The following is a 288,358-nucleotide window of genomic DNA, read 5'->3' on the forward strand; positions in this document are numbered from 1 at the left end:
TGGGGTTTTTAATATAATACTGTCCTTCGTTCCTTCACCTAAAACTGAAAATCAAGTACTACCTCTGGCGAGTATATAGTGAAATTGTCGGATTTAACTCTGGTACCCCCATGGTTCATTGATCACATTAGCATCTCTCAATGTAAACTCACTTTTATTTGCATTGTGACACTCCTCCCCTTTGTGCATGGCTTGGACTATTCTCCGGGGCAGGATATAACATTGTAATTCTAATTGCAGCTTCTAAAATGTAGTGACATGGCAATCGCCAGGAGTAAGTGTTTCCATGGATCACAGAGACCACCAGGGATGGTTATTACTATTTCACTGACTGCAAGGAGTAAATAGTTAATTTATAGTTGTAGATGGCTTTATGTAATTATACTGTGCTATGGAACAGGCTACTCCAAGCACAGCTGTTAGGTGATTCAATTCTTACATATAACTATTATCTATAGCAAAATGATGTGAAGCAACTTGGCTTCTGCGCCATAAAGAAAATGTACATATTTATATATGTAAACATGCCAGATTCCCATTTTGTTTTCTTTAAAAGACAGAGGTGAACTGAGATCACATTGATGTACACTGGGGTAAGTTGGAAGAGATTACAAGACAGATACACATTGTACATTCATTATTTACAGAATCCTTGTCTTCAATGGAAAGAAAACACTTGTTCATGTTTGCAGCACTACAATTTCCAAAGGCATCTTGATGTCTCAGTAGTTGGTAATTATGCACAAAACTTAATTAGTAGGATGTTGCTAATTAGCAATAAGAGAGCATTCGCTGTAGTTATATCTGTAGGGGCAAGAAAGTGAAAATAATGTCAATTTAACAATATATCCTTTTCATTTATATAATTATTTGATTAAATTACAAGAGCTCTATTACGAACAATTACATTTAGGATCAAAATGATAAACTATATGTTAGGCCTAGTTTTTCATTTTACATACAGTATTATATATAAATAAAATCTATCCCGGTGTTAACAATTTAATAACTCTTGGACCGTGATGGACGGATGGACACAGGGATATATATATGTGATAGACCGACAGTGCGCTTGCTTTATGTTATGCGTCTTGAATTAGCAAACAAAGTTCACTGCAGTACTGAATATTGCTACCTCATATGTGGTGGCAAATAAGCACCTTTATTGTGATTTAAAGCCCCCGAGACATCTTTAAAACTAGGGAAAACTTTTACCATTTGCCCCATCTACAATGCTTCCAGCAGGGGCCTTTTCAGAAGGTAGTTGACCTGTGTGCAAGATTAGTGCTTCCCTTACCCCTCCCATAACACCCGACATTTGTGAATGAAGAATTGTTACAGAAGGACAGAGTGCGCGCAAAGGAGTTACATTGTGAAGCGCTGAGCCACTCCCTTCCCCATTCCCAATACCACTTCAGGGCTGTGCATAGTGGTATATGAATCCATAAAGGGCTTATGGCTGATATCTTGACCTCCTTTACCTTCTTACTCTTATTTAACTATAACCTTAAATAACAACACGAGACCTGAGTGTGGCAAATTTAAATGATTTATTTAAATATGGTGGTGGAGAATAGAGCAGTCAGTCCGACGTCTGCCAGGCAAAACCCAACTGTCCCAGCATTAACCATTGGGACCTCATCAACTGGGGGACAACCAATCAAACCCCTGGGTTCTAGTGGGGGACCAACCAATCACACCCTGGCAGCACATATCTACACTGCATCCTGGTTTTACAGAACCCGCCCATCCTCTGGGCTAGACGGAAAGCAATCACAGGGCAACCCACAGGGGCAGTACCCGTACCGAGACTATAGCCGATTCACTCGAAGAGAGGCGGGTTCATCTTGCCCAATACCGTAAATGTGCGCCCAAACCATTGGCCGTCGACTGTACTGCGTTTTCCGGCCACTCTCCATCCAGGCTCACGGACAGCCTTGTCAACCACCAATAACTGAGCCCCAACCTGATCAGCATCTATTAGTTCCCTCATGCTACCAAGAGCCAACAACCAGGGAGGGTGGGTGGGCAACGTCCAGAACTGCAGAGACTGATTAACTCTCCTCCCATCCCACTTATAGCCTCTGTCTCCCCCTCTCCTATAACACCAGATGGGCATACTCCCATAGTTAACTATTAAACTCCAGAGAATAATCCAGCTAAAGATACATCTAAAGCTTTTAAATTGCCTTCTGTCTTATTCCAGCCCTCAGTTCTTATTTCTAAAGTGGAGACTGATGCAAATAGGAGTTACTGCCAGATGCAGTCAACATTTTCCAAAAAGGAATTTATTATAACTTGCTTAATCATACATATCCCAAACCCCCTGTCTCATCCTATCCCTCCCACTTCTCTCCCTACAGTAGAAGACCTGGGTCCTTGCACTTGATAGCGTGATGCCATGGCTCCCAGTGCATGACAGACTGGAAGCAGGGCGTATGCCGATGCGGTCACACGGCGCGCTCCATGCATATTAATAACAGGGTGCTGCTGCATCACATGTGGGGATTCCATTGTGATGCAGAAACGCATTAGGTGGAGATGAGCCTACATGTCAAAGGGCTCTCATAGAGCCCCCCTGACTAATGGGCCCATTTGCAATTGATTGAGCAGCTTCCATTTCTGTATTGTTGTTTGGGAGGCATATATGGGATCAGTAGCTGAAGTGCTGGTCCTTCTATTGCCATTTTGGAGGCTCTTGTGGTACCTCCAAGTATGTTAGCTCTCTGTACAAAAACACATGAATATGTGACCCAAAATACGGACTCTCATTGTTTAAAGTTAGGACCACTCTATTAGCAGGGGCGTTATGAAGTGGCGGGCGCCTTATCATATTTTTATATATGGTTGTAATTGAGACTCCTTCTAATGTATGTATAAGTAAAATATCAGCTAATTTACTGGTTCACATCAGTATGCTGGGGGTTTTTTCTGTCTCTGTTCTAGATATCCTCTCCCCTTTCTATCACCTGCTGTGAACCTATAAACTGATAGAGCAACGTCCATGTCTGTATTGTTCTGTGTGTGCTGAACACCCTGCATCCATGGTAGATAGGACACTGCCCTCCAGCTCATTTATAGTTTATGTTTTTATATATATATATATATACACATATACATACATACATAATGAATGCAAAACGTACAGTTGTGATAAGAACATAAATATTTCTTACCTTTACTAGAGGAACACTGCAAACCCTCCAAGGATTCAATGTAATGTCTACCTAGCCACTGTTCATACGTTTTCTTCTCTTTCACAGGAACAATCTTATAGGTAGAGTCCTTAAAAATCAGATCTTTTTTAGAATATAATGAAGAGTCAAACATTTTAAACTCCGAGTTAATATCACTCCCATAATAGTTCTGTAAAGTAAAATAAACAGTTTTAAAAAGAACAATAAATTGTTGGCAGAAAAGAAATGATTAATCTAACAAACTAACGCTAGGATGGTGCAGTACAATCCAGACGTTTAAACTAACTACTTATCATTCAGATATATGACAAATGTTCTTCATATTCAGTCATTTGGCACCAGACCAAGTGGCTGGCTATGGAGCTGCCCACAAATGCTCCTCACCACTTCCGCCTCTTCTGATGACCTCAGACACATGGCTATGGCCTGGCTCTACACCTTGTCAGATCAATTCTGACCTTTACAGGGCTAGCAGGTCAGGGTGACACATACTGCACAACTCAGTGCAGTATCTCCAGAGATTAATTTATGACTTAATATCTCACCATAAGTTCAGTAGCTAGTGCCAAGTGGATGAATAGAAAAATCAGGAACTAAGTTATCCATTTGTGTTGTATGACAGTCACATATCAATCCTGACACATCCTTATGTCGGTTTTAAATATTTTTATTCCAGATAGTATTGTCAGGCGCCATCCCCGCAGTTCTCTTCCTGCTCGGGGATATCCACCTGTCTCTTCCGGCTGGGAGCGCCCCAGTGCTTAGACTGTGAGAGACTCCACACCTCCAATTTCAGTTACATAAATACCGGCTAGTTAAAATCCATCAAGTATCCCTTTGTGACAAGTATTTTGTGAAATACAGTTATGTAGTTTACTGAACAGAAAGCTAGACTGGAGATAAACATATTTCACTGTATTCAATTTGTTTTCTTCCCTTTTATAATAGCACCATAATTAATGCTGTTTACATCACCAGCCTCATTATGCAGATTGCACGCTGCATTAGGACCAAAAGCTCATTCATCTAGTTGCATGACTGCAGACTAATGATGATGCTGGGGTGTTTCTATAGCGTCCTAGTGTTTTTGAGAGTAAAAATAAGGCTTGGTTTATTTGCATTAAGATATTTCTACAGATAATTTATACAACACTATTATTAGCCTCCTCACATGGACGTACTGCACTACAAAACAGAGCCTGTCTCCAAGTTTGTCTAGTAGCGATAGGTAAGTCAGTGAGTGTCCAGTTGTTCAGTTCATATGCAGCCCCCAGTTACACACCATAGAATCTCATCTCACTCCTGCTGCTCATTAACAACACAGATAAGGCCAGATTCTGCTGCAGAGGTCCTAGTAACTAGCACTATGATAGGATAATACCGGCCTTATGTCTGTTTATTCACTGAAATCCTGGCTTTTGGAACTTGCAGAAGCAGCAAACATAGAACAAGTATTATCCGATGATGGCACAGGTTGCTGGCACAACTGCTACAGCGATGTAGCCTGGTATATGATTACAACAACTGGCAGGCTAGCAGCATAATGGAATGAATGGGGTCTATTACAATGGCACTATCTGTGGCGTCAACAATAGTCTTGCACACATTTTTCAGGCACTTTCCTCCCCTGTGATGTATGGAGAGCAGTGACTCAATGTCTTCCTTGAAGCTTCTCTTGTGTAGCTGATGATAAGATGACTCTCATGATATTGTAAGGAAACTCCATGGCTGATGACCTATTTCTACATTGATATTTCTATATTACAGTGGCCTGGTTCCTTATGTGATTCAGTACGTGGTGCCCAAGCACCCAAGGACCATGGGTACAGTCACAAACTTGAACAACTGTCCCTCTTTCTCTAATGTAGTTATACCAGTCACTGTAACAGTCAGGGCTATAACTACCACTCAACTACAAACGTTCTTCAGAACTATAGCTCCCATAGCTACAACACACTAAATTGCTCACATTAAGAAGTAACATGGTTAATTGATTACAGTAACAGTATAAAACACACAAGATTGACTTAATATTAATATTAACAGTGATTGTTCAAAGATTGTTTCTGCTTATAATAGTTACCTGCGCCGTGTCCAGAAGGCCGAATAATGCGTGTATATTAGTATCTGGATGAACCATAACCGCATGGGCAGGGACCTGTCCCCAGTTACAGTCTCTATATTGAATCACTTCTGCCCTGGCACCATTTGGGCACAGCAACTGGAAGTCACTAGATATTAACTTCTTTGCCCATTCCGCTGTGTTGTTTCCTAAAGAACACACAATCAGGCAGGGCATATATACCATTGCGATCCTTACTAGTTTTTAAATGGCTACACACGTTCCTTTCATTCAATCCTATCATTTGTTATGGCATTGTTAAAGGATCTACAATGTATATGTTGCAATAGATTCAATAAAATCAGTGCCAAGCATCCTACAGCTGTTCTACATTGTGCATACAATGCAGATTTATTTCTGTTCTGTCAGATGAGAATTGTACTGTAACTGAAACAATCTCTTGTTTGTTTACTTAGGTCTGATTTACAAAACAATTGTAATGTGTAATGTGTCTGTATCAACTTTCTATTGATGTGACTGCAAAGATATGCAATTGTTCATTCTGGTAAATCAGTATGACACCAATACATCCACACTACTAGACTTCTATGACTCCATCATATGCTGAATTAAACACAACTGTTTAATGCTGTTCGTGATTTTCTTATATTTTCATTGGTTTTGTTATAATTGCGTTTCCTTTCTGAATATAAGAAGATGTATTTGTATCTTATTGTATGAAATGAATAGCGTACATGAACACCTAATACAATAGTAATACATACAGTAAAAGTAAAAATATAACTAGATAATTAATGTGACTCAGATGGTTGGAAATTGCCTTTAACAAGTCATGTGATATGAATAAGATGTCCCTAACATAAAAGATTAAATTACTTTTTCTAAGGGTGTCTCTAAAATGACAGCTATAATTCCCCCCCCCCCTCTACTTTTCTGATAACTACAATTGTTTACACAAAAATAAATATATATTGGGACAAATACCGTCAGAGTTTTCAAAAACTGTTGTGTGCTTCACAAACGCCACTTCTCCTCCTTCTACTAAACACCTGGAATAACACACAGATAGAGAATATTCATTTTCAGGAGTTCTATGAGTAGAACAATGACATAGTAGAGAACATAAGCAAGTTATGGTCATCAGTTTGCTGATGTGTTCCTGCAGTATGAGGAGACAGCTTGAGGTTGCTGTCTAAGGAAGCTAAAAGGGTCTAATCTAATATATGACATGCAACATGGTACAACACAAAATCATCTTTGCTGGAGATGTGTTCCTTGTTTTGTAGAGGGGCAGCTAGATTTCTGCCAAACATATGGATTTAGATTAATTTTGTGGAGGAACACAGGTCTGTAGGAGTAGAGCAGAGTGAGGGTGTTTATTGTGAAGTACAGAGTAGAGGCAATGATGCATCTGTGCAAAGGAGTGAAGAAATTAGATTTCATTTTACAGAGCAACATTATTGCAAGTAAAGGAGGGAAAGGGTACATTTTCCTTGCTTTGCAGAAGGGTGCGCAGCCTTCATCATCTGCAAAAACAATAACATTTTTGCGCTAAAGGAGATTGGATCTTGTCCTATACATTTAATGTGACACATTTTTTACCTTACAGTTGCACCTCAGAGGAACAGCGCATTTCAGGTGCACTTTGTCCAATGTAAAAACAAAAAAATTCAAATGCACAAAGTGACCCATGTAATAAAGGTATTGCTCACTCGCAGGATTAGTGTAACATACAGTGGAGGCTAAGCTGAGCAATATGTCAGGGAGAAAAATGAAAAAGCTGAATTTTGTAAGCGGGTGTTTCTGAAGGAGTAGGAGGTTGGTGATAGGAGATTTACACTTTTGCACCTAGGCCCACTTCTAGTTTGTGGAGGTGTCTCCTGAGAGCGAGAGCAACCGTGTACCTTAAATGGTGCTATGGCATATAACTGACCCATTATGGGACTTAAATAGAGGACACTGTGTCATTGGTGCTTTTGTACATGTGACCATGAGGCTTAAGAAGCTGTCTGCATTCACAAAACTTTGGGACACCAGCAATAGAGGAGACCCAGCAAACCCCTACAGAGAGGCTCTGGTCCTGAACAAACTATGTTAAAATGCAAGGGGTGCAAATTAGTTTATTATTTTGCATGTATGGAATATACGGGCTGCTTTTCATGTTAGATACTTAATAGCTTTATTTTTACATTGAAATTTAAAGTTGATCTAGAATATTCCCTATAAATCTGTCCCCACATTTTAAATTTACATTTTAAATTTGCAACATGGTTTTGCCAAGGTGCAGAGTTTCTCCTTTTTTTTTTTCTTTGCTCTCCTTAATGACTCAGGCTCTCTGTCTTCAGATAGAGCAAATGAATTATGTTAAAGACAATACAGATGTAAAAGTAGCGGAATGCCCTGTGCAGAGAGTTTCCATCCAACATTCCAATTTTTTTTTCTAGAAAGACTGGTAAAGGCTGTGACCAGACATTGGGCTGTGATTCCTGGAGAGCCTTCTAAAAGTATCTTCCAAACAATCTTTATGGCTGTACACAAAATATAATATAATTTAGTGAACATAGTGTGTACATATGTGGCTTCTTAAGGATTAAAGTTTTGCTGAGAGTACACTTAGTAGGTCATATATTTTAAAATTAAGCTACATTTATGTAAGCACTATTCCACATTTCTCTGTCAGGCGCTGTTCCAGCTGTTCCTCTATGAAGCGGGGACGGCCGTCTGATATTTCCGTCCTGCTGCTAAGCAACAGGCACGCAGCATCCCCAGCCGTCCTTGTGTCGTCGGGCGCATGCACACTGGCACGTCTCGTTTCTAGGCAACTGAACACTTTCTTGTTTTGGCAGTCAGCCTGCCTGACCACCCCTCTCCTCCTCCTTTCACACCTCGGCTGCATCTATTTAAAAACGTCTCTGGCAACATTAGGGTGCTAGAGTATCAGGTCTCCTGTTCTCCAGCATTATTATATGTTCCTGCTCCTGGTTTGGTTCTGACCCGGCTTTCCCTGACTTCTCTTCAGGATTGTGCCTATTTGCTCTGTTCTGACCCTGGCTTGTCCACCATTCTTCTGGATTTCACTATTAGTCCTATCCTTGTGACCTCGGCCTGTCTGACTTCTCTGTGAATCTCCCTTTGGTACCGTCTGCTCCAGTTTGGTTCTGACCTGGACCGTTCTGACTACTCTTTGTCACTATTCTGGTAATTGTCTAGGAGAACCGTGATCTGCGTACTCTGTGCAGCTAAGCCCAAACCTCCTTGCGGGGGTCCCTGGTGAACACCAGGGGTACGTTAGACTCTGCCCCTCCTGGTTCAGTGGCGCTAATACCAGTTAGTGGTTTCTGAGCATCTTTAGTCCACAGCGCTCTTCGAAGCCTGACAATTTCTTTACCTTTGGGAGGTTTCCTGTAACCTCTTTAAACTAATGAAATCATGTAACCATCTTTCGGTACACCTTCAGAATGCTGAAGCAAACTGCAAGCCAGAAGACATACCATGTACTGGACACACCTCCTCCAAATTTTGGGAGATATGTATTTGTGCAATTGGACTAGGAATGGGGTTTGTCAGTAGCCACAAGGTCACAACATTCCACAAAGGATCAACATTTCTATTACTGTAGCTGTAAAATTTGCACTGAACCGCAGCAATCAATCATCAATTCTCTTTCCTCTGTCTAGTGCAAATTAGACAATGGAGGTGTTGGTTGCTATGGTTTAGTGCAAATGTTGCTTTTAAATGCAATGTTAATAAATGTGTCCTACCGTGTGAGTTGTGGCTGCCAGTGACGTCTATGTGCAGTGTTGCTGCCAATGGGCTGTCATTGTAATGATAAACCTGCCAGTGTTCCCAATTGGAAAATAAGGGCATATCAAGCTATGCTGTGGTCTGACATGTCTATTTCTGCCAATACACTGCACCTTTGCAACACAGACAGTCTGTGAAATATCAGTACTGCCCCACAATGGGACAGGTATGTAATGGGACTGCCAATGGGTCTTTGTGCAGTGTAACTGATAATGTGGTGCCTGCACTTTATCTGTCAATGGCTTCTACACAATGTGATTTAAGTGATTCATCGCAGTGACCGGGTTACTTTTGCTAGTGTAAAGTACAACAATTGAAAGCTGCTATTTTTTCTTACATTCTGCAAAGCCTCATAGTGCTTTAATCTACTCATTTAAAATATAGACCCTGATTTGTATGATATTTACATATCTTCCTTATCAGACAGTGTCTATATAAAGCAGGGGCAGGCTGGGCTGGGGGGCAGGGGGCATCCACCCCCCGGGCCGGTCCATAGTGGGCTATCTTGGGCTGGATCACTGGGCGACCTCAATTTTTTTTCCTTTAAAATTGTCTTCTGAGTCGAGTCTTGCCTCCCGGGCTAAAATTTGCCAGCCCTCCCCTTATTTAAAGTACATTTGTGTTCCTGCAGTATAATAGCTTTCAGTACTGCAGCACAATATGACATCCCATCAGTCTGATTCTGTCAAGGTAATAACCTGACTGCACCGTCACAATGTTATCTATGTTTATTACTAGGTGAAGGAAGGTCTTGTTTTTTTCTAAAAAATATAGAAAATAAACTTATATGTTACATATGTCAGAATGAAGCATTATTTTCCTATTCTATTCTTTACCTAAAAGCCCCCGAATAGCCATAGTATTCTTCATTGCTGTTGTTTTCACATTTGTATTTTCCAGACCCATCACCCTTACAGAGTTGGCAAAGTTTAGATGGGAACTCTTTACCATTTGCTCCCGGCACGCAGCTTGCAGAGAAAAAGTCACTAACACCTATGATATAAAGAGAGAACAACATGTTTATCAGTCACAGATCAGTTGTGGTGCAAAATAATAAAAAACAAGTGTAGGAAGGAAAGTAAACAGGTATCAGCATTAACACACCTGAGAGCTGGCAACAGTCTAGAACTGATTGCAAGCTCCATGTATTAGTGAGGGGATTAATATGTAAGGGAGTGGACTGGACAATATACAGGCGTCTGGCATGCTGTAATATAATTAGGGGGTCAAATCAGACAGATAGGACTCAAAAGAAGCCCTTTTTATAGCAGACTGATTTCTAGCAAACTGAGTAAGATATTAAGCTTAGATATTTGACATGAACACCATATAACATATATTTCCGGAAAAATTAACTTTTGGCATTTTCACAAATTTCTTTTCACAGGTATCAGTAATAAAAAAAAATCAATAAAATATGATTACAATATGATTAACAATTAAAAAAAAAAAAAAAAAAAGAGGAAGGTGGACACAAACAACTAAAAGTACTAAATTTGTGTGAGTATGTTCATTCAGATGTATCTCAAGATGGGTCCAGCTGTAAAACAGTAGCTTTGTTATGTCAGGCATATAATTGTGAGAGACAGCATAAAGACGCAGCTTTACAAGGGTATAATAATGTAATACAGTGTCCTATACACAAGAGATTAATAAATGAGGAAGTCACATTTTCATTTAAAATATAATTAAATACAAACACAAGTATAAATTAAATTAAATACAAACACCTGTTTTCCCCTTTAAAAGTCAAATGGCAATATTTGTTCCTGTACTATTCCAAACGGAAATGTCAATTAAGTAAATTGATAACAACAACTTCATGTAATATAGCTGCCGTGAATTTAGTACAATAAACTGAAGGGGTTGATACACCATCAGCCAATCAGAAATGGCTAGCTAGTGCTGCTGATAGTTATCATCAATGTGTATGATTGCACCTACAATCCAGCTCCTGCAAGAGATACACCACATAAAATGCATATCCGAGGATGCGTCCACATCTAGTTGTGTCGCAATTATGTCAAAGATGTGCAAAAATGTATATATGGAGGTGTGCATGCACATTTTGATAAAAAAATGAAAATGTATGTCCACTTCTAAATAAGTCCCAAAATGTCTAAAGAAAGAACGGGTTACTATCTATCTGGGTGCAAAGGTACAAGTAAACGTTATGCTGTTTTGTTATTTTGAAGCTTGGCCTGTGGCATAGAAAGAAGGTTAAAGTTGGGAAAGTTATCAATGACAATATTTTATGACAATTTATTGCAGTAAATTTCTGTACACTCACCCTTGGCAATATTACAACCGTCTGGTCTGATCAAACCCTTCCTAGTCAGCACACCTACTGGGATATTCCATCCGGCTGTCCGCATGTAGCCAGTATGACAGGATTTTCTGCCCTTCAGCTCATTAAAGGTAAATGCATCAAGAGGGTTTTTATGAACCAGTGCCACAGAATAATAGTTATCTGAGGAATCACTTTCTACAAGAATGCAGAGAACAGAAAACAGTTACATCCAGTAAAGCGCACAATCAGAAACAAGGGTGTTTATTTTTACAATGTATATACAATTATCTTCCCAGAAAATATGTAATTGAAAACTTTTTTTTTCTCTAAAAATGGAAAAAATGTTCACTAACCCTGTGATGGCAAAACCAATGATGTAAATCTGCTTTGTGAAAAACATAAGATAAAAAAATTCAAATTTTTCCTCAGTAAGTGTGAAAATGAACTGCCCACCACCCCCAGCTCTTTTCATAGACTATAAATACAAATTTACAAATACAGCGTGAAATGCCATTCTGTGGCATTGATAAGCAAAAGCATAACTCGAAGATTGTGCCAGCAGAAATGTGCACATCTGGGAAACAGTCTGTTCCGCTGTGAACCTGGACTTGTGGATCGTGCTGTGACTACGCTCATCTCTACCTGTATCCTTCCATCTCCCCTCCATCTCTTCTCTGCCTCCACTTTAGAAATCAGAGTAGAACACTGTGATGAGTCATTCAGAATGCCAGTACTTAGAGAGGCTTACAGAGGAGGGATCTGTGCCATTGGGTAATGCATAGGATGAATACAACAGAGGGAGTTGCAGTAACAGCTAGTAAAGTTGTAACTGAAACTGCCATGATTATTGCCAAAAGGGTAATGAAAATATAAGCAGTTTACAAATGTTTTACTTTAAATATGAGGAGCTATGGACTCATTGGCCGGTGTTATATGGCTAAGGCACCATTATGTGCCTAAATATCCATCTGGCCCTGCTCTTGAAAAAAACTTAACGTGAAGAAACTGTTGATGGAAATGTATGTAATTTAGTAGTATGAAGAACATTGCAAAAATTAGTTTAACTCAGTCAGAATGAGAATTTGCTTGTGTGTGTAAGTTCCTGGCTCTATTCATAGTAAAAATTGTGGGGTCATTTGTTCGGGACCGTTTATGAATGTATTTGGCCTGTGTGAAAGTAATGTTTGCCCCACCCGACAAAAAGCGAAAAGAAAAGTGACCAAAAAAGTGTCGGTTGGGTCATGACATTGGTGATGGAAGAGGTGCAGGTTAAGTCGCACAGACGCAGCTAAAGTGATTTGGGGAATTCTGCATGTAAAGGACCCAAAAGTCAAGAGGATGACGCAGGTCCCTATATGGACTGCACACCCTGCGCCCTTGGTAATAGGTTAGAGACATTTGTATTATAACTGAATCTTTACAAAGCAATGCATTTTTATGTAGCTGAGGTTAAGAAAAAATAAAGAATTTCTCCTTGTCACTTACCAGAATAACTTACCAGAATAACTCTCTGCAGCAGCTGGCACGAGGCCATATGTCTTTCCAGCTGTGAAAATGTCACCTCCATCCAGTGTTACTGCATCAACCTGTTTTTGCTGTATGGAGAATACAGAGAAGGGATGTACAGTGAATCATAGCAGCAGTATGCACCAAGAGACTGGCTATGGCTTCATTTGAATGTCAACAACAGCCAGAGAGCCACCTGTTAGATATGACTGGCTAAATATGTTTCATTCTAACCTGAATCAGTTTCATACACTCTTCATGGCTTCCAGCAGAGACACACTGGATTGATGGGAACAAAGTCTTGTTATAAAATGCGACAGCCATATCAGCACATTTCCACACTTCTTCTGTGCTTATGCTGCACCATCGGAAGGATTTTGGTAGTTCTAAAGATAATATTCGAACACAAGTTAGGATTCTTACAACATTAACTGATAGCCCTAAACTGGTTTCAAGTCAGATGTGAAATGATTGTTATTATTTCTGCTCTATTATGGTTGAAATACATCTCTTGTGAATGCTGATTGAACCAATGATACTGAGGCACTTAACATGTCTTAACTCTATGATGAGTACATGTGGACAAGCAAAATACATGGAAAAAGCCTTTGAAAGTAACACACCATTGAGACCAGGGGGTATACTTACTAAACTGTGGGTTTGAAAAAGTAGAGATGTTGCCTATAACAACCAATCAGATTCTAGCTGCCATTCTGTAGAATGTACTAAATAAATAACTTGAATCTGGTTGCTATAGGCAACATCAAAATTTTTAAAACCCGCAGTTTAGTAAATATACTTGCAGGAGTAAGATAATCAGACATAAGAATTGCCATTCCACAATTTCTAAAATGTATTCTAACAAAGAAAACAGCACAAATTACAGGAAGCAAATCAAACCTATACCCTCCTTAAAGTTGTGCTTAAACATTAACATACATTCTAAGCAACGTTGATCATCGTGTATTTTTAAATCAGATGAAACCTTACCTACAATTAGTAATGATGCTATTTTACAAATGTAGATCAGTATTATACAGTGTACAGATTGGGTAATATGCAGGATGTTAAGGAAATAGACATTTGCCCTTTATGGGAAGAATTATACTATAAATTTGCTAAATTCATATCAAATTATATATTATGCTTTGGATATCTGTTTTGACCACTCCTTTCACCACTGACCTCATATAAGAAAAACAGCTATTTACAAGTTTTCAAAAAACTCTGTACTTGATATGCGTGGGTCGTGTGTATGTATATAATCATATATATATATATATATATATATATATATATATATATATATATATATGTGTGTGTGTGTGTAGTTATAGTTATAGATATAGATATATAAATTTGAGTCCACATTATATGGTTGTATACGTGTAATGCCCCCCAGTGGCATTTTAAGGAACAATGCACCCAGTGACTTAGGTGGGTTGCTATGGTGACAACCCAGCCGAGGCTGCTAGTGACTGGGGAGAAGGAGGGGCTGTAAAAAGGGGGGGAAAAAGAGAAGGAGGATAAAGTAGGAGTGCAGAGAGAGGAGAGACAGACTGAGGAAGAAGGGAGATGATGTGAGAAGCTGGGGACCATCCAGACTCCCTCGGCATTGCCTGGGAGTGCGAGCGCAGTGACTGCGCCAGGGCAAGGAATATGTGCCCTGAATAGGGAGAGAGTCCCCAGAGCAGAGACCCCTGAAGAGAAGGGGTCATTGCTGCAAGTGGCAGCATGCATACAGTAAGGGAGGTAAGAGCAGAGACCCCTGGAGAGAGGGTTGTAGCAAAGAGAGGCAGTTGTGGAGTTGCGGGAAACCCAGAGAGGGGCAGAGAGAACACTAGAGAAGAGTGTTATACCCCAAGGAAATTTACCTCTGCTTGCAAAGCTGAAAGCTACACTGTGATTCCTGCTGTGTATACTGGAAACAGAGGCTGAACTGTGAGTAGTTGTGGAACTACTACTGTGTCCAGGAGAACCTGGAAACTACTGTGACAACACCAGCAGTGTAAGAACTGTGCTGGAGAGAGTAAAGAGCTCTATATATTTCTGTATTGCTGCAACCATTATTATTATCGTGTTGGAGGTAGAGGAGTGTAAATAAAGAGTTCAGTTTGTCATTGAGATGATCTGGCGCCCAAATTATTCTTACTTTCAGTGCACTGCACCATAAAGTGACATAACCTGTGTCCCACTACTTACAAAGAAACACCTGCATGTGCAGGGACCCCCTAGTCATTTACACCCATGCCCATCAGCTAGCCAGGGCTTGAGAAGGAGATGCACTGTGTAGCCTTTGCACCCTACCCTACACAGTGACAAGGGGATACATAAATTAAAATAGTTTTTTTTTTACAATAGCTGAAAGAGGAATCCCCCACTCTTGATCAGTATGAGATATAAATGACATGTCTTTACTGTCAGGGTCACAGTCTATTCCTGTCATTGCTTGCAGAAATTCATCTCCGAGCCAGGCTTGATATGTCTGATTAGAGATCATCCTGAGTTCTGTTGTGACATCTCTGAACAGTAAGTTTGTCCCATTGTAGACGGAGGAGTCAAACATCTTGAAGCTGGAGCTAAGGTCATTGTATTTCTGCTGCAAAAAACAGATGGTAAAATATATTATATAGACCATTGTGCAGAAACTGGTGGTCCTTGCTTGACATGGATATCTCGCTACTACCAGAAAACACTTTGTGCAATAATATTTTTAAGAAAATATTCCCATCTACCACTGAAAACAGCTCAACAGGATTGTATGCTCTGTCCACATCACCAGATGTAATCAATGTAAAGCTAGTTTGGGAAAACCCCAATGCGAGTGCATTCACGACGGAGAGTGGGTATTGTGTGTGACACACACTTAATATATTTGGTGGACTGGAATATTTTCTTAAAAACTTATTTGCAGTATATATTGTTTATATTTTTAATGTTTCATTGGAGCACTAATTGATTGCTACTGCAAAGAAGGAATCATTTTCTCATCCTATGTTGGAGACTGCTTCAAGGGAATCTTATTTGAAGAACTTTATTTGGACTTTTATTTGGAATTTTTGGGGGATTTTCTTTGGAAACTGGCGTTTAAACTTATTTCATTCAGGTTATATTTTGTTTGCACATATGTGTACACAGGTTGAGCACTAATGATATAACACAGTTTTTGTATGTAATAATATTTTTGTTGCAGGAATTTATGTGCCTGCTATAAGTTGTTAGTAACTCTTCTTGCCGGTATTACTACTTACAGGAGTGCCATTAAAATACGAGCCTGCAGCACAAATTATATTTTGTGGCAACATGCGTCTATATTTCTGCAAATGTGCCCAATTTTATGTAGAGCGCATGGAATTAGCATGTGAAAATTCATACAAAGAAGAGCTATAAAGGTGAAATGAACAAAGGGGTAGTCACGGAGTGATAATAAGTAGAACAGTGAAGTGACTTTTTTTTACTTAGTATTTTCAGACAATCCTACAAAGTTGTATATTGCTTTTACCCAGGAGTAGTTCCAAAACCCAGTATGTGCGTTCCAAAACCCAGTATGTGCATGTGTAACTATGCAAGGGCGAAATAGACAAATAGGCCCCATTGAATAAAAAGAAATGCATTAAGCGGCTCATAAATTACATCCATTGTCTCTCTCTGTCCTAAAATCTCCTCACAAAACCTACCAGTCAATCTTATTCATGCATGATAAACCTGTCAAAATGAACTGACTTGTAACCTAGTGACAGGGGATGGGCATGATGTAAGTGGGCAGGGTATGATATAACTGGGGGGTGCTAGGTGCAGAAGGCCTGAAAATATGAACACTTGACAAATAACCTGCATAGAGATTACTTACATCTACATAAATAGCCATATATACAGTATGTCTGGATTTCCTTCATAGGGGGGAATTCAATTAGCTGTGTTACTGTAAAAAGTAACGCGGCCCGCGCTCTATTACCGTTATTATGGTAATAGTGCGCTTAAATACCGTTATTACGGTAGATTCAAGGCCGGCTTTTTGCTCGCAGCTCAGAAAGCTTGGTTAAATTTACCGTAATAACAGTAAAAGGTTTAGCGCTGCGCTACTTCGGTGGAATTGAATTCCCCCCAAAGACTGTTAGAACATGTCCAATATGAGGCAGAAATATGTGGGTAGGAACCATTTAGTAAGACAATATAAGGCAAACAGGTAATAAAATATTATAAATAATCAGTTGTTAATGTCATTATTCAAGAATATTTAATAAAATGATTAATAATTGAATTAATAAACAGTAATGTATGTGTGGTGATAAGTTACTGTATGTTGTAAGATGATTTACCAAAATTAAATAAACATTCATTGTAAAATGTGACCCAACATGGAATTTTAGCTTCCACACTGACAGAATATATGCTTATATAACACAGGAAGTCTAATGTGCACAGAAATAAAGATTCACCCACATTCTAAAGACTCATTTCCAATACCTTTAATTCTGAATATTTCCACAAATATTTATATAGAAACCTATGGCAGTTAATAAATATTTTTAAATCAGCTTATATGTTGGCTTCATGTTTCTTGTTAGATGACATACAAACATAATATTCCCACAGTTAAAAACAAGTAGATGGACACACAGCAAAATTCCCCTTATTAGTTATTACTTCCAACCCCAGACATAGAAAGGTGCCTCTGAGAGTATACTACACCCACCTGCCCTTCATGTAGCATCTTGTAAATAAGAGATGCATCTACATCAGGTCTGGTCACAACAGCACGAGCAGGTACCCTGGCCAGGTTACACTGCCTCCACTCACTGACATCTGCACGGGATCCATCGCGGCACAGCAGCTGGTAGTCTGAAGATAATACTCCCTTCGCCCATGCCACCGAAGTTATGCCTGGAGCAAATTTATCACATAAGAGCTACATTAAATATAGACCATAATAGAATATCTTTTCTATTATATCTATATATTTTTTAATTGTTCCTATATATGGCTTCTGTTATCATATATGTGTATAATGTCAAGCCCACTCCAATAGTAGAAAACAAAACATTTCTATATTTATATTTACTGTATATATAGTGTTAGTGAAAATAATGACTGGGCTATGTTGGACAAGTTTCACTTTCCTCTCCTGTTATTGATAAATTCATTTCCCAACAATGTCATTTTTCCCTCAGCAATTGAAAATATTAATCTCCAACCCTTGACAGAGAAGTTGAGATGCGGACTGGAAAAATTCCCAGAGTTGCCAGTACAATTTTCAAAGGTGGCAGGAACATCAGATAGCAGCACCCAGTTAGCTAGATGCTATGGTCAGTGGTAGATCTAGTACTGGTGCAGGGGGTGCAGAGGCTATGGGCCCGGAAGGCAGGAGGTGTTCCCACATACGCTGCAACGGCATTGGTTCTGCCACTGCCTGCACCCACAATCAACACAGAGAATGCACAGTGAAGCTGAAATGCTCCCTATACATGCTCAGAAGAGCAAGTCAGTGCATTAAAGTCTCTTTCTTATATTATTATAAAAAGGCTGTGTAGTAGACAGTTAAGTAAAATACATTAAATAGCTGCAGTGCTTATATGAAAATAAATATGTCCACTAGTCCAAAAAAAACCATACAGGTAGGTTAATTGGCTGCTAACAAATTGACCCTAGTCTGTGTCTCTGTCTGTGTTAAGGAATTTAGACTGTAAGCTCCAATGGGGCTGGAACTGATGTGAGTTCTCTGTACAGCGCTGCGAAATTAGTGGCGCTATATAAATAAATGGTAATAATAATAATAGGCGCTCTGTCACCCCTCTGCAGTAGGGTAGCGTTTTAGGAGGGAGGAGCTTTTCTCATAGGCAGCAGACCAACTGACAGCTAGGTAAACTTGATATACAGAAATGCAGTACGCGTTGGTTGATATATATTCAAAAACAGGGCCAGTGATGTCACAGCAGCCCAGTCTCAGGTTTTTGACCTGTATCAGATCCCATCAGGGCACTGTATTAAATTTGTGGATTTGCAGCTGTCTGTAGTGCAGCGGCGAGATAATACTTTACTGTTTAACAGAGCTGCAGTGGAAACACTAAACAATGTATTTTGCATTAATGGTCCTCATCTCAATATTTGAATGTAGGGGTTCAGCGGTCCTTTAAATAATATCTGTCCCAGAACTGGGAGATTTAGGGTTAAACATGCATCAGGGATAGAACATTGTGTAAGTACAAAGTATGAGTACTCCTTCTACAATCCTGGGTAAAGGCACCTGCATTTCATTTTGGGCTTGGGCTACATAGGTAGCATCAGAGTAAATTTTATTTTCCTGCATAAGAGAAGAAGGTCACTGTGTCAGGGGACAAAGAACACAGGAGGCTCAAAATGTGTTCTACATTTAAGTAAAGCACTGAAGATAATATTACAGAGAACACCTAAACATGTTACTGTTTCCATACATTGATAGCAAGATTCCAGGGTGGAGGTTAAGAACTTAAAGGAAATAGCACTAGTCACTACATTAGTAATGTATAACAGTGTCAGGGGCGCACGCAGGATTGTCAGGGTTCCCCCCCCCTGACCCCCCAAAAAACCCAAAAACAACCACGAGAGAGAGCTGCTGCGCATGCGCCTGCACATGCGCAGCAGCGCTGTCCTATACACCAGCCGCGGCACTGCCAAAGAAGCGTCCGCGGCAGTGCTGTATACAATACAGCACCGCCGTGGACGCTTCTTTGACAGCACCGCGGCTGCTGTATAGGACAGTACCGCTATGGTGGGCACTGAGTTAGCGCAGGAGGGGGGGTTTCTGGAGACTCAGAACCCCCCCCTGCGTGCGCCACTGAGTGTGCAATAATATGTTGTGTCCCAGGTTGGAAAATAGCTGTAATTCTTTAGTTAGGTGACCAACAGTTGGTTAATAGTGCCTTTAAGGAATATATATACTCACCATCTGAATTGTCAGGCACTGTGCTATGCTTTACAAAAGCCACATCTCCTCCTTCAACCAGACACCTGAAGAGACAAGTGAGGTAGGGAAACACTCATGGGACTAGATTTACTAAACTGCGGGTTTGAAAAAGTGGAGATGTTGCCTATAGCAACCAATCAGATTCTAGCTGTCATTTTGTAGAATGCACTAAATAAATGACAGCTAGAATCTGATTGGTTGCTATAGGCAACATCTCCACTTATCCAAACCTGCCGTTTAGTAAATATACACCCATGGTCTATGGTGAATATTCCAGTTACATTTGGCTAGAAAGTGTGTTAATAAACTAAAAGTGGAATCAATAGGCTTGTAACTATAAATTCCGAACAATGACAATAAAGTAAGATGACGTTTGCTAATAAAACTGGGCCACTAATTAATGATTGTTTCATTCTCTAAAGACCACACACTAAGCATACCTAAAGGCTCCTTCATAGTCCTGGTACATCTCTTGCCCATTGGGGAGACAGACGTTTTGACCACTGCCATCCCCTTTACACATCTCACAGAGAGACGGGTAGGCTAATTTGTCAGCTCCAGGCACACAACTTTTGGTGAAGAAGTTGCCCACTCCTATAAGCAGGGACACACATGTTATTTTTGCTATAATCATGAAAACGACACAGTAGACAGTTCTTGCAGAAGAAAATGCACATCAAACATTAGTTTATTTAATAAGCTTCATGTCACCTTCACACAAAGCTACTAATAAAATTTGAATGGTAATGACCTTCCTGGCTCCAGAAACCATCTCTCTAGATGACCTCAGCATTAAAGGTGTTTTAGCTCTGTATAATGTTTCCCATTTTCTTGTAGGGTGAAAATGATTCTTACCTTGTGAAATATCACAAGCCACCGCAGACATGCGTCCACTATCAATCAGATAGCCAATGGGCACATTCCATCCTGAAGTCTTCTGGAAACCAGTGTGACAAGACTTGGTGCCTTTCAGACTATTTATGGTGATATTAGAATTCTTCCTGACAACAGCTACGGCATAATATGAGGTGCCCACACCTGTCAATCAATATTACATCAATGTAACATGTCACATTGTATTAGTCTGTTAAAAACAACAGTTTCATTCCAGGTTTAACCATTTAAAATATATATGTCACCCAACTGTATACAGATCATTTAGATCAGTTTCACCTTTAAATACATTTTATACTACATCCATTGCTTGAGAACCCATAATATAATTTCATATTCTCTATGATCCAATGCCTTAAATCACCCCAAATCAATTCTGCTAAGAAAAACATGGAATTGAATAAAATTCCATTAGCTTTAAAATAACCAATGTATGATGACAAGTTGGAACTTTACAGAACCAGAAGATTATGGGGAAAATATAGTGAGGGGTATGATTAAACCAGATGTAAATATTACCCATATGGTCCCATCGGCTTTGAAAACTTATTATAGTCACTGGTATTTTCAGAAACTGAAGCTCTCTACACTTTTATAGAAATAATATAGTTTATTATAACATTTTAAATTGGGTAGCGCTTTCCAATCAAGGATTATTGTGTGCTAACAATAATACACAGTGTTTTTGATTCCATAGGCCTAATTCCTAGTCACTCATACAGAAAAATGTTAATAGCTTTAAAGTGCAATGCAATATCATTCAGTGTACACATTCTGTAGTTTGGATATATTGGTTGGATAAATGTATAAAAAATAAACTTTGAAAAGATTTTGCCCCAAGATACCTCAACCATTTACTGTAATCTGTAAGAATAAAAGTGTTCTAACCTTGATCATATACCTCTCCCACCACTGGCCTTAGGTTATACTGCTTCCCAGCCTGATAAATTAATCTGCCGTCCAAAGTTACTGCATCTGCTACATTTTCCTGTATGAAAATAAGAAGAAATAACATATCATGGCAATTGTTTGAAAAAAATATTTTGTAAGATGCTATTATATTATACACTACTTAGGTACTGTCTTATTTCTTAGAACCAAAATTCAATTAGAGCAATTACAAGTCGTTTTTGGGCCATTGATTTTGGATTTAGATTGGAACAATTTATATTAATTTTACTACACCAATGAAAAGCAACTTATCAAAAATCTATCAAAGAACTTTTCCATGTACCGTAAAATCAGTTTTCTGTAACGGGATCTGACACTGATGGTGCCTGGAGGGGACCATACAGGGGTTTGGCAGCATTGTTGGGTGTAATGGAAATCATGCATTGTTTGTTTGTGAGTAAGGGACAAGGCATCTTACCTTCACCATACGGGCACAGTTTAATGATGAATTCCCTTCCACACAAGACAGAGAAGGGGCAATCTGTGCTTGCTTGAAGGCCAATGTCATGGCAATACATTTCTGCTTCTCTGCTTCAGAAATTGTGCACCATCTGATTTCATTCAGACAAAAGACTGAAAAAAGACACACAATCAATACTTAAAATTAACTAGATCATTAATGGTATTAAGATGTGTATTATGTCAGGTTTACATAATGTGTAACTAAGTATATCAAATTCTGAGGATTCTGAATAGTAAATGTATAAAGTAAACATTTGTATTTTAAAAATCATTTGAAAGATGATGAGTGATACTTGATGAGTGATACTTGATGAGTGATACTTGATGAGTGATGCTTCATACAGTTCAAATTTTTGCTTCATAAAGACAAGCATGCGGTTTAGTATTAGATTGTAAAATGACCTCTTACATTCTGTGTTATTGTATGTTCTGTACTGTTATCAAGTTATCCTTCTTTTCTAATGCTCTGTAGACTATATTGGTAATATATAAATAAAAGGTTAATAATATAGAGGATAAATCCTGTACTGTAGATTATAAAAATGTTAATAGTTACAAAGGACCCTTCATACCATAATTTTCCCGGATCTAATATGCAGGAACATACCATCTACTGTAATATATAGGAATATCATTGGTAGATAGCTGCTAAGGTTCCTATCCTACACCAAACTCCCATGGGCTTGCCGGAGTTCAGAGCACAACAGGAGACATTGTGAACAGCTAATGAGCTGATAGCTGCCTTCAGCATGGACTGGCTGAAGAAAGTTGGGGGGAACAGAGCCAAGGTTCTGTAGCTACTTATACTTGACACCAGCTAAAGGCTCTGTATATTAGATTGGACATTATAAAAAGCTTTGCATATTACACTGGCACCAAATATAGCTCTCCATATAAGACTTGGCACAAGAAGTTGCTCTGTAAATGATACTGATCACCAGTTATGAGTCTTTATATGATACTGGTCACCAGATATGGCTCTGCATATTACCCTTGACAACTAATATGAACCTGTATGTCAGATTTGATACAAAATGTAGCTTTGCATATTATTCTTGGCACCAGATATCGGTGTGCATATTATTCTAACACCAGATATGTCTCTGGATATTATTCTTGGCACCATATGACTGAACATATCATAGTTTGCACCAGATATGGCTCTGTATATTGTATTTGGCCCTGCATAGGGCTTAACTTTATATAACTGGCAGTACACATGGCTTAATTTGATGTAATTGGCTCTTTACTCCTGACAAAAGATATGTCGCAGAATACAGTGCACTCTCTATTTTGGAACTGGTTCCTAAGTTTTGGATATAATTGTTGACACCTGCTTATTCTACAAGCACCTTCAGTGCCCCGCATGCTACATTAAGTGTTTACTAAACAAGAAGTGACTATAAACCTACTGTACAAGTCAGTGAATCTATAGCAAGGTAGGTTCAGGAATACAGTGAGTGAAACCTGCAGCATTAGCTGCTGATCATATATTTATTTATTTTTAAATGCAACACACATACCCTTCCCCAACTGTATTTGCATGGAGGGGATAGTAAAAACAAACAAACAAACAAAAAAAACATTAAATAAACATTGCAGTCTATGCAATGGGTTGTGCAATGTGGTTTGTATAATGTTGGACGGGGCTTATAGTTTGGCTGTGCAATATGCCATGTGGAATAGCACAACCATTATTTTTGCTCACGGCTCTATATTGATTACTCAATTTTTTTTTAAGTGTGCATGTGCAGGGACCATGGGGGCAATTGAAGAAGCCATAAACCATATAGAAATAACTTTTTCTGCATGGTTTAGGCAAATTTAAGTAATAGTTTTAATTATCAAATGTCTAACGCAGGAGATATCGTAGCTACAAATATTCTAGCTTTGTGGAGCTTGACCCCAATGGCTGATGCCATTTTACGATGGCATCAGCCGTTCTGCCCTATGGGGGGAGCGTAGCAGGAGATGGATCATCCGATCCCTGTCCGACGGCCTTCCTGCTCTCCTCTCCGTTAGCGAATGCAGAATGGTCAGAACCCTGAGTTGTTAGTGTAGCAAAGTCAGACACTCTGTCCTGGAATGATTTTTTAATAAATGGCTGCAAAATATCATCCCTTATCATTGTGATACGGGTAATAATTAACAAGGGGCATATATGGCTATTCATAAATAGGCCCCATATGGCTTTTATGTTATCAGAAGGATTTCACACAATTCAGTAGATGAAATCCTGATCTGTGCAAAAAGAATGCATGAAAAGAGTATCAAAGCTGCATGTGTTCTGATGCCCTATATATGTGCATTTATGATATAGGAGTAGTGATTTCAGCTCAGCACATCAAGACACATCAAAGTGCTTTAAAGTGTACATGCACTTTTATTGTGCTTTTAGTACATTCAACAAGATTTCATTGTGTTTAGTGTCATCCTCCTGATCATCAAAAGTTTTTGATGCATTTTTAATGCATTGAGCAGGACCATAGGCATTGAATTGCATCATTGCATATAGAGACACATCATGTGCATGTAAATGCTCTATGAAACAAAATTATTATATCCAACATTTTACATTCTGAAAGTTTCCTGGAAACTCACTAGATTCAAATACTCCGCTCTATGGCCCTTATTATAGCTTGCAGCCTGCGGACTAGCAGTGTTAAAAGCAAGATAATTGCAGTATGTGCAGAAGTTACTCAGATCAGAGAGATTTCATCTACTCTTGAAGGGAAATATTCATGACCCAGTCTCTGTAATTTACTTATGATGACAGATTTGGGAGATGGGATTTCAGTGGAAAATTATATACCAACAAACAGACAACACTCCATTGTTTTTTGGAGAACAGATTTCCTTAACATCTTCTTTCTGAACAAAATAATTATTATTATGTCAATGTAATAACACCACAAAGTATACATTATACAAAAAGAACATGTTTGATAGCAGATTCTTGTTACATATAGAAGGAAACATTCCATACCATTATGTTCCTGCATCACGTTTACTAGAGACTCGCATCAGTGTTTGTTCTGTTGGGGACCCTGCTCTTTCCACTATTTAACGCTCAATCTATTATTTTCCACATCATAACGCTGTCACACGTAGCCCTGTGCTCTGAAACATAATTACAAGAGAACCCTCATATCTCAAGGTCAACACACTCATGCCATGAAATAATCTGTGCTGCTGTGAATAGTACGATGATCTTACAATAAATTGTGCACATGATAGACAAAAAGAAAAGGAAGTTTGGATACAAAACAGCGCTCTGGCGCTAGTTATACAAACCTTAAAGAAAAATTACTCTTTTCTAATACTAGTCCCTAACAGGTCTAGAAGTGATTTAAAGAGAACAAAATTATCCTTATTAAATTATTGTGTGACCTAATGAATGGCTGCCAGAATTCTACAGTGGTGCAACATAGATATACAGCATAATAGATATACAGAAAGACCCTGAGGATAAACTGTAAAACATTGCTACCTAGGGTAGAGTACCAGTCAACCTGTATTGAAATGTTATCACCTACACTCAAGGAAATCTCCCAGCCAAGGTGGAGTGCCTTCTGAGCATATTATCGGTATGGTAGCTAAGATTATGGTACTAAAACTCAAATGTATTACACACATACATGTGCATTCCATCAGCTTCTCATTTTCAACCAGATTATCCATCTATTGCACTGTGTATGACCAGGCGCATCAATCTAAGTGGTCCATTATAACAAGAGTCCCCCGATGACTAGATTTGTGCATTGCAGAGATAGAATCTTTTAACGTGCAATTTATTAAAATAAAATGTCAGCGGGGCGTCTGAGCGTTGCTCAGCTCCTTGCTATAAGACTCTGCCCAGCAGTAAGCCCCCTATACCGATTGCCAAGCCAGTTCTGGGAACCTGTGCACCTGCATGCAAACTGGGACTGGAAGTCTTTACCGCCGATAGCCTTTACTGTCTGAGAGCTTTGGTAAATAGGGAGAATTTCCTTTTCACAGGATTTAGAGCTTTTCTCTCTTTAATAAATAGACCCCTACATTTTCAAAACCTGATTAGAATAGATTTGAAAATTTGGTCAATTGATGATCATCACCAGTATGTGTGGGTCATCGGCTGATGCCCGCTATTCTTCTAGGTGCAGTCGTTCGCCCTTATTGTAAATCACTAAAAATGTGCTATTTGACCATGAATGTGTAGCCATATGTTGCCTGTCAATCAGAACAAATAATCAGATCATGGGGCAAGATGAGAACAGCATAAATCAGTTATAGCCAGTAGCATTATAAAAACAATTTAAATACCTTTATTTATGAGCTCCAATGGTAATGTATGTGCATTGTAGTTTATTACAAAAAGTAACATTTGGGATGCAGCTGTATCCTTTTTCCAGCGAAAAATCAAGTCATTATCTAAACTCACAAAGTACATATAGTTACTAGAAAAATAACATGTATTGAAACAACCGATGTGATCAATGTATACAAGCTACATCACAGATATTGAGCCTTCAAGAGTGATCATGTGATTCACTGCTCAGATAAATACAGCCACAAGTGTCATATAACAATCCATGAGGGCATTTTATACAGTAAACAATACATTAAGTATCACATGTATACTAACCTGCAATTTAAGAGAAAGGGTAACACAATGTTGCTGATTATAGACGTACTTCCCTTGCTGAACATTGTCACACTGGCGCAGCTAAGACAGGGGATTTACCCTACTTTTTATGTGCCAAATACATCTATCTAGGGAACCTTATTAAGCCAATATCTGCCCCATACTATTTTATCTTGTAGGGAGGGGAATTATTTGAATGACATTAATGAAAATGGTCGGAAAACAGTCATGTGTGACATATTATCCTTTAAGTTGATATAATGTTTATTCATAATTTTACCAATGTAAAGCACTAAGAGTATTATATGTGCTCACAAAAGGAACACTACTCTTTTTTTTACATCCCCTTCCTTGTCTTATTAAAATCATAGGTGGACTCTGGAGCTCCTGTATGGTTAGATGTAAAAGATTAGGTAGACAGATTATCACATACTACCTGAAAAGCCAGGCAGGGTTCTGGTAGCCTATTGTAACTGGAAACACATTTGTGCTACTAGACTAGTTATGTGTTCAGTTGCATTATTATTATTACTTGTTTTTGTTGCCTGCTATATATCAATAGGGTTATTATTTGTGGTATTAGGACGAGGAGCAATCTGACACCCTGACCCAGAGCTGGATTAAGTCATTTGGGGGGGGGGGCACTTTAGACAGAGGCGGCCCTAAGATGTAATAGGACTATAATTTTAGACAAATTGACAGGCAATACTGTGTGCACTACTGTTAGGTGCAGGCAGCTCTGCCTTCACAACCAGTACAGTGTGAAGCGGGACCAACCTCACAACTGTCTTTGCAGTCAGACCAAATCGTGACTAATCGAGGCAGTCCCCAAAATTTGGGAGTGCCCCACCAGATTCAGGACAGTTGGCAGATTGTCCTACTGTCTCCTACCTGTTCTTGTCACTTTCATTACCTGCAGCTGCTGGTTTCTATAGCTCAGTTGCTACTTGTCTGGATCCTGGTAGCAGCCCCACATTCAATTAATAGTTCCCAAACCACACCAGCATTAAATTAAAGGTTCCATTACCCCATCTTAAATTGATAGGACCCACTATTAAATTAAATTGCTCTGCCATCGTCCCACAAATAAAATAGCACCAATTAAATAATTTACCCCCACCTACACTCACATTACAGTAAGAACTCCCCACTAACTTCCATCACACATTATATTAAAATCCTCCTTCCCACACATATCACATTAACACACCCCCTTCCTTCCCTCATATATTACATTAACGTACCCACTCCCTTCCCACACACATCACATTAACACACCCCCTTCCTTCCCTCATATATTACATTAACGTACCCACTCCCTTCCCACACACATCACATTAACATATATTGCGCATCCCATGTGACATCTTTTCTTACGGAGATAGGAGAGAGGGAGGGGGGACTGATGATAAGATCCACGGCCTAATGAAGTATGGTGGCTGGTCCCAGAGGAGGGGCCAGCCACCAACTACCGCACTGTCCCTGCACCAGCCCAAAATGGAGTTTGGCTGTCTGGCCTAGCCCGACTCTGCATGGTGCACCACATGGCATTTGTGCAGTCCCACGGGTGCAGGAAGCAAGAGGCAGACAGAGGAGTCTGTAGCTCCAACGCAGAGCGCAGGAAGAAGAAGACAAGTTTAAAGAGTTATGTAGTATATGCTCGCACTGTAAAAATCTTTGTGCAGCTTCAATTATTTATTAGAATATAGAAAACAATAAAGATGGAGTAAAATAATAGGTGGTTTAATACTTTAAATCATGTTCTGATCCAACTCTCTCTCTCAAACTACCCTCCCATCTCTCAGCTCCCATACCCCTCCAAACTTCTCGAGCGAATTGCCTACATTCGCCTCACACGTTTCCTTTCTGCAAACAACCTATTGGATCCTCTTCAGTCAGGCTTTCGCTCTCAGCACTCCACAAAAACTGCGTTGACCAAGGTTGTCATTTGATCACAGCTAAAAGTAAAGGCTGTTATGCTCTTATTCTCCTGGATCTCTGCTCCATTTGACACCATTGATCACTCTCCTCGTTCAAACGCTACAATCCCTAGGCCTTCAAGACACTGTCCTCTCCTGGTTCTCATCCTACCTATCTTATTGCTCTTTCAGTGTTAATATCTCTGGATCCACCTCCACTCCGCTTCCTTTATCAGTTGGAGTACCACAAGGCTCAGTCCTAGGTCCTCTGCTATTCTCTATCTACACCACTACTCTAGGAAAACTAATAAGCTCCTTTGTTTTTCAGTATCATCTCTATGCAGATGATACACAAATTTATCTACTCTCTCCTGAACTCGCACCATCTGTGTTGTCTCACGTTACTGACTGTCTTTCTGCCATTTCATCTTGGAAGTCTTCTCGCCAACTCAAACTCAATCTTTCAAAAACAGAATTAATAATATTCCCACCCAGCAATAGAAGCTTCCTGCCTTCTATTTCTGTTGACGACCATAAATCCCTTCCCGCAAGCTTGCTGCCTAGGTGTAATCCCTGACTCGCAACTGTCCTTTGTTCCCCACATCAACTCTATATTTACATCATGCTGCATACATCTAAAAAATATTTCCAGAATACCTACATATCTCATGCAAGACACTGCAAAAACTTTAATTCATGCACTCATCATCTCCCGCATCGACTATTGTAATTCCCTCCTTATTGGTCTTCCCAAAATCAGACTCGAGCCCTACAATATATTTTGCACGCAGCGGCTAGATTGCTTTTCCTTGCAAATTGTTTTACATCTGCTGAGTCACTCTGTCAGTCTCTACATTGGTTGCCTGTTTTTCAACGAATCCAATATAGAATTCTTCTACTAACACACAAGGCCATCATCAAAATTGCACCAACATACATCTCCTGACTTGTCTCAAAATATCTCCCAACTCAATACCTCCGTTCTGCAAAAGATCTATGTCTCTCTTCCACTCTCATTATTTTCTCCCATTCTCAGTTACAGGACTTTTTTCGGGGCTGCACCCACACTATGGAATTCATTCCCACACACGAGAAGACTTTCCTCTAGTCTTTAAACCTTAAAGCTTTCTCTGAAAACCCACCTCTTCAGACAAACTTATAATATTCCTCTACCACCCTTTTAATCTCCCTAAGTTACCCTATTACCACCCTCTACACAGCTAACACAAGACAACAAACCTCTGACCAACATAGTTGTGTGACTGAGCATAGAGCCCACTAAATACTTTGTAACCTTTGTTTTCTAGCTGGAAAAATATTCAATATGATGTAGCACTTATTCTTGTGTATCAAACCATTGTCCCATAGATTGTAAGCTTGCGAGCAGGGCTCTCTTACCTCTCTGTATGTATTACCCAGTATTGTTTTATTACTACTTGTTCCCAATTGTAAATATATAAATAAATCATGATGATGATGATGATATACAATAATAGGTTAACACTTTAACTCTGCTTGCCATGTCATTTTAACTGCCACAACGCTACAAATATATCAAACAAGTTATAAACATTTTTTGCCTGTGTTGTACCTGTTAAGCCATTTATTTGTCACTTGCCTTATTCTCTACACAGATCTGAAGTATCTAACACACACATCTGAGCATTTACCCACTACAGATCACACAATTTAAGGAGAAGAAGGTAAGGGGGAGGTGTTGGGGGAGGAAGGGCTCTTAGTGTAATTGGAGTGGAGGCCGAGTATTAATTTAACAACAAGTTTGACAATCATTTATTAGTGGGTGGAAGATATTCATTTATTTGATGGTGGGGGCTATTTTACTTATTAGTGGGGTACTGGTAGTGCCTATTAATTTAAGGTGAGGTGATGGTACTGTTTATTTAATGCTGTGGTGGTTTGTTGGCTAATAATGTGGGGCTGAGTTTGTGGAGAAGGAGGGCTATTTATTAAATGTGAATACTAATTATTTGATGTTGGAGCAGTTTGAGGATGAAATAAGTGTATTTATTACATTTGAGTACCATTCATTTAATGTCAGGACATGTTGTGGGGGATATATCTATCAATTAATTCTGAATGCTATAAATTTACTGTTGGGGCTACCTGGGGTAAATAGGGCTATTTAATAAATATGATGGTATTAACTTATGATAGGGACTAGCTGCAGGTAGAAAGAACTAATTATTAGACCTGGGTGCTATTGATTTAACATCTGGGCTGGTTGGGTGTAGGGAGGCCTAGAATGTTCACTCTTTGCTAGACCTTCCATATTTGATTTTCCTATCCTTTTTCAAACAGAGCCCCAGCATTCCAGGATCCAGACGGACAGCAACAGAAATTAAGACGTGAGCAGCAGCAGATAGTGAAAGCTTCAAGAACAGGTAGGAGAGAGCAGGCAGTCTGCCAACTGTTCTTGTCATTAGCAGTCCCAAATGTGTGTGACTGTCCCACTCAGTCCTATCTCAGAAGGGCTTTGCTCTGCACTGGTTGTTAAGCGGGAGTTGCTTGCACCTGATGCAGCATTTCCCGTGTATAACAAGGGGATTGCTGAGAAAGAGTTGAAGAGCAGCACTGTCTCAAATTATAGTCATGCCCCCTCTGGTGGCATGGTGTGGAAACTCCCCTCCAGAAATCCTGCATTTACCCCTGCTGCAGTAATGGAATCTGCATCTAATACAAAAGCAAAAAAATAACATATGATATTCCTTTATTTAAAAAAAGGAAGCAAAAAAAATATTATGCCATTTACATTATTTAGTACAAGAAAAACCCACCCAGCTTCAACCACGTGCTAAATTTCCTTCTTTAGTATTCTGGAAAAGTGCTGATTGCTGCAGTATATATGAATTATGAGATTATCTCGGCAGCCGACCTCAATGTTGAATACTGACACTTCTAAATTGTTGGAGAGAAGTGCTCCATATGCTGTCTCCTCTCTCACTCTGTTGGTCCTCTGGTGCCAACTGGTGCAGGGGTGGTGATTATTAACATCAGCATCTGTTCTGTATAACCCTATGACCCTTCCTGCATTCTATAACTGTTACAACAGCTGCAGCCATTAACCCTGTGTGTACCTGCATCACTGCTGTTGTTACTATTCACAAATAAACCAACAATTTGATGTGTGGTCTAACGTTCCTATCCAAAACTGCTGACACCTTTCAGACACCAAAAGGTTCTACCAATATAAATTACTTCATCCTTTTCTCTCCCCGCGGACATCATCTTCCACCAATCATGATGGATACTTCCTGGACCTCATATTTTCCCGACTGTACTCCAGTTCCAGCTTCTCCAACTCATCCTTTTCATGGTTCGATCTCATGGTTCAAAAAATTCACTCACATTATTTGGCAATTCAATAATTAAATTTTTATTATAGGCCTACAACTCCTGCATGTTTTTTCTGCATTGTGGTGGAAAAATAAAGATAAAACAAATGAGGTTTTTACTATTATATGATTATGCCAATTTTTATGTTTAGGGGATTTGTTTATTTCACCAGTCTATTTAATTAGATTGTATATTATGGGGAGGTTCTGTTCAGGACAAATAGCGCTTTGCTTTGATAACATATTTGAATAAATATACATTTTACTTGTAGTAAATGGCCAGGCTTGTGTGCTTACCCAGTAGCATGTGAAGATATTGCTTTCATATTTGCTGATATGATGACTGTCACATAGATATTATGACTTCAAAAGTTTCCATTGAGAAATTTAGCAACATTCCTCATTAAGGGGCTAATTAGAATTATGTGCAAATTATGACCGGGTGCAGAATTGCAGGCGAGCAACCCATGGCGCTCTGTAAGGGGTGCAAGTGCAAACTTTTTGCTTGCATAGCCAAAAGGTTTCTCTGAAGAAGGAATAGCAATTGGTAAGAGTTTATAGGTTTATATTTTCAGGAAAAAAAATCTACTTGGACCTATGAGTTAAAACAACGTGATGGAAGACTAGCCAGTCTGTTCCTCTATTGTCCTCTGTTCACAAATGTTAGCAGTTTTGGAATACTTCATTGTGCAATAAGGATGCAAACCTCAAAACTAAGTGTGTATTTTGTACCTATACCTTGTTAGTTGACAAGAATGCTGCCATTGTGTCTGAATAACCCCTCTGTCAGCTTCACTTGTAAGTCCAATGAGTTTCATAATTCATTTTATAGGTCAGACAAATACTTCCTTGCTGCACAATCATATAATTGTATGGACATAAAGCTGGTTTGAAGACAGCCAGGAAATAGTGTCCATTTATTTATATTTATGCTCTTGACGAGTCTATTATCTTTTTTTGTAGAGTGGTGGTATGTGTTTTCATTGTGTAAAAGAGGAGTTGTTGCTCTGGTACTCTTTTGCAATTCAGACCTGATCTGTAGAAAGGTGTGATAGGCAAAGGCCTTGGGAAGCTTGCTGTCCCCATCATACTCACATTTTTTCATATATATGCCTATCAAAAACGAATATAATTTTAGATTACTAGTAGAATACACTCATTTCTTACAAAAGGGACGTGGGGGCAATGGAGCTTTAAGGGAATAGGAAGGAGGAAAGGGTTCGCTTTTAGTGGCCTGGAAAAGCCTAGAGCATACTTGCCAACTCTCCCGGATATTCCGGGAAACTCCCGCATTTTGCGAGAGTCTCCCGGACTCCCGGGTGAGTGTGGCAATCTCCTGAATTCTGCCCACTTCACTAGGAAGTGCCCCACTTCCTAGTGAAGTGGGCAGAAATAGCTCCCAAATGCTGGTGTTTGGCCTCGCCCCCGCTGTCAAATGACGCGGTTTGCGTCATGCCGTCATGGGGGCGGGTCCAAAATGACGCTCATTTTGGAGCCCTGCCCCCGTCACACCCACCTCCCATGGTAGGCTTCCGGAAACCAATTATTCAAAGTTGGTAAGTATGGCCTAGAGTTAATTCTAAACATTTTATTAACTGTAAGCTGTTCAAAGACTAACCTAGAAAAAAGTTAACATCCGATTCGCTCAATTGGGAAAGGTGTGGATCCAATAAGATGAGCAACTAGCATGCTAATCAGCCCCATCTGCCTTAATGCTAGTTACAAACAATGCACTGTTGTGCCTCTCCACTGGTACGGTTATGGAGCAGAAGGAGGCAGACAGGTGGAACTTTGCACTGTTCAGTAAGTAATTAGAATTCTGTGCTATTCTTAGACAATCTTTTCTGGTGCAAATGAGGGGAAAGGGAAAATATTTTTTACACTCATATTTGCATATGCAACAGCTACGTTCCCTAAATTATTAATTTTAAATGAACTAAAGAATTTTAAAATGCTTGGAGGTTGATTTGCTAAAACTTCTGTAGCAACGAATCAGATTCTAGCTATCCTTTTCTAAAATGTACTAACTAAATGATTGCTAGAATCTGACCGGTTTTTCTGTGTTAGACATCTGTGAGACGTACTGTGTTTATCAGTACATTTGTGGTGAGCTACTTGCTGTGTGTTCTAATAAAAATGTCATCTCAAAATTTCACGTCAACTTATTTTGTCTCACTTGAATGTCGCCGTTTCATTTATGTTCTGTTTTTCTCTCTGTCTGGCGCTGCAGAGTATTGTGGCCACTTACAAATCAACAAAAATACTAATAGTTTTCTTATTTATTAATATAGTAAACACAATTTGCAGTGGTAATTATAAAACCAACTAACACAGACAAGCAATGTGGCCAAATGAATAGCTTTTGTGTCACCAGGAGATGGAACACAGAAGATCACAGAGTTAGCCTAATCCTACAATAGAACAATGCTCTCAAGTTTCTTGAATATGTAACATTTTGGACACATATAATGAAGGACTTGCATAAAATAAAATATTCTGTATCAAGAATGTAGCAAGAGTATCATAAATCAAATAAAAGACAAGCAAACCTGATTAAAGGGCATATCCACATATCCACCTACAACACACCAAATCAGACACACTCTCACATATTGAATTGTTTAATTTCAAAAGGCAACAATGCGCAGTACATTGCACATAATATCTAGTGGCACATGCTGTGATTTATGTTACCATAGAGACATCACAGAACCCCCGCCATCACTCAACAATACACAATTACTGCTTTTTAATAGCTCAAAACATAAAACAATTTAAAATGTGATAAAAATGTAATAAATAGCAGAGCTCAACCTCTTCGTAAGTAAAGTTTCTAAATAAGTCAATGGTCTCTTAGAATTGTCATATAACATTTAATTGCAATGATTAGTTTCTGATTGTGATATATTAAATTTATAAAATTCTTAATGGTTGATATTTGTTACCTTACATAACCTCTCTTTATCCTCTTAAAATATATCTAAAATAATTAACAAACATGCATTGGGGAACAATAAAGGAGTTTATTTTGGCAAACTGTATGGTAGAGGAGAAAACAGCAGGCAGTACGGCAAGACCCAAACCAGATATCCCAAAGTGGGTCAACTTCCCCACGGGATATCAACAATGTGCATAACAACTTCACCCTGACGCACATATCTACCTTCACTCTATCGGGGAACAATTATCCTGGGCAATACATAACCCGCAACCCATCTGGGCTGAAAAGAGCGCAAACACAAGCTGACCCACACTTGCACCGAAACTATAGTCGACTTTTCAAAGGGAAACGGGTTCAGAATGCCCACCGCATTAATGTCTGCACACCAATTATTGGTCGCCAACTGCACTGCGTTTTGCGTCAACAAAAACTATTCAAAATACAAAAACTATTCAAAAGTACGAATGCCATACCAGGCCAGGCACCAATAAAAATAGAAAAAAAATGGCACAAAAATCACGACATTCCGCAGCAGGTGCTGGGGAATCCACCCAATACCAGAGAAGTTGGGTGGTCAACGTCCTGGATCCTAGAGAATGATTTTCACTCCGCCCCTCACTTTTATTGACTACACCTCACCTAGTGATATCAGATGGATGTACCCCATCCCCTGTTAACTTTTAACCCTTAGAGAGGGTAATTCCCCTTGTGCTTTATACAGCCCTCAGTTCATATACTTTTCTTTTTCTATAGCTACAATACATTTCCCTCTGATTTTGAGGACATCCATTGTGAATTTCATGCATTGGCAGGATCTTTTTTTTTTTTTAACATTAATTCAGTTAAAATATTTTTGGCATTCCTCTTTACTATTCCCTGAATTCCATTTACATTTGACAGTGTTGAACCGGGGCATGAAGGGCCTACCAGGAGAAAACAACAGTAGTGACCCACAAAATAATACCTGTCCTGCCACGAAGCCGCAATGCCATGTTGAAGTTCTTTGGTGATTTCAAAAAAGTAAAAATCAGTAATGTTGGGATGTATTCTCTTTATACATTTTAACATGGATACGTCTAGCAATGTTAATTAAAAAAAAGTGAAATGTGTATCTAGTTCAACGAATTCTAAATTATAGATGTATTGATCCAAGAGGAAATTTAGAACAATCCCCAGTAACGCATATGGTAATTAAACCACAATATCCTTTTTAACCCTATAAACTGCAGTTAGATTAACTGTAGTCACTGTATCAAAAACAACAGTAAGGTTTCGATATATTGCTAAATATTTATATATACTGTAAGAAGAGTTATGGACGGTAGTAATGTCACAAAATGTACAGGTACTTTGTGCACCAAAACTTTGGTAGTATACAGGTCATTTACGATGCGCACTACAAAATGACAGTCTGGATGGTCTTCTCAGTGCACGTCAAGGCTTACTTTCTGCTCCTGGTAGGTATCTAGGTAAGGTAGAACGCTCCAGGGGAACTTTGCAAAAAGTTTATATGTCACATCAGAATCCAATCTCCTACCACTTTAACACCTTCACTTCCAATAAAACATTTTCCTGAAGTACTGCTCAGTTCAGCTTTATTCATGGCTTGTATGAAGTATCTCTGAGACTGCTTACTACATTGATTTGAGTGCACCTGGAAATGTGCTCATCTGCAAGAACATCATTTAGGCACAAAGTAGGTTGGTTTAAAGTGTAGGGCGAGACCCAAAGATCGCCAGCTATGATCTGGTGCAAAATTCAAATCCTTTTGTGAGTAGAAATGAACATGTCCGTCCATACAGGAACAATCCAAAATTAAATCCGGTATCTGCACTGCCCTGCAAAGTTAGGCAAGTACGGTTCTCACTCAACAGATGGACCCTCAGCTGGTTGTTCCTGATCTTATTAGAACAGGGGCAGCCAACTTCTGCATCACGTGTGCTCCTCTGCACAGTGCAGGGAGGTCACACGGCATAACCAGAAGAGGAGGGAATGCACTGCGTCCTTCCTCTGTGCGGCTCCTTAGAAGGCCTCTATCTCCAATTTTGTATGTGTTCCTCTCCTCCCCATGTGTGTCTCCGTCTTTTCTGTGTGTGTGTGTCTCTTTCTTTCTCCTGCTTTGTATATCCACCTCTGTATTCCCCTCTCTCTTTGCCCCCCCCCCCCAAATGTGTGATCTGTTCCCTTTCCTTCTTCTGCCATGTGCCCCCAACACCCACTTTCCCCCTGTGCTTCTAAAGCCTCCCCCTTTTTCTTCCACTTCTCACATCTTCACCCCTTCTCCCTCCTCTTCGGCTGAATAGAAAATTATTTGACAGGTCCTATTCATCAAACTCAAAATACCATTAGAACACGTGCTATTGAGGTTTCAGCACACTGCCTGTCAGGAATTCCTCATTGAAGTTTAATGCAGTAAAACACAGATTTAGTAAAAGGACGACAAGCCCTATTACCAGTGAAAATGAGAGTTTTCGCTGACGATATAGCTCTTTTTGTTTCACCCTAAACATAAAAGGTTTATTGCCAGTGATAACACTGATAATGACAGGATTCCCTAGCTTTTGCAAATGAAGGCTTCACATGCAAATTATGGGGGGAGGCCAGCGTTCTCTCTCACCCAAAATGTTTATTTACAGCTCTGGTCATCATGTGGTGGTCGAGTACTGATGGGAAATCCTTCCCTTACCTTGTCTCCCAGATACAAGTCAGGTTCTTTTCTCTTTTGGATATCTGGTGGTCAGGAGATAAATACTTCAATGAAAGGGACAAAGATTGGTCAAACAACTTGATTTTATTGAGAATGCGGTAAGGATAGTTTTGGTAAGCCACCGCGCCACTGACCCCTTCAGCTCAATAGTAATGACAAAATAATGCGTCTGATCAGCATAGAGCACAATAGCATTTAACATATGACATACACCTGGTGAGTATAAGGCAGAATAACGATAACATTTTCAATACACATTGTCTAATAAGGCACACTGGTAATCACAGTTACTACTTTCACGTTAACAATATCTGACTGGTGATGATGCAATAACCATCAATAATAACCCATCAAGACTACGGTCACTACCGCGCCCACTAGAGGGCTACTTCTTAGTCAGGTGTTTGGGGTACCGTGCTATTCCCTATGGGTCAGGCGCCCCACTTTTAGCATATGCTGAGTTAACTTGAATTGCAGCGGTACCACTAACACTGAATGTCACACCTTCAATATTAATAAATCAATTCTTAGGTAAATCACATAACATTAACATCATCTAAAACATTTGATGCACCAATATTATCCCCGGTAATGTTACCATATTTTCCACTGGGGTGTGTGCAGTACACTGCAGGCTGAGGTTTTACCTTGAAAAGAGTTCTGTAGTTAGTGAATACTGTCTTTGGCGCCCCGCTGCGTGTCCCCAGCTGTTCTCCGTCCGCTTTGCTGGCAATGTCACAGTTCTGGCAGCAGCTTATCTTCTCTATGCTCGGCTGCACATCCTTCCCCTTGTTTCTTCTACCATGCTGCTCTCTCTCCCCTCCTTCCTGCAAAACCTCTTCCTGTTACTCCCCCAGCCAATCAGGGCCTTCAACCTCCTCCTGTCAATCACTCCTGGGCACAAGTTTTCAGGAGCACAATTAACCCCTTGTAGCGTTTATGCACTCTGTGCTGTTCGACAGGGCTTTGGGGTACCACATTCACACATTTATTAGTTAATTGTTCTCATGGTGAGTATTAGATATTGCTCATTTGTCTTATGACTACGTCTGTTAATCATTGTTAACTTAGTTAAACTAGCACCTGAAGGTGCTGTTAATAATCACTGCATAAACAATTTTCCAAACTTTTACTATTGTAAATATTTTTTAAACATTTTAAAACATTAAATACCAGTGCTTAATCCATATCTTCTGTTTTTATATCTTAATTCTTTTGTTATGCAAAATTGTAAAGCATCACAATATTTAGTAAACACACTAAATTAAACTAAAATGTAACAGTGAAAACACACCCATAACATCTGCAATTCTGTAAAATGTGCCTGGTTAGACATTGTGTTAGGGCTGGGATTTCTTGGGCAATTGGTGTTTTGGCTTACACTGGCCACCATGTGTAAAGCCTTGCTATACACTGACCATCATGTGTAAAGCCCTGCTATACATAAGCCACCAGGTGGGAAAGGCCTGCGTTACAATAGCCACCAAGTGGGAAAGTACTGCTATACACTAGCCACCAATTTGGAAGGTCCTGCTTTACACTAGCCACCAAGTGGGAAGGTCCTGCTATACATTAGCCACCAGGTGGGAAGTTCCTGCTATACACTTGCCACCAGATGGGAAGGTTCTGCTATACACTAGTCACCAGGTGGGAAGGTCCTGCTATACACTAGCCACAAGGAGGGAAGTTCTGCTGTACACTAGCCACCACGTGAGAAGGTCCTGCTATACACTAGCCACCAGGTGGGAAGGTCCTGTTATACACTAGCCACCAGGTGGGAAGTCCATGTATACACTAGCCAAAAAATAAAAAAGCAAATTCAAGTCCTGCATATTATCACTTTTAGACATTTCCATAATTAGACATTAATTGACATTTTTCTCTTAAAATACAGATTTTTTTATTGAAAGCCCAGGATCGGTGCTTTCATGTTCCAAGTGCAAAAGGAGATGCAAAAACCGAAAAGTGCAAAATGGTGCAGCAACTTCAGGACCTCCTCAAAAGAGGGAGGGCCCCTCTATCCCTAACCCCTGAGACCAAATGGTCCCTTGCAGGGCAAGGCTAGGGGGTAGCTTTACCCTGAGATTCACTGAAGCTTCACTCTGAAAGGAGGGGGGGGGCGTCCACCTGTTCAGGGGGGTGGGATCCTCAGGGACACACCACCCCCCATAAATCATCAGCGAATTTCAGAGCCCATAAGGGCCTAAAGCGCCCCCTAGATCTGTGGAGCAAAGTACATAAAAGTGAAAGTGACAAACCAGGTGTGAAATAAATAGTGCCGTGTGGGTACAGCCCCAACCAAATGGACGGACAAATATAAAAATTCTCCCACGCAGCCAATAAACCGGGGCCAAATGAGGCGGTTGCCATGCACACTCTGCTTCCTTCTTTCTTTTTATTCAATACCCGTTTCCTAGTATTTTTATTGTGGAAAATAAGTGATTTGTAAAAAGTTTAAAATGAAGCCAACTCCTACCCCTCTCAACCAGTGCTGCTCCAGACATGTTCTTAGAAGGCCTATTTAAAATGGACACGAAGGCTCACCACTTTCAAAAACTCACCCCTTCTGCCAATTTACAAAACACATGTATTACTGGTGGGTTATTGTCTGCTGAGCTGCCTAGGTTAGCCATGCCCATGCCGGCAAGTTTGGCACTGACTTGTTTATATTCAGCCACAGAACGTGTCACATGATCCAGCGGCTTGGACTGCCATTGTCATGCTGCAATTTTAGATTCCCCAGCTCATCACTTTTCCCCGGTTACCAGGATAATTTCTAAATGATATGTGGCTTCACACTCTAGTTTGTGCCATAGTTTCCAAAATAGTGAGAAGAAACAGATTATTTGAATAATGTGCTGGTTTCTACAACTTACTTGAATCATTTTTGATGAATGAAATAGAACTTCTGCCTGAATCTAGATGTTAAACACTGAGAAACACACTGCTGCTGCCACTTGACAGATAGATTGTGAATAACTGACTTTGCTTAACAAACTCTGTAACCATGGAAACTATGACTGCAGTCCACAGTTTATTTGCATGCTTCCATGTTGAATTAGGCAATCTCATTTACCCTTTTAGGATATGTTTGTTCAGAGCCTGTTTAAGGGCTCAGGCCGCTCTAGGCTAATACTCTCATTGCTCGCCCTAGCCTTCCAATTAAGGCTAATAACTAATAGGCGAAAACAAACTTGTCCTTATTTTAATATATGACTTATTTCACCTCATCCAACCAATGTTCGTGCTTATTTAAGGCTCAACTCCACTTGGCTGTTTAAACTGGTCACAGTAACCTTTGTCACTGATTTCATTTTGATTAATATCTGAACTGTATAGCAGAACGGAATAGTAAACAAGCACTATTGAGGGTGAAGGTGGAGGGGTGCTGTCGTACCTGCGGCCATCCTTGTCTCTCCTACTTGTTTATCCTCAAGTATCAACCGGAGAATGACTCATTGATTTCATCCTTTACCATAGGAATATGTCAAGATTAAAACCCTGCTACATTTTTTCATGTTTTCTTTTTACTTTGGAGAACAACTATAAATCGGTCTTAAAATTAATTTCAGGTTATGACTATATATTATAGTCCATTTATAAAATCAAATCAAACGATACGATGTGCTTGTAAAACATGATCATAGGAGCATACACACTTTTATGATATTGGATCTAATGGTCGTTTATCATGTGGTTGAGATGATAATCGGGTGAAAAACCTAAACCTGTAGTGTATACCCAGCTTAACACAAGAAAGCTAATATGGTCACTTACAACTATTTTTTTCTTTTCATTTGCTTGAAGTTTTTGGTATGTTTAGACATTCCCATGAATTAGCATTTTCCAATTTTGCCTGGTTCCATGAAACACATAAAATTGAGATCGACAGTGTTCCAATTTGGATGTGTATCTTGTGTTTCACAGTGAGAGAATGAGTTATCTGATTTCACACTAGTAGGTCTGGAAACGTCATGTTAGCATGTCACCTGCACTATATACACACATGCTTATCTGCATTAATAGCACCAAAAAGATTCTTTTTCAATAGGCTGGAAAAAAAAACACGTTACTGTTTACTTAACCTGTTGAAATGTCACCTGTGCCCAGTCAAGGAACCCCTGAAAAGACATCTCTGGTTTAAATAGTTTGTCACTTTCATTGTTCTAGAAAATAGTAGGTTGCTGCGTCATTAATAGTGACTGCAAGTGAGCCAGAAACTAATTGATTAAGTCAGACACATACAAATCATACTAAGAAGGAGGGAAATATAGAAACAGCTAAAAATCCTGGATGACAGTTGTGGTTGGTAGAAGCCACTGTGAAATACCTTGGTCATTTTCTTATACTTTTGTAGCCATAATTACATCCTTGCTCAGGAGTATAGCACCAAAGCATCACAATCGTGTTATTTTTCCTGAATATGGACCCATTGGAAGAAATTTCCTTATAGGGAACCACAAATGAGGTTAGAACAAGGAAGGGAAATGCATCTATGTAGAGGTCCCAAGATTGCGTGGATAAGATATCTCAAGTGACCCTGGAGATCGAGCCTGGAGAGAAAAGCTTTTCAATAATGCTTTATATTTAACACTTTAAAACATGAGATAATGCTGAATTCATCTGTCATGAGCTATTTGGTAAGACTTAAATGTAGTTTTTAATTCTCCTAGGAGTTATGCACTGAGTGTGATACATATAGGGTTAGCTGCTGTCTACAGTGCTCTACAGGTTGGACTTGTTTCTAGTCAAAAGCCTCAAAGGAACAGAGGATGCATTATAACCATAGTGGGAGTCAATCATTTTATTTTGTTTACAACTATAAAGACATCCTGTGGAAAACAGTGCCAGGACAGTTATTGCTAAAACAGAAAGCTACTATGTGAAGTGTTTACATGACGTACTGAAGGAAAAACTACAGGCATAGACCATTAAGTCACCACAACACAGGTCTGTAATGTAAATGCTAAACAGTCCACTTGAGTTAGTTCATAACTCAATGGAGAGAAAAGTTTAGCTGTCACACTCATCAAATACAGTTTCCAAATACCCATTGACAGACTATCACTTACAGTAAACAGGAATGAAGCCATTCTGTACATATAAATCTGGAAAATAAGCTTTTATATGACTGGCAGTAGCATGTTGCAAACATTAAAATGGCACAATTAATGCAGTAATGAAGATGCATTTGCTTTTCATTAATATTATGTTTCAATTTCATGATATTACATTTTATATTATATGTTTACCCTTTAAGGCAATGTATTCCAAACCTGCACTATGTAAAACAGTTTGTATTTAGTTCTTTAAACAAGTTGTGTTACTATACAATGGTTTGCAGAAATATGCACAACTGTATAAATAATTTTACAAATAAAACAACACAAATGGAATAAAGCATCTCTCCCACCTGTCCTGACATCAGTGGGACAGTCCCGTTTTCAGGACTCTGTCTCACCCGTGGACAGTTGTGTCCCGCGGGTGGGAATATTGGGAGGGATCTTCCATTCACAGCTGAGCAGCGGTGAACGGATTTTGTGCACCTGCTACTGGTGCGTGCTGCGGTGTTTGGAGGAGAAGAGAGGTTTCTAAAGGGCGGCCTAGTGCTTCGCCGTGCTCTGGAGGAGTGGCCATGTTGGTAGACATGAATAAAGTAGAAGTTTGCTTCACTGAACACGCATACAGAAATGATCTAGAATTAATAATGTCTGCAATATATGTAAATATAAAGTAATTAATGTATAGATAAAATGATGGTCTAGAACAGTGTTTCCCAAACCCAGCCCTCAGGGACCCCTAACAGTGCAGGTTTTCCAGGTCACAAGCGAAATAATTATATCCCCTGTAGAGCTTTCAAAATGTGTCAGTCAGTAGTGAATACACCTGTGCTTCAATAAAGAGATATGGAAAACATGCACTGTTAGGGGTCCCTGAGGATCAAGTTTGGGAAACACTGATCTAGACAATTAGAATCCCTTCCCTGATTACAAATGCTGTGAGTACAGAGGCATTATTATGTTATGCATTATTTTCCAATTGTGACACCAGAGTGCCCCCCATAGGAATACTTTTCATACTTTTCTTTCTTCCGGGATCTACATGCTCTAAAGAATATTTCAGTCTGTTAAAGATTTGAAGCAGGTGAGAATATTTGCATGTCAGGTACAATATGATATGGTTCTTCTAAGTATGAAACCTATGAAAGTGAATGTCTTGGTGCCCAGTCAGAGTCAAACTCTTAACCCAAGAGAAAATCTGCTGAAATGTCAATCTCCAGCCAAACAGCAACAGTTTGAGTGAAAGGTTGGTGGATATCCTAACTTATGTAAGTCATATTGGTTTCTTATAGTTGTCTTATCACTTAGTCTTTCCCATTGACATTATATACTACATTTTGTATGAAATTTAAAAAGATTCAAGTGTCTTCTTATGAATTGCAAATGTGCACTATTCAGCAACAACAATTTTACATATTGCTATAATGAGATATTTCCGTTCTCCAATAGAGCTTTCAATGCTTACACTTTGGACTTAGTATCGGCATTCCTTCCCTGCTTACTAATATCATATCAGCATTCCCTTGCTATAAGGTAAACAACGCATTGTGATCCTGCTTCTCACTGTCCAATGTTCCCGCACATGGGGGAAGCTAAGGGTGAACAGGGCTAAACTGTACCCTATCAAGACAGCTTGTGCTCAGACAAAGCAACCAGATGACTTTCGGTATCACTGAGGCCTGTTAAGTGTGGTGGTTAGGAGATGACTACACATGCACAGGCTGATTCTGACACCTTCCAACCATATTTACCAACATTGTATTAGAATTGACCTTTGTACTTGACTGTTCTTGTGTTGTGCGTGTCTTATATACACATACATCTCATATCTATCTCTACCATGTTTTTACTATTACATCTATTCCTATTTGTATACTATTACTAGCACCAGTTACTTTCACTATCATTTTCTCCATTTCCACCTCTAATTATGGGTTAATAACCATCTCTCCTGTAACCATCACTCAGGTATATTTCACTTACTTCTTCCAACACACTTCCTGTCCCCCGATATGTTTTATACTTGTCCCATCAACATTAAAGCCCATACACACACAAACATACAATAAGGACACACCCACAGACATTCACCCACAGACATTCCTGATACATGTATATAAATTTTATTCCTCCCATTCCAACCTGTCCACTGAAAACACTGCTGATGGATATGCACAACATATTGATATGAAAGCTGTACATATGCCAGACCGTACCATTGATTTTAAAGCCTAGGGATCCAGGCCGTGGATGGACGTTCATCCTACACGCACACATGACACACATTCTTAGCCTAATGATCACTGGGACTATACAAAGTAGGTATGTTCATCTGAATAACACCATGCCATGTGACCGCTGTCCACCAATGACCATACCAAAAGAATAAAGGGTTCAAAGAGAATGAGATTTAAAAAAAATAGATAAAACCCTTCAAAAAAAAAAAAAAACCTTCTGATCCAATTGAATGTGATTATCCAAACAATAGTTTATTTTAATCTTTAATTATTTGATTTCTTTATTAATCATTTAACTGACTACTAAGATACCGTTCCATTGTCTAATTTTATTCTTATTCCTACTTGTTTTACTATTAATAAATTTTCCACTTACACTGTGATATTTTCATGGTTACTTTTTAGATATGTTTTTTTAATGTTTAATTATTTAATTTATCATTTTTAGTTACCAATTAGTATAATAGTATTCTATAAGTTGTTCTTTTATTATTCTTTGCTACATTTTTATGTATAGTAATTAGAGATGGTCACTGACCCCCGTGTTTTGGTTTTGGATTCGGTTTTGGATCTGGATTACCGTCGTGTTTTGGTTTTGGTTTTGCAAAACCACCATTGCGTGTTTTGGTTTTGGTTTTGGTTTTGTTTTGCTATTTTTTGGGAAAATCCATGTTTTTGGGCCTAAATTAACCCAATTTAGTGCTCCAACTGTTTTAGAGACAAGTAATCTAATTGTTGAGGTAATAAATCATCCAAAAAAACAGTTTAATTCTTCGTTGGTAGGCCTTCATTTATTCTACACACAAAACAGATTGTCTTCCTCTCCATCCATGCATATTGGCAATGCAGCCATCGTCTTTGGATGTATATTACACCCTACACTTATAGTTAAATATATAAAGAAATGAAAAAAGACAGTTTGCTTTCTGTCTCTATAGGCCCCCCTCCACTTTTTCAAAAAAAACAAAAATTCAGCCATTATAGACTGTACAATATTAATTGACATGGAGAAAGCCAGTTTGGTTTCTGTCTCTCTAGGCTCCCCTCCACTTGTATAAAATACTAATAAATTCAGCCGTTATATACTGTACAATATAAATTGAAATGGACAAAGGCAGTTTGGTATCTGTCTGCATCAGATCCTCTCTCCACTAGGAGTAAAATAGAAAACTATTCAGCCGTTATATAATCTAGAATATAAATAGAAATTGAGAAAGGCAATTTGGTATCTGTCTGCATCATAATCATCAACATCATCATTAGCGCCCTCGTCGCCTACACAAATCTCCCCCTCATCCTCTTCTAATTCCAAAGTGGCATCCTCAATTTGGGTATCACCGGCTACACTCGGGCTATTAAGGCACACATCAGAAGAATGCTCACGATTAGACATCCTACTGTTGGATGGACTCTCTACAGGGATTGTTGTCATTTGTGAATCAGAGCAAATATTCTCCTGTAATGCCTCACTGTTATCTTGCAGCTCGGCTTTGACGCGTAACAGTAGTTGTGCACCAATTGTAGGCTGGGTAAATTTTTGGGATCTGCCACTAATAGCCAAAGGTGAAGGCCTCATTCTCTCTTTGCCACTGCGTGTGTAGAATGGCATGCTTGCAATTTTTTTTTTATCGTCACTTAACTTTTGCTCAGTTACACTTCTTTTTCGCTTCAATACAGTAAATTTTTTTGGGGTTTTTGTTTTTTGCACTAATTTGAAAACACTCTGTTGTTTGACATCGCCTTGGCCAGATGACGTACTGGGAACACTAACATCAGGACTGGTGACAGAACCTGGTTGCTCATTCAGATCATATGTGGACTGCTTTGAATCCATTCTGAGCGCAAACCACTGGGGAGTGCTAAAAATTATTTGGTAGATACTGCTGACAGATATGACTTTTGACAGCCAGAAATATTAATGCACAATTAGGGAGGACACCCCAAAAGCACTGAGGAGTGCTAAAAATTATTTAGTAGATACTGCTGACAGATATGACTTTTGACAGCCAGAAATATTAATGCACAATTAGGGAGGACACCCCAAAAGCACTGAGGTGTGCTAAAAATTATTTAGTAGATACTGCTGACAGATATGACTTTTGACAGCCAGAAATATTAATGCACAATTAGGGAGGACACCCCAAAAGCACTGAGGAGTGCTAAAAATTATTTAGTAGATACTGCTGACAGATATGACTTTTGACAGCCAGAAATATTAATGCACAATTAGGGAGGACACCCCAAAAGCACTGAGGAGTGCTAAAAATTATTTAGTAGATACTGCTGACAGATATGACTTTTGACAGCCAGAAATATTAATGCACAATTATGGGGGACACCCCAAAAGCGCTGGGGAGTGCCAAATATGAAGAAAAAATAATAAACCTCTATCCTCCTCTCTGCACTAGCGATTTTGGTTAGAGCAATTGCAAGAACAATATTGTATTCTCTGTCCCTGCTCTAATTAGCCTATGACTACACCCTGCTCTCTCCCTCTGTCAAATGGCGATGGATTGCTGTGGAGGCGTGTATTTATAAAGTTGAAGTATCGCGAGAACCGAGCCCCGAGATCCGACGACGTCACAATGACGTTCGGCCTCGATTTGGATTCGGAATGGGCGGGAGAGTACAGAGCTGCTCAGCTCGGTACTCGGATACCCAAAGTTCGGGTGGGTTCGGTTCTCGGAGAACCGGACCCGCCCATCTCTAATAGTAATATATTTTATTTTTAGTTTACGATCTATATTTTATCTTTATAGCCTGTTCTTTATTTTTATTTATTGTATTAATTTTCCATTATATATTTTAATTTTCATATTCTTAATGTTATATTTTCATTTTACTTCATCTTCACCTCTAATCTCTCAGTACCTTCCTCTATACCTGTTTATCCCATTTTTCAATATTTCATCCTCTATAATCACACAACACTCACATTCTTCCACAACCTTCATTCTAAAAATCACCACCACCTTTGTTTCTTCTACCCATCAACTTTTCTCCACTTGCCTTCCCCATATACTTACCCCATCACCACACTATTGCTCTAACAACAACAGCCGCACACTTTAATTTCCTCTTTCACTGCTCTCTCACTTGTTTGTTTGTTTACCTTCCAACCATCGATTCCATCATCCCGAGTGGAACTCCAGAATGAGTTCCTACCACTGTGCTCTGGACACCTCACCAGACCAACAACAGAGCAGCAGAACCAACGACAATTACCCCTCCGCACCAAGCAGATACAAGTATTTAGAGTTAGGAAAAACAAAAAGCAAATTTGCACCTGGGCAAACAATGTTGCAGTACATGGGGACAATTTAAAATGTGAGGACAGAGTAGAGATGGGAGGGGGCTTTCCCCAGCTCAAGTTTAAATTGCAATGTAAAAAAAAGCTGTCCAGTCTTTATGTGCTACACGTAAAAGCAGGCAGGATATTTTTCTTACATGCAAAAAAATAATAAATGGGTTTGCACCCCACGCATTTCATCATGGTTTGTCCAGTACCAAATACAACCAACTACATGTATGATGATCAGTAGCACAAAATATAAGTTACAAGAAAATACCGACATTCCATACAATATAAACTTAAATAAAACATGTATACTTTTGCCTTTGCATTACAGTTCACTACATTAATGTAAATGTAGGGGAAAAAGTAAGGATCTGTAATAATTTAAGGTCTAACACATTGGGAAATATAAAAAAGTAAAAAAAAAAAAATTATGCTCGTTGCAACATAGTTTTGTAATGTGACTTTTGCTGATCCTAACATTAAAAGAGTCCTACATTTGAGAACTGCAGGAATACATGTGTAGACACCCTTCCCCAACTAGAAACAACTGATCTCTGCTGATACCCAGTTATCACTATTGTCCAGGTTGCAGCACCTGAAATATTTCGTTTCTAAGTCCTGTGTCCACAGAACTGTACAAAATAGGTGCACAAATCAAGGCACTCAGAAACAAGCGTCAGTCAGACACATACATTTATTTCTAAAGACACGAGTATAACAAGTAAATAGAACTGGAGTAATATAATGAAAATGTCATATGTGGGACAAGGGTCATTTTATGGCAGAATTCTTCATAAATGTGGCCCATTGTTTGCATTTTTGCACTCACTATACCTGTGTCCTTTCTGTCATATTCATTACAGCACATGTAGATCATTAACTTTTATAGACAATCTTAAGTGCTATGTCAGAGAATTCTAAATGTTTTTTTTCTTGTGCCAATTCAGATGTCACAGTGAATCTTGAATAGAGTAAATTGTTTAATATAAGTTTAGCAATCAATTAAACTGGTTACATCTTTCACTGTTTTCATGTACATTAATATCTATTATAGTTTCATGGTTTTGAATGAACATTTTCAAGCTGTTTTTGTTTGTAGGTGTTAAAATACATGAGTGTAACAGGTTTGTAATTAATAACGCTAGAATCTGAACATATTGATAAATAATAATAATAAACATTGATATGGCATTGTAAGTGAACACTCACTTGCTTGGGTGAAGTAGAGGATGAAAAACAAACTTTTCCAGATCATCTCTCCTGGAGCTCCGAACAACCTCTACAAGTTTGTTCCAAGAAAGAGACGGTTATATTCCAAGCAGCTACTCTTATGAAAAGAGGTTTGGTGAGCATGCCTGCTCCCTGCTGGCCAGGTTCCACATGAAGGAGTGTTTGACTAAAGGGCAAACAGGAGCCGATAGATGGAAAACACCAATGGGAAACGTCTGAAATTATCTTCAAACTACTTTAACACTACTCTAATGACTCACGTAACAAAGTATGTGAATAATTCACAGTCTACACTGTATAGCAAAATGTGTGTGTGTATAGTATCTATAGAGTATATATATTTAATAAATTATATATATATATATATATATATATATATATATGAGAGAGAGAGATATTGATTAATAGATAATTAGATTATTTGTTAAAATCAGCCTAAAATGAGATTCAGTCTACAAAACTTGCACTTCAATACACCCAAAAAGTATTTTTCTTAACACTCAACTAACATCTATCATTGCATTTGTAAGGCAATAATATGCAGACCTGTCCATTTACTGATTAGACAAATGTCCCAGTCAATGATGCTACCTTTTAATAAAACACACTCTTGGTTGTCATGGTCAGTCTACTTTTCTGGCAAATGTTAAGTAGTAGGTCCTGATCCTGAGAGAATGTTAAGGCCATAGAGTAGTAATTGATGTCCATGAGGCTGGATACTCTGCACACGGAGGAAATTGATCACTTTCTTCTCTTTCTAGGAGTCTAGAATCTTTTGTCAGCTCTCTGACATTTTTAGACTCTCCATACCTTGGTCCTTCCCATTCCACATCAATGCCAAACCATCAAACTGTGGTACTGTGAGAAGAGTATCACAGATGAATAAGATTAACAGGTGGGCTTTGGGAGGAGATGCAACCTAGATTATGAGACAAAGATAATATTAGATAATATTAGCACTCACTTATTACCACCTCCCTTTCTGTAATTCAATATTTTTTCCTGTGCAACACATTTATTCTGGAATGTTCTCCCTAGTTCTACAAGACAGCTCCATAACTATCAGCGCTTTAAAGCGGTACTTGAAAATACACTTCTTCAGGTCAGCTTGTAGTATCACCTAGCTACCCTGTCATTTTGTTTAGTGATCGTTCTACTGCCGATCTGTTACTGTCTACATACCGCCTCTTATTCACTTCTGCATTGGAGACATCAAAGCACTTCACTGGTATTCAGAGTCAAATCTTTTATGACCATTGTCAGATAAGTAGAGCTAGACAACAGCTTACCAATATTTATCTAGTGCCCGCATACTCCCCATTGCTAAAGCACTGTAAACAAGCGCAGTACCAAAACAATTCTGGGTATTAACAATGATAACAGGGCCCTGCTCGCAAGCTTATAATCTAGTTGTTCCCTATGGATAACCAGTGCACCCAAGTGGCACCCTCTCCTCTACATACATACATACCTACCTACCCGACACTTCGTGTTGTTTACTCAAAAAAAACTACAAATTTAAAGAACTATAAATTCTATTGGGAAAAAATCGGTATATAAATAAATTATTTACTAAGTGCTAACATATTACACATACTTGCCCACTTTTAGTTGGGACCTTCCGGGAGAAGCCGTATAGGGGGCGTAGTGAGAGGGCGGGAGGGGGGCAGTGTTAATCACACCATTTTGGCATTTTGGCCTCACCCCCAGCAACAAAATCAACATTTTGTCGTGGTAGGGCACGGGGACAAAATGATGTGATATACCATGCATCGCGTTTGCATCATTGACGCACCCATTCTGCCCGCTTCACTAGGTGGCGGGCAGGCTGTGGGAGAATTGCCTGCTCTCCTGGGAGACCTGCCTAGAATTCAGAAACTTCCCAGACATTCCGGGAGAGTTGGCAAGTATGATTTAACATATAACTGTACATTGAGGGGAGCATAATAGAAGTAGCATACACAAAAATTAAACAAAAGGTAATGGCCCTGCCTAAATTACCTTACAATCTAAGAGGTGAGGGGAACAATTGATACATACAGTAGCTGAATGTAATGCTAAAATACTGCCGTTATAACCTGTAAATAATATATGTATAAACTATGTAAGTAATGAAGTATTTATTAGAAAGATTCACACATGACAAGGAATAACATAGCCCCTTCTGTAAATTGTCACAGATTATATATATACACATACATACAAATACATACATACATATATATATACACAAGTTAACCCGTGCATGATACTCATGCATTCTAGTCAAATCAAGCTACTTAAGGTGTTAAAAAGGTTCTTGTCATGCATTTGGGCCTAGCCCAGGCCTCCTCAGGGGAAGAGCGTTACTTCCCGACGCAAGCGTCCTTTTTTAACGTGGTTTTGTCCACATGTCACCACCTCATCATTTTTCTCCATCACCTCATCCTTCATCTTCATCGCTACATCCTTCATCAAGCTACTTAAGGTGTTAAAAACTCCCCACTGTCACCCCCGGCAACCACCAACCACTCCCAACTGTCACTTCTCCTTCAAGAAATATATAGGTCAGTGTATAACTCTGCCCAGCAGCTGGCGCTGCAGCTTTTTTTTTTTTTTTTTTCCACACACGCCACTAGGCATTTATATAGTAGATAGATAGATAGATATATATAGAGATATATATCTATCTATATCTATATCTATATATATATATATATATATATATATATATATATATATATATATATATATATATATATATATATATATATATAATTATGGGGACCACACACTTAATGGAGCCCAACATTACACATTATAAACTAAACTAGAATTTGGTTTTCACACATATGTTAACTGTACCTTTATTTTATGGCTTTAAAACACAATGTGAAGATTGAACAATAAAAAAATCAATGCTAAAATAAAGTCAGTGTCCATTCTTTATTTTTTGTGTAACAGGTGATGGGTACAACTTATTCACAATTAGTAACTTTGTAATTAGTAACCAAGTTAAAGGTCCCACATTTGACGGTTTCAATAAGGCAGCTCATTTTGTTCAGTCTATGACTGATTATTAGCGTTTGAATTCTGCAGCACCCACACAATGTATAGTCATGTGACATCTACAAGTTGTGCCGATATGTTGCTAAAATACACGACATCTGTAGCAAGCTACTGACAACACTTAGAATTAGGAGCATATTCAGCAAAAGGGTGCAAATTTGTACCTGGACAAACCATGTAGTTATGCAAGGGGTGCAAATGCATTTTTGATTTACATGCAAGCAAAATACTGCCTGCATGTATCATACAGCACTATTTGAATACTGTGCTTTAGAGTTGAGCTAGGATTTGCCGCCTCCCAACTCTAAATTTTAAATGTGCCCCTCCCCTGCAGCACAACATGGTTTTGGCAAGGTGCAAATTTGTACCTTCTAGCTGATTTACTCTCTAAATGAGCCCGTTCGGGTCCTTTGTGCAACAATAACAGCGTGTGTCATAATAAAATTGCACCAATAGTAGGTCGCTGTCACACGCCGGGCTTCTGCTGTATCCTCCCGGGACCCGGCGTGCGCTTCCAATGCTCTCCCACCCCGTTCCCCGCCAACCTGTCTTACCTGATCAGCGGCGGCAGTCCTGTCTCCATCCAGCGCTGTCTCTCTGTCTTCCGGTGGTCGGCAGTTCTGCGCATGCGCAGAACTTCCAAACCTTTTCTTACCTTTTGCTGCCCTCTATTGGCTGTCTAAGTTAAACCAGCCCTATATCTTGCCCTTCTACTCTAGATTCAGGGCTGGTTCTTTCAGTCAGTCCCTGACCTCTGTACTGGAAACAGCTCCTGTGTCTCCTTCATGCTTCTGTGAATTCCTTACTCTGTGTTACAGTGTTCCTGCTCATCCAGGCTCCTACGCAGTAAATCACCTATAAGTGGCTGCGCCACAGAATATACCTGCAAACCGCTTCCAAGTGGCAACGCTGCAGAACATTCCTGCTAAATACCACTTCCAAGTGGCAATGCTACCCTATTCCTGCTAATCACTTCCAAGTGACAACGCTGCACACCATACCTACAGACCACTTCTAAGGGGCTTCGCCGCAGACTATCCTTACTACTACTTCCGGTGGCGAAGGAAGACCATCCTTGGTACCACCTCATAGCGGCCTTCCCCTGTTCATCTTTACTCCGGTTGTCAGTAGTACGGTCAGTTCTCCAGTGACTACTTCTTCTGTACCTCCCATGAGCTACTTTCTACCTAATTCAACGTTCCTTCTCTTGTGGTTCAATGGGAACTTCCCTATGGGGCCGCGACCTGCAAGTGGAAGCCGCAAAGCCCATATTCCCTTGCGGGAATCACTGGTGAACACCTTTTGCTTGTTAGACTCCGCGCCCCTAGCTGAAGTCACGCCAATCCCAGCTGAACTACCAGGATCCAGTTGTTCCTCCTTGGTACCGTGACAGTCGCTACTATTATTCTGTCATTTCTCAAACTGTAATACTGTGAGGCTTCATACACTGTAAGCATTTCATGTTTTCTCAAACCCTACTGATGTGTTGATACTGATAGTCTAGAAAATAAGCAAATTAACCTACCTGTATAATATAGACCTGGCTACAGTGACTGCTCCTAAGATAAAGAACACATGGCTGGTTGTAGTGTGTAGGGTCACACCATACTGGGATCATATGTCAGGCGGAGGACCAACAAGGATTGCCATATGACATTGTCACAGGAATATCAATGTTGTCACCATGTTAGTAATTCAGTAAGCCTGGGACATTCCTTGGGATAGCTGAATCACTAATTACCATTTTAGATCAAGTTTACAATGGATCTATTATAGTAATAAAAATGTGGGAGCCCATTTGACTCTATGATGATTCTCTAAGTCCTTTCCTGGTTAAAACAAAAAACAAGTAAAAACAAACCGTGAAATAATTAAAAAATAAAATCTTAAAAATATATGTAAAACATAATTGTTTCATTTCTCCATAACTCCCTGACCTTGTGTAAAAGTACACATTGTTATTCTAGGTTTTCTTTCATGCCTCATCATATGCGATTTTTCAAACTATATAAATGTAATCATGTGAAATTTATGCAAAAGTATAAAATACATTTCAATATGACAAAAGAATCCCTTATATGTAATTTTAAAAAATGCATTAATAGAATGGGAAATGAAAAAGTAATTTCCTACAAAAGTGACAACAAAAAACCCACCTGAAATAAAATATGATAATACAGTACATACAAGTAGAAAGTCATGTATAGTCATGCATAATGGCAGGTACTATTGTTACGGACTTACCTGTTCTCGCCACTCCATCCAGAAGCCGCACTTCTGGGTTCGGCAGTCACATGACCGCAGCCCGGAGGCGGGGATTTTAAATCCCCGTCAGTATATAAATCTCACTGAGTGTCAGAGCAACACTTACCTGTTCCTGGCTCCTGTTTCTTCGTGAATCCTTGTGCTTCCCAGCCTACTGTTGATTGCGGTTACTGACTCCTGCCTGTCTCACTATTCTGCCTCTCCAACCCCTGTGTACCGACCCAGCTTGTTGACTACTCCTCTGCTCTGGTGTCCCGTGTACCCGTGTCCAGAGTCACTAAACAGGCAAACAAGACTCTTGAAGCACCAGCAGAGAAACAACATTCTAACTTTGCTTGTGTAAAGATTGGTAGGAGTAAGGGCCTTATAAGGGCTGCATACAGGTGAGGTTTCTTAGTCTTAATTGACTTGACCACTGCTGATTTCAGTAAGTGAATCTTAATGTGCACTTGTCAGTGTTGACTGTGCACTGCCATCTGTAGTTGGCATTGCGGTTGATCCTCACATGTTGATGTTGTCATTGTTGATGTGCACTGCCGCCTGTAGCTGGTATTGCAGTGGATCCTCACAGCATGCATATAATGTTTATTGACAGACATGGCAAATATTACACTGTCCTTAATAATACAGTAATATTTTTCCCCCTTATTATAAGACATCACAGCTGTCCAGACCCAGCAGAGCAGTTTCACTGGCAAAAAGATTAGGACGCATCCTTTTTTTGAGGAACTGCATTCACCAAACTTCTCCTGGCATCCGTCAAACCCAGACTCACCCATCTGACTGCCAAACAAAGAAGCGTGATTCGTCACTCCACAGAACACGTTTCCACTGCTCCACAGTCCAGTGTCAGTTTGCCTTACACCACTCCAACCGACGCTTGGCATTGGTCTTGGTGATGTGAGGCTTGCATGCAGCTGCTCGGCCATTGAAAGTCATTCCATTAAGCTCCAGCCGCACAGTTTTTGTGCTTAAATTAATGCCACAAACCATCTTATTGCAAAGGTGGCATCCTATCACAGTACCACGCTTGAAGTCACTGAGCTCTTCAGAATTATTATTATTATTATCTTTGACTTATATGGCGCCACAAAGGGTCCGCAGCGCCGTACATTACATATACAGAAAACAGAGAACCAAGACACAACATGATACAAAAATATATACAAACACAGGTGACAGGGTAAAGCAAATCAGATTATTTCTGGGACATATAGAATGACCCATTTTTTATCACAAATGTTTGAAAATGGAGACTACATGGCTAGGTGCTTGATTTTATACACCTCTGGCAATGGGCCTAATTGAAGCACCTCAATTCATTAATTAATAGGTGTGGCCAAATACTTTTGTCCATATAGTGTATATTATATACACACATACAGTGGTTGAAGTGGAAATTTAGACATGGCGGTATGGAAAATGCAAGTGGATGAAATTTGTTAGCTTTACAATGAAGGCAGTAGGAGAAATGGTGATGTGGCAAGTTGGTTTGGATTTGGAACTTCCCTTCCATTTTTTTGCAACACATTGGTGAGGTGGCACAGTGGTTAGCATTGCTGTCTCACACTAGTTACATCAATTTGATTATGGCCAGCCCTCTATCTATGTGGAGTTTGTATTTTGTGTTGGCGTGGGCTTCCATTGGATGCTCCAGTTTCTTCCAACAATCCAAAGACATACTGGTAGTTTAAGTGGCTTCTGCCAAAATGGACATTTCTATAACCAAACAAATTTGACATAACTTCCTGTCTCACTTTAACGTGCCCTGAACAAGTTGTTAAACACACATTTAATACTATTAAATGGACTTTTCATTTACAAGCCCTAACCATGATCACAGATTAATTCACAGGCTGCTACAATTTGATTGCTGTTTCTGAATAGGCACACTGCAATAATTGCAGTAATCTAGCCAGAACAGACACATTCATTCATTTGCAGCTACGGTGCTCAGTACAATGCACCCTTTGTGTAAGTCTTCAATATTTTTTTTTCTAAAAATGGAAATTCTTCTCCACCACATCAAACCTGGCATCAAGCACATGGTGCCATTTGGGGAACAACTGATCATACTGATTTTTTATTTTTTTTAAATAATGTTGGTCATTTTTGCTCCTTACAGGCAGGATACAACATTGATTTATCATACAAAAATATCAATCAGCCACTGAATCTTGTTCAACCGGTGTTAAAGAAAGGGGTAATATCTGCTGTAATGCTTTCTGAGGTATCCAGGAAAGGGGAAAGTGGTGACCCGTTAAGTGTACTACATGCTCCACATACTAAGGCTGAAAGTACTAATATTGCAATCCCCTGAATGATGTTTGCAAAGATAAAATAATATTACAAATATACACTGCACAGTATTTAACAATAGACCTGTTGCAACAGCTGTTACACTGCCATCTAGTGTCCATTTAGGAATTAACAACTATCAAGATTAATGGCCAACTAGAAGACTTTTCCAACGTTCCCTGGCAAGGACCAGCCTGACTAATTACGAGAGAGAGAGAAATCACAAACATTATGATTCCGACCTTGAACTTACTCATGCAGTGTTCAGCATGTAAACCCAAAGAGTGCACCTCCTCGGATGTTACAAATTATTTCACAAGGTTGGACAAAACATCCTCACAGCAGGAGCCACCACCTCCACAGTAATTGATGGAACAAAAAAATTTACCAAGTTCAGTTCTTTTAGCGAAAGATGATATTCTAGCTCACAAGAACTTCATCACAGAATACACACAATATCTTCAATTCCAACTGAAAGACACAGTTACATCCACTAAAGCAGATATCTCATCTTTAGCAGGAAATCTTTCAGAGGTTCCCACAAAACACAGGAACCTTCATGGTCTATCCTCTGCTATGGCACCCCATTGAAGTCCACACAAGATTCCAAATGAAGCAGCCCATGGAACCCTACACTCTAAACCAAGAGAAAATGAACTGCCATGGGTGTCATCAGATTCTTGGGCTTCAAGGACAAGAAACGCATAATGAAATTAAGCTCATGGTAAACTGCATGTTTTATACAAGAAAGCCAAACTCCAGTATTGTCAGGACTTATGCCAGGTAACCATCACCAAAAAGAGGGAACATAGAGGCCCTTTGTAACAGAGGAATCCGGTACAAGTGGTGTTACCACTTCAAACTGATAGTTGATCTTGGAGGTAAGGCTGCTCTAATTAAAGACCCCAGAGAGTGAAAAGATTTGCTCACACATTTGCAAGAATCAAGACACATGCTGCAAAACCAGAACCCTTTTCTCAGGCCTCTAACACCAACATCATAATGGACCCTTTTAGATTATAATACTGCCTCAGTTATTAAGTCTAATAACTTATTACACAACAGTATTCTGAAAAATATTATAGAACCTTAATATCTCAGGTTTATAACCCCCTTTGAATAGTCAGCTCAACATGCATAAAAAAGCCCCATGGCTTTAGATAAACAAAATTGGGGACCAAGTTTGTCCATCGACATTGCGCAACCCTCAACTCTTGACCCCACAACACTGATCAACAGTTATCTTACTTTAAAATGGTCAGATTACTAAATTACTCCAAAGCAAACACCACTAGATGGCTTAACACTCCACTGCACAATATAATAGTCCATAATTAGTAAGTTCAATAAGCACCATGTTTACAAACCCTTTATGCACTGGGATCAATAGACTTCGCTCAAACCCTATCTAATCTTAGCTATTAACACTGTAGAGTGCCACTATAAATGTACCCCTTACAGAACGTAGGTGCTTACCCTATATCCTTATCCCCTTGCCCCACATTCACACTCAACCCCCAATTCCTTCCCTATTTATAACTACCAGCCCATCCCACACTTACCTCACCCCTTTACCTAAAATATCAAATGACTCTTCACAGAAGCACTCACTGCTATTTCAGTCCCTCAGCAAACTAAAAAGGAGATATAATCTTCCTCCAAGAGACGCATTTCAAGGATGCTAACCACCCATCCATAGCCTCTAATCAGTGATCAGCAACCTGATGCAATTCACCAACTACAAGGTTCTGCACTCCTCTCCTTAATGCCAACTTGTGCTGAAAAAATATTGAGTGTTAAAATCCCCTCCTATATGAGGGATAGGAAGCAGGAGAGAATAAATCGGGAAGTGTGAGAATTATGACTTTCACACCACCGAACTTTAGCTTTCCGTACATGGTAGTATTTTGCAGAAAATAATGATTTTATTGCCTTAATCAGTCTGTACAACCTTGTATGAAAAACCTCTGGCCTTAAAAATCACAGTTGCAGCAGCCACACCGTCAAAGCCAAGCCACTTATAGAATGGCACAGACGAGGACCCTAAACCAGAAGATCTGGCTGAAGAAGCCACCAGTATGGTGGACAGACAGCCATCCATTGTCTGAGCAGCCAAATCGGGAGCCAACAGAATGGCGGCTACCCACTCTCTTTTTAGCTTTATTTAATACCTGTGGAAGTATTGGGATTGGAGGGAAGAGATATACCAGGCCAAACTTACACAGAATAGACATAGCATCCATGTGGAGTCCCTGGATCTTGTGCAGAACCAAGGGACCTTGAAATTCAGGTGAGATGCCATGAGTGCTACCTCTGGCTGAAGCCAGCACAAGACCAACCGAGCAAACACTTCCTTCTGAAGGGACTACTCTCCCGGATCCTGGTTCTGCTTAGTTAATCTGCTTCCCAGTTCTCCACCCATAGGATGAACACAGCCAATATTACTGGAACATGGCGTTCTGCCCAGGACATGGTTTGTGACATCTCCTGCATGGTCAGTGCACTGCGTGATCCCCCAATGATTCAGGTATGCTAGTGCACTTTCAGGTGCTTTCTAACCAAAATCACCTTACTGCTTAACAGTATCCTGTAAATTGCTCTTAGTTCCAGGACATTGATGGACATTAAGGACTCCTGAAGAGACCCAAGTCCCTAGAACCAGAGAGTACCTATGACCACCCCCCAACCCAGACAGATTGGAGTGACTAAAGGTCAATTCCCAACTCTGGAAGGAATGACCCCTTGTGAGATTTTTTTCTTATAAACCACCAAATGAGCGACTATTATGTGACCATGGACAAAGTGATGAAACTGCTTGTCCAGGTGAAAGGTGGAGACCTTGTCCTGTGGGATGAACACCTTCTGACACAAAATGTCGAAGTTGAGCTGAAATCAATGAAGACTTGGGGAAATTTAGAATCCAGTCATGTCTCTCCAGAATGTTAACTGTGAGCTGAATGTGCTGAAGCAGAGCAGACTCTGATGACGCCTTTAATAACAGGCCATCCAAATAAGGTATGCCTGTTATCCCCTGAGAATGCAGGAGACTAGCCATAATGGTCATAATTTCTGAAAGACCCTTGGAGATATATTCAGGCAAAAGGGTAAAGCTTGAAACTGGTAACGCTTGTTGTTTACCGCAAATCGGAGTAGACATTGATGCCCTTTCCATATAGGGACATGTAGATAAGCATCTATTATGTCAAAGACATAAGAAACTCCCCCTTGTCCATGCTGGTGATCATGCACCACAATGGCTTCATCTTGAAACCCAGGACCCAAACTTGTTGAGGTTTCTGAGATTCAAAATCAGCTGAAATGATACATCCAGCTGTGTGACCAGAGAGGTTGGCGTAAAACCCCAAACCTCTTTCTTGAGTTGGAACTGGAGTTACCGCCCCAGAGGCCAGAAGCCTCTGGATAACTTGTCTGAATGTGTCTTTTGAGAATGCAAGAAGGAAGGCTTGCGGTAAAAAAATCTGCAAAAAGGGAATCTGAAAAGGTCCATTACCCAGCCTCTTTTGATCACCCCTCATACCCAGTTATCTGAGGGTGAAGCCAACCATTGATCCTGAAACCACCTAAGATGACCCCCCCCCCACAACAGAGACATGGTGGACTATTGTGTCATGCAAAGGCCGTGTGTGGCAACTTGGGAGTTCCATGTCCAGCCAACGGCCTGCCTCTATGAAAACTTCCCCCGGAGGGAGAACATTGCCTTCTAGCAGAGGCTGTTCTCATTAGTCCAAAGGAACACAAGCTAGGTTGCTTTGCAAAACGTTGCTTTGCCCCCCCGTAGCAACATTAACATGCGCTAGTTCTAAACCAGAGAGTGTAATACCGTCAAATGGTAAAGACTCAAGAGCTTCTTTCGAATTCTGCATCCGCTGACCAGGATCATAACCACACAGAACACCTGGCCACAGTTATAAGTGCAGTGCCTGGAATCCACAGAAACTGCATTCAATGAAGCTTGACCTAAAATAACAGGGGCTTCCTGAATATGCTCATGTAATATGAACATATCAACTCACGAAAACAGGTAGCCAGCTGCCCACATTTAAATAGCCTTGTTCACCCAAGCTGTAGATTGGACTGAATAAACTCCCTGCCACAACATATGCGGATCAAAGGAGAAAATCACAATTTTCTGTCCATAATGTCCCAAAGCACTGCTGCTCCCTACATCGGTAAAGCAGTGGCTTTAGATAAGGGAACAATAGGAGTAACTACTCTTGGAGAATTCTCATATACACCCTTTTCCAATAGTAACAGGTAAAAGGTTTTAAACTTCCCATGCATCTGTAATTTTTTAATCAGGTTTTTGCCAAGCCTCAGAAATAATTTCAAAAAGCTGAGATGGTGGAACACCAACTTTTTGCTTCTTTTGACATTTAAAAACAGTAAACTCAGAAAGGTTTGCCCCTTGGGTTCCGCAAAACCTAAGATTTGTCGGACTCCCAGGACTAAATAGTCACTATATATCTAATGAAGTGATCTGCTTGTCTTTATTATATACCGTACTCAGTGGCTACTGCATTATTTTCACCTGTTTATTGGTGGGGTCAGTGTCTGTGGATGTTTGTTATTTTACCACCATGACTCAGAAATGGACTTCCAAGACTAAAGGCTCCACTGGAAAGTCTGTACAACATTATACTTGTGCCAAATGTAATTCTAAATTATCTTTTGGACAGTCTGGCCCTGTGTGCAGTATGTGAGGTGGAGTTCAGTGTTCTGCATTCCCCTGTGACTGCTTTTGCTGCTCTGGAGGAACCAACTTGGGTTAAGTCATTGGCAACTTCCATAGCTGAACTCAGACCAAAGAAGTAGATGATGCTATTCCTTCTCTAAATGCACCACAATTTCCATCTTCAAAGTCTGTACTGTCCACTAGTGTAGCTTTCCAAGCAGAGGCTGGTCTGGCAATATCTTTAGTCAAGTCTGCTCAGGGTCTTGCAAAGGCTTCTTCATCATCATTGGAACACCTTCACAGTCTGTGTATCGGATCTCAATCCAATCATCTATGGTATGTGTTGGAAAAACAAGTTCGAGCCAAGAAGGCCCCACATCGCAACTTCCAGGACTTAAAAAGATCTGCTGCTAACATCTTGGTGCCACACACCACAGGACACCTTCAGAGGTCTTGTGGAATCCATGCCTCGAGGGGTCAGAGCTTTTCGGCTGCACACAATATTAGGCAGGTGGTTTCAATGTTACGGGTGATCAGTATAATATATAATATATATTATACTGTACATATACATACACACACTGTTTTGGTTTTGTTTATGGTATTGGTTCTAAACCATCTTCCATGTTTTGCTTTTGTTTCTGGTTTTGACCAAAAGTTGTGAGAGGTTTTAGTTATGGAACTGGATTTAATTACAAATTGTGAAAAATATGTAAACTTATGTGATTTTGTGTTTTTGCTTCTATATATCTATTTATAGCTTTGACGTTCATTTCCAGTCATTCCTGGTCTATTTTCTAATGATCCCTTCACAATTGTCAAAATTTTCACCAATTTTGGCCAAAGTCTGCAGCGAGCTGTCTTAATGGATTTTGTAACTTTGCCATTGTTGCATTTGCTTTCTTCAATTCATTTAAAAAATAATTAACTAGTCTATATGGCTCTCTAACTTCATCACATAGCATAAATCGTGAGCCATCTTGTTTCCATCTAATATATGTATTCTTTGGCCGGGCCAAATTCTGTCCTCTAAATTTCTCAGAATGTAGACTTTCAATTGCATTGTCTTATCAAGACAAATGTATTTGGTTACCAAATCTGCATCAAAAAGTCAGTTATACATACTTACTTGTGTGGTCAGGCCTTTCTCAACTGTCTGTTCCACATATTTCTTACTTTTCACTAATATAATACATTATTTATACATTTCAAATTTCTATACATGGGTTTTAGGGACTGCTGTCACCAAAAGACTTGGGCAGTCCCCTTTACCCTAGGGTTGTCCAAAGCTTTCCCCAGGGTCTGGTCTTTCAGCCCTCCCCAAAACAACAGGAGAGAGTAGTCCATAAAGAGTATATAAACAAACCTCGTTCGAGCAAACAAATATCAAACAAACTGGAATTTTTGCAGAGGCACCTAGGGCTCCAAACAGCTCCAGCATTACGACATCTCAAACCAATTGTTCTAGGTCAGAAACTACACTTGAACTTAGCCAACAGGACGAATTGAGATTCACATTATAATCTCCATAAAGACATTAGTTACAAAACATGAACAAGATTCTCACAAAACTGCAAAAAATCTGACAACAAATAGCCCTTCAGTAGAAAATATAGGATATACACAATTATACATGGTAACTGGTAAACGAATCCCCCTGTTTAATTCACAAAGGCAGAATATTATATTACTATACAGCCAGATCTACCTTACTCATAGCATAAAAAAACACTTAAGTAAAACAAGGCATTTGAAAGCTCTGCTCTTGGCCTCCCATGAATGCTCTGCCCATCAAGAAATGCATAGTACTAGTCTTTGAATTTTTTTTTTATGGGCGCAGGCCACGTGTCTATTTAGTTTTATAAACATCTAACTACTGATTCATACCACTGTCCACACAAAGACCGCTGCCTGTTTCTGTAGTATCAGTGTCTATGATCAATGCCCTATTATGGTCCAAATGTATTGTGTGCATAAGTTTTTTTCAGTATAGGTGCAGGCCACCTTCATCTATCATAATTGTAAAGTGCTACGTAATTTGCTGGCGCTATATACATTTTTGAGTATGTACTTGTCTAATCTAACAAACTCTGCTTCTTACTGTCTCTTCACTCTCCATGCTGTCTAAAGTTCCAAATTTAGTATGTGCATAGTGTTTCAACATTTTTATCTCTTGTACCTTACACTACAGGTTTTTATAAAATAAATTTATCTAATGGGCTTGCTTCAGTTAGTGGCATGGCAGATGGCCCTTTTTTTCCATCCACTGCAATGTTCTACATGCAGTCACTGAATGTCAAAAACGCCCAGAAAAAACCCTCACACGTAAAACACCCTCCCCCCCCCCCACTTAATATAGATGTCACCGAGTGACCCTTTAAACTTTTTGTATTATTGACATTGGAGACATTGCTGATACATAAACAACCATTTTTTCCCCGAATTAAAACAGATGTCACTGCCCCACACAACTTTACTTACACTATAGAAACTTTAAAAATTTTAAAATAAATCTAATTGTTTTTTGAGTTCTGCTCCTAATAGTCATACATCAAAAGCACACTGTTTTGCTCCACTAAATACTAGTTAGTTCAGAATGATGTCTAACTCTACATAGTACCATATATGGAAACACTGGATCCTTGGAGAACTAAACTGCATTAAAATAAATTCTAAAAATGTTTTACATTATACTTTGATGCTTGCTAATCTCTTCACAACACCGTCCATTGAAAACCCTTCCTGCATATATAACAGTTATTGTTGATAGGCCTTACACCTGGCTATCAACCAAAAGCCCTCTTCGCTGGTATTATTTATTTTATTGTTTTTTAAAGATTTGTTTATGCAAGGTCATTGACATAAATAAAAGCATAATACATCAACAACAAGAATATGGGTATGACAAGGTCAACACAGATATTACATGCTGAAGAGTAAAAAGATGTGGATAAACCAATTAAAGGGACCATAGTTTTTCAAAGAATTCGATACAAGGGGGGGGGGGTTTGCGGTATTGAAAAAAGGACAACCAAGGGTGCCATACTTTATTAAAGGATTTAGATGAGTTATTTATTATGCTGGTCATAAATTCCATATTGTGAACATGACATGCTCTATTGATGATAGTCTGAAGGGAGGGAGGTGTAGCTTGTTTCCAATCCACTGAGATATGCCATGTAGCGACTGAAATTATATGATGTGCTTATTTATTCTGATGACATGTCACAGCAGGGAATTCGAGGGGCAAAAGAAAGAATTTAGGATCAAGCAGGATGTCAATTTAAATCAGGGATTGGATTAGGTTCTTAATGACACGTCAAAACTGGATTATTTTTGGCCATTCCTACCAGATATGAAGGAATGTGCTCAGCCTAGAGTACAAACGCCAGCAACGATCCAAGGCCTCGGGTAACATCTTGTGAAGTCGGGTCGGGCTGTAATACCACCGATACAGAAGCTTATATACTTTTTCTTTGATTTTAACACATATTGAACTGGAGGCAGCATTCTCCCGTATCAACCCAGTCTTCATCATCTAAGGAGTTAACCAAATCTCGCTTCAATGTCAACTCGCGGGGGGGTTCCGAGTGGATTCGGATGGGCAAGAAAGCTCAGAATATATAGTGGAAAGTTAGCCAGGTGTGAATGCCCTGCACCAACACATCACCTCAACTGTAGTGAGCGGGCGTGCAGAGAGGAGCGATTTGATAGAAGTATGGAAGTTGCGAATTTGAAGATACTGGTAGAAGTATTTAGATTGGATATCTATGGCTGCTTCAATATCATTGAATTCTGGAAAAAAGGTAGAGCGGGATATATCATTTAAATAACAGATACCCTAAGAGTGCCAGGCGGAGAATTCAGAGGGTTGCAAACCCGGTGGGAATTCTGAGGAGTTGAATAAAGGGATAATTGGAGAAGGGTGCTTGGAGAGACCATATTGCCTGAATACGAAGTCCCAAATTGCTAAGGAGTGTGCGACCGTCGGATGGAGCAGTACTCGCTTGGGATGGTGAGCCCGTGGGAGCTAGAGGAAGGTAGTAAGGGCGAGTATACCAGGCCTTCAGCCTCAACAGATATCCAGACCCTGGAGGCCGTGTGGCCACACCATAAGACACATTGAGCGATATAACAAATAAATAATAGTGTTTGAAATTCGGGATTCCAAGACCACCACCCTGAGAGGATCTCTGAAGGACTTGCAGCCCTATTCGAGGTAGTTTGCCGGCCCAGATAAATTTACAGGCTTAGCTGGTATTATTACATAACCGTTGTTCCTGGACAGTTACTATTTATTACCCATTATGCCTGGATAACATACACGTATAACTGACTCTGGCACAACTCCTGTAAACCACCTAACACCCATGGTGTGGCCAACAGATACCCTAAAGTCAAAGGGCTATGTGGGGCAGCCTACAAATAATAGATAATCATGAGTTATTAAACAAATATGATTTGAATTAGACTCTCTTCTGACAGGTTCTAATGCCTACATTACATGCTGTCTTTAGCATCACACTACCTCATCTGATGACCGCAGTATTATTGTGCCCTAACTGCATTCCCTTATCTCAGTGTCCACCTGAATTCATCAGGATCAGGATTAGCGCTGACAGAATATCCTGGAGGTGGCCTTCCAGCTTTGGTCCAAAACTCCAACTGACCCCAAGCAAACATCCCTCCAACAAATGCATAGAGCACAAAGAGGAGTAATAGTAATAAAAAATTACAACTTTGGAAGACCCTCAGATGACAATCATATGGCGGGTAAGCATGAGAAGAACATATACAGCACCAATTAACAAGATTCTCCTAATTGCAGACATGACATTGATATCCAGGGTAGGTGAAATAACCTTAGGATTTGCAACTTCCCTGAATCAATGGAGATGGCCCAAGTCCCTTGAAACAAATAAAGCTGGGTATATACTACAGAAAATTACTGCTGATGCGATTTCTGAAACGATTTTACAAACGACTAAAAGCCCTGATTAAGAACGCAGATTTATGTGGATTTACCTTCAGATCTGTGCTCTTTATCTTGCATAACCACTTGCTGAAAAGAAAGGGACTCCACACTCGATAGAGATCGGCTTATACTGCTGGTCGTGAGTGCATACACACTTCCACATTTGCCCGACACCATTCCATCACGATTTTTAGGAACTTTATAAAACCAAACGCTATTGTCACAGAGCCTGAGTTTGGAATGCACCTCGAAGCCCCGCTCTAGATAGATTACGCACATCTCTGGGCGTAAGTCTAACGATAGTTTGGTATTTACCAGGGTTCCCCACAAGGGAATATGGACAGCTGCTCTCTAGCCGTAGGTGGCGGTCCTTTAAGGGGGATTAGAGCAGGGTGAGATGGAACCGTGGAGTGGAGCAGGCCTGCTGGAAGATAAATGCAGAGGTTCAGGTGAACGGCAGAGAACCGGACCATTGAGGTTGTTAGAAAACAAATAGCTGAGAACAGGACTGATTATAAGGCACGAGGCTCCTGCAACAATACCGCAGGTCTTCATCGTGGAACAGGTAATACCAACTGAGAGGTGGTAAACTGCAGAGAACTGATGCACTGAGATCCCTGGAAAGTGAATAGCTTAAGGATGGGACCGATGATGAGGCACAAGGTTCTTGCAATAATACCACAGGTCTTGATCGTGGATACACAGAATACCGATGTGCAAGCAGGAGCCAGAGAAAACAGCGTCCCAACAGGTAAGGAGACCTGAAGATCTGGAAACTTGGTAGAGAAGCAAGTGCTTTAAATAGACAGACAATTAGCCAATCAAGATAATGCAGGAAGTTTAGAGAAAAGACTAGGGGCTAGATTTACTAAGCTGCGGGTTTGAAAAAGTGGGGATGTTGCCTATAGCAACCAGATTCTAGCTTTCATTTATTTAGTACCTTCTACAAAATGACAGCTAGAATCTGATTGGTTGCTATAGGCAACATCCCCACTTTTTCAAACCCGCAGCTTAGTAAATCTAGCCCTAGGTGTGCGCATGCTCAGTTCAGACCAGCAAGTGAATGCAGGGAGTGAGAACCAAGGGAAACAGGTAAAAACAGTGACCAAAATGCAGGTCGGCTGGTGAAATGTGTGACAGCTATGACGTGATTTGGTACGATAAAACAAGTTTGTTTATCATGTTATCGGAGCGATAATTGAATGAAAAACATGTAATGTGTATCCAGCTTTAGACTTCAAAACTAGTTAATCCCTTTGTTATTAGACACGGTAATACTTCTGTTATGAATTGTAACTGCAAGGTTATGCATATTCACATATATTGTTCCTTTTTGCTATATGGTTGTTATATGCTTATCGCAATGTTTACTTGTTTACCTTATTTATCTCAATACTTATTAAAATGTTCACCCCTGCAATTCCATCCAGAACTAATTTTACAACACTTATTACCTAGTTGACCCTCATCCCACTGTACCAAAATTCAGGTAGTCTGTATGGGTTTGGGAGGAGTATACTTTGAATTTGTACAGTTCTTTGATTCAAACAGACCAATGCCCCTCATGGTCCACAAAACCAAAATCGGATACACATGGAACTTTCACCTACCATTTTCAATTGGTCAGTTTTAAAGGGCAGATTTTAGTTCTTCATCAAGCACTTTTCACTTTTAAAAGGGGGTAGCCATTTTGATAGAAAAATATTTTACTTTTGAACCACTGAACATAATGCAAGACTCAAGGGGGAAAGGCATTTCATCCTGGTTGGGACACTTACTAATCACTTTACATGCCAGTTAATGTATACAGGCCCAAACACAACCAACACTCAACGAAAAAAAACCCATAGCTCAGAACAGGCATGGTAATACTGCCTAGTTTGTACAATATAATATCCTCAAATGAAAATACAGAAGTAATGTGCAACAAATTAATCTCCATAGATCACCCCATATGTTGTTAAAAAAATGCTCATAAAGGCAGTAATTTGGTATCATGTGATTAGCTCAACATCTTTTGCAAAACAAGAGCAAATAATTATTAATTCTTTGATCTTTCTGAACAAGATAGAATCTTCGATCTAGCACAAAATCTGCTTCCATGGAGGATTATGCAAAGTTGACCACAGTCAGATGTGAGCTAAATATCCTATTTAACAGCTAGAGTGGAAACCACTCTCAGATGGTTAAACCAAACCTTTCACGACAAGTGCAACAAGAGACGGACAGATTATCTACCAGATTGAGAGCTAAATTATTTCTATGCAATATTGTAGCTACTAAACCCTAATTGTGTTATAACTTATGATCTTAAAGACTTTCAAAAAATATTAGAGATATGTTTAAAACTCCACATAACACTGCATCATCACTATTTAAACTCAACAATTTCTATTGCAAAGCTGATTGCCTCAGAAGACTGAAGTGCTGCAACCACACAAAGTTGTCTAAACAATCAGGGGTGAAAGCCAGCAATGCTCTGGGCCCAGACAGATTTGCTAATACTTTTAAGTGTTTTAGTAACATGTTTGTCCCCCATTTGGCCTCTTTGTTTAACAATAAAAGCAACCATTTTGCACAAATAAGCCCTGAAGGTCAAAATTATTATTCTAACAAGAGTAGGGAAAGATCAAACCAACTGCAGAAGCAACAGGTCTATTCCTTTGTTGAACACAGACAAGATTTAATCCCAAATCCTGGCAATATGAACATGGTACAGACACCGGATTCATAATGACTAATAAGGTTTTGTACCTGGGAGGCAGGTCAGAACTCCAAGAGAACCCCAGGCCTCCTGCTCTCTCTGGATATGGAGAAAGCAATATATGGAATTAAATGTCCCCTTATGCTCCATACCTTGTAACTATTCTGGGTTGGTGGAGACTTCCTTAGAAGTTGTTAAATACAAGCTTGGATTCTCCTACCAGTGAGGCATCACATCAGATATTTTTACCATAACTAATGGCACCATATAAGGTTGCACATTGTCATCTTTATTCTTTGCCTTCCAGCACATATTCAAACCTTTTTTTGGACATGGGGATGCAGCAATGACAAAAAAATATAAAAAAAAATTGTTTCCACAATAAATTCCACCAGATTTGGGCTCCCTGGCTTTACTTGTAACCCTTTCACCAGCCCCCTCCCTTTAAGTGTGCCCCCATTAGCAAGAGGCTCTTTTGTTGTCGGACCTTCGGAGTTATGCCCCTACCTGAGACAATCTGTAGTACTTCCCTTTGCACAACAATAAAAAATACCTCATCATTCTCAGATTAAAGTCATCATCATAAAACATACTTAATGAGGTTAAAAAAAAAAAAAGAAAAAAAGGACACCAGTCCATCAAGTTCAACCTATTTTAGATCTCCTGCAATCCAGCTCTTATATTTGAAATGGATCCAGATGAAGCAACCGCCAATCTGGTTAAATTGGGAAAATAGAAAATAAAAATCTCCTGATCCAATATTGCAATCCTATTTCTCCCTGAATTCACTACTGTCCTTCATATTAATTAACGGTCGTAACCCTGGATACCCTTTCCCGCTAAAAATTTGCCTAACCCTTTCTTGCACATATCAATTGAAGCTGCCATCACAACCTTCCCTGTAATATCTTGACTGCCCTTACTGTAAAGAACCCCTTCCTTTGCTGGTTGTGAAACTCTCTCTCCTCTAACCTTAGGGGGCGATCGCGTGCCTGTGTACAGTCCTAATGGTAAACAGTTCCCATAAAAAAAAATCTCTGTATTGACCCTTAATGTATTTGTACATAGTAATCATAACCCCTCTTAGATGCCTCTTTTCTAAAGTAAACATGCCTAAACTGGCTAACCTTTCCTCATAACTTAATGACTCCATACCCTTTATCAATTTATTCTCTGAAACCTTTCTAGTTCTAAAATGTCCTTTTTATAGAGTGGTGCCCAGAAATGTACTCCGTATTCAAGAGGAGGTCTTATAAATGATTTAAAAAGTAGCAAAATTACAATCCATTGCAAATATGTCCCTTTTATCAATGCCAATACTTTATTGACCTTTGCAGCTGCTGTGACATTGAGTACTTTTGCCAAGTCTGCTGTCTACAAGCACTCCCAAATCATCTTCCATTATAGACTCCCCTAAATTTATAGATTGAGTGCTTGTTTTTGATCCCTAAATGCATAACCTTACATTTATCCATGTTATGCTTCATCTTCCATTTGGCTGCCCAACCCTCCCAATTTATTAAAGTCTCTGTACAGAAACTACATCTTGCTCTGATTTTATTACCTTACATTGTTTAGTGTTATCAGCAAAAATGTACTTTGCTCTCTAAACAGTCATCAAGGTCATTAATAAATACATTAAAAAGGAGTGGCCTTAGCACGGACAAATTGTTTCCTAGGCCCAGTTCCCTTATTTTGTAAACCAACCACTTGTGTGGCACTGTATCAAAGGCCTTTGCAAAATCTATGTAGACCACATCTACTGTACCATCATGTTCTAAATTCCCACTAACTTCCTTGTAGAAACTAAATTAGTTTGACATTACCTATTCCTCACAAACCCATGTTGAGTCCCATGAATAATCTTATTGTGCACCAAGTAATCTTGAATACCATCCCCTAATATACCTTCCAGTAGATTCCTAACTACTGATGCCAGGCTTACAGGTCTAAATTCCCTGGTTGTGATCTTATTTCCTTTTTAAACAGAACCACATCTGCTATTCGCCAATCCCTTGGTACAGAGCCTGATTAAATTGAATTTATAAAAATTAAGAGTAGCGACTAGCTATTTCTGAGTTTATCTCCATAAGACCCTTGGGTGTATGCCATCTGGACCTGGAGCGTTATTTATCTTAATTTCATTCAGTTGCCTTTGGACTTCTTTCATAGTTAGTCACTTGCCTTTTAACAAACTAGCCAATATCACAATTGAACTACAAAGTAAGAGTACTGTATATGCGCAGCTCATTTCAATAAACATACCCCAAACCAAAAGAGTGCCAGAAACACAAATTCAAATGTTGGACTATGCAGTGAAAATATGCTAAGTTTTAGATTATAAGAGCTAAAAGCGTGTGGAAAGAGACTGCAAATTTGACTACCAGCAATTTCAGGCTAGTCTTGGACATTAATCAGTTATTGTAAAAGCTCCTAATTTTTTTCTTTACCTGCTTGAAATACAAAATAAGGCGAAAGACCACCGTACCAGGCATCCATAGTTTCATTATATCAAGCAAGAACCCTACAACTTTTTATGATCATTTGACATTTATCAGGTCTAAACTATTGCCCAGCAATTCATTTATGCAGGAAGATCAGGTCACTCAATGCAATAGCCAAACAGCTGGTTCTGTGGTCAACTTTCATCACAACAGTTCATATTTAGCATAGTCATAGATAACACATCACACCCTAATGCAAACTATGTATGATCAGATTAATCAGCATGTTCAATAAAAAAATGTTCAGTCCAGATTGGATTTTTAGCAAATAAACCATTTTTCGTTTTTTTGCTATACACACAAAGCAATGTTGGACCAATTTGGTTGCTCTGGCCATTTGGGACACTGATTTAGGTAATTTGGGAGGAGGGGGGGACCTTAACTGAATAACTCCAATTTTAACTTTGATTACTAAAATCAAGTGTATCAAATTTCAGTGTGATAACACAAATGCTCAAGATTGTTTAAAATACGCTTGGGAAAAAAAAAAGTTGTCAGATTTTTACAGGGGACTGTGCTTTGTACTTAACACTTGTTGACAAGTTTGGCAAAATAAGCATTTACAAAGAAAATGATAATACAAATAGATGGCAACACATAGCTGCTGAGAAATATAAACAAGCAGACAAAGATGCAAAGAAAATGCAATTTTAATACAGAATTTTAATTAAATTATGACACATTCCACACATGTACATTGTTCGATAAAATTTTATTAGCTGTTCTCCTCTTTCTGACAAATGGAATGAATAATGCTGCTTGTTCATCACAAACTAATGTTCCTTTAGTAGACCTTTAATGAGGCTGTCAGAAGCATATATATTTTTTGTATAAACAATTCCAAAAAACAAGCAAAGGATTAGTACCAAACAATGTAATTCTTCAAGACCATAATTTGCATTGAAACTTCCTCCTTTTAACATAAATTGGTGTGAATGTAAATACGGGTGTCATGGACATGGTACATGCAGCTGAAGTGAAAATGCACATAAAAACTCAGGACCAATATAGCTAAAATATCACACGGGGTAAAACATGCACATTACATAAAAATAACACACCAGGGACTCTTCAGAAGAGAGGAGAACACGCCTAGATTTAGTTAAGCAGCTAACCTTCCTTAACTCTGCATTAATTAACACAGCCACCAATGTAGTGTTCAAAAATCATGTGGAAGGAAGATCCAATAGACTTCATACTTCTTCCGAAAGAAAAATATTGGAGGTGATAAAGAGAAAAATATATATTTTTATATTTATATATGCGCGTGTGCAAGAAAAGTACTCATAGTTAGAGTTTAAAGAAAGTTTAATATATATTTTATTATAACAAAATAGGCAGTTATTGTGGGTAAAATATTAAAATCTGTCCTCTTAAGAATAAACATTAAGTCTATGAATCCAATTCTGCAAGTGAGATGAAGACATCATGTGTTCTTCTGTAGTGTCTATATACATGACTGGACCTTCAAGAGGCTATATTAATTACCTGAAGTTTTGCTCTCATTTAAAAAGGTGATCCACATCAAAAACATTGTTAGACATTTTAAATTGTGTTACCTGTACATGATTAAGTTAAAATAGAATGCCTAGCAACAATGCTGTAAAAAAAAAAAAAAAAAAAAAAAGACACCCTAAAATTTATTTTATAACAATGTCAATGAATAATTGAGGTTAACCCCTCCATTGCTGGCCATTACTTAAAGCAGAACGCAGATCCAAGAATGGTATTCACTGAAGCTGCAACCAGGCAATGGATTTCAAAAGGAATAAACATCTGCTTATGTAGAGAGCCATATCAAGTCAAAACAGTATAGAGAATGAAATGCACAGGCCAAACCATGCTATTAAAAGAGAATTGTGCAAAGATGCTCACAATATTGTAAGTTAAGACCACTTATTTATTTTCTTGAAAACTGTCTATAAAGCTTTTTTTCTTAAAATGTGTGTCATTTTCCCTTAAACATTAAGGAATTTTGTCCACTTATTTTCTTAACCTTTAATAACTGGTCCGGCCGTTCCCAAAAAAAAAGAGGGAAACAAAACATAAGTAAAATGGTAACAAAACAATTGTGACATCATTAAAATGATTTAGATAAAATATGAAAGGAACGGCAGCAAATAAGTGGCTAGAACAGTCCCATAAAATGAGTCTGTTCGTATGGGAGAAGGTACAGGGTGTCATGAATGGGCGGCGACGGGGGCTCTGAACAGAGTGCACTTTATGTCTCATAACTTCTCTTTTGCAGGAACCCAGATATAGGTGCTGGACTGTTCTTCTATTATCTGTTTCACTTGATTGTAGATTTCCTCCAGTGTGTCTCCCTGCACAATTGCTTAAATATAAAAAAACAGACATATGAAATGTCCTAAATTCATTAAAAAAAACACATTTGTCCAATCATATTGCTTCTAAAAGCCAGATTTTTCAGATGAGTATGAACTCAAGAATGCGTATCTCTACCTAATAGTGATTGGCCCTCCCTTCTGTATATGGACAGGCACCTCCATGTGCTGCCAAGACATTCCTTCCATAAGTGACTGTTCACTATGATATAGTACAATTAAAATCAATAAAAAACTAGTTTTACAACTCAGAACAAGCCAAAGTGGAGGGAGTGTGTGTATAGAGAAGGGGTGTAGCCACATGATAGCCTAAAAAAAGCCTATACATTATACATATATCCAACAATACTCATATGCGCACATCTACCCAATTAACAAAACATACAAACAACTAAGATAGTGTAGATATTTTTCTAAAAGCACACACATTTATTATAGTATGAATGAGCCATAATTATTGCTATAAAATATCAACATGGGTAGGGTGTGCGATGAGTATTGGTGGATATAGGTCAATGACATAGTACATTATAGCATGTCAGACAACATGGTGAGGACAGGAGGCAGTCAGCATAGCAGATTATTACTATCCAGCTTTGGCTTTGTGCAATCTGCTAAATATGCTGTTCTATTAAAAGAAAAGAAACAATAACTGCCCTCAGTCCATATATACCAACATTATATTGAAGAATCCAACAAGGCAATAAAATTAGAAATGCACAAAATGTTCGATATGCCCAGTTGGGCCTATTCCCCATGGTAAGTGGACATGTCCTTTAAGCATACAAAAACACAACAAACCTGTAAAATGTTCTGTGAATTCTTGCTCCAATTTCATAGCTCTCTCAAAAGTCTTGCGTGCTTGGTCTTCTGTTAGACGTTTGTTCATTTCCCTGTTTAAATGCAATTAATATGCAATCTATTAATATATTTTTGGCATAAACTCTATAAAAAATAAAATTGAATGTTGCAATTCCGCAAACTAATACATTATATGTAGCTTTAGGATTACTGAGCCAATTACTCAAAAAAGTTCGTTATAAAGGACAGTAATTCCACAAACTGATTTGGTGACTTGCTGGTTATAACGATATTTTTTACAGCAGGCCCCTGTATAACTACAATGATTCACCCCAAATCCATCGGTACCGCAACATCGCGGATTTCCCTTCGCAACCCTATGGAGTTCGCACGGAAATCCGCGATGTTGCGGTATTGGGACTCGTGCAGCCGTAATCACGGACCGAAAAGCTAATTAAATGTCCCACAGTGTCTAGTCTGCCCATTTTTAATCATAAACATCTCTGACCTTATTTGGCGCTTAGATTTTTCAGATTTAGCATATGTTTTTAGCCTAAACCACCTCTGTTGGAAGGTTATCCACCTCTGTACGACCCTTGGGGTAAATTAATTATTCCTCGAATTTCCCCTAAACCTCTCAAGCCACAATTTTAGTGCATACCCTCCTTTACTAATATTTTCCTCTGTAAAACACTTCCTTATTGAACCATGTTAAAATAGTTGATATATTGGAAAACTTCTATTATATCCCCCTATCCTGTAAGCTATACACAGAGGTCTTTTAGCCTTTCCTGGTAGATATTGTGATGTAGACCATGCTTCATTTCAGTGACCCTTCTTTGCAAAATCTATAATTTATTTATGTTTTTATGAAGATCTAGCCTCCAGAAGTAAACACCGTATTCTAGGCGAGTTCTCACCGACGATCGATAGAATGACATTCGCCATTTCCTTCCTGCACTGTTGTCAACCTTTAAACAGCAATTCCTAGAGCATTTCGCTCTTCAAATGTTGCCATTGTGACAGCATTTTTGTGACCCAAGTGCATGATTTTGCATGTTTAAGCATTGAATTAGAATTGCTCCACTATTAAACATTTCTGATAAATCAATAATGCTTACATTATATTTTCCACAGATTTGGGCTTGATAAAGATAGAGACTGGATAGAGCTGAGCTATCTGTAATCTTTTAATTGCATTGCCAGAAACATCAAGTATGCAGTGCTTGCCCTGAAACACAGAGGAAGAAAAAAAAAAAGAAAAGGAGCTGGTTAAAAACTTGGAACCAGAAAAGATATTGCTTATAAAAAGGTGCAGTTTGATAAAATCTTACCCGTTCTGCCACCTCCTTTACAGACTGTACGCTTGTGCCATAGAGATGATTATTGTATTGCCCAGCTTCAATGAACTTGTGGTCTTGAATATCTTTTTCCATCTGCTCCCGGGAAGTGACAAAGTGATAATCTCTCCGATCCACTTCATAATCCCGTTTTGGTCGAGTGGTGTCTGAAAAGTAAATTCCAAAAACCTAAATAAAATATAATGGCTGATGCGGATTGCGAGAAGTAATGGAAAAAACATGTCCGTACATGTCTCACATTAATTGTTATTCAGGCTTCATCACTGAATCACACTCAGATCGTTTGCAGACAAGCCTCTGTGATTTGTAAATGGAATGCAATGCAAGTATGCTGTTGGCAAGAGATCAATTATTCCCCATGCTGCCTCACAAATGGTGTTCCAATAGGCAGGAACAAAAAGTATGACATGGAAAGATGCAGACACCATTTCCTTGTGGCCATTTCTGTATCTTATATCGCTGCTGTCTGTATGAACAGCCTACATGACACAGAATAGGGATGAAAAGCTCTCTAGCTAGCAGTATATGCACATCACATTCTGGTAAGCTTCTAAGCTAGAAAATCTTGGTCCTCTGCTGTTCTCAAGCTATACCTCTTCTCTTGGAAAACTATTAAGCTCCTTTAGATATCATCTCTATGCTCTCCAAATTTCTCTCCATCTGTGTTGTACCGCGTTACCGACTGTCTTTCTGCTAATACCCTCATTACTGGCCTTCCCAAAATCAGCCCTCACCCCTACGATCTATCCAGCATGCAGAGGCTAGATTGATTTTCCTTGTAAATATTTTTTTTTTTTCTGCTGAGCCACTCTATCAGTCTCTACATTGGTTGCCTGTTTTCACTGAATCCAATATAAAATACTTCTACCTACATAAAAATCATCAACAAAACTGCACCGACATACATCTCCTCACTTGTCTCAAAATATCTACCAACTTGACACCTCTGATCTGCGTCTCTCATCCACTCATTACATGCTTCCAATTCCGGTTAGAGGACTTTTATCCAGCTTCACCCACTTTATGGAATTACTCCTGTCACACAATAATACTTTCCTCTTGTCTTCAAACTTTCAAGCATTCTCTGAAAACCCAGCTCTTCAGGCAAACTTATAATATTCATTAATCACCCTCCTTTACACAGTTCACACAGAATTATAACCCTCTGACCAACATTGCTGTGACTGGATCATATGGCCCCATAGGGATTCTCTCTCTTCATTCTGGCTGGACCAATATGCAATGTGTGGAACTTGACCTCATGTAAAACTCTCATTGTCCTATCGATTGTAAGCTTGCGAGCAGGACCCTCTTATCTCTCTGTCTAAATTGCAGAGTATTGTTTTATTACGGTGTTTGCTCCTAATTGTAAAGCGCTTCAGAATTTGCTGGCGCTATATAAATAAATGATGATGATCCCTTATTGGAAAATGTTTACAACACCGAGTTGGATAACTCTAAAGCAGGCCTGTCCAACCTGCGGCCCTCCAGATGTTGTGAAACTACAATTCCCAGCATGCCCTTCCAGCTATTAACAGGTTGTCTACTGGCAAAGCATGCTGGGGCTCGTAGTTACCTGGAGGACTGCAGGTTGGACGGCCCTGCTCTAAAGTATAGAGAAGTATGGGTATTTTCAGTGAAAGACTTTAGTGAAGTCATTTTAAATTGTGTTGCAACAAATTTGAAAGAATTTAAGGTTTATGGCATAATGTGAAATAGGTGTACACAGTATCCCTAATCTAAACATGCACTCAAAATATGGTTCCTTTTGACAAAAAAAACTCTGGAATACCAAACAAAATCACTAATTTGGTCAAATTTATGATTATTATTAAGCAAGTGAGGCTTAAAATGATTAAATCATATGTGCATATGGCTGAAGTACAAGCATCTGGCTGAACCAAAATCTTGATAGATGTCACATTGCAAACAAAATCCTTAATTCCATACATCCCTAGTATTTAGGTATGTTTTAAACATTTTCTTCAATTATTATAGTCAACAACCTTTTTCTGTCATTTCCAGTATGAAAGTGGATATCTTTACAGACAGAAAACATCTTATAGTTATGAACTATGGAATTACTCACGTGGGACACAAGACCCAAACTTTTCTGGAAATTCAGAGATCAGGTCATCATTAATTCTGTCCTTCATTGGGCCTAAAATAATTACTGGTCGGGAGTAATTGACTAAAAAGGAAAAGGGAGAGGTTTAGAATCCATACAAAGGGTTAATGTGTGTACATTCAATTTTTTTATATAAAGACTGGAGCAGAGTAAATCAGGCAAGAAATTGAGTAAATACAGTAGTGTTAGAAAGTTTGAGCATCCTTCGGAATTTCTCCATACATGTGACCCTTCATTATGTTCAGACATTCATATAAAGACAGAAAAATAAAGGGAACCCAATAAAATCAAACCACATAAAAGGATTTATTTTTCATTCATTTATTGATCAAAATGATCCAACATTAAATTTCTTTGTAGGAAAGTTTGTGAATCTATGCTTTCAGGATCACACATTTATGGTAATTGTTGACCAGAGCCGCACATCAGCTTGGTGCAATTTTGGACAATTGCTGCTTACAAAACTTCTTCCACTCATGGATGTTAGTGGCCTTTCTTACATGAACATCCCACTTCAGTTCTTCCACAAAATTTTGATTGGATTAAGATCTGGGCTTTGAATTTCTTCTGCTTCAACCATTTCACAGACTGCATTGTTTGTTCATGGTTGTTGTCTTACTCCAAGATCAACCCTTATGGACAGGTACCCCGACAGTCTTCTGTTGAATTTGTTCGTACAATCCAGAATTCATAGTTCCAATGATGGCAAGTTATCCTGGTCCTGTGGCATCAAAACATGATACTACCACTACCGTGTTTCAAGGTTGGGATAAGGTTTTTATGTTTGAATGAAGTGTTTAGTTTTCTCCAAATATAGCTTCTCATTATAGACAACAATTTCTATTGTAGAGTCATCCTTCCACAGAATATAGTTTCAGTAGACTTTTGGCTCATTTAGGTGGTCTTTTACAAACTTTAAAAAGGAAGCAATATTCTTTACTTGGAGATTATTTGCTCTCTCCTTGCTATTCTCCCATGCACACTGTTCATGGATCAAACACTGAATAAGAATACTCACATTAGTCAGTACAAGATAGTCCTGCAGATCCAATTCATGCTACCCTGTTGTTGTTTGAGTCCATGAAAATTATATACCTTGCTCTTGGAATGATGTATGTTGGATGACCACTCCTGGAGAAAGTAACAATGGTGGTGAATTTTCTCCATTTGTACACTGTCAGGTAGAGAGTGAACACCAAAGTCTTTAGAAATTGTTTTGTAACCTTTTCCAGAATGATGTACATTGAAAACGCTTTCGGAGATCCTCAGAATTCTCCTTTGTTCAAGGCATGGTATGTGTTTACATATCTGTATGGTGAAGAACTAGATTTATGTTTTTTAAATATGACAGGGCCACAAAATCTTTCATCTGATTTTCATCCAATAGATTAACACTCTTGACTAATTATCTGAACTGAAAAAGTATATAATTTGTGTTATTTGACTTATTGGCTTCTCTTTATTTACTTTTATGAATTGGAACAAGAATGAAATATGTGCAGATCTGCATCTCTTGCTCGCCCTGCTCCTACTTATGGCTGCTGGTGACTTCTCACCCAATCATGGCATTCGTGAAATTCCCACCATCTGCTCACACTCCTTATCCCACCCTAAAAAATTTCTGCTCTACTGCACCTTCCCAGTCATACCCTCAGAACTCTTTGTTTTCCTTTGAAGGTCACACTGTCCATCTCTTTTCTCTACTGCACCTTTCTGTTACTGTCACTTATCACCCTCTAGGTCCAGTTTCCCAATTCCTTGGCAACCTTGCTGCTTGGCTTAATTATTTCATAGCCTTTGACCTGCCTACTCTCCTACTAGGTGATTTTAACTCCACTGACAACCCTATTGTCTCTGTTGCCCAAAAAAAAATTCTTTCACTTATTTCCTCCTTTGGTTTCTCCCAGTGGATACTCCATTGACCTGGTCTTTCACTGTTTTTGCTCTAGTTTCTCCAACTTGGCCTTCCAGCTCTCCCACCACAACCCCCTTTCCTTCAGCTTCACCTTACATCATCCCCCCTGCACCCAAATACACATAGCGACCCTCTTGAAGCCCATCCACTTCTCATTCCTTTAAAACAACTACTCTCTCCTGCACTGACCAGGCTGTTACTTTCTACAACAATATACTCACTGCAGCCCTAGACAATGCAGCTTCAGTCACCAAATATAGTCAAACATAGCACACCAAGCAATCTTGCTACCTGCAAAAGTTCTCCCGCACTGGTGAGCACCATTGTAGGAAGTTTCCCTGTTATGTAGACCTCCTCCACTATAAATTTCCCGTCATCTTACAAAACTGCTTTCACTTGCCAAGCAAACATATATCACGTTTCTAATATCTACCCAGTTTTCCAATTCCTGTCATCTGACACATTCAGTTTGCTTCTGTCCCCCTTTCAACTTAACAGTCCATGATTTTGCTACCTACTCCAAAAAGACAAAAACAACATCATATTTCCTTATGCTAAATCCTGCTTACCTTACCCCACCCACCTCCTACAGACCCCATCCCACCCTCAATTAACTTTCTTCAGCAATCGAAGACTGAGGGGTATATTCACTATGCTGCGGTCCCATTGAACTGCCAATTCCCGGCGCTTTGAATTCATTTTTTAAACCGGCACTTTTATTAAAGCCAAAGCCCATCGGGTTTTGTCTTTAATAAAATTGCCATTCGAAGAAAAGGACTTCAAAGCAATGGGAATTGGCAATTCTACAGAACTGCAGCATAGTAAATATACCACTAAATCACTGCAATCATTTCATCACCTCACCTACAACCTATTCCCTGGACCCTATTCCATCCCAACTGTTCCCTTTCCTCCACTCCATGCCAACACCTCTTCACACACTGTATCTCCACTAGCATACTTCCAACCTCTTTAAACAATTGCTCATCTCACCACTGCTAAAAAGAACAAAGAAAACAACCAAAACATCTCTTATCCCACTATCTCTCTAAGTGCCGCTACTTGAGCAACTAGTGTATAACCTATTTCACTTTCTCTCCTCTGGCTTCCGTCCCCAACATTCCACTGTGACTGCACTCACAAAAGTGATCATTGATGTACTTACTGCAAAGTGTGAGGGTCACCTCTCCTTACTCATCTTACTGGACCTTTGTGCTGTTTTCGACACGGTTGTTCACCCTATTGACCTGCACACCCTTCACTTAATTGGCCTTTGTTACACAATCTCTGGATCACTTCTTACCTCATGCACATCCTCCACACTATCTGTTGGGGTCCCTCATGGCTCTGCTTTTCTAACTGTACAACACTTTTGGGGAACTAATTTGCTCATTTTCCCTCCATTACAAAACCCAAATTTACCTTTCTTCCCCTGACCTCCTGGCTTCTGAATAAACTTGTGCAACCATCCCTCTACCTTTTCCATATGGATGTCCCAACGCTACTAAAACAGAATTCATCATCTCCCCCACCATCAATAACACCACAATTTTCTCAGTCTCGTCAGCCAGCAGCCTTGGTGTCGCACTCAACTTCCCCCTCTCTGCTTTATTGCTCACATCTGGTCTCTCTCTCAGACCATGTCACCTCCAGCTTTGAAATATTGTCAGAAAATGTTCTTTTTTTACCCAAGATGATACCAAAGCACTTATCCTCGCTCAACTCCAGCCTTTATTACTGCAATCTTCTCCTGGCATTTCCCTCACTTCAATCCTCTGGTAACAATCTCTCTCTCCTGGTACTTGATCACGGAATTCTCTATTACGCCTGATCAGACTCTCCCAGCAGTGTACAAATCAAAACCATCTCTGAAAACCATTATCTTTATTAAGGTTTACTCTACTCCCAACTATACTATCCACACTAAATAACTCACAAATCGTACCCACTCTAAATCACACTCATTCTTATTTTAGCTCTGTCCTCTTCCAAGTAGAATGCAAGCTTTCTCATGAGTAGGTCATCCCTACCCTTGGATTTCATGTCTGCATTTATATTGGCTACCTTGTATGTCCCTCTTTCAGGTATGTCCTGTTTTCCCCACTGTGCAATGATGAGCACTGTGGCTCCTTACAAACCAAGAATAATAATTTAAGGTCACATTTCTGCAGAGGTTGTGGCTTAAACAGTCATTTTTAAGGTTGCAGAAGTAACAAGGTTGGGAATCTTGGCACAACCTGATCTCTTCCTGGTCTCCCATGGTGAGAGGATATAATAAACTACACTCAACAGTCTCTTTAGGCACATGAATGGGAGGGTTTTCCATGGGTCTGCCTGGTGTTTTTGTAATCTATGGCAAAAATGAACCAGAGACTCTACTTTGATTAACCATGAGGCTGGCCATCCTGACATGACCAGGTTTCAAACACTTAACATATAGTCTTAAATGTGCTGGGAAAATGGCCACAGATTTTAAAGAAATACAGGGCTCAACAAATCCCAGGTCCCTATGGCACTGCTTTCCATGTGTTTATTAACATGCGAAAAGCTCAATAAAAGCTGATGGGTGTGGACGAGTCCATAACGATTGCTCTAACAAAAAGCAGGTCGGAACATTCTGGGAAGCATAGACAGTATATACACGCTTTCACAAACCTTCTTGCTGATTGACTGGTTCATATGATAAAACATACTCTTCTTGACCACCTGACAAGAAAAAAGTGCTGTGAGGACACAAGACCTAGACTGTATATTTACAAGTCAATATTTATTGTACAGGTAAATGCTGTGTATGGAGAGAGAACGATGTGACAGATCATAGTAAACGTTTATGAACACAGACTACACATTAGCAAAATATTAATACCATAATATAGTTATTAAGCCTGATATCTATACAACCTAACTCCATTATGTTTTGTTCTTTAAAAATAAGAAAGGATTTTCACATGCAATTAAGTTTGAGCTTTGTGACCAATAAATTAGCATGTATTTGTCATGAAGTTCCAAATCTAGATTAGAATTACAAGAGATACTTACCATGAAAGGATCTGTAATGAAAACTCATTTGGAAGACTAATTTATAATAAAATCTCAAAATTCCATACAAAATGCACAAGGAAATGAATCACCATTTTAAAATGTTTAACTTAAAACAAACATCAAAAGGTTCGATATAACAAAATACTATATTGACGAAAAGTAACCATTAAGAAGCACATCACAAACAGCACGGTCAACATGCTTTCACCATTAAACATACGGGATAAAAACCAACCTTAAAAAAATAAGTACTTTCAAAAATAGAAAACTGCTGGTTGATGGTAACTCAAACATTAAACAAACGTGGCCATATTGCAACAGCATACACTTGTATGTGTGTAACATTGTTAACGCTATTGTTACATATGACAGCTGTTCGTATAAACATTCTGATTAATTTTTACTGTCAGAAGACCTAAATTTCAGCTATTATCCCATCTTTACTCAATTTTACAAACTCTTAAATTACATCTGCTTCATCAAAAGGTTACGTGAATTCTGTAAGTCAGGTAACGGCTTCTTACTTACACCATCCTTCCAAAAAAACAAATAACCAGGGCATTCAAGACAAAACATGCAGCTGTGATGGGAAGCAACTCAAATTATTCATGCAGAGAGATCCACAGGCAGAATTAAGAAACTTTAGAAACCTCAATGCCAGCTTCCAGAAATAAGTCCGATATTAAATATGCATTGTGCTTAAAATATATAAAATTGTTTGAAATTATTTCCAATGCTTATATAATGTTGCCACAAGAACAACTTCAGTTGGTACAAAAGGGATACGAGGACAGCATGTTGAGGTTTCCAAGTATATCAGGAATATAAAGTATTAGTATAATAGACCTTGTGAACATCCATACTCATCTGTAATCAAGATTACTTTCATGTTAGACAGCAGAAAAAAAAAAAAAAGAAATTGAACATAAAAACAATTTCAAAACCTTCAGGTTTTTTTTTTTATCGTCATAAAACCAGTATTAAGAAAAGTAATTGCGGTAAAACAAATGTTTATATGAAACTTCCACTATGTAGTTGTGAAGAGTATTGCAAAAGATATTTATTGCAGAATTTCATAACAGATTAGCAAAGAAATGTTGTATACACTGACATTCTAAAGATGTACTGGAGTGAGCTGAATATTGGCACTGGAAAACAAACAAGTAAGAGACTTAATATCAGTTGTGCAGTGCTCGGACATGAAAAACCAGAAAGGGTGGGAGAGAGTAGTGTGAGATAAGACACAATCAGTCCTTAATAAGAAAGCAAGAAGCATAAAACACTTACGGTAACTACTTTCACTATCGCTGGCATTAGAGGTTACATGTTCTGAAATGCAACAATGGGGGAAAATGGAGGGATAAACATTACATGGGAACAAAAGAAAAATGTGAAATATTAATGTAACAAAAATAAAGTTTACATTGTTGTTAACAGAGGAAAATGAATTTATGGAATCACACATACAATAGTTGAAACAGATATGGAGCCAGGAATTAAGCCCTTATTGCTCAGTGCAAGAAAAGGAGAATATATTTTATGTTTCTGGGAATCGTATCTGTTTAAGATACTTACATCTATTACCAACATGTTTTTTCCTTGTTACTAGCTTACTATTAAGAAAATAGTAAACATGTGCCAAATAAAATGTGCTCTAATAAACAGGCCTATGCGGGAAACCAGAAGGCCCAAACTGAAGTATATGGGCCCATTCTGAATGAACTTTCAATTAATTCATTCTAATTATATTTGACCTACATTTTTGTTTTATTTAAAAAAAAAAAAAAAAAAAAAAAAGAGAACTGAATAAAAATATGTTGGTGTATAAATGTTAAACTGAGGAGAATAATTGAAAAAAACCTGCAGGGACCATTATTTTTTTTCCCCATGCAAACAGCATGTTATTTTTAAAAGTTTTACTTGTGCCAAAATACAGTTTAAACAGTCTTACTCTATTCACAGACACCCCCTTAACATCCCAGGTATAAACACAGGTGTACCGCCCCCATAAGTTAGTGCCTATTTTTGTGTATTTGCCAGGTCTAACAGCCTGGACAAATTGTAATGTGGGAGCAGCACAAAGTCAGGGGAATTGATGACAGCCGGTTGGATAACAGGACTGTGGCTTGTCCCATCAGCTGTTACACCTCTAGACTCTGCACAGATCACATTCAAAATGTTCCATTCTGTTATGCCAAGAAAATACATCCACATGATGTGTCAGACTGTACGCGACTACCAATAGGTATAAATCCTGGGGTATGGACCAAATTAATCTGATGGTTTTGATGGTAAGATGGTTAAAAAAAGGTTCCATTTAAAATTGTATGAAGTTATATTTAACCAAGTTAAAGTTAGTATCTTATATAATCGGCTATAAGGGCTTCAGACTTGCTCCTTGCAGGTTTCATCAATAGCATTTCACACAGACAATCTGTATATAGATCTTTCAAGGGACTTGGCAGAATTAGGGGTCCTTGACACAGAAGACACCTTAATGTCAGGTTACAAAACATATTAGTGCTTTACCATGTAAAACATTTGGATGGAACATGGTGAGTAGATTATATTTTAAAGATTTAGTTTAAATCGGAAGTGTAACATCAAAAGCTTATGATGACAAATCATTTCTAGTGACACCACTTAGGTCTCGTAAACAATTACATGCTTAATAGTTGTGGTTTCATATTAAAGTCGCTTGGCAGATATGAAAAATTGAATGCACTGGCTAGACCTTCTGTAAACGGGGAAAATTAATTTTAACAGGTACAGTTGCTTGCAAACTGTTTGAAGATTATGATAGGCTTCATTATTTCTGTTTAAAAAAGTTAATTGTAAGCAACACTATCATGATAGAAAGTGAACATCTTTGCATTTTGTTTAATTTGCTTGCTCAATAAAGCAAAAAAAAAAAAGTTATTTTCCAGATAATGTAATGTCCAAGAAGCAGCCCTTTTTATTGTACTTTTGACACATTACTGTGTGCATGATTGGTCTTCACACAGAAAAGATCCACTGGATCAACTGGAAATACAAATGTCCAGCAAGCATCTTTCGCAAGCCGTGTGGAGACATATACAAAAAGTTTATAGTAACTCCATTTAGTTACTTGATGTGCTTAATCACTAAATATGAGCACAAGATCAGCACAATTATTAAGTATGGTCATTGCTAGGTTCCATACAATTACTATCATGAACATGTAACTTAAAAAAACAAAAACAAAAACACATATGATTACTAGCTTTTCCCCCAAAAAACTAGGTTAGTAATCACACAGGGAGAGAGAGAAATGTGACACTAGAGAGCAAAAGTAAAAAATTCTTAATAGAAGTTATTGTCTGAATGCTGTATGTAAAATACACTCGCACTGAAAATGGAGCCTGTGCAGGATTTAGGAGAGGATTTCAATGTGCCTTTTACTACAAAGTGATAGTCACTACATGGGGGTGGGGTACAATGTCTCAATGTAATACAGACTTAATTTGGGGAAATATGGTGCATCAGAAGCATGATTAAAACAGATATAAAGCTATGTGTTTAAACATGTTATAATATAAAATAAGGCCTTTTTGCATTAAAAAAAAGAAAAAGAAAAAATTAAGGCCAGGGGATCATAGGGATCATTTAGATCTTCATTATTCCAGTATTTCTTTCATGGTGTGTAAAAACTAACCATGCCAAAAGTAATGGCCACTTTGAAGAGACTTTAATTTTTATTTTATTTTTAAAATGAACAAATGCAAGAAATCCTCTATCTACAGAGAGAAAAAAAAAATGATATGATTGGTAATTCAGGTGGTGGTTTTTCTGTCACTTACTCAGGCCTTTTGATCCCATGTCGTCAGGGATCTCCTGTAGTCCCAGAGAGCAAACAAAAACAAAAATAATCACAGAGAAAACACTCGTCAGTAACATATACAAAAATGGCGCTACGGGGGAAAAGGCATTTCCAAGCACAGGAATAGTTCAGACGCTGTCGCGAAGATTTGAAAACAAAGAAAGCTTCAGCGTCACTAACCCTAACATGCAGTAGTTTTTGATAATTTTCCAATTTGATATTCTACCATTTAAACTAGTTCTAGAAAAGATTTTTTTTAACAAATAATTTAAAGTTATTACCTTGCATAATACAGTGCATGCTTTATGGAACGAGCTAGCAAACACTTGTTAATGTACACCATTACCCTTCTGCAACCACGCTCTACATTCCTAGCATGCACTGAAACACTCAGGTAATTTTAAACAATTGTCGTAAAGGGGCAAATACTAATGTTTAAACTGAGAACCATCTAATGCTCTTGAAAATGCCTCATTTGTAACACCCTACTGCAAACTAGCAAACCTTTCTAGCGCTTGCCCCATTATACTCCACATACTTACGGTCAATATCACTGGTTTCCATCTCACTCTGGTCCTTGTTCTTGTAGAATGGAAATTTTCGGGAAAAGAGGTTCTTTTTACGCTTGTCATTGAATGACTGCTGAAGAAGAAAAGGAGGGGCAAAACAAAGGATGTCTAATGTCCGTGTGTACAAATGCCCCGCACTAGCAGATCAGTGGATGCTGACCAGTGTTTCCACAACATGCAGCTTAAATGTCAAGGGACTTCCACATCAAATATTGCATTGAACAATCTGTAATGCTGGTTTCCAGTGTTATGTGCTTGTTTTGCGAATAAAAGCCATGATGCAAAATTGAGGGTACAGTAATAAATGTCTCTTAAATATTATACAAATAACTCCTACAATGCAAAAAAATAATAAAAAAATAGCAAACATGTTTGGGTATATTCATTGGGAGAAATCCTGAGCTTCTTAGTGGCAGGCTCACTAACCGGTCTGCCTCAGCACCGAGGACAGTAATATCAGATAAACGGAAAGGTCCTCCATACAATTTATTGTAGCTAAGTTACCAGCATTTGTAATCATGGTACATTTCTGCTTGTAGGTATGATCTTTAAGGTATTTTATGTTTTAAGTTTAACTACACAAAGGCCTAGAACAGTGTTTCCCACACCCAGTCCTCAGGCCCTCTAACAGTGCAGGTTTTCCAGGTCACAAGTGAAATAATTATATCACCTGTAGAGCTTTCAAAATGTGTCAGTGATAAATGAATACACCTGTGCTTCAGAAAAGACATATGGAAAACAGGCACTGTTAGGAGTCCCTGAAGACTGGGTTTGGGAAACATTGGTATATAAAGTCTGGATGTCTTCACGCTTTCTTAAAATTAACATCTCCAAAACTGAACTCATTGTCTTTCCCCCAGACTCCCTTCCCACCATGACCTCTCTATAATTGTTAACAACTCCACTATCTCCTCTGTCACCCAACTCCGCTGCCTAGGAGTCACTCTTGACTCCTCTCTGTCTTTTGCCTCCCACATTCAATCCCTTGCCCAAGCTGGTCGCTTCCAACTCCGTAACATTGCCCGCATCCGTCCTTTCCTCTCTCAAGATGCCACCAAAACGGTCATCCATGCTCTCATCATCTCCCGCCTCGACTACTGCAACCACCTCCTTACGGGCCTCCCCTGCTCCCACCTCGCCCCCCTCTGCTCTATACTTAATGCGGCTGCGAGACTCATCTTCCTCTCACGCCGCTCCTCCTCTGCCTCCCCTCTCTGTCTTGCCTTACACTGGCTCCCCTTCCCCTACAGAATCCTTTTCAAACTCCTCACCACCACTTACAAGGCTCTCTCCCAGTCTACTGCCCCTTATATCTCTAACCTCCTCTCCATTCACACTCCCGCCCGCTCCCTGCGCTCGGCCAACGATCGCCGTCTCTCCTCCACTCTGATTACCTCTTCCCACTCTAGAATACAAGACTTCTCCCGAGCTGCCACCCTTCACTGGAACGACCTCCCTCGCTCCATCCGTCTCTCACCCAATCTGTGCTCCTTCAAGCGGGCACTTAAAACTCACCTGTTCCTTAAGGCCTACCAACCATCCACCTAACCGCTCACCTCTTCTGTTTCTCCCTGGCTCCTTTTTACTCTCCCCTTTGCTTCACTGGCTCCCTCTTGTGCCTGATTTTGTCTACCCTCCCTTAGGATGCAAGCTCGTATGAGCAGGGCCCCTCTCCCCTCCGTCTTTACAGTATTTGCCTGCTTGGAGTTTCTGAAGTTCTGGTACTTTGTGTTTATTGTTCTGTATTGTTTTACCCTGTATAGTGTACTGTTTGTGCTGTGTACGGCGCTGCGGAAACCTTGTGGAACCTAACAAACAATAATAATAATAATAATAATAATAATAATAATAATAATAAAGTGAGAATAACTACTTGTGGGGCAGCAGAAAAATTGCTACTTTTGTTTTTGTTCCAAGCAGATCACTTGCAATTTGTTAGGTAAGAAGTGGAGAAGATATCTAAATTTATGAATTGAGGTGAGAGTGCATTCACAGGTAGGTATTTATACTATAATCACATCTCGTTTCAGAAGACTGCTTTCAATACAATGTGAAACAAATTTTAGTATGGATTTAATTCTGTGCCTATGCATATTTGGTTATCTATTACATTTATAGTTAAGATGATTTAATTTATGGTTTATCCCAATTGTAGATAGTGTATGAGAACAAAAAAAAAATTGTGATAAGGATATATTTACGTTCAGTGTTACAGCTTTGGATTTTGTCATTGTAAATGTATACTTTGACACCTTCAGATTTAATCTACAGTACCAGCACCTACTCATAGCCTGTTATCAACTCTTTCACAAAATAAACACCTCACATAAGGGTGAGTGGACAAGCTTTTATTTTTTAAGGCACAAACTGGCCACCTTGTTTACTTTCACTTTCTTCCAAATATATATATATATATATATATATATATATATATATATATATATATATATATATATATATATATATATATATATATATATATAAACTTCCTTATTTTTTTTATGTCCTTGTGCCATGTTTTCTTGCACAAGAGTGCAAACTGTCCACCAGAATGCTCATATTTGAAGTGTTAATGCCCCACTAGTCACCACAAAAATGTGGCAGATTTAACAATTCACGGTCTATTGTATCAGAAATCTGTGCAATGTTCTAATGAATGCAGTTTTCATATTCTTGTACACACAGCCTTAAAGGGCTTCCTCACACAAATGCACAGGGAAAATGGAAAAAAAAAAACACAAAAAATGCACGCATTAGACTCCTTTTTAAACACTTTTCCATGCGTTGCGCTTTACTATTGTACCGGTAGTGAGCATTACCGCATGAAAAATACGGCATTCAAATTTCAGAATGCAATGGTGGGAAAGAGCTCATAATTCACTTTCACTAATGTCATAATACAGGTTGAAATTGAATGAATGGCGTCTCAACAGCACATAAGTGTGGACAAACCCTTAATGTGCAGTTTTTTCTATCCAGAACTTATTTTAACAGTATTCCCCAGCTGGAGGTGCCACAGCATTCTGTAAGCATTACAGATTGTTTCATTGCAATGACTCCCATTTCATTTTAAACTACATGTATTGGATATATGGTCTGTCCATCAACAAAAAAAAAAAGAAAAAAGAAAAAGAAAGATTGTCAGATATACAAAAAGCCCAGAAAAGGTAGGACGTTAATTAAAACTGCTAGTTACCGAAGCTTTGTGTTAGTAATATTAAAGTCCACCAGACGGACATCAGGAAGCAAGAAAAAAGGAAACCCACAAAAAAGGATTGCAACAAGCACAAACAAATGTATTTACATATTAGGGTGTTGCTGCACACTAGTAGTGCTAAATATTAGATAAGCTACAAGCTACACTGGTGTATATTATACAAAGCATGGGCATGATAATATCCATAGCAGCGCATATAGCTGCTAAACAGCCCAGTGACACAAGGAGCCTTGTGAGATGCAGGACTCTAGAGCTTACAGAATATGGGCGCACCTATATAGACTAGCCTAGGGGGGAACTGTGCACATTTACACTGTTTTCTCCTGCACACAGCAGTCATCACAGACAAATCCCAGGTGGCAGTGGTACATTTACTGTACCTTGACTAAATTCTGGGGGACATATTCAATTAGCATTCGCGCCAGCGATTAAGCGAGGCAGCACGGGTCCAGACACTGCAAAATCGTGGATGTCTGTGCGCACCCCATAGGGTTTCGAGGGGAAATAAGTGATGTTGAGGTACCGTAATACCACTTTACACGCGCAGCCTCGCAAATCCTAATTGAATATGCCCCTGGAAGTCATTTCTATTGGTTGCTTTGACTGGCCTTTGAATCTATTTTGTCCACCCTCATATTAAGAAAAGGCAGTTATCAAATTTTAAAACTCTGTGTTCTATGTGATCTATGTTTAGCCACACCTTAAGTCCTGGAAACTTTTTTTTTTTTTTTATGAATGTGTTTTTACTATGTCAGATGAAGACGAGAACAAAGATTGTTGAGCTAAGGCACATCTTGGAATGTCAGATCTAGTGAAGTGGGTTTTATGAGTCTTTCCCACAAACCCTCTCTTTCCCCCTCAGACAGAGCAGACAACACATGATTATTTAATTTCATGAAAGTCAGTAATGCTCTATTATTAATATTCTATCTTTTAAAACAAATAAAATGAAAAGAGGGATATATCAACTTGCATTTTATAATTTAGCCTAGTTTCTCAACATAAGCACAGACAAGAAAGCAACACAGTAGTACTACAATGAAAGAAAAACAGGACAAAAAGAAAACAAAAGACAAAAGGGAGTTGAGTTATAAAAGAAAGCAGTTCTCTATCAATGGCAAGCGTAGTTTTTTTCAACTCATCTCATGCGTTTTGTGGTGCAGTGTTAGTACACAGTGTGTGTACAAACAGACATTCAAAGAACAAGGACATCACTCAGTTAATTTAGTTAAATAGTTTGCAATCATTCCTATTACATGCCGTCAAAATAAATCTTCTAAAAGCATACATAACTTTGGATATTTAACAATCTAACATTTTTCATAAGAATAAAACAGACACAAAAGGAAAAAAAATAACCCCAAAACAAACATGTATCATGAGAATATAAAAGACCATTTTAACTTGTTAGCAAATTATACCATATATCACTTCTAATACTTCACATCATTTAAGTTTGTACTTCCTTTTCTCAGTCTTAAAGAAAACTAAATGTATGACAATCCAACACTGATAAAATAATGCATGGGACAAAGTAGACAACTGTCACAATTTTAAACCGATGCTGCATTGCCCGATTTAAAATCATTTCCCGTTTGAAAAAATCTAAATATTCCTTCAGGAAAAAGATCTATTTGTATACACTTAGCCTCCAGCTGAAATAAACATTTCCAGAAACAGATAACCATTCAATAGGAAGATGTAATGTTTCAGTAGTTCTGATCGTGAAAAGATTTTATGCTGTGCAATTGATATTTCCTAATGTTTGTGATTGCCAAAAGATTAAAATTTAATAAGCTATGTAAAATAGAAACTTTTCATATGGCACTTTTTATAATGAAATGATTGCATGATTTTGATTATAATTTAGTGTTTTGTGCTGCAGGCTATAGAGAAAGTTTAGATGACAATTAAACCATTACAGTAAACCAGAAAAACAAATATACTAAAGAGAAGCAGAAAAAAGCAGAAGTTTGTAATTTAAAGCTGCAATGCTACATTATTTTTCCAGGATGTCATAAAAAAACACAGTCTTCCATCTGCAAATGCACTATGTGGGGAAGACTGATGGCTGTCACTGCAAGGCAGTGAGTCTCCGCAGCATTTCAGCACTTAGGCTTGTTCTCTAGCAGAGGGTCACTTGACCCGAGGCAATGAACTCCCTCCATCTGGATGATGGCAAAGGAAGAAGGGCATTATGCTGTGAACTAGCAAGGTAAAAACCTGATGCTTGGCTATCTATAAATTATATAACTGCAGCTGGATGGAAAAAAAAGGGTACGTATTAACAAACACTGGCATGTATCTTCTTATAGTAAATCAAGGATGTTAAAAACCCCAATATTTTTTTCATGGAATTGCAGTTTTAAATTATATGACTTCTTTAAAATGTAGAACTTGTTTTTTTTTTTTAATTGAAAGCAACATTATGAATTTCACCTAACACATTAGTAAATGCAGATTGAAAACAGCACCTTCGCTTAGCAAATTACAAAATCACAACATGCAAATTATCACATGCAGCATGTTCTTTTTCAGCCACCTGCATTTCCATAGGACAGTCATAAGGAGCTGAGTATTTGTTACTTAGAAGCAGCACCAATGAGTAAGATTAAAACCACTGGAGGAAAATTCTCCAAGCTCTTTTTGAACACCATATCAAACAAAATTTCTGTAAGTGTTTACACCAAACGGAGTCTCCATGCAATATTTTTTTTTTATTAGAAGTAACTGAAATATATACACAGTAATATATGACTATATTTGGGAGATTGACTCATGTCTGAAAGGCAGGCTATAAAATAATTGTAGTTTAACACTAAAGCACTCTAAATGCAGCATGTGACATATTTGTTAAGTGACATGAGCACCACAATCTTCACTACGCTAAACATTTGCATATAAATATGCTGTGATTTATCTTTTAAATCATTTTTTTTTTACAATTAAAACAACTGAAAATAAAATGTATAGAGCCAGCCAAACACTATCTTTGCCCCCTCCCTCACCCACGATCCTGCTCATATGTGCAATCCTGTCTCACTAAACAGGGTGTCAAGCATTTGGCACTACACACTGATTTGGGACTTCAAATGGCATTATGATTTCTGCAGTCTTCCACTTTATATGTGCTAGACTACATGGCAATTCTTAGCTCATTGAAACAGATGGATGGGAAGTACATTGTACAGACATCAATAAAATAATTTGCTTTCATGAATGTTGTCATTCAAACTAATCAATAGTTTTAAATGAATTAGCATTATGTATATTATAATATGAGTGTAAATCTGAAACCACAATCAAGGCTGCTGAAGTCATGAAATTATATTGGAAGATATATTGAGGTTATCCTAAAGAAATTACCACAACATATTTTTAGTTACACTTTTTTTTTTCCAAATGTCCTTACAGACATTGGCAGATTGGTCACATTAAAGAGTAGAGGGATCTCCATTCATTTAAGGCAAAAAATTCTGCCCTGGAAGTTACTTAATTACACTAGCAGGCCAATTTTGTGGCAGAAAGCAGGTTCCACATTCCACTCTACTACGACCAGCTCTGAAAATGCAGGGTCGGCCCAATTTCATCAGGGGTCACCTCCAGGCACATAGTAGCACAGTCATCAGAAATTCAAGTAGGAGCACTGGATGATTATTATTTTTTTAAATTGATTTTACCGAACTCAAAAGGTAAGGTACAGAATGAAAATGGGGGTTGGTAGAGGAAAGTATAAGGGTACATGTTTATTGCTATTTAAAGATACATACATAGTAATGCATAGCGTATACGAGTTCTCCAATATACACAATACTTTGTAGTGATTTCCCTTTGAATATTAAAGTTTCTATATAAGTGAAGGGGATGGGAAGACATGCGGGTAGGGCGAGAGGGGTATTTGTTTAGTAGTTCATTATGATGATAGATGGTGTGATGCTAAACCATCAAGTTTGTTTCTTTTAGTGTAATATTTTAAAATCTACAGAACTTAAATGAAGAGTATGGTGCAAATCCTCACCTGCTGAGGTCTATACCTTTCCTGGTATGTAATTGTTGCTCATCACTGGTAGGGGTTTTTAAATAGCTTTCTGAGATACCTGTTAATCAAGTGGCCAACAGCAGGTGCGAGAACTAAGTAAGCTCAAGCTCACTGCAGCAGGGAATCAATGGGATTCATCAATTACCATAACCCTAGAAGAAAAATGTCCAGCAACGAAAGCACTTTTAACTCAACCTTTTGTAACATGCATGGACTGTAACTGGATGTATGTAAAAGATATTTCATTTTAATTATAATTAATTTCTTGCACGTCAATACACAATATTGCAGATAAACTTACACAAATATCTGTTCACAGAACCAATGATGGTTTATTACCACAAAGATTTACAGTGTTACATAAGAACAGATATTTGTGTCATTTTGTTGGTGGTAAATTCCCAGTAATACAAGGATCTATACAATATTATACTATTTACTTCACCTGTAGTTGCTCAATGTTTACTTATGAAGAAAAAAAAAAAAGTGTGTGTGTGTCTATAGTGAATGTTTCACCATCACACAATGAATTTCTGATAGCTTGAAAGTCCATTAAAGTTACTTGCTGTATTCATTGTTTGACTAGTGTTTGGCAAATTATCAGTATGTACTGGCATCATATTCAGGCTTCTGTGGTTGCAACCCACTGTGACCACACAAGCTGGAGCAAAGTGCCTGTATATATGAGCCATTACACAGTTTAAAAACTAATTTGTACAGGTGACCCAGTAAACATGCTGCATAAAGACTGCAAATTGAAGTAAAATATATGGCTGAAAATAACACACCATATCTGAAATTAGCCCGCTGACAGTCATTTGAGCAATGTCGCATGCACAACATACTTTCCTATTTTGGTTAATCTGAGCTACTTACCCCTTTGTCTCCTCTTGCTTTTGAATTAAACTTTACAGTCTTCAACCTAGCTCGCTCTTTTTTCTCAACCCTATTGAACAGAAGAATGCACTTCTAAATACAAGAGCCATAAGATAATCACATACATAGCAGTCCTTAATTGTACTCTTCATTTTTGTTTTTTTTAAACACATATGGGAATTCTGGTCTAAAAGCTTTCATTTTGGCTTAATTAAATAAGGCCATATACAAGATGAGCCTACTAATGGCTACAGTAATGGAGCCATAACTATGCCTGACAGCTAATGGTACACATGCAAAGACAAAAAAGGATACACCAAAGTGGTGTGATTAATATTTCAAAGGACACTATCAAAACTGTATATAATCTATATTTATGCTTAACTATAGACTGAAGATGAGTTTTTATGCTTTGCACAAGAGTATTAATTTTGTATTATTGTTCAAATAAGATGTTCCTACAGGTTGGTACTGAGATTGCCATCCTTGTACATTTGCTCTTTCAGTCTCAATATCTAATTACTTTTAACTATACTGTAAAAGCACAGTATATAACTGTATGACCATTAATGAGTTCATAGGGTTGCCTATCCATTGAGTGAATGAAGGAAGACACTACAAAGAGAAACAATTGCTTTGTAAATATCTTGTAGAGACACATCATGTACTTAAAAGGTGGTAATGAAGAATATGAAGTTAATATTCTTATTGCTTTCTGTTTAACACATGCTTATTACTAGTGTTTTCAATGCTAGTGAAACAAACATAAAATCAGTTTGACATTAGATATCATTGTTTTCTAGTGTCACCATTCCCACCAGTGTTTTTACTAGCTATTTTTGTAAGGATTTTTGCTCTATTTTTATATTTACCATCGGTAAACAAATTAGCAATGCCTTTCTTTCTAATGCTAGCAAAAATGCAAGTTAAACGCAAATTAATAAAAGCACATGTCAAATACTACCACTAAAAATCTGCAACAAAAAAGGCTGCCAGAGCGCACATGGCCTAATTCTGTTGCAATACCCTATATTAAAAAAATAAATAAAAATGTTTACATGTTGATGGTGTCCATTTAAAGAGATCATAGATTCCAAGAATGAGATCTCCATTTACACAGACTACTACTACTATGCAGTTGTGCCTGTTACATATAACTTGAACACTACAAGCACCATGTTTTAATCTGGTCATTCAGCCTTAACACTAAATGACCTGTAACTGGTAATATGAGAAGGGCCAAATAGGTCACTATAGAATACACAATTAAACAGACATGGACATTTTTGAAAGTGTAAAATGCCCTTGTTATAACATTGCGGCTTAGAGAACACATGCATTTCTGCCAATCATTTACATCTACCAGGTGCAATCACTGAACAGAGAAGTCTTGAGCATTAACAGCTTTAACGCAGAGTCACAGAGCTGCTCTCTAGAACTGAGGTTACAGGGTCCTGCATAAATCTAACCAATAGAGTGGCTGCTCTTTCCTCCCCCACATACTCAGAGATAGTGGCTGATTTCAAACAATTTCTAGAAACTGCATCTATGTTTGCTTTCACAATACATAGTGCGTGGAAAATAAAAAGGTCTCTAGAAGCACTGACCATTCTAATTGATCAGCCTCTGTCAGCAGGCTTCACCCTTCCCTAACACTGCACATTCTAGGATTACATTACTGTAGGCAATCCTAAACTTGCCTGATGAGGCGAGCTCAGGGAGGACAGAATCCTCCCGTGGAGCAGAAAGGCAATATCTTTTTTTTTTTTGGTTAGCCAATAAAGGTATCGGTCCCATAATACCTTTGTTTTTTGACACAACAGTATTCAACATCATGTGGGCAAACCACAAAGCATTTAATTTCCAGGGGTTCCATTGCATTCTGAAAACCAGATTGGGGTACCCCTAAAAATGCTAGCAAAGTTCAATTAGATCCCAATGACTTCTTTTTGGCACAGTAATACATTTGCCAATTATTTGCAGGCAAAATTGCAGCATTTTGCCAGCATAGAACTGTACACGCTCATACGTTGGTAGAAGTATTCTTTGGTTATTAAATTCCCATAATACCAGTGTCTGCTTAAAGTGTACATCTATACCTACTCCTCCTACATACATGTAGCTAGGGGTCCTACTTAAACTTGTCAGAAACTATTATTCCTTCTGGTCATATGTAGCCAATGATAACCTCACCCTGCCTGAAGCTATACACACACACACACACAAAGAAAAAAAAAAAAATCACGATCCCCGATAAAGATGCTCTCTAAATGGAAGTTCTGTACTTATGCCAGGCATTAATGGTCCATTAAAGTATCCTGTGTTAATAAAATATTTGAAAAGAGATCTCCGCTATAAGAAGTTAGGTTTACATTTAATGTGTCATATCAAATCTGCAGTGTATATTTAATTATTAGCAATGAACAATTTATGTATTTACATTAACAATAAAATGTATCTGCTATGCAGTATAGTTGCAATATTTGAGGGATATTGATTTAGCAGAGGAAAGGAAAAGAACCAATATACAATATACTGCACCTGCGCTTGCTAGGAATGACTCCAATCTCTTCACTTTCTCCATCTGCAGTGACTTGGCGTGCCTGCCACCATTCATCATCGGAGGCATTGACGACGTGAAGAATATCCCCAAACTTGAAATTAAGTCCTTGGCTGGGGAGACCACTGTCTTTAGTCTTGTCATAATCAAACAGGGCCCTAAATCATTAAAGAAGGCTTGTGTTTAAATCACAGTAAGAGACGTGGAACATATATACAAGACCAAACACTTTATAACAATTAAATGTATCCAGCTCCCTTTGGTATGGGGGAAAACTGCAGTGTCCAAATGTGCAAAGCTGGTAGATACTTTTCCATACAAACAGAATATCAAGCTGTAATTGCAGCCAAAGGGTGCTTCAGTATTGAAATAAAAAGGGGTGAGAACTCCTTGCTTATGAAAACATTTACCTTTTATTAATAGTTTTATATTTTCAAAATAAACGAAATAATGCCAAAGAGCTGAATACTTTATAATATATGTCAAGAGCACATTTTTAAAGTATAATCTTTTGTTGAGACTATATCAAACAAGAGTTTAGAAATAGTTATTTGTTAAAATCAAATATTCTCATGAATAAATAAAACTTAGTGTATCAGGAACATACATATTTTTTCGGACATGGAGGCTGACATAAAAACACTTAGGGGCATATTCAATTGACGGCGGGATCGGTGAAAATCCCGCGCTCAAAAAATATTACCGTTAATACGGTAATTTACTCGCTGGATTTCAGCTCGCAGCTCAGGGAGCTGAAATCCAGCAAGATGTTACCGTATTAACGGTAATATTTTTTGAGCGCGGGATTTTCGCCGATCCCGCCGTCAATTGAATATGCCCCTTAGAAAGCATAAAGTGCCTGCAAAATACAAAAATGCATGTGAGTACTGCAGCTTTCCTCACGGAAAGCTGAAAACAGAGGTGACACATCCAGCAGACCCTCTATATCATATCTGTAGCATGAGGAAGAGAATTATAAATTGTCCAGTGTTGAACCATCTTATTTCTTTTTGTGACATTACAGTTTTTTTTTACGTTGAGAAATGATTGAAACTTACAGATGACCATTGTAAAATTGAGGCAGGCTAATCACTCGATTCTCTGACCCGTTCACAATGTTATAAGTAAATGTTCAACCGAAATGTGGCTGCAAATGAATGTGCTACACAAATTTGATTTGTAAAATGTCTCAGGTTTATTATATGACAACGCTTTCTTCATACAATTTACTTTTATTGCTCCGAAAATGCCAAGTGAATAGATGATCATCATCATCATTTATTTATATAGCGCCAGCAGATTCCGTAGCGCTTTACAATTGGGATAGATAAAATAGTAAGTGTATATTGCTATATCAAGGAAACAATATATGTTCTTGTCTATTCAGAGACAAGCTTCACATATATTACTGCAAAAATAATGGCAAACATTTGCTGAGGCAACAGAAAAACAAATCTAGCATCCTGACCCAACTTCTTCTACCGCACACATGTGGGGTACAAGTGATGCATGATGACGAGTAAGTAAGGAAATAAAATAAGTTGCTCAGTGTCTTGATACAAGAGCTAGGCATGCTGTATGGCTAGAAGCACGCCTCCCAAGTGTACCAATTTTTGCGGGATGTGGCCATGCTATAGGTGAAATTGACTTATTAAAAATGCTGTGTTACTGGTTTCATATGTCAATAATATTATTCAAAATCTATCTTATTTGGCCCCAAAAAGACACTTTGTATTTTAGATAATCTCTGCTTCAGTGCCAAATCTTCAAAACAGGCGTCTCATGTTAAAAAGGTATAAATGCTTTGAAATTACACTTTATGCATGTATATTGCCACTGGCACTGTAAAGAGCTAAAAGTATTAGATCAGATCATACATTTACATTAACAAACACTGCATTTATAATAAAAACAGGGGTCTGTATAGGCAATTTATATTAACCTTCTCTACGCCCTAACATGTAAGCTATGGTGAACACCAGGCAATTTCCTCAGGTGTACATATATCATTTGGAGTTTAATATAGTTCAACTTTTGATCCGTTCTCAACTTATAGATGCAATTTCAAAATAAATATTAAAATAGTTACACATGTGAATATATTAAAGATATTTGAAATATTTTGGATAGGATATTATAGATGTAAGGGGTGCTTGACAAAATATGGCAAATATCACCCTTGCACCCAAGATTCCAGCACAGTATTTCCTCTTAGAGGTACACAAGCACCTGGTCTCTCAAAGTGAACTGGATTACGTAAGCATTACACAGGTTTTGGATTCGAAATGATGTGCTTTGCTAGGTTTGTAGCCATCACATTTAAGACACATTAGAGGTGTTAAGAATACATTCTGATCCCACAGAGGCAGGAAGTTACCGCCCCATCTCACTCTTAAATGTTGATTTAAAAATCTTTGCTAAGGTTCTTGCCAATAGACTGAGCCCGGTACTACACTCAATAGTTCACCCAGACCAAGTGGGTTTCGTCCCAGGTAGACAACCTTCGGACAACACTAGAAGGCGGATTGATCTGATTCATATAGCAATACAGACGCTCTCCAGGCTCTGGTGGTCACCTTAGTCGCCGAAAAGGCCTTTGATAGGGTCGCTTGGCCTTTCATGCAACAAATATTAGTTTCTATGGGAATTCAGGGAGACTTCTGTCATTGTATCTCAGCATTATACCATAACCCAACAGCCTCAGTATTAGCCAATGGCTTCCCCTCTACTCCTTTTACTATACACAATGGCACCAGACGGTTGCCCGCTTTCCACCCTTATATTTCCCCTCATTATGGAACCCCTTGCAGCACTTATACGAAACAACCCCGATATTACGGGTATACCAACCTCCACTAGAGACCATAAAATTGCTTTGTACGCTGATGATGTCATCTTATCACTGACTAATCCTCATATTACGCTCCCGAATCTTATAAAAGAAATTGACACATACAGCTCCCTATCTAACTATAAGATTAATGCTGACAAATCCGAGATTTTGAGTTTAAATATTGCGTCCGCGGAAACTCAGACACTCAAAACTAACTTTAAATTTAGGTGGCAATCTAAACAACTCAAATATCTAGGCGTATACCTAACCAAATCTTACTCCCAACTTTATGCTGCTAATTTCCCAAAGCTCATTAACACAATAAAAGCTGACCTCATGCAATGGTCTAAATTTACAGTCTCCTGGTTCGGCCGTATAAGCACTATAAAAATGAATATATTACCCCGCCTCCTCTATTTATGGCAGACCCTCCCCATTCATGTCCCCACGCATGTACTTAAAAACTTACAGCAATCCCTGTCAAAATTCATATGGGCTGTTCGTAAACCAATAATCCGACTTCGGCTTTCATTTAAGCACCAAAATATAGGAGGTCTAGGTCTACCCAATTTAACAAAATACTATCAAGCCACTCATTTAGTGCAATGCGTCCTTTGGCACTCTCCCCCAAATTGGCATGTCTGGACACTTATAGAAGCTGATTTACTTAAACTATACTCCCCCTCCTCGTTACTTTGGACCAAGCCCCAACACAGAACTAAACACTTAAACCATATCCCCACAGCTAAATTCTCATTAGCCATTTGGGATCAAGTGACACGAACTTATGAACTTCGTTCCCAATACCCGCTGTTCGTCCCACTATGGAACTCCTCTGATTTCCTCCCAGGGAAAAATCATAAAGCCTTTCATCACTGGACTAGCCACCATCTTCTATTTCCATGGGACATTGCTCCCATGAACATCTTCCCTACATTTGCGGAACTTAAAAAAAAAAAAAAAAAAAAAGATACAATTTTCCCAATTCAATACCTACAAATTAGACACTTCTACAACTCCCTACCTAAACCAGCCCTCACAGATCAGTGCTCTCCCCTAGAATAATTCTGTAAACACCCAATCTCAACGAGAGGCCTAATATCGACATTATACCATTTAATAAATAATTTTGGCCTTCCATCTAAAGAAGCACATGAACTCGCGTGGGAGAAAGACGCAGGAGAAACTATAGATCCTAAAGAATGGACCAAGATTAGAACCAATCTGGCTAAAACCTCTATTTCCGTTCGAATCAAAGAAAATTCATTCAAAATTTATAGTAGATGGTACTTGGTCCCATCGCGTCTTCATACTATATTCCCAGCCTCCTCGGACAGATGTTGGAGGAAGTGCGGTTGTAGGGGCTCCTTGCTGCACGTTTGGTGGTCCTATCCCAAGAAAATTTCGTACTGGCAACAAGTCCATAAGCTGATATCCTCCATTACACATTCAAATTCCTGATACGCCTCTCTTCTCATTACTCCCTAGACCTCTCCCTAATATATCCCGCCCAACCCAAAAACTAATTAGACATCTACTGAATGCTGCTAACTGCCTGATTGCTTCGCACTGGAAGAGCTCGATCCCGCCCTCACTTACTGCGACCATAAATTCTATCTGGTCAACATACCGCTTGGAAAGTATAACCGCCACCCTCAACGATACTCCAATTCAATTCAAAGCTGTGTGTAACCCTCGGACATCCTTTTATGAAGCAGAACCGCCCCTTTCTACCGTTTGACATTCTCTTATATTAACTTATTATCTACATACTTTTTCTTGATTGGAGATGACTGACTAAACACACCAGTCTCTTGTACCAGTGACCATAGACAAATTAATTTACCTTTTTCTTTTCCCCCTCAGATACCTCCCTTCTCTTCCCCCTGTATGTCTCCCCCTCACCTACAAGTTTTTTCTCTTTCAATTGTATACACCAATACCACATTTGGATATTACTTCATTACATTTATTATGCGTTTATAAATGTTGTTAACATTATATCCTCATGTAATTATGTCCTACTTCACGCATACATCGTCTTGCTGATTTTACATACATGTAAACTTGTTCAAATTAATAAAAAATTTTGTTTAAAGAAAAAAAAGAATACATTCTGAACGGCAATCCGATTTCTTTGCCCACATTTTTATAGTGTCCCTTGAAAGTAACAGAATAATGAGTGGGCAGCACGGTGGCTAAGTGGTTAGCACTTCTGCCTTACAGCACTGGGGTCATGAGTTCAATTCCCGACCATGGCCTTATCTGTGAGGAGTTTGTATGTTCTCCCCGTGTTTGCATTGGTTTCCTCCGGTTTCCTCCCACACTTCAAAAATATACTGGTATGTTAATTGGCCTCTAACAAATTGACCCTAGTCTCTCTGTCTGTGTGGGTGTGTTAGGGAATTTAGACTGTAAGCCCCAATGGGGCAGGGACTGATGTGAGCGAGTTCTCTGTACAGCTCTGCGGAATTAGTGACGCTATATAAATGATGATGATGATTGTTTAAGATCATTTGAATTGCAGGCCTTAAGGAAATAAAAAAAGACGTAATCTGCCCAAACACACAGTTTATTAATTGTCACTCATGATTCGTGGTATAGAGGTAAATATAATGAAAGGACCGCTTTACAAGCCCCAAAAATACTTTATAAATAATGACTTGGATTTAAAAATATAAATGTTTTGGGAAGAATACAAGTGATTATTGTCTGGAGCAGTTACGAAATATCAAGGAGTGGAAATAGGCCTATTAAGTTACAAAGCCGGTAGTAAATAGGAGACATCAAGACTTAAAAGAAACAATGATTATTTTTTTTTGCAATTAAGATTCTTCATTTTTAAAGTTTTTATTGTTTTTGTTGATTAATACCTGTTGTCATTATCAAAGGGTCCAATAAGACTGTTTCTGCATGTGATTATATAAACATAGGTGTGCGAATTAACATAGCTTCTACATTATATAAAGGTCTCTTGGGCACTTATGATTTGTGTTAACATTTGAATCTCATGAGAAACCATGCTTAAAGAATAATTTCATCATAACTAAGCAAATGATACTCCCAACTCCACACTTTTCCTCAAAATACTATATATGGCGGCTCTTACTGATTATCTCTTATTCAGCCAAGTAAAGACAAGAAAAGGACAAGCTATGGAAGGAGTCATCACATTATATACCTTCCTGGTTGTCAGTTTTTCCTAACTTCCCTAGCTGCCTCTGAAAAATAACTATCTACAACATGGGAGGGAATATTAGGGCTGTCATGGAGTATTTTGAGGAAATGAATTTATTGGCATGTGTAATTTGCTTATTTCCTCTCCCTACTGCATAGCAACACTTAAGTATGGAGAACCCATGCAATACCCTGGAGTGTGTTTAAAGGAATGATCAGTCTCAACAATAGAGATCCTGCATACAAAAATATTTATTGCTCAACAGCTCGGAGGATTCTTCTTCCAAATTGCATGTCTGTTGCTGTGGACACATCCAGGAGGTAGCGACTGAAGAAAGTGAGTAGCAAAGTCCAGCTTGTAGCTCTGCATAAATCATATGTCGAAGCCTCAGTTTTATGCTTGTTGAGTAAGCAGTCAATATTTTTGGCATCTCTAGTTCATTCCTCTTACAGCCCTGTACTATTACTTGTAAAATCTATCTTATTAGTGTGTCTCTCTTGATGGTTTTTGTCCTTTGCATGGACCTTCTATGATTACAAATAGATAATATGTTTTCCTATATTCCTCTGTCTTTGATATACAGACCAAGATAGCTCTTACCAAGCCTAGTGTGTGTGTATTTTTCTTTCCCTTTCATCCGCTGCTTTTGGAGGAAAATCTGAGAACAATTTCCTGATTTATATGGAAAGTTGACACTTTTTGGTAAAATGTGTTAAATAGTTCTCTAAACCATAAGCTTAATTGTGGAACAAACTTATACTTAAGTGTATATTTGCATCCAAAGGGTTAATCATTCTGGCCCTGCACCAATTTAAAAATGTACTCCCAACTTTGTAGTAGACTTTTGAAGAATCTTTCTTTCCTGTATGTAGTAATACTTCAGTTACTTTCTCGTAGACTTATTTGTTTTTGAGTATTGACCGTTCAATTACCAGGCCCTCAAGGAAGGAGTTTTGGGGCTTGGATGACAGATGGGCACTTGATGTAACAAATGGATGATGCCATGGTTGCTCTAGATACATTTCCCATATGGAATTATTGCTATCACTTCCACTCCCTGAGGGATATTGGAGGGAATAAATAACAGACTAACTACACATGCCCTCTCCTTTAGAATACTTGAGACAAGAGTTCTTTGGTATTTTTGTCGCCATTAGGTCTATAAGTGGTATCCAGGATTTTCTTGTCACCTTTTGAAACACTTCCGTTTATGCTGCATTTTCCTGGATGCATCTGATACTGGCTCCAGTCAATCTATTGTCTATGCCAGCTATGTGCAAGACTGTCAGGGATATTAGATTGTTTTCTGCCCATGCTTGAACCAGTGTTCTTTCTGTCATCATAGACATTCTCTTGGTGCCCCCTTGTCTGTTTAAAAATGCCATTTCTGTGCAATTGTCCAAGAATTTATTTAAATGTTTGTTCCACAATTGTGGTTGAAAAGGTTGAAATTGCTTGCCACACTGCTCATGCTTTTCTTTTCGTGACCATCCCCCTGAACAACCTCTGTTTGTAGATGAGCTCCCAATCCTATGGATCTTGAATCTGTGGTCATCACAGCTCATTCTGGCTTTGATAGTGGAACTCCCTTTCTTTTCAGTTTAACTACCAATTAAGTCGGAGATATTCTTATTGAGGACTACAGTGGTTGAACTTGGAACATCAACTGCTGAAGTTTCTGAAGTCTGTCCTCTGATATGGACGACAGACAATTTTTGTGCAATTATGACTTGTAAAAATTACAGTTTACAAGCCATATTAAATGGAAATCAGGTAATTAGGCAAATAAGCATTTCACCCTCCTGCTTAATACCCACATCTTAAAACATATTTCTTATCTAAAGATTCAATCATTTCTGTAATATTAAATGCCTACATTCAGCTTTATTTTGACACATACAGACAGAAAATATTAAAAACAGCTATGAGCTTACCGGACATATAATGATCGTTTCTGGCTTGTTCGAAGGGATCCGGAACCAGAGCTGACACTACTGTTCATCATTTGTTCCCTTAGATCATGTATTTTAGCTTCAAATCGACTATATTCTACAATAAAGTAAAAGCATAAAATAAGTAGCCACACTATTCAAATTACATATCCAAGTTTAAATTAGATGCTTACTGATTGCTTACTAAACGTTGCTGTTTGTATTCTGCATGATTTTAGGTTTGGAAGTGGTCTGGCTCTAGGATATAGGTTTGGAAGTGGTCTGGCTCTAGGATATATGTTTGAAAGTGGTCTGGCTCTAGGATATAGGTTTGGAAGTGGTCTGGCTCTAGGATATAGGTTTGGAAGTGGTCTGGCTCTAGGATATAGGTTTGGAAGTGGTCTGGCTCTAGGATATAGGTTTGGAAGTGGTCTGGCTCTAGGATATAGGTTTGGAAGTGGTCTGGCTCTAGGATATAGGTTTGGAAGTGGTCTGGCTCTAGGATATAGGTTTGGAAGTGGTCTGGCTCTAGGATATAGGTTTGGAAGTGGTCTGGCTCTAGGATATAGGTTTGGAAGTGGTCTGGCTCTAGGATACAGGTTTGGAAGTGGTCTGGCTCTAGGATACAGGTTTGGAAGTGGTCTGGCTCTAGGATAAAGGTTTGGAAGTGGTCTGGCTCTAGGATACAGGTTTGGAAGTGGTCTGGCTCTAGGATACAGGTTTGGAAGTGGTCTGGCTCTAGGAGAGTGTTGGCTAACCTGTGACACTCCAGGTGTTGCGAAACCACAAGTCCCAGCATACCCTTCCAGCAATAAGCTGCTATATATTAGCAACACATGCTGGGACTTGTAGTTTCACACCTGGAGTGTCACAGATTAGCCAACACTGGTCTAGGATATAGGTTTGGAAGTGATCTGGCTCTAGGATATAGGTTCTCCTTGTAACCTGGCAAAGCTTTTCTAGTAGCCAGTCAGCTGTTCTGATGTGGTGATAGGGTATAATATATAGGACTAATTAGGTTTTTAAGAAGTGGATATTTACATCAAACAAAATGTTGCAAAATGATCCTTTGGCAAACAAACCCAAACACACAATGGTCAGTCATCAATTCAAACATCAAATGATTTTATTCACTTGTACAAATTTCATTATGGCAGCGAATTTTCATGCTCAATATTTAAACTGGAATGATCCATGATCAATTTAGTTTCATTGTACATCAAACTAATTGCTTCATAACCAGAGAATATAAAATGTCTCAACTTAATGGAGGTGTGAAATAAGAAGCTTTAAGTATACCAATGTACAATACTTTATAAAAGGACATTGTAACCAGCAATAAATTATGTTAAATGAAAATCGAAGAGGCTATTGGGGATGATGGGTGCTGCATGATGAAGACTGGTATGGTATCTCGCAGTAGAGCTAAAGCAGCCGATGAGTAATTTGCACTACAACATTTACTGGACTCTAAATTAAGCTGGGTACACGCAATTATCATGATGATCACACAATTCACAACTGTTTGGTCAGATATGGCAAGAGTGTGTGTGTTTTATTGTACCAAAAACACATTGCATCTGTCGATTTGGTTTCTAGAACTTCCTAAAATCACATTCAAGGATGGAACGATGTCAGGTATCTGTATAGTGTGTACGGGGTCACAATCTTTTCAGCAGATGGTAATGAGAGATGAAGATCACTAATCTGAAGTTAAATTGAAAAGGTGTGTGCGCATGAATCGGCATGCTCATCTGGACTATCGTTGATGAAATCATTCGAGACTGAAGTATAAATGCATAGATGTGTACCCAACTTTATTAATTATGGCTATTCAAACAAACACTTTTCTCAACCATAAAAATAAAAATCATAGTCATCAAGTGCCATATGTAATTTTCATCTTAAATGGCTACTTAAGGAAATAGATCTGGTACGGAGATTCATGCAAATAGGGGAAAATAAAAAAAAACCAAAAACCTAGCATACCTTCTGGACGGTATTGTGCATTAATAGTCACGGTTTGGCCAGCATTCTTTAAAGCTGCGGCCGCTTGTTCATGAGTGGCTGCTCTGAGATCAACACCATTTACCTGAATAAAAGACAAACAAAATAACTCAATATAATGTGGTAAAAACAGCAGCTTTAATTTGTGCCATGTTTAGGTGACATGTATTACTTATCAGCTCATTACATTTTAGTCCATTGCTATTTTCAATGCCAATCTACCACCGTGAATTCAGTCGTTCGAAGTTGTGTAGTTTGCAAATAAACAATCTATGCACTTAAGCTACATGTTTTTATATTTGTGAGTAACACGGATAACAAAAAAAGTATAAGAAATGACACCTGAAACAAATGTGATCAAAACTACCAGCCACATTGTAACATGCATGGAATACAGTGCGATAAAAAAAAAAAAAAAAATCAGTAGATGAGTGACAATCATTATTTAATATTTAAAACCAGGCATATCAGGCAGGCTAAAGAGGGGTGAACAAAGTAGTTAAGAAATCAGGAGCTGGTTAAAATGTACAAGTCAACCCAACCCTCACTGTCATGAAAAACATTGTATAGTAACCGGTTAGAACATGCTTTCCTGTTTGTGTGTGTATTTTGCAGCATTGTTTTTACCTGGAGTAAGGGACTGCAAGTCTAACAGTGCTCTGAGATAGACAGTTACATCTATGCAAGAATATCTGGCACTCTTGAAGTAGAAAAGCAATCATGTGATGTAACAAAGTCCCAGGAATAAGAATAAATAATACAGTCTAACTATAGATCAGTGCATATCAGATTTTTTTTCTGGTGTTTTTCATTGCTTCACTGTATCAACTGTTATAAGTGCTGAATTAAAGTTTAAAATAACAAAAACAGAAACCTTTTGGCATCCTTTAACATCAATTTGCTGTCAGTAGTTTTTTATAGAACATGTTTTTTTTTCCCTCCGCATGCCTAGATCCCTTATTCTCCATGTCCAGAATACATTTACCCTTGAACATGCCCTACGACCCACACATTCAGCTCACATAACAGAATATATTACCAACTGTACAGACTTTATCCCTACAGTAATATTTTCATGGATGATATAATATAATTATTCCAAACTGCAATAAACCTAAAAAAAATAAATATATATAAGTCAAGTGGACTTTATATCCATACATACAAAGGAGAAGGAACTCTGAAGACAATTATTTGGTAATGGACAAACATATCTGCAGTGGTCTCAGACAATCAACTTAATTTAAAAGAGATTTCGTTATCATGTGCAGTTCTGATGGAATGTGATATTTCCAAGGATACAACAAATGCATCACAGAAGTAAGTTTCCCCTTACATTAGCCCTCCTGTCACATTGATCTACTTTCTATTAGAGAATGACACTCTTGCTATCTCCTGGCCTTGGGCATTATTTAATCCATTCTCCAGTCCCTTACACCACCATGTTTCAGACTCTAAAAATAAATAAATAAAAATCAATCTCTGGAATTTCTCTCTGTCTATCAGACAAGGCATGTATGGTATTTAAAAGAAGCTATTTCCCAAGAATTGATTTTTGTGAACATTGGAGAAAAAACAGTTTGAAACAAATATTCGCTTCAAATGAGAAATAAAAAAAACAAACAGAAAATACAGAAATAAAACTCAGATCATGGTTATTTTATTCCCTACTAGCAAAGCACTCCTAAAGAATACGGAAATTACTGCTTCTAGCTTACATATGCATACACATACATGGTGCAGCTATGCAGTCTATCCTCCCTGCTCTTCTGAGCATGCATGAGGGCCTATGCAGGTCAAGGTCTATGCTTGAGCAGACACTATAGTGGGTGCAATCAGTAATATCCCCTCAGCAGAACTATGGGACTGTCATACAAGACACACTCACAGTTCTGAACACACACACCCCTAAGCGCTGCTCCTTGCATTGACAACACTATGAAAGGTGCAGACAGCGCTCTGGTAGCAATTCAAAAAGGCACTGCATAAACAGATCTGTGGTCCTGTCCAATCAGTTCCTGTGTTGCTATAACCTAAAGCGGTCTTAATTTCAAAAGATGTGTGCAGCACTATTTGGCTTGAAAGATCATGTATGATTCACATAGCTTCAACCAAAAAATGAATTACCTAAGGGAGGGCAATTATAACTTACAAAAGAGATTCATAAAAGTGAATCCATAAATTACTGTCACTTGTTATATAAGGGGTACTTTAGTGTAAAGCAAAATGCTTGACATTTGTTCACATCCAATATCACTTTTATCTTAATCAAAAATTTCTAAGCTGTATGTAATAATATTTAATACCATGGCAGTAAAATTGTCATTAGAAAAACTTTATTATTATACTGAATTGGAATTGCGAGTCTGAATTGTGAACATTCCTATCCTTTCCCAACACCCTGCTCCCCCTGTTAAGTGTCTCAACACAACAAACATTAGGAAAGTGTCAAAAAGAAAAAGAAAAAGTTAAAGATGAGACCCTCTAGGTTAAGGCCCTATACCCATCTATGTGATTGTGAAAAACAAGTTAATATAAATGGCAAACACACTAATATTTAAAAAAACAAAAAAAACACAACACTACTGTCAGTAAAATCCTGCTTGAACAATCACCTTGCTGTATGTATAGTTTCACTGCAAAAGTCAAGGTGCAATTATATCTTACATTTCCATAAATTATGTCATCTGAGTAACACATTTTTTAAGCACATGTTCAACACAACATTCAGTTTATTTTTCCAAATATAAATAAATTAAAACAAGCTTGGAACATACAGAGATAATACGATCCCCTTTCCTGAGCTCGCCACTTAAATCAGCTGGGCCTCCTGCAAGGATGAAGGAGATAAAGATTCCTTCACCATCTTCGCCTCCAACAATGTTGAAGCCTAGCCCTGTGGCACCTCGATGCAATATAATCTTCCGTGGTTCCCTAGAGAAGAAATGTTTAGACGACATTTAAGACATCACAAACATCAAAAGAATTTATAAGATAGTATGCTTAGATTTTTGAAAAGGCAAGAGACATAAGGAGAGTTACAAATGTAGGGAGTGAAGAGAGAACTAGTCAATATTAGTTGCTTCTTAGAGTTAGCGGAATATTTCTGTTCCAGCCCTGTTTTAAGTACAGAGCAGTTTTTTCATTCTGATGCAAAGGTTACTAATAATATGCTTTTTACCATTACTCCCTTGTTGACTACTACTGTCAGCAAGTCCAAGAAATTGCTGAGGGAATAGAGGATGTCACAAAATCATATACTTCAATCATAAGGAGTAATGTTTCTTATGTTTTATGGTTGATATACAGCCTTGCAACAAACAAGAACAGTGGCAGTGCTGCGTTGAGTACCCAAGGTGGGGAGGGGGGAACGTGCACATACTGTGCAGTCAGCAGAGATGGGGAATGTACGCATACCATTTTGAATCACTTGAATCAAATTAAAATTCCTCACCCTTAGCTACAAAGCCCTCAACACCATCACCCCTTCATACATTTCAAATAATATATCAAAATACTGTCCATCCGGCCCTCTTACATCTACCTCTAACCTGCTCCTTATCTCATCTCTTAACCACCTTTCACTTTCACCTACAAGACTTCTCCTGTGCCGCTTCCCACTTATGGAATTCCCTACCACGCCCAATCAGGCTTCCCAACAGCATTCAAATCTTTAGATGCTCTCTGGAAATCCCACTTTTTTAGAGCTTACCTTATAATACCATTCACACCAATACACCTTCACAACTGTTCCAATCTCCAATATGAGCCATACTCGATCCTCTTGTTTGTGCCCTCTTCCACTTAAAACGTAAGCTCTCTTTTGAGCAGAGTCCTCCATACCTTTTGTTTTCAGGTATGCATTGTATCTCCCTGTTTTATTTATGTCCTGTTTTCCCTATTGTACAGAACTGCAGAGCCCTGTGGTGCCTTATAAATCCACGATAATATTAATACCGTGGTAGCCAACAGAGACGGGGAATGTGCGCATATCGTGGTAACCTGCAAAGATGCTGGTGTGTGCAAACTGTGGTAGCACCCAGTGGTCTTTGCCCTGCATTGTATATTTGTCTTCAAAATGCTCTATGCATTGTATTATTTTTCACTAGAGACTGCATTAAACAGGTCATATAGGGATGTGTTGTATTTCATACTTTGTTTCATTGACATTTATTAATTTTCAACGAGAAAGAATGAGGATGGGGCGAGGGGACGGAAGTCGGGGACTGTAGAGGCAAATTATAAAAAAATAAAAAATTAAACATATACCACACAATGCAAGGTCACATTCATATCACAAAAAGCTAGGTATACATTGTGGAACTCTGCATCTATAATCTTTTCAAGTATGGAAGGGTTTTCATGGCCAATTACATATTTAAACACTTTTCGCCAATCAAAAGATAAATTGCGAGCAGGGCCTTCTTACCTCTCTGTCTGTATGCATTACCCAGTACTGTTTTATTACGGTTTCATCCCAATTGCAAAGCACTAAAGGAATATGTAGGCACTATATAAATAAATGTTGATGAATTAAAGGAGATCTACAGAGCTAACAGTATTCATAGAGATGTTATTTCCAACAAGGAGAATTAAGATTTTTTAAGGGTTAATCACACATTATTGATTTGAAATATTGGTATTAGATGAAGGAAAGCATATGAATATTAGAATGCACTGAAAAGTGATGAATTGTAAATGTCAAGGAGACACACATGACCTTGCTTTACACAGACGCTAGATTGTTAGCAAAATATAGATTGTTTGCACTTATGTACAATTGTACACTATTATGTTTAAGCTTTTCCCCAAATTAAGTTATGTTTAAGACAGCATTTGCAATCACTCTCCAATAAGTACACGCTATTATTTTAAAGTGGGATAAGAGGGTTATTGGTATCCGTTTGCCAAATCTCTAATTTCAAATTGAATAAAGGAATGGGCCTAAAATTCTGCATAATGTAGGGTCTTTACCATGTTTCGATATGATCGGCATCAGTGCCTCCATCATTTCTAGAGGAAAGGAAGATAAAAAAATAATTATAAATGGGCAGATAAGTGAGTAACAATGTAAATCTAAGAGCATTTACAGGAGCCATTTGAAAAGCCATCTGGACCCAGGGCCTTAACTAGGGGGAATGAACTAATGTCTGATAATATTTTAGCTACTTTAAAGAGAATCAAAATTAAAATTCATAGGGTAACCAGGGCTATTATATGCACTTGAAGAATTAATTGATCAGATAAGGAATATGACTGGAAGAGTACTTGGCAGAGATATTCAAAGTATAGGTAAAGTTAGTCTCCCCTCGGCCACAAACAAAGTATGCAAGAGCAGGCATGTTTATTCGCTAACATTTTGTTCACTTTATTTCCATTGGTGTAGGTTCTAAGCCATGACATGTTCTACATGTACATAGTTAATGAATTCCCTCCCACAACTTAATTGATGTTACTCCTAGATGAGCAACCTTTTTCGATCTTTCCGAGGGGTCTATTTGGTCCTGTAACTTGACCAAAATAAGTTTTTCCTGAAATTCCACTATACCTGCTTAGCATTTATTTTGTCTGCCTTGTATGTGCTTGTTTTATGTATGACCTGATTTCTCTACTGTACAACACTGCTGAGCACTGTGGCGCCTTACAAAGCAATAATAATCCTAATACTTATAATAATAATCAACATGTGTTCAGGGCCAAACACCTCAACCTCTTATTCAGGTAATTGAGACCCCAGGTATGAACACAGTATAAGAAATATAAGGCATGTTACTTATCAAAAGAGCCACCATAGAGGTATCATGAGCAGTCCAGATATCGCATTGATGGTGGGAGTGGGTCCAGAGCTTGAAGAAGTGCATTAAATGTGTTGCCAAAGCAGGGGGTAGTCCACCTCACTAGTTAAATACCAGAATGCATTAAGCAACTGGAACTTCACCTAAAATGACCAGACGACCTTAAAGGCTTAGCACTGGATAGGTCTGATAATAGTTGTAAGACAGTCTGTCAAAAGTTTCAAAAGTTGTAGGACAGAGGGGCCTGATCGGTAGGAATAGTCCCTACTTTTTTAAGTACACGTTCCTGCAATTTAAATGAGTGGAGCCTCAGCAGGAGATGTGAGGGGGCCTTCCCTGAGGGGTGTTTGTAGATTTAGGAGTTTCGAAGTCACGGATAGGAGGCCTGCAAAAACCTTCTTTACATCAGCCTCCAGATTTAAAGGGTCCAATAGATTCAAGTGGGCCCAAAATGTTGATATTATAAGATTGAGTATATAGCTGTATACCAAGTTCATAATCTTATCTGGAAAATTAGTAGGGCCTCAGCTTCATCAGATCATGTGCGTCAAGACAAATTCAGCAAACTCCACAGGATCTGTCCTCTGAAAACTTCAGTCTGACATTAAATAAATTGTTTAAACAGACTCGGAACATTATTTTTACAAATATAATCAGCTCTGTCAGGCAGGAAGACTTGCTAAAACCACAATTGGGAATTTTATGTGTATTTATATTTCTTATGCGAGTATCTTATTATGTTTAACCTATTTTAATAAAAGGTAATATTCCATGATCGGTCTGTGTATTCTTCTCTCCGACATCAGTAAGAGAAAAAGAAAAAAAAAAAGAACATAACATAATAATCACTGTTTGGAGGCTTCCGAGACTAAATAAACAAAGAAACATACAGGCGGTCATTTATTATCATCACATGAGTGCAAACACAAAGGGGTTCATTGGGAGTCTTATTCGCAAACAGTAGTCTCTGGTTCACTTATTGTATTGAAGCACTGTAAATTTATTTCACACGTGAGTAGTTGGAAAAAAAAGGAGATGCAAGAAAGTGTGTGGTTATTATTGGATTATTTTTCATGATTATTTACTACACTATATATTTTTCCCAGGCATTTCTTCTCTTCACGATATACAACTGGAGTGGTGGTAATCGTATTACCGATGACCACAAATCCAATGACAATGAGAATGACATTTAAGACATTTTATAAAAAAAAAAGGATATTAAATGGATCAAAAACACCCTACATTACTAATTTTGGGACAACACAAAAAAGCACATTTCCTATGAACTATTAGTAGGCATATAGAATCCCATCATTACTAATACAATCAAAGAATTTATTCTTACCGTGTTGAGTCATCATCTCCAAGCATTACTTTTGGGACAGGAGAGTACTGGCCCGGGGATGGAGGTAGAGGGTGTCCAAGATATCCCGGCGAACTGATATGATTATCCACTTGCTGAGAATATGCTGCAACAGTAGGATGTGTAAAATTATTAAATTACACCACATACAACAGATGTGGCTTTCTTGTTTGTGGTGTACTTGTAACAAAAACAAAAAAGTAGGATGCCAAAATAAATGAAGATGTAAAGTAGGGGTCAAATGACACTGCAGGACCTAGCCCATATAACACTACAAAATTCTCTCTCTCTCTATATAATATAATATGATTATTAATTATAACAACAACAACCATATGTAACATTAGATTTGCTAAAGTCAAAGGCCAAAGTTTCAATCCCAGTCTAGAACATGAACAATTCAATGTAATGTATATACACCAAAATTGTATTGGTCAATGTCCTGGACAGGGACTAAAACCTTGCTCTGTTAGTTTGTGTATCATTTAAAATCAATTTGATAATCGCTATATGTTTAACTTTGCCCGATAGTGAGTTTGCTGTCAACCTTTGAAATGTTAGAGACTACAAATAAAAACACTCTTAAATGGATTAATTTTTATCCAGCTGCACTTAAAGTGGCCTCTTACCCAAAACTTTTAAAAGTTATTTGATTTCTGATCCTTTGTAGTTAAAAAAACAAATGCACTTGAAGAAATGAGCAATTGATTTACTAATAGCGGCTATGATGTACATAAGGTTCAGAATGATCTACAGAAATGTGTACCAATGGATCGCACAACTATTTTGTTGAACATCCTTCAATTGGTTTTAATAGACTTTCAGGAGCACATTTGCTTCAGTTCCAGGAACAATCAAGATGGGAAATCATAAACACTGTTGTGACCCTGTTCTATCTAGAGTTAAACAGGTCCTCCAGTTATTCATAGACAGGGTCAACAAACTTGTTCATAACTACTTACAATTGCCCAAATGCATACTTTTTCAATCCAAACGTCAGTGGTGTACTTCTGTAAAGTGGCGAGCCGCCGGTTTAGATATTTATAGATTTCTTTTAATGGAGGACCAACGTAATGAGATGTTTCTTAAACATAAACTTTAGCTCTAATTTTTTATTTTACAGTGGAGAAGATTGACAAAATGATGCCTCTAAAATGTTAGCCGGATCGTTAATCGTTTCAAACCTTTTCCAACGATAATAAAGTGGACGCTTGTGCAAATACCGCAACTATATACTCCAAACTGTCAGCCATTTAAGCCTCTGCTTCAGCTGGAACTTAAGTGGTTATATAACACTGTACCAGATGACAATAAACCATATTTCAGGAGCTAATGTTTAATTTAAATTATTAACCCTACTTTGTTTACTATGCAGTGTGTTTTAGCACACTTATTTTTAACTTTATTTCTATGATCACTTTTGCTTTAATATATACTCCTTTATCCATTAACAATATGCAATAGTGGAGGCTGGTTATGCTAAATTTTAGAATGTGTCCTTTCATCTACTAAGCATCCTACTCCTTTACATTGATGTTTCACATTGAGGTGCATAAATGCTACTATTTAACAGATAATAATTTAGGTAGTTAGTGGGACAGAGGCGTTACATGTCTGTAGCCCCAGTATATCTTTCACTAGAAAGTCTCACTCTAAGGTGCAGTAAAGTTCTGTGTAATGGTTGCCAAGACAAACATTTCTCACGTTCCTGTCTCTGACCACTTGTTCATCTCATGTTGCACTGAGTAATGATAGTGCTGACTGGCTAAATATGCTGGTTATTTGGGTATTAAAATATGTTCACACATTGGGTAATATATGGGCAATTATTTCAGATTAACTGTTCACGTTTGAATGTCTTGCAAACTGCTGGTCAGAAATTAATTGTCCCATTTTTATTAAAGGGATCACTAAACAAAAAATTCAACCTACCATATATGAAAGCCAGTAACATTAGTGTAATATACCTGTAAAAATGTCCATACCTTGACAGAATAATCTTTTGACAATCTACAGTCATGGCCAAAGGTTTTGAGAACGACACAAGTATTGGATTCACAAAGTTTGCTGCTTCAGTGTTTTTAGACCTTTTTGTCCAGATGTTGCTATGATATACTGAAGTAACATTACAAGCATTTCATAAGTGTCACAGGTTTTTATTGACAATTACATTAAGTTTATGCAAAGAGTCAATGTTTGCAGTGTTGACCCTTATTTTTGAAGACCTCTGCAATTCGCCCTGGCATGTTGTCAATCAACTTCTGGGCCACATACTGACCGATAACCGCCCATTGTTACCTAATGCTTGGAGTTTGTCAGAATTTGTGGGTTTTTGTTTGTCCACCTGTCTCTTGAGGATTGACCACAAGGTCTGGAGAGTTTCCTGGCCAAGAATTTAAAATGTTGATGTTTTAATCCCCGAGCCACTTCGTTATCATTTCTGTCTTATAGCAAGGTGCTCCATGCTGGAAAAGGCATTGTTCGTCACCAAACTGTTCAACGGTTGGGAGAAGTTGCTCTTGGAGGATGTTTTGGTACCATTCTTTATTCATGGCTGTTTTCTTCGCCAAGGGAGTGGGCTCACTCACAATTTTGCGTGGGAAGCAATCGCACACATGAATAGTCTCAGGATGCTTTACTGTTGGCATAGCACAGGACAGATGGTAGCGCTCACCTTTCCTTCTCCGGACAAGAGTTTTTTCAGATGCCCCAAGCAATTTGAAAGGGGATTCATCAGAGAATATTACCAGTCCTCAGCAACCCAATCCCTGTACCTTTTGCAGAATATCAGTCTGTCCTTGATGTTTTTCCTGGAGAGAGTGGCTTCTTTGCTGGCCTTCTTGACACCAGGTCATCCCCCAAAAGTCTTCACCTCACTGTGCGGGCAAGACGCACTCACACCTGCCTGCTGCCATCCCTGAGCAAGCTCTGCATTCCCACAGTTGAATCAACTTTAGGAGATGATCCTGGCACTTGCTGGACGTTCTTCGGCGCCCTGAAGCCTTCTTCACAACTATCGAACTCCCTTGAAGTTCTTGATGATCCGATGAATGGTTGATTTAGGTGCAATCTTACTTTACTAGCAGCAATATCCTTGTCTGCGAGGCCCTTTTTGTGCAAAGCAATGATGACTGCAAGTGTTTCCTTGCAGATAACTATGGTTAATAGAGGAAGAACAAGAATTTTAAGCACCACCCTCCTTTTAAAGCTTCCAGTCTGTTATTCTAACTCAATCAGCATAAGCGTGATCTCCAGTCTTTTAATTTATTGCAATTCATCTGATCATTCTTTATGACATTCAGGAGTATATTTAAATTGCCATCATAAAAACTGAGGCAGCAGACTTTGTGAAAAATAATAGCTGTGTCAATTCTCAAAACTTTTGGCCATAACTGTATTTACATACATGTATAGTTTGTATAGCTTCACAAGTGAATGTAGCACCTTACAAGTACATACAGAAAAACACATACATTAATTTTGACAGTAAGTATCAAGCTAGAGACCTCTGATAAAAACAGACTGCCAATTCATTTGCTAGGCTCTGGCTCACTTAACTTGTCACATACAAAAATGGACCAGATGCCTGGTCCCACCTTAACACACACACAGATCTCTAAAAATGTTGCCAGGAATACTGTTGGCTTTATCTTCAGATTTTCAAGCAGAAAGAAGGGGCCTACAGGGTAAATTACTAACAAGTGCAAATCTGTATTAAAAACTTACAGCGTACAATCATGAAATCGCTTTAATCTGTTTAGTAGAAGTTAAACAATGAATGCAAATTGCTTACTGGTTGCTATTGTTTTAGCACAGGTGTTGTGCCTCTGAACAACATACAAAAACACCACTCTCGGTCTTGTAATAAAAAATTCTTCTTACAGCACCCCAATGACTAGATATTTTAACTAAGCCTATGTTACATACACTTTATGGACAAAAATATTTGGCCACATCTGTTAATTATTGAATTGAGGCGTTTCAATCAGACCCATTGCCAGAGGTGTATAAAATCAAGCACCTAGCCATGCAGTCTCCATTTGCAAACATTTGTGATACAAAACGGGTCGTTTTGAAGAGCTCAGTGACTTCAAGCCTGGTACTGTGATAGGATGCAAACTTTCCAATAATACGATTTCGTGAAATTTCATCCCTGCGAGATATTCTGTCAACCAAGTGATATCATTAGAAAGTGGAAGCATTTAAGAACAGCAACTCAGCCATGAAGTAGAAGACCAGGAAAAAAATCACAAAGCGGGGTTAACTACTGCTAAAATGCATGGTGCGTAAAACTCGCCAACTCTCTGCCGATTCCATAGCTGAAGAGTTCCAAACTTCCACTGGCATCATTGTAAGCACAAAAACTGTGTGGTGGGAGCTTATGGAATGGGTTTCATGGCTGAGCAGCTATATGCAAGTCTCACATCACAAAGACCAATGTTAAGCATCAGATAGAGTGGTGTAAAGCACACCGACACTGGACTGTGGAGCAGTGAAAACGTGTTCTGTGGAGTGGCGAATCACGCTTTTCTGTTTGGCAGTCAGATGGGAGAGTCTTGGTTAGGAGGATGCCAGGAGAACGTTACCTATCTGACTGCATTATGCCAACTATTAAGTTTGGTGGAGGAGAGATAATGGCATGGGGCTGTTTTGGCTAGGTCCCTTGTCTCCAGTGAAGGGTAATCTTAATGCTTCAGCATACAAAGTAGTTTTGGACAATGCTATGCTTCCAACTTTGTGGCAACAGTTTGGGGAATGCTCTTTTCATTTACAACATGACTGTAGTCCTTGCTTTGTGCATTTGGGCACAAAGACATGGTTTGATGAGTTTGGCGTGGAAGAAAATGACTGGCCTGCACTAAGCCCTGACCTCAACCCCATGGAACACCTTTAGGATGAACGGAAACGGAGATTGCCAGCCAGACTCTCTCGCCCAACAGCAGTGCCTGACCTCAAATGCTCTACAGAATGAATGGGCACAAATTCCCACAGAAACACTCAAACATCTTGGGGAAAGCCTTCCAAGTAGAGTGGAAGTTGTTATCTCTGCAAAAGGGGGCCAATTCCATATTAAAGTATAGGTATTTGAATACAATGTTATTACAGTCCCTGCTGGTGTAATGATCAAGCGTCCGAATACTTTTGTCCATATAGTGTATGTCAGTCACATCTGTGGTAAACCAGAACTGGTGGAAGCCCTATTCTGTACCCGCAGCCATTGCACAGGAGGCAGGCTTGCCCTGTATTGTAGCCCCATCTCCAATGCATCAAAGATGTTTCTGTGTGTACTAAATACCAGTAACAGATTCTAATTGTTTTATATAGGGTGTACTGGACATACATTTATGGGGGTACATGACAAGAAGATTGAGAACCTCGGTCTAACAGAGGATAGATTGTAAATTAGCCATTCAAACCAATTTATTAGCGCTGGCAATATGGGGGACACCGTCAGTTATCCTGACTGTAGTCCAGTTAACATACCTTTTCAGAATTCTCCTGGATGCCAACGGGGACATTTTGTCTCTCAGTTGGGAGTTCATCAAAATATAATTCACTTAACATCTCATATTTACGTGTTTCGATGTGCAATTAACTGGTCTTCTGTATTAACACATATCTGCAGTTTCCTTGTTTGTGTGTCCTTGTGTGACTGGATCATATGGCCCACTACTAGGCAAGCTTTAACTGTGCATTCTGGCTGGACCAGTATGCAATGTGTGGAACTTGAGCCATGTATCAGACTCCCACTGTCCTATAGATTCTAAGCAGGGCCCTGTTACCTCTTTGTCTGTATTACCCAGTATTGTTTTATTACTGTGTGTGTTACCAATTGTACACCACTACAGAATTTGCTGGTGCTATATAAATATTGATATGTGGACATAATCCACATAACATATAACACCATATATTTTCATATCATTTTCCATAAACAGTACCTTTAGGAACCGTTAAAGTTTAAACCAGTATTCTACCCATTTTACTACAAAAGTGCATATATGTCAATTGCTAATATCAAAAGCAATCTAAACAGCCTGCAAATGTAAGGAAATCAATTGTTTGCTGACTATAATCCTTAAACCCGCAGAAAAAAAAATATAAAAAAAATAGATGTCGGTATAGTAATACTGATACAAAAATTTTTTTTAAAAAAAAAAAGTTTACAGTGGCTTAGAGGCAACTAAAGGATTCTAAAAACTGTATACTTAATTATCTTCCATGCCCACTATACAATATCAAATAGATGAAAATTGGTCTCTGGCCGACAGAAGGGAGAAAAAAAAATTCAAAATAAAATCCAACACTTTTTATATACACTTTACTCCATTATCCCCACTTTTTATTACCACCCTAAACTGCACAAATCACTAGTGTCACCTCCTGGGAAGCCTGATATTTCAGGTCTCTTACCACTAATCTGTCAGCATTTGTAGACTCCTTGTTGCAAACTCACATTGTGTGTCAGCTCGTACATATAAGACACTCCTCATTTTTAAAATTTGTTTAACACTACTACATGGAAATATACATATCCTTCTTACATGTGACATTGAGCCACTCTGCAAAAATGTTCATTAAAGAAAAAGTATCAATATTGTTAATAGTTTGAGTAAATCTTTAATTTATTTTCTATTTTGAAACATAATTTATTCACTTTCAACTCCAATTGGTACCGCCGTTGGCACTGTATATGCCAATTTATACACTAATTTTTTGGTTTGGGAAGGGGACCTGAATTCAGCTGATCATTTTCTTCATCACCTGAACACCAATGAGTACAATCAAACTCACCAACATCTTCTATATATCTCTTTCAAACAGAAAGCAAAGAACAATTATTTTAATCATAAAAGCTGTTAATAATCAGTCATGGGAAATTAAAATCCCTAAATGGCAACTTCTACATATTCTGAGAAACTAGTATAGTCGAGTCTTTTCAAACACAAGCAAAAACCTTAACTGGCTTTCAATAAAGGGGCTATCGAGATGAAGCTTTATCCATAGGGGAGTATTCAATTGTCGGCGGGATTGCTGAAAATCCCGCGGTCCGCGCACGATTACCGATATTACGGTAATCGTCCGCGGAAAAACATGTAATACGGTAATTTACTCGCTGGATTTCAGCTTGCAGCTCCCTGAGCCGCAAGCTGAAATCCAGCTACAAATTACCGTATTCCATGTATTCGTTTTTCCGCTGTGGGATTTTTGGCGATCCCGCCGACAATTGAATACGCCCCATAGAACTACTTGTGGTCAGTAAAGTTAATAACTAGTCTTTATCAGTCTCCTGATGAAAGTAAAAAATCTAATTCAATATAAGTCTCAATTAGAAGTGAATTATTCATTTTTACATCATGCAATGTTTTAGGTGTAAACTTAACACAAGTGCAGATAAAAAGCCATTCAATTCCAGAATCTGTGATAAATACTGTTAAAATTGCCCCACACATTTTTGCTCATACCTCGTAAGGCGATGAAGTTTTTACAATGTGTAATTTTTATCTGTAAAATGGTCAGAACAACTAATAAGCCCTTCCCTAAAAATGTGTACATCACCACCACCTTTTATATAGCGCCACTTATTCTGCAGCGCTGTACAGAGAACTCAGTCACATCAGTCCCTGCCCAAATGCAGCTTGTGTACATGGCATTACCCTTTAAAGCATAATACTGTGTGAGATGTGTAATATGTGGGGTAGGCATGTTGGAGTATGTTTAATACATGAATCAGATGGGAGTTTTTAAAGATTAGTAGATGTTTGTAGTGTATGTTTTTATATAATCTATAATTATGTATACTAAATATATCTAATGTTTTTTAATTCAGTGCAAATTAGTTGCATGACTATTTTACGCTAGTATTAAATTGCAGTGTGTGCATGGTCATTACTTTTAACTACAAGGTTTTGTGGCGTGCTATCCTTGCAAACAGTTAATTGATATGCGGATTGTGTCGAGTTGCATTTTGTTTGCTATTTAATTAGAAGTTGCAGCAATCTTGCTAATGGAGTATCCTACTGCAAAGTATGGATTTATCGTAAGTCATGTGATGAAGTTAAAAAAAAGTGGAGCTTGTTCTGCCAGTACACAGGTTTTAATTCTGGTATGACAAACTGAAGGTTTTTTTGAGATGCAGAGTCATTTACCAGCAAACTTCCAATATACACAGACCAGTTCATAGGACTCCGCAAGAACCCACACAGCAGCCTTCAGCTTCCTTTAACATCCGCTTTACTCATTCCCAATCATCATACTTTTCCTCCTCAATATATGATTGTAAGCTCTCCTGCATGTGCTCTTGTGTTATGCGCAACAACGTCTAAGCTTTTTAAAGTGTGTCTGTAATTTATTTTTATCATATGTTGAGCTTCTAAACTGAGCTGCATATCTTAGCAACCTTCAAAATATACAAGAAAATATACATCTAGAATGTTTATTTTAGAATAATGATTATTAGTAATTGAAAGCAAACCTATGTGTATATTTGCTACCATATACAAGGCAAATTACTTTGGATTAACAAGAGGTGTCAGATATGCCACAGATCTCATGTTTCTTTTGGCAACTTGCCATAAATATTTGTTAATGTCTATAGGTGGGATTTTTTTTCACCCCTCAGTAATCCTGCCTGAAGTGCTTTTTACAATTGAATTAACTGTGAACTAGAAAACAGCAAAGTCCACTGTACATTACTGTGATGGCAAGTAAAAATAAAGATGGCTTCTAATTGAATTGCCCCCTATGTCTATTTTTACAAAACTTGACGCAAATTTCTACAAAATTAGAAACAGTTGCAAAGAATTTCTCTTTAAAAAAAAACCTAAAATTTTGAAAACATTCATCTCAGAAACCTCTAAAAAAAGAGTGATAAAAAGTACACAGACACTGGACTGTGGAGCGGTGGTAACGTGTTTTATGGAGTGACAAATCACACTTTGGCAGTCAGATGGGCGAGTCACTATGCCAACTGTGAAGTCTGGTGGAGGAGAGATCCAGGTTTCGGGCTGTTTTTCAGAGTTTGGGCCAAGCCCCTTATCTCCAGTGAAGGGCAATCTTAATGCTTCAGCATACCAAGTCATTTTGGACAATGCTATCCTTCCAGCTTTGTGGCAACACTTTGGGGAAGACCATTTTCTATTCCAACATGACTGTGCCCCAGTGCACAAAGCAATGACTACAAAGACATGGTTTGATGAGTTCGGTGTGGAACGGAAATTGCCAGCCAGGCTTCCTCGTCCAACAGTAGTTCCTGACCTTATAAATGCTCTACAGAATGATTGGGCACAAATTCCCAAAGAAACACTCCAACATCTTGTGGAAAACCTTCCAAGAAGTGTGTAAGCTGTTATTGCTGCAAAAGGGGACCAACTCCATAATAAAGTACATGTATTTGAATACAAAGTCACTACAGTCCACGTTGGTGTAATGGTCAAGTGTCCACATTCTTTTTTTGTCCATATAGTGTATATTTAGTAGTTTTATAAACTTAGCATAAATGTGGCATTTACGTACTTAGCAATTTCAGATACTACATATGTAGTCACTCTGGTCAGATAGAAAATAGAATAGAGAACCCTGCACTGCAAGATATGTTTGGCACTGAAACATACTTTTCAATCACTATGACCTGAACCTCTTAATTTAGCGCTTATTGTGAATAGGCAGAAGTTTATAATAGACGTCTTCCTGGAATGAAGACGCCTGTAAATGTAAATATATATATATATTTTATTTCTGCCTTTCCTCACTGCCAGAGTCTCTCGATGCAGTGGAGCTTGAGAGAAGTGCTGGATTGGGGTTAGAGACAGCCAGCAGAAGACCAAGGAAGTGGATGATGAATGACCTTACTGGCATTCAACCTTTGCCTCGCCTGCCCTCCACTATGTTAGATGACTTATTAAAGGGGTCAAATGCTAAAAGCAGTTCCAACTACCAGTAAATCAGTGATCTATCTAGTGAACCCATCTTAGACGATGTGACTAGGATTCCACGACATCTCCAATGTAAAAGTAATGTTTAGGCTGCGCAACAGGACTTATATAGTCCGTTAGAAAGCAATTGGTTAAACAGTAAACATGAAGGCAAATGATTGTTTCATAACATTCAGTAGCTTAATGTGTTTTTTACTGGCAAACAATAGGCAGGCATCTCTACAACTCATAGCATAGCTTCTTAAATATACTTGTGACTTACAGTTGGTGATATCTGGTGGAGCATAACTGTCATTCATGAACATAGTGGTAGGTTTTGCTACTTTGAGATAAACGAAATCTGAAGTATTTTTCAGAGCAGTCACAGCTTCTTCATGACTAACTTCTTCCAAGCACACCAAATTCACCTAGGGCAAAAAGGATAAAAAGAATGTTTGAGGTAAGCACATATGTAAGTTAACTTCATGGACATTTCTATTGTATGTTTGAACTAATGGAGAAATAATAGACATCATTTTGCTGCACATACCTAATTGCTCACCTTTCATGCTATTGATGGCTTCAACACCACAAATAGACCTGGGGGTAAATGTATTATACTCCGATTTTTTTCAACTCAACGGAAATCGGCGAGTTGAAAAAAATCGGAGTATAATACATTTACCCCCTGGAATTTCTTATGTAGCGGGATCTCACCCGGATGCTCCCCGAACCTTTATTCTCCTAACATTCCCATCTAACCCACTCCATCCCTCCTTCCACCAACCCCCTCCCCGGCTCTCACTATAATCTCACACCAGCGCTTTAAAATGGTTGATGTGCTCTGTATCAACTACTTAGTAGCTTGAAATTATTTGAAACCTTTAAGGGTTGCTCAACCACTGCTGGTTTGAACAATGCCTCTGTGCTCACACACTTCAATTCCTCCTAACCCCTTACCCTACCCCTTCTCCTCCTTTCCAATTCCCTTTTACTCTCCCTTTCATCATTTATTTATATAGCACCAGCAGATTCCATAGCGCTTTACAATTGGGAACAAACAGTAATAAAACAATACTGGGTAATACATACATAGAGGTAAGAGGGCCCTACTTGCAAGCTTGCAATCTATGGTACAATAGTTTGATTAACAAGGGTAAGTGCTAGACCACATTGAATATCTGTCCAGCTAGAATGCAAATATTAAAGTATTTAGTGGGCTGTATGCTCAGTCACACTAGTATGTTGGTCAGAGGGTTGTTGGCTGTGTAGAGGGTGGTTATAGGGTAACCTAGGGAGATTAAAAGGGTGGTAGAGAAATATTATAAGCTTGTCTGAAGAGGTGGCTTTTTTTGAGAACACTTGAAGGTTTGAAGACCAGAGGAAAGTCTTGTAGTGCGAGGGAGGGAATTCCATAATGTGGGTGCAACCCGAAAAAAATCCTGCAACCGAGAATGGAAGGAAGTGATGAGAGTGGAAGAGACGCAGATCTTGTGCAGAACAGATGTGTCGAGTTGGGAGATATTTTGAGACAAGTGATGTCGGTGCAATTTTGTTGATCCCTTATCCTTTCTTTTTTCTCTTCTCCTCCTGTTAAATGTCAGAAGAGTTATCCATTTGGGAAAAAATGGAAGGCTTTATCATTCCATCAAACTTTTTGCATGTGGCAAATGCAGTGAAGCTTGCACCTGGCTACGAAATCAGTACATTCAAGACTTAATCACAGGCACTGAAGGGTGGCCATGGCTTGCAAAAATTTTGAGGATTGTGGAATGCTGAATAATGATGGAGTACTGCATGGCTATAGTGGAAAATGCACTCAACTTCAGAAAGATCTAGAAGACAATGGAACGAGCTGATCTCGCCAACTGCCTTAAAAACGCTGAAGGAGTGAAAAGGGAACAAGCCTCATTCTTACTTTTCACTGAAGTGATAAAGGTGCACCTGTATCTCAAGGAGAAACAGCAGATGTACTATAGCAATTTATCCATCAAGCCTTAAGATCTCTGGAGAATTTTGGGTAGACTAGGGTGTATTGATAAAGGGTGAATTTCGATAAAGATTGAGACAAGCCTCCAACTCCAGATTTCTGTGGATCTTTTGATGTTCGTCTTTTGCTTTGTGCATTAAAGAGGTTCAATTTATGTTCTCCATAGCCACTGTTTCAGAACCACCCATTCATTTCTTAAGCATGTACGCAAATCTTTATCCGAATCGTTACAAAGTACTCTTAAAAATGAGAATAAGGACAAGGACGTTCCGTCTTTAACGGACAAGAATTTAAACAGTTTGCATGTAACAGATTGTTGCGATTAGTCTATTTGTGATATACGGCAGTGCCCACCAAGGGGTTATTCTTAAAATGGTAAGATAAAATATTGACAAATCTGTAAAAATGTTTTAACTTATAAACAAATTATATCATTGATCCCTACTGGCAGGCTGCATACAAATGGATGAAGGACAAGTGACATGCAGTTTTATTACCATCATGTTCCGTTGTGCATTTGCTATAAACAAATCATGTGAACAGTCTGTTCTCTACATGTGTCAATGATGCCTGCTACAACTGTTATTTCAGCTCAATCTGCTGTGCTTAGGTTAGAAAGAGGACACTAATCAGTAAATGGTTTTAATGCAAGAAGGAATTGAGCTGAAGTACAAAACACTCATATGTGTGGGGATAACTGAATGGAGAAGTGAGAATTCCAACAAATGGAATAGTTAAGATGAAGACAATGGTTTGACCATAGCTTTCTCCTGAATTATAGCATTTACAAAAATTATGCAATCTGTAGTTAAAAATGCATCTTAATCACTTCATTTTCCGGCTTACACGGCAGGCCTGGACAACACTTTGGTATTTTAAAAGCTGAAATGCACATCATTATCATTAAATATAAATAACCTGTTGATCACTTGACAGTCCATGTAAAACTAGCCGTGTTCGTGAGAGGAGGTCATAAGAAAGATGACAAGATAATTGTTTTGATGCAGTCTGTATAGTAATTTATTCAGAAAAAGGAGGAAGAGGACAGTGATGAGGCTTTGTCTGAGCTGGGGGGGGTTAAAAATGAGAAGTTTTATGTACAAGAGACTACTCTAGTGTGGTGACCGTAACACAAAAGTAAGACTGCAATCAATCAGGGTTCTGAAACCTCGTCATGATGGACTTGGTGGTCTCAGTTGATGAAAATGACTTGGTACTAAAAAAAAATTAAAGTGCTGTAGAACTCACAGGATATCAAGGGAAGTGTTAGAGCTTTTACTTCATACCTATAGTAAACATTAGCTTTCACTGCCCGTTGCATAATTACAATTTTAAAAACAGAAAATATGAACGGTAGGAAGGTTCTTCATATTGCTCATTTGTCTTTTTTTTTTTTAAAGGGCAATTTGCTATTATGCAGCCTCTTAGACATCCTCCTTATGTGCTATGTGCATAACATGAGAAGCTTACACAGTCTGAAACACTAATCAAGAAACCTGTCCATCACAGAGGGTTAACTGCGCGGGATCCTTTAATCAGAATTAATCTTAATGAACTTGAATATAAATTAAATTAGAGTTGGCGTAATGGGAAAAAAACATTTCTTTACAACAGACTAGTAGTGAAGACTTCCCAGCCCCACAGCAAAATTGCACACTTAAATTATTTAGCATACACTAAGGTGCCAACTTAAGGTTACATAATTACTCAAAAATAAATACAAAAGTAAGGCAATAGTTTTACCACACAAAAATATCCCCATGCCATTAGAATATGAAGTAGTAACTTTAATGCAAGTTTCAAAATTCATTCTCCCTCTCACGGACACCTAAAATCCTAGTCAGTCTGTCATGCCTATGGCAAAAAAATAAAAAATCTGCCTTTAGGATGAAACATCCTCATTATAATGCAATCAATTATTCAGTAAGCATTGCAATTGTTCATGAAATATGTTTCATGTGTACATGAATCTCAGCTCAGACAGATAAATGTCTATACTGCACAACAATTATGCTTTGAAAAACAAGATGGGATGAGCAGAAAAAAGGAGTTAAATACTGCTGTTCAACTTCTAATTGGCAGCCTAAAGTTAAGGGTGCAATAAACCGTATTCACTGACTGTAAATAGATCTTACATCTGTACGGGAGGGGGGAGCAAGGAATGGGATCTTTGTGGGTCTATTAGTGGGGTAGGCAAGGACATTGGGGAAAAACATAACTTGTAGAGCTGCTCTAATTTCCGATTATATCCTTCCACTGTCTATTGAAAAAAAAAAAAAAAAGCATCTAAAACAAACCCAACAGCTCATGTTTGCAGGATTTCTTTAATCATACACAGATGACTTGGTCTGCTTGCATGGTTGAGTAAATATTCTGTTTCCACAGACAAAAGTTCTCAAAACATAAGCTGCGGCGAATTGCACCAGGACTGAAATTCAGAAATACTGGTGTAAAATCGGTCACAGCTGGGACCACATAGCCAGAGAGCCTAATACTGTACTGCAACTTTCTGAGATTTCAAACACTTGTTGGCTGCTTAGCCTGCTCTGGGACCGTCATCTGCACATTTATTTTGAAGGTGATTTTAACAAACAGCTGCTTGATAATTCAGCAACCAATCCAACTCTTTGCTACATAGAAGTAAACTGAATTTTTCAGTTCCTGGTTGTTAAACCTCATCATACTCAGCATACAGTGTCCACAGTCAGCATTATTTAGAGCTCAATGTGGAGGCTTCCACACCAGTAGAAGGAAAGTAATGTCATCCTGTATTCATTGTCCCTACAGAAGGACTGTCTAAGATCTCCCCTTCCTGCCTATATATAGATCGGTCCAGTGTTACTTGGATCTAACAGTGCTTGGCATGTCAGCGATATTAGATCCAAGCTGGCAAAAAGGTGTTTAACAGCTTACCAGAACACACACACACACACATTTCTATTGTATCCATTACAATATTATGTCGATATACATGGAGTTGAAAGCCCTCTGTGGTCTGCTGGTGGACCACAAACTGAGTTGGGCTCAGCTGCAGTACATATATACTCCCCTTGGTTCCCTGAATGTTGCAGGTTTGTACAAGCATAAGGTGCAAAAGTCCCCACAACCGAGCAGAGCTGTTCTTACATTATACTAACTAACCAAACCCCACCATTCTGTTGCCCCACTACTCACTTCTGTTTTAGACTCTTTTTTCCCCTTTGTTTTGAAAGACAGAACACAATGTCACTCTTGTAAAAATAGGAGTGGATGTGGCAACATTAGAAAAAATGATTTCTAGTGTCAGACCCATTTACATGCGTTTTACTAGTGTACAAGTAATGAACTCCAGTGGCTATGAATGCTTAGGCCAATGAACCAGTTAATCAAATAAAATTCTTGTTTTTAATAAAGCCAAAACCACAAATTCTTATTTGATTTTAAATATGGTAATACATGCAGTACTTACTGCTAGAAGTTTGTCCCCAATTTGAAGCTTGCCATCTTTGTGTGCTGCACCACCCTCAATGATTTTAGTAACATAAATACTATTGTCACCAGGGATGTGTTGGTTCCCTACACCTCCAGCTATGCTAAATCCAAGTCCTGTATTAAAAAGGAAATAAAAGTAAAAAAATATAAATAAATACAAAACAAAAAAATAAAAAGACATTACATAAAAAAAGATTACAAACTTTAGTTGCCTGTAGGGAAAAAAGAAAAACTTTCTTTGCTGCTGCCCAAGTTATGCGAGTATGTCTTATTTATCAATAAAATCTTATTTGTCAATGAATGCAAAATCTTTGGCTCGTTAAATATGTGAAACGGCTTTAACATTCTGTTACTTGCATTGTATTCATTTCTGATGTGGTCCCACAATAAAACAAGATGTATTCTGAAAAATGGAATGCAATGCAGTGCTAGTATAACGCTAGCAGATTGTGGTTTCAGGTATCAGACCCATTCACACGTGTAGTACTAGCATTAAAAATGCATGAAAGAGCCTCTTGACCCCGAAGCATTACTTTACCAACCTCTGAGGGGAAAACTGTTGTGGCCTGTATCAAAATATAGGCAGACTTATCCCACATTAAATATTCAACTTCAATTAACAAGTTTTGACCCAAAAATTTAAATGGTAGAAACAGCAATTTTTGCTAATTACAGAATGAAATCACCAAATATTAAATCTTATGGAAAAGGGGGTACATCCTCTAACACATGTTGGGCTTATTTTCTTCACCATGACAGATTGGCTAAAGCATTGTTACTTTTCAATTTTGATAAATATGGAAGAAAGATTTTTATCCATCCAATGGACTACCCTTAGAGCTGGATTTCATAGACTGCCTGTTTAGTGGAAAGTAATACATGTCCTGAACGAATTGCTTTTTTATCTTTGCTTTCAGTCACAGAACCGTAATCTCAGAACCATATGCTGTTGATCCTGAAAATATGTGGGGGATAGCAAACAACATATTTAAGTAATACAGTCTATTACATGTAGACAATTAATGTCAATTAAAAAATGTTACGTTTCAACTATAGGTTAGGGAATTTAGACTGTAAGCTCCTATGGGGCATGGACTGATGTGAATGAGTTCTCTGTACAGGGCTGTGGAATTAGTGGCGCTATATAAATAAATGATTATGATGAATTATATGTATTTTTTATAATTGCCATGTACTTTGTATTTCTTCTCATACCCTCTACATAACTCACATAATTAAATGTAAAATGGAAACTAAAAGTTTTAATTATAACCTCATTAATAAGCAACAACCTGTTCAGCTGCAGCTCTGTATCGGTCCATTGAGGCGATGTCCAGCCGCACCTCAAAGCTAATTGAATCTGCCCCTTTAAGTACTTTTCACAATGCATTGTAGCAATTCTGACAGTTGCTGGAACCTTTTGTTTTTTTTTACAAATATAATGTACATTATATTGGACCTATATTCTCCATTCTAACGGAAAATTAGGGGACAACTACAGCATTCTGGAGACAAATTGTTTCTAATCCTTGGCAACTGTTAGGCTTGACCCATTGTTACCTCTGGCTAAAGGTACCTGGAAAGAATTTAAGTGGATTTTTTATAACCGTAAGGAATTTTACAGTATTTTCCTTAACACATAAGGTGGTGGTCTACATAGATATATATATATGATTACTTTAGCAATTTTATTGAGTGTGCTCATGACTTGAGACATGAAATCCTTTTTTTTGCAAGGTATTAATTTTTGAAATGTAATCAAGAGTGTTATTAGTGTAATTTTTACATTTAGATGTTTTAATACATTTTGCAGAGGAAAGTGTTTATAGTAAAGCCAGACATTTTAAAGTATAGCCATGATTTTCTTTGTTAAAGGAATATAGAGTGAGCAACATCCCGCTTACAACAGAGAGGTTTGGTTTCATTAATTTAGATATCTTGCATTCTCAAGCACCTGCTCCTCACGTTTGTAATTTGGAAGACTAAAGTACCTTATTATTCTGGACATTGTTATGGCCAAGTTACAGGCTGGGCAACACTAAACTAAAATGTGGAAGGTTGACTTTAGTAGTAGTGTCTTAATCGGTCATTTAAAACATTCTCAAGAAAAACCTGGTGCCACTGGTGAAACTGTACAATGCAGGAGTTGCAAAACGTGACAACAAAAATTTAAAAATGGATACAGTGTGTGATGACAAAACAGTACTTATGGCCAGATATCATGTATTTATTAAATCAGCCATTTTGTGGGGTATTTAATAAACAGAGAATCACATAAATTAAGTTATAATGCTTAGCAAATATCTTAAATAAAACAATGTTTTTTTTTTTATTATAATTACATATGAACATTAAATACATATAGAGATCAGAATACATTTGATAAAACATATTTGTATTCGGTTCTTCAGTTGGAAGGAGGAATATGATAGCCTGAATGGTCTATTCCATGAGCTATTCAAATACCGCCCACCTAAAACTGTCAATGACACGTCCTTCCATCTATTTTGAATTGTAATGTTTTGCAATGCTCTTTTCTTCTGGTTGCCCAGCAACCTTATCAGTGAGCTAGAGAGTAACTTGTGCCCACATTCCAGTTACAGTAGCTTGCTCAACACAGTCAGACTATAGAGCAAAGCATATTTAAATCTAGAGAGCAGTAACCCAAATTACACAACACTTTAGCATCTATTCAGCCATTTTAAAATTATACTGACAGTGAGAGTGATAAGGTTGAGAGCACCATATAGTCGCATTTTAGTAGAGTCAAGCACAATCCTCAGTACAAAGTTTAGTGGGGTTTTTTCCTATTTTTCTTTATTTTGTTTTACCAAATACAGGGGCATATTCAATTAGGAATCACAGCTGTGCGTGTAAAGTGTCACTACGGAACTGCAACATCGCGGATTTCAGTGCGCACTCCTGTGATGCTGAGGTACAGGGACCCATGCAGCCGGGTGTAATTGAGAGCGCGAATCCTAATTGAATATGCCCCACAGACTGACGTGTGGTAATTGTTAAGACATGAATTAAAGGAAGGCTTATTTATTTCCTACACACCTTTAGGGCCTTTAATAAGCTTTATCTCCATTATTTTCTCAGTTATCGGTTTTCTCCTTCTGACATATAGTCGGACAATAGATCCAGCCTCTTTTAATGCCTCAACAGCTTTGCTGTGTGCCACATCATGAACATCCACATCATTCACCCGTAATATACAGTCATTAACCCTGAGGAGAAAATAGTTTGTATTATAACAAAGGCACCAGCATTTTATATACAAATAAAAATGGAACTCTGAAATTATGTTTCAAAAGCTCACAAGATAATATTGCTTTTATTACTTTCCTTCTGTCAGAGGTTGTGTGTTCCAGTGCAGAATATCCAAGCAAAAAAAAATAAAAAAAAATGGTGTGTTTATATTTAGCTAAATCTATCCACCGTCGCTCTTTCACTCCTCTGCAGCAGGTTGCCATTTTAGGAGGGAAGTGCTTCTCTAACTAAACAAGGCTGACAGTGATTGACAGCTAGGCAGACTGGCTTTAAAAAAAAATGCACAGCGTTGAGTATTTGAGTCATATACAGAATTAGGGCTAGTCTCAGCTTTTTAATCTATATCGAAATCCATCAGAATGGTCCCAAAGATGTGAGAGAAGCTGCAGCTGTGTGTAATGCGAATGCATACTTTCTACTTAACAGTGACAGATGAAGGTCAGGATAATACTTGACAATGTATTTTACAATCTGAACATTTTAGTTGTGAGGTTTACAAGACCTTTAATGCGCTAAAGTCTAGCTCATGACACAAGCAGATTTCAGCATAAGAAAGAATTCAACTGTGTCCCATCGAGCCTAACATAATGAAACGCCACAGGATGTAACAGGACCACAACACCGCTGATAAAGCTGCAATTTAGAGGTATGTGCAAAAATCAGCAATGTATTACTTAAAGCCAAGACGAGACTTTCATGCACAACTGAATTGGACCCTAACAGTTTTTGCATACCTCTCTCTAGAGGGTATATTTACTAAACTGCAGGTTTGATTGATTGCTACAGGCAAAATCTCCACTTTTTCAAACCCGCAGTTTAGTAAATAAGCCACTAAGAGTCATCTGTAGTGCCACGACAAAAAGTGCACTCGTGGCTGCAAGATCTTGTATAACCCTCAGCTGTGATGCCTTAGTCACTTTAAATAAATAAGGCATCACAGTCAGGAAGCAACTGATGTGAATAACATTGATCATCTCGTTACAATGCAACAAGCCAAGGGGTGGGATATATTAGGCATTTATGTGGATGTTACTTTCACATGTACCACCTACCTAAACATTGTTGCAAACAAAATAAACCCTTCAGAGGAAAGGTATTCCCTGATGACAGAAGCCTCTCAGCAGGATAATGGGACCTGCCACACTGAAAAACTTGTTCAGGCACATGACAAGAGTTCAAGGTGTTGACTTGGCCTCCAAATTCCCCAGATCTCAATCCAATCGAACATCTGTGGAATGTGCTGGAAAAACAAGTCCGAGCCATGGAGGCCCCACCTCACAACTTACAGGACTTAAAGGATATGCTGCTAACATCTTGGTGCCAGACACCACAGGACACCTTCAGAGGTCTTGTGGAGTCCATGTCTCGATGTGGTTGAGCTACACAATATTAGGCAGGTTGTTTTATACACATACATACTGCATTGTCATATAAAGGGCATATGTTGCATGGAGTAAGGGGAGTGACTGACCATGACCGATAGAAAACCACGTACCTTAACCTCCCATCTTGAGCTGCTGCTCCCCCAGAAATAATTTTCGTAATAAAAATGCTTGTATCATCTCCAATATGTGGATTATCTGTACCTCCAGCGATGCTAAAACCAAGCCCTGACGTGCCCTGAAAGACCACAACTTGGACAATAAGTACAACGAGAAAAGGTTTATTTGTAATACAATCGAATGGAAAGAGATGTATAATGAATATGGTACTTAAAATGAAGGCAGCTTTGATAAATAATTCATTCACTGGTAAGTTACTACTGTCCAGCTAGCATAGCCATCAACACTCTGGGAAACTTTGACTATAGCAATGTGCAGCTGTATATTACAATGCTGATTTGACAGCATGGCAGTCTGTCCAGTCAGTACAACTGCTCTGTTCATTTGTCGATCCCTGACTGACTGGACACTAGCCGGAAAATTGAGAGCTGCAGGGACTCAGGACATAGACCCCACAAGCTTATGCTTATTGAGAGGGTCGCTCTAATAATTTAATATTATAGAGTAATTTCAAGAAAAAAAAAAAAAAAAGATTTTATTGTTCATAAACAGAAGCAAAATAATCTGTTCACCCATAAAATCAGTGACCCTCAAAAGCAAATAAATTCTCACAGCAAGTCTCAGAAAAGTGTTTCATTAATAAAAAAATATATAAAAATAATAGCAGGTGAAGAGACGTTCTACCACATTCACACAGTAGGCAGGAGAACTAAAGTGTATCATTAGAATACTGAAAAATTAATGCAGGCATCTTTGTGCAGTATATTACCCTTTCAAGTGTGATTTCCTCATATTCATAATCTGCATCAGTTCCATTTACCTATAAAATAAATGAACAAAAAGTTAAAACACTTAATAAAACAATGCATTTGCTACAAAATATCCGACAGATTTTAAATAGAGTTTCTTGCACAACTTCCCAATAGTAATCTACTGAAAATTTGCTAAACAAAAATGTGTCTATAAATAAAATGTGTGCACTGCTTAAGCTGGTTACTAACATTACATTTTTCCACCTGGATTGATGAACAATCAGATGTGTCGCCAATATGACTGCACATAACACATTCTACATATCTGGCCATTTAGGTGATGGTGGTCCCATACATTTTGGTCATTTTGATCTTCCAGGCGTCCTAATCAAAATAATTGTTTTTTTTCTAAATCACTCATAACATTAGTTTGCTGGTCCAACATGAAGCAATGTTGAACACATCACAGCATGTAAGATTTACTTTAAATTTTGAATCAATCTGCTTAACTTACACTATAACAGAAAACCATTTAGAACATAACTTTCTCTCAGATTTAAGATTACAGAAAAGCTCCACTTTTATGGAGGGTGGGTTCCCAAGGGGTTAAATTTGCAACATAAACCCAAAGGATTTTTACCCAAGTACTCACTGCTCTGTGTAGATGCACAATGCTCTCTTAGGTATAATGAATTCAGTGGGACCAGCCCGTTGAAGTTCAGCCATCAGCTAACACCTTCAAGCTATAGACAATAAACTGGCTCCCGAATTTTAATACACTTGCAATTTTCCAATGAAACCATCCCAAAGCCTATTTTTTATACACAGTCACATTTTTAATACTGCAAAAAACCCCATATATAAATATATATAGGTATGGCACTAATATAAATAATATAAAACAAATAGTTCTACATGAAAATCTCATGGTGCAGCACGGTGGCCAAGTGGTTAGCACTTCTGCCTCACAGCACTGGGGTCATGAGTTCAATTCCCGACCATGGCCTTATCTGTGAGGAGTTTGTATGTTCTCCCCGTGTTTGCATGGGTTTCTTCCGGGTGCTCTGGTTTCCTCCCACACTCCAAAAATATAGTCTCTATCGGGTCCGAGACACAATTTCTTCAATCGTTTCAAAACGTTGCAGAAGACAGTCCATTAGTCAGAAAGTAGGCATATACCGATGGTAGCATATACTGATCAATCTAGAACAATTACATTTGATGATGGAGGGTCATTCTTTATTTCTCATATATTCCCGTATCATTATGTGTAAAGGGGGGGGAAATCACATTGATGTTTTCTATGTGATGTTTTTCCCCTTACATATTCACTAATTGGCATGTGCACAACACTGTCCAACGTTACTTTCTCTATACATATGAGCACACATTTACAATCTGCCTATATAGGCTGGTCCTTATAACACAGTGAGGGGCAACACTTTGGGGTAGTATATTTAATTAAGGAAAGAGAAACCTATCTATAACATGTCAGTAGGTATTTCAAAGCAAGATAAACAGGTGTAACAAGTTATAACAGTGTTGTCAGATTTGTATAACAGCTAGGCCACACCTGTTCACAGTGAGATTGTCCAATTTCGTCAGTGTTTTTGCAAACCCTACCCACTCTAACTACTACTCTGTTAAACCTGCCCCTATTTGTCCATCCCCATGCTAGATATTATAGAGTATATAGGACACAGTTCCAGCACTTCAGAAAAGGGAGTGAAATAAAAGTTCCAGTGATGGTGCATCATTTCCTTCTGTCTATACTTTACACACCAGAACACATTTCTCTTATAAACAAAATTCACCGCAGAACTTAATTGCATTAATTGTTTATGAATTGCTTTACAGTTGCTATAACAGGTTCTGATGGCCATTTATTACTTTGTGGAGTCCTGTAAGGAAATTGCAGAACTTGGCTCTTGAACTGCGTAGTATCAGCATGTACAGTGCAAGTTCCAGAAAAAAACCTAAAGCAGGCCTCAAGTTTGACGACAACAATGTGATGAATGCAAAAAAAAAACGATACATTCCTATACATTTATGCTTGAAGGTAGCAAATCACAAACTGTAAGCTCTTTTTGGCAGGGTTCATATTTCCATTCTATAACTTACAAAACCATTTGTGAGAAATGTCGGCATTTTTGAAGTTAATAAATGATCTTATATCTGTTTAACAATACAAAGAAATAAAATAAGTTCTACAAAACAAACCATTTTAGTTGGAATTTTCCTTGCAAAGCACAAAGTTTACCAAATGCCCAGAACAGACTCAAGTCACGACTACAGGAAATACAGGCAGATTTTAAATTGCAAGAGTCTTGCAATTCTGGCCAGCCAACCTTTCTAAGCAGGAGATGTGATACCGCACACAAATTTCTAATGAAGCCACTGGGAAAAGATCCAAACGATATTAAACTTCATGAATACTGAAAATTTAATGCACAGCTTTTGTTTATAAAGAAATAAACAACAAGGAATGGGCTGGAATGCCATTAGCAAAGCAATAGTCATCAGCTAATTATTTTGCTCTTCTGGCTTTGTACTTAGTCTGTTTGCTTCATTCTGTCCTACTTAAAAATATTTCACATACAAACTGTCCATAAATTTGTTTGACTAGCAACACACACACATATATATATATATATATATATATACATACACATATATATATACACACACACACACACATATATTTTCTTTCTGGGCATAACAAACAGCTCATGTATTACCTTTAAAGGAAGGCTAATCGTTAAAATCTTTTACACACCTCAATTCCTTATGCCTCATTGAGCTAATCCGATCTATACCAGGTCAACATTATCCACATCCTGGACATCAGAAAACATCTTACCCAGATATGTACTCTCACACATATTACAATGACTTACATAAGGTGGAGTGTCCAGATTATCCGTGTTTACAATCACTGGTGGAGGATTCGCCTAGAAAGAAATAAAATAAATAAATATTTTCCCTAAAGCATTAAAAACAATTTGGTAAGCACCCCTATATAAAAAAAAAAAAGAAGAAGAGGTAATATGTCTTTCTTTTAAGGAGCAACAGTTTCCTACAAAACATTGGTTAAGCCGACAAAATGGCTGCCTTCGCCATTTCTAATTATAAGGCCTAATAAGTCACTAGGAACCGGTGACATCAACCAATGTTTTGATGCACTGCTTTCCCAGTAAATTCGTATTAAGTTACATTCCCATGGATAGGTAAAACACTCTTATTTACAGGTTTGACAAATAATGTACCAACTAAATAGTTCATTTTCTTTGGCAACCAGGTATCTCTGAGAATTTCCATAAATGGGAAACCTACGACCAAGTTGGTGAACTAGAAATCCCAGTAGGGCTTTGCTGGTATGTCTAGGTCAACAAAACTTGGGAGAACCACAAGTAGCTCTCTTAGCAAGATTAACAAGGCAGAGTAGAATTATGTTAACTGTGTCCATGTGCAACCAAATACGATGTGACTACAAACATGTGAACATTGTTACCTTCACATCACTGCCATGCATATGAATGAATGTACATTAATTACTTCCTTATCACACCACAAATAGTTAATAAAAAATCATGAAGGAAAAGGGTGGGGGGGGGGGGGGGCGCGGGGGGGAGAGGGATGTCCACCAATATCAGTCATGCAGGGCAAATCAAGTCAGTCAAGGATATTTAAGCACTCTTTACAACTTAGGGATCCTTGTAAATTCAGGTATGTCTAGATTAGAATTATAGCTACTATAACATGCTCCTGGGCTTGTAAAAGTCCCTCTTGACAAATGTTTTTAAAGGAATTTCAATGGTGATCCAATGTTAAATGGCCTAAAAATTAATATTTCATCTGGCTCTGGTTTTCTTTCACTTTATATTTATGACTGAAGAACAGCGAACCTTGCATTACACAAAGACAGTTATTATAAATAACTTATTGGAGACCATTTTATTTGAAACTCCTCCCCAAAAGAAAAAAGGACCTCATGCCCCTATATAAATCTTACCACTAAAGCTTCCTGGCATGGAAGTCTAAACATCACAACCCAATTGACCCATGACTTGGGGGCATGTTTGAACATCTGCCAAGAAGACGGTAGGTGTGTGTATATATATATATATATATATCTCTATCTATCTATCTATCTATATATCTATATATTGCAACTACACACCAAGTCTATAATGTATCCTCCCCCGGCCGCCCAGTTATGCTTCCATCTTTGTGGATCTTCCCGTATAAGAGTTATTTTTTTGGTGGAAGAGCTAATTGCCCAAGTCAAAACTTAAAGTTGTGGGCGGACAAAAATGGAGGCTACCCTTGGATTATGTTTAAGTCTTCCCAACCATAGGTGATACATATGCTTGCTGTCCTAACAGCTTGCAGACACTATCCTGTTCCAATTTTTTTTGGAATAGAATGGTTTTATACATGGGGTTGAAGCCATCGTGGCAATACCACAAGACTAAATCAATATAACAGACTCTAAAAGTAATCTAACTTAGGGTTCAAAAACACAGGTGTTGTAAAATGGTATCAGAGTTTTATTGTATGCAAAGCATTGTTCTCTATGTTTAGTACTAGTTCCATCCACAATCAAATTGGTAAACGTTATGTGATATTTTTCTTTGTTTTACCACATTGTCAGTATTCTATCATGTTCACAATCCTCTGTGTAGCATATGGTATCATCCCAATTCAAACATTAGATACGACTAAAAGTGTGTGAGCCTTGGAAGTAACAAATAGACCCTAGTATGTCTGTATGTTAGGGAATTTAGACTAACTTCTATTGTGGCAGGGATTGATGTGAGTTCTCTGTACAGCGCTGCAGAATTAGTGGCGCTATATTAATAAATGATGATGTAAAAAGGTATTATAATATGTATATCAAAACAAGTCTCAGTTATCCCAATTCCTCATGTATAGCAAACAGTATTTGCTGCAATGGGAATGGATCATCCACATCCATATTATCCATAGCCCCAAGGAAGCAATTTTCACACAATACACTCATTCTGACCACAGATTTGCAATCAAATTCAATCTTATTTCCCATTTTAAAAATAATTTCTTTGACTACTAGAAATAGTAAAACATTTGTAATTACCCTTTCATCTCTCTCCAAAACTAGTATGGCAGAAGAAGCTAATTTTTACAATATGCACCGACGCTCAATTCCATTTCTTTGCATGCTAGAAATGACAAGTCAACCTACGAATGTCTGAGTTTGAACATTATTGCTAATTACACTGCATACTGCCAATGTTGTATGACCTTTAGGCTACCATTTAAAAATACTTATTTAAATATTGTAAAATACAGCTGGCTCTTATGTCATAGGTGACCTCAGTGACATTTTATTATGCATACTGTATTTGTTATCTAGATAAGGGGATATCCCCTTCTTTGGAGCATAATGCCTTCATTTACTAACTATTAGTGGTACAACCATATCAATAAACAGTTTAGCACAACTGCACACTGAAACATACAAACCACATTCTTTACAATTAAAGAACATTGTGCATTTTTACAAATAATTTATTGTATTTTGAGTAGCACACTGGTTTGTTATAGATCTGTAAATCTCCTTCTAGCACAGACACTCATATGGAAAGTTCATAGTATCTTTTAATAGTATATAGGCCATACTTGCCAACGCTCCCTGAATGTCAGGGAGACTCCCTGAAATAGGTGTGATCTCCCTCACTCCCTGAAGAGTCCGGCATTCTCCCTGATGTTAAGCCAGTACAAGACGTGGTTGGCTTCCCATATGTGGCATGACAGTTCAGAAATGTTGTCCTATCTATTGATTGATGCCTATGGAGGTGGCCATTTTCATGGAGACCAAGATTTAATCAAAGACTGACAGGTAAGACAACATGACTTCAGTAATAGACAGAAATGTAAGACACTTCAGTCTCTAGAGATTCATTAGCTGCTTTTCGTTAAACGCATAGTTGCCTACTCTCCCGGAATGTCAGGGAGACTCCCGTATTTCTGGGAGACCTCCCAGGCTCCCGGGAGAGTAGGGCATCCTCCTGGTTCACACCCTCGCAATAGATGGGGGTGGGGCTTAATGAAAAATATTGCATCTTAGCTCCGCCCCCTGTTGTAATTGGTCGAAATTGTGAATCGTTTAGGTGACTGTGCCAAAATTATGTGATTCGTCAAGTCCCACCCCGCACACCCACCTCTCCCGGGATCTCCCTGAAGCCAACGAAACTAACATTTAACAACGAGGAAAAGTTGGCAAGTATGATATAGGCTACAATTTTCACCTTATTCTACAGTGTATGTAAATTATAGGCCTCCAACTTTACTGCGCCTCATTGCATAGCAGAAGATCTGTAGTTTCCCAGCATGGTCAAAGAGCTTTTCCTTTGGTTTGAATTTTGCAAATCTTCAGTCTTTTTTTTACCTTTTCATTGTCGCTTAATGGACAAGTGGTTATTATAACCTGATTTCAACATGTTGCTAATTGTTTTCAGTTCTTGGGCTGGAAAAGCCTGTGCTGTAAGTTACTAGATGATGCCTGTTAAGATTGGAGATCTGCTTTTCAGATTTATTAAAAAGTCTTTCTAGTTGAGTAAAAATAGCTAAGCCTGCATTAGATACATTGAAAAATGTGTCTTGTTCCAAACATATATACTTAACATTTATGCCATCAGGAACCTTAATTTGTTGGCAACACCAACTGGAGAGTTTAAAGAAACAAATACCATATACTTTTTCCCCACAGTGGCTTAACAAGCCAATGGCAAAAGTCTCTTAAAAATTTTAATTAATGTATTTTGCTTTACATGACTATAAAACATTAGTTATATTATTTTCCCTTTGTATTCGTTCCTAAAAAAGCAAAACCTTCCCAAAAAACACCCCCAAAATTTTTTAATCTCCATTGTGACGATTTCTTTGGTTTAATTTAGCCAAGGAGCTTTCTAAATTCTGACAACAGATTTAATGAAAACAGGAAAAAAAAAAAAAAAAAAAAAAAAAAAAAAAAAAAAAAAAGAGTGTACCCAAAACATAACGTCTTGCCATCTCTTTTGTCTGTACTCCAAAACAGTAATAAAGAGCTGACTCCACAACCACACAGAGCGAAAAATAAAAAGCACCATCTAGATTTTAAATCAATAAGGCCCATAGGTCAGACAAATGACAGATCCACTTTAAACTTGAACATTATGATGTGAAATTGATGGGATTGAGAACTAACATGACCAGGGCAAAATTACTATACTGGAGGGAAATGACCTAAGATCACGCAGAAACTAACATTTGACAAGAAACATGGAATCCGTTAAACTTTTTTTCTTCTTTCAGGTTGTTGCAATAGAGTAAAAAATAAATTGATTGTTACCGAAGCACAACAGTCAATGGAAATTTAATGGAAAACAAATAAACATACAGAGCAGGCAAACACAAAAAAAAGACCTGTGGAGTGGAAGATGGGATGACATTGCTCTCAGCAGGGACTGGTATAACAGGGATCACAGGGACAATGGGAGGACAAGGAGCACCAGCGTCTGTGGACTAAAAGAAAAAACAAACATTCAACCCAACTAAAATAAACAAAAACAAGGACACTTTCAAATAAAGGTCAGTCATATTTGAAAATACAATTTAACTCTGTAAGAGATAAAGCAGTTTTTAGTCCAGAAACATGCAGCATAAGGAAAAGAACAAAGTTAAATATTTGCTTAAAATTCATATTCTCCAACTGATCAGATAATTTGAAAATGATGTTCATTTGTCTGCTCCTTTACATTTAAAACAAGGTATAGCATGCCCAGCTTCATTATGGCTCAATGGTTTTGCGGAATACAATAAAGTAAACACACCAGTAGTATTGACTGTGTAACATTACAATATGGAGAACAAGGACATGAGGGCTCATTTTTTTTTTAAATGGAACTTTAACAAGTCAGTTGAACGTTACAGGTCAAGTAGTCTGTTCATGAAAAATGTGTTAATATATGCTTATATTTCTACTGGAAAGCAGCAGAAAGGACTTCCAAGTTGTTATATCAACTGGGGGTTTTGAATTTCCAATAAAAATTAGTTCCTTTTTTAAAAAATTCTCATAAGTTTTTAGAATGCATTACTTTCATTAAATAATTATTATTAGTTATCCATATACCTATATTTCAACCACTTAAACACACTTGCAGACTAGTACACCGGAGCCTAAACACCACCAGATCCACAATCACATGTGATGATTTACAGCACTTATTGCAGGAAAACCTATGAGAGTGCTAAGGCATATTAATGCGTCACCAGCCAGGCCGTCGCACAGGAAGGAGTTGCATCTTGTAGCTAGGTACATAAGTATACGCGACTAAACATTGCACTACCTTGAAATATAAAAATATATTTTGCAAATACACACACACACACACACTTAAAAAGAGATGTCTATTAAGGCTTTATGAATGGTACACTTTGCAGTACGTAACCTTAAAAAGGAATCTTTTTATTTTCTATACGACACACTTTCATGCATTTTACACAGAATTTCTCTTGACCAGTCAAGCGTAAACCATTTTTTGTTGCCTGAAACACAGCAAGATAGAATGACAAGCGAAAAGGTCACAGGTAGCCGACACAAGATTACAAAAAAAAAAAGACCCCTTTCTAAGTTTTTTGCGTCATTTGCTATATAACACTACCTTCTTTTTTGACACTTTAACCTGTATTTATATATAACAAGCATCTCTTAAGTTTGGACAGCACTGATCCTTAATAAAAAGAAAGAAAAAACAGTATTAAATAGTTTTGAACACAAACAAAAGATCATATTTAATATAAAAACTATACTACTTTCTGAATATTTTAGTGTGCAGCCATCTTCACGACTAATTCTAAAATGATGCTGCATAGCACAACATATCCTATTTTGAAAGCATACAAAACTAAAGAATGAATTTTATTATAAAAAGAGAGGCATGTGCTTAATGACAAAATACAAAAGAATACAATATTGGATAAATGAAGTGTATTTTTACCGTACCAAGATAAAATGGTGAAACATAGTGAATGTAGAGAAGAACCGTTGGCTTCACACACAGTGATCTTGCTGTTCAGCCTAAGAGCCGGACAATAGGATCACCATCTCTGGCCATACACAAGTTGTATGAAATCAGACTGTTTGGCATTCAGATCAATTTTGAAATTACTGGGGCCTTTTCAAAGAGTATGAAGATAACTGCAAACTCAGAGAAAAGGTAGCAGGTCCATCTCCAGACCAAACTTACCAACAATTCATAATTACCTGATCTGATTAATTAACGCTCATATAGGGGGTCAAACAGATTTCCCAATTAAATCTAAAATGACTTGCTCCATGTTCTTAAAGTTACCGTTTCAGTGTTAAAATTTCATATTTCCAATTGTGAAACAATCACTGCACTGTTTTGTAACAGATCAGGACAATAGAAGAGGCACGCCCAAGTAAATTATATGCTGAAATTTTAGATGCATACTGCATCAAGCAGCAGTGCTTTCCTCAAAGTTTGAGCACATCAAGTGACCATCACACAAAACATTTGATAGTAAATATTTGATTACTGTGAGGGTAGATGTGATTAAACATCTACAGATGCATTCAATGCTGCCCAAAGTGGTCTTTCAGACTCGGCCAGATGGTTAATTCTGAGACCATTTGCTGGGATGCATGTCTAAATGGAACTGCATTATTTAGTATGGCAAGTAAACCATAGGCTCTAAAACAAGCCAGCTGCTAGGTACAAATAACCTGTGAACAATTTTCAATACGCAGGTTGAAAGAGAGCACACATTAATAAATGAACTAAAATACAGCTTGATCGATGTAGAATTTTTAGTATCGAGGGTCACAAAGTCCTCTGTAGTTACTATAAGCAAAATAAGCGCCATACCTTCATAAAGGAATAGTTTGACCCAGAGCCATCAGACCACCAACCACTCGTAGATCTGACTTTGGCTGTGCTTCTAGTTGGGCTTTTTTTCACACTGTCCCTGAGATTAGTAAATTTGCCTTTGCCTTTAGAAGATGCAGGTAAAGTTGAAGAACTGTATGACCTCTGCATGCATGAAGCCTGTTGCAGCTGCTGGTGATGGTGCTGTAATGAGGGTTGATGCAGTCTTTGGCACATATCTATTGCATTTCGAGATAGACTTCCCATGGCAAGCTTCTCTAAATCAGGGTCTTTGGGCCTTGCACAGTTACCACAAATTCAAAACAAATAGTTATGGTGGAATGAAGAGAGTAACTTTCTTACTGAACAGCGAAACATGTGTAGAATGCGCAGCTGGGGAGGCAGGCAAAGCAAAATCCAATTCGTTCTGTAGCTCAGCAGCCCGTTCACTAATTAAACTACACCAGAGGAATGAAAGAGGACAACCCTGTTTCTAGGCACGCATAAATCAATTCTCAGCACAGATTAATATGTGGAATACAAAAAGGTCAGACAAAAGCTACAAACTAATTAGGTAGTATGTTTTGTTTGTCAAATGTCTATCAGAGAAAAGAAAAAAAAAATGACAAAGATATAATTCAAATGTTATCTCTTTCAACCAAGCCACATTTCCATAAGAAATACCTAACAGAACATGCATTATATGCAAAAATAAGCTGATAACATTTAGATTAAATTCTAACTGATGAAAAGGTGAAATCAATGTAAAACAAAGCAAATATGGAGCAACAAGACTAAGGTTTAGATGGAATGTATAATGATAAACCCGGTCTATCAAGGGCAACGCCACAATTTTCCTTGGAGCCAACCTTCATAAATGTAACAATTTTTTCATGATATACATCTACTTTAAGCAATAGTACTATACCCAGTATCCTCAGTTGATCCTTTTCTCCATAGTATCAACGCATACGTTTTGTAGCACTGCAGGCATGTTGTACCATTTCAAAGTATTTCTACCTAAAAGTGCATAATTTGAATTGCTGGGATTGGAATTCAACACGCTTCACAAACACAAAAAAGGAGCATTTAGTAAGGACATTGTGCATGCTGGTGATCACCAGTTTTATAGTGCCTTGTATAATTTACACTTATTGGGGAAAAACAAACTTGTGACCCCAGGAGAGAACCTGCAACACAGACCACCTTATAACAATTCGAAAAAATATTTTCCCAGGCTCAAGCAGAGTTAGTGAGTGTATATATTTGGGTGAAGGCAAATATGTAATATCAACATACATTGAAAAGGTGTTAAATTATTAAATTTATTCTGAATAAAACTAACATTCAAACCAAAATCACAATACATTATATGAAACAAACGAAGGTAAAAACAAGCACAGAGAAGCGAAAAAGGAAAGGTACAAAAAATATATTGGCTAATAGTGGAGAAACAAAAGATAATGGTAACAGGCAATAATGGTAAACGTAATTAATGTACGTTTTTTAGGTGGTTTAGTCCTCAAATCAGCAGTCAATTAAAATCACCCCATATATTGGTAAAACAATTGAGCTGAAACACCCTATGCCAAATGATTGACTCTACATATGAGTCAAGGTTCAGGCTGCAGGCACTAAGCATAGTAAACTGGATGCATGTAGGCAATGTACAGTAAGGGCGTGCCAAGATTGAGTGCACTCACATCTGTCAGATTAAAGTTCTGCGCAACTCTGCAGCGCATGATTTTTAGTCATATCACTTGCTCCAGTCACAGTGTAGACTGATTGTGATGACTACACGTATGCATTAAATATGTGTTTGCAATGAAGAGCAACTGTAAAAATGCATTTTATGTACAGTAAGCAACATCCTGATGTATTTCATGAAGACACAAAGTATTTTTTATTAACGACTTAAAACAGGTGTTAATATCTTTAATATTTCTTTTAATCAGTGCGTTGTGATGGGACTTTATATATACACATATGCATTGAGCGTATCTTGCAGTGTGTTGTGTGTCACCATATAGCAAGTGTCTTACAGACAGAGCGTACTTAGAGCCGTATTCAACTAGAAATGTTTCTTCAAATCTGCTTGCGTGCAATTTCCATCCAATTAAAAAAACTCAAAATTGAATTCACTTTCCGTTCCTTAATGAGTCAGGCCCATTATATGCATGACAGTAATGTAGTAGCAAATAAAAAAAAAAAACTTGGCTAGTTCACTATTCAAGCACTAGTCCTGCCTCCAGTATAGTGGTCTCCCATCTTTCTCAACATTTCCTTCCAGTAATGTAAATGCATGGTTGAGATGTCAAGTACAAGCTCTCAGTCTGTGGGGAGTACTAGAAGCTCTTGTGGGGGAGGAACGTCAGGATCAATTAACCATCTCCTGGCAGAACACAACATTAATAAGCACTTCTGTGCGTGCTCTTCCTTATATCTATTTTCAGATTTTGCCATTCATTAGCCAATAAATAAATCTATGGAACGTCACAGTCTGGAAAATACAATAAAAATTAAGATAAAGATTTAAAGCTTATGTAAGGCTCATACTAGTCAGCATTGGATGGGTGAAACTTTTCACTCTGCAGTGTATCTGTCAATAGTATCTGATTCCCATACATACATTTCTTAGAAAGCAGCTGTCCATATTTACAACACTATATTTTATCTAAATACCACCAGCAATAGTCTGCAATCTTTAAACCAGTGATGGGCAAGAGGCGGGCCCCAGCCCCTTTCAGCTTAATTGACAAGGTTGGTTGTTATAGCTTGCAACACTTGTTACTGCTGATATGTAATTAAACACAGGATATTTTTTTCTTTTTAAATTGAATGTATTGATTCAACTTATTACCGACAGAGTAACGTTTGGCCCTTTTGTAGGTTAGAGGGCCGGGCCGCCCATGCAATCGCTGTAGTATATTAGGTTACCTAATCATAATAGAATCCTTGTGCATATAACAAATGTGTGTTACATACACACATCTATATTGACATACCCATATCTACACATCTACAGACACATAAATTATGTGTAAGCTGGATTCTACATTAGTTTTTAAAAATAAAAAAATAATGAAAAAACTGCAACTGCGTACCCAATCTACTGACATATGCAGTTTTTGCTAGTGACTACCAACTCCGATAATTTTATCCATGGTGACACCATGGCAACATGAGAAGCAGTCTATGGAGACTTGCTTCCATGACAAGGTTATAGCATTAGCAGAAACTCAAAGTAATTGAACTGTGCTGTGTGTGTAGACGATAAAAAACCACACCACAAATACAAGTCAAACGCTTTTAGAAGTTAAGTTTAAGATTTCATAGATCTCAGATAAAAAAATGACAATTTCAACAATAGAATGCAAAATGGTAAGCCAGAGGCACGTCCTACATTAGCACTTAAGCTGCAATTTTACACTCTCCAATCCATTTAACTCCTATTTAATTTACATTTGATGCTCTAAGCTTATTAACCTATAGGTTTGATTTTAATTATGCAAAACAATTTTAGATCCTTCCATAGTAGGTGACAAAATTATATTTAGCAACAGATTTCCTTAAGTTGCTGACCACTGTCACACCAGTTATATTTTATCCAAACCTTTTTCTACAGCTGGGTCCCGATTTCTGGAGTTTTCCTAATTAGTGGCCAGGAAACTTAAGAGCTAAAGAGCAAAAGTTTAACGTTTTTCCCCCTTTCCATATATTTTAAAATTTTCTGGATAACCAGATTTTGGATAAGAAATCCACATATCACAGAAGTAGCCATCAGAACACTAAATCTGTTTATTTAAGAGAACCTGTCACCCCATCTAGATAAATCAATTTGTATATAGTGCATTCTGTAAACATTTAAATATACATGTTTTCTGGTCACGAGAAGCTTAATAAAAATAAAAAAAACCTGTATGTCAGCTAGGATAATATTTTTCTGGAGTAGGTCCAGTTAATGTTGATCATCTCTGTGAAATGTATATATATTATGAGATGCATATTCATGGAGATCAACAGCTATCTTTCTAATGTGCACAATTTTCCTGGTGGGTTTTAACTGTGATTCAGCTGTATTACCAGTTATTTGATGATAGTGTAGTATGTAGAGTTTTTCAACCCTATTAAAGCCCAAAAGGCCTAGTTTTCATATTTCACTAATCTTAAGTGAGCTGAATTTAGCTTATTGACCAGCTCAGTAATTATGCCAAATCTCCACACAAGGAAATATAGAAACACAAACCCATTTGGGGACAGTTTAGCAATGGGTTGAGAAATCCTTATCTATAGGTCAGAGGTTTACTGATAAGGAGTGATGCACAATGTTCTTGCACGCACAGCACATCGGGATTCCATATCAATAATATGGAGGAAGAGGGATGCTTTCATGACATTTTTGCAACACTGTTGATGAACCCATGATCATGTCTCAAGTATGCAGCATACCACACATCCTCAAAGAAAACAAAGCAGAGACTATAAATTAAATAATCTATGGTAGATCACCCAGCCTTCTTATGTATTCCTAGCAGGAGAATTTTCCTAAACAGTCACAAATAAATTAATGTAATAGACCTAGTTTATAACCTCTTCTAGTCCACAGTAGCAAAACTTGAACAACTCTTAAAAAGTTTGTTTGTGATCCCATACATGGGTGTCTTACAAGATGCACTTCTGAATAAGAGGCAAGAAAACCGGATTTATACTTACGATAAATCTTTTTCTCTGAGTCCATCTGGGGGACACTCCTTAACCATGGGGTTGAGTCGGGGGGAGGAGTCTGGCACCCAAAGAGTTAACTTCTTTCAGCTGACAGCATATCACCCCCGCCAATTCCCCACATACCTCAGTTTGATTACCAAAGCCCTAGGATGATAGGCCAATCAACCAAGACACACCACTCAACAGAGGGGGGAGTGGAGATAAAAGAAAACAACGAAAAGACGGGGGGACCGCAGTGTCCCCCAGATGGACTCAGAGAAAAAGATTTATCGTAAGTATAAATCCTGTTTTCTCTTACATCCATCTGGGGGACCCTGCTTAACTATGGGGACTTACTAAAGCAATCCCTCTGAAGGGTGGGACCGCTCTGATCTCCTTGCACGTAGAACACTACGGCCAAAGGAGGCGTCCCCAGACGCAAATATATTAAATTGGTAGAATTTTGTAAAGGTATGGACCGAGGACCAGATGGCTGCCCTGCACAGCTGGTCCGCCGTGGCTCCATTACAAGCCGCCCAAGATGCCCCAACCGACCGGGTAGAATGGGCAAAAATAAGTTTCAGCACAGGGAGATTAATACGGACATAAGCCTCTCTGATAGTCAGGGTAAGCCATCTGGCAATAGTTTGCTTAGATGCTGGCCATCTCCGCTTGGAAAAGTCAAATAATACAAAAAGAGAATCTGTCTTACGTATCTTTGCAGATCTCTTAACATATATACGTAATGCCCTCACTACGTCCAAATATTTATTTGTCTTTGTTCCAGGAGTCTAAGGCTCCTCTCTGAACACTGGAACAACTATATCCTGATTAATATGGAAACCTGAGACCACCTTAGGGAGAAAAGACTGAACAGTACTTAAAACTGCTCTATCCTCATGAAAAACCAGATAAGGTTCTTTGCAGGATAAAGCTCCTAGCTCAGAGACCCTTCTGGCCGAGGCGATAGCAAGCAGGAAGACTGTTTTCCATGTCAAGAACCGCCACTATGCTGAGAGTAGAGGTTCAAAGGGAGGCTCCTGCAACATGCTAAGGACCAGATTAAGATCCCAAGGCTCCGCAGGATGCACGTAGGGCGGCTGGATGTGAAGCACTCCCTGTAGAAAAGCCTTAACATCCGGAAGCTCCACCAGCCGTCTGTGGAAATACACTGACAAAGCAGATACCTGAACCTTTAAGGTTCCAAGTTTAAGCCCCGCCTCCAAACCACACTAAGAAGGCGAGAAATAAATAAAATATATATATATATATATATATATATATATATATATATATATATATATATATATATATATATATATATATATATATATATATATATATGCATATATGCCAGATACGGTTGTAAATTCTGGCTGAAACCGGCTTCCTGGCATTCAGGAGAGTGCCTATTACACCCCCCCGAGAAACCGCTCGCTCTCCACAGACTGGATTCTAAGGCTCTGCCATTAAATTCAGCTGGTTCAGCCTCTGACGCAAGAACCGTCCCAGGGTCAGCAGCTCTCTTCCCAGCCTTACTGGCAGTACCAGAAAGACTGGACGATCCCCCGGACTGACTCTCCACGGGACCCTGTGGGGCAGGTTTTACCTGCAGCCCCAAAGCCTTGCTAGGACGTCCCCTACCAGTGGATCCCTTGTTTATGCGCAGAACTCTGGGACCTTCCTTTGTTTGGTTTTTGTCCAGAAACCACCAGCTGAGGACTTACCTCCTCCACTGGTACCTCGAACACGGGAATGCTCTTATGGGGTGGAACCCTGCACAGGGTAAGGTCGCGAAAGATGTCACCACCAGCTTCAAAGACCTGGCTACTGACAGCCTCTTGTCTGACAGGTTCCTGCCTGTCCACTCCATCTAGTACCTCAACTTGTCCTGTGGAGACAACATTCTGCTGCGTATTAAGTCCCTCACTAGTCTCAAGAAACTCATTCTTAGACAAGGGATTCTCTGTGAGCCTTTCAGACTCCAGAAGTTCGGTCATAGACTGAACGACCCGTCTGGCCTTAGCACCCCGAATGGGTGTGACTAAAACCCTTTCCCTCACTGGAAATTCTAAGCCTGTATAGCTTCGTTTAAACTAAGTAAATCGACAGCCCTGAGCTCTTTCTGATTTGACAGAAACCAGCGAGGTAACCAAAACCTGAGATGAGGTGGCCCCATGAATTCTATCACGATATTCTGGATCTACTCGTCTACCGAGGACTCTGTATACTGCTGGGCAAACCCAAGCAGCCGTCCTCCCACACCACCCTCTGGAACCAGAGGCGGTTGGTAGTCATGCTGCTGGACTATCCGGCAGCTTGGCGGAAGAAGCTCTCCGTGCCGCAGGGGCAAAGGATGACCTTCATCTACGGGACTGTCTCCTGGATTCCACGGCCCCTGCACTGGTAGTCTGGCCTCTGCCAGACCAGCCCCCGTAAGGAGGCTGTCTAAAAGAACTAAACCTAGGCCTAGCCCTAGGTCTTGGGAGTATTTACAGGCAAGGACGTCTTCTTGCCCCCCTGAAGCCTGTAAAATCCTAATTCTGGACCGAATAGCATCCCACCCGTATACGGGATGGATTCGAATGATCTTTTAGACTCTGAATCCGCATTCAAAGTCCTTAACCATAACGCCCTTCTAGCTACTACAGCTGTAGCTGAAATAGACGAAGCTATGGAGGCCGCATTATGGGCCGCTTCATATACATAGCCTGCTGCCTCCCTTAGCTGCATGGCCAGAGGCAGTAAATCTGAATCCTGCAAGGCAGACTAACTGCCCTGCCCAGACTTCCATAGCCCTAGCTACCCAGGTAGAGGACAATGCTGGCCTGAGGCTAGTACCGGCGGCCGAGAAGATCGACTTCAGCAGGGATTCTAATTTTTTGTCAGTCGAGTCCTGTAAGGCCGCTGACCCGGGTACAGGTAGTGTAGTCTGACGAACCAACCTCGCCACAGGTGCATCCACCTTCGCCACCTGTTCCCAACGGGTCATATCCTCCTCCTGAAGGGGATACAACACGCCAAAATTCCTTGGCATAGAGAACCTCTTAGCTGGATATTTCCAAGAGGCCTCCACAATATCCCTCAACTCAGCTGAGGGAGGGAACCTGACCACCTGCTTAGAAGCTTTTTTTAAAGAGAGAGTGGTCCAAGGACTTCGTCTCCTCTACTTCAGCAAACCCCAGGGTCTGACGAACTGCTTTAACCAGATCGTCCATACCCTGGTGCCTAGTTTCCTTCTGACTCTATAATGGACACATCTGAATTGTCCAACAATTACCCCTCCTCCGAGGAACTCTCAGAGTCTGACACTGACCACAGCGCTTTAGCTGGTCTACGTCTTTTAACACTACGTTTGTGTCTGGGGTTAACCAGTAGATGGGTAAGCTGGTCCAAGCCTTTAGCCACCGCTGACCAACCCACCTCTCCTATCTGGGAAACCCTCGGGAGGGCTGGGGAGGGATTAAAACCGACCCCTGGGGAAAATGACTCATCTGTCATTCTTACTGCTATACCCTGAGAAACCACAGATGTAGCTGGGATCTCAACTGGTTTAGATAACAGATTTACAAGGGTATTAACTCCCTGTGTTAAGGCAGCCGCCCACTCAGGAGGATCTACCGTTATGGTGGAGGTGTCTATAGGCTGTTTCACAGGAGCCACAGTGCAGGCCGCACAGAGTTCCCCCTGATCCAGCCGTTCACTTGTTAATTTAACATTACACTTTGAACAGACATTATGTTTCGTACGTGTTGTTTTGCTTTTATCTGCCATCACAAGATAAGAAAAACTAAATCTCGTTTCAAAATTCACAACACTTCTTCAAACTATCAGGAAATACAGATTAAGTTATTTAACATGTCATAGTATTTCTGATTTAAATAAGACAGCTTGGAGAACTTTATAGTTTTCTTATAAACAACAGTTCTCTAAACACATCATTGTCTTATAATATACATCTCTACACATGCACACACACACACACACACACACACACAGAAGAAATAAAAGTGATACTCAGCGGGGAAGATATGTGTCAACAGTGCACTTCTCTTCAAATGACTGCTGTAGCTGTCCTTTTGAAGCTTGGCGCCAAAAGGGATCTTCCACGTGCTCACTCAGCAGGGGGGGGGGGGGTAAGCGGTGTTCCTCAAACACATTCCCCTTCCACTGGCTCTCCTTCGGTGTTATTTTCTTTAACAGTGTTTTGCCCTTTCTGAGTCTTAGGAGAAAATATGTTAGAATGTGTTCCCCACTAGCGCTATCATTAGCGCGCCATCCTCAAGAATTCACTGCCATCCCATAGGGGGAGGAACTTGGTATACTCCAGCTGGCTTCCGGGGGAACCTCAGCAGTAAAGGCGCTTTCTGCCTAATGGCAGCGCCCGTCCTGCATCAGCGGGGAGAGTCTCTTGTCGACTGCTTCCCGCTGTGAGAAGCGTTTCACCTGCTCTGTCAGCGGGGCCGCCCCCCCAACAGGCGCTTCTCCCACGAGTCAGCTCCATTGTACACGGAGCCTCTCGCTGCTATCAAAAGAAAAAAACCTGCAAAAGAAAAGGAAAAAACCTATTACCAGTGAACCCTGTTCACGGTCTCTCTTGGAGCTCTTCAGGTGCAACCTTCTCCAAGGGCACCCAATTCAAACTGAGGTATGTGGGGAATTGGCAGGGGTGATATGCTGTCAGCTGAAAGAAGTTAACTCTTTGGGTGCCAGACTCCTCCCCCCGACTCAACCCCATGGTTAAGCAGGGTCCCCCAGATGGATGTAAGAGAAACTAAGAATAAGCTTCTCTGCTATTTGTTAATTTACTGAAGTTATTTGTTATGTATTCTAAATTAAATAGGGAAATTAACTCAAACCTCAGAGTTAAATATTGCATCCACAACTTGGCAACAATAACAAGAGATAATTGTAAAGTATTAACTCCTTTACCATTTTTTTACATTAGAATAGTCTTAGGATTTCACCTGCCAGATAGCAGCAACTTCTTGCCTGGTAGGCAAGTGTTTTTGAGGAAACATATGACCAGTTCCATTGGGTGTTACAAGGGATGGCAGGACTATAAGCCATTTTTTTCCCCAATACACAATTGGTGAAAGCCTAGACATATACAGAAATCTCAATCAAATTCAGCAATAACACACAAATTGTGTACCTTGAATGACCAGACCCATTTTCAAGCATTTGAGTTGAATCGGGTTCGATCTGGAGTATGAAAACCTATATGGAACCAGAGAAACGTTAAGCAGGACTGGAGACAACACTAAACAGAAATGGTATGTCCAGCATAAATATGACCTATCGCAGAGCATGAAACACCTCCTACTGGCAGGCAATCACTTTAACTTGCAGGGCAAACTTTTACTGCCTCCCAGGAATGTCTGGGCAGAAATCAAATATTCGCCCATGCATTCCACCATTCTTCATCCACCTTTAATTCATTCACGTCCCTCAACACTGCAGAGTGTAGAGGAAGGAATATGACCATGGCCTTATCTGTGTGAAGTTTGTATGTTCTCCCTGTGTTTGCGTGGGTTTCCTCCGGGTGCTCCTGTTTGCTCCCACACTCCAAAAACATACTAGTAGGTTAATTGGCCGCTTTCAAAATTGACCATAGTCTCAGTCTCTCTCTCTCTCTCTCTCTCTCTCTCTCTGTATATTAGGGAATTTAGACTGTAAGCTCCAATGGGACAGGCACTAATTTGAGTGAGTTCTCTGTACTTAGTGGCGCTATATAAATAGCTGATGATGAGGATATCCTGGTATCACGCTGCTGCTTGGCATCACTTATTGGCTGGGAGTGGGATGCTCCGGGGAACATGAGTGGCGTGGTTATCAGCATGATGTACATTTTCATACCCCATCAATGAACCATAACAGTAGCATGGTGTGCAATTCAGGAGACATCCATTACTCTGCCCACCACCTGAATATGTAGTAAAAAGCAGTAGGGGAGAATTCATTAAAAAACAACAAAATAATTAATTAGAGTAGAGGGCTGTGGTGGAGAAATGGATTACAGGGGAGGAGTTCAGTGGCAGGAAATGAATTACATCAGTGGTAGGAAACACTTCAGGGGCCACACTGTGATAACCCCAGCGGACATGTTAAACAAGCTACAAGTTGTAAAATGGTTACTGTATGTGTTACAGCTAAAGTCAGCAGTAGTCTAAAGTTTACATCAAACAAATCAATAACGACACAGAAAATAAAAAAACGGAGACACTCTTGCACTCAGCGGAAAATTATGTGAAGTTTACATTTTCGGAAGACAAAAAATTTGGGTGAGCAAAAATAATCTAAAATAGCAGGGCATGAAATATAATTTTGTTGGCCTCTCAGTTAAGAAGCTGCAGGAAGAAGGAAGTAGGTGTCAGACTGCCAAAGGCAGCTTTACCCATGTGTACATATTTAAACGAAATTAAAAAATAAATAGTAATAAAGAAAGAAAAAAAATAATGATATCTAGAACCAATGCCATTTTGGTACTTTGAAACTAATCTCCGGAGGAAAAAAGTTTGTTCTTTTTAAGACATAAATTACTCTGGTTAGCTTTAAAAAATGTTTTGTTCTACTTTCCTTTGTTTCTTAAAGTGTCATTAATGATTTACAGCTCCGCTTCATTCACTGTCATCATGTAACCACTGAGGAAGAGGTGTTAACTTTGGGTGCCCCATAACCAAATTATGAAGTTGTCCCCAGGGTTTCTAGGGCCCCTTTCCTAACAAGCCTGGTGGCTACACACAGCTTTTTCCACCAGCACTGCCCTTACTCTACAATTTTCCTCACCTTGAAAGAAAGACCAGAGTTCCCTTGCGTAGCCAGCGGCCACATAGCAATGAGCTCATGAAAGCTCTCTGCCAACCATGGCCATCAGAGAGAGGAACAGAGCCCAGTATAGCAAGAGGCGAGCAGCAGCTGCTACCCCAGTAACTATGCCCCTGCACCGACGAAATTCCTATCAGACTCTAAACAGGTTACAATTTTCTTGAGAACAAGCTTGAGCTGAAATGTAAATGCTTTCCAGCTGACACTATCTTACCACTTATCAAACTTGCAAAGGCAAGACAGAATTATGGGAGGACATCCTGGAAAAATGTCATTAGCTGCATGTTAAAAAAAACCAAAACAAAACAAAAAACACACTGTTGGGACAGGGGAGGGGGGCGATATTAATCTGAGATAGCAGCCATAAGGACTAAAGCTAAAATAAAACAAAGCAGATATAGAGAAAAGCATATCTCATACAAAGAAACATTTTACAGAATTTACTGCATACTAAAGCACCACATTCACTTAAGAAAAAAACAAATGTCTATAAGCATTTTTCTTTAGAAAATACCAGCTAAAGGCATAAAAAAACAAAAAAACAATAATGGGTCATTTTCCGCACCCCTGGATGCAACATGAGTAAGACAAAACCCAAATACACCTATTAAAGTTTTAAAAGAAAAAAAAAAAAAAAAAAGAAACCAATGTCCATTTGGCCATTGCCTAAACAGGTCTAGGTAAACTAATGATACATCAGTTTACAAAGAGCAGTAGAGCTTATAACATGAATAAAAAGGAAACTTTTTTTCATATATACACATTTTTAAATACTGAGTAACTGTTTTGAGTTTGAAGTCAGAGATAATGTACTGATCTATATCAGCAATTTACTTGTGAATAGAAAGGAGTCATTTCAGTTTCACAGTTTTGAGCTTATAATCTAAACTGTACCTAATAAAATCTTTCATAAACACCAAATTTCTCAGGACAAGAGTAGTGAAGAAGATGCTCATTTTCTAGAACAATTAGTGTAACCATGTTTTATTCTAATACATAGAGCAGTATTTGACTATAGTTGAAAGAGGATTACTTAATAAAATTAAACCAATATTTTAACAATTGTATTTGTGAAAGTTCAAGACCTATAATTTAGGTTGTACATACCATTTCAAAGGCTCCTTTAAATAGGCTACACATTACTCTTCCTACAAGCTCAGTTAGAGGACACATGTGGTTACACCAGAGTATAAAAAAACAAAAAAAACAAAACCCCTCATTACTTCCCATCAATAAATAAATGTAATTTAAACTGGTACAAAGCTACAGTGTATTCAAAGGCTTTTCATTCAGAAAAATCTGCTGGTCCTATTACAATAGAGTATTATTTTCTCCCTTAAATGGTTATCTGAAATGATTGGTGATATATTAAAAATGCATTGCAAGTTTATTTTACTGTAGGGCATGTGCACAAATTACATGAATTTATAAAATATGAATGGAGATGAATAGGTATATTTATTTCAAAACTAGAAAGTATTTTTTTTTCATCTCATCCCAACAATCAGGAGCATAAGTTAATATTTTAGAATTACAAAGTTAGCGATTCACACAATAACCACAACTTTAATGGTATACTACTGTATTTATGTGTGGAGAGCAGATAATGGTGTTCACAGATCAATTATAACAACATGCTTCCAAAACTGCAAACGCTTATACTGAAACAATATGGGATGAAAACCAGTTTCCCTGACATTATTATTGTGAATATGTAAAGTATTTAAACAAAATGTTTGCCATGGATCCAAGTCATATCAATTTGGATTCTTTCCAGTAACATTATGAGAATGCTCTTTCTGATAGAAATGCAAGTTCCTATTACTCAAATTGCTCAAAAAGGTGTAAAATGTTCTCACATTTTCTATCCTACACAATAAACGGCTACACAGACAGATCTGGACTCTATCCTACTGCCATATGGCTCCTCCTTATTGTGTCTGATCAATGCTTAGTAAGACATCAGCTCCAGCTCCTTGCTGTGAAGCCTGCACTGTGCAGTTTTAAGCAGTAAAATACATAGCAGTGATAGGGGTTAAAATGAATATGTAGAGGAGACATATTTAAAACTAATCTATTTTGCACACTTAATACAAGGCGTTCCCAACTTTCAACATGTTAATAGATCCACCATAATTAAAATTTCTGCCAATGTAATCAAGAAGCACAAAAACACAATAGTTTCTGCCATTGTTGATTTCCTCACTTCATGTAAAAAATTTACAGTTATTATTCAAGTTATATTTAGGTGCTTTAAATTATTACTAAAACGTTTAACTAGTTTTAAATTATCAGAACTATAAAAAAAAAAAAAAAAAAAACACAAGGAGAAATTAAAAAGGCATTTCATCAATCCGTGTGGATTGGATCATTATACATTTTGGAAAATGTTTATCATAATCTAAACCAAACATATAACACAAAATAATAGCACAATAAACGAAACAATGCACACTCAAAACACAATGTGAAATGAATATTTCCCTAACCATTATCAACCCAAACCAATATACTTTAAGAAATAAGCATTTCCAAGCCTTTTAATAATCAGACAAATCATTCCAACAAGTGGCAAGTTACCTGGGCGGAGCTGGCAGCTACTGAAATGCAGTCAATAAAGCTGTGTCTGCGAGTAAAAAAAGCCACTATCTGCTGCCATCGAGAAGGTTCTGGCTCAGCTCTAAGCTCTTCTGTAGAGCCCTTCTTTGCCCATGGCTTCTGTTTTGGGCCTACAGAGCTATGACTGGAGCTAGTATTGCCACCTCGATTGGCACGAGAGTATAGGAGTGTGTTGTTTCCGAAAATGTAATTCATCTCTGCAGCTCTGCAGGTGGTTGCCAGGCAGTCTTACTCTTCTACCAGCTGCCGTGTGGTGAAGGATCAGCAAGAACTGCAGATAGAATTACAGCAGCATCACATCCAAATCAGAAAGCAAAAATCCTGGTCCCTTGCTGTGCTCATTGTTTTCCCTTTGGAATCTGGCCATGCAGAACACTATACCTGTTACATGTCTAAAAGATAGTGCATTGCTGCAGCACAGAGAAGAAAAAACAGCCATTCAACTTGCATCTGCTTCCCATGATTTCCTTGTCTCTGGTCTGCAGAGATCAAAAGCTGCTCTTCTTTTGTTAGCTGATAACTAGGCAGACTGAAGCCAGGAAGTGAGGTCGATTAGCAGGTAGGATGCTAGAAGCATTTGACTGCAAAGACCCACTGGGGTTGCCTGAATTAATGCACTGGGTGGGGAAAGGCTATATCATAAATTACCAAGTTTCAATCACCGCCTGTAGTAAAATCCAATGACATTCTCACTGTTGACATAAATTATACATAGGAACTGAAGAAAAGCAGTGAAAGTATACTCTAATTGATGGTCTTAGACAGTAAAGCGTTTTCAATTAAACAGCAGCTGAAATGTCCTGATTGGGGTATCTTAACTGAAATCATATTCCAGGAAAGGTTACATTAGCATTGATTTTGTTTCTGAAGTTAAGTATTTTGCTTTCAGAAATAAGAATTTAATGGTAGGAAATTCATTGTCAGGACATTTTTACAGAGCTATGTCATAGCAATAAGCCTGAGAACACAAAACTTGTGACCAGTTTTCATGAAACCAAACAAATGCTGTTCCTGCTAGTCCAGTGTACACAATGCAGTCCCCTTTCAGTACAAATCCTGAAAGATTTGGGTAGCAATTATTCAAACACACGTAATAACACATAAAATAAAAAAAGTACACAAACTGACACCTGAACTACTGCATACTAAGGGCCTGATTTAGACATGAATTTAATACCAAGTGAGGGCCACAAAAATGTAACTGCGCAAAAATGGAGAATTCTGAATTACATGTTACTTGCACTTGGGAGCCCCAAGGATTATAGAGGCGGATGCCCAGCCGGTTGCTCCCAATCTTATTCTCTGCTTAATAAGCAGACAATGAAGCCAAAACGAGGGCATCAGATCTCCGTGTCACATGACGACCTCTGTACAGTGCAGGGATATCATGCAGTATATCCAGATGAGGAGGTAGTGCACTGTGCTCCCCATCCTTCCTCTATGACCCCGTGAAAACTGGAGTACTGCACATGTGGCCCGCAGGTACATCAAGTTTTCCATCACCGATTTAGAACGTCATGCACTTTATGGGGCATATTCAATTGTTGGCGTTACAGCCAAAAGTAACGTGCCCTGCGCACTATTAGTCATTACGGTAATAGTGCGCATAAATACCGGTATTACAGTACTTTTCTCGCTGAATTTCAGCTCTCGGCTCAGGGAGCTGCGAGATGAAATCCGGCTTATTATTACCGTAATACCGGTAATAGTTTTTCCGCGGCGGAAACCGCGGACAAATGAATATGTCCCTATGAGCCAGATAACTTACAAAATAAAAAAAATACACATATAAAGCCCATTGTGTTTAAAATGCAGAGTTAATTCAATGAATCAAACAAAATCAGGTAAAGTCTGGCGGAAGGTAAAACTGGCAGCAAATTAGTGGGCGCTGTGGAGAAAGAAGGTGTTAACCTTACACTACTCTTATAGCACCTTGGTCAAGGTGGCCAAGATGCTATTTAGCCCTTTGCAGTCTCCAGTCACGCCTTGATCAAGGAGAGGTGGGCACAAGGCATATCCTGATCCAATACCTGTGAGAGAAGCACCTCCAATCAGGAAACCAGAAGTGGGAGTGCAGCCCTGAATGGTGCCTGGAGACAGAGGAGAGATTCAGCTGTAAGAATTAAGGAAGCTGGAAGTCAGAACGTGTTGGAGATTATGGCTTCTGCAGGACTAACCAAGAAGCAGAGGCTACAGCGAAGAATGTAGTAACCAGAAGATCTTTTACCTGTGTTTCTTGTAGAAAATGTGGAAGTGCGTATCCACTGAACGCTGGGCAACAGTGAAGCAAGACTGCTGCATTGCCAGCAGTGACAGAAGCCTCTCTACCACCAGTCTGTCCAAGGCGGATACCTCCAAAATATTGGTACCCCCTTATCTGTTCTTTATTATAGATGGAATCAGGAGTCTTACTTTCAACTGAAAGGCTACATGAAAGACTGAGAAAACTGGTGCCAGTAAACAAAGACCTGACTCAACGAACACTGCATTATCGACAGACCATTTGATACTAAAATAAATATACACTGTACAGTAATTTAGAACGCATACAATCCACTTACTACCACACTGTCACAGATGTCAAAGCTGAAGTAGCTTCATCGTTATAAACAAGTGGAATAAAAAAAAAAAGCCATTCTGTAAACCCAAGTAACTCCTCTTAGAGGAGTGTACAGAGACAGTGAAAACTGATCTGCTACGACAACGTAAATATCACAGGGCCTATATAATACAGCTTTTCCATGTGTGCCTCCTACAGTCTTCGAACTGCTCTTAGCGTTTTTTATCCTAAAGATTGCAAGCGCCCAGGATGTGGTGTCCGGCTTAAGCTGGGTAAAAAATTTTTTTTTACAACAATACAGGGATCATGGCTAAAGCTAGAACACCTCTTTCAAAGGATCAGAAAAGGACAAGGTCCAAGATTAATGTCCTACCATTAAAAAAAAATAAAAAAAAAAATGAATGCCCTTAACCTAAATCAAGAAAAGGATCAAACATTGATGACCTACTTTCAAATGAAGGGTGTTTACCAATGCTCATCCCAATTAGATTCCTCATATTTTCAAATACACCGGATCTACAGCAGACAAAACATGAATGATACTGGACTAAAATTACTATGCAAAGTAACAAGCTACTTAAGGGCTTTCACCCAACAGTTAAAAACACATGCTTTCTCTAGCCTTTAACACAGGGGTGTCCAACCTTTTAGCTTCCCTGGGCCAAGTTGAAAGACGACGAGTTGGTTTGGGCCGCACATAAGATACACTAACAATAACGATAGCTGATCATCCAAAAAAACTATAGAAAACAAACATATATATATATATATATATATATATATATATATATATATATATATATATATATATATATATATATATATATATATATATATATATATAATCACATCACTTTTTTCCCAAATCCCCCTATACTTACCTTTCAATCGCCCTGTTCAAAGAATCCTCTCTAGTTATTATACTATAATCACTTTTTGTATTGTTTCGATGCAATATCAATAAAGTGCATTTAAGCCAGGCATTGTATATCAGGGTGCCCTGACCAGGCCTGCGTTACCTGACATATACATCACTGTGACCCCAAATTGTGACCTGTTTTGCTAATTACACCACTATGTTAGTTAAGGGATAACTTATAATGGGCCAAAGAGAATAATATATAATGCCCCATTAGTATTACAAGTAGAAGTATGTAGCAGGGAGATAAGGTCCATGATGCTCCAGGACCAGGTGACCTTTGTTCACTAGTCAGCGTCCCTTGAAATAATAAAAAAAATCCCCCTTAACTTAACCTTTTAATCGGCTTGTTCTTCTGTACTCTTCTCTTCTTTTCTTCAATTCTGTGCTGCTGATTGTTCTTCTCGTGCGGTGACTCCTCTGTGCTGCGCTACGCAATGGATGTTGGGCGTGACGGCATCATGCACGACATTCACTAAGAGCACCACACGAAGGAGGAGACAAGGGAGGGAGCCGGAGTACCAGCTGACGTGACCGCAAGGTAAGTATTTTCTTTTCCTTTTTTTGCAGAATTTTTTTTTTCCATTAACAGTGCTGCCCCCTTGCCACAACCAAAACTCCTTCTGGGCCACATTTACAGGCGTGCTGCTTTAACACTAGCAAAAGCATGTCAATCAGTATGGGAATGAAACCCATTGGCCTAACAAGCAAAACTAATTGAGAGGTAGATTTGTGCAGACATTAAAGGTGTACTGGCAGCTTAAAAAAAAACAAAAAAAAACAATGCTCTCATGAGATCAATTTATTTTAGTTGTGAAAAGGTTTCAGCTTTGACAATGTGCCTTTGGTGATGATCCACCTTCTCAGCGCTCTCCAGAATAGTCTTCATAGGGGGGGTATTCAATTGTTAGCCAGAACCGCTAAAATACCTCGCTCGAAAATTATTACCGTTAATACGGTAATATCTCGCTGAATTTCGGAGCTGCGAGCTGAAATCCAGCGAGTAAATTACTGTATTAACGGTATTTACGCACAATATTACCGTATTAACGGTAATATTTTTAGAGCGCAGGATTTTAGCGGTTCTCGCTAACAATTGAATACCCCCCATAGTCTTGGATATGCTGACAGACTCAGACTTGAAACTTCCCCCCCCCCCCCCCACCTCAAGCTTTCTCCATTTTAGTTTGCTCATGTAGACGAAAATCATGAAAACCCAAACACTGCTATTAACATAATAAAAATATGAACAACACTGTCTTTAGGCGATAGCTAGTATGTCCTAATTGCAAAAAGTATATTCTGCTCCATTTCCGGAGCAAAAGGAAAACATACTAATAAAATTGAGAAAAAGCATTTTAAGAACATTAACAAATTATGCCAATAGATAACATTGTGATAAAAGAATAATCTTTTTTGACTTACACTATTGAAATGACTGAACTATAAAATGGGCGTTCTATTAAGCAAATGTAAAACTCTGCCATCAATTAATAATATTTCTAAATACAATCTATAAGATACAAAGTGAAAGACAAAACATGCATCATTAATAAATCTTCACCTCAAAAACAGCAAGATAAAGCAGAAATGTTTAAGATCAATAGGTACTGGTCTGTTGAGTACCACTTACAGAAGACGCTCAATATATTTAATTTTTAAAAAGGCTTAAAAGCATAGACATTAATTCTTGTTCAAGGCTTACAGTGTTGGCTGTAAGTAAACAAAACCCCATACAGACTTGAATATATATATATATATATATATATATATATCTGGGGGACACTCCTTAACCATGGGGTTGAGTCGGGGGGGGGGGGGGGGGGGGGGGGAGTCTGGCACCCAAAGAGTTAACTTCTTTCAGCTGACAGCATATCACCCCCTGCCAATTCCCACATACCTCAGTTTGATTGCAAAAGCCATTAGGAAGATAGGCCAATCAACCAAGACACACCACTCAACCGAGGGGGGAGTGGAGACAAAACAACGAAAAGACGGGGGGACCGCAGTGTCCCCCAGATGGACTCAGAGAAAAAGATTTATCGTAAGTATAAATCCTGTTTTCTCTTTCATCCATCTGGGGGACACTCCTTAACCATGGGAACTTACAAAAGCAATCCCTCTGAAGGATGGGACCGCTCTGATCTCCTTGCACGCAGAACACTACGGCCAAAGGAGGCGTCCCCAGACGCAAATATATTAAATTGGTAGAATTTCGTAAAGGTATGGACCGAGGACCAGGTGGCTGCCCTGCACAGCTGGTCCGCTGTGGCTCCAATACATTTCGGCACAGGGAGATTAATACGGACATAAGCCTCCCTGATAGTCAGGGTAAGCCATCTGGCAATAGTTTGCTTAGATGCTGGCCATCCCCATTTGGAAAAGTCAAACAACACAAATAGAGACTGTCTTACGTATCTTTGCAGATCTCGTAACATATACACGTAATGCCCTCACTACGTCCAAATATTTATTTGTCTTTGTTCCAGGAGTCTGAGGGTCCTCTCTCTACGGGACCCTGTAGGGCAGGTTTTACCTGCAGCCCCAAAGCCTTGCTAGGACGTCCCTTACCAGTGGTTCCCTTGTTCTTGCGCAGAACTCTGGGACTTCCCTGTCTTTTGTTCGATTCTTGTCCAGCAACCACCAGCTGAGGACCTACCTCCTCCACTGGTACCTCGAACACAGGAATGCTCCTCTGGGGTGGGACCCTGCCCAGGGTAAGGTCGCAAAAGATGTCACCATCTTTCCCAGCAGCTTCAAAGACCTGGCTACTGACAGCCTCTTGTCTGACAGGATCCTGCCTGTCCACTCCATCTAGGACCTCAACTTGTGCTGTGAAGACAACCTCCTGCTGCGTACCAAGTCCCTCCCTAGTCTCAAGAAACTCATTCTTAGACAAGGGATTCTCTGTGACCCTTTCATACTCTAGAAGTTCGGTCATAGACTGAACAACTCATCTAGCCTTAGCACCCTGAATGGGTGTAACTAAAACCTTTTCCCTTACTGGAAATTCTAAGCCTGTATAGCTTCGTCTGAACGAAGCAAAATCGACAGCCCTGAGCTCTTTCTGATTTGACAGAAACCAGCGAGGTAACCAAAACCTGAGATGAGGTGACCCCATGAATTCTATCACGATATTCTGGACCTACTCGTCTACCGAGGACCCTGTCTGCGGCCGGGCAAACCCAAGCAGCCGTCCTCCCACCCCACCCTCTGGAACCAGAGGTGGGTGGTAGTCATGCTGCTGGTCTATCCGGCAGCTTGGCGGAAGAAGCTCTCCCTGCCGCAGGGGCAAAGGATGACCTTCACCTACGGGACTGTCTCCTGGATTCCACGGCCCATGGACTGGTAGTCTGGCCTCTGCCAGACCCGCCCCCGTAAGGAGGCTGTCTGAAAGAACTAAACCTAGGCCTAGCCCTAGGTCTTGGAGTATTTACAGGCAAGGACGTCTTCTTGCCCCCCTGAAGTCTGTAAAATCCAAGAGTCTAATTCTGGACCAAATAACATCCCACCCGTATACGGGATGGATTTTAATGATCGTTTAGACTCTGAATCCGCATTCCAAGCCCTTAACCATAACGCCCTTCTAGCTACTACAGCTGTAGCTGAAATAGACGAAGCTATGGAGCCCCGAATTATGGGCCGCTTCATATACATAGCCTGCTGCCTCCCTTAGCTGCATGGCCAGAGGCAGTAAATCTGAATCCTGCAAGGCAGACTAACTGCCCTGCCCAGGCTTCCATAGCCCTAGCTACCCAGGTAGAGGACAATGCTGGCCTGAGGCTAGTACCGGCGGCCAAGAAGATCGACTTCAGCAGGGATTCTAATTTCTTGCCAGTCGCGTCCTGTAAGGTCGCTGACCCGGGTACAGGTAGTGTAGTCTGACGAACCAATCTCGCCAAAGGTGTATCTACCTTTGCCACCTGTTCCCAACGGGTCATATCCTCCTCCTGAAGGGGATACAATACGCCAAACTTCCTTGGCATAGAGAACCTCTTAGCTGGATATTCCCAAGAGGCCTCTACAATATCCCTCAACTCAACTGAGGGAGGGAACCTGACCACCTGCTTAGAAGCCTTCTTAAAGAGGGAGCGGTCCAAGGACTTCGTCTCCTCTACTTCAGCAAACCCCAGGGTCTGACGAACTGCTCTTACCAGGTCGTCCATACCCTGGTGCCTAGTTTCCTTCTGACTCTATAATGGACACATCTGAATTGTCCAACAATTCCCCCTCCTCCGAGGAACTCTCAGAGTCTGACACTGACCACAGCGCTTTAGCTGTTTGTCTAGGTCTTTTAACACTACGCTTGTGTCTGGGGTTGTCCAGTAGATGGGTAAGCCGGTACAGGCTTTTAGCCACCGCTGACCAACCCACCTCTCTCATCTGGGAAACCCTCGGGAGGGCTCGGGAAGGAAATACACCGACCCCTGGGGAAAATGACTCATCTGTCATTCCTACTGTTATACCCTGAGAAACCACAGATGTAGCTGGGATCTCAACTGGTTTAGATAACAGATTTACAAGGGTATTAACTCCCTGTGTTAAGGCAGCCGCCCACTCAGGAGGATCTACCGTTATGGTGGAGGTGTCTATAGGCTGTTTCACAGGAGCCACAGTGCAGGCCGCACAGAGTTCCCCCTGATCCAGCCGTTCACTTGTAAGTTTAACATTACATTTTGAACAGACATTATGTTTCGTACGTGTTGTTTTGCTTTTATCTGCCATCACAAGATAAGAAAAACTAAATAACGTTTCAAAATTCACAAACACTTCTCCAATTTATCAGAAAATACAGATTAGGTTATATTAACATATAGTATTTCTGATTTAAATAAGACAGGCTTGGAGAACTTTATAGTTTTCTCATAAACAACAGTTCTCTCAACACATCATTGTCTTATAATATACATGTCTACACATGCACACACATACACACAGAAGAAATAAAAAGTGACACCTGGGCCCATTTAGGTGGAACATTTGGAACAGACAATATGTTTGGCACGCCCAAACACTTCCACAACCTTTATCAGAAAATATAGACTAGGTTATATTAACATATAGTATTTCTGATTAAATAAGACAGGTTTGGAGAACTTTATAGTTTTCCTTAAACACAGTTCTCTCAACACCTCATAGTCTTATAATACACATGCATACACAGAAGAAACAAAGTGATACTGTCACGGGCACTAGGAGTCTTTACCCAGGTATCACCAGATGATAGACTTACAGAGCAGTATAGGTGGTAATATGGTACTCTGGTAGCGGGGTGATCACGGAACAGGAGACAGCAGATGATAAGAGAATGCTCGAGGAAAGTCTATGACTAGCAGCACTGGTAATAGGTAGATAACTGTACACGAGGAACTGGATGGACAAGGAAACGTGAGGGTAGTCAGTGGTCTGCGTATAGCAAGTTGTACCACTGCTATAGTGAGGAGGAATGTCCAGGAGTAACGAGGAGGTGATGAGAGTCAGCGGTCTGCGTATAGCAAGTTGTACCGCTGTCTGGGTGAAGGAATGGAATCCAAGTGAAGGTATCTGGGGAGTCAGTGGTCTGCCTCTAGCAAGTTGTACCACTGAAATATATAAGTGAGGAGGAGCACGGGGAGATAAATGCAATGCAGAGTATACACGGGCACACTGAACTTGATCCCACGATGATATGCACACAATAATAATAACTGAGCAGCACTGCACAAATATACAAAGTCACGAGAACTATCCAGGCTAAACGGTAACACAGTCAAATGATGGCAATAGTCTCAGTGGATAGGAAACTCCGGAGGAGAACAACTCAGTCCAGCTAGATATGCAATACACCAGCACAGTCAATGAGAAGTATGCATACCGTGGTTCAGGAGGGCAGGCTGTCAGAGAGAGGTGCAGGGATACCTGAGCGGCTGGAGGCCGGCAGGATGCGAAGTCCTAGGAGGGTGGAAGCGGTAACCAAGTAGGTGCAGCGCACGGTAGGTAGACCAGCAAGGATGTAAACAATACTCAGGAAGCAGTAGTATATAGAACTGGACACCTGGAGAACACGGGAGAGTTGAGGCGGTCTAGCTGAGATGAAAGCAGCGGAGCATTGATCCGATGCAGACAGGCGAGTTGACACAAGCAGGAACGCTGTAGAAGCACGGGGACAGCGGATCGGCTGGCTGCAGACACGATGAGTACTGGAGGATTGCGATGAGCAGGACACTGCAGATACACGGAGGCAGCGGATAGGAATCAGCTGGTGCAGTCACGATGAAACATGGGAGAGTTGAGGTGAGCAGGATACTTGTAGAAGCACGGAGGCATCGGATAGGAATCAGCTGGTGCAGTCACGATGAAACACAGGAGAGTGGAAGTGGTTTGGAAACCACAAACAAACAACAGGAATCAGCAGGAGCTGAATACACGAGGAAACACAGGAACACCTTCAGAGGCTCATAGGGAATGAGACTCCAAGATCAGGCAACGAGGTATTGACCACAGGTGCTTTAAATAGGGAGTGTTGCCTGATCAGCCAATTAACTAAAAGAAACATGTACTGAAGGGTTTAAAGGGCTGCACATGCGCAGACCCTCAGGATGGTGGACGGCCACGGTTCCTAAACACACGAGAAGTAGCACTCACAGTCCGGTGAGTGACAGATACTTAGCGTGGAAGATATGTGTCAACAGTGCACTTCTCTCCAAATGACTGTTGCATCTGTCCTTTTGAACTTTGGCGCCAAAAGGGATCTTCCACGTGCTCACTCAGCAGGGGGGGGGGGAGCGGTGTTCCTTAAACACATTCCCCTTCCACTGGCTCTCCTTCTGTGTTGTTTACTTTAACAGTGTTTTGCCCTCTCTCTTATATTAGGGGAAAACCTGATAGAATGTGTTCCCCGCTAGCGCTATTCAAAGCGCGCCATCCTCAAGTATTCACTGCCATCCCCATGGGAGGAGTAACTTTGTATACTCCAGCTGGCTTCCGGGGAACCTCAGCAGTAAAGGCGCTCTCTGCCTAATGGCAGCGCCCGTCCTGCATCAGCGGGAAGAGTCTCTTGCCGACTGCTTCCCGCTGTGAGTATATATATATATATATATATTTATTTATATATTTATTTATTTATATATACACACACACAAAACTTTACACAAGCAAATGAAAGAAGATGTAAAACCAAAGTGCAATGTGTCACCCTTAGAGATCTCTACAAAACAAGTCTGGTTACTAGAGATGAGTGCAATTTATCAATGTGTTTCGCAAACCATTTGCTTCATCCTATATGTATTTGGGGAGTTTTTCCCATTTAGCCAGCAGAATTTCACCTATAGGGCATATTCAAATAGTTGCAATGTCCTCTGAACATTGTGGCTGCGCACATTATCAGGTACTACGGTACCTCAACATCTCGGATTTCTCCTTGCACCTCGATGGTGGGCCTCAGACTTTATCACAGTTTGATACAGCGGTTTTACAATTGTTCTCTCCAGACCCTCTGTTCTCTGCTCTGTTTTCCAAATAAGCCTATATATATTTTAATGTATAAACAAATACAATTCCCTATTAAACATAACATGGAGCTTTTTATGAAACGCTCAACATAATATGAGGCCATCCAATATGAACACAGAAATCTTAAATGACTGAGGTGAAAAACAAGTAACACATCCGTAGAAAAACATCCATTGTAATTTAGTTTACAGTAATTGAGGAGAAACACAATGTAAAAGGACCGAAACAGGCCTTCCTTGCACAGAAGGTGATGAAATGAAATATTAAAAAGCAACAGCACTATATAAATAATGCAGTACTCTGTGAAAGGAATAATAAAAAGAAATACAATCTTGTTCAATTATGAAATTTTGCTCCTGTGCAGAGGGAAAGATGGTATAAAGCATGAAGTCACACCGTTTCACTTGGTGTTTATATATAGCAATTATATTTTCATGGAATGTACACTAAAAACAGTTTTAGATTTTATTGCTAATATTTACTTAGGGTAATTTGTTTTGTAGGCAAAATCATTCATTGTGGTCCACTAGTTAAGAATGCTTATATACAAGTCAATTGCAAGGCCACCATTAATTTCTAGGATACTTATATACACAAGAAAAAAAAACAAAGGCTAGTGCTGAAACAGACACAGGTCATCAGGCAAATAAAACCCACAGAAGTGGTCACCCTGTGTATGAATAGGTCTACAGTATAAACACACAATCAAGAACCTGAAAGCCTAAAAAGAGTGTCTATACATGCTATACTTTACCCAAGTAACTTTATATTCTAGTCAAAAATGTAATAGAACACAAAACCACAAGAGTTGTAACATATTGGATTGAAGTTATTCTCAAACAGGAATATATGGACACAGGCAGTAGTAGTAAAAGGTGTGTATTGGGGGAGTGGCTTAAGTAGTAGAAAACCACATTAAATGATTCCTATTCATGTCTCTAAACTAATTGCAATTAGAGACCATTTAGTCTTTGGAATGGTGGAACTAACTGCGTGGCCAACCTGTGGCTCTCCAGGTATGGAGAAACTAAAAGCACCAGCATGCTTTTCCTGCTAATAGACTGCCGATAGCTGGCAGGGAATGTTGGGAGTTGTAGTTTTAAAACACCTGGAGAGACACAGGTTGGCCAGGCCTGGTGTAAAGTATCATGCACAGATAGTACCCCATACAATGTTATGGCCTATGCATGTTCCCCCAAATTATCCATAGTGTGTTAAATTGCACAAGCAGTGAATTTTGAAGGGAAAAAAAAAAAAAGATTAATGAATATGCATTAAGGACATGAAGTTTATGAAGTGTTCTGTGCAGACGTTTATCACCAGTATTTTGGACAATATATCTTCAGTGGATGGTATATAATATCAATTAGCCTATTTCTGAATCATAATGAATAATCTTAGGAAATTTAGAGAGCAGCACAAGTTGGTTCATAGTATAATAGTAATCTCCCAACAGTATAAATACGCTGCAGTTCAGTTTATTATAATTAAATACTTCAAGCCCTAATAAACAAAGTTCTACTGCCATCTACTGTTAACTGAATAAATAACAAATCACTGGGAGCAAAGCTATGACTGAAAGGCTCATGGCAGATGAATCTGTGATTTTGAAAAGCAGCACATTTAAAAAAAAAAAAAAAAAAACTTTATTATATATCACACAATAAAATGCACACACACAGTTGTAATAACAATGTTTACTTAAAAAGATGGAGTTTTGTTGTTCAGTTATTTAGCTTTAAAATATTGTTGACATTCACACAGTTGCATCACATTAATGGTCATTTGAATTCCACAAAAGAGAAAATAAAACCAGAAAGGCACTTGTGACAACACAGACCTATTTTTGCACACTTCGTTTTAGGGGTTAGAAGGCACATTTACAGGAAGTGGGGGGGGGGGGTATTAAATGTTTTGCAGGAAGGACAATTAATTGATTGTCTGACAAAGTGACTAGGATCATGTGCCAACCTATACTTTTAATGTGATCTATTTTGCTCCTTCCAGTTGCATTTTTGTGGAAACGTCCATTCGTATGTAGACTTTGGGAGAAAAATGTAAAGTTTGTAAATGAAAAAAAGGGAGTGAACCTAAACAGTAATGGTTTGGTCTTCAAAGTTTGGTCTTCAAAGTTACTTTTTTTTCCCCCAACCACACTTTAATCTCCTGTAGCAGCTTCTTTCTGGAGTAGGAAGCACAGTGTGTAACTAAAGGAGAATTGCGGGTCTGGCAATTTATTGTGGATTATGAATTTTATTTTGTTGAATGCAGTTTTATAAATCAATTTATCTGCACATGCTACAGGAAGACATAATAGGTTTTAGTTTAGTTCAGATTGCTACATTTCTATTCATTTTACCTCCATTCCATTTCCAGTGAATGGAGTAGAGATGAATTCACACTTGTTCTCTATGGCAAAGTGACAGTGTATACAGGGGCTTTACGTAGGAAAATGAGAGAACAACAACTTCGTTACCAATCTCATGGTTTCTTTGATTTCTTTTTCTGAGTTTGGGATCCTTTATGTAGAAGAGAAAATGTGCACACTAATGCTGTTGCATAAGAGTCAGTATAAAACAGATTAGCATACCCGTACACCTCTTTCCATGATGTCACAGAGAAGGGGTGGTTTCGGTGCAAGGAAAAAATAAGGTTTATACACCAAGCTGTAAACCATGTTGTAAACTGTCAATTACTGGAGTTCAGTTGGCAGCACAGTGGTTAGCATTGCTGCCTAACATCACTGGGCTCATGGATTTGATTCCAACCCTGTGTGGAGTTTGTATGTTTCTCCATGTGGGTTTCCCTCTGGGAGCTAGTTTCCTCTCCACAGACCAAAAACATACACTACATGGACAAAAGTATTTGACCACACCTGTTAAATTATTGAATTGAGGTGTTTGAATCAGACCAGTTGCCAGAGGTGGTTTAAAAATCAACCAACTAGCCGTGCAGTCTACATTTGCAAGCATAATACAAAATGGGTCATTCTGAAGAGTTCAGTGACTTTGTGTGTGGTACTGTGATAGGATGCCACCTTTGCAAAAAGACTGTTCGTGAAATTTCATCCCTGCTGGATATTCCACGGCCAACTGTAAGCAATATTACTAGAAAGTGGAAGAGTTTAGGAACAGCAGCAACTCGGCCACAACTGGAAGACCACGTAAAATCAAAGAGCGGGAGTCAAACACTGCTAAGATGCATGGTGCGTAAAAAATCACCAACGCTCTGGTGATTCCATAGCTGAAGAGTTTCGAAATTCCACGGACATTAATGTATGCACAAAAACTGTGCAGCGAGAGCTTAATGGAATGGGTTTCCATGGGCAAGCAGCTGCATGCAAGCCTACACATCACCAAGACCAATGTCAAGCGTCGGATGGAGTGGTGTAAAGCACACGGACAGTGGATGGTAGAGCAGTGGGAAAAAGTATTCAGTGGAGTGACGAAACGCGCTTCTCTGTTTGACTGTCAGATGGGCGAGTCTGGGTTTGGCAGATGCCGGGAGGAACGTCATCTGCCTGACTGCATTATGCCAACTGTGAAGATTTGTGTTAGAGGGAAAATGCACCTGTAGCTCTTATGTTTGTATTTTAGTTTAAGAAATGGTTTTGCATTTAAAATTTTTGTAAGACTATTTGCTAAGCATTGTGTCTTTTTAATAAATAAGTTTCATTTAATAACATTCTTAAGAAGCTTACATGTTGAATAGGCTTGTTTTATGTAATGATACATGTTATGAAAGGAATGGTTTTGATTTATGGTAAGTAACATGTCATGGAGTAACTATATACTTCTTGAATGTACTTCAAAATGTTTGTGTCGCACTTAGAAGATATTGAAAGACTGTCACTCATTAATACAATGCTGATGTGTATACTATATGCCCACTTTATTTTTATGGCAGCATGGTGGCTCAGTGGTTAGCACTTCTGCCTCACAGCGCTGGGGTCATGAGTTCAATTCCGACCATGGCCCTAACTGTGTGGAGTTTGTATGTTCTCCCCGTGTTTGCGTGGGTTTCCTCCGGGTGCTCCGGTTTCCTCCCACACTCCAAAAACATACGAGTAGGTTAATTGGCTGCTTTCAAAAATTGACCCTAGTGTGTGTGTGTGTGTGTGGTGGTGTGTGTGTGTGTGTGTGTGTGGTGTGTGTGTGTGTGTGTGTGTGTTGTGTGTGTGTGTGTTAGGGAATTCAGACTGTAAGCTCCAATGGGGCAGGGAATGATGTGGGTGAGTTCTCTGTACAGCGCTGCGGAATCAGTGGCACTATATAAATAAATGGTGATGATGATGATGAGTGTCTTTAATGGCTTCCAGTCGTGGAATGAATTGAGGCTACCTGCCAGCTGGAGTTTACATCAAATGAAAAAAAACAAAAAGAGCTGGTTTAAATTGATGCACATGCAGCATTTATACATTCAAATTGCTATTCGTTTTACATAGAACCCGCATGTAGCATTAACATTTATTGGACATTTTTTTATTATAATTGTAAATTAAACAGCAAAATGTAATAAACGATTTCAAATTGCTGTGTGCATTTAATGATCTCTTATTATTTAAATCATTATTGAATGAGACTGCATGTGCACCATATTTAAAACCAGCTCTTTGATCTTTTTTCATTTGATACTTCCTGAGTGTCAGCTCTAAGTAAATTTTAGTGATGGCAATACTTTATGGATACTAGCTAGCATGAAAAAACATTTTAGACATTTTCAGATTAATGACGTGGTTGGGCTTGGATTAACCTTTCAAACACTCATGCATGCATAGGTGTGTCTCGTCATGGCAATGATAAATTTTGCAATAAGACAAGAGCAAAGCAAGTCAGCAGTGGCATTTCTATACAGTTCTCTTTTCTTTTTCCTATGATACTCTATGTAATAGATACCCTTCTCTCTTGGTTCCAAAAGGGTTAAAAAATAATCAATTAAATAGGACCACAACCAACATGGGAGCAGGGTAAAGGGGACATCCTGAGTAAGAAACATTTCCTTTTCCAGTCTGCTAATGCGAATTAAATACCTACTTACATTATGACGAGTGTGAGCCATGTTCAACAAATTATATTAATCTGACTGCACTTGCCAACATGTCCAATAACGATCTAATCTGCTTATTATTGAATATGGGGGCCGTTCTGGGAACATTCATTATGCTATCAGACCAAATGTCCAATAAAGCAGCCGAAAGGTGTGCAGCTAGCATTCGTAACACCCTGAAACCTGAAGTATACATTAGGCATATAATATAAACATGCAGTAAATAGGGAAATGCAAAGCACTTTTGTAATTTGTTAGAAAGAGGTAGATGAAAGATTTAAGAAAAATGTCTGCCCTTGGTAAAGCTTTTACAGCATTCTAGGAACACAAAACACATATGGAAGATGACAAAGAATATTTTAGCAATCCCCAAGTCAGGCAAGGAGTCCATGATGTAGTGTCCATGATGTAGTGAACCTCAGTAACAAGCCTCAGGTACTAAAACAAGAGAACTTCAAAAAGGACTAGAAATTTATACAATCACAGACTGTACTAAAAAGCAGGTGGGGGCTGGGAAACTGCCACAGGAGATATTCAGTGTTTCCTAAGATCTCAACATCAACCACACAGATAACTAGCCATCAGAGAATATAATTACATCCTGGGATTTAGATTAAAGACTGAATCAGACTAATGTATATTAATGGCACTTCAAAATAATTCTGTATCTGCAGCTCTAAAATATAACAAAGCATCTATATGCATACTTAAACACTGAGATGTTTACATTTTGGTGCTCTTCCTGAGACATACATTGAAATGTAAACAGATTATTTCCCTTTTACAGTGATTGGTAGACTTATGCTGTGCCAATTACTGTTACCTACCCACAAACAACAAAAATAGCTAGCAGACACAAACATCAGTGATTCTCTTCTACATAAAAATGTTTTACCTTCATATTAACAGGGTGAAGTTCCAGGGTTGACATATGTAAAATCCTTCCTTTAATGGTGAAATATGTGAATGAGACACAAGCCCATGGACATTCTCTATCTGCGAGATATCTTCTCAGAGATCTGAACTAACTCTGGACTCTTCCCTCATTTAGGTTGTGTGGTGAGCTGGGCTCTTGAGACAGGATGTCATCATCTTGGTACCGATATTTCTGGGAGAAAAAAAGAAACAAAATTTCAAAAGTGTGTATGGAGTTTTCAGTATTATCCTGTACAGGACATCTGTTACTAGAAACATTTAGTCTCCCACTTCGTAAAACAATAAACAAAGAACATACTCTAAATATATTATTGTTACACTTATTGTAGGTTAGATAACAGTATGACTTAAGACAATCAATTTTTGTACACTGCGAACGTAGTCTGTTTTGAGTAGTTGGATACAATATGTACTATAATTTACCAAAAATGGACCAGCAATTTAAACTTAACGCCTAGACTATGATTACAGATGGGCAGCAAGTTTATAAAGGATTCCCCAAGTCACCCTCAGAGATAAGCAACAAGAGTCATAATCCATGCAGGGCTAGCACTATACTCCCTTTGGGCACTCTGGTGAAGAGCTACCCAACGGACAGCCAACAGCCTGCTTTAATGATCTCTTCGGCCTTCTTGATGGCGCAACTTCCACCAAAATATTCAATTTCATGTACCCACCCTCTTGAGATTACAACATGAACCACCAGTTACTGTACAAAAATGCAGTCACCAACTGCTACTTTAATATCGCTGGCCAATAGGCTTCTTTCTTACAGTGGCGCCATACATTACCACCTCATCACGCATCGCCCAAGCATCCTTCTATGTAAGAAGAGCTCACCAAGACAGGGCCCATCTTTACCATCAAATTATGGTAATTTGAAATATTGTTGAAAATTGAACCTTCAATATACATCACTGCATACATATTCAGAAGAATTATTATAATGTACACCTAAAGAGAGAGAGAGAGAGAGAGAGAGAGAGAGAGAGAGAGAGAGAGAGAGAGAGAGAGAGAGAGAGAGAGAGAGAGAGAGAGAGAGAGAGAGAGAGAGAGAGAGAGAGAGAAGAGAGAGAGAGAGAGAGAGAGAGAGAGACACACACACGATTATTGCTAAGGAATCTGGTACTATGATGTGCTATCACATAGACGGCTGCAGTTTATTAGGGAAATCAGGGGTACTGCATGGAATCAAACCTATGAAATACTTGGAACTGCTGTCTAGCAAAGAGTGTGCGTGTTTTGTTTTTCAATTTAGTCTATGCTTTATAAAGTTTGCAGTTTTATGGGATATTGTACAAATGTAACTTTAGCTGGTTTGTAGTTATGCTCAGGTTCTATTCCACACCTAAATGTTGCCACCACTTCTCAATCAGTAGCAGTTTTGTAGAAATATAATTTTAAAAAGATTTGTAAGCATGTAATTTTTATAAACTGTATGTTGGTTCTTTACTATTTATCTATTTTTATATAAGATTTCAAAGACAAAATAAGATACTAAAGAATTATGGAGGGGGGGAACTAAATGTATGGTTAGGACAGAAGCTTGCCACACAGGCTACTATTTGTTGGTTTCAGCCAAAATACTGATTGAGCAAAAAAAACATTTTGCCTATTTGGTCGTCTGTACAAACCATCAATTGCAAGATGAGCCACGCATTCTGGACAGATTACATCAAGCCACTCAGATCATTTTGTGGGGTGATGTTAGGAAATTTAGACTGTGCCTCAATGGAGCAGAGACTGATGTAAATGATTCTATGGTCTGGAAAGCTCTGTGTAATACAAATGTAACGCCCCCTAGTGGCGTTTTAGTAAAACCTGCACCTCAGTGAATACAGGAGGGGGTCACCTAGAGAGCAAGCTAGAAGTTTATGAAAAGTTAAATAAGCTGGTTACCATGGTGATAACCCAGCCCAGCCTGTGAGACTAAGTGAGAAGAAGGAGGGGCTGTGAGAAAGGGGGAAAAAAAGATAGAGAGGGAGATACAGAGGAGAGACAGAAAAGAGACAGAGAGAGAGGAGACACAGGAGCAGAGAGATGTAGCTGGGGACCTGTGAGAGTGGGGTGGAAGCTCCAGGATCCTCCGGCGTTGGAAGTCTGAGCGCGGTGACTGTGCATAGGGCAATGAATGTGTGCCCAGGATGAGGGGGAGAACTCCATGTCACTATAGAGAACCCAAGAGAGAGGGGGACACACTTTGCATGGAAGAGACCCTGGAGTGAGGGTTGCTACAAGAGGCATGGTAGCTGTATTGTCTGAGGCTTGGAGTACACAGAGTGAAGTGTTAGAGCCCACAGGAGACATTATCCCCGCAGAGGAGGGGTGAGCTGCAGTTGAGTTACACAGCGTGTGTCAGAGCTGCATTGAAAAGAAGCTGCCTGCCTGTAAGCATCCATGTGAGTGCCCCTGCAGAAAGGGTGACCTGTAAGACATGCGATTTATGTTATATAACATCTGTATAACATTAAGAACTGTGCAGGAGGAGTAATGAGATATATTTGCAACCATATTCGTATTGCTCATTAAAAACTGTGCTGGAGAGAGTAAGGAGCTGTATATATTTTTCTTTATTGCTGCAACCATTATGATTATCGTGCTGGAGGAGGAAGAGTGTAAATAAAGAGTTCAGTTTGTGATAGAGATGGTCTGGCGCCCAAATTATTGTGACTTTTATTACACTGCATCACAAAGTGACATCACCTGTGTCCCACTAACTACAAACACACACCTGCATGTGCAGGGACCCCCTGATCATTTACACCCATGCCCATCATCTAGCCAGGGATTGAGAAGGAGGTGCACTGTGTACCCTTTGCACCTCATACTACACACAGTGACAGGGGGTTACACAAATAAATTATAAGTTATATCAAGTCTACATACTACAAGCAGTTGGAGGAAGCCAGAGTTACCTGACCCCTAACGTGGGAGCCTCTGACAAACAAGTGGAGACAGGCTAGATTCACTGCATATAAACAGACAGATGTGTCATCCTACATGCTATCCACTGGACACATGATTCCTTGCGATTACCCTGCACAAAGAATCCAAGTTTAAATAAATAGTGTACCACTGATAATACTCTCCCCTATTAGGTAGATTTAACATCCAGCCTTTGCAAGTCCATCATTACTTACTCCTTTCCTCAACAACTCTATTCACTCAGTGTGGTAGACACCAACATGGTAGCATTACCGCAGACTCTAGGACTCTAATGGTATGACGCCAAGTGTGATGCTACATTCAGTGCTGCAAGAGCAGCCATTGAAGGGTTTGGGGGAATTTGTCTGCTTTGTCATTTTAAAACTTCTCGCATCAATGGCAGGCAGTGGGAGATTTGAATTCCCTTGTGTAGAGCTGGATAAATGTTCAGGAGTCGCTGACAGAGTGGAATCCATGCAATTAACAAATACCAGGCAATAAGACTCCACAGTTCTAAAAATATATTAAGAAAAAAAAAAATTTTTTTAGATGAGCAATTTTAAAATCCATACGAGAATTGTAAAGACTCAGTAGAGTTACACAATGGTGATGGTTAATCACTAACTGCCATTTAATAAAAAACAAACAAATAAAAAAAAACCATCAGTAGGACGCAACATACCCTAGGTCGCTAAAGTTTTTACCATACATCCATTCTTGTTAAAATGATTACTCCTGCCTGAGTTCCTAACAGCCATCAGCTTGTTCTATTATTTTTTAGTGTTACCCACTAAACTAACAGAATATTAAAGCCTAGTGCAGAATATTATCAGTCAATAGACTTACAGAGTGGTTGTATGGACATGGCAGGAGGCATGACCTTAAAAACTGAGAGGAAGAGAACAGAAATAGGTGCTTGCAGCTTTAGGACCCGACTGGAGAAAACAGTAGAAAAATATCGCTATTGTCAAAACATAGGGCTCAACTTTGTATATTTTTTTTTTTTATCAGCTACATTAAATTTACCTCCAATATTAAAAAGAGGCAATGTTAGATTTATTTATTTTAAATAATATTTTTAGGGCAAAGAAATAGAGTTCAGTATTTAAAAAGGTATCAAGTTAGAGGGAATTTTAAGTTTTGGGAAAGCATTAAGCTGCTGCACTTTACGTATCAACCTTAAATAAGGAATTAACTTTTCCACATAAGATGCAATGTTAGGTCAAAGACTTTTTACTTAATTTAGTCATAGTGATATATATAATTTCTTTCTAAAGCTAGATACACACTACAGAAAACTTCTCCCGATGCAATATCTAACGACTTTACCAACAACTGAAAGTTCTGATCATGCGTACACACTATAGAGTCTATAGACTCAAACAATACGATGTGGGTATGGGCCCCGTGACTCTTGCAAGCATACCGTAGTTGCCTATCTACTACGGCTCCACCTTCCGCAATTGGAACAGTGTTTGGGCAGCCACCATATCACCCGGGCTGGGAGCGGTGCATGGCTAGTAAGAATCTTGTCCTTGTTGATGTTTGATTTTTAATATGAGACACTTTGTTCCCAGACGTGTTGCACATATTCTTCTTAGCAATATTCCCGATGTTGTTAGAGCCTTTCCAACTGCCCTCAGTCACCTTATTTCCAATCCTTTACCCCATCCCTATTAATACATAAAACTTAGAGGAAACCTCTTGTACATTCATATTTCTTTCTGAGTGTTATGCTGTCTGTCGGTTTCCTCTTTAAATAAATAATAAACAAAACCAAAAAAACAATACAATATGCTTTGGTATGATAAAACATGATCGTGGGAGTGTACACACTAATGTAATATCAGACCTAACAGCTGTTTACCGAGTGATTGCCACACTAATCAGGTGAAAGTCTTGTAGTGTGTACCCAACTTAACACTGTTTGAAGTCACTTCTTTGCATATTGGGCATTGTAGGAACCTATCTCCGCACAAACTGCCCCTGACTTGTAAGTTTTTGTTTGGTTGAGATACCACCAGGGATTCAAACCATCAGAATAAGGGCAACCTTTGTTCCCCATTATCTGCTTGGATAGTGTCTCCCTCATTTGTTCACATACAATATCTGCTGGCTTGTCCAGAGAGATATATTTTTATAGATAGATTGTGTGTATATATATATAATATATATATATATATATATATATATATATATATATATATATATATATATTATATATATATATATATATACACATATATACACATATACACACACACACATATATACATACATACATGTCAGCATTTTCTGTATCCTTCACAGATTTATACAGCCGAAAGCAATGATAACTCCACAAGAAGAAATTAGGGCCTTGACAAGCACTGCACTAAATGTCATTGGCTGTCTCACCAAGCAATAAAGAATGACCCATATATGTTTTCACTCTGGCATGGCCATCAGCATATATCAGAATGCATTTAATCTGTGACATTGAATCAGAACTGGAATACATTGCAGAATTATGGAATTCACTAAAGTAAACCAGAAAAATCCCAATGTTAATCGTGAGTGTACAATATAGGCAATATAACTTTACATGAGCTTATTATTACTATTAAAATGTTTAACAAATAATATTGTGGACATGATTCTAATTTCTTAAAAATAAAACATGTTGGAACAGACCTAAGTAGATATCAACTACTGATGTGACAGACAAAAAAGAACACATAGAAACAGTGGATTTTTTTTAAATGGCCAATTATTCAAGCATTTTACAAAGAATATACTCTTATCAGCGGTACATCCAAAACTTAAATAAAAAAAACACACACACAAAGGATTTGCCTGCACACACTACCCTTTAAACCCTTTATATAGTAACCAAGTTATTTTATCAATGTTCTGTCCTTAAAATTACATGTTACAGTGATGTGCACAGCATACATCTTACAACTTGCTGGGAAGGAGTTTGTATCACAGGTAATATCAAAGTTTTAGATCACAAGTAAATTTTAGTTTTAGACTCGCTATACAAACGTTCAATTATCAGTCCTATTAAAAAAAAAAAAAAAAAATTTAATAGAAATAGGTCTTCGTCAGCTTCAAGCAGTTGCCCTGGGCAAACTCCATGCAACTCACCGGTGAGAGTAGAAAAACAGAACTACAGATTGTATTTAATCAAAAACAAAAAAAACTATTTTAAAACTTCATCATTGCACAGCCTAATGGAATCGCAATAAAAAGTACTACTTCAACAGTTTTTGGCTTTTATTCTTCTTTTACTCAAATGAAGTGATCTATTTTATATAGTTATCATGCATCTCTTCTTTAGCATTTAAACAGAGACCACTCAGTGGCCTGTCTCGCTTGTAAGTTCAAGTTCTGGCCACACAGACAGAGCAGCAAAGCCTTTTCTTTCTTCACTGGGATGTCAGATGACAATAGCAATTATCTTCCTACAGCACTCATCAGCATGTCCTATAATAATCCAATATATTATTAGTCACATTACTATCGGGGTCATGTTGTTGCCACACGCCAATTGGACCAAATGCCTATTAATCTACCCATATGTTATTCTCTTTTGCAAACCTGTCACAATTTAATTTTATTGCTCACCTTGCAATTACCCCAAACACTTTATACCAAATAGTTGGAAAGGAGTTCAGGAAATTAATTGCATTAAAAAACACACAATATGTAATGTTTACATATAAATGTGCAATGCAGTGAATTGTACAATTACTAAATTAAGATTAAAGACAGGTTTCTCAGGCTGCATTCTATACAATCCCATCGTTTGGTAGTTTCATTGCATCAGAAGTTGCTTTAAGAGATGATGCCAATTACAAATCGTTAACTTCTTGCTTTTATTTAAAAAAAACAAACACCCCAAGGTACAAATAGAGCAAAAACATTTAACACTACAAATTACAATAACTTATTCTCTTGCAGATTAGTTGCTCATGCTTTGCAGACAATTATTTTTTCTATAGTATTTAAAATATATTATTTCCACGGCTAACCCATTTGCTTCCATTGAAAGAAAAAGGAAAATGTAATGCCCTTCATTAGAGAACATACAACGCTTACAAATTTTTGCTAGCATGACATGTTTGTGTTTGGAGAACGAAAGAAAACCTATGAGGAGTTGTTACGAGAACAATGACATGGTTACAGAACAAAAGCTGTCACCACGATTTATCACAAGTCAAAGCATTCCAAAGCCTGTAAAGCAATAGTAGTCCAATAATGTGGGGGCAAAAGCAAAGTCACCCTCATAAAAATAATGACATGGATAGAGGCACCAACAGTTATTATAGGGAACTGAAAAATACAATTATCAACACTGTTTTTATTTAAAAATAAATTGAAATCTGTAACTGAAAATTAAACTAAACCTGCAGATTAACTTCTGGTATTGTGAAAATCATGCTATGTGCAAAGGAAGAAAACAAATGTAAACACACAACAGCATACTTACCTTACATCCAAACATTAAAGAAATGGTACTGTTGTTACATGCCACTTTACAATGGCAAAGCATCGGAGAAAAACAATCCAAGTTTTTGATGTTGGAAGATATTTTTTCTGAAGCAGGACATCTTAGTCGATCTGTCAAAAGGACTCGAGGAAAATGCCTTTGCAGATGTTTGTTTATTGGTTTAGACATTTAACTAGGACAAATACTGATAGAACACCAGACTGAAAAACCTCTAATAACCTTTCCTTCACGAAAATAATCTACATTTGTACTAAAACTACAAATAAAAAAAGGCCACTAAAAAAAAATAATTAAAAATAAGACGACAGTGACTGGTTAGTGCTCTACTTGCTGCAGTGTTCACATTAGCAGACCTCCTTTCTAAAAAGAGGCAACCCCAGCAGCTGGAGCATTCAAAGCCTTGAAGGAGGGGCAACAAATCATAGCAAGAAATTCAGAGTACAAGCCCAACATTAGAATAAATGTAGCAAACACAGTATAAAGCAGCATTACACCACATACATTTAAAGTGCTCGAAAAACTCAAATTGTAATAAGTTTTATTTCTTGTAAACAACAAGAGTTTCAAATAGTTTACACATAAGCAAAATCAATGTATAAATATAGTTTAATGACTTCAAGTGTTCCACCCTCCAACTGAGAATAAACTCATAGCCGTCTACTCCATTAATGTATATAATATATATATATATATATATATATATATATATATATATATATATATATATATATATATATATATATATATATATACACAGTACTGTACAAAACTTTTAGACAGATGTGGAAAAAAAAATGCTGCAAACTTAACAATGCTTTCAAAAATAGAAGCGTTAAGTTTATTTTTTATCAATTGGCAAAATGCAAAGTGAATTAACAGAAATCTAAATCAAATCAATATTTGGCGTGACCACTCTGCCTTAAATAGCAACAATTCTTCCTGTTTGAAATGAATGGTTAATCATACACCCGACTATAATCCTACAAATCCCTGACTTTGTGCAAGTATACCTAGAAGAATTGATGCGGTTTTGAAGGCAAAGCCTGGTCACACTAAATATTGATTTGATTTCTCTTCTGTTCATTCACTTTGCATTTTGCGAATTGATAAAAAATAAACTTAACGCTTCTATTTTTGAAAGCATTGTTAAGTTTGCAGAATTTTTTCCACACCTGCCTAAAAGTTTTGCACGGTATTGTATGTATAGGAATATATATTACAAACAACGATCTGCCACAATATTTAAACCACCTGCCTAATATTGTGTTGGTCCTCCTTGTGCCACCAAACCAGCTCTAACCCGCTGAGGCATGGACTGTGTTATCTGGCATCAATAGGTTAGCAGCAGATCCTTTAAGTCCTGTAAGTTGCGAGGGAGACTTTTTTTTCCAGCACATTCCACAGATGCTCAATTGGACAGAGATCTGGGGAATTTGGAGGCCAATTCAACACCTTGAACTCTAACAATTGTTCAGGAATTGTTGGAGGAATATGACAGTGTGCAGGGTATAACATACACAGTTTATTAAAAGCATCTGAAAGAATACACAAAAAAAAAAAAAAAAAAAAGCTCTGAGTTAAACACAGCAGTAAGGGAATCAAATTCAAATGCCTAATTTCAGTTAAACAATAAAACTAGAGAGAAAGAAATACTGTTAAGTGTCCAAGGGCTCTAAATTCTAAGGAACAAAGACAACATGTGCCTTATTTTTGTCCCACGAGTGCAGACATGCTTGACGGGGTTAGACATTTCCAAAACCTGGCTACGAGACAAGCTTGTTACATTGTTTTGGAACATCCAAGAGTTCAATAGAGAGTAGGAAATATTTAGGGTGTAGAGAGTCAGTATTGGCTAAATAAATAATTGTGTGAACTACCCTACAGAATCTGACGTATTGGTCAGTTCCACCAACCAAGCAAGGATTTTGCCACTTGCCAGCCTCTTCAAATGAGGGGAAAGTTAGGGTAGATCTTCTGCAGTTTGGTTGGAACTAGGACCAAAAGTATAAGAATGTATATGCATTTTGTTGATACGATCCAGATGTCCAACCAGTCTTTCCAGCTCCCCACCAAGATCCATTTCCCAATTTTTCTCATAAGATTTTGCTTTTGTGCAGTTAGGTCTGTATGGTATAAGGAGGAAGTGAGGCAACTACTCAGGCAGAGACGTTCAGTTAGGGTAGTTCCATATTTTGAGGTCCAAGTGAAGCGACAGAATGGTAGATTGAAACCTACTGGTAGAGCCATGAACCACACTCGGCCTTGCTGCACTATTGTGTATTGTGGATAGTTAGTTGTCACAGCTAACTCACACATACGTTGATATGCTCTTTTTTTGCATCACAACAACAGTGCGAACTGTAACAAATATTTTGGTGTGCATAATGGCAAGACGTATGCAAGACATTTCCTCCCCAAGTAAGTCCATAGATGAGTGATGTAACTATGGGCACAGCAGCCAACGCAGCCACAGAATCTCCACTAAACCACATTTGCTCCTCTTGTTTCAGCTTCCACTTAGAACGCAAGCTCTCTAACGAGCAGGGTCCTTCATACCCTTAGTTTTCATGTCTGTGTTTTGCTTTGTCTACGTTGTATGTGTTTTATGTATGTACTGTTTTTCCTACTGTACGGTGCCGCGGAGCATCTTACAAATCTACGATAATTATCCCAAACAAATGCATCTACAAATTCACTCACATCAACATAATGGAGCAATGTGTTACAGTACGAGATCTCTCATTTAGACTGTAAGGGTTAGTAACATATGATCCCAGGCGCAATGTAAAGTGTATAGAAAGTCACAGATATGTGGACTGATGTGCAGTGTTGTAAGGCAAAAATTTGCAGGGAACAGAATGCACAAACAATCTTCAATCTGTGTATTAAAACAAAACTGACAAAAAACAAGTGCACCGAGTACACAAAACAATACACAAAATATTGAGCATAAAACGGTCTCAGTCCGAATAGAGACAAATGGAAGTCAAAAACAGTAATATATCTTACTCTATATGCTGAGTTTAAATAAGTCCCAGTTCAATGTACAAGTCCAGCAGTTTAACTCAGTCCAAGTGCTGGGCTTGATAGGCCCTAGTTAGCAACAATAAAGTAATGTTCAAAATTTGATTGTCCCTCTTGGAACAAGTTATGTTATGGTCCTAATGTTCCATTCTTGCTAGATAACAGAGTGGATCGAGATAACTGGATCTTATATTGTGGTACAAAGCTCAAAGTCTATATAAAAAAAAATAAAAAAAAAAAACGCCAAATGTCAGAAGTAACCCACTTCCACTAAAATACATAGTTAACAAGAACTCAGGGAATGTCATATGGGGATAAGATCTCCACTTGTGAATGTGCCCCCTACACGTTTCTCCCTTGCAGGCCTCATCAGGGATTTCTGGATTAATATTGAATGTAGGGTGCTGTTCTTACAATATCAAGGAAGGGTCAGTGGGAAGGAGGAGGCAGAGTGCACAAGAAGTGTAGGATGATTACACTTTAATCGCCAAATTGCAAGAACGCTTCAATTCAATTTCCATTGAGTGTATATAAAAAAAGTTTGCTTTATTTTTTTCTTTTTAGGAGGTTGTAATTTAACACAGGAAGGCTGCATAACTACTATACTACTTACTCACTTTAGTTTAACTATACAGACAAACCACACAACCCTAATAAAGCAAAGACACCAAAATCAAAAGACACAGAAGATACATATGATAAACATAACTGTTTATAATGAAGGGGCAACAATTATACAAATTACAGGACAATCTAAGTTTTACATGGAAGCTGTATTGTACATAAAATGGAGGTGACTAAAATACAAAAGTCCATGGGACTCGATCACGTAGAAATAGTTGTATACTCTTATTTTAATTAGGGGTGCAGTGCTCCCACTGTACATCATTGCAAATGTATTTCATTTTTTACATTGGTATGTGTTTTGTATGGAAATGTATTTTCAGAGACAGTATGCTATATTTGGGTTTTGTAAATTTTCTAGAGGAAATCCCAAGCAGGCATATGTGCGGAGGGGATGTGCTTTTGAAACGGTCTGAAGTAATTTCATATTAATTAGACCTTTTCATATCTGAGCAACTAGCACGCCTTTTGAGACTGAAAGCACAAGAGTGGGTAATTATACTTGCTGGTAGACTTTCTATGCAAATGATCAGATTAACGTGAATTTTGAAAGGTAAATTGCGTTACATGCAAGATTAGAGAAAATGTTATATCCCGATAGTAAAATATTCAATATAAAACCTCAGACGTTGTGGTGCCACTAGCAGCAATGTAAAAAGGTACTAAACTCTGTAGGCCGATATATATGTGCAGGCTGCATGAAGCAGCCTGGATTGGTATGTGTATAAAGATGCACAAAAAGAGAACCGTTTGTCCATGTAATGTATCATTATTCTATCTGTACTTTGAGATCACTAGCATAAAACTAATGTGTCCTTATTAGGACACGAGTTAATAAAACATCACTGCTTTAATATCCTACTTTGAAGCCCAATTACTTGCGGCAATTCCTGTGACCTACAGATTAGACCAATCTAATACATTATCCGGCTATTCTGATGTTATGCAGTCAACTACAATATCTCTTTGGTATATAAGTTATTTTGGGAAGTCTTTGGAACTGGAGAAAACAAAATATTAAGTATGGCAGGTTGAACTTTTTTGCGCTAACCATCTAACTCACAAGTTCTGACTTTTCTTGTAGTGTAGTGTCTCTCTCCATAGTCTTCTCTGTCTGACTGCAGCTTCTGGATGGAAAATGAGTGATACAAGTAGAGATGCTCAGGCTCAGTTCCTTGGGAACCAAACACACCCAAATTTAGGGGATTAGAGTACTGAGCCAAGTCTGCTTGGTACTTTCACGCTTTTTCGGATTCGAAAACGAGGCAAAACGTCATTTTGACGTTGTCGATATAAGTTTTGGAATCTATAAATACCGCCCTCCATGGCGATCTAGCGCCATTTGAGAGGGGGATACAGAAGGGGAAGTATAGAATGTAGAGCAGTTGGGCAGGCAAAGTTAGAGAATTGAAAGAGGAGGGTGGTAGCAGTGTTAAAAAAAAAAAGTAATCAGTGACATTCAGGAGAGCTCCATAGCTCCAATGTTAAATCTCACTGAAGAAAAACACAAATAGTGCTTACAGGGTTGATGTAATTCTGCAGTCCAATTCTACTGTATTATATAGGTAACACAAAAAGGAGAGCTGCGTTGCTAATTGTCATTGCTGAAATACAAATACTAGTCCTTGCAGGCTTTTCTTCTGAATTTGCACCAAAAAATGTACGGTGTTATATACACTCAAAGACAAGAGCTCCATTGCCAATTGTCATTGCTGAAATACAAATAGGAGGGCTTGTAGGCTTGTCTTCTGAAATTTCAGGCAAATTCAACTGCGTTATATAGGGAACGGACAAAGAGAAGTGCTCTATTGCCAAGAGTCATTGCTGAAATAGAAATAATAGGGCTGGCAGTCTTGGTCTAAATCTGCAGTTACATTTTACTGTACCATAGCTCACTCAGAAACAGGAGAGGTGGCAGGGTTCAGTGCTGAAACAGAAACTGTAATAGGGCTGTCAGTGTTCTTCAAAGTCTCCAGTGACATTGTATTGTGCCATAGCTCATACAGAAACAGGAGGGGTTACATTGTTGTTGTCACTCTCCAATCTCAGTCATGATGATACTAATCCCTCCCTCTACCTCATGTGCTAAAGCCTATGTTCAAGTGCATAGTGGTTTTCAGTCAGGGAAACAAAAATGTAAATAAAAAGCTTGTACCTTTTTAAAGAAAAAAACCTCTCTAAAAAAGGTGAAAGTTTACTGTAGAAAAACATAAAAATTGCCAAGATACCATTCTACCCAAAATATTACCAGGCATTCCAGCATCAGGTAGCACCCTTCTTCCTTCAACACCTGCAATCTACACTATCATATTCACTCATCATTGTGTACATCTTCCTCGAACAATATGAATTCATCCCTGCTGGAATCCACCATCACAGAAGTCTGTGATGGTGGATTTGATGTACTTTGATGTAATTGCCGGTAATGGCCTTACTCATGGAATTTGTAGCTCATTTTATGGCAGAGCGGTCAATTGGCAATTCTTTTAGAGCAGAGCAAATGTCAAAATGTTGTGCTGACTCATCTGCATCACCACTGGGTGTCTTGGGAAAGCTACGTTTTTTCCGAAAAGCAGTTGCCAGAGAAATTGAAGGAGGATACGTCATTACAAGACGCTGATAGCTCTTGGATCCTGGCGAAGCGAATTAAGTCCTAGACCTACAATTAAAATATGGTTAGCAGATTTGCTTAGTTTAATTTCATCCTTCAATTTCTTTAGCTGCTTCTCAAAAAGTATAATAAAGGCAAATCACTTAACTAAAGCTAACCATGTCTGCATGCTCTTCACAGGTGACTACTTCAATGTATTAAAGTACATTCCCCCTCAAATTCTAGTTTTCTTGCAGCTGGTGCATTCTCCTACACGCTGTTGCAGAATTCCAAAAATGACCCTACATTTTTCGGGACACAGACAGCATCTCCTGCATGTCATTGTCATTTTTTAAAAAGTTTTGTAACACCAAGTTGATTGTGTGAGTAAAACAGGAAATGCGATGGAATTGATGGCTTGCAAGCAAGCTTACAATCTTACCCCTACGTATGCATGTATTACCCAGTATTGTTTTATTAGTTTGTTCGCAATTGTAAAGCGCTACGGAACCTGTTGACGCTATATAAATAAATGTTGATGATCTGTCTCAGTAATTCATTATTAATTAGTATTAAGCATTAAAAAAAAACAAAGTAAATTAAAAATTAAACTGGCGGTGTACCCATGTAGAAGCAGTTAGAAAATAAAGGGAGGTGTGCACCTCCCTCCATAGAGCATAACCAAAGATCTGTGCCACTGTATATAGTGTAAATTACAGGATGCAATTTAAACTTACGATTTCAGTGTAAATTGCATCCGACTCTAAATGAGGCACCCAGTCTGTTTTACTATCAGACGTCTGTCCAGTGGTCATAAAAGGGAGGTAGGAGGGTTGACTGACAAAGGTTCCACTCTTAATTTATACATTACAATATTATGGGTGCCAAATGCCTGTTTCTACATGTTACCCTAACATAAGAGCTGTATACAAATGTTAAAAATTAAAAGATAACCTTTTCAAAACAAGTTGTTAAACCCTTGTAATTTAAAACTATTTTTCAATTTTTTGTTTTTCATAATTTTTATACTTGAATAAGCCATTAAATAGAAAATTTCTTACACTTGCAGCAGGTGCACAAGATGCATGGGGTGCTTTCAAGAATGCAGGGAAATACACCATCTAGTTGCTGGATGGATAAAATAGAATTCTAAAAATAAAAAGTAAAAATTTTGTATATGTACATATCCCCCCACCCCAAGAAACCACTGTCACAACAAGCTGACCATACGCTGAGGCTTGTTGGTGTGAAAGAGTAAAGTAAAAAAAAAAAAAAAAAAAGAATTACCTGGTCTGTCTAAAAATAAAATTTATATCATACCTGTACATTTAGCTAGCCAGATGTGCAACATTAGATTTGATTCAAGAGTCAGCACTCTTTAGGAAGTCTTTAGTTACTCACGGACTTCTCTTAAAACTGCATTCACAGCCTAATATAATCAGTTATTGTAATTCCAATAACTGTCTTCCTTAAATGCAATGTTATAACAACCAAGCCATTCTGGTAAAATTAAAGTTTAACAAAAAAAGAGTCACACAAAAAAAAAAAAAAGCATTAGTATGGCTTGAAAATTAGGGATGTGCACCGGCGACTTTTGAGGTCTCGTGTTTTGTGTTTTGGATCCGGATTTTCGTTATTTTTGAGGTTCGGATTTGTCTCGCAAAACACTTGACGAAAGGTCTCGGTTCGGATTTAAGGTATTGGATTCGGATTTTTTTTGAAAAAAACATAAAAAGTTTAAAAATCAAGTTTTTGGGCTTATTTTCACTCCTAGGCTATTATTAACCTCAATAACATTCAATAACAAGCATTTCCACTAATTTACAGTGTATTCTGAACACCTCACAATATAGTTATTAGTCCAAAACGTTGCAACAAGGTATCTTTCTGGACTGCGTAGAGGAGTGGGTCACCACAATATATATTAAAAACCCTGAACTTTTATGATTCGCACCAATAATTGTACCTGGACTGCGTAGAGGAGTGGGTCACCACAATATATTAAAAACCCTGAACTTTTATGAATCGCACCAATAAATGTACCTGGACTGCGTAGAGGAGTGGGTCACCACAATATATATAATAAGAAAACCATCAACTTGTTTGATTCGCACCAATAAATGTACCTGGACTGCGTAGAGGAGTGGGTCACCACAATATCTTAAAAACCCTGAACTTTTATGAATCGCACCAATAAATGTACCTGGACTGCGTAGAGGAGTGGGTCACCACAATATATATAATAAGAAAACCATCAACTTGTTTGATTCGCACCAATAAATGTACCTGGACTGCGTAGAGGAGTGGGTCACCACAATATATTAAAAACCCTGAACTTTTATGAATCGCACCAATAAATGTACCTGGACTGCGTAGAGGAGTGGGTCACCACAATATATATAATAAGAAAACCATCAACTGGTTTGATTCGCACCAATAAATGTACCTGGACTGCGTAGAGGAGTGGGTCACCACAATATATTAAAAACCCTGAACTTTTATGAATCGCACCAATAAATGTACCTGGACTGCGTAGAGGAGTGGGTCACCACAATATATATAATAAGAAAACCATCAACTTGTTTGATTCGCACCAATAAATGTACCTGGACTGCGTAGAGGAGTGGGTCACCACAATATCTTAAAAACCCTGAACTTTTATGAATCGCACCAATAAATGTACCTGGACTGCGTAGAGGAGTGGGTCACCACAATATATATAATAAGAAAACCATCAACTTGTTTGATTCGCACCAATAAATGTACCTGGACTGCGTAGAGGAGTGGGTCACCACAATATATTAAAAACCCTGAACTTTTATGAATCGCACCAATAAATGTACCTGGACTGCGTAGAGGAGTGGGTCACCACAATATCTTAAAAACCCTGAACTTTTATGAATCGCACCAATAAATGTACCTGGACTGCGTAGAGGAGTGGGTCACCACAATATATATAATAAGAAAACCATCAACTTGTTTGATTCGCACCAATAAATGTACCTGGACTGCGTAGAGGAGTGGGTCACCACAATATATATAATAAGAAAACCATCAACTTGTTTGATTCGCACCAATAAATGTACCTGGACTGCGTAGAGGAGTGGGCACTGGGCACCACAATAAAATATATAAAAAACCTTCAACAGGTCTGCATTACACTACACATACGGCTGCTCCTCCATCCTCTCCATCATATACATGTTGGAGTTTTAGCATGTGACAACCTCTTGTTTTTGATAATGTCAGTGCATTTTGAATATTTTTCAATTTGCCCCACACCACTGAATGTACTTTATCTATGATACGCATCTATCTATCTTGACTGCGTAGTGTGGTGGCCCCGGTACACAATTTGGTACCGGGGCCACAATAAAATAAATACACCCTCCACGTGTCAGAATTCCACCAAACAAGTATCTGGACTGCGTAGTGGGGTGGCCCCGGTACCCAACTTGATACCGGGGCCACAATAAAATAAATACACCCTCCACGTGTCAGAATTCCACCAAACAAGTATCTGGACTGCGTAGTGGGGTGGCCCCGGTACCCAACTTGATACCGGGGCCACAATAAAATAAATACACCCTCCACGTGTCAGAATTCCACCAAACAAGTATCTGGACTGCGTAGTGGGGTGGCCCCGGTACCCAACTTGATACCGGGGCCACAATAAAATAAATACACCCTCCACGTGTCAGAATTCCACCAAACAAGTATCTGGACTGCGTAGTGGGGTGGCCCCGGTACCCAACTTGATACCGGGGCCACAATAAAATAAATACACCCTCCACGTGTCAGAATTCCACCAAACAAGTATCTGGACTGCGTAGTGGGGTGGCCCCGGTACCCAACTTGATACCGGGGCCACAATAAAATAAATACACCCTCCACGTGTCAGAATTCCACCAAACAAGTATCTGGACTGCGTAGTGGGGTGGCCCCGGTACCCAACTTGATACCGGGGCCACAATACCTCCTCCAAACATGCTACAGACAATTCGTCATTGAGATCCCATTAAGTATGTTAAAGACAGACAGGGTCCAAGTGTTATTAGTTGACTTTGTAAAGAAAAAAACTGTCCCTGTTGCACATAGTCGTGCAATGAAGACTTACTTTTTCATTTAAAGGCACGATCTTTCAAGTGTAGTGTTTGTAAGTCTAAGTCATATTATACTTTTGGTAAAATTGGTTTTTTTGGTTCCTCTTTATGTTAATTAATTAGTAATAGAATTAAAGTAGGAAATAGAATTAAATAGAATTAAAGTAGGAAATAGAGTGGTATAGAGTTGTAGTGTGGTATAGATAGAGTGGTCCACACAATATAATAATAAAACCCTCAACTGGTCTGAATTCCACCAAACAAGTATCTTGACTGCGTAGTGTGGTGGCCCCGGTACACAATTTGGTACCGAGGCCACAATATAATTAAAAAACCCTCCACGTGTCGGAATTCCACCAAACAAGTATCTGGACTGCATAGTGGGGTGGCCCCGGTACCCAATTTGATACCGGGGCCACAATACCTCCTCAAAACATGCTCCAGACAATTCGTCATTGACAGACCCCAGACAGACAGGGTCGTAGTGTTACTGTTTGACTTTGTAAACCCAAAAAAATGTCCCTGTTGCACTTGCACATAGTCGTGCAATCAAGACTGACTTTTTCATTTAAAGGCACGATCTTTCAAGTGTCAGAAAGAGAGAGAAGACACAGGAGAGGAGAGTTGTAGCTGGGGACCTGGGGTGGAAGCTCCCAGGCTCCCCCAGCATTGCCTGGAAGTCTGAGCGTGGTGACTGAGCCAGGGCAAGGAATGTGTGCCCTGGATGAGGGGGAGAACTCCATGCCACTATAGTGAACCCAAGAGAGAGGGGGACACTGCACATGGAAGAGGCCCTGGAGTGAGGGCTGCTACAAGAGGCATGGTAGCTGTAGTGTCAGATCCTGAGGCTGAGAGTACACAGAGTGACGTGTCAGAGCACAGGAGACATTATCCCCGCAGAGGAGGGATGAGCTGCAGTTGAGAGGTCTGCTGTTGAAATAGGACATGCACACTTTAACAAACCAATCATTTCAGCGACAGGGCCTACCAAACAACTTTGACTGAAATGATTGGTTTGTTTGGGCCCCCACACCAAAAAAGCTATTCATCTCTCCCTGTACAGACTAAACAGGCTCTACTGAGGCAAGATGTCGTCCTCATCCTCAACCTCTGATTCCTCTCCCCCTACAGTGTCTACTTCCTCCTCATCACACATTATCAATTCGTCCCCGCTGGACTCCACAACCACAGGTCCCTCTGTAGTATCTGGAGGGCAGTGCTGTACTTCATTGAGGAATTGATTATTCATTTTTATAAACATCATTTTTTCAACGTTGTGAGGAAGCAACCTCCTTCGCCGCTCACTGACCAGGTTCCCCGCTGCACTAAAAACTCTTTCCGAGTACACACTGGAGGGGGGACAACTCAGGTAAAATAGAGCCAGTTTGTACAGGGGCTTCCAAACTGCCTTTTTTTCCTGCCAGTAACAATATGGACTGTCTGACATGTCTACTTGGATGGTGTCAGCAAAGTAATCATCCACAATTTTTTCTATTGTGACAGCATCCAATGCAGCGAGAGTAGACATGTCTGCAATGGTTGGCAGGTCCTTCAGTCCGGACCAGATGTTATCAGCATCCCCGCCAGTGCCTCTTTTGGGAAAACTGAGCTTTTTCCTCGCAGCCATAGATGTGGAAGAAAATGAGGGTGGAGCTGTTGGCATGTCACGGTCCTCTTCAGAGGACAATCTCCTGACCAGCAGGTCTTTGCACCGCTGTAGATTTGTGTCCGCCGGAAACAGAGACACAACATACGCTTTAAACCGAGGATCGAGCACGGTGGCCAGAATGTATTCCTCTGACTTTAAAAGAGTGACCACCCTCGGATCCTGGCAAAGCGTACGAAGGGCTACATCCACAAGAGCTACATGCTTGCTGTAATCGCAATGGCTTACCAGCTCCTCCCTCACTTTCTCCAGCTGCTTCTGCAACAGCCTGATCAGGGGAATGACCTGACTCAAGCTGGCAGTGTCGGAACTGACTTCTCGTGTGGCAAGTTCAAATGGCTGCAGAACCTTGCACAACACGGAAATCAGTCTCCACTGCGCTTGACTCAGGCGCATCCCCACTCCTTTGCCTATGTCGTAGGTGGCTGTGTAGGCCTGAATGGCCTTTTGCTGCTCCTCCATCCTCTGCAGCATATAGAGGGTGGAGTTCCAGCGCGTCACAACCTCTTGTTTGAGGTGATGGCAGGGCAGGTTCAAGCTTTTCTGATGTGCCTCTAGTCTGCGGTAGGCACTGGCTGAATGCCGAAAGTGTCCAGCAATTTTGCGGGCCACCGCAAGCATCTCCTGCACACCCCTGTCACTCTTGAGGTAATGCTGCACCACCAAATTAATGGTGTGGGCAAAACATGGGACGTGCTGGAAATTGCCCATATTTAATGCCCGCACAATGTTACTGGCATTGTCTGACACCACAAATCCCCATGAGAGTCTAAGTGGGGTAAGCCACTGGGAGATAATTTCCCTCATTTTCTCTAATATGTTGGCAGCGTTGTGCCTCTTATTAAAGCCTGTAATGCACAATGTTGCCTGCCTTTGCATGAGCAGCCATTTTGTAGATGCTGCTACTGATGCAGCTGTTGCTGTTGCTGCGGAAGGGGATGCATCTACCCAGTGGGCTGTCACAGTCATATAGTCCTTCGTTTGCCCAGAACCACTTGTCCACATGTCCGTGGTTAAGTGGACAGTGGGTACAACCGCATTTTTAAGAGCACTGAGGACACTTGATCGTACTTCTCTGTACATTTTTGGTATCGCCTGCCTAGTGAAGTGGAATCTCGAGGGGATTTGGTACCGGGGACACAATACCTCCATCAACCCTCTAAATCCCACTCCACTGATGGCGGACACCGGGCGCACGTCTAACACCAACATTGCAGTTACAGCCGCAGTTATACGCTTTGCAATAGGGTGACTACTATCGTATTTGGTGGTCATGGCAAACGACTGTTGGACGGTCAATTGTTTGGTGAAAGACTTAGCGGTCTTACGACTTCCCCTCTGGGAAGATGACCGACTAACAGCAGCAACAGCAGCAGTGGCAGTAGTAGGCGTACCGCTGCAGGATTCCTCGGATGAATCCCGTATTGAGGAGGACTCAGTCTGGCTGGTGACTTGGGCTGCAGGACTGAATCTGATGGAGATTGTGGAGGAAGTTGACGAGGAGGGTGTTGCTGGTGTGTATCCAACTGGACCACGGGATTTAGGTGTCCCTGTACCGATGAGGGTCCTAGCCCCAGTTCCTGAACTAACCACTGAACTATGAAGGTTATTCAGGTGACGTATAAGGGAGGATGTTCCTAGGTGGGCAAGATCCTTACCCCTGCTTATTTGAGCTTTACATAAGCTACATATTGCCATACATTGGTTGTCTGGATTTGGATAAAAATAACTCCAGACCGAAGAGGTGCATTTTTTGGTCTTCTGACCAGGCATGACGATGGGCTTTTTCATCCCATGGACATCAGCTGTTTCCCCCCCTGGTGCCTCATTTACAATAACCACATCACCATCCTCATCATCAAGTTCCTCCACAGCGCCAGCTACATCATCAATAGCCTCCTCCCGAGCCACCTCTTCCCGTACAGTGATGGGAAGGTCAGGCTTGACAACCACCAACACGCTTGGACTCGCCTTGGGGATTTGTGATAATTTCTCTTTAGAAGGCAGAGTTGTTTGCTGTTTTGTTGCTGACAGCATAACTCTCTTCAATTTTTTGTAGGGGGGGGGAGGAGGAGGAGGGCTAAGATCCGTGGGTGAAGCTGAACCACTAGTCATGAACACGGGCCAGGGCCTAAGCCGTTCCTTGCCACTCCGTGTCGTAAATGGCATATTGGCAACTTTACGTTTCTCCTCAGATGATTTTAAGTTTCTCTTTTTGCTACTTTTTCTTAACTTGGGCTTTTTGGATTTTACATGCCCGGTACTACGAGATTGGGCATCGGGCTTGGAAGACGACGTTGATGGCATTTCATCGTCTATGTCATGACTAGTGGCAGCAGCTTCAGCATTAGGAGGAAGTGGGTCTTGATCTTTCCCTACTTTATCCTCCAAATTTTTGGTCTCCATTATATGTAGCACAAGATACTGCAGAATGTGTGAACTTGGTAATATTGCAGTACCAATGGACTTATAATGCTGGATTGGTTTTGCAAATTTGGTTATAATTATTATATATATTTTTTTTTTTTTAAATTTTTTATTTTTTTTTACTTTTTTTTTATTTTTTACAAACTTGGGAATAATGGGGAAATAACTATGCCCTTAGAAGCACAGAGCACAGGACACAGCACCACTGGACTGAACAGGACACGGCACAGGACCCAGCAGCACTACGGAACTCAGCAGGACAGAGCACAGGACACAGCACCACTGGACTGATACTGCAGAATGTGTAAACTTTGTAATATTGCAGTACCACTGGACTTTTACTGCTGAATGTGTGAACTTGGTAATATTGCAGTACCAATGGACTTATAATGCTGGATTGGTTTTGCAAATTTGGTTATAATTATTATATATATTTTTTTTTTTTTTAATTTTTTATTTTTTTTTACTTTTTTTTTATTTTTTACAAACTTGGGAATAATGGGGAAATAACTATGCCCTTAGAAGCACAGAGCACAGGACACAGCACCACTGGACTGAACAGGACACGGCACAGGACCCAGCAGCACTACGGAACTCAGCAGGACAGAGCACAGGACACAGCACCACTGGACTGATACTGCAGAATGTGTAAACTTTGTAATATTGCAGTACCACTGGACTTTTACTGCTGAATGTGTGAACTTGGTAATATTGCAGTACCAATGGACTTATAATGCTGGATTGGTTTTGCAAATTTGGTTATAATTATTATATATTTTTTTTTTTTTTTAATTTTTTTATTTTTTTTTACTTTTTTTTTATTTTTTACAAACTTGGGAATAATGGGGAAATAACTATGCCCTTAGAAGCACAGAGCACAGGACACAGCACCACTGGACTGAACAGGACACGGCACAGGACCCAGCAGCACTACGGAACTCAGCAGGACAGAGCACAGGACACAGCACCACTGGACTGATACTGCAGAATGTGTAAACTTTGTAATATTGCAGTACCACTGGACTTTTACTGCTGAATGTGTGAACTTGGTAATATTGCAGTACCAATGGGCTTATACTGCAGGATTGGTTGTGAAAATTTTGTGGTAATTAAAAAATATTAAAGTAGTTTTTGGTATTTTATAAAAAAAACTTTTTTTTATTTTTTTAAACACAGGGGAATATTGGGGAAATAACTATGCCCTTAGAAGCACAGAGCACAGGACACAGCACCACTGGACTGAACAGGACACAGCACAGGACCCAGCAGCACCACTGACCTCAGAAGGACAGAGCACAGCACACAGCACCACTGGACTGATACTGCAGAACACAGCACAGCACAGCACAGCACAGCACTAAACAGCACAGCACTAAACAGCACAGAACTAAACAGCACAGAACTAAACAGCACAGAGGACCACCTAACACACCCTCCCTCTACCCTGATCAATGCCCGAGTGAAGATGGCGGCGACTAGCGGGGAATTTATAGGATCCGAGTATCGCGAGATCCGACAACGGGATTATGAGTCAGAGCCTCAGTTTCACTTTTGAATTTGGCGCCAATACCCGGATCTGTCTCGGATCCGACTCGGATCCGCAACGTTCGGGTGGGCTCGGATTTCAGAAATCCGAGCGCGCTCATCCCTATTGAAAATGGACACAATCATATTATAAATTATTTGGAGAGATAACTAATCTCTCTCACCCTGATAAGGTCAGTATCCATGTTAACAAAGGACCTGATTCAAGTTCAAACTTAAGACCATGTGTGTGCTGCATTTTGCTTGAAATACATCTGCGCATGCCAGAGAGCTTATGCAGAGTTCTCCCCAACACCTATTTCCTGGGTGCTCCACCCGGCTCTTAAAGCCCAAGAGTGTCCTTTTATGATAGGAGAAACAATGATTTATTCTATTAGAGCAGGCACTATGTGACCACTACAGCCTGCAGTGTGTGCTAGACCACTGACCACAGTCTGACCAGTCCTGGCTGGTATGGGCAGTAACCGCCAACATTTTTCGATATCATTGCAAAGTATTACACTCCCCCACCCGGCTACTTCTTAATGCAGCCGGCAGGCAACATTTTCTGTGGAGAATACTGCTTACGCCAATGAATGTAACTACATGCAATTCATGTCTGAATGTAAAGGACACTTACATCTGGCTACGAGATAGGGGGGACAGGGGAGGGGGTGTATGCACGCCCTTACTACATGGTCTATGTTCAGAAACAGATGTAGCCAATTGAATTCCTGTATTACTCTTGAGTATGCCTGTTTTCAGGCATATCACTTGCACATAAGGCAGGTGTAAGTGCTAGCTATTAGTTATGTCTGATGACTGACATGGTATAGTGTATGTATTAAAAACTACATGTAAGCATGCCATTAGATAGCAAAGAACATATGAATGCAAGGAAGATAGAACATATAAAACACATTGTATGTACAGTACACATTAAAGGACTTTAATTTAAAGTAAAACATAAAATAAAAAAAAAACAACAATATTTTATTAATGATTGTGCTATGAAGATTTGTTCATTTAGTTTCTAATTCAATTTTTTCTGATGTTCTGATGCGACATTTTAGTGAACAGATAGATGCTTGTGCGTATACTGCAGTCTATTCTGTCTACACACTGCAAGTAAAGTTTAAGCAGAGCGCACTTACACCCAGTTTCAAAATGCAAATTTATTGCGAGATCCACTTGAATTTGAATACGGCCAGAACTACCATCAAGGTCCTTGCTCTTTTTTTTTTTTCTTTCTTTTTAGATGCAAGTTGCAAGCAGGTTGTATCACACAAGACTTAGGCCCATAAAATGTTGCTGGTGTCCCTTAATTACAACTAAATGTTGCAACGTTCTCAAATATGGATTATCAAAAAGGTAGTCTATTAGGTTTCCTATATGAATACATAACACACTGAGATGACAACAAGTACTGCTCTATGTATTCACAGCATCTGAGCTGGGTCATAAACCATAAGTGACATGCTGATCTTATAGATGGGGGAACACCAGGCCTCCCCAAAGAAACATTCAACAGGTCTCTGAAGCATATTCCGCATCCATTGATCACTGGCTTACTTACATACTGTAACTTTACAGGTACTCTTATCTTTGGGAGCAATCATGACCATATTTAACAAAAGGGGTCACTATAATGAAAACACCACAAATGTTAAATAGGACCAAGGTTCGAACCCCTCAAAAGCACATTTTAATTTTTTCCCCACAAGACAGCATTTTATATGCAATAACTTGTTTGTTCACTTTAGGATACCCCTTCTCTATAAGTCATGTACCCCAGAGGAGCTGAATTGTGGCAAATGCTTAACAGCCACCCAGAGCTGTCCAATAGTGCTCTATGGAACAGATTTCACAGAGCTGTATTATAGAGCTCCAGACTGCCTTAGTTCACTCCAGAGCCGAAAGCTGCAGGGCAGGTTTCCCCACCACCTTTTGCTGTACAGAGGGGGCATGTTTTCTTAAGAACTGAACAAACCATTCAAGACGAATATCAGTGGCACTTAGATATTAATTTTTAAAAAGCAACGTGGGGGGAAAACAATGTGTTTGTAGCAAAACAGTTTTGTAATTTTTCTAAATCTGGAAAAAGATAGGGCTTTCATTTGGTAGCTACAAAGGGGCATGTTCAATTGTCCGCGTTACTCGAGAAAGTAACAGTTTGTGCACTATTTCTGTTACGGTACTGTGAACGCCAGCTTTCAGCTCGCAGCTCAGGGAAATCCGGGTTAGAATTACCGTAATAACGGTAATACTTTCAAAGCCACGTTACTTTAGAGAGTAACCCGGACAATTGAATATGCCCCAAAATGTTCACTGCATAAGTAACTACTGTTTCAGCATCTGAAGCACGCAGCATTCATTTTTGAGGTCAGTTTGCCAGAAATCAAATGAAATTGTCCTTTTCACAGTTCCCAGGCAAATACAGAACTATCTCAAGGGCCCATAAAAAGTATGGTTTTGTTAATAGGGAATCCCTGACAGATATGAGCAACAGTCACAGGGCTCTCTGCAGCCACAGAACATAAACAGGCACAGGTTTTAAAATCTAGCATTACTATACATGGCATGCAGGCCTTAAGTGTTAAAAAGCAGTCATCACCTGTAACAAGGACGGACTCCTGTCATCCCGTTTCAGCAAAAAAAAAAAAAAAAAGAGGAGTTGGAAAGTAAACACTTTTTAAAGCAAAAACATGAATGGGTAAATTAAAAAAATGTTAATTATCAAACTAGATCACCCTGGGTGTTTTCTCTATCTCAAATTACCCAGTCACAATTATTATAAAGTGGGGACCCTTCTAAATCAGGTCTAGAAATTCATGCATGGCTTTTACTCTTGCCTATATTAGAATATGCAGTAGAAGTATGTTTTAGGTTTTGCTTTTGCCTGCTGTTTAAGAAACAGCAAGCAAAACACAGCATCAGAAGAAAGAAAAAAAAATAAGAAATTAATAATACCAATAAAGAAAAAACAGTGCATTATCTTTATTATCCTAGGGAGGGCAGCAAAACTACTTGCAACATACACTATGAAGACTTACAGAAAATACAAAGTCTTTTCGTTTCAATGCTAGATTGAAAAAATAAACATTTTATGCTGGTATGAATCAATACATAGAATACCAGCCAGTTATTGTATTAGTTCACTAATAACCTATACCTCGTACCTCGTATAGATTAGTTATTTTAAGCAAAGTACCTGATTATCTCAGTAGAGTACATATTGATCATTACCTTAAAAGATTGTAAGAAAGTTAAGATATTTCACAGGGCTTTTGTAATATATACAGTATAATTTTGCTGATAGTCAACATCCAAGGTTTTATCTTTTGTAACATTTACTTTGCTTGTGATGATGACCAATCTACCAATAGATAAACTACTTAACATTACTTTCCCAGTACTTGGTTAAAGGTGTATTATAGTATTTATTTTAATCAGATCACACCTCACACATGTGATGGAAGTAAGAGAAGTCTCACAATGGACCTCATTTACTTAGGAGAAAATCCATCTAAAAGGGTACAAAGTAGCACCTGCACAAACCATGTTAATAAACAAGGGGTGCAAATGCACATGTTTTACATGCAGGGAAAATACGCTCTGCTTTTGCATGTAGGAAACGAATATCTGGTTACTATTATACTGCGGTTTAGAGTGGTAAGAGGGTGGAATCCTCATTAAAATTAACATTTCAACTATTTCCTTTCTAGATTGCTCAGTTTAGAAGAGCACAATGAATTTTGAGGCAAATACTGATTCATGCTGTTTTAAACCATTTGCCAAGTCTTCAGGATTTAGCTTTTGTCAGGCTTCTGTCTGCTTCAGCGAGAATAACCTTGTATGACTTAAACATGGGTCAAGGTACAATGATTTTGCCAGTATTGTAGGAAACACATGTTGTGCTATGTAGGTGCTGTGCCATTATCTGCTTAGTAGTACGCATTTTCAGAATAAGACCGGTTTATTCCAACTTTATACAACCTGGTAGCTTCAAGCTTTCCAAGAGTCACATGGAATAAACTTTAGACAATCAACATAGGGCAGTTTAAAGTAGAATTATCAAATGATATAAAAACAGTCTCAATTTTTCAAGTACTCATGTAAAAAGCCTACGTTACGGTGTGCCTTCACCTTCAGTGAATATATCATACATCACAGTTGCTCCGGCAAAGAAGCCCAACTTCACCATGAAAGCCAACTTCTTCAATGTCTGCGTTACAACACACAGAACATAAAGGCTGGAAATAAACCAAAAATGTGCCCCTATAGAGAATATAAAATATCTGTAACATCAAGTATAAAATTGTTAAAAAAATATGAGTCTCAAAACAAAAAACACAATACAAAAAAGTGTTTCTATTTTTGTTAAACAAATTGAAAAACATAAAACAGCTACCACCCTGGATTACATTCACTTAAATGTGTATTATGTAGGAATAGTTTCAAGTCAGTAGCTATGCAATGTTGCTGGATCAATTATAATCAATTGCTTACACATGTACAATAATTTTATTATTTTAGCAATATGAGGCATGCTTTCTAAGATAAGCCATTATTTATATTAAATTTATCTCCAGAGGTGGGCCAAATTATATTACCATTTCTCTAGATGTAAAGCTGGAAGACAAGAAACGAACCTGTTTATTCACGTACAGGGATGGTGGGATAATGCAGTAATATAATTTTACTTTTATTGACACTTAAAATAATTATCTTGTTGGTTTATGGTTATATGGTGAACATTCCATTTGGTGGCAGGAAAATTAAAGTGTGTCACAAGAGGGAGCCAAATTATGAAGAAAAAGTGAATGTATGAAGCAAAATAGTAATTAATGATCTTGCCAGAGACAGACATTTATCCAAAGCAAGGACAATCAATGATAAATGAGACTTTATGGAAGAGTACACTATGCAATATTTGCATTAAATTTGTTCCAATTTCAGTGCACCAAAATAACTAATATTGTAATTAAAAACACCTATTAACTGTTGGAATAAGCATTTTAAAGTTGCGGATCCTGGATGCAGTATATTTAGTGTCTTTCAGCTATAGAGTTAATAAGGGGATGTAGATTGGTTGCAAGTTAAAATTTACATTAAAAAAAATTAGGCAATTAAAATATAAAATCAAAACTTAGCTTACCTTTGTAGTCACAATGCACAAGCAGTCCATGGTTCATACATAGTCAATAAGATGTTAACACTTAGGTAGGTAAACGCAAGAAAAATATGGAATATTGCATGCCCATAAAGTCACCAAGGTAAAAAAAAAAGGTAGAGCAGGAGAGAAACACAAGCTCCTGAAACAATATACGAAGCACCAAGTGATTGAGTTGTATAGCCCATCTATTTCTATCTTTCATCCATTAGTATGTTTAAAGAGCTTAAAGAACTACCAGGAAAGTCATATTACAGTATTTATTTCACAGCAATTTAAACGCTGCTTCATTAAATTCCTCCTAACAGAATTTGATATATGGTGCTCATAGCAAGTCATTTGCTGAAACACCATATGAAACAAGCTGAGATAGCACATCCTGGTAAATAGCGCATCTTCACAAAAGAAAAAAAATGAATGCCTTTGTACTCATGTAGAAGCAGTTAGAAAAGTACTCCAGAATATAAAAACATCAGCATCAGACCATTCCAGCTTCTGCAGCCTGAAAATTAATGAATTTCTTGGCCAGAATGAATGGAATATTCCATGTGTAACTCCTGAAGAGGGGGGGGGCTGGAGTACTTGAAATCACATGTATACATTTATACGAAAACAAAATCATCAAAACCCTTTATTATAATAATTTAAAAAGTGATACAAGTAGAAAATTTTCATTCCATAACTTAAATTTTAAAGGACTCTGAAACCACATGTCTCACTACACCAAGCCCCCCTAAAGAAATGAAACATTTTAAATTGCAGTCTAAAAATGGGTAGCTACTGTCAAAATAAATTTGAAAAGTTTTACAATACTCCACATTATTCCTATTTGTAAAAATGATAATCAAATAAGCAGATCCTGATTTTTAGTGTGGCTGGTTTCTAAATATTTGCAGCATACAAACTTCATGTGACATTTAGAAATAAGTGCACTAGAGCAGTAAAATACACCCAGTGCAAAACAGTCTGCCATGTTTTGGGAATATGTATGTTTAAGCTATTCTAAAATGCAGTTTCCCATCTTCTCCCCCAACCGTAAACATATGACATTTTATAACTACAGTTTCCATCCTATTGAATACCATTAACCTAGAGGATGTGGAAACTGGGGAAAATATAATAATCTGCACCCCTAGATGAGAAGGGGTAGCTGTGTTCACTTTAACAATATATGTGCTAGTCAGCAAGTTTTTGCACCGGTGTATGCCCAACATGTATGTCATGATATGTCAGCAGCAAGATGCAATCAGAAGATACATGGTGGGCAGCAATAACCAGGGTGAAGGAAAAGCTTATTGTGTTGAGAGCAAATCTTTTGTATACTGCAACTCAACCCAGTATTAGCATTTTGTTTAATTCCTGGCAAGTTGTAAAGTGAATAAACGTGGTGCTTGACTTAAATATTGTTATTACTACATCATATCTGATCAGTTGTGAATTATCCTTTTCACAGTTCCCAGGCAAAGACAGAACTATCTCAAGGGCCCATAAAAAGTATGGTTCTGTTAATAGGGAATCCCTAACCGATATGAGCAAAAGTCATAGGACAACAGCAGAGGACAAAACCTGTCCCATACAGAACTCAAATGCTGCAGATAGGTTACAAAGAGACAGAAGCCCTACAATCTTGAAGTGGTTAAAGAATACACACGATTTGCAAGGTAGCACTTTTCAAATTTTCACAGTCATTAAATATATTCACTGCTAAAGTTAACAAAACCAATTAACATTTAATATACTTAAACCACACCTATTGCATTCAAGTGTAAATTTTTAAACCCAAAAAGGAGTGTTAATTAAATGGCAATTAAATAATTAAACATTATAGAAAAGCATGCTTAACTGGTTTTCAAAAGGATTTTAACAAAAATTGCATCGATAAGTAGCAACATAAAACTCAGAAGTATCAATTTCTAAACCGTACTATTAGTTACCTGCGGTATAGTTTTACTGAATGTCTACCATTAATAATCTACCACACGTGTTGGAAGCAATAGTACTTTTTTTTTTCTCCCAATTGTTGCACTAGGTGTGCCCACATCTAGCTGTGTTCATCCCTATGAATGTATCTTAAGATGTAAAAATAAAAAAATTGTATATATATTTTATATCTCACATGTAGCCATTCTATAAAAAAAATTTAAATGGGCAGATTTGATCTTGGCATGGATACATAGAACATACACGAACACAGGTTAAGCAGGTTATGATACTATCTCGTGAGAAAAAAAATAAACATACATTATTTGTCTAAATTAAAATAGAAGATTTACCATCTTTCACAACACAATATAATCTATTGTAATGAGGGGAGTACCATATGTGCAAATGCTTAAACAAAAAAAACCTTTATTAAAAATGAAGCATTACTGTCTCCGCTATGAGCACAACATTTATGTATGGATAAAGTGTCACCTCAAAATTTCCATGTTGAGTACACAGATTTCAGTAATCAATACCCACTGAAGATTGAGTCAGAATTTCTCTGCTTGAAAGAAGTCAATATTCTTTATTGACAGGGACGGCAGCGCGGGGGCCGGCACGGGACGGCAGCGCGGGGGCCGGCACGGGACGGCAGGGCGGGGGCCGGCACGGGACGGCAGGGCGGGGGCCGGCACGGGACGGCAGGGCGGGGGCCGGCACGGGACGGCAGCGCGACGGCAGAGGGCCGCAGAGGGGGGCAGCGCGGCCAGCACGGGACGGCAGAGGGCCGCAGCGCGACGGCAGCGGGGGCCCGCAGAGGGGGGCAGCGCGACGGCAGAGGGCCGCAGAGGGGGGCAGCGCGACGGCAGAGGGCCGCAGAGGGGGGCAGCGCGACGGCAGAGGGCCGCAGAGGGGGGCAGCGCGACGGCAGAGGGCCGCAGAGGGGGGCAGCGCGACGGCAGAGGGCCGCAGAGGGGGGCAGCGCGACGGCAGAGGGCCGCAGAGGGGGGCAGCGCGACGGCAGAGGGCCGCAGAGGGGGGCAGCGCGACGGCAGAGGGCCGCAGAGGGGGGCAGCGCGACGGCAGAGGGCCGCAGAGGGGGGCAGCGCGACGGCAGAGGGCCGCAGAGGGGGGCAGCGCGACGGCAGAGGGACGCAGAGGGGGGCAGCGCGACAGCAGAGGGCCGCAGAGGGGGGCAGCGCGACAGCAGAGGGCCGCAGAGGGGGGCAGCGCGACAGCAGAGGGCCGCAGAGGGGGGCAGCGCGACAGCAGAGGGCCGCAGAGGGGGGCAGCGCGACAGCAGAGGGCCGCAGAGGGGGGCAGCGCGACAGCAGAGGGCCGCAGAGGGGGGCAGCGCGACAGCAGAGGGCCGCAGAGGGGGGCAGCGCGACAGCAGAGGGCCGCAGAGGGGGGCAGCGCGACAGCAGAGGGCCGCAGAGGGGGGCAGCGCGACAGAGGGTGCCGTGAACTGCAAAAGTTTGGGAACCACTGGTATAGTGTGATTGGAAGAAGACAGCACACACAGATCAAAAAGCAATCATCCTCTAAGAACCATCAGAATTATGACCAGATTATGAGGCATCTTTTTTTGGGATCACGATTATGGCAATAGCACAAGGTATGTTAGCTAGCATGAGAGACCCATATGTAAATTAGCTGCCTGGGTTACTGACTTTCAGTTCTTTGGTATCAAAGGGGATTTGAATTAGCCAGTGCAATCTCAAGCAATTTTCTAGAGTTAAGGAAATTCTACTGTAAAATAGCAGTGTAAGATGCATGGAACCTCCTTGGCACTCAGGACTTTACAGAGTGCAATGTGAAAGGGCAGGAACAGAACCAGTGATCCCAAATCACTGTTCTCCCCCTTTCCCCTGTCCCTTAATTCCGCTACCTGAGTGTTTTTTTCGACTCCTTCAGTCCCTCTCCTCATGCTACCACCTCTACCTAAGTAAGAGTGGTAGCATGAGCCTTTCATGCAATAATTACTGTAACTCTCCTTTTTTGCCTTCCTTTCCCCACGTCTCTCCACTTAAATCTGTCCTCAACACTGCTGCCAGACTAATTTTCTTCTCTCGCCACTCTCTCTCTACCACCCCTTTTTCTGCTTTCCTGTCAGCTTCAGAATCCAATTGAAACACCTTCTCTTCACCGATAAACCCCTCAATCACTCCTCTCCGCCATACATATCCAAACTCATTTCCATACACACTTCCTCCACTCCGCACTGCCAATAACCACTGTGTCACCTTCTAACTGATTGTAATCAAGAGTAGGGTTTCCCAAGGCGCAATGAATATAAGTATAAAAGCAGAGGTAATATGAATAGACAGTTTATAAACTTATGTAAAAACAGTATCAGCAAGCATGTTCACCAGCATGATAAGGTAATGCACAAGAAATGTAAAGTCCAAAACATCCCATACACTGAGCAATGAATCTAAATGAAAAGTTAAATTCAATGTTCAGTAGAAGCCCATAGATGTAGGCAAGAGGTTCCCAAGTGCAGTAATGTTCCTTGCACTAGTAGGAGGAAGTGTATAGCACAGATAAAGCAAACAGACCCTAAAGAGATACAGAGAAGATCATTGTGCTAGTGGTATATATAGTTAGTAGTAAATTAATTAGTTCAAATCGCAAGAAGTCTAATGTGGATTTCACTTAACAGCAGAAGTTAGACTCACCCTGTACCCTGGTGGGGATTGTTGTTCCTTATTGTTTAACTGAAGTGGATTGTGTTCCACCAGTATTAGGTCCCAGTCACTGCCAGCTGGCCGAGATCCTTTTGAAAGCGGCTAAAGATTTCTACATACATAGAAGGCGATGGACCATCTCATAGAAACTTAATCCACCTTTCTAGGTGCACGAGGCAATATTCTTGTCGTTACTAGATCTGGCCCTGTTTATGTTTCCACAGGCAATAGTCAGGCCAGCAGTGGTTTATAGAATGCCATGCTATCAGCAATTCCGTTGTATGTTCTGGCAGCAGAGGAGTCAAACGGGTATGACGCACCTCCTATCCGGGTAAGTAGGGCTTTCTATTAGCAACTTGTAACTCGATATGCAGATGTGCCAGTTATATCAATTAAGTAATGCGAGGCTGCCATTTTCAGCAAGCGTATAACTAGATGAAAGCAAAGGCCAGCTAGGGCTTCCTCCTCAGGGCAAATTGGTATGTGTGCCAGCATTGCTTACTACTTCTTATAGTAGTGCAGTACAATGGGTGGCACCCCTTTCTGATCTTATTGGTCTGTGAAATTTAGGGGGTATGCCTGATTACAGTGATTCAGAGAAGGCTCTCTAAAGACAATAGAGTCATGAGTAAAGGCATACATACATATTTAATGGACCATAGTAGCTAAAAGTAGCTGATATAAGGCAAAGTGGGGTATATATGTATAACAAAGTTGGGTAATGGTTTTTGGATAAGTAAACAAATATATTTTTGGGACAGACATAATGTGGGTGTAAGGGCATGTAAGGTGAAGATTGATGCGAAGAAGTGAATATTGGCAAGATGTGATGTTTGAGTTATTGGAAGTGGCATCAGGGTCTAGATGTTATGTAAATGTTAGTACTCCAAAAAGGTGCCCAGATTGAAATCAATATTGAGACCTTTAGGGGTCAGGATGTTGAGATTAGAGATCCATTTCACCTCTTCTTTGGAGATGGTTGCAACATAGTCCCCTACTCTACATGGTTTGGGTAATTTGATTTTTTTTAATACCAACCATGGTCATGGTTATGTTTTTGACAGAAGTGTGCTGACACTATGTGTATGGTACTTTTTTTTTTTCATAACGCGTAGATGTTCATCAAGTCTTACACTCAAATTCCTTAAGGTTCGGACAACATATTGTAGTCCACATGGGTATTTAAGTATACCACTTCAGTATTGTTGGCAGTGAAGTTAGGGATAGGTTTAATGGAGTTCTGTTTAGTGTTTTTGCAGGCCTACCATCTGTTACAGTAGAAGAAACCTTTTTTTTTGTTCCCCCAGCCATATTTCCTTTTTGTTTAGGATATTTAATGAGACATAGCTGGTTGTCATTTTATTCACTATGTTAGCTGTTTTTCTATACACTACTTTCAGTCGATCTGGGAGTATTTTGCAGTGTCTTTCATCACTTAGTAGAATGGGCCAAGGTTTCTGCAAAATTCCCTCAAGCGCTCTGGGCTTGTTTTTAAGTTGTGTGACAACATACACATCCTCACTGTTAGTTGTTTTGTTTCTAGTCTTGAAGGCCAATAGGGTGTTCCGGTCCATAGGCCTGGTTTCCTTGTGTGCAATATATATTATATCTGCTCCACTTAAATATAGTCCTTATATGGGTTGTTTGCTCAGACATACATATTCTCCCAGTACACCATGAACAAGTCTGCATAACTGAGGGCAAACTTACTTCCCATAGCAGTCCATCTGACTTGTAGTATCTTATAGTATCTGCCCTGGAACCAGATTCAATTGTGTTCCAGGGTAATTGTTATGGCTCGAATGATGAAATCAATGTGTTCAAGCAAGATGTTCGATTCATTGGTAAAGATGGTCTTAGTATGTGTGCATCCACTGGAGTGGTCAATGACGGTGTATAAGGAGGCGACGTCACAGGTCATGAGAATGCAATCTTCCTTATAAGTAATGTTAATTATATCCAAAACTTGAGTGGTATCCTTTAGATAACGTCTCTGCGAAATGACCACTGGTTGTAGAGAATGGTCTATGGTCACAGATTACCTTTTTCCACTCCCGCCTTCAAGATTTATCATGTGCTGCTCCCAACCTCTGGTGAATAGTCTAATTTGTCGTGGGAGTGTTTTCCAGTCTCCACACCTTCAAACATGCCCTTAAAACTCATCTTCTCATTCAAACACATTAGTCTATCGCCTTCCTAACTTTCCTGCCTCCACCTCCATTACCCCACTCTGTTTCACCCCGTGTCCGTCTGTCCCTTTAGTATGCAAGCTCGCACAAGCAAGGCCCTCTCTCCTAGTATTTTCCTTATGCAATTATGTAATTTTACAAGACGTAATTATGTAACTATGTAGATTTGTTGTTTGTATTAATTTAATCATTTTTGTACTTATTTTGTCATATGTTGTAATCCTCTATGTATGACGCTGCAGACCTTTGTGGTGCCTTATAAACAAAATAATAAATAAGCTCCAAATAAAGGAAATCAGATTACATTTAGCAAGGCAATAGGAAAACTACCTCTAGAGAATTAGTTTTAAAATATGCACAAATATTAAAATGTCTGAGCACTGCAATTATGCAGAGGGTAGATGCCATCTAGTTTTAGAAACAAGCAATTCTGAGCCACTACTAACAATACTGTGTCACACCCAGTAAAAGGACTTTGGGGTCACATGGGGTATAAGACATTTACCATATACTTCCTGTTGCTAAGGATGGCAAATATGGTAGTTTGATAAACTGTACTTGTAATTATACACACACCATAAAGCAGCCTAAGCTCACATAATATGTATGCAGCACAAAGTTTCCACTCTATAAAAGCAAATTGGTAATAAAACTATTCTTGCGTCAGACAAAATAATTTTGGAACAAAGTCTCAAGATAAGTGAAAAATCCTTTACTTCACTAATCAAATATAGACTAAAGTATAGTATACTGCAAATACTACAATCGCAAAAAAATAAATAAAAAAATTCTGGCCTGTCAAATGTTAATTTCAGGTATGGAATCAATTATCCAGGAAACTTGGAACTTTAGCCAAGGATCTTTTATGAAATTTGAAGCTAAAAATCTGTCCACAAATTGGCCCTTATGTTACCAAACTTACAAAATTATTTAGCAGGTTTCATATAGAAGCAAGAAGAAATAATTAGTGATCAAAGCAGAGTTGCAAAAATGACCAAAACACAGCAAGAATTAAACTTTTTTCGTTTCAGATTCTCAAAAACATCCTGGGTAACAGATTCAATAGCTGTATTTATAAACACTAAGAAAACATACCTCTACACTCTGATTTAGGCTGCATGGCAGGGTTTCTGAAGTTACTGTTGTGCTAGGTAGGCTGGAAAACTCCCAAGTATTCACAGGCAGAACGGGTACAGGTGGCTTGGAGTTATCAATACATTTGGGATTGTCCAGTAAGGTCACTTCATAAAATTCTTGTATATCTGAAAAATGCAGAACACAGGTATATGGGAACTTTGTCACTTATTCATCAGTCCAAAAAGGAATAAACGTTTAAATATTGCTACAGAAGGATAAATAACTTATTAACTCGTCAAAATGGTGTATGAATTTAAAATATACCAGATTTAAAAAAATATATATCTAAGATTAATAGTACAACCTAATTAATCCCCTTGTGCTCTGGATGAAATTTTTGGCATCTCAACATGCTCCTGCTAGTACATGGAATGTTCATTTCAAGTATACAGCACACAGTAAATGTAACACATACTCTTAGCTATATGTTTTCGGCCTAGACATCTGTTTAAAATACAGTTGTGTGTAGGTTAAAGGCAGAATCTAAGAGTAGTTATCAATTTTAAGAAAACAAAATGCACTGCAGCCTTTACTATTGGAATAAACATGTCTACTAGGTGTATGTGAATGCCCTCTGTAGATTTTCTGCGCGTGCAATAACTATCGTAATATCAAATTAATTGAACTCTTGCTAAAATACAATTAGGACCAACACACAACGTGAAACAAATGAACCACACTTGTGCATTTGTGAACAGACATGACTTGACCAGGACCCATGAAATTGGCAAACTAAAGACAATCAGTTTATTACAATCTGGATTAAGAAACTAGCACACACTAGCTACATAAAAAAAATATATATATATTATATATGAATAGGAGTCGGGGGCAACTATCAATGCAGCGTCCAAAGTAAGATATATGCATTAGTGTGTGCTAGTAATTAGTATCTTACTTACTGAAGATTAAGGTACAGACTTAATGAAGATTAAGGAAATTCAAGGAAAAGTTCTCAACTACTGTTGTATTTCCTTGTCAGGCAAACAAGTGGTTTCAGACACCGCCCCCCCAACCTCTAAGTTGGTAATGAGTGGTTAACATGCTCTGTGACAGAGTCTGTTCTTGTATAATTAGTTATACAAACTGGACACCTGTCAGCATTTAAAAAAAAAACACTCAATAACATTTATAGTATAAATCCATTGTGGCAATCTGGTCTCCTTGACTGAAGCTCCTCAGTGAGCATAAGATAGAATGTTTGGCATTCAATTCTGTATAGAATTGCCTCAAGAAGTGTTGTGAAGCTTTTCCCTCTAATAAAACCATTTCCCTTAAGTGTACAGGAGTTCACTCCTTATCATACTTGCAATATTATTGGTTGGAGCCGCTTCAGACTTCTGTCCCCCAGTGACAGTATACATGGTACCACTGATATTTTAGTGATCATTCCTGTACTCTCCATTTTTGATAGCTCAACAGAGCACATGATTGATCTTTAGGAAGAGACTCTAGTAAACGGGCATCTTAGTAAGGTAGATGACCGAGTAGGGATAGGAAAGGGAGAGCATGTTCCATTTTCCCCGTCCCATCATCCGCCTTAGAAAGATACTTTGGTGTCCCTATAAAGATCAATGATCTCTGTACAAGCTGCTGTTCCTCCTGTGTGCAATCTTAATCTACTTTGCCACTTCATGACTCACTAAATGAAGCAAGAAAAAAATGCTAATGTTTAAGAGGATATTAACAAGGTTTAGTTTGCTTTAAAAAGTAAGCAAAGCAACCACTGGACATAAATATACAAAGCATGTGCATCACTGAACTAAATAATGCAAACCAACTAACATGTTTACGTGCTTGTACTTAACTAGATCTGACCAGCATGCCATCTGTTCACTAAAAGATTTTTAAAGATGTGTTTAGTAAGCAACATTACTGCATCACTCTTCAGCAGTACAGTAATCACTGAGATTGGTGTATATACACAACACAGGAGTCGCAAGACGATCAGAAAAACTTTACATTAATATTTGAGGTGATTGTCCTATAAAGAAGAAGAAATGTGAAAATATAACACCACACTTTACATTGCAACTGGTTTAATAGTAAAGTTGTGGGTAAATCTAAAAATTGCCCTTTAACATTAAAGGTTTCACGCTCAATCAATGACAAAAGACTCTGCTGATTTTTCACCTCAAATGACCGGTCCAAATTTAAAATTCATGTAATGAACTGGTTACAGCAGAATAACTTTAAATACTTGGGACCCTCTTAGTTAGTTAATTAACTTTATTTTGTAAACAGAAACAATTGCACTTTGCCATGACTCAAAAGCGCCACTAGTATAAATGTAAATTTAATGGCTAATGTTTATAGTAATATAAAATGTGTACTTTAGATTATTGATCTGCCTAGAGATATCTATATCGAAGAGTCTATTTTCTTTTTAAACCCAACACTTTGTTGTTTATTTTATTATTATTACTATAGAATGTGTTACACACCATAAAAAGCCTTTAATGTCAGCAAGTTTACATCCTACGCAATTAATCCATTAAGCTGACCACAACAGCTGCACCAAAGGCTGCAATATTGGGCAATTGGCCAACTACTGCATCAGGTGACCCCCAATCACTAAAATCAATACGCCAAATGAACACAAATCATTATGAGGCATGTTGGTAAATGTGGTCAGAATATGACTGCTGTCAAAGAGTATGCACGGCCACCTTCCAGCCACAACAAAGGCCAATAAAACTTAGTCCAAGTACCAGATCTTGTTCAATTTGCTCCACCACGTGTCAAAGTCGAAAGTAATGCTTTTGGTTCTTGGGCCAAGCAGCAGGATAGTTACATGCTGCCAGCATAAATTACCAGAGATACTTTAAAGTTTCACTAGTAGACCAAGCAGTATTTTTGCTTTGTGTTGATTAAATAGAATATAGCAATGTTAGGGTGTTTAGTATTTCATTTTATAATACAATTTTTTCTTAAGATAGTTGTTGCTTGTGTAAATTCTATATATTTTAATGTACTTTTTATTAGTATCCTTAGTGGGTCAAACTGGAAGTTGTAGATAATGAAACTATGTTCCTTTTTATTGCATATCCTAACATATTTTAACATATCCTAAGCTATTAACATTAAGTTTTATCCCCACAAATGAGCTCTGGCTCTTCTCCGATTCAGTAGCGCACAAGGGAGGACCCCAATGACAGACAGAATTACTTAAATGCAGTAACCAGCACAGCATTCAATTAACAGTTTCTGACCATATACCTACGCTTGGCATCTTAGGCTGCCTATGTCTACATGTGAAGCAGCCACAAGGATTCTTCATAAATATACAGCAGTTAAGAATAAAACGGCCATTGGTAGGTTAAGGTGGCTGCTCTAAACACAACTGAATGGCTTTTTTCTCCCTCTTACTCCATGCCATTCAAGTCTCCTCTGCACCTCAGCAAGTTAGATGATTATTTTAATAGTGATTTAATGCCATCTGTGATGTTATACAGCATTTAATCACTAAGTGATCTAATACTGCTGAGGTCAATGGAAAAGATGGATCAACTCTCTATTTTGCCATTGTTGCTCCTGGCCAGAGGCAATTCCCTGTAAAGTAACAGTGATAACAAGTTACCGCAACTTGCACATTGGAGAACACACCATTGAGATTAAACTTTGTTTTCTACGGATTGGGTGCCTGGGATTTAAATTTAACTGTTCCCAGGCACTGGAAATGTAAGTAAACACTGATTAGACAATAAGCAAAGGAATGACATACCTGCACTTTATGAAGACATTTCAAAACAAATTTATCAGGTTTCACTTAACCTATACGTGTCTATACAACCATTGTTCCAGAAGAGAATAGACCCTTATGTGTTGCATGCAGGGGTATGTGTTTTATTGAAAAGGGAATGCCCACTTTAGAATATTATAATAAAAAAAAAAAAATAAAAAATAAAAAAAAAAAGAAGAAGCATGATTCATTCCAGTGAAACCATAAGACAATAACTGAACATGTTCCTTGCCAGCCACACATTTACCTATTTGCTGCCATTAAATTTAAATAACACTGAAGAGGAGAACTATTACAGCAGGCCTGTCCAACCTGCGGCCCTCCAGGTGTTGTGAAACTACAAGTCCCAGCATGCCCTTCCAGCTATCAACTGGTTGTCTACTGGCAAAGCATGCTGGGGCTTGTAGTTTCACCACACCTGGAGGGCCGCAGGTTGGACAGGCCCGCATTAGAGCCTTCCCTTATCACTGGGTCTCCCCAAAACGTAACATATGGAAATAATAGTTTAAGTAGAATTAAACAAACAAATGCCAATAGCAAGTTTTGTGGAAAAAAACAAGGTCCTTCCCACAATAGTTAGACTGTGTCTCACTAACTTTACAGGATGTGTTATACCACATAAAGAGGGCATGGAATGCAGAACTAAAGTACACATCTTAGGCTCTCTAACAATGCTTACCTTTTTTAAAGTACACATATTTGGTATGCAAATACTCAAAAGAGTTAATCAATAAATGACTAGGTTGAATATAATGTTTTTGCAATTATGTGAAATCAAATATTACCCTTTATAATGTTCATAAAATAAAGACTTTATGAATGAGCTACCAACAGAAAACCAACATTACCTCCCCCACACACAAAAAAAAAAAAAATCAATGCACATGAACTAAGGAAAAAAAAGGTTTTGCCAATCTGCTTGAGGGTTTGTGAAGAGAAAGGAGACATCATGGCCTCTGGTGATATTGTCCATAGACAGCCTGGTTTTGGGACAGTGTTGCTAGCCTTGTTAATATTATCAATCTTCCAGTGTCTAAGTGCCCCTGGTCCTTTCTTCGCAGCTTCCCACTAGATGTATTTTTTTAACTTGGTTGCTAGTCACGTGTACCTTTGTTCATCATGCTATGGAGTCTCAGGGTTCACGGCCTTAAGCTCATGCCCCCACTCCCACCAATAACACCCTTTGAAAACCGCACTTGAAAACATAAGGTTCTTACAATAAAAAAATACTTTTAAAGTAGTTGAAATTTTTCCTGAAATTGTGTAGTCAACCACTTTGATATACATACCATTGAAACAATATTTTTTTAAAACCTTAGTACTGATAGGATATCTATAGAGTTTATAATTATGCGATTTCCCAAATTAGCCCAATAACTTTGCAGGTGCCCAACACAAGTGCAAATAACCAATTATGCTCATTTTCAATCTGGCTTGTATATCTGGTCATCAGATGACAACCACCATGTGACAATTACAGATTAAGAAATTCTCATGATGCAGTCACTGCCTGATTGAAAAACTGTGCATTTTATTCAACCACTTATGTGACCATCTGAAAAACAGGTGGGAATTAGAATGTCTTATAAAAATGATAGGTAACACTGGAGCCTGTCTGAGAATACATAGCAGAGAAAAATGGTCCTGTGAAAGGCTATTACCACTGAGGGGTGCATATGTAAAAAATAAAAAAAAATTTATATATATATATATATATATATATATATATATATATATATATATATATATATATATATATATTATTGTTCTTATTTGCACTTTACTACAGTCTGACCAACTTATTGGGGCAGATTCAATTAAGCAGGAGCACAAATCCTCAATTTTTGCTAAAATCTCTTGGAGGTGCGATTAAAATAATTGAGGATTTTAACCCCAAATATCCCTTGGAAGGAATTGCTGGTAATTGAATCTCCCCAATTGAATTCAATCTTCATCTCAGACTCGCCAAAAAATCCCTCAGCTATGAAATGGGTGGAGAAAAGAACCAAATGATCCCAGTTCTCATTTCAGGAAATGTGTGCACTGATCTTGAGGGAAGCAGTGACCAGTCCACTTGTGTGACTATTAATAATAGCAGTGCCATCATGCAGGAAGGATAAGGCTGATCAAACAGCAGAGTAATGAGAGGCTTCTGATGCAAGAAGATTGTTGCATATGAATGGGTGTTTGACATGACAAAGTTCATACATCCAGTTTGATTTGGATTGATTAATTTCACTGCCCCCAAAATCATAAAGTCATTGTGGTGGGGAGTTAATATTTCAGCAAGTACAGCATCACACAAAGATACACTGAATACGCAACTTGGTGCATTCAATAAGACCCACCTATTAAAGCTTGGAATAAGTTACTTTGAAAGATGCCAATCACTCGCTCAATAGATTTCCCAAGTTGTTTATCCTCAGTTTGGTTCAGTCTGGTGCGATATTCCTCCAAGAGGTCCAATGCACGCTGTGTATCTAGACAAACAAAGGAATAATTGTTCACCTTACAACCACTAACAAATTGCTACAGGCAGTATAGTTTGTAAAACACAAAATTAACAAACCTACACTGATTAATCAGAATACAAAGGCTCTTCACCCAAACTCCAGAAAAGATATAGGATAATGACAAGGAATATAAATGCAGCATCCTACAGGGGGTGGTTTGTATTCTTTAAACTTCCCTTTAAAGGTCTGAAAAGCTCAGTTTACTAAAAAAAAATTCATTCATAAGTTGCTCACTGCACATTACCAGACAGTATTTCTGTGTAAGTCTATACTGTATTGTCAGTAAGTGACTTTACTTGAGTCATGCCAGCAGAAATGTATGGTATAGCACTTACATGCAATTATCAAGGCAGCTCCGTGTCAGCAAAGGCCAAGATCAGAATTGATATAAGCAACTTAGTGAACATACAGTATGTATTTGTATATATATATATATATATTTTTTGTGAGTGTGTGGCTTTTATTTTATAGACAGCATTACACCTAACATTATCAGGAATGGAAGCTGCGGACAGGATGTTTCTTTTCCTTGAGAAAACTTAACTTATCCAATCTCACCAAATTGATTTATACTTTAGGATTGTGTTTGACTTCTGTCTCCACTATACAACTTTACTTTTAAGAATTACCTAATAAAAATATGCAAAATGGGAACTCAAAAAATCTACAGGTTTGCCTGTATGTAGCTTGAAATTACACACTTGGCTATATAAAAAAAATACTATTGTGCAAATTATTACTGAATGTTTGCCATTTGCTACAGCTGCATTAATATATATATATATATATATATATATATATATATATATATATATATATATATATATATATACACACACACACACACACACACATACATACATACACACACAAACTAAATATATAAAAAGTTGTGTGTGGTAAATGAAAATACTTGCTAAAAATGAACTACACAGGTGCAGCATAAAGTTAAAAATAATTGCACATGACAGCCAGGAATTATTTACTGAGAATAGACTCCCTGGATTTTTAGAAAGTCAGAGTACACCCCTCCCCCTCCACTCACTATTTACCTCTATTATATCATATATTCATTGTCTCATGCCTACAATTATATAGATCTGAAGTCATTTTTAATACAATCTATTTGCCTTCCTGTATGGTAACCTTGCTTTTGCACTCTCCCATCTTTAAATTTAATATCTTTACATGCATCAAATTTGTCACACACATTTGTTATTTATATTATAATGTTCTCAAAACTTGTACTGTGTAACCATGCCTCTTTGTTTATATAAACGGTTATATACTATGTTAGTTGAAAATAAAAAGGTTAAAAAATAAAATTACACAAAGCCAATTTCAGAATAAATGTAAGCAAATACTCTCCATAAATGAAATCTTACAAAAAGAAACTACACATTAATTTTTTTTTTTTTTTTTACTGTTGGATAGTTTGTTCCTATTTGAATCATTCTGGAAAATGGGGGTGTAGTTAGTGCAACTAACTGAATAAATAAACAATATATCTATATATCTACACATTTACATGTTCTGCCATGGGGGGATAAAGAACTGTACAAAATATGCTCGTGTAGGCAAATTAAAAAATGATGAGTCTCACAGAAATAGCTTAAGTATTGAACCAATCAGAACAGTTTAACAAAGTAGCCTCTTCCATAGACACCTCCTAGACCTAGACACCGTCTCCGGTCCAGTCTGTATCAGTATGAATCAGATCGTCAAAGCATTGAGCAGTATGTTGGAAAGATATCACTTGACCAAATAAGCTACGTGGACAGCGCGTGTCTAAACTAGTCACAAGTTAAAACACAGTATATCTAACGTGAAAGCAATTGAAACTCAAAAAGCAACATATGGCTCTAAATGCCAAATCCAGTTAAAAGCAAATGTTCTAGAGGTGTTATTAAACGTTGCTGATGTTTACTTAGAGCAGCAGCAGTTGGACAGGAATACCCAATGTTACTTGTGTAACCAGCCCTTATCAACACTTTGCCAGATCGTAGCCACCCTACATAAAGTTCCTACTAGCAGGCAGCTTAGGATGCTGCCGTATTCCAGTGCTGTATATGGAACAGGAATTTAGTGCTAATCAAGAGACCATGGGAAATCCACACGTATAGCAGGCGTCTATTCCGACAAAGCTATTCCTACTGTGGGGACCACTCACTGAACAGGCAAAATACTTGCACAACAATACACACACATAAAAGTGATACAAAACAAGACACACACCTTGCTTCCTGACAGGCATAGTGCCTCCCCCTGACACACACCAACAGGCTGCCAGGAGGATGACCTCGACTACCCCTGTCCCCCCTCAGCTGGAGATTCCACGAAATAAAGCCTGGCTTCCACGGTGTCCCACCTCCCTGACCAGGAGGACACAAGAGAGCTTCCCTCCACCCCCCACAGGGAAGCAGTGAGATAGTCCTGTGCTATGCGGGATGCCTCCCCCGGGACTGTTCCACGCACTATGAAAGGGAGGATCCCAACTCCTGGATTTCCAGTGCAAGTAATGTGAGGAGATCTCCGGCTGTTTGTAACCAGGGCGGGTTGGGGGAGCCTGTGGTGGGACACAAAGTTGTTGATAAGGGGCGGTGAAAGAAGTTCCCGTCTCCGCCTCAGCTGGGGAGATAATCACGAAGCAGTTAATGGACAAAACAACAACAAAAAAAAAAAAAGTTATTCGCCGCCGCTTTTTCTTTTCCCTATGAGCTGCCTTTTCCCTCCACTTCTTCTGCTTCTTCTTCTCGTTTATCTCTCAGTCGACTCCCCCGCCCCCACCGCCTCCTTCTCCTCTTCCACCTCCCTCCTCCTTCTCTTCTCTCTCCCACCGCTCGGATACCAAAACTTTACTCCAAAATGGCGCTCCGGAGCTGACTAGAGTAAACCACGTGACCTCCCCTTCAGACCCAGCGCCATCTCTACCAATCAGGAGTGAGCTCTCCCGGGCGGCAGCGCCAGCTTCTACCTTGGCAAGGCGAGAAAAGCTTTCGAGCGTAGTTTCTTAAAGCGGTAAAGGTGAGCGGGTGGGGTCACGCTTCACACCTTTTTAAAGCGGCAATCTTATTTACAAAAAACAGTATGCTTGATAGTTGTCACCAATTATTACAGTATAAAGCCTAGCATATTAATATGTAGTGAGAATAACGCCCAATGTTCTGAATAAATGGGGATTGTACTGTTTAATTGACTTATTAGGAAGAAATATATCGAGAGTCACCGCTTGTTTTCAAGAATGTTATGCACATAATTATGGGTAAAGTACATTTAATATTTATATTACAATATGAGGAAATAACATTTCCTGTTTTTGAGCACATCATCGGTGGTGTATTTGGTTAGTGTAAAGCAGTAATTCCCAAACTTTTGCAGTTTGCGGCCCCCTTAGTCTCCATAATTTTTTCAAGACACCCCTCCAAAATAATTACAGAGCAGTCCCGTTTTATAAGCAGTTGGGTCAAAAAAAATGTAATAAGTATTAGGTCAGGACAGAAATACTTATTTAGTTGTATGCAAAAAACATACTTGCCGACTCCCCTGGAAAGTCCAGGAGACTCACAAAATTCGATTCAGTCTCCCGCGAGAATTGGCATTTCTCCCGCGTCCCGGAATTCCCTTGTTAAAATGGCGCGATTATAATGACGTGATTTTTGGTGAAACGCGCCATTTTGGCCCCGCCTCGCCAAAAATGGCATTTCCGTCACGGGGGCAGGGCCAAAATGCCACGTTTGGCTGTGCCCCGCCCCCTAGTCACGCCCCTCTCCCGGAAACAAGTTTCCGAGAGTAGGTAAGTATGACAAAAATAATGCACATAAATTCAAGGGAAAATAATATTTTTATATATTTTTTTCAACTATATTTCTGTTTAAGATTAATTTACAAATAACTCACACTATGCCCCCTCTGCATCTCCGAACGCTCTGTGGCCCCTCTGCATCTCCACACACTCTGTGCCCCCTCTGCATCTCCACACACTCTGTGCCCCCTCTGCATCTCCACACACTCTGCACCCCCACTGCATCTCCCCACACTCTGTGCCCCCTCTGCATCTCCACACACTCTGTGCCCCCTCTGCATCTCCACACACTCTGTGCCCCCTCTGCATCTCCACACACTCTGCGCCCCCTCTGCGTCTCCACACACTCTGCGCCCAAAAAGGCCTAGCTCGCAATCTCCGTTCCAGTTCATACCAAAGGTGTTCGATGGGGTTGAGGTCAGGGCACTGTGCGGGTCAGTAAAGTTCTTCCACACCGAACTCATCAAACCATGTCTTTGTAGTCATTGCTTTGTGCACTAGGGCACAGTCATGTTGGAATAGAAAAGGGCCTTCCCCAAACTGTTGCCACAAAGTTGGAAGCATAGCATTGTCCAAAATGACTTGGTATGCTGAAGCATTAAGATTGCCCTTCACTGGAGATAAGAAGCCTAGCCCAAACCCTGAAAAACAGCGCCATGCCTGTATCCCTCCTTCACCAAACTTTACAGTTGGCATAATGCAGTCAGGCAGGTAATATTCTCCCGTCATCCGCCAAACCCAGACTCGCCCATCTGACTGCCAAACAGAGAAGCGTGATTCGTCACTCCACAGAACACGTTTCCACTGCTCCACAGTCCAGTGCCGCTGTGCTTTACACTACTCCATCCGACGCTTGGCATTGATCTTGGTCATGTGAGGCTTGCATGCAGCTACTAGGCCATGGAAAACCATTCCATTAAACTCCTGCTTACATTAATGCCAGTGGAAGTTTGGAACTCTTCAGCTATGGAATCAACAGAGCGTTTCATCATCATCATCATTTATTTATATAGCGCCACTAATTCCGCAGCGCTGTACAAAGAACTCATTCACATCAGTCCCTGCCCCATTGGAGCTTACAGTCTAAATTCCCTACTATAGACACACACTCACACACAGCGTTTGCCACTTTTACGCACCATGCGCCTTAGCAGTCGTTGACCCCGCTCTGTGGTTTTACGTGGCCTTTCGTTATGTGGCTTAGTTGCTGTTATTCCTACACGCTTCCACTTCGTACTTTGAGTACTACTTGCCCGTCCATGCCGACATTTTTTATTATTATTTGTTTATTTTTTTAATCTAATGTTTTATATTTCTTCTTTTTTTTTTTTTTTATACTTTTTGCGGGTGGGGTGGCTCAGCTCCCTTCGTTGGTGGAGGGACCAGGCTATTTAAAAAATAAAACAGATACTCACATGATCTTGGCGTCGGCCTCCTTCCCCTCTACTCTGTTTGCACTAACTGTCGGGTGTGACGTCATCACATCACGCCCGACATACCTGGCACAGTGATTAAGGAGAGGGAGGAGGGCAGCATGGCACAGTGATGAAGTAGAAGGGGGGAGCAGCATGGCACAGAGAGATGAAGGGGGGCAGCATGGCACAGAGTGATGAAGGAGGTGCCAGGTGAAGGGGGAAAAAGAACATGGAAGGCGCAGTGTGATCATAAAGGGGCACAACGTGGTTGTGATGAAGGGGCACAGTGTGATCATAAGGAAGCACAGCGTGGTGATGATGAAGGGGCACAGTAATGAGTGTGTGATGGCACAGGGGGCTTGTAGTAGTGTGTGTGTGATGACACAGGGGACTTGTGGTAGTGTGTGTGTGATAGCACGGGGCTTGTGGTAGTGTGTGTGTGATGGCACAGGGGGCTTGTGGTAATGTGTGTATGATGGCATAGGTGGCTTGTGGCAATGTAGTGTGTGTGAGGTAGGTGGTGGCTAATTAATGGGTGCTATTTTGTTTGTGGGATGATGGTGTGGCAATTTAATATTGTGGACTTAATTTAAGATGGGTGGTTTAGGAGCTATTGAATGTGGGGGTGAGCTTGGGGAGAATGAGGTCTCTTTATTAAATGTGACTATGAATTATTTAATGGCAGTGATGGTTGCGGGAAATAGGTATATTTATGAAATGTAAATACCATTAATTTATTGCTGGGGCTGTATGCAGGGAGGGAAATAGGTTTATTTATGAAATGGGAATACTATTATTTTAATGTTGGGGCTGGAGAGGGGTCTAATTATTACTCGTGGGTGCTATTGATTTAACGCCGGGGCTGGTTGAAATTTTCTAAATGTACCCTTTTTTTTTTTTTACAAATAGGGCCCCCAACATTCCAGGATCCAGACAACCCGCAACTAAAAAACCAGCAGCCACAGGTGGTGAAAATGACAAGAACGGATAGGAGAGAGCAGGAGAGTCTGTGAAATGTTGTGATTCTAATGGGACAATCCCAATTTTTGGTGACAGTTCTGCCCAATGTAAGGTGCAGGCCAAGACTGTGAACTCCTTATGTACTCTTTAGCATTCTTTATATACTACACTATGGTGCTAGCTGTCCTGAAATCAGAAGTGCACAACAATGCAGTTTTTTTTCTGTAGGACCGTGGCCTAGCGCTTTTCACCTGCTAGCCCCAATGATGCATAGCCACATCCCCAATCATATGACCACACCCACTTTCAGCAAAATGTGTACACACACATAAATATCCCACTGCTGAAGGCAAGTGTGTAATGCTAATTGCTAGTGGGTGAATGTGTATAGTGTAATTCCTTAGTGTTAGTGTGAGTAGCCCTGTGTCTGTGAGCATGTGTAGAGATTGCAAACAAGTTGTTGTCTGATGCCCACCACTGCAGTCGGCACTCTGAGTTCCAGAACTTGGCTGACAGCCTACCACTTACAATTTCTTATTCTAGTTCTCATTCATTCAGGTGGCAGACTGATACCACACAGACTGTCTGCACTCAACTGAATGCCTGAGCACTATTGATCTATCTGACAGTGACACTTGGGAGGTGTACTCTTAACTGATAGTTAAGGTCTTTACTGTCAGCCCACATCAACTCAACCAAGTGCAGAGGGCAGACTTTTATTGAAATTCTTGGTGACAGCTTGAAGACACTCCACCAAGTGTTGAATGTTAGGTTGTCAATATGATACAGTCTGCTTCCTAGCCCTGGAAGACACCTTAGAGAGAGACCCCAGTAATCTCTAAAGAAAGCACTAATTTCCTACCTTTCACGTTCTACGCAAAGAAACAGCTTAAAGCATGGTACCTTAATGGCAGGAATGCCCCTCCATATATTTAGGCTTGTTCTGATAGACAAAGGAGTACAGCTCGGTAACTGTGGACAAGAGTGTATAGTCCAGTTCCTGTGGCTAAGAGTGTATAGTCCTTTGCCCAGGGACAAAAATAGATATTGTAGGCCCCATACCAAGACTTTATAAATGAGCATGCAAATGTCAAAGGTGAGAAAAGCACACCACACCAGCTGCTACTATGGTAGTTATGCTTTTGCCTCTGCCAGTAAGCATATGTGTTTTTAGCCCATTGCCAGTAGTCAAGTGTGCCTCTGAGCAGGTGTGTATAGTTTTTTGCCACAGCCCATCTTACCAATTTTCGATTTTATTACTGTAAATAATTATGTTGTTTTTAACATAATCACCTGTTGTAATTCATATTATTGCTTCATTTTATGTGCATATTCAGCCATACAATATATGTGAGAATAACAATCTACTATGTTTTGATATAAAGATTATTTTTGCTCTGTATAATTCACTATGTAACATCTATTAAATGAATGCAAATAAAGATAACATTTAAAAAAAGCATAATGGCCAGTATGTATATCCCTTTGTTTTGAGCAAGTGTATACAGGTGAGTTCCTGAACAAAAGTGTTACCTGAGGACTCTCACCAGGCATTAAGTTTCAGTGTTTCGCCAACAGGTTACACCTCAGCAAGTACACTTAAAACTAACCACGGACAATCTGAATATTGTTAATCTGCTTCCCTGACTCTTATGAACAGTGAAGTGCCTGGAGATGTGCTAACTGCACAAGTGTGTTGCACACATGGGAGACATACCTCTCCAATTGTAACCAAAAGTTCTACCATACAGCAGGTACTCATCTAACTTCATGCAAGTAATGGCTTTACTAATGGGGGTGCAAAAAGGGGAGGGAAAGGGATTAAGTACTGTAGGAGAGCAGGCCTGTGTTTTTGTGTAAAGCTGCCAGGTAGACAACTAAGGAGGCATACAACAGTAACCTGAAAGGGTTATCAAAAACTTGAAGGGGGAGGAAAAGGTTTATATGTTCTTAGGAGACCTGAAGAGAGAGAATCAACTTTGTGAGGGTTGCTGTGTAAGCCTGATGTTCCTTGAAATCCATCCACCTAAACCAAGTAGCAACAAAGTCAGAATATTTGACCGTTGTCAAGAGGGTTAAATCATCCATTGTCCTAAAAATCTGATAGAACCAATCTCTGACTGTGGGTGGGGAACGAGAGCGCCAATGGACTGGATTTAGGGCATGCCTTGCAGTGTTGTTTAAGTGCTATAGAAGGCTTATATTTAGAAATGAGAATGTTCAGGAAGGGTAGTAGCCAAAAACTAGGCGCAGTTGAAGCTGGTTTACCTAATATTGCACTGGACATTTTGATTACCTTGGACCTGAAAGGGGTGATAATCTCACAATTCCACCATATATGGAAAAGGGAACCCCTGGAAATATTGCAACGCCAGCAAGAGGGGAATGCTGTCTCAGCAATCTATGGATGGACTCAAGACACCTGTACTATATGGTTAGGAGTTTGGAATGGGCCTCTACCGCAGATGTGCTCAAGGGGCATCCATGGATCACTTAGTACACTTTGGTTCATGTGATTTGACCTACTATAGAACTCTGGTTTCTGTCCCACTCTTCTACAAATCGAGGTTTGGAGTCAAATGGAAGGATTTTATAAAAAACAGATATTGTATGTGTTGGAACTGATGTTGTGTACACACAGTTTCAAACTGTGATAGTTCTCTTTCAATAACTTCCGAGCCTCCAAAGGAGATTGCGAAGTGTCAGAGCTGGGGGAATCTCCGCATCTTGCGGTCTAGAAGGAGGGATTTGTCCTGCACTTCTTGGAAGGAACTCAATTTTCATCTGATCGTCAGTTGGACAACTCGCAACACTCTTGTTTGGACCCACGGTCTGAATCATTCTCTGCTGACATGGTGGAAAATCCAAATTGGGTGACACCTCCTTTGAAAGTCTAAGTCTCCTCCAAAGGTCAATAGTTGGATCTATTATGCGATGGGAGGTCCTAGATATCTTTTGGACCCAGGGTACAATGTGAAAAGGTGTTTTCCACCTGAGTCCATTTCGATCGTTCGCTCCTGGTCCAATCAAGATTTCTGTCTAGCAAGATAACATGGAGGTAGCTAGTAAACTTTGGTAGCTGCATATCTCCTTTACTGTTTACACCTATAGAGATTTTCATGTTTGAACATTGGCCTTCCACTCTTCCAAAGGCATGCACAATTTTCTGGAGATCACTACAGAAGTCAGGGGGATAGTCACAAGGATGGTCTGGATAAAATAGAGAATCTTTGGGAGAACACTAACTTTATACATGTTCATCCTACCCAACCAGTAGAACTGTGAGGACCAAACCCCTAGGTATCTGCGGATCTTAGGTATTAGTAGAGCAGAGTTTAATTTAAATAGTTGTGAGTTGGACCTGGCCAGAGCGATCCCCAGATACCAAATGTGCGAAGATTTCCATTTTAATGAAAATTGTGATTTGAGACCCTCTAGTACAGAAATATTATGAACCACCAATTGTATATAGCTTAAATTAAAGTTAGATAAACTACCAAACTCATCAAGTTCATGCATTAGGTTTGGAAGTGTCTTAATTAGATTACTAAATGTAGCCAATAGATCATTGGTGAATAACGCCAGGTAGTATTCATTGTTACCCACTTTGGTGCCAGTTATATTCTGCTCTAGTGTACCTCTCTGGCCAACCACATGCTTAAATTGAAGATCAGGGGTAATAAGCGGCAACCTTGGTGGGTGGCAGTAGTAATCTTCACTGCCTAGGAGAGAGTCCTATTAACTCTTGAGTTCTGCTGTGTGGACTCTATATAGTGGCAGGATCCTGTGTAGACAGATGGGACACAGGCTTAGGTGCCCCAGAGCCATAGTCATGAAGTGCTAATCAATCCTATCAAAATGTTTTTTTCAGCATTTGTAGATTGGAGCGCAGTAGGATGTTTGGAATAGATTGATCAAATCAATGATTCTTTTTGGTATTATCTCTCGTCTCTCTACCAGGTACAAAATCCACCTGGTCCTTGTGGATCAAACCTGGGAGGAGAAGCTTAAGCTCGTCCACTATGAGATTGGTAAATAAATTTACAGCCAGGTTTAGCAAGGAGCTCATGGATGGCTCTAGAAGTGCACTGAACTGTAATCCGAAAAGAGGGTAAGCTCTTTCGGGATTACAGTTCTGTGCACTTCTAGAGCCTGTTCCAAAAAAGTTGTCTTGTGATACTTCATGAAAGGCTTGCAGTAGGAGGGGAATTAGTTTATTCTTAAAGTTGTTATGGTATATGATAGACAAGCCATCTGGACCTGAGGGAAGGAGGGGGGTTGACAACTTCAAGTACTGTTGGTGTAAAGAGGGACTCCAACAATAATTTAGCTTGTATGCATGGAAAGTCATGGCAATATGGAGATCCATGTGTCTAACTTTGCCTTTCTCATCCTTCACAGAGTGTATGTGGACCTCAAAGACGTCTGTGCTCTGAGTGCCCTTGACAAAAGCCTCCCAGGTTTATCACCCCATTGATAAAATGTGTTCGTACAGCGCCTAAAAACTAATTTAGGATTTCCAGGTCCTGAATTTTGCGCAGTAAGGACCATTTACACCCCTCCTTCTGCCTTTTAAGAAAGGTCTCTCGTTGGTTACATTTCCCTCATATGACACATTTATAGTCTTCCCATAGGGTCACTTTTGAAGTCTGCCCAGTATCATTGACGGCTGTGAATATTCCCAGAGCCGCATTCAACTTTGCCTTACATGTAAAATCTTGTAACATTTGTTCCTTTCACTTTCAAGTCCAGATCTGCCAAGGCTATTGATAGATTAATGGGCCCACGATCGGATGTGTACTGTAGAGAATCCTCCAGGCATCTCCCAGCTTGTGGCCATGAAATGTTCTCCTTATACTAAGGGCACCATTTACTGAAACCCTGGGAGCACTTGTCCAACCGTGGTTCAAGTTCCTTCTAACATGCTCTGTTTCTTCAAGGGTTTTAATAATAAAAGGCATCTGTCCCATGTTTAGGGCATACAGTTTCCCCAGGGAAAATCTCTGGTTTAAGATTGTAACTTTGACCAGAATCATGGGTGACCTGTAAATCTGTTACTCTCAGACGTTTTGACAGGAGGATTCCTACAGTTCTAGATTTATTTTTGGAGTAATTGTTAAAGAAAGCTAATAGAGAGTGATAATTTTTCAGGCCAAGATATACAGCCTTTTTGAAGTGCATCTCCTGAATGAAATCAATGTCCATCCTCTCAGTGAGTAGAGTATGCAATGCAACCAACATGCTAGGTTTGTATCACATTCATGAGCATGTAACTTGTCCACTTCTGAAGGCCACCCTGCTTGCATTAATCTTGTAAAAGCAGCTGAAGTGATAGGCTTGCAAGGAACGTTGCTCTGCATTGCTTCCAGTGGACTAAATTAATTATGAATTGAATCTCATACTTTCTTACTTCCTGATTCAGAAAAATATATATTATGAGTTGCACACACACAGGTAGTCATTGTTATCTGCTACATATTCCAGACTTATCGGCACATTTTATTATCATACACAGCGATTCAATATTAGTATGTTCAATTTGCAGCATTTACTGGAATATCAAAGTTTCTTCAGTGGCATACTATTTATAGCAGATGTCATCATGTTTTGTCTGAAATGGGTTCAAACAGGAGCACTCCAAAGATAAAGAGTGTAAAATTGTGGGAGCGTTATTGTATATGTAACACAGGTGTGGGAGTGGTGATAGTAGACAAATGGAAGGCCTGGTATATCAATGTGGCACCGAGTTGTGATTTGCTCACCATCCTGGGAGGAATACAGGAATACATATCACACAATATTACTCATTCAAAAATAGAAGCCCCATAATTTTTAACCATAAGTCATTTAAGGTAGAACATGTTTTAAAACGTGCCTGTGACTTATTATCCAAATATGTATTCCCCTCCCTTTGCAACATATACTTTCAGTATTTTACAAAAATATTCAAACACATTGTAAGTTTTCATATATTGTTATATTATCAATGATATGTATTTTGTTCTGTTTTTAATCCATATTGTTAGAAGCAGACACACAGCAAGACAAAAATACCTGTTAGCAGATATGGTCAAAAACTAAACTATGCTTAAGTATTTAGATCCCACAGGTGAATATTTATTAGAGCCTCCTTTTGCCACAGTAACAGCTTTAAATATTTTGGAAAATATGTTTTGCTATGAGTGTTGATTTCCTTGAGTGATGTTTCCCAGAGCCAAAACTAAAATGTAATTTGGTTAAGAGAGACCACTTGCACCCCTCCCCCTAAACTTGGTTGAAGTAGATGCCTCCTCCCAGTGGCAGCACACCTATGGAGGAGTCATAGCCATTCTGCTGTGGGGGCATGCCTTACCCTTTACAATCAATAAACTGTTCTCCAACCCTGTGCTGCTCTTTACTACCTGATCTTGCAGCTATGACTACTTGGTGCTGCTGCTGGTGTTTTGTGCTAGGTTGATGCTTGGCAAGATCCAGGAATGTTGGGCTGTAATTGGAAAATAGGTACTGTTCAACTCCTGGAAAGCTGAGCAATGAGTGAACTAACTAAAGTTATGTTCATGTACTGTTCATGAATGGCAAATAGATATGTCGCACTAATCACTAACTTGCATTTGTTGGCTGTATGTATATGATCGGAAGTATGTCATGAGGGAAAAGGAATATATAAAAGGTATAGGGGCCAACGGTCTATAAAAACACTCCTTTGGAAGATTTGATTTTTCTACAGGACTACGCCTTTGCCACCGCTTCTTACCAGGAAACCGTAACTGAAGGATGTGGACCACAAAGTGTCAAGATTTATTCTATACTAAAGGATTTTTTTTTAGAAAAATACTCCTTTAATTAATATCTAAAATATAACAAAATGCAGTTAGTTAAGGGAGACTGACAGGTCCAACCTACTTAATATCTACAAGAGTATATTACATTATATTGCAAAACAACACTCTTTGGTAATACATGAAAATACTATTAATATATCTTCAGTGACAGAATTTATATTGAGAAACAGAAATTGGCTTGTTTTATAAAAACATTTAAAAGTAAAAAAAAAACAACACTATCAATTAACATGTCAAAGGACTACAATGTTAAGAACAATTATCTGAATCATCTATAATAATTACAAAGACCAGCATAACTACTTTTTAACTGTCCAAATTGGAAGTAATTATGCAGTAAAGACCGAAAAAGAGTCTCTATATAGCAATAATTTCAGTTATTAGTATAGAGCAAGTTATAGCCCCCAACCTGCCTAACTCCTATTGGACAGTGCAAACATTTGCACCCACATAGATGCCACAATCTTATCACATAAATCCATGTGCTTCCCCATAAAACAGAGCCTGTGCACAACAGTGGACATGTGACATCAGAAAAGAGTATTTCCTTATTTACCCTTTTGTAAATGAGCCTTTGCGTTATATTTTTTAAGCTGCGGGTTTGAAAAAGTGGGGATGTTGCCTATAGCAACCAATCAGATTCTAGTTATCATTTATTTAGTACATTCTACAAAATGACAGCTAGAATCTGATTGGTTGCTATAGGCAACATCTCCACTTTTTTAAACCCGCATTTTAGTAAATATACCCCTTTGTGTCTTTTAATTTGGCTGAAAACACCATTCAGTTTGAATGTTGTTTATATATGTCCACTCATGGCTGGCAGAACACCATAAACTCGTTAAGTGCGGCCGGAGTGCGCCATACTTACTCAGCCAACTTGCAAGCTGGCCTGCAGGTGACGTCCCCCTTATCATCCATAGGTGAGGTCCCCCTTGTTCCGAGTCCCCACCCTAAATAGAGTGGGCTCCGGAAAAAGTGTAGTATCAGCGCATGCACAGTGAATGGCATCCCCTGTACATGCTCTGTGAAGGGCAGGGGGGTCGCTGGAGAACCTGCATATGCCCTGTGTACATTGCCTACATTGGCTCAGTTTTATGAAATATACAAGCACCTGCTCAGTTGTACAAGTGACTTATTTGGAGTTATTGGTAATTGTTGACAGCATAAAAAATGTTGGGAAATTAAGACACAAAAAAAGTTTGTTCCCAGCAAGGTTACACAGTGCTGTAACTTTCTGCTACAAAATAATATTACCTTGTTACTTGCCAACATCATACTACTTTAGAAGTGAAAGACAGAACAATTTTGATGGTTTTTTTTTATAGTTGCGTGAGTTCAACTTCACAAAAATCTACTCATATAACAGCTTGAGAGTTTTATTTCAATTAAGTGTGCTGCAAAAGTAATCTCATTTCCATCTGTAAAGTAGGTCAGGTCTTCTGTAAATGAATTGATGGCATTTTGTGCAACAGATCTTTAAACTACCCAAATCAGATTAGAGAGTAATGTTGTAACAGAGAAATCTAAGCACCTTTCAGTTCATGTGCTGTCCATGAAGCTGCAGATCTATTACATATTCTTCTTGTGGACATAATAAAATAATATTGCACCTCGGAGACTGCAGCTAATTGGCTTATAATCTTTCTCACTTTCGTTTTAATTGTTTCCAGTAAAATGTCTTAACCCGTAGTAACTGATGTGGGGTCAAAAAGATATTATATTGTAGAGGGCAAATCTATTGTTATTTTGTGCTTGGAATTCATTTTAAATTGTAAAATTTTAACTAAAATGTTTCATTCAGCCTTAAGAAAAGAATCCTGCAATTTTAGACAAATAAAAAAAAAAGTTATTGTCATGATACATTGAAGTACATAGTGAAACAAAAAGCCTAACCTTTTCTTAGTTATTTTCAGAGATTAGAGTGTATCAGACAAACTGAAAAGTGATACTGAGACAGGCTAATATAATTAATTCAGTTTAAAAAAAACATTTTTCGGGTGTATCCATACATGTCTTTTTTTTAATCTACCAGGTTTAATCACAGGTTTTCAGTGATTTTATTGACGATGTTCAAACCACCAGATTTACTAAAGGCCAAACCGATGAAAAACTGCTGTTTTACAAAACCCCACATTAGACATTACTGTCATATTTTATCATGTAAAGTATACAAAGTGTAAAATGCATCATGCTGCGGTTTACCCAACTGTCGGAAAAATCGATGGAAATACTACTGGAAGGTGTTGGCTCAAACCACTTGCTTTTTGCCGATCAGACTGGGAAAAAAATAAATACAGAATGTACAAAAAAACACCCTCCATTCCTTTCTGTAACAGCCCGTGCTACTCCACATTCAAAGGAATGCCATTAGCACCGTTCAGGTGCTCATTATAGGGAAAAACAAATTTTTAATTTCATTTCAACTAATGTATTGCAGGAGTAAAAGAGAAAATTCTAAATTAATGAAGCGGGTGGTTATAAAGCGTTAATTATGCTTTTGCTTAAATCTCCAGCCAGATCTACTTGTTAAATTATTTTCCCTATCTTTTTAGTTGACGAAACTGAAAATACTTGTCTTTCAGGGTGTACAGGGTAAAGTACAGTAATAGCATGTGTCATATATGGTAGTTTGTGTAAGGGATGAGAAGGGCACCTTGTCATATCTATATTGTAAATTGGCACATTGAAAATAGTAACAATTAAGCCTGAATTATTTCCTAGATGCATTCAACTTCTGAATTACCTTAAATGAAACTTGTTGGCATATAATTAATGTGATAACAGGTAACAGGTTCTTGTGTCATCCTATCATCTGCTTTTGATCTAAGCAGATGTGCAGGCAACTTGCTGGCAGGCATAGTCTGCACCACCTGGATCATTAAACCTGACAGATGATTGCAAATTGTTGCCAGTTATAAACATTCTATTTCTCATTCTTCAGTATTGGGATTGGAATTTCTGCAGACTCCATATTATGGAAGATAATTTTGTTTTTTTTTAATCACATATACAACCTTCCCAACTTTTTAGAATTTTTTACAGGAACCCTTTGTTACTGAGGTACATTTAAGTACATTAAGCATGGTGACGTCTAATGGGACCTTGGTGCGCTACAATCCTCATCATAGTATGCTAAATTTTAAATATTTATTTTCAGTAGCTTGGAACCAATTAAGTTCAAAGAATCGCGAGAATTGCTGTAGCATGTATTTGATTGGTATTGAAAATAGGGCCATTTTTGGGGACAAATGTTTAAATCCATGGACTTCCCCTTGGGCATTTATCAATTATGCACATGCATGTCTGCATTAAAACAGAAGGCCCTGGAGAGAGATCATTTTTCTGTGCTCCCCACCCCTCTGAAACACACAAGGGATAACTTACAACATATGCTAACTTTTTTTTTTTTATTACATTAATCGTTTTTATTGAGATTTGTTAGGTTAACGGGGGATACAAAAAGAAAGAAGGGGAAAAGGGGGAGGGGGGGGATATGTACACACCAATACAGCGTATGCAGGTTACAAACATTGTACAGTATACATTTTACATTCTGCTGTGGTTATTTCACCTAACCCACCAGACTTGGTCTAAGTCTTTGAAGGCCCAATTTAAACACTCCATCCAGGCACACCTATTGGCGTAGGACCTCCATTAGCAGGGGGAGGGGAAGAAGGGTTATTAAGCGGAGCACCACCTTCATCAGTCACATAGACATGCCATTCAAACCATTTCCACAGTGGGGAGGATGGTCTCAAAGAGTAGGGGACATCAAGTGTTTCCATCTCGAATGCATAATGGACTTTGGTTATTACTTTTGACAGGGTGGGGGGTAGTGGCGCCCTCCATGCCTGGGCTATGGCAGCTCTGGCAGCAATAAGTATATGGTTAAACACTTAACAGGCCTGTCTTGGGACATGAGGTGGATATATTTGGAGCAGGGCAATTTCAGGGGCCTGAGAAAGATCTAATCCGGTCACCCTCTTAGCTAAATCAAATACCTGAGCCCAAAAGGAACGTAAAACCGGACATGCCCAAAAAATATGAAGCAAATCCCCAACCATCGAGCATTGTCTCCAGCACAACTTAGACTTGGAGGGCCACATTTTATGGATTCTGGAGGGGGTCAGGTATAGTCTATTAACTAGTTTGATAAACATTTCAGTGTGGTTTAAACATTTGGACATACGAAAAGCATTTATATAAACTGCCTGCCACTGGTCTTCTGTGAAGGATGTCTGGAGATCTGATTCCCACTGGAGTTGGCTAGAAATTTTGGCTCTTGGCTTTGGGGAAGTGAATCTGTACCAGAAGGTGATCCCCGCTCTATTATCTCCCTTCATAAGTTTCGAGACAAGTGGGGCTGGCGGGCCTGCAGGGTCATGTTATATTTCGAGAGGGAAGCTATCCAATGCCTGATTTGTAAATATTTGTAAAAATCTCTCGTAGGTATATGGAATTGGTGCTGAATTTGTGCGAAAGACATCAACCCCTGGTCATCAAATAAAGACCTTAGGTCTACTATGCCATTCGTTATCCACAGGGACAAATTCAAGTCTGGGATCAATTTCGCCAAAGTCCACAGTGACAGGTTATTAGCGGGGAGGGATATGGTAGGGGGGGTCTCAACCAACTTATCCCAGGCTCTCAACGCGTCCCTGACTAGCCGGGACATGGGCCCACAAGGAGGGCGCCACCGTCTGGGCAACCAGAGTAGATCTTGCAAAGGGAAAAGAGGATTGCGAGCCCGTTCCAAATCTACCCAAGGTTTTGTATTGGGGGGAAGAGACCAGTCTCTAAGTTGTGCAAGGAGGCAAGCCATATGATATCTAGCCAGGTCTGGAAGAGCTAGGCCACCCATTTGTCTGGTTAAGGACATACGAGCACTTGCCATTCGGGGGGGGTTTATTCTTCCAAATATATGAGCACATGATAGAGTGTAGTTTGTCCATTATGAGTTTTGGGAAATACAAGGGCAACGTACGGAACAGATACATTAGTTTTGGCAAGATCATCATCTTAAAAGCTGCCAGCCTCCCTAACCAGGAGACCTCGCTGCACATCCATGACTTGGTCAAGGTGAGAATTAGGGGAATCAAAGCCGCGAAGTTAAGGTCTATAATGTTGTTTATCGAGGGAGTAACCTGAATACCTAAATACTGGAGCACTTCAGACTTCCAAGAGTAAGGAAAACGGGCTTCAAGGCTCGACACTTTAGCTGGCGATAAATTAATAGGTAATGCGTCGGATTTAGTGGTATTCAGCTTATATGCTAACTTTTTAAATGAGAATATTGCTCTTCTTTAGATTAGTGGGAACTTGTTTTAGAATAAGAGGAGGCAAATTTAAGAGTGTTCACAAACCCCAGCACACAAAGTGCTTCTAGTTTTTTTTAAAAGCCTATTACCCAATCCCACAACCCAGTTCAACACATTTGTAGTCATGACAACAATACACGCACACAATGGCCGATGCAATTTTTTACTGAACATGCACCCAAAACAGACATAAGCTTAAGTCCCTATGCAGACTCCAGTGGCGCACGCAGGGGGGGTTTCTGAGTCTCCAGAAACCCCCCCTGCGCTAACTAAGTGGCCGCTATAGCTGCACTGTCCTATACAGCAGCCGCGGCGCTGTCAAAGAAGCGTCTGCGGCGGTGCTGTAGTGTATACAGCAACCCGGCGGACGCTTCTTAGACAGCGCCGCGGCTGCTGTATAGGACAGCGCTGAAGAAACAGAGCTGCTTCGCGGGAGGTTTTTTTTTTTTTGGGTCGGGGGGGAAACCCCACCCACCCCGACAATCCTCCGTTCGCCCCTGGACTTAGGAGTATCTAAGAGTTGCTACTGTGTACGCTTAGAGAGGAGAAACGGGGAGAAGGCAAATTTCTACATAGGGCAAGTACAGTAAAGGAGTGTTCATGTACCCTCTGCCTATGTGTAAGTACCAGCAGTCCTAGACATCACTGTCCACTGATTGCTGGCCTTCCCAATTAGAATCCTTAACAGAGCCCAGCTGGGCTCAGCCTCAGGCTAGAGCTGACATAACACATCTCTCAGTTGTTACCACTAACCTCCAGTACTGATGATATACATGCAGGGAATCTCCAATCAGCCAGCCACTATAAAACCTGCTCAGTGCACTCCTCATTGTCTGAGGATCATTTATATTCAACCTCAATACTCCCACTCCAGGAAGGGTGGGGGTACACTTTAACGGTGCGGAAAATTCCGACACCGAGGAGACCTACAAGGAAAATCCGAATGTCTTGAAAACCGATTTAAATATAACCAGACTTGCCTCCAAAGCGATGCTGTACATCTCCGATCGCAGCAGCATGGTCACCGCAAGTTATTCCGAATACAGAGATGTCCGGCACAACACTTTCACGTCATCACGACCTGAATCAATTTTAATTTAAAGCGGCAATGGTGGGACCCAGCAGGTTAAGTGTTTAAACACTTAACCCGACATTGGCGCTTTAAATTAAGATTGATTCAGGTCGCAATGACATGAAAGTGTTGTGCCGGACATCTCTGTATTCGGAATAACTTGCGGTGACCATGCTGCTGCGATCAAAGATGTACAGCGTCGCTTTGGAGATAAGTCTGGTTATATTCAAATCGGTTTTCAAGACATTCGGATTTTCCTTGTAGGTCTCCTCGGTGTCGCAATGGTGGTAATCGTGAAAATGATTACCACAGCTCCAGGACTATATTAGGAAGTACAGAAACTATTTGTGTTTCTTCAACTCATGTGCCCAGTCTCTCCGACAGCAACACAACCATACCTGCATTTCCATCTGCAGTGTTATCGACAGAGTCCTCATACCAGTTAAGTATTTTGCTGCTTTCACAGAGGAAATCAACTACACTGGGTCCTCACTGAGGGAAGTCCATATCCTCTTGTGGGGATCCCTGATGAATTCCAGTGGAGGTCTTAGACTCTGTTATTGTTGTCTGTGTGTGTACTCTGTTATACTTGCTGTCTATCTCAGTTCTACAGGGTCACAGCAATATACTTTGTTGTATATATTTATTTACTGCCTTAACCGTGCCAACACATCTGTGTACCTTATTTCAAGCTACGTGCACTTTAAACTGTACCAACACATTTGTGTAGCTCATTATGTGCTGTTCAACCAGTGCCAACAATTATGTTTACCTTATTGCATGCTATGTGCTTTTCAAACAGTGCCAACATATCCATGTATCTTAGTACACACTACACGCTGTTCAAACAGTGCCAACACCACCTGGTACCTTATTTCATGCTATGCTCTCTGCTCAGGCAGTACCTACTGTGTACTCCATTGCACATTATCAAACCCCCACACTTTGTGTACTCAGCTGTACCCTAAGCATTTTGCCTAGGGTGTCAAACACCTGAGTGAATTCTGGTGGGGCAACCGTTATTCTTTGTATCACATATATATATATCTGTACCCTTAGGTACAAAATCCCAAGTTCTCACTATCTGTAGAGGTCAAGAGAGACACATACATGCCTGTCAGTACTTCATTCATAAATTGTTTATTTTGTTACCTAATATGTCTTTCTAGTTTAGGGAAAGTTTTAGAGGGCTAAAAATGAGTGTGGTTTTGTTTTGTTGTTTTTTTTACTTTTTTTTTTATCTGATTCTGCTCAATTATTTTTTTTTACTTTTATTTTCTTTTACTAGAAAAGTCTTTAGTAGGTCAGAATAGACCTTGGGGGCAATACAAATATGTTCTAATTTTTACAGCAACTGCTTGTCTACTCTAACTAGATCTGACATGACAAGGTGTGTGGCTGCACCGCTTTAGGGCTCATGACCACCCGTTGTAAAAAGGTGGTGGGTGGTCTTTAAGAAGTTACTTGAATTCTCTCTGTAATGTATACAAGTCACTAGAATGCTCTTTGGATTATATATATGTGATTAGAATGCTCACTGCTTTGTAGAAAGGTAACTAGAATGCTCTAAATATTGTATATATGTAATTAGAATGCTCTCTATATTACAGTGGTGGCCAACCTGTGGCTCTAGACCCACATGGGGCTCTTTGAGCTTTGAAATGTGGCTCCTGGCCAGGGGCATCAACAAAGTACAGTTGTCCAGGCCCCAGCAGGTGTGGATTGGAAAATATTCAGCTTGTAGACTGACCGAGAGCAACCGCATCTTGTGACTTCCTCTGAACAATGCAGAGAGTCCACAGTGTCACAGACAATCCAATCAAGGAAGGCGGAGGACAGAGTGTAGTGCACTCTTCCTCCTTTCTCTGTGCAGGCAAGTAAGGGGCATGTGAGATCTGATGGCATATTTAAGGGCCATGCGTGGACGTCTGATGGCATTTAAGGGGCATGTGTTGAGATCTAGTGGCACGTGGGGAAGATTTTATGATTATTCTGAACATTTTTGGCAATGTGTTGGATATTTTGTTTTTTGCTTAGGAGGTTATTGTAAATTATGTTATATTTTCAATGTATGTGTGTATGGTATGTATGTGCATGTTTATACTGGGTATATATATATGCGCACACACAGAGCCGGTTTTAGACCTCATGGTGCCCTAGGCAAGTTATTGGTTTGGGCCCCCCGCCTCCCTGAAACAATCCATAGCATTATATTTTTTTTATACAAATGAAACAGGTAGCGCTCAACTCTATAACGGACAAGAGCAGCTATACTAAAGGGAATATCCCGTCCCTACAAAACAAGCGATCAAAATAATATAGTAAGAGCGCACAATTGACCTATGAAAATGAGTGGTTAGTAAATAGAATAGTATTATAATTTGGTGTAAATATGGAGATGGAGGTTATAGCTGTTATAATAAACCAATGTGATTAAACAAAACAGGCATTTATTCCAAATAGTGCAATTAAGAATGAACTGAAATCAAAAATTTTAAATTTAAAAAGACACAGCCACTGCATAGTAGGGTGCTAAAAAATGTCACCATATAGAAGTCTTTAGGAGACACAATACTCCATTAAAATAGTCCAATTGGGGCTATTGAACAAAAGTCCTGGAAATAATCCTTCTTAAAATCCAATGAAAAAAAGTCTGTGTAGAGGCAGTTTGAGGTTCAAATAACTCAGTCTTTTACCAACCTCATATGATGTTCCAAGGTTCAGGGGAAGTTCAGTGGTTCCTACAAAGTGAAGAGCTGCTGGGATCCCCGTTCTAATTGTAGCGCTGGACGCGCTAACGGTGCAAATCCTCAGTGATAGTAGGTGATGATCAGCAGGAGAGAGACGGCGTGCGTTCCACAGTGGAACGCACGTCACTTCCGGAATGACGTCAGAGTGAAGGGGCGTGTCCCAACACATTTCATTCGCTTAGGCGAATTTCCTCAGGGGAGAATGGGTGGTCATAGGTCCGGCAGTGCACTTATATAGCTCTGGTCGTTAGTAAGCGAAATTGACATATTGAGCATTAATAGTAGCAAATATGGTCTTATCGGTAACCTACCTATTTAAATCATGTGGAAATGGTACAATGTAACTTTTTTTTTTTTTTTTTCTTGTCACACCAGCTGGGCCCCCTGAGAACCGCTAGGCCCTAGGCAGGTGCCTAGGTTGCCTAGCGGTAAATCTGACCCTGCGCACACATATAAAAGGTAAAATTGTCTCTTTGCAGTACCTATAGATTTTTTGGCTCTTGGTCTCTGTCTGGTTGGCCACCCCTGCTGTTGTTTTTTTGTATACATGTTACTAGAATGATCTCTGTGTTATATAGAGGACATGCAAATGCTCTGTGTATTGTATATCAGTCACCACAATAGCTTCTGAAATGAAAATTATAAAGATGGGGCTTCTCTCTCTGCCCTCAGCAGCAGTTCAGCCTCTCCTCAGGTTTTATAAAGCATTTATGCATTGTGGGGGTGACATAATGACACCGCAACACTAATAGGAGTAGGAGAATTTTTTTTAGCCTTGTGGGCCTGAAGTTTAACTGAACCCTAGCATGGATGAGTGGATGAGGCTTCTGGAGATGTTAAGCGCAGGGGCCCCACTATGGAGAAAGAATCTCCCAACATCTATATTTTCTCATATTAACTGTTCAGTAAATCTTAGTCTGTCCCTTCACACCTTATAAGTCGTGTTTCCCTACTCCTTTATATAGCAAGCCCATACAGACAGGCAGGGCTGCCAAGAGGAATTCAGGCCCCCGGTAAAACAACTTCATGGGGCTCCCTTATAGTTGAGCATGGTAAAAAAAAATTGTGGCGGTGCAAAAGTAGCTATGGGTATTCATACAATGGGGGGCGTAGCTAGGCATCATTGGGGCGTGGCTAGCAGGTGAAAAACTCTAGGCCAATCTCCTATAGAAAAAAAACCTGCATTGTTGTACACTCATGACTTTCAGGACATCTAGCACCATAGTGTAGTATATAGACAATGCAGTGTGTATATAAAGAGTTAACAATCTTGGCCTGCCCCTTACATTGGGCAACACTCACCAACAATTGGGTTTGTCCCACTAGAATCACAACATTTCACAGACTGTCCAGCTCTCTCCTACCTGTTCTTCTCACTTCCACCACCTGTGGCTGCTGGCTTCTTTAGTTGCGGCTTGTCTGGATCCTGGTTGGGGCCCTATTTGGAAAAAAATGGGTACATTTAGAAAATTCCAACCAGCCCCAGCGTTAAATCAATAGTACCCACGAGTAATAATTAGGCCTTTCTCTAGCCCCAACATTACAATAATAGAATTCCCATTTAATAAATTAACCTATATCCCTCACTGCAAACAGCCGCAGAAATAAATCAATGGTATTTACATTTAATAAATATACCTATTTCCTGCAACCATCACTGCTATTAAATAATTCATAGTCACATTTAATAAAGAGACCTCATTCTCCCCAAACTCACCCCCACATTCAGTAGCCCTCAAATCACCCCATCTTAAATTAATAGTCCCCATTACTAAATTACCCCACCAACGCCCCACAAACAAAATAGCACCCATTAGCCACCACCTACCTCACACACAATAAATTGCCAAAAGCCTGCTGTGCCATCACACACACATTACTGTGCACCATCATCATCACCACGCTGTGCCCCCTTATGATCACACTGCGCCCTCCATGCTGCTTTTCCCCCTTCACCTGGCTCTCCTTCATCACACTGTGCCAGGCTGCTCCCTCCCCCTTTTTCAATCACACTGTGCCTTTCTCCCACCCCTTATTTCAATCACACTGTACCTCCCCCCCCTTTTTTTTCAATCACACTGCGCCTTTCGCTCCCTTACCCTTTTTTCAGTCACACTGTGCCCCCCCCCCTTTTCATTCACACTGTGCCTCCGCCCCCTTTTTCCTCACACTGCTTTTCTGCTTTCCTCCCCTTCGTTCCTTTACTTACCTTTCCATTGGCTTCTTTCATCTCTATACTTCTGTTCTGACTTCTTTCTTCTGACTTGCTTACAGGCTCTTCTCTGCGCCGTCACTCACTGCATGTCGGGCGTGACTTGATTACGTCCGACATTCAGTGTGAACGAAGAGGGACACCGGCGCCGCAATCACGTGAGTATGTTTTTTTTGTTAGTTTGTATTTTTAACTATCCTGTTAAAAACAAAACGTTGGCATTAAGGGCCTGGGCCTTGCCCCAGGTAATTAGTACCCGCCCCCCTCTCTCGGCGGCCCTGCAGACAGGGACCTCTACACTTCATATCTCAATGCAGAATTACATCAGGAATTCTGTTTTCTTGTTCCCTTGTTCTTGTACTATCTAACTCTGACAGATGTTACTTGAATGAACAATTATTCATTGTTTTAATGCACATATGCCTGCCTTGTGAAGTAAAGTAACACTTTCTCGTGCTTGAAACTGGCCCCAAAAAAATCAATCTGTGCCTAGTTTTATGGGTTTTTTATCCATCTGAAAATGTACATAGTGTAAAAAAAATCTATTTAGTATTTACACTTTAGGAAACATTAATTACAACTTGTCAGGACACCAGGTTTATTGTAGCTTATTTACCATGTCAACTGGTAAGAATGCGGTCTTCTGGCATTTATACACTAGCCCAGCACACTTCAACCCTAGCTGTACAAAACAACCAAGGAAAGTATTGTGGTATAAGAAAATATATTTTATTGTATTTATCACTGCACACTGAACAATTATAGCACTTTTAACATATCAAGTACCAGGGGGTTCAACTCACCATACCTACCACATACAGCCTTATTACAGAGAAGCAATAATCACCACTCCCAGAACACAGATCCAGCCAAGTCATTCCTTTGGCTGCTTCTCTCCTCTGCCAGCAAGGCAGTAACCAAATCCAATGTCACCTGCTTTTTTCAGACACATAAAGAGAAATAATCAGTGGAATCCCAAAGTCACTTCCTATTATTCTCATCGAGCCCAACATTGACCCCCAGTCAGGGCCGGATTAACCATAGGGCTAACTGGGCTACAGCCCAGGGGCCTATGGCATCCAGGGGGCCCTTGAAAGTGCTCAGCAGCAGTATTGATCGGTCGGGGGCGGGGGCGCCCCCGGCCTCATCAATGCTGCCGAGCACTTTCCCTGCAGTACTTCCCCGGCGCGCTGTAGTCTCCTTACTGAGGAGATCTCGTGAGTCTCACCACTCTCACAAGATCTCCTTATTAAAGAGTGTACAGCGCGCCGGGGAAGGAGGAGAAGGAGGTAAGTGCCGGGGGGGGGGGGGGGCGGCTCTGATCACCGGGGGGGGGGGAGGGGCAGCTCCGATCACGGGGGCCCTCACGGGGGAATGGAGGCCCCAGGGGCCTCCATTCCCTTTATCCGGCCCTGCCCCTAGTCTGTGCTTTCTGAGTAGATGGCTCCTGGCAATGGGGAGAGGAACCTTTTATGGTTGCTCCTGTTCCCAGGATGTGATTTCAGTGTGCTAACTAGCGAAGAACCTCTGGATTGATAACTACTTGGAGGCAGGGCCAGTGGCGGATCCAGGGAGGGGCGATCACAATCAGAGCAGCCGGGCAGCACACTGTCCCTGCCTGTCACGGCTGGACGGACCTGCACATATTGTGCAGCCGTCGGCAGCCTAAACTGTTAGAAAGGGGCGGGGCCTAAATCGCCCCCCCTAAATCGCCCCGGGTACAGTAGTTTTCTAGATCCGCCCCTGGGCAGGGCCAGACTGCCAATGGGCCTGATGGGGCAGCAGCCTCAGACCTCTTCACAGAAATAGGCCCAGAACTGCCAGGACGGGGAAAATATATAAAAAACAATTTCTTCAAAATGTTTTTTTTTGTTTGAGGGCACATGTCATGAGGAGGGGGAGGGGCATTTGGGACGATGAGCAGTGTATGGTGGTTATGTTGACTGCTTGCCAGTGGCTTTTCTAGTTTCCAGGGAGTGGGGGGGGGGGTGCGGTCGCGTAGTTGGAGAGCAACAGGCAGCCAATCGCGAGGCAGCCAATCGCGAAGCTGCCTGTTACTCAGGGGATATGTGAAAACAGGCCCAATAGGGGATATGTGACAATAGGCCAAACAGAGTTCGGCAGAGACAGGCAGACAGAGAGTCCTGCCCGGCTGCTCTGTTTGTGTTTTAAAAACAATCAGAGCGGCCGGGCAGCACACTCTCCCTGCCTGTCTCTGCCGAACGGACCTGCACATAGTGTGCAGCCGTAGTCGCCCCCCTTCCCCCTAAATCGCCCCCGGTAAAATTATTTTCTAGATCCGCCCCTGTGTACAGTAGACTTTTATAACATCCTGATGAATGTATTTCATGGAGAAAACATAAGATGAGAATTATATATATATATATATATATATATATATATTATTTTTTTCTTTTTTTTTCCTTAAATAACTATTATTATTAGGGAGCAATAATACTTTATTTCCTGTGTGTCCTGCTGGCCCTTATATATTGTTCATACACTGCAGTATGTTGTGTCTATCTCAGTACAGCAACTGTATGTGCAGAGCGTACCTACCTGTATTCAACAAGAGATGTTTCTTCAGATCTGCTTGTAGTTGAATACAGACGTGGGTATGCCTAAATTGTGCATGGGGTTTTTTGGGGGTTTTTTTTAAGAAAAAAAAGAAAAAAACTGCACAATTTGTTCGTTTTGCGTGCCTTAATGAATCAAGCCCACAATGTACAATATAACATAATCAAGTACAGTTTAACAAAACTTCCTACCTCTGCACCTCTTTTAAATGCTTTACAGGATCGGTTGGGTGTGGTTGCCTAATGTTCTTCTGGACAGATTTGGAGGTGAGCACACCTTCTGCTTTTATATATGTCCTGATCTGCCTACTCTTTTCACTTCCCTCTTCTACTTACTCCCAAGGGGTATAATTTTGCAATATTTACCATTATCAGCTATAGAAAATTCTCGTTCCTCTCCTGCCCTGCAATGTCCCCCTTGCCCTCATAACGACAGTGGAACCTGTGGCAGGCTTCCTGCTGTGGTCATGATGTGCCGTCAGATTTCTAGAGGGGGCTTTCTCTTGTTGTTGTGTGAGCTGAGTTAATATATCACTGTGCTAAGATTCTCTCAGAGCCAAGGCCAAAAACGTTGCTTTACAGGAGGTACAACATGTCCCTTTTATGACATCCTTTGAGTCTGCCTTGTCTGGACATAAATAATCTCCATCTGCTTTGAAGCTACACAGACATGCTGCTGAGTCCACATTGTGGTGAAACTCTAGACCTTAAAAGGCTAAGACTTCAGCTTTGTGACCCCTGCTATGAAGAGAATAAACTAATGCAGCTTGCACTGACATGCAGGCGACTTGAGTAACACAGTGGCTGCTGAAAAAGTTGTGACTTTTAAAGACTGACCATTGGCAAATAACTAATGTGGTAGATCTATTTAAATGTGGATGTTCTTAAAATAATTTAACCTACATAGCACCAACATTTTCAGCAGCTGTATGCAACCAGATAATTGTATTCAGGCACATGTAGCTCCTCTACTGGAGCATGCAATGTAATATTCTTACCACAGGCACACATGTCAGCACCAATGTATTCAGAAATCAATTAACCTGCCAGTATGTCTTTGGCCTGTAAGATACCATTGGGGGCACCCAGGGCAAACATACAACCAGCACATGTAGAATATATAAACGCCATTCAGCTAGCCTCTGTGCGGGAATTGAATTCAAGCTGGGCCGGTGCTAGGGTTCTCGGCGCCTTAGGCAAAATTTCAAAATACCGCCCCCCCCCCCGCGAACACACCAAATACCCACTTCACAGACCCTCACATGATTGACTTTGTGCTTTTGTGTTTAAAAAAATGGCGAGCCTTACCTGGTCCAGTGGTCCAGATGCAGTGATGTTTGATGCAGAACGCTGTCCAGACTCCACTGCAGACACAGGTTTTCTAGAGGGGAGGTATCCAGGTGTTAGATTTTGGAACAAACAACTTGACACAATAAGTCTATAAATTATTCACTTGTTAGGGCCATCTATTCGGATTACTTTAATATGTCCCTTCATCACACCACTGCCCCCCCTCTGCATCACACCACTGCGCCCCCCCACTGCATCACACCACTGCACCCCCTGCATAACACCAGTCCCCCCCTGTATAATATCACTGCCCCCCCGAATCACAATGTCCCTTCACCAGCACACTGCCCTCCCCCCGGATCTCACTGTCCCCCCCCTCAGCAGACTGCCCCCCCCTCCTAGATCTCAATGTCCCCATCCTGGATCTCAGTCACCGCTCCCTGGATCTCAATGCTCCCCCCCTGTAGCATACCAATGCCCCCCATAACATACCAATGCCCCCACACCCCTGTAGCATACCAATGCCCCCGCCATGTAGCATACCAATGTGCCCCCCCTGTAGCATACCAATGTCCGCCCCCCTCCCCTCTCTTTCCTTACTTGAAACTTTTCTCCATGAAAGTGCACCTCTGTGCCGGGCTCCTCACTGACACTGTCGGGACGTGATGATGATGTCACGCTCAACAGTCAGTGAGGGGAGGGGGAGTGGCAGTCAGTGAGGGGAGGGGGAGTGGAAGTGAGGGTGGCGATCAATAGCCCCTCCTCCCTCCCTGTGGATCTATCGGAAGCTGTGCGGCGGCCGTGGAAGTTATGCTCAGCGGTCGCCGCACAGTATTACTAAATCTATTTAAATTTTGTGGAGCCCACCAGAGCCCGGCACCCTAGGCAACTGCCTAACGTTCCCTAATGGGAGCGCCGGGCCTGAATTCAAGGCCGTTCTGCTGTGAGGCAGCAATCCTAATTGTGCATTATCACAATGTATGACGCCCCTACTAATATTTTTCATGCATTCTCTTTCTTCATAGTGCAGAATATGGAGCAATTTCTCCTACATAGCCCCAGCCCTCCCCTGCCGTTCGTGCAAAGTCTACAGCAAATCATTTAAAGCGCTTAGTTTTGACACGAGGAATTCATTTAGCCACGATATGCCGCTGAACTACGTTGCTGTACACATTTTCAGATACTACGGCACCTCAGAATCATTAATTTCTCCTTGCAACTCTCTGGGATGCGAGGAGAAATCTGCGATGCTGAATCGCTGCAGAGTGCAATTGCGGAGGCACTCTGTGGCTAATTGGATTCCCCCCTAACAAGTATGTTTCTCAAAGACGAATAAAGAAACAGCCATCAAATGTTTTGGGGATATGGATCCGAACTTTAAAGTACTCTCAAACAATCAGACAAATGTAGTTCCAGCCCACTGTGGGGCTATGGATTATTGGCTTATAATACATTTCTGTTAATTATATTTTCAGAAATGATATATTAACAGGGTTCCTCTTAAAAATTCCCTTCCATATTAAGTTTATATATCTAGTGAGCAGCTTTAAAATCATTTGATTGTAACAAAAATAGTCTCTGACTTGTCTAGCATAAGGTTGTTACTGGTGTTTTTACATTTTATTGTTTTATCATCATCCTAGTTATTTATTTATAAATTGTCTCGTAAGTCTGCTACAGTGGTCAGTCAGTATAACAAATCATACAAATATTTCCAATAAAAATAATGTTTCTGCAGATTTTGCCCTGGGAATGTCCGTATTACTAACAAGGAGAGGATTTCAACAGACAGGTAACAAAGTCCAAGGAGCTGATTTGCCAAAGGGTAATAGGGGTTTTTCTGCTTCATTTAATAGTCGGGACTACTGTGGACATGAAACATTGGTGCATGACAAAAAGTATGGTATTGCGATTAGAGCAGGGTTACCAGATCAGCTGTAAACATATTGGGCCTGATTCATGTTTAGACATGTGTCCATTTGCATAGAGTAACTTGAGTGAAATAGCTCAGAAATGGACCTTATGCCAATGAACGCGACTGAATGCGATCCATGTCTGAACGCAAATGACACGACAGCCTACGTATTGGGAGGCTGAACGGGGAGGGATGGGTGGACTAATGTAGTCAAAGTACAGTAAGGGCATGCCAAGGGCATTCCTACGCAGATGCGGACGATTCAAGTCTGTAACTTTTTAGGTGGAGCTTATTTACACACAGTTAGTTCATGTGCATGTTGTGTGCCAAGTAAACACTGGAGGTATACAGAATTCATAGGAACTAATTGTACTAAAGCTATACTTTATGTCATGTATCCTGAATTTCATGACTTGTGGTCTTAGATTAGAGAGTTACTGTACATGTATTTAGTGTATAGTAATACATTTGTGGACTGGTCTTACTGAATGTTTTATTGAATATGGTTGGTGGCTATGTGGCATACACAAATGTGAACAGAAAGGCAGTATAAATTTATACAGAAGGAAGAATTTCAATACAGCCCATGATTTAATAGGCTTAATCCTCTAATGTACAGAAATCGCAGTATATGATTGGAGGTTTTTAAGTAGTACTCCTATACCTCATTTGTCTTACATCCAAACCAGCCTTTATTAAATTGGTTGTTTGTTTAACATGAACTATCTACTGCCTGTGAGCTTAATGAAATGATATGACTCATCCCTGCTCATTTCACAATACAGTAAGATAGCAAGCTCAGTAGTGTGCAGATTGAATGGCAATTTGTTGTCCTTCCCCTGCACACAATTTGAAAAATAGTTCACATATTCTGTGTAAAATTGCTTCTTGCTGTGTTTGCGTCCACATAGCAGGGGCGCACACAGGATTGTCAGGGGGGGTTTCCCCCCCCCCCCCCCACCCTGACCCAAAAAACAAAACAAAAAAAAACACGAGAGAGAGCTGCTGTGCATGCGCCCGCGCATGCGCAGCAGCTCTGTTTCGGCAGCGCTGTCCTATACAGCAGCCGCGGCGCTGTCAAAGAAGCGTCCGCGCCGGTCCTGTATACAATACAGCCCCGCCACGGACGCTTCTTTGACAGCGCTGCGGCTGCTGTATAGGACAGTGCCGCTACGGTGGGCACTAAGTTAGCGCAGGGGGGGGTTCCTGGAGACTGCGCCACTGCATAGCTAGGTGGATTAAATTATAAAGCAGTGAGATTCTGTATTTAACAGACCCCAGGATGAATCACTCACTATGTGCTGCCTTCAAGGATAGTGTATTGTTTTCAGGTTGGGGAGGAAAAAACTCCTTTAAATTTATATTGATTTGTTTTTATTTATTTTTCAGATTATAAAACATTATGAAGCACTTGTTAAGTATCTTATGCATAGTTACATAGTATATTTACTTAGGTTGAAAACAAGCAGGATGTAGAAATTTGTTTCATATAAATTTTGGATCTATTTGTGCCCACTTTGCTAGGAAGTGGGCAGATGCGGGAGGCTGCCATACTCTCCCGGGAGACCTATCCAGAATCCGGAAGTCTCCCGGACATTCCGGAAGAGTTAGCAAGTATGCATAAGGCTTTAGAGGTGGAATGGGAGAGGAGATGGACAGACTAACATAGCTCATGTACAGTAAAGGCGTGTTAACACAGATGTGGCCAAGTCCAATCTTGTGTTAATCGTATACTTGTTTTCAGCTGTATCTATTACAATTGCTTCAGGTCAGGTGTAAATGCCGGATGATAGTGATAGTGACCAACATGGCATTACTTCTCAGAAAAGGATTGGATGATTTCCAGTTTACCTGCATACCTGACACCACTGGTCTCATGACACACCGCTATAGCAGAGCAGACCATTGGAGGAGACGACTATTGTGACATTTTGTTTCCCAGAAGTGCTGCGATTGTTATTAAGGAAGTAGATGAAACTTTGCTTAATAACTTGCGTGTCAGTCGCAACAAACGGGAATTAAGTAATATATGTTCTATTTTTTTAAAAAGCAATAGCGTATGTTAGGTATTAATATTTTGTAATGTTTTTGAGCAGTCGCATATGTTCGTATTCAGGTTTTATTTGTCTTTCTTTAATTTTTGTTTTCTTAAAAAAAAACTGTATGGCAATGATATATTTTATTTTATCATTTAATTTTATTTTTTAACCCACACAGACCCTGTATTATTACAATTGTTTTCAATATGGTTATTGTTCGACTTGTATGTATTTTTCTTTTACAATGTGAAATATCAAAGTGACTTTAAAATTATTCTATGCAGAAGGTACATTTTTATTTCTCACATCTTTCTCACATATAGCAACATGTATCAGAGCTGGTTCTTCTTTAGGAAGAAGACAGAAGTCAATGATGGCCGTACAGGTTCGCAGGACTATGTCTCATTCAAGACATATGTGATTAAAAATTACTTTTCATGTAAGTACTTTTCTGAATGAATTGCAATTTTATGCTTCCATTAATGTGAATATAAAAGATGGAAAGCAGAGATTGTTTTAGAAGGTGTATTTGGTGAATTTAACAATCAAAAAAAAGTGATGCACATAAAAATAGGTAAGGCCAGACATCGTTGGATTGTTCTTGATCTCTTTCCTCCTGGCTCAATGTAGGTAGTATTGGAATACAACTTCCTCCGAGCCACCAGAGCAGGGGATGGAACAGCCTCAGAAGCAGGGGGTACAGTCTCTGGCTAGGCAGGCAGATGTTTCAACAGGGCCTGGTTAGAAGCCATAGTGGCACAAAACCCCTCAAATGATTTTAACATTGAACATAGCACTCCTTCATCTCCTTTAAAATGGAGCCATATTTCATTTAATGTATTTTCTACATGATTGCTGGATGCTTGTGTGTCCAGAAAAATCTGGGTTACATGTTGTGCGGATTTTGGCCTTTCTTGATGCTCTTTCATCTCCCTCCTCATCTTCACTTTCACTCTGCCATGGTTACTTGCCATGTACAGCTCACTTAGTGCAAAATGAGGACCATATTAAACTGATGTATGTATTAGTCCATTACAATCATCAATGTTTGATAATATTTTGTACAACATTTGCTATGATGTATGCAGAGATGTTTACTAGTAGACTTCATTACACATGTGTATAATTTTGCATCTTAAACACATTTAACTTTTAATATCTTTATATAGGTTTTATAAAAATAAAAAAAAACACCAACAAAGGAATTGATTTAAGTGCAAACTAGTATTTTGGACCTTTATCCAGCCATTTTATTTATGGTGTTTCCAAAGGATAATAACACAAAAGGCATAGTAAAGAGTTAACAGTTTTTTTTATTTTATAATGTATAATAATTACGTGACTTTATGGTGTGTTTAGAAAGTATTTTAGTTTCAATATATAAAAAAAATCTATATATATTTTTTTGCCTGACTTGGCAATCACTTGATGACATCAAAGACAGTTATATATTTTAGTGTTTACTAGTGTGTGGTGTATGTTCTGTGGCTTGCAGGGGACTTTCTGATGTGTCAATACTTACAACACACTGTACTGATTGGCCATCGTACAGGCCAAAGATGTGCACTCTAGAGGGGTTAGATCCAAAGACGCCATGGGTCCATCACCAGTCCCCCTTGCATGTCTCTGGCTTTCCTTGATTTTATCTTTCAGGCATTGTTGGAAATGTGCAAATGTTAGAATGTTGCTCCCACTGCCTTTACTTTTAGAAAAAAATAATAAAAACAATGAAATTAAATAAATTAGAAAAACAGGAAAAAACAGTGACTAATATGTGCAAATTACTGGTGCAGACAAACCTATAGATATAGGGGCATATTCAATTAGCATGCGGGGCTGCATGGGTCCGGTACTGCAACATTGTGTGCGCACCCGGAATCCGCATTGTTGCTGTACCGTAAGGGCACTTTACACGCGCAGTAGCGCGTAATCACGGCCGCAAATTCTAATTGAATACCCCCCAGTTACTTGATAACTACTCTTTAGAGATTGAGAAATGTGGGACTAAACTTCACAAACACAGAAACAATGTCAAGTAAGAGTGGTGTCCACATACACCTGGCAACATCACCCATAGAGCAAAATTATGTTTCTAGCATGTAATAATGTTGTGCATAGTGATATTTAAATTAGAGATGGTCACTGTTTTTATTTTGTATTCGGTTTTGGATCTGGATTACCGTCGGGTTTTGGTTTTGGTTTTGCAAAACCGCCATTACGTGTTTTTGTTTTGCTTTTGGTTTTGTTTGGTTTTGTTTTGCTATTTTGCTGGAAAATCAATGTTTTTGGGCCTAAAATAACCAAATTTAGTGCTCCACCTGTTTCTTAGATAAGTAAGGTAATTCTTGTTACGAGCCGCGGCGGCTGGGCACCGCCGCGACTCACTCACCTGCGTCCCGGCCGTCGCTATGGCGACCGGGACGTCACTTCCGGCCCTAACCCGGCCGTTGCCGGGGCAACGAGAGGACACTTCAGCGCTGCGTCCCGGCAATGAGAGGAAGCCGGGCGCAGCGCTCACCATATGTTCTAGCCTGTGGGCTAATTAATGCAACCTATTAATTATGCTGGGGGCTGTGTCTGATTCAGAGCTAGGCTCTGATTGGTGGCCACTGGTATTTAAGGCAATGAGGTCTGCTGCCTCATTGCCGGTTATAGCTCCTGTGTTCCAGTCTGCTAACCTGCTAGTTCCTGTCCTGTATCCTGATATCTCTATTTGACTCCCCGTGTATGACCCTTGGCTTTGATTTGGACCTTGCTCGTGTTTCCTGTGACCCTGATCTTTGGCCTGTTTACCCGTTCTGCTATTTGCCTGTGACCCCTGACCTCAGCTTGTTCATCGATACTGTTGTCTGCTGCCGGCCCTTGACCTCTGCGTGGACCTGACTCCTCTTGCCTGGGTTCTCCCCAGCTGGTACGCACTTCACGACCCTCTGTCAGTCTGCGGCCCAGTCTGTCCCCACCATCAGGGGCTCCAGTGAACACCTGACTGGCAGAGTAGATTCCGGGTTGTGTTGTGCCGGCTGGAGGGGTTCTTAACAATTCTAAAGCTAATAAATTAGGAAGAAAACAGTTTAATCCCTGGTAGGCCGTCCTTAATTCTCCACACAAACCTGGTTGTCTTGCTCTTCATCTTTGCCTATTGGCAATGCAGCCATCGTCTTTGGGTGTATATTACACCCTCCACTTGTAGTTGAATAGAAAAAAAGCAGCCTGCATAGACTGTGGAATTAGAAAGTAAAAATAAATGGACCACGGTAGTTTGGTGGCTATCTATGCCCCCCCCCCTCCCCCCGCCCTCCACTTCTAGTTAAATAGAAAAAAAGCAGCCTGCATAGACTGTAGAATTAGAAAGTAAAAATAAATGGACCAAGGTAGTTTGGTATCTGTCTGCATCAGACCCCCTCTCCACTACGAGTAAAATAGTAAACTATTCAGCCGTTATAGAGTCTAGAATATAAATAGAAATTGAGAAAGGCAATTTGGTATCTGTCTGCATCATAATCATCAACGTCATCATTAGTGCCCTTGTCGCCTACACAAATCTCCCCCTTATCCTCTTCTAATTCAAAAGTGGCATCCTCAATTGGTGTATCACCGACTACACTCAGACTGTTAAGGCACACATCAGCAGAACTGCTGAAAGGAACCTTCTTTATGGGTACACTGTCACTAACAGAATGCTCACGATTAGACATACCACTGGTGGATGGACTCTCCCCAGGGATTGGTGTCATTTCTGATTCAGAGCATACATTCTCCTCTAATGCCTTACTGTTTTCTTGCAGCTCGGCTTTCACGCGTAACAGTACTTGTGTACCACTTGTAGGCTCAGTGACATTTTTTTGATCTGCCACTAATAGACAAAGGTGAAGGTCTCATTCTCTCTTTGCCACTGCGTGTATAGAATGGCAGGTTGGCAATTTTTTTTTTATCGGCACTTAACTTTTGCTCAGTAACACTTCTTTTGCGCTTCAACGCGGTCAATTTTTTTTGCTGTGTGTTTTTTGGACTGATCTCGAAACACTGTGTAGTTTGACATCGCCTTGCCCAGATGACGTACTGGGAACACTACCATCAGGACTGGTGACAGAACCTGGTTGCTCATTCTGCTCATATGTGGACTGCTTTGAATCCATTCTAAGACCAAAGCACTTGTAGTGATAAAAATTATTTGGTAGATACTGCTGACAGATAGTAATTTTGACAGCCAGAAATATTTATGCACAATTATGGGGGACACCCCAAAAGCACTGGGGAGTGCTAAAAATTATTTGGTAGATACTTCTGACAGATAGTAATTTTGACAGCCAGAAATATTTATGCGCAATTATGGGGGACACCCCAAAAGCACTGGGGAGTGCTAAAAATTATTTGGTAGATACTTCTGACAGATAGTAATTTTGACAGCCAGAAATATTTAGGCAAAATAATGGGGGACACCCAAAAAGCACAAGCACTTTGAGTGCCAAATATTGGAAAAAAAAAACTCCTCTATCCTCCTCTCTTCTCTAGCGATTTTTGTTAGCACAATTGGAATCAGAATATTGTATTCTCTGTCCCTGCTCTAATCAGCCTGTGACTACACCCTGCTCTCTCCGTCTGTCTAATGGCGATGGATTGCTGTGGAGGCGTGTAGTTATAATCTTCAAGTATCGCGAGAACCGAGATCCGACTTCGTCACGATGACGTTCGGCCTCGATTTGGATTCCGAACGGGCGGGAGAGTACCGAGCCTACTCGGCTCGGTACTCGGATACCCAAAGTTCGGATGGGTTCGGTTCTCGGGGAACCGAGCCCGCCCATCTCTAATTTAAATATAGTACTTAATGGAAAAAAATCAAACTGAACATGAAGAGGCGAAGGAGGTAGGATCCCACTGCCTTTACTTTTAGAAAAAAATAATAAAAACAATGAAATTAAATAAATTAGAAAAACAGGAAAAAGTATTTTGTTTTTCTTTCTAGGTTGTGTTTATTGTTATTTTATTATATATTTTTAATATTATATAAGAAGTTTACTAATGCTGTTTCTTTATTCTTAAAATGCAAATTTGTAATAATGAGACATATTTGATAGTAAAGGCTGAGATAATGGAGTAATTATTAGCATTAAATAGCGCAGTCGAAAATAGGTAATCAAGTGAAAGATTGATATATGGCAGCACGGTGGCTAAGTGGTCAGCACTTCTGCCTTAAGCTGGGTACACACTACAGAAATTTCAACCAACTTTTTATGCCGAGCGATTTTACATGCGATCGATGGTCCGATCGCTCGGTCCATGGACTGCATACACACTAGCCTTGTTTTAGACGATAAAGGGAAGAGCGGACGTCCCTTTAGCGACTTTTTACAGCCATGTTGTCGTGAGCAATGACTGTAATTTCGTACTCACTGTTGTGGATCGGTCGGAAGTTTATACACACTACACAGCGGAAACGAGATTGGAACGAAAATATTTAACGGTACGACCAACCAAATGAGGCGACAATCGTCCATTTGGGCAGACTTTCGACCATCGTGTCACTGCACACACTGACCCGACTTTTGAATGAGAGGTCGTATGTCGGCTGATTTAGCCGATTATTAGATGAAAACTGTGTAGTGTGTACCCAGCTTTACAGCACTGGGGTCATGAGTTCAATTCCCAACAATGACCTTATCTGTGAGGAGTTTGTATGTTCTCCCCGTGTTTGCGTGGGTTTCCTCCTGGTGCTCCGGTTTCCTCCCACACTCCAAAAACATACTAGTAGGTTAATTGGCTGCTAACAAATTGACCCTAGTCTGTGTTTCTGTGTCTCTGTCTGTGTGTGTGTGTGTGTGTGTGTGTGTGTGTGTGTGTGTTAGGGAATTTAGACTGTAAGCCCCAATGGGGCAGGGACTGATGTGAGTGAGTTCTACAGCACTGCAGAATTAGTGGCTCTATATTAATAAATGGTAATAAGAATAATAATAATCTGCAGCATTGTTATAGGACTAGGAATTCCACATAGTTGTGCCCTGATGTGCATGTAGTAAAAAGTGCAATTGCTTAAAAAAACAACATGCACGCATAATTACGCTTATCGCACAATTACATAGCGTAATTAGCTTATTTGCTATTGTATTCACATCTTAACAAACATCTGCATTTGAATACGAACAGAGCTTCGCAGCAGTTGCATGCTCTTTTGAAAACACATAGAATGTGTACACTTTGCATACTGATTTAAATCTAGTCCATAATGCACCTTGATTTATGCATTAACTGTGCATGATGGCCTAATTGCCGAAGTAGGGGATGCTGCTGCTACAGGTCCGCAGCTGAAGGTGGCCCAAAGATATCTACTTACACCTTGCTGGTGCATCTTGATTGCCGCTGAACTGCATACGTGGTGGAGAAAGATGCCCATAGTTGTGGAGCAGAAATCTACATAGTGAGAGGGGAAAGTTGGGTGGAGGGAAGTCCCGGTGCTGATTTCCACTATAGCAAGGAGATGAGTGTGGTGTGCACCTTGCTCTAATTAAAAAAAAGAATTTGGATGAGATCTGATCTAATTCAAAAACTAATTCATGAATCTACCACTATCCCTGGTAGGAAATTCACCAGACTTACTATCCGTACAGTTAGCAACACTTTTTTATGATGATGGAGAAACCATGATACTGCCATTTGCAATGGATGTCTTCTTGCCCCCTGTACGGTAATGGGATTAAAAACTTTGTTCTACAAGCCTTTGTTTTGTCCTTAATATAATTGTCCATATTCATTACTTCTGTGAGTGCATTTTATATTTCCCACCTCTGAATCCTTTCAAGTTTTCTTACATCCTTATCCAGAAGCACCCAACATGTCCCCCATATTCATTGTAAATGTTCCTCCCTAGATTGCAAGCTCACAAGAATAGTTCCATCTCTACCCTTTGTCTTTAATCTGTACCATCTTCATCAACCTCATATGTACTTGTTCTGTGTTATGGATGATTTGTTTTTGTATCATTTTTTCTACGCACTGTTTGACGCTGCAGAGTTTTGTGGCGTCCTACAAATAAACGATGATGATGGTGCTGGAAATCCACTTAAGCTGGCCACACATTTTCATCCTGCCACTTAGCCCAAGATGCTGGATCATTGTTCATGCTGTCAGAAGATGATCACATATACAGGTTGCAAGCAGATTTCTACCGTGGTCATTTTGGTTCCACAAGATGACAACATTACCTACTTGGAAAACCTTAATGAATACATATTATATAGTAAATATTTTAAAGCACTACCATGAAGTGGTAACACAGTCTATGTAGTAAGTAAACCTTTGGATCGTACCTTCTACATAGACTCTGTGAATGTGCACTGCACACACTATTTGGGGAGGGCTGAATGTGGTCCCGAGACTGCCTCTTGCCCACCCTGCTCTAAACCACCCACAAGGTCATTTACATAAACATTGAAAAAGGAAAGGACACGGCAACTGCATGCTAGTTTGAAATATAGTGCCAAGTAAAGAAAAGCAGTAACAAAATATTTTAATAATAGCCAACTGCACATTGATATTTTAAAAATGATGTTTATTACCAAAGTAACCCATAGCAATAATATGTTGCTGTGGCCTTCTTCAAACAAAGCATTGCCTCTGGGAGACAATGGGTTAATCATTGCCTGACAAGTGCTAGGTCTGTTCATCACTTTCAGGGTCCATGCTCAGTTAGTCAGTCAACGACTTAGATTTGCTTTGCCCTCTTAACAATAATTCCAGATTAAATGGCATTTCATCACCTCTCCTGCTCTTCTAGTGACCTCGCTAGATCTGCAGGCTTCAGGTCTCAACCTCCTTCATCCCTCTTACATTGATGAATTGCTTCGTTTCAAGACAAATCAAAGCTCTAACTACTGAAGCATTGTATAATTCATTAGCAGGTGCTACAGGGCTAATCTGCTGATAGTGATCAAAAGTGCTGGTCCGTCAAGACGTCTCCAAATGTTCCTGTGACCTTCATTCAAAGCTGGAAGAGCTAATCTTCTTCAGTGGTTTGAACCTTATCTTGACAAACAAGCCAGGAATACCAACTGCACTGAACCTATAAAAAGAACCCAGGCCGACTATCTTCTAAAACATACAGCTATAATATGATATATTTTATTTTTAAGTATTTCAGCTGCAAAATGTAAAAAAAAATCTAAATTTGAAATGTGTGAAATACATTTAAAATAACTTTAACCCTTTATTTTTTTCCCTTTTGTGGTATTTGTCTAATGTAAATATTAAAGTATTAATGTATACAGTTATTTTTGTAATAGGACTGTGGTGCTAATAAATCTGCTCCTCCCAGTGATCTATCAATCTTATTGAGATGATAATCCTATATGATATGACATACAATATGAGATCAGCCTAATGCCAAGGGGGATGTGACATCATTGGGGTGGTTAGGTATGATGTAAAAAAGTCAAGAAAGGACCTGGCCACATTAAGAAGTTTAAATATTAAAGTGCGATCAGTCTTTAAAATAGATAAAACAGCAGTTTTCTCCCTAAAGAGGCCATTGCACAATTTATGAAGGATTTATGGCAGAAGAGATGGTAGATTTCTCCTGCCATAACCCACATAACATTTCTTAACGCAGACCCCATTAATATGGGGACTGCAAAGTTCTTCAATTCATTAAGCCTTGCAAAGCATCCGGTGCCCCTTATTTCATGGCTACCTCTTCCCCTCTGATTAAATGGAGGGCCGGGCATGAGTTTGTTAGGGTGGGTGAAGACTCTACACTTTTGCACTCTTCATGTACTATTTACCCACCTCGTTCTAGCCCCTTTGTGTTATCTCAAGATGTTTAAGTGTATTTCTGTGATACAGTGTCCTGTACGCTATTTCTGTTCCATGGACTTCTCGTGTACTAGTTTGAACTTGATATTGTGAGCTGTTAGGTCTGCCTCCCACTGTATAGTTCCCCCTCCTCCCCGTTTCTTTTTTCTGTACCCCTTACCTTTTACTATAAAATGTATTAATAAAAATGAATAAGGAAAGACAATACAAAAAACAGTTTGTGCTGGATGGGGAACTTTGTCAGGGCTCCCAGTGAGCCCTGGCATGTGAAAATACAGCAGTGCTTCCTTACGCGTGGCTGCGATTTGCAGTTGATGATTGTCACCGCACTGTTTTAATAAATAGACCCCTAAGGCAAACAATTATTTTGCATTTACAGAAACATGAAAATCCAGATGTGCTCAGCAATGGTACTGTATATGTCCAACAGTTTTTCCATAAGCCTGTAACTATTATGTTGATCAGTGGGAGAATATTCCTAGAACTTTTTGATCTATGTCAAACGCAGAAACAAACACAAATAACTAGAATACATTCTTCCGAGTCTGTCAGTAGTAAAAGAAAGCTTGTTGTGATGTTTTCTTCCTTCTCCTTACTCGAGCACAGAATGATTGCTATTATTGATAGACGTCTAGAACTGTGGCTATGACATTGTTATGCTGTTTGACCTATGCGATGTCTGCATTACAACTTGCCCGCAAGCAATAACAATAAGGTTGCCACATCTGCTGATTTGGGTTTTGCTTTAGAAGGTATTGCACGTTTAGGGCCTCATTTAGAGCAAATCCAGCTAGTAGTGGAGTGGTGCAACCATGTTGCACTGCATGTGGGGGCAAAGTTAAAATTGTCAGACAGATTTAGATTTGTGAGGAGGGGGTACAACCTAGCTCAATTCTACATCTCAGTGTAAAAATATAGCTCCCCAGTATTTATCCAGGTGCAGATTTGCAGCCCTTGAGGTCATTAATGAGACTGGAGCAGAAAACAATGCAGGCTAATCTGCATTGATTGGAGGATTGTAGACAACGTCTAGTTACCACTAGAGGCAGAAAGAATGGAGACATGGGACAACGGTGTGGTCCAGTATTTTTCCGCACCATTTTTGGGATTGAGCTGAGTTACTGTGAGTTACTACACTGCTTGCTGTCTAGAGATCAGGGTCTAGAAGAGCACTTGTATACTGTCCAAAGGCGTTTCCTCAGCTAGAGGTTTGGTACAGTCAGAAGAAGGTGTTTATCATAGAGATATCAATGATGTTGTTTATTTTGTTTTTTTTTGCATCTGCTTATTAAAAGCTAATTAAGTTAATAATCGTAAATGCTGTTACAGGAAGTTTTGGAATGTTCTCAGCATCTTCCTACAAATCAAATCCACCGATCCTACTGTTTTATTTGTGAAAGTGTGCAATTTCTGTCATGCCACCACTGTTTATCAGAATTGATTTAAAGATCACATTGGCCTATTTCCTTTGTGGGCTACATTAGTGATATGAATGAGTTCAACGCACGTACACTGGTAGTACACTGCAGGGGCAGAACATTGTGGCGCTCACTAGCAAAATTTGAGTTGAGGCCAGTTTTGTATCTCGGGCCCCCTGCTCTACTCTCAAAGGAGTAGAGCATGGGCCTCAGAGGGGGGCCCATAGTGGGCACCCCCTCCACCTGTAGTACAGTTTTTCTGCCTATTAAATTTAAAATACAGTTCACATTCTAGGTCAGCATCTAAAAATCTCTAAAAACATGACTATTACATCTGGTCCCCAATGAACCCTGTGGGTAGACCTGGAATTTTTAGCTATAATAACCTTCCCATTTATCAAACCTTTTTCCCTTACAGAAGGGTGGCTCCTTTGTATTCTGTTGATCCTAAGTGTTAAACATATAGCCACAGGACAACAAAGGTAGTACAAAGAGCAAGTGAATAAACAAAGTCAAATTATCTGGCTCATGTTAGTTAGGTACAGAAACAGTAAGTGTAGAGAGTAGATAATAGAAGGTAATGGATCAGTGTTACAGCAAAGTTGGAAACATGAAATTTGTTGGTATACAAAAACTACAGCAATATCAGAAGTCACAGCACACACATACTTACAGTAGATCTGTAATAAGCAATGCATTGTTGTGAGGCTAGAATATAGTAAATGTTTTTCATATTCATCAGTTTGCATTTATTGATATTTATACAATTAATTGCTGTTTTAATAATATCATAAATTGTTACTGTTTACATAATTTGTATAGATCTTTGAAATAACAGTTTAATTGGCCCAATCTCTCTGTATCTCATTTTCTTACAGACTTATTTATAATAACTTGTCTTGGGAACTCTCCGGTGTGTAATGGGTTTAAAAAAGTCAGATCCTTTAATTATAAATATAAATTTAACTTAGTTTTGTACTAATATTGTCCTTTAAAATCCTTTTATTATCAAGGAGAAAGTTAAGGGAACTGTGAGGAAAGGAACAGGGTTGCTACCCCCTTATCCAGAAAACTGTAAATCTCCTAGTAGATTCCATACCTGCTTTGTAATTTACCTAACAAGATATAACAATCCATACATTTTTGTATTTCACATTTAATATGACCCCTCCACCATAATAGAAAGAGGACAAAAAAAAGCAGAGACAAGAGTTATGTGGGCAGGATGTATGGAAAATATTAGGGAATTTTAGGGTGAATTGTAAATTGGATCTGTACTGTTTTATAACATTTAAAACTTCATAAGCATTGATGTTGCGCTGTAAATGTGTGCTCCTTCTAATGGGAAGAGCTGGAAGGATCTGGGAGTTCCCCAGCTGAATACAGTCTCAGAAATGTGTATTGCATTTTGCCAACATGCAAAAATTTGATATTGTGTTGCAGAACAAGACATTTCAATGTGCTTTAGAGGGCGTTCCTGGTTTTGTGGATGCAGAGCAACGTTTTATTACACATCCCCTGAAGTGCTGCTAATAAAAATTGAGTATGATTTCAATGTGATGCCTCTTGGACCAAAGAGATGAGTTTTATATGGGAAAGTGTATTTTTAGATGCAATTCTGTCAATGTAATAAAACAAGCAATATAAGAAATGGAGAAAGTCCAATTGTCCCATTGTCATATTACTCATGATTTATTTAAGACATCAATAAGGGTTGAACAAGCAGTATTTTAGGAGAAGAAAATGTAAAAGTTGAATTAATTAAATGGGTCCATGTTGGTCTATAGTTACAGGAAGCATTATGTAAAGCTTACAGAGATGCTTTCCAGAAATAGAAAGTGTATATTTACCTATTTACGCTTTAATGGATCAAATAACATGTGCATTCTCATATTTTGCAGTTTGTAATTGTGTCCTCCTAAGTAAAAATATGATATGATCCATTTTACCCACATTACCAAACTCCATACACCTTGTGACACATGTCCCTCCATATGACAGACTTACTGTGGAACTCTGTTATAAGGTCATCAGGTAATAGAACATCATCACATTACAGCACTGTCCCTGGTTACAGCTTAACTCTTCAATTTCCTTCCAGTTACTAGAAGGTCACTAGGAGAGGCAGTGACCATGAGGACTCTGCTATATGGGACAGGGTGGTGTGGGGGTATTTTGAGGCAATATTGCTTATTTAGTTGAATGCCATAAAACTTAATGACTCAATAGTTTGGAAACAATATCAGTGGCAGGCTACTAATACAAAATAATGCTGTTTGGAGTCTTCTGGGTTACCTCTTTGGTAAGTTAGCTCTCAATTTAAAAACACATATGTATGGCCTAAATATATGGGACTCTCACTGTTTAGAGTTAGGACCACCCTATTAGCAAAAGTGCAGTGGAATGGCGGGTGGCTTAAACATACATTTGCAAATGTGTGCAACTAAGACTTTTGCATTTTTATCTACAGTAGACATCGCAGGTCTTTTGCTGGCTATAGCAGTGTGCCGGGGGAATTTTTTGTGCGTTTGTTCCTTTTAGGATAACCCTACCCTTTCAAGCACCTGCTATGAGCCTATAAATTGATTGAGCAACTTCCACTTCTGTAATACAAATAATGTCAGCAACCAGTTACACTGTCAAATGTTCAAACCCTATGCGATCGTCTGCCTATTACTTGCTTATTTGCTATAGTGGTTGAGGCCCCAGGGCTCATGTTACTTTGGTGCCCACGACAAAGATTATGGCTGCTTGCTGCAGTGTAAGATAAAGATAGATAGATATAGATATATATATATATATATATATATATATATATATATATATATATATCAATATGCCCCTTACTTACCTACTTACAGCAGACAGGGTGCAATATAATGTGGTAGAGGGCTGAAAACAGAAGATGAACGTGTGCTATCTATGAGATGTGGTCCTAGAAATGAGAGGTAGACAGTGAGAATTAGATTTTATAAAATTTGGGGGAGGCTGATGGCCATGTGGAGGATTTGATGGCATATGTGGGAGGGTGGTCTGATGAGGATCTGGTGAGGTCTGATGGTATATAAGGGGCATGTGGGGTGATCGTGTGGGATCTAAGGGGCAATTGGCAACGTCTGATACCATGCAGTAAGGCTTGATGGCATATAAGGGACATGTGGCAAGGTTTATTGTCATATTAGGCTGATTGGCATGTTTAGGGCATGGGGGAAGTTGATTGGCATGTATTGGGCTTGTGGGGATGCTGATTGGCATGTATGGGGCAAGTGGGGCGGCTGATTGGCATGTATGGGGCAAGTTGGGTTGCTGATTGGCATGTATGGGGCATGTGGGGAGGCTAATTGGCATGTATGGGGCATGTGGGTGGATCTATGGATATTTTTTGGCTCTAAGGCTCTGACCGGTTGGCCACCTCTACTTTATACCATAATTTCACAGATCCACTCAAGTGCCACAAAAGACATATAATAATAATTAAGTCAAAAAGAAAAAGTGGCAAAGGCACCAATTCCATCCGCCACAGAGCTAAGGATCACCCATCCTCCTAACAACATTCACCTCCTCTTTATTCCTTCTCTCTCTAGTGCAAGACTTCCACCTTGGTTTGTGGTTGATATAGTATTCAAATGACATAGCTTTATGAGAAAAACTGGTATAAAACCATTTATTGCATTATCAGCTACTATGTGACCTATAACTATAAGGGGAAATTGAAACCAAACCTTTTAATCAGGTACCAGTTTTGTGAACAAATGTATTTGAGCCCCTTGAAAAAAACATATGGTGAGAATTCCAAATTTGACCAAATTGCTTATCTGAGCTCTAATAATTCTTATAGGCATTACCCAAATTGTTTATAATCTGTTTATGGGAGGTACAGAATACAGATACAGGTCCACTTATGTTTATTTTCCATTAAAAAGAATAAATGCAATGTTTTGAAATTGAATTTGCACACTTGTATGGTTTTATTGTATCTTATTTCTTTTCACTATGGTTAATCCTGTCTGACAGTAGGAGATTTGAAAACAGTTTTAGGTCTCTGTGTTATTTCCTTCTGTCAACACTTATTCCCTTAATTAATACAACACTGTCAGTTGACAGTTGTGTAGGTCCCCTTGTCTATTCCTCTGCTGTACAGCTGTAGTTATTCACCAGAAGGTCAACTTGTCAATGAAATTGTGGTTAATAAATGCCTTTGGAGTACTTTACTGTATAAACTATAGTTACCAGATGTCACCGTTTTCTAGCTACTGTGCTCAATTTGGGTATTTTTCTCTTGCAAAATGATGTTTCATCGTCCCTCTAACTCCAGATGTATCTTCTTTCAAAATTATTAAATTAAATACCCTATTCATGTGTTAAATTAATCATAAGAGGGACATTAGATCTGCATTAAATGTGTCACTTTGTGTGTTTAAATGTTTTTTTTTCAGATTGGTCCAAGTGGTCCTAGAAATGTGCTTTTCCACAAAAGGGCAACTGGAAGGTACAAATTAAAGGTATAGGATGAGACTCTGGCTTTACCACCTCAGAAGTGATGGAAATTCAGGTCCTTTTTCAGAAAGAGAGAGAGAGAGAGAGAGAGAGACTGCATCATTCTGCACCGCTTTATCTCCTTTGAATAGATTTCAGATGGATTTTAATATAGCAATAAAGCTGCAAGCTGCAGATACCTCTTCTGGGAACCCTCAGGTGACCATTGCTGTAGCACCACTCAAACAAACCTACTCTAAGCCTACAAAGCCATCCCAGGGCTTACTTATTTCATATATGTCAATGCAAAGAAGAACTTCAGAACAATTTCCATTCCTTCCCATAAACCAACAGGTTTGTGATTTGCCTACTATTGGCTGCTATTGTACATATGGGATTAATATTAGTGGAGCAGAATGCTGGTTGCACAAAATGTAATGCTCTCTCATTTAGTAACAGTGTCAGGATTTGAACCTGGGGGTTCTGCCTCTGGAGACTGTTGTTCTGCTGGATGAGCTATTCTGGTTGCTGGATGGTTCCCTGCCTTTACTCTGTGTTCTAGCTCAGTTTATCTGTTCCCATGATTTTCCAGCATGTTCTAGCTCCACTCTCTGACTTCCTATATAAGCCTGGCCTGTTCATATCTTCCTTGCCAGATTATTGTGCTCCCTCCAGTAATCTAGTTCCTGCTGCTATTGCTGCATCCTGCCTCCAGTTTTCCATTATTTGTGTACTGATCTTGGATTGTCCTCAACTACACCTCTGCCTGTACCTTTTGCCTTGTTTGCTTCTCTGTGTACAGAACCCAGCTGCCATTGACAATTCTTATTATAACTAACCTTAGAGTCCTGCCTTCCTTCTTGCCACCAGACTCCAAGCCAGTCTCCAGATTGTTAAAAACAGTTTAGCCCACTAAATTGCACTAAATGTAAATTTTTGTTAATTGCTGGCTTAGTTAAGAGCCCATGTGTTGGGTAACTTTTGTTAGATGTAAATACCGAGGTTAGGCAAAGCCAATGTTAGTAACTATATCACCATCCCCATAGTTCTCTCTGTGTTAGAAAAATAGGGCAGTTTAAAAAAAAAAAAAAACAGCTTAGCTGAGGATACCATTAGCAGCTCTTGCCTATGTAAAGAGCCACTGGAAAGTCTAGACTGGGATTTATTTTGATCCTTCCCCTCCTTCCTGTCCAGGTTAAAAAGTTATGGTGCAGTGGATACAGCCGGGACAGAACCTGAAAGTGTAGTTAAAGTCTCCTTGCAAATCAGTCTTTGCCACTCTGTCCCGGAAAGGCTCAATGATACATTTTTCCGTATTTCATTTCTAATCACTGCAATAACAGTATATTATATACATTATGCGTAATCCCACATTAGTAATGCATATGGTGTTGTATTTGGGTCCTCTGCTGCTTTCAGTTTGGCTGAAATATTTTAGCATTAAAGTTCCATATGATTGTTTTTTTCCCCAATAATTTGAGAGCACTGTCAGCTTATATCATTAGGCTCTGATATGCTATTGTTCTTCATACTTTGTGAATTAAGGTATTTAAATTAGCATTAGATGGATGACTGTTAGCTAAATAGTTCTGATTTGCCTACATGTCTAGATCCTGTCTTGTTCTCTGCAAATAACTGTGACAAATAGTCAAAGATGATTTGGACTCATTTAGTAATTATTTGACCATAGAAATTGCATAGATATTTAACATATACTTTTGACTGCATCCAAGACATATAAATAGGGCTGTGATATGAGCACTTTTAAAGCGGCAATGGGTGGACCCACTGCCTGGATTAAAGTATAGAGGCGGTGGGTTCGGCCATTGCCGCTTTAAAAGCGACGTTTTGAGTGTGGCCATTACAAGTGATGTAATTTCTTACTGTCCAAATTTCTGAAAGTTGGATTTTACATCTGCAGTTAATTAAAGCTGGTGGAAATACTGACTATTATATGCTAAGTAGATATTTTCACATTGTCGCTGTTATGCTAATTGATAGTTATATTTATAGCGCCGTTTAAATGACAAACACCCAAAAAATAGATATGCGTACACACTTCAGCAAACTGCTGTACACAGACTAATATTAAACATTTTATTCTAAAATGTTACAAGTATCACAAATCATTAAATCTAACAATAATACAGCATTGATATCATTAACTTCAAATTAGTTGCTATAGGGTCATTTTGGTAAACATTAGAGGGGTTTAAACATTAGAGAGGTTTATCCATTTGTATAAAAGACAAAAAAGATGAACATAAGGAAAGAAAAGATAAATAGGACAATTTGTATCTAAAAGATGGAAAGTTAGGAGGTATATTATTTTATTTTGTTATTGTTTTAAAGAGTTTAAACTGCTATACTAAGCAAGAATGTCACAGAAGATAAAAGTGTGTTTTGGGGATAACGTTTACTGTCTCGGCCCTCTTGTCAAACAAACCACAGAGTCATCACTAGCCAGACAGATGTCTTTGTGTCCAGCGTTCCCAAATTAAAGCAAATCATAAATATTTCACAAGACAGATGTGAAATCATTTTATTAACTCTTCCCATGCCCACTGTCGAAGTCGTATAATTGGATGAACGAAAGTATATTGGTTGATATTGTTTTATTGGTCGCTACACGTGGCATATTGCGATCGCACGGTAAAATACACACGTACATACTCGCATTACAACATTTAGTTATTTATGTAATTCATATTCATATTGGTTCCGTTACACAGTCATTTATGAGCAGATAGTATTTAGTTTATTATTAGTTTATATAATATGATTATATGTACACTTCAGTGTTATTTAAGGTTCAGGTTATAAGAAAGGTGTCATGTCTAGTATCATATTAAACCCCTTTTCACCAGCAGCTGTCCGGTGCATTCGGCGAAGAGATCGCACATCACATACTCTAGTTATTGATGTTAGGGAATAAACCTTTAATATGATACTTACCATAAAATGCTAATAGACTAATTGTAACTGGAGAGTCAGGCGGGAAGAACAGAGCTCATCCCCTGGAGAGATGACCCTACCTTTGGATTCCTTAGATTGAACCAGCCTCTGACCTGTTTACCCTGGACCCATCTGATGTCTGGACCTATAGAAGCAAGCCACACCATCTCTATTGTTCACTCTGTAACACTGACTGTATATATAATCATAGCTGCACCCCCACTAGCCTCAGTCTACTCTTATCACAGTATTCAAGGGTGAACTACTGTCCACTGGTGCCCGTGGTTAGCGCAGCAGTATGTATGTATCTTTTGGTATTGGCTGTACTGTACTGTATCTTAATATAATAATGTATTGAATTGTTAACTATTTACATCTGCTAAAATAAATCACTTTGTGCGTTGGAAACACAATACACTCGCCTATGCAATGCTTATTTGAAAACGATAGAATTACTTTAATACCCACAATATGTTTTTGCTCACTTCAGCAGAATACTGATTGAGTATGCTTAACTTAGTCAATTACTATGACAGGTCATTTAGATTTTTCTAAACAAGAACTTTGAGAGACTTACGCTTCTGATAAAATCACCGATAGGCAAAGAAATGCGTCAGTTCTTTTATAGTAACTATTTTTATCAACTATTCCTCCTTATTGTATATTGTGATTACCACTCTATTGAATCTGTACCTTATAAATATCAGTGCTAGTTAAAACAGATTGGTATCTTGATTTGAAATCCCCTTCTTTTATGGACGTGCACCAGCCACTGAGAGTTCTAATGACCAACGGCTTAACCACAAGTGCCAAAGGAGCTGCATTCCACCTGTTCTAGTCTGGAGGGGTAAGCTGTTGGCTCTTGCTGTGTTTTTCTGACACAGTCCTTTCATTTTATTGAACCTATGACAGTTTCCCCTGACCGGTATGTGGATGACACTGTTTACCAGTGGAGGTAACAGAAAGACATTACACTTTCCCTAGTCATCATGTGGTTGATGTGCAATGTCTAATTGTCTACAACAGATAAGGGGAACTGTCCCTAACCCCTTGTTATGAGCCGCGGCGGCTCTGGGCACCGCCGCGACTCACTTCCGGGGTTGTGCCAGCGTCCCGGCCGTCGTCATGACGACCTGGACGTCATTTCCTCCAGGTCCCGGCCATTGCCTAGGCAACGGTCGGGACGCTCTTAGTTGATAGTGCCGCGTCCCGTCATATAGATAGCCGGGCGCGTGCGCACCATGTGTATAGTTAGCCCAGCTGGGCTTAATCAACTCCCTGCAGGGAGCCTCTGATTGGCCATCTCTTGTTTAAAAGGCAGGAAGGGACTAGCCCTTCCTGCCGGTTATAGTTCCTGCTTATGCACACTAGCCTGCTGTGTTCCTCTGCTCTCTGACTACTTTTGGATGCTGATTACTGTTGCCAACCTTTGCCTTGTTTACTGACCACGATTGTTTGCCTGTGCCCTTTTGACCTTCTTGCCTGGACTCCTACGCTGCTGATTTGCCTATGACCCCTGACCCCGGTTCATGTACTGGATATTCTGTCTGCTGCCAGCCTTGACCCCACTCTGCTATTGCTCCTATCTTCTATCACTGGGTTCTCCCCAGTCTGCGCACAATTCACGACCCTCAGCTGTCTGCGGTCAAGTCTGTCTCCACCACTAGGGGCCCCAGCGAAAACCAGACTTCTGAGCAGACTCCGGGTTTTGTGTTGCTGGCTGTGGGGGTTCCTAACATTATAACCGGCCTAAAAAAAAAAAGGGTTATACTGGAGTGTGTGAGTTGTATCATTCAGCCCTATGGAACCAAGCCCAGCACAAGTATTGGCAGGACAAATCCAGACTTTGTCCCAGATGGTCCAGGAGCTGTCCCAGCGGCAGGCTGCCCAAGAACAAGCGTCTAGAGCTTCACAAGCCACTCAGTTTGCTGTGGTGGAACCCAAGATGCATTTACCTGACCGCTTTTCGGGAGATCGCAGGCTCTTCCGTAACTTCCGTGACAGCTGCAAACTATTTCAAATTGAGACCACTCTCGTCTGGATCTCCACAGCAGAGGGTGGGGATAATTATCTCTCTCTTACAAGGGGATCCGCAATCCTGGGCCTTCAGCTTAGATTCCAACAGCCCTAAGTTACAGTCTGTGGACGCCTTCTTTAAAGCACTTGGGTTGATTTATGATGACCCGGACCGAGTGGCTTCTGCCGAAGCACAGCTTCGATCCTTATCACAAGGGCAACGATCCGCGGAGGAATATTGTTCCAGTTTCAGGTGTTGGTCTTCAGACTGTGCATGGAATGACCCAGCTCTTCGTTGTCAATTTTGTCTGGGCCTCTCTGAGCAAATAAAGGACTCCCTGGTCCAATATCCTACTGCAGAATCCCTCAAAGAACTTATGCAGCTAGCTATCCGGATCGACAGGAGATACAGAGAAAGGAAGACCGAAAAGGAAAGTTCTTCTACCTTTTCTCCTATGCTTCCGCAAGCTGCTCCTTTTGACCAAGTCGAGCATATTCAACTGGGGGCATATCGACTGTCATCGGAGGAATGAACCCGGAGGAATACTTTGGGTCTCTGCCTGTATTGTGAAGAGAAGGGCCATCTGCTCCGTTCCTGCCCCGTTAAACCAGGAAAAGATCGGGCCAAGTGAACATGGAGGGTGTCCACTTAGGCCTACAAGTAATCTCTCCCAAAAATTCTTTGCTTGTACCTGCTCAGCTCACTTTTAACGGACGAGATATGTCCATCCCAGCCTTTCTGGACAGTGGAGCTGCCGGAAACTTTTTGGACTTGGCCCTCGCCCGGTCCTTGGGTTTCGCAGCCGTTCCATTGGAATCCGTCATCACGGTTTTCGGATTGGATGGAAATCGTCTAGATAAGGGTGAGATACATCATCGTTCACCTCCTCTGCAGTTAAAATTGGGTGCCCTTCACTCCGAGACCATCTCTCTGTATCTAATTAATTGTCCTTCGGTTCCTTTAATACTGGGCCACCCTTGGTTAGTTCTTCACAATCCTTGTATTGACTGGACCAAGGGGGAGATCATCAAGTGGGGTCCTCGATGTTCTTCCTCATGTTTGACTCTTCCACTCAGAATTACTCAGATCTGTCCTGAACGGTTGCCTCTTCATTACCACGAGTTTTCTGACGTCTTCTCTAAAAAAGAAGCGGATGTTCTTCCTCCACATCGGGAGTACGATTGTGCTATTGACCTTGTCCCTGGTTCTAGGTTGCCCAAAGGAAGATTATACGCCTTATCTATTCCAGAGACCCAATCCATGGAATCATATGTAAAGGAGAACCTGCAAAAAGGCTTCATACGGCCTTCCAAGCCTCCTGCCGGAGCAGGCTTCTTCTTTGTGGCTAAAAAAGATGGTGGGCTGAGGCCTTGTATTGATTACAGAGGGCTAAATAAAATAACCATTATAAATACTTACCCTCTGCCACTTATCTCAGCCATCTTTGATCAACTAAAGGGAGCTAAAATTTATTCCAAGATTGACCTACGAGGAGCCTACAATTTGATACGTATCCGAAATGGCGACGAGTGGAAGACCGCCTTTAATACTCAAACGGGCTGTTTTCCAAGACTTACTCAACGATGTCCTTCGTGAATTCTTGGGTTCCCTCGTAGTGGTCTATTTAGATGACATATTGATTTATTCACGCTCATTAGAACAACACCGGGAACATGTTCGACAAGTGCTTCTGAAGCTCCGTCATCATCATTTGTATGCGAAACTAGAAAACTTTGAAGTCTCCCAGGTCACTTTTCTAGGATATGTAATTTCCCCTAAGGGCTTCGCCATGGATCCCGCAAAAATATTCTCAACTGGGTGCAACCCTCTAATTTAGAAGGCCATCCAAAGGTTCATGGGATTCGCTAATGATTACAGGAAATTCATCAGTGCTTTTTCCCTCCTTGTCGCTCCTATCACAGCTCTGACCCGTAAGGGTGCTGATCCTAAAGTCTGGCCACCTGCTGCAGTTTCTGCCTTTGAAGCCTTGAAATGTGCTTTCGTGTCTGCCCCAGTTCTAAAGCATCCTAATCCAGACCTTCCCTTTATTGTTGACGTTGATGCTTCTGATGTAGGAGTCGGAACTGTATTGTCTCAAAAAGATCTTAAAGACCACCGCCTTCATCCCTGTGCCTATTTTTCTCGAAAGTTCTCTTCCGCGGAAGAACATTACGACGTGGGCAACCGTGAGTTACTGGCCATCAAATGGGCACTGGAGGAATGGCTCCACTGGCTTGAAGGAGCAAAATATGCTATCACGATATATACAGACCACAAGAACTTGTCCTATATCGAGTCATCTAAGAGATTGAATTCCCGGCAGGCACGGTGGTCCCTTTTCTTCTCTCGTTTCCACTTCGTCATTACTTTTTGACCTGGTTCAAAGAACCTGAGAGTGGATGCTCTGTTCCGCAGCTTTATCTCAGCTCAAACCCCAGTCTCTGAGCCCTGCTCCATTATTCCTGCTTCTTCCATTCTGATTGCCTTCACGCAGAAGTTGGGTGAAAACCTTTAGCAATATCAACCACAGGCACCTTCTGAAACTCCGGTAGGCAAACTTTTCGTGCCTATACACCTTAGGAAATCGGTTCTCTTAGAATGTCATGACAACAAAGCCTCAGGACATCCCGGTATCGCCAAGACCATCAAAATTGTCTCTCGTACTGTCTGGTGGCCGTCATTGTCGGTGGACGTAAGAGAATATGTTTCATCTTGTGACCAGTGTTCCAGAAATAAGGTTTCTCGCAGCTCCCCTTCTGGCTTATTACTGCTGTTACCTGTTCCAGTCAGACCGTGGACCCACGTATCCATGGACTTCATCGTCAATTTACCTACATCTTCCGGGTGCAACACCATTTGGGTAACGGTGGATCGGTTTAGTAAAATGGCCCATTTTATTCCTTTAACTAAGTTACCTTCGGCTCGTTCTTTGGCCACTTTGTTTGTCAAACATGTATTTCGTTACCATGGTCTACCAGAGGATATTGTATCAGACCGGGGTTCACAGTTCATTGCAGTGTTCTGGAAAGCCTTCTGCTCTCTCCTAGGCATTAGCCTCAGTTTATCATCTGCCTACCACCCACAATCAAATGGACAGACCGAAAGGATCAATCAATCCTTGGAGCAATACCTTCGTTTGTATATATCCAAACACCATGACAATTGGGCTGACCTCCTTCCATGGGCCGAATTCGCGTACAACAACGCATGCCACACTGCTGCCCAGTACTCTCCTTTTTATTGTAACCTGGGGTACCATCCCAGAGTCAATTCATTATCCTCTCTATCCTCTAATAGACCATCTGAAACCGGAGCCACGGTCACTCGGCTTAAGAAGATCTGGAAATCAGTGCATCAGTCCTTACTCCGAGCTTCCTTTAAGTCTAAGGTCTTTGCCGATCTTCATCGGTCCACTTGTTCATTCAAAGTTGGAGATTCAGTATGGCTCGCTACTCGGAATATAAGACTCCGTCAGCCCTGCAAGAAACTAGGGCCTAAATTTATTGGTCCATTTACTATTTTAAGACAAGTTAATGCAGTAGCCTTCAAACTGGTGGCTGAATAATTTTTACTTTGCTTTCAGCACTCACTACATACTCTTTTGTTGTCAGTTGTTGGTTGTTAGGGTGGTCACTTCCCTATGGTTGAGCAGCGAGAGCAGCCTAATAATTCCAATGAATTGTTATCAATAAATTGAATCTCTATGAGATCTAATGTTTTTATTAATTCATTTGTTTCAGTGTGAGTGTGTATTTATACATACATATCTGACTATTATTGCTAGACATATAGGGCCTAAGTCATTAAGTAGAATAAAAGGAGTACATTTTCTCCTGGACAAACCATGGTAAAATGTAACACACAAGTAATTGATAGCTTTATTTTTACACTGAAATTTTAAAGTTGATCTAGGGCATGCCCTACCCCAAACATAAATCTGTCCCCACATTTTAAATTCACCTCCCCCTCCAATGCAACATGGTTTTCTCAAGGTGCAAGGTTACTCCTTTTTTTTTTTTTTTGCTTTGCTCTCATAGAGCGCCAAGAGGAGGCTGTGTTTGTGTTTCTATTTCCTTCTGCATTACTAGCATATGCTTCATGTTTTCGGCAGGCGTAAATCATATATATGTACTGTGACATGGGTACCTTTCTGGTGAGACACACACAGACAGCTTCTTGCTGAATAAATGATGCTTTTATTGTTACATCACAACAAAACAGCATACACTGCCGTCAGGATGACACCATGAAACCTAACACTGACTGGACATTGGCCTCCTGTCAAGACACTGGCCACTGTCTAGCATCGGTTGCACTGCACAATACAGGTTTAAATACTTTACAGCTCTCCTTCCCCCTTAGCTTGATTGCCAGACAACCCTAAAACCTGGTGCTTAGAGAAGGAGGTCTCTTCTGGTGCTCTGTTAGATTCTCTAACTGCAGACTCACCCAGTCAGCTGTAAAAGAAAACGTATTCAAACCACCTCCACCGTGCAAGTTAAATCACACTTTATTCTTTATCACACATGTCTTACACCTGTATACCTTTATAACCTAGATGCACTGCTACACATGTATAACCCTGTCTGCAGTCTTTACCTGCAGACTGTTAATTGAATAGCTAATTCCTCTCATAGAGGCCTGTGGAAAACCACAGTGAATACTGTGAACTCAGACAATTCATAACAATTCAGTTACAGTGATGACATCTCCAGGATATTTAATTTAGATGATTATTTCCCTAGAATAGAAAATATATTGTAACAATTTGTCTTGGGAAATTACACATGATTTTAGCTGGTGCAGTTATTTCATACTTGCCAACATTTTATAATTTACGTCCGGGAGATGCAAGGGGGAGGTGGGCGTGTAGGGGGCGGGTCTTCAAAATTCGCGTCATTTTAGCCTCGCCCCGTGACGTGATGAGGCAAATCGCGTCATTTTACAGCGTGGGCGGGGCCAAACGCCGCGATTCCCGGTGAATCGCGGCGTTTGAACCGAATTCTGCCCACTTCCTAGTGGGCAGATCAGGGAGATTGCCATACTCTCCCGGGAGTCCGGGAGACTCTCGCGAAATGCGTGAGTCTCCCGGACATTCCGGGAGAGTTGTCAAGTATGAGTTATTTCTCTGTATCTTGAAGCTTGTTCTGCTGCTCCTGTCTATCTGTCTGTCCTACATTCCTGTCTGTCAATCCTGTCAGTAGATCCTGTACAATCTATGTTGCTTTTATGATGCAGGGTGAAAGTCCAGCACAAAGCATTGGTATGTGAGATTTTTTTTTAAGTTATGTCAATTATGTGTATGTTGTAATTAGTAATGAATACTGACTATGACTGTAAATTTTGTAAGTACACTATTTGCTCTGAAGGCTAAAACACATTAGGGAACTTTAAAATCACCAAACAATAGCATTTTACCTGCAGTCCAGTCACTGGCATGAACCACACAGTGGACGCAGCAAGAGCTTCTGTTTCTATGGTAAGTGTATCTTACTGCATACCTACTGCAGCACAGTACGTACCTGGAACACACACTGTTTGGAGGAACTAGTTAATTTCACCACAGATAAAATGCAATTGTATCATATCAGGGGCGCATGCAGGATTTTTAAAAGGGGGTTTGCCCCCCGAAAAAATATATATAGAGAGGGCTGCTGCGCATGCGGCCGCGCATTTCGGCGGCACTGTATTGTACAGCAGCCGAGGCGCTGTCTAAGAAGCGTCCGTGGCGGTGCAATACAGCACCACCGTGGACGCTTCTATGACAGGGCCGTGGCTGCTGTACAGTACAGTGCTGCTATGAAGGGGCACTGTTTAATCCCCGTTCTTTCCGGGGTGGGGGGGGGGCGGGATGTTTCTGGAGAACCAGAAAACCCCCCTGTGTGCACCCCTGCATATGTAAAAAAACATTTTATTGTTTTAACTATAATATTAGTTTCAATCTGGTTATTAGATAAGACCATGTGATAAGGCAACACTTTACTTGAATACGGAAAAGAAATTAACTGCAAGAAAAATGTGACACCATGAACCAGAAAAAGTTTTTTTTGCTTTGTTCCTAACTTGAGCATTCAGAAACCCACCCATAGAAATCCTGTGTTGCCCTTGATATATATAGTGTACTGTCATTGCAACACTAATATCTCACATTAATTGCAGCGATTATTACTATTACATTCTCTTAATTTTAATAAAACCTTCTGAATTATGTTTAATGAAACAACTGGATCAAAATAAAAATAAAAAGGTTTTATTTATAAATAATGTATTTTTTGTATATAAATACTTTTGAGCAAATAAATCCACACAATCCATCATATGACCCAGGCAATCCTGCACAATTTTTATTTCTTCCATCCAGGTATGCCTGTACGTAGAAGGAGTAATGTCCTTGTAACCAGCAACTGTGGATTTATTTTCCATAATTAAACGTTCCATAATTGCACAGTACATACATTATTTTGGTGAATTGGATATGGTGTTATATATCTTTTGTTAACATTTTTTTTTTATTGCCGACATCCTTTTGGATTATGCAATCAACAATTATAGGCTTATGCACCAAAACAATAATTATGCATAGCTCTACTTTATAGAGCAAAAGGATTCAAGTCTGTTCCCACGCCTAGAGTATGCACCTCTATGAATTGTGTTACTTGCTTGCACACATTTATTCTACAGGTCTCTTAGACTGTCATCGGCCAACTCTGTAAAGTTACTCCTACACAATTGACTAACTGACTCATCTAAGGCCTACAGTGTTATGCCTATATAAATAAACATGGTTTTTAAATAGGATAAGATGCCACATTTATACACCATCATACAGGTTCAACCTTGATGTACCTCTTGTACCTTTTCTTTGACCTTGTCCTCGGTAATTATCTCCTCTGTCATCTCGCCCTAAATCATATCCTCCTCCAGCACCTCGTCTGCCTTCTCTGTGAAATAAAATAGTTTGTGTTTTGGCTTTTTTTTTATAAATGAATAACTACAGATATGTAATGCACACAAAGAAAGTAAATCAATAAATAATGTACTGTTTTACTATACCCTTCACCAGGGACTGGCTGGTAGACTTTAGCCACGGGGGACAAGCACACCACACTGGCCCATAAGTAGCGGCCCATCTTTAAAGGGTGGTTTTTGGCACAATATATTTTTATCAAAAGGCTATTTTAGTGTTGCTCAACCCAGCTATACTTTAATATTATAAACTATAAATCTGAAATAATACAAATAAATAATGCAACAAAAAACAAACCTCACTTAATATTGCATTTTATTTTATATGTTCCTTCTCCCTATAGCACTTTTTTTTCTGTACATACCTGTCTGATTATAATTTGATTTATCCAAATGCAAAAAGCCCGTTTGTTTTAAAAATCTGATGTTTTTGCCTGCAAAGGGATTGTTTTTGCTTGGCCCTATATAATAATAGAATTATTATTTGTTTTAGGAGTAACTTAAAACAAATACAATACTTTATATACTGCCCATACACATACTTTATATACTGCCGACACACACACACACACACACTATATATACTGCCCACACACACTATACTTTATATACTGCCGACATACACACACACACACACACACACACTATATATACTGCCCACACACACTATACTTTATATACTGCCGACACACACACTATATATACTGCCCACACACACTATACTTTATATACTGCTGACATACACACAAACACACATACACACTATACTTTATATACTGCCCACACACACACTATACTTTATATACTGCCCACACACACACTATACTTTATATACTGCCCACACACACACACACTATACTTTATATACTGCCCAAACACACACACACACATTATAGTTATATACTACACACAGACACACACTATAGTTATATACTACACACACACAAAATCAAGACCCACACTTACCTTATTCCACCGGCGCATCTTCTGCAGTTCACACATGAGACGGCACCTTTCACATGGTGCGAGTCCCAAATGACAAGCCACACGGAGGGAAGGGAAAAGGGGCCGCAGACAATGATGAAAAGTGGCCGGTCCCGCAGGAGGGGCCAGCCACCAAGTAATAGAGACTTGGGCCGGTGCAAGTAATTTTCTGTCTGGCCCAGCCCGCCCCTGCCCTTCACATTCTGCATGGATATTTTTGGTTATATAACTTAGATTAAAACTTGAGCAAATTTTATAAGAAGGTAGCCATCAGGGGCTGGCTGGCAGACTTTAGCCCAGGGGGCAAGCACATAGCACTGGCCCATAACTAGCGGCCCATCCTTAAAGGGTGGTTTTCGGTACAATATATATTTATCAATATAAAAAGAGACTATTTTAGTGTTGCTTAATCCAGTGATACTATATAAATCTAAAATAATAAAAATAAATAATGCAACAAAAAAACAGATCTCACTTTATATTGCATTTTATTATATATGTTCCTTCTCCCTACACCACTTTTTTTTTTTTTTCAAACATACCTGGCTGATTATAATGGGATTTATCAAAATGCAAAAAGACTGTTTGATTTAAAAACCTGATGTTTTTGCTTCACCCTATATACTAATAGGGTTATTTGTTTTAGGGATAACCTAACCTAATAATATGAGGGGTGGTACTAGAAGGAGGAATAGAGCACTAGGTTCCAATCTGACATCCTGGCCCAGAGCTGTATTTAGGCGCTGGAGGGCATAGGCACTTTAGACAGGGGGGCTCTATGATGTAAAATGGTTATCATTTTAGACAAATACACAGACAATACTGTGTGCACTACTGTTAGGTGCACACAGTTCTGCCTTCACGAGCAGTACACGGTGAAGCAGGACATACCTCCCAACTGTCCTAAGCGAGTCAGTCACCCAAATTCAGGACTGCACCACTAGATTCAGGACAGTTGGCAGATTGTCCTGCTCTCTCCTACCTGTTCTTGTCACTTTCACCACTTGTGGCTTTAGATCAGTTGCTGCTTGTCTGGATCGTGGAATGTTGAATGCTCTATTTGGAAAAGAAGATGGGTACATAAAATTTAGAAAACTCCAAACAGTCCTGGTGTTAAATTATTAGCACCCACATTTTATAATTAGGCCTCCCTCCAGCCCCAACATTAAAATAATAATATTCACATTTGCTAAATAGATCTATTTCCCTCCAACCAACCTTGAAATAAGATAGCAAACACATTTAATATATAAACCTATTTCCCACTTCAAACAGCCCCACCAATGAATTAAATTGCCCCCACCACCCCAAAAACAAAAAAAGCACCCATTAAATAACAAGCCCCATCCTGCACTCCACCATTAAATAGCCTACATTCCACACTAAATTAAGACCCCCTTCCCTCACACATTATATTGACATGCTCCACACACACACACACACACACACACACTTTACTGACATCTCACACACACTACACTGACATCACCCACACACACACACACACACACACACACACACACACACACACACACACACACACACACACACACACACACACACACACACACACACACACACACACACACACTATACTGACATCTCACACACACTTTACTGACATCTCACACACACTATACTGACATCTCACACACACACATACACACACAAACACACTATACTGACATCTCACACACACACTTTAATGACATCTCACACACACATTATACTGACATCTCACACACACTATACTGACATCTCACACACACATTATATTGACATCTCACACACACTATACTAACATCTCACACACACACACACACACACACACACACACACACACACTATACTGACATCTCACACACCTTTTACTGACATCTCACACATACATTATACTGACATGCTGCCCATCACACACACACGTTTTACTGACATGCTGCCCATCACTTACCTTATTCATCCGCGCACTGCTCCTCCCACATGGGATGGCACCTGTCACGTGGTACGCATCCCATGTGACACCGGGGCTCTGAGAGAGAGGGGAGGGAGGGCGAGAGAGGGGAGGGAGGGGACGGATCGGAAGGATCCGTGGCCAAAGATAGCAGGTGGCTGGTCCCAGAGTAGGGGCCAGCCACCAAGCAATAGAGACTTGGGCCGGTCATTGAACCGGCCCAAAATAGACTTCTTCTGTCTAGCCTGAGGGGCATATGCCTCCCTGCCCCTGGCCCAGCCCGCCCCTGGTAGCCATACAAATTAGTCACAATAACTAATCCTAAAATTTTAAACATTTTTAAAATTAAAAGGTTTGTTTACAGTTTGTAATCTTGAACTTATCAATAAGAATTTCATAGTGTTTTTCCCTTTTGGGGTGGGGGTAAGGACTTATAACATTGCTATATTACTTTAGTTATAACATTCCAGAGTCCTCTAGGACTTGGGATATTTGACAAAGTCTACAAATCTAAAATATTTACATGAAAATTAATTGATAATTGACAACTCTTAATCTTCCTCCACAGATTTGTGAGGGCTGCCTCCGCTTTAAATTGCTCCACTGGCATTGCAGATGATCGATAGAGCACCTTGGAGCCAGCTGATGCCATATATGCAATTTAGCATCTTTATAGGCCTTTTTTTAGGGCATTACTAATCACAGTTTGTCTAATCATTTATAAGACACCATAGACAACTCACAAGTTTAAATGCTTGCAATTTTCCTTATTTTAAACAAATTACTAATTCATTCTAGCCTTAACAAACATGTCCCACATTTAGGTGGAGGAACCTGGACCCAGCTGTCTCCCCACTGATAGGCACCCAACTTTAGCTATGCTAAAGTTGAGGTGCGGTGTTGAACATGGTGAAAAAGCTGCACATTACCACTAGGCAGCTAATGGATGGGGCCAAACTTTGTATAGGAGGAGATTACAGAGCTGGACACGTCAGTGGTCACTATGTGCTGCACTATCACTAAGATCAAGAAGAGGTGTGTAACCAATTCCTACATTTAGTACAATTAATATCTAATATTTTCAAGGTATAGGTAGGACCATATGTATTCAAAAAAATATATGGATAAGCGCTCAAATAAAGATCACAAATTACTTGACATGAGCAGCATATAGAGAGACTCCCCTAAGTCTTCAAAAATTACATCTGATTGTCAATTGCTATAGCGCTCAAATGTCAAATATTGACATAACATAACATACACCACACATTGAAAATGAATTTTCTTTGATTTTTGTAGGCAGCTATGCCAATGCCACTACCAATATCAAAACGGATTCACACTACCTCCGTATTCCGGGATAATATAGATACCATCACTGGTTCAGTTCTGTGGGTAGCGTGATATGTCCCAATAATGTCTATTTCCTCCAATATTAAACGGGCTTAGTTGGTTGAAATAATATTTCCATATACAGACCTTCCCTTCCGTGATCTTAATGACGCTCCCGATGATGGCACCCAACGAGACTCACAGCTGATGTTCATACAATGTTTGGGTGATTGTAAATCGTGTCACCCTCAATGTTGCAAGCATCCGTCTCGTCAGGAGATGTTCTTTTACTCCAAAAATCATATCTGGGGTTGCCTGCACATCTATTTATGTAGTAGTTGGGTGAACAGGCCCTTACTGTACTCAGCATACATTTGCCACAAGTTCCACTATCAGGTAAACCAAATTAATAGCCTACTCCCGACATTTCCACATCAATTGTTATGAATGAAAGAATAAACTAGAGGGGAGCTAAACTGGAGACTCAATTTAGACATTCTAAATTAGCTATGCTAAAGTTGAGGTGCGGTGTTGAACATGGTGAAAAAGCTGCACATTACCACTAGGCAGCTAATGGATGGGGCCAAACTTTGTATAGGAGGAGATTACAGAGCTGGACACCTCAGTGGTCACTATGTGCTGCACTGTCACTAAGATCAAGAAGAGGTGTGTAACCAAATCCTACATTTAGTACAATTAATATATTTTCAAGGTATAGGTAGGATCATATGTATTGGATTAGATAATACAATGTAAGGGCTATTACACATCAATCTCTATAGCCATATTCACATGCATATATAATTACCTCATGTGTTAGGGGTTCTGTCCAAAAGTACATCCACAAAAGTGCTAAATATACTGCATACAATTGTGAAGTCTTTCCCATAGTTACATAAAGTAGTTTTTTGTGAGTCATCTGTTTTGAATGACAATAAATAAGCTCATAAATCTAACATAAAATAAGTCATTTTTTTGTTTAGAACTGTTTTAATTTTTTTGGTATTTTTTTTTATAAATTATATATTGTATATAATTATAGTTAGTGGTTGAAGTGGAAACTTAGAAGTGGATGTATGGAAAATATAATGGGAATGTGAGTGAATGGAATTTTATAGTTTTATAAGGAAGGCAGTCGGAGAAGTGGAGGTAACTTATACACTCCCACTTTAACCACTGATTATCGTTCTCCAGTTTTCATGGAGTTTGTGCACATTTTAGAATTACTTGCGGTAGAGTACAATACTTTGCAGTTATTTTTTTTTAAAAATGGGTTTGTGAACAAAACCTTATTGTAGCCCCACTCAATATTCAATTTATATGTGACACCCTAGGGGTCTAATACCTGCTATTGCTTGGGAAGTACTTTCATTTAAACTCAACCCAGTTAAAAAGCATAGCAATGATCATGTTAAAATGTAACAGATTTAATTCATGCTTATATGTATCATATGATTGGTAAGATAGGGAAGACTTTTGTCTTCTACCCCAGCTCAACTGCATTCTACCAATTGAGTTCAACCCATCCCTACTCCTAGTCAGTAACCTCCTGTTGTGTTTCATGCATAGAACATGGCGCAGGTAGTATTCCAGAAAATACTACCTTGGAGGTCCTTGCTGATGCAGAGTTGGTCCCAGGAGTATCTGAATTGCAGAACCCTGATAAATCTGCCTTGGTATTAGCAGCATATGCGTCTTGTTTACAACAAGTACTCATCACCAGCGAGTATTTGCCCTATAGCAGGTGCTACAGATATGCCTCCTACCAGGCGTGTGTTTCTGCAGCTCTACATTTAGTGTACTCGGCCAACATTAGAACGTCTCTTCCCTCCCCTGACCCAGCTCTCTAGGTACAGGTGTTCAAAAGTGCCAGAATTGTGCAAGTCTGCATAGGTGCATATGTGGGTGCCCACTTTCTGGATATGCACAAAGCAATTTCTTCAAAGATACACTACACAAACTTACGTACACCTCACTCTGCATCATCCCTATAGTGTTTTAGTACTGTTGTCCACCTATCTGTAACTTTGTCATTGGTACCTATATGTACTATGTCTGCTGGGTTTTCCTCAGCCACCTCCAACCTAATCAATACCAACCCGAGTACCCAGGAAAGAGCAAACTGTTTAGCATTCATAGTCCTGGATTAGCCTGTTTGTCGTCCTATTAATTTATTCTCCCACAACCAGTATCTGTCTGCTCTTTGCAACACTCCAGTTCCTAACTCTACTGGAGCAGTCACTCCCCTGGTTGCTAGTGAGAGCGTCTTGCTGCAGAAAATATTCTCCTGAACTAACATCCCCATTATCAGCCATTATAGCATATGTATTGTCAGATCAGAACTAACCTCCACAACAGTTATCCTGTAACCTAGTTACTTACGTGAGGATCTGTACCACATTTTACAATTGACCCATCCAGTGGCTGTTCAGTGAGCAGCCCACTCCTCTCCATGTTTTCTGTACATTATATGACTAGAATATTCTCTTTGCAATATATGACTGAATATGACCAAGTCTGTTCGTCCATGAGTAGAGGTGAGAAACTGTCTACAGGTGGCCCAATTATAGGTATAATAACTGATAGTGGGAAGGAACAGAGGGTGTGACTTAAGTCGGTCCTACTTGCAATCACTGTAGTGTGATGACTAACAGCATAAGAGGTGTATAGAGAGGAAGCATTCTGTGACTCCTGCCCCTAATCTACATGTCAGGCACTGCACTTCAAACACAGAGATCAGTCAGAGACTAGAGCCTTGTAGAATGTGGGAAGGGGGCAACCCAGTCACTAGCGAATATATGTTTAGGTTGTTTTGTGGGTAGCCCCTTCAAATTTTGCAATGCCCATGTCTGCAGTTATATTTTTAACTTAGACAGCTACCATTTTTAGCTATTTTAAAATACCAAATAATATCTGTAAGTGGTCTTTTTTTTGCTATTTCTTTTATTTTTTAAATAATGAGGACAACAAAATGATGTTTTTTATGCACTGATTTTCACACTAGACATCGGCTTGTTATAAAGTCTTTGTTTTAGGATTCTCACTGTTTTGCTTTTTTTGTGAGTTGATAGCATATGGTTGAATAAATACAATTAATAACCAAGTTGAATTTAGTTAAAATATAGTATTTGGCCTGAAACATATTAATCCTATTACAATATTAGAAGCAGTTGGGACCACTGATACAAAATGTGAATGCTACAGTAAGGCCACCGATAAGATCAGTTGCTCGCCATTGACGTGATAGTCTCCTAAAACTTTGCTTTTATAACTGTGTCCTAATTTATCAGTGAGGGTAATGTTCTCAATTAGTATTCAGAAAGAGATAGAGAAACATATACTGTGCTTTCTTGTACTTACAGCAAAGCAGGGTATTTTGTTCTCGATTATACAGTCTCCAATACAATCCTCCCCTTGTTTGCATGGTGTGGGTAGATGTTTTCAGACAAGCACTATGGAGAGTTGTCCTTTGTGGCTCTCACATTTCATTGCTCGCTCGGCTGTGTATTTGCATGTACAGCACAGTTTATCAGTTAGCACATGCTGCTAGCAGATGCTTTGGCCTCCTACTGATCAATACGCTGGTTGAATCACTTTTGTCATCATTCTACAACATGGCATCATATCACTCATGCTACTGGACTGTGGAGAACAATAATCACTGAAACGCAAAACTATTAATTAAGAAAAATAACATTTCCTGCATAAAATGACCTGAGTCCTCTGGGGCATGTGGAGAGCAGAAATGAAAACCCACAGAGTGACTGCAATAGACAGTATATCTGCATCTTTGCATGTGATGAGGTATTCTGTGTCTCTGGACAGAGTTATGGTTAATTATACAAGCTTGCTTATACTCTTAACGGATAAATCAAAGCTTCAAAGGTAGTGTTACAGTTTATTGTAATCCTCCTACATTGTGTGATGGGATGACGGCCATTGTCAGAGAGGAAGCCTCCCAGGGCATTGTGAAGCATTATGTCCTACATTACAAATTGTGGACTCCATATACAAGCTATCCAATTTTTTTCCCCAATTTAATGGAAAATAGGCGTTTGGTGGTGGTGATTCCACTAATCGCCACCACCAAAAGTGGAGAAAAGGGAAGAGTGGCAGAGTGCATTAGGGTTAATATTAAGGTTAATGCCAAAGAGCTCTCTGCATGGAGTCTGCGTGGGTTTTCTCTCGGTGCTACAGATTCCTTCCATGATCCAAAGACATATTAGTAGTTCTGCATAACTGTTGCAGCCATGTGTATGATCAATCCTGCAGTTCAGATGGTTGGTAAACAGCAACAAGCTTCACTTCAGCTCCCTACATCAGCAGCAGCAGCAGCAGCTATTCTGGAGCTGTGCTATTATTTACCACACCAATGCAGCTTATTATCCTGCAGTTTCTCATTGGTGCTGCTGCCTTTATAAACCTCTACCTGGCAGCATACCAATGCTAGTGGTAGTTCCTGCTTGACCTACTTTGCCTTGTTTCCTGACCTGCTCTGTTCTTTGTTACTGACCTGGATTGTTCTAAGGATTCTGTTGTCTTCTCTACTCCTAATCCCTGCCTGAATCTGAGTTCTGCCAAATACATTCTGGTTGTTCACTACCTGCTACCGTCAGCTGTCTACTCCATCAGACTACTCTGCATTAACCCCTGCCTGCCTGAGTTCTGCCAACAATATCCTGGTTGCTCACTACCTCCTACCGTGTTTCATCCACCCCACATAGTAAGTGCTGGATCAACAACTGCTACTACCTGAGCTTAGGTCCTGGGGGCAAATGAGTACTGTTGAACATAACTGGCTCCTTGGAAAGG

The 288,358-nt window shown here is 39.5% G+C and overlaps 2 protein-coding genes and 2 long non-coding RNA genes across 5 annotated transcripts; 2 read left to right on the forward strand and 2 right to left on the reverse strand.

The window, feature by feature from the left end:
* Positions 1-532: 532 nt before the first annotated feature.
* On the reverse strand, positions 533-49,576 carry MELTF (melanotransferrin). 2 transcript variants are annotated; one of them, XM_075202241.1, is made up of 16 exons: positions 49,479-49,576; positions 22,087-22,241; positions 21,606-21,705; positions 20,679-20,861; positions 20,264-20,417; positions 19,803-19,867; positions 17,577-17,764; positions 15,299-15,476; positions 13,115-13,266; positions 12,873-12,969; positions 11,375-11,569; positions 9,921-10,077; positions 6,265-6,329; positions 5,281-5,468; positions 3,177-3,366; positions 533-804 (listed from the first exon to the last, which is right to left on the reverse strand). In XM_075202241.1, the coding sequence occupies exons 1-16, from the start codon at positions 49,522-49,524 to the stop codon at positions 737-739; spliced, it is 2,181 nt and encodes a 726-aa protein (XP_075058342.1). In that variant the 5' UTR covers positions 49,525-49,576; the 3' UTR covers positions 533-736. The 2 variants fall into 2 exon arrangements, with proteins under 2 accessions (XP_075058342.1, XP_075058340.1); XM_075202239.1 differs by having other exon boundaries at positions 15,299-15,479.
* A 23,105-nt stretch (positions 49,577-72,681) lies between these two features.
* DLG1 (discs large MAGUK scaffold protein 1) lies at positions 72,682-223,192 on the reverse strand. The gene is given in 29 exon segments (XM_075202242.1): positions 72,682-74,321; positions 75,133-75,224; positions 76,254-76,363; positions 76,467-76,639; positions 78,583-78,684; positions 83,192-83,242; positions 84,425-84,460; positions 84,866-84,907; positions 87,962-88,061; positions 96,121-96,190; positions 98,662-98,838; positions 106,626-106,740; positions 108,612-108,714; positions 111,407-111,563; positions 113,604-113,642; positions 115,773-115,896; positions 125,988-126,132; positions 131,143-131,279; positions 134,226-134,395; positions 135,934-136,058; positions 136,710-136,760; positions 139,590-139,643; positions 144,139-144,237; positions 177,716-177,777; positions 177,780-177,812; positions 177,815-177,878; positions 214,155-214,321; positions 220,287-220,418; positions 222,687-223,192. Coding segments are annotated over 29 exon segments (2,856 nt in total). The 5' UTR covers positions 222,706-223,192; the 3' UTR covers positions 72,682-74,214.
* A 35-nt stretch (positions 223,193-223,227) lies between these two features.
* On the forward strand, positions 223,228-241,485 carry LOC142143950 (uncharacterized). Its single transcript, XR_012689615.1, has 3 exons — positions 223,228-223,475; positions 228,207-228,382; positions 241,474-241,485. It is a non-coding gene; the product is annotated as an uncharacterized LOC142143950 (long non-coding RNA).
* Positions 241,486-244,936: 3,451 nt separating this feature from the next.
* LOC142142756 (uncharacterized) lies at positions 244,937-267,681 on the forward strand. Its single transcript, XR_012689316.1, has 4 exons — positions 244,937-244,983; positions 250,430-250,483; positions 252,969-253,084; positions 267,302-267,681. It is a non-coding gene; the product is annotated as an uncharacterized LOC142142756 (long non-coding RNA).
* Positions 267,682-288,358: the final 20,677 nt, after the last annotated feature.

Source organism: Mixophyes fleayi, chromosome 3, assembly GCF_038048845.1.
Source record: "Mixophyes fleayi isolate aMixFle1 chromosome 3, aMixFle1.hap1, whole genome shotgun sequence".
In the NCBI taxonomy this organism is placed as follows: domain Eukaryota; kingdom Metazoa; phylum Chordata; class Amphibia; order Anura; family Limnodynastidae; genus Mixophyes; species Mixophyes fleayi.

Bases quoted from the DNA above. Each gene is read 5' to 3' on its own strand.
- MELTF (XM_075202239.1), bottom strand. From the start codon at position 49,524: ATGATCTGGAAAAGTTTGTTTTTCATCCTCTACTTCACCCAAGCAA. The intron at 21,706-22,086 runs GTAAGATGCCTT...ATTTTCATACAG, and splicing joins ACTGTGCCCGTATGGTGAAG to GAAAATGTAGCAGATGCAGT. The intron at 17,765-19,802 runs GTGAGTATATAT...AATTTGCTCCAG, and splicing joins AGTGCCTGACAATTCAGATG to GCATAACTTCGGTGGCATGG.